This window comes from Gopherus flavomarginatus, chromosome 3 (assembly GCF_025201925.1).
Source record: "Gopherus flavomarginatus isolate rGopFla2 chromosome 3, rGopFla2.mat.asm, whole genome shotgun sequence".
Lineage (NCBI taxonomy): Eukaryota > Metazoa > Chordata > Testudines > Testudinidae > Gopherus > Gopherus flavomarginatus.
In genome coordinates this window covers 75,931,260-76,209,706 of record NC_066619.1, presented here as the reverse complement: position 1 = coordinate 76,209,706, position 278,447 = coordinate 75,931,260, and the positions used below count along the sequence as shown (strand labels likewise).

General features: G+C 41.5%; 2 protein-coding genes and 1 long non-coding RNA gene across 6 annotated transcripts; 1 reads left to right on the top strand and 2 right to left on the bottom strand.

Annotated features, from left to right (window-relative positions):
* Nucleotides 1-26,879: 26,879 nt before the first annotated feature.
* TNFAIP8 (TNF alpha induced protein 8) lies at nt 26,880-111,798 on the bottom strand. 2 transcript variants are annotated; one of them, XM_050946004.1, is made up of 2 exons: nt 111,706-111,798; nt 26,880-28,721 (listed from the first exon to the last, which is right to left on the bottom strand). In XM_050946004.1, coding segments are annotated over exons 1-2 (567 nt in total). In that variant the 5' UTR covers nt 111,707-111,798; the 3' UTR covers nt 26,880-28,155. The 2 variants fall into 2 exon arrangements, with proteins under 2 accessions (XP_050801961.1, XP_050801959.1); XM_050946002.1 differs by lacking the exon at nt 111,706-111,798 and adding an exon at nt 53,706-53,789.
* Nucleotides 68,768-70,457, top strand: LOC127047624 (uncharacterized). The gene is made up of 3 exons (XR_007773424.1): nt 68,768-69,001; nt 69,419-69,727; nt 69,922-70,457. It is a non-coding gene; the product is annotated as an uncharacterized LOC127047624 (long non-coding RNA).
* An 8,453-nt stretch (nt 111,799-120,251) lies between the features above and the next one.
* Nucleotides 120,252-275,520, bottom strand: DMXL1 (Dmx like 1). Of its 3 annotated transcripts, XM_050945532.1 has the most exons (45): nt 275,196-275,520; nt 255,445-255,570; nt 249,950-250,027; nt 242,220-242,298; nt 241,234-241,366; nt 235,220-235,286; nt 228,942-229,117; nt 224,559-224,748; nt 217,965-218,133; nt 214,941-215,153; nt 208,971-209,209; nt 208,180-208,864; nt 207,386-207,507; nt 206,544-206,633; nt 206,118-206,220; nt 203,579-203,695; nt 201,316-201,543; nt 198,668-200,368; nt 197,459-197,569; nt 195,371-195,540; nt 190,976-191,073; nt 183,923-184,088; nt 182,612-182,864; nt 179,356-180,452; nt 178,855-179,046; nt 170,776-170,852; nt 170,470-170,597; nt 169,304-169,552; nt 168,748-168,861; nt 155,834-156,012; nt 151,860-151,987; nt 151,379-151,464; nt 147,051-147,252; nt 145,077-145,194; nt 142,678-142,740; nt 139,794-139,880; nt 137,697-137,818; nt 137,419-137,560; nt 135,404-135,464; nt 134,820-134,947; nt 133,569-133,661; nt 133,034-133,125; nt 131,949-132,001; nt 123,283-123,500; nt 120,252-122,905 (listed from the first exon to the last, which is right to left on the bottom strand). In XM_050945532.1, exons 1-45 carry the CDS (start codon nt 275,280-275,282, stop codon nt 122,681-122,683), a joined length of 9,255 nt encoding a protein of 3,084 aa, XP_050801489.1. In that variant the 5' UTR covers nt 275,283-275,520; the 3' UTR covers nt 120,252-122,680. The 3 variants fall into 3 exon arrangements, with proteins under 3 accessions (XP_050801489.1, XP_050801490.1, XP_050801491.1); XM_050945533.1 differs by lacking the exon at nt 168,748-168,861; XM_050945534.1 differs by lacking the exons at nt 241,234-241,366; nt 242,220-242,298; nt 249,950-250,027; nt 255,445-255,570; nt 275,196-275,520 and adding an exon at nt 241,054-241,185.
* Nucleotides 275,521-278,447: the final 2,927 nt, after the last annotated feature.

The window sequence follows — 278,447 nt, the reverse complement described above, 5'->3', positions numbered from 1 at the left end:
TTTGACAAGCCATTCCTAGTAACCACAGATGCATCTGAGCGTGGTATAGTAGCGGTGCTCATGCAGGAAGCAACAGATCACAACTTCCATCCTGTCGTGTTTCTCAGCAAGAAACTGTCTGAGAGGGAAAGTCACTGGTCAGTCAGTGAAAAGAAATGCTATGCCATTGTGTACGCCCTGCAAAAACCTACGCCCATATGTTTGGGGACGGCGGTTCCAACTACAAACTGACCATGCTGCACTAAAGTGGCTTCATACTGCCAAGGGGAACAACAAGAAACTTCTTCGTTGGAGTTTAGCTCTCCAAGATTTTGATTTTGAAATTCAACACATCACAGGAGCTTCTAACAAAGTAGCTGATGCACTCTCCCGTGAGAGTTTCCCAGAATTCAGTAGTTAAAAAGTGTTCTTAAAATGTAGAAGTCTGTTAGTTATATACTTAGGAGTATATGTAAAGGTGTATGTGTTGTATTAATCTGTTTATTTTCAAGTTCTAGAAGGAAATCGCCGCCAGTGAGCTTCCCCACTGTCTGCAATTTGGGGGGCATGTCATAAACAGATAGCTAAGGGTTAATGTCTCTTTCACCTGAAGCACCTGACCAGAGGACCAATCAGGAAACCGGATTTTTTCAACTCTGGGTGGAGGGAATTGTGTGTCTGAATCTTTTGTCTGTCTGCCTGCTTTCTCTGAGCTTTGGAGAAGTAGTTCTACTTTCTAATTTTCTGTTTCTAAGTGTAAGGACAAAGAGATCAGATAGTAAGTTCTATGGTTTCTTTTCTTTGGTATTTGCATGAATATAAGTGCTGGAGTGCTTTGATTTGTATTCTTTTTGAATAAGGCTGTTTATTCAATATTCTTTTAAGCAATTGACCCTGTGTTGTATCATCTTAATACAGAGAGAACATTTGTATGTATTTTTCTTTCTTTTTATATAAAGCTTTCTTTTAAGACCTGTTGGAGTTTTTCTTTACTTCAGGGAAATTGAGTCTGTACTCACCAGGGAATTGGTGGGAGGAAGAAATCAAGGGGAGATCTGTGTGTTGGATTGCTAGCCTGATTTTGCATTCCCTCTGGGGGAATAGGAAAGTACTATTTGTTTCCAGGATTGGAAACAGAGAGGGGGAGTCCCTCTGTGTAGTTTCACAGAGCTTGTGTCTGTGTATCTCTTCAGGAGCACCTGGAGGGGGGAAGGGAAAAAGGATTATTTCCCTTTGTTGTGAGACTCAAGGGATTTGGGTCTTGGGGTCCCAGGGAAGGTTTTTCAGGGGGACCAGAGTGCCCCAAAACACTCTAATTTTTTGGGTGGTGGCAGCAGGTACCAGGTCCAAGCTGGTAACTAAGCTTGGAGGTTTTCATGCTAACCCCCATATTTTGGACGCTAAGGTCCAAATGTGGGACTAAGGTTATGATAGGGGCATAGGCGAAACATGAAAATGTGAATCCTGGTATAACTGAATACTAGTAAGGACTACAGGAAAAGGTTTTATAGATAAGATTATGTTAGAGTTAAGTTTTAGTCTTGTAGAAGTGTTCTTCTGTTGTTTTTCATTTATAACTGTCTGTTTCTATTATCTTTGCTTAGTGTCACTTTAATCTGCTCTTTATTAATAAACTTGTTCTTGGTTTTATTATTAATTCTTCCCTCAACTGAGCCAGTAGGGTAGTGTGTATACTGTCTCCTTGGAGACAGCAGACGTGGTCTTTTCTGTGAGTGTCCAGTGACAGGAGGCGGGATACTGCACAGGAATGCTCTTCCAGGGGAGCTTGGGGACTAGGGTGAATAAAATGTTACCTGCAAGGCAAAGTAAAAGCTGGCAGAGCTTCTGAGGAGATTGGTTGGCTAATGGACTGGGGTGAGAGGGAGCTGTTACCTAGTTTACCTCAAGCAAGGGAGCGGAGTAACAAAGTCACCCGTAGTCTGCGCTCCTGAGAAAACATTAGAGGAACATTGGACTCTATATTTTGTTGAACTCTTACCTTGGAAGAGAGCAATTGGTGACCCAGCTTGAGGTTTGCATCACTACCTACTGAAAGATGGACTGTCATAGTGCTGGAGTGATTAACAGGAAGGGACCCAAAGAAGGAGGACAGCTGGGACCTAGTGACCTAACCACTAATAATTTTTGTTGCCCTTTTCTTAATCTTTTCCAAGTCCAATATATTTTTTTGAGATGTGGTGACCACAGCTGCACACAGTATTCAAGATGTGAGCATACCATGGGTTTATATAAAAGCAACATGATATTTTCTGTCCTATTATCTATCCCTTTCTTAATTATTCCGAGCATTCTGTTTGTTTTTTTGACTGCCACTGCACATTGAGTGGATGTTTTCAGAGAACTATCCACAATGACTCCAAGATCTCTTTCTTGAGTGGTAACAGCCAATTTAGACCCTGTCATTTTATATGTATAGCTAGGATTATGTTTTCCAATGCACATTACCTTGCATTTATCAACATTAAATTTCATCTGCCATTTTGTTGCCCAATCACCCAGTTCTGAGAGATCCTTTTGTAGCTCTTCGCAGTCTGCCTGGGCGTTAACTATCTTCAGTAATTTTGTATCATCTGCAAATTTTGCCATCTCACTGTTTGTTTACCCCAGGGGTAGGTAACCTATGGCACCGGTGCCGAAGGCGGCACACGAGCTGATTTTCAGTAGCACTCACACTGCCTGGGTTCTGGCCACCGGTCCAGGGGGCTCTGTATTTTAATTTAATTTTAAATGAAGCTTCTTAAACATTTTGAAACCTTATTTACTTTACATACAACAATAGTTTAATAATTATATATTATAGACTTATAGAAAGAGACCTTCTAAAAATGTTAAAATGTATTACTGGCACGCGAAACCTTAAATTAGAGTGAATAAATGAAGACTTGGCACAGCACCTCTGAAAGGTTGCCGACTCCTGATTTACCCTTTTTTCCAGATCATTTTTGAATACATTGAATAGGACTGGTCCCAGAACAGACCCCTGCGGACACCACTATTTACCTCTCTCCATTCTGAAAACTGACCATTTATACCTACCCTTTGTTTCCTATCTTTCCTATCAGTTACCAATCCATGAGAGCACCTTCCATTTTATCCTTGCTCAGGCATTGTCAGTTTCATCTAGAACAATTTACAAACTGGGAACCTAATCCTCTAAACCCTTAATCATTTGATCAGTTCCATTGAAGACAATGGGACTATTTGCATGACTATGGACCCCTTTTGTGGACTGGTGAGAGTTTCAGGAGTCTGTTCCTATAAAGGAAGTTGAATCCCCCATTGAAATGCAATGTTTGGGTATAATACCGTAATGCAATTTAGGATACAGTTCTACTTAAAAATTGTCTTTTAATAAGTCCTACATATGCTGAAATGGCTCCTCACCCAACTCCCATATTCCATACAGACAGACTGAATATTACATATTTGGGGGGAAAGCGAGTAGTTAAACATGTTGATGTTTGTATATACAAAGGGCGGTGTCGGAGGGAGTAGGGTGGGGGCCCTAGGTTTGGGGTGGGGCAGGAAGGAGTCACAGGGAGGGTCACGTGAACCCCCTTGTGTCCCTCCCATGAGTGCATTACCGGCAAGAAAGGATTTCTACTGGCATCACTGTGCACAGCCGCCAACCACATGTGTCCCAGCAGCAGCAGAACCAGCAGTGCCAACAAATGGCCAGCCAGCAACAACAGCAAGCAGTGCATTTGAGAGTTGGCAGTGCAGCAGCAAGAACAGCAACAGTGCCTGGTCCAGCAAATGGTAACCCTCTCTACAATCCCAGGGGGCAAACGAAAACCCTGCAGCAGGGCTTCTCAGTGCCACTCCAGGCCCAATTCTTCTGATAAAACTCAAAGTTGAGGCCTGAAGCTGACCCGGAAGCATCATCTTTGAGCAGACGACTACTACAACTTGGCTAACCAAGCACTGGGCTATTTTGTTGGCACCCTCCCTGACCGGGCCGGCTCAAGCTGCATATCAAGGCCTTTATGCCATGGCCACACAAGATTATGCTATGAATCTTGTCAGAATGCTTGGTACTGGAGGTCCAGAGGCCTGAGGTGAAAGCACAGTGAGTGGTTTTTGGCTGTGATGTAGAAGACCCATGCATAGCCTTGAGCAGCTATGGCATCGAGGCTCAGATACAGAGCTTGAGCCAAGCCCAATCTGCTAGGATGCCATCAACATAGCCCAGTACTCTGGTGGCCACCATGCTGCAGTGGTGATCCACTCAAAGGTGATGAGGAAGATCCGGGTCATCTTCAAGCCCAATCATGGCCAAAAGCCATTGAGAGAGAGATGCTGGACTTTGAGCAGTGGCCCAGAGCCTTAAGGAACATTGTTGGCAATGGCTCCAACCCAAAAGTGAACTGGGGAGCAGCTGGCTGAGCAGATAATACCGGAACAGTTTATGCAGGTCTACTTGGCTAGAGGACAGGAGTGGGTGTTGCGACACAGATCAGAAATGTTGGTTGATGACATGAACCTGACAGAATTATATGGCAGCAGCAGGCCCAGCCTTTAGAACTCTGAGGCATGAAGCCACTCGTCCCAGGGGACTGCTGCCTATGGATCTACAAGCCAGATGAGGACAGTGGCCTCTTGGAAACTATATACCTAGCTCAGCTCTGCAGGTGACCAGTAGCTATGGCAAGACCACAGAGACCTGGCCTCACATGGCCAGGCAAAAGCCCAGTTCCAAAGGTGAGTTCTCCTCAGAAGCACAACAGCCCCCTGGGAAGCAGGGGAACAGGGTGGGTTCCTCAATGGGAAGCTGTTTTGCACATGGAGAATGGGGTCATTTCCACTGCAACTTCACCTTCATGGATTTCAAATACGGGCAGGCTTAAACATCTGATACTAGGGCATGGGCAGCAGGTATCATAGGCTGGGGGAAACAGTGCCTCCCCAAACAGCCAGGCGTGTTCCCCCCGCCCCCCTGCTTCCTCTTGGCGGGGCTCCAGTCTCCCGGGCTTGGGCTGTGCCGCATGCTTTCCCTGCACTGGGAGGGCCTGCGCCACTGACTCTGGGGCATTAACCTAGGGCAGAGAGCCGGCCTCTGTGGTGGGGAGGGCCTCTGGGCTGCAGCAGCGGTGCAGAAGGGGTAGGGCTGGAGGCTAGCCTCCCCCAGCTGGTGGTTCACATGCTGCCCATGCACTAGAGCTCAGAAAAGAGGCCCAGTAAAGGTGTTAGTCTGAGTATGAATTAACAGGGTAGAATTGCCAGGTCAAGTAGACTCAGACTGTGGCCAAATGTTGATTAGAGAACAACGGGACATTCATGGGGACATCATCTATCTTAGATGCATACCCAGGGATATACCCCTGTATCCCACAAGAGAGACAGCTAAGAGTAGGAAATTGCACAGAAATGGTAATAGAAGGTTTGGCTCCCACTTTACCTTACCTAGTAATTCTGGGCTGTGATTGGAAGTATTTCAGGGATGTCATAAAAGCATGGGCTGATGGCCCCCTTGAAGGAGCTGACCTTCCCTTCTGCCTGTGGGCCCAGTGCTATGATGCCATTGTAAAACTGGTACTGGAAAGTACCCTTTATGATCCTCTAGCTTTACCTCCTGCATAGAATTTCATCCAGTAATTCCCACAAAATGTGACTGAATTGAGTCTGACATACTGTGCTATGAAAGGAGATATAGATTTACATGGAGACAGTTTTCAGCAGAAGTTTGTCCATTAATATTGGCTGTCATGCCACACTAAATTTTATTTTTTTAACTAAATATTGTCAGCTTAGCAGCTATATTGCTCTATTACAAAACAGTGAAATAAAATTATTAAAATTCCCTATTGAAATTCAAAGAGCTCAAGGGTGCACAGGACCATTTATAGTAGAAAAACAGTATTGCACAGGACTGTGATGCATTTCTTTCAATAACAGTTTAGTGAGAAACACAGTGTGGTCATTACATCATTGTATCATTACATACACCACTGTAAATTGCCTCTGATGATGCTACTTTGTGTGTCAAGTCTGTGTAGGTGGCAGCACCTTCAACTGATTTTTAATACAGTATTACAAAAAACAGTGACCCTGGGTTGTTAGTCCTGCACTAAAGAGAGGCTAGACAATTGTACATGTCAGATGCACTCCACTATATTTTGACATAATCTTTAAAGTTTATTTGGGCCGTGTTTTTAAAAATCCTATTTCTACTAGACAAGTTGACCACCAGCTTATACCAGGTCCTTCAGTGGCTTTTGTAGAAAGGTTTCACTGTTTTTCTATGCCATTAGGTTTGTATTAACCAAAATTGTGGTGGTATTTTTTTAACGGGTATTTACATATCCATTTACAATATGTATCTGTCTATACAAGCATGACCCCAAATCGCCTCACCCCAACTCATGCGTGTGGTAATTGCATGCATAAAGTAGAAACAATTGGTTTTGACTTTTTAAAAATCTGCCCCAAATTTATTCCCATCTTATTTGATCAGTCTATAAGCACCACCATGGGGAACAAAAATTTGATAATACAGTATATGGTGTGACATATGCAATATCTTAGGCCATGGCTACAGTGGCACTTTACAGCGCTGCAACTTTCTCGCTCAGGGGTGTGAAAAAAAAAAACACACCCCTGAGCACTGCAAGATACAGTGCTGTAAAGCATCACTGTAAACAGTGCTGCGGCACTGGAAGCGCGGCTTCCAGCGCTGCAAGCTAAACCCCATGAGAAGGTGGAGTACGTGCAGCGCTGGGAGAGCTCTCTCCCAGCGCTGGCGCTGCAACTACACTCACACTTCAAAGCGCTGCCGTGGCAGCGCTCCTGCAGCAGTGCTTTGAAGTTTCGAGTGTAGCCATACCCTAAGATAAACCTGACTGAATTAAGTTTAATACTGCTGGGGTCCATTGTATTAAAATGCAAGTGTTTGTTTTATGAGATTGTATGTAACTTCTCCTGAAGGAGGGGTTATGCTAATATAATTCTTCAGGTTATCAACCCTTTGAAACTTTGCCCTGGGGAGGGGACCTTCTCTCTGACTGATCACCTGTTTTTCAGAGGTTCAGACCGGATTTGCTAGAAACCATCAGACAAAGAAAGGATGTTGTGATAAATAGCCTGGTGGTGAGCTGACGTAGGGCTTTTGCTCTCATACAGCAAATGGGTACGACCTAGGGTGGGCACCAATCCTTAGGAAAGAATTGAAAGGACTTTGGTCTACCCAGCTCCCTGTAAGACTGGGTTCTCATTCTGAGCAAAGGGTGTGATGAATTCAAGACCACAAGAAAATGCTGGTTGGGGTTCTGAAGGACTATTTCTGCCAGAGACTATGGAGGAGATATAATTGTTTTTAAGGTTGTTTTTTCTGTAATTCTTCTCCTTAGGAATAAAATAGGCTTGCTTAGAACAAACTGCAGGGTGACCTATAACTAGGGCAATTATACAGTGCTCTGAGGACAGAAGCAATGCAGGCCTGCTTTGGCAGACTGTGCTTTCTGGGGAATAACACAGTGAAGGCAGGGAACTATTTTGATAGCAGCCTTCAACTACCTGAAGCGGGGGTTCCAAAGAGGATGGAGCTTGGCTGTTTTCAGTGGTGGCAGATGACAGAACAAGGAGCAACGGTCTCAAGGTGCAGTGGGGGAGGTCTAGGTTGGATATTAGGAAACTATTTCACTTGGAGGGTGGTGAAGCACTGGAATGGGTTACCTAGGCAGGTGATGGAATCTCCATCCTTAGGGGTTTTTACCACCTGTATTGACAAAGCCCTGGCTGGGATGATTTAGCTGGGATTTGTCCTGCTTTGAGCAGGGGATTGGACTAGATGACCTCCTGAGGTCTCGTCCAATCTGGCAATGCCCTGGTCAGAAGGGAGAGAGAGATGAGTCTTCACCCAAGAGAGGTGACAGCTGGGGAACTGGAAGCTTGAGGGGAAAGAGAGGTGCAATTATCCTGAACTGTAACAATAGCTCTTCAATCTAGAAGAAAACAGAACAACATTATCCAATCGCTGGAAGTTAAAATCTAAGAGAATGCAGTCTAGAAATAAAATGATTTTTTTTAAAGTGAGTAATTAATCACTAGAACAATTTATCAAGGACTGTGGTGGATTCTCCATTGCTGAACATTTTAAAATCAAGATTGGATGCTTTTCTAAAAGATATATTGTAAGTCAGCCACAGCTATTGGACTTGAAGGAGCAATCAATTCAGGGATATATTATGGCCTGTGTTCTGCAGGAGGTCAAAATAGGTCAATGGTCCCTTTTGGTCAGTCTATTAATTTATGAGTCTGCTTCACAATAGATATTGTCTATTTTGGTCTTTTTCAAGATAAAAATCAAAACTGATATTTTCCCCATTCCAACACAAAAACTGATACATAACCATGATTATTTTTATTGACTTGCCAATGCCTCTTCAACATACACACACATCCTCATCCTCATCCTATATTTCCTTTATAGTGCTCTCCTGGGTTTTTTTCTAGGATGGATGCCGCACAAAAGTAGAAAGGCGATACTATGTTTGCAAGAAATCCAGTCCTTGCCTATTAGTGCTTTACTGTCTACAGCTAGCAAAGTGATGTTTTATATGGAGTCAGAATCTTCAAAACTGGCACTTATCAGGACTACACCATGTAGTCTGGCTGAAAGGCTCCTTTAGAAGGTGCAAACTGAACTGTATCACTTCTTATTTATTAGCAGTAGGATTTTATCTTAAAGGATTACTGTATTTTAAATATTGTAAATGCAACATGCCGTTTTGCCAGTAGAGGGAGCACTGGCTTATGGAAAAAGTGCCAGTTAGCATTTCTGGGATACAAAGCAGCCTCGATCAAAATTCATTCTGCGCCTATGCAGTGGTTAAGTAAAAGGGACACTTGTTTTTTAAGACCTGCATTTTTTTAGGTTTTATACTGTGGCATTCCTGTATGTACATAGACATGTTATATGCATTTACTGGAAGCTGTAGCAAAGTGTGCCCTTGAGCACATATAATAGTAAGGCAGGAGAAAGTTGAGTAATAGATCTATTTAAAGTGTCATGAGTATAGGCCTAAAGGTCAATATCTGAATCTGTACAGAAAGAACACACCATATTATATATCATGTGAAAGTGTTATTTAGATTAGTCAGTATGTTTTAAGAAATGATGTTTTCAAGTTGTAGTAAGATGAGGCCCTGAAATGTGTGTCAGAGGCCTAGCCTGAGGCCTGAAGCCTGAACCAAAGTACTTCCAGGCATTGCTAAGCAAAAGCTGGGCTGTGAGACAGAGGCAGGCCCCACTCACAGAAGTAGTGAGAAGAGGAACTTGTGCCAAAATGACATCAGGACACTCCACAGACACAACAAGGAACAGGCAGATGCATCTTAAAGACAGGACAGCATGATGGATAGATCTGTTTGTGTGGAACAACATAATCAAAGGGGAGACAGCACCCTAATGAGCCAAGGGACTGTACCTCAGTAGTCAGTAGAGATGAGTAATCTGTCCTATAACTGTATAAAAGTAGGTTCCGGAGTGCACATCTTTGTCCAGCCTAGGGGGCAGTGGAAAGTCCCGCCACTGACTGAGCTGTGTCCATTGCCAGGGGGCACATATTCGTAATATGTCCTGTAGAGTCCATAGAAAACTATTACTGTGCTTCATTTGACAATAAACCTGGCTCGGGTTCCTTTGTACCTTACTAGAGTCTGTGGTCTTTGGGGGTTCTCTCGGACTTTGATGTGTCAGCTATCTGCGCAGAGCCGAGGCAGCACACAGAGGGAACACGCACACAGCCGACTGTTATCATCATCGAACAAGAGCAGAGCACCACACCTGTAGCTACTGACAACACAAGTATAGGCCATTTCAAGTGACAGACAACTCAACAAAAGAGAGAAACTTCTTAAAAGGCAAGGGACAGTTAAGTAGTTGTATATAAAGGGGAAATGTTTCTGGCTCTGCTCTGTTCTGTTCATACTGCATCTTAAAATATAAAGAGTCTACTTCCTGCTTGTTGAGGGGCAGAGCTGTGAGTCAGTTCACAATGGCCAGTACTGAGAAATTAACAGACTGCGTTCTCAGTATTACATGTGTATTCTCTGGTGCTGTTTGTACCATCCCATTCTGGACACTAGTTATTTTCTTTATTATTTGTGTCCTCAAGAAGTAAAACACACACTACTCTGTCAGGGTGATTGAAAGAAGGCTCCATGTATGCTATTCACTCTGGAAAAAGGGGCCTGACTTGACTGACAGCCTTCCCCCACAGCAAACAGGCACATCTAAAGGTGCAGCCTCCAGAAAAAAGAATCATACCATAAACCCTGTGTTTACATACCTACATTTACCAAATGGGTAGGTAAATGCTATGTAGGTTCTTTCATTCTTTTCTCTCACACCGCCTTGTCCTCTGGTTTGGTTTTGTTTGCCGACTGTGTCTGTAAAGTCTGGTAAGCATTTAGGATGTACACCGTTTGGAGAGAAGGCACAAATGTTATTAATTGCATAAACACTCAGTGTAGTCAGACCTGCATAGACTTCTGGAAACACTTAGTTCATGCTAGAACTACTAGTATAGTCATCCTTACAATAATATTACATAAATTTATTTGCATAATCCCTCCCATATTCATAACATGGTATGTATAATTGAGACAGCGCAGTCCACTGGATATGGCAGTAGACTAGGACTCAGGATACCTGAGTTCTGTTCTTGGGTCTGTCACAGATCTTGTAAGCTAACTAGGGCATGCTTCACCTCTCTGTTCCTCCCCGCTCACCCAGACATACTCCTTTGTTGGTCCTGTCTATTTGGACTGTAAACTCTCTGGAGCAGGGACCTTCTCTCACAATGTGTTTACAGAGTGCCCAGCACCATGGGGCCCTGATCTTGGTTGGAGATTCCACATGCTTCTCTAATATATAGATAATGTATTTCACCTAATAATTGAATACACCGCTCAAAATATCTTATACCTTCACCATTTTGGCATACACTATTTCAAGATTAGTAGGGAGGATAACTCACATATTTTTGCCCATTCCTCAATGAGGTCAGAGATTCCTGGATGTTTCTAGCAGAAAAAATGCTTGGGTGGAAGTGTGCCACTTCATATTTTATGCCTTCAATATGTAGCCTGGCTCTGTTAAAAAAAATGCACACTTAAAGCACCATTCAAAGAAATAGACTACAGTGGGATCTGTTAACAGAGTTAAAAACTATTAATATCAAAGGTCATCAAATCAGTGGAAAGTAACTTCATTGATCTGAAACTGGCTAGTGAGGAAAAAACAAACATTAACCACAATAGAGATGATGTGAACTGGAAAATTGGATGGAAGAGATGTCAAGCCACAGATCAGCAGCAGGTGCCAAAGTGACCTTTCCATAAATGATTCATACAGGAAGAATAATGGCAGGATTTCCAGGTTTGGCACTCAATTAAAAAAAAAGCATAAGGAATTATAAATGGCTGAAGCAGATAATGAAATGACTGTGTCAAAGAGTATCAGAGGGGTAGCCGGGTTAGTTTGGATCTGTAAAAAGCAACAAAGAGTCCAGTGGCACCTTACAGACTAACAGAAGTATTGGAGCATAAGCTTTCGTGGGTGAATACCCACTTCGTCAGTCTGATGAAGTAGGTGTTCGCCCACGAAAGCTTATGCTCCAATACTTCTGTTAGTCTATAAGGTGCCACAGGACTCTTTGTCGCTTGTGTCAAAGAGGGAGATTGAGTACCTCTTATTCAACTTCACCAGCGCTTGGAGAGGCCTGAAAGCATTGTTTGTCAGAACGAGTCTGTGTGTATCCATCGTTAAGCTCTTTGTTAGTATAATACCCTCTTTTGCCTAGAAAAAACTTTGCACACAAACTGATATCCACATCCTGCCCCTAGAAAGTAGAAAAACAATTTTTGGAAGTTGTGCATCCAAGTAATTTCATTCAGTGCCTAGGCACAGGTGATAGACACCTTAGAAATACCCAAAATAGCATAGCTTTTAGAAAAAATAGTTTTCATATTGTGCTCCAAAGGAAGCATACCTTGGCATGCCTTCTAAAAATCAATATATCAATAAGGAAACATATTAATTACAAAATTATGTTTTTATTAAGGTTGAATTACATCATACTGAAGATCCTACAATCTCTCTCAAAGTATCCAAAATGTCTTCCAGTGTCCTCAAGCTCCCATAAGGTCCTAAACATTTCTTTATACTAGGGAAAATGAATGGATTTACTTGCTTTTCCTTAGGAATTTTTAAAATGCTACTAAAATGTTTGTTTTGGTCATGAGGCCTAGCCTCATGAATGTTTAATTTTCTTTAGTTAAAATAATTTAAACTATTAAATGATTCTTGTCAGAGAGATCAATTGTAAGAATCATTAGACAGTAACTTAACTGTAAAAGCAGCAAAGAATCCTGTGGCACCTTATAGACTAACAGACGTTTTGGAGCATGAGCCCCCGTGGGCGAACACCCACCTCCTCAGATGCATGCAATGGAAATATCCAGGGGCAGGTAGATACATGTGTGCTAGCAAGCAAGCCAGAGATAACGAGGCCAGTTCAGAACTGCATCTGAGGAGGTGGGTGTTCGCCCACGGGGGCTCATGCTCCAAAACGTCTGTTAGTCTATAAGGTGCCACAGGATTCTTTGCTGCTTTTACAGATCCAGACTAACACGGCTACCCTCTGATACTTAACTTAACTGTGTTTCTCTAGCATCAGGAGGAAAAGGGACATCCACATTTTGCCCAAGCAAGGGTAAGTTGCCTATATGGCCAGGAACCTGAAGATTTAATCCAGTCTGGATACAGTAAAGATTATACCACTCTTACTTTTAATGGTACAAAGGTGTGGCCTATGCAGAGAGCATGTTATGATCTCTCTTGATCTGAGACACAGCATTATAGAACTCTGTGGCTTGTATTGTGGCTATCTGTAGCAGGCCCATCATCTGCCTCAGTTTCTCCTCTCAGTAGTCATCCACCACTCTAAAGCCTAGTTAGACTGCTGAGGTGACCAAGCCCTCCAGCTAAGTCTCAAAGTCATCCCCCTTCCAGAGTTAATCAAAGGCCAAAAGTAAACACAACTCTATCTTCTGCGTCAGAACAGCCCTGCTCTAAGCAATTTGTCCTGAACTGATACTCTCAGTTGTCTCCCACCAGAGGCCGCATCGTTACAACAGGTAAGTGGATTAACTATTTCAGGTAAAACTCTGAGACTACTTTGAGGGTAAATTACAGTGTAAGCTTAATGAAGCCTTATGGAATATAGTGTAAGGAGGCTCCACCGTCCATGCCCCAAACTCACTAACCCTTCTGGCTGAGGTGATGGTTACCAGGAAAGTGACCTTCATGGACACAAGAGACATGGAGCAAGAAGCTTATGGTTCAAAAGGAGGCGTACTGAGTACTGAGAGAGCAAGAGTCAAGTCCCATTGAGGAGTAGGCTTTTTTTTTTTTTAAACATAGGTGGGAAGGTTCTGATCAGGCCTTTCCAGATCTGCTAATCAGAGGGTGAGGGAAGATTGAGTAGCCCTGTGAAGGCAGAGGGTATGCACTGCTTGCTGCCAAGCAGATCCTTAAGGAACTGACAGATAAACCTACTATCTTCAAGGAAAAAATATAGTTCAGAATGAGAGGAATATCTGTAGCTTTTGGAGAAATAAGTCTTTGGTTTTCCCTGTTAGAAAAATGCTTGCCCTTGGCTAGGTTACTCTTCCTATTAGAACAGTGGTTCCCAACTGGGGTTTGTGAACCCCTGGGGGTTCGTAAAATGTTACAGGGGGTTCTTGGGAAAAAAAAATCCCTAATGGTGGGCAGAGCTGTCCTTAGGGACCCCGGGCAGCAAGGAACCAACAGCCTGGAGCTCCTGGACTTCCAAGATCATAGCAAGCATGTTATCACACTGAGGAGATTTAAACTTCAAGACTCCTTATAAGAAATGGAAAGAGAGGTGGGTATTTTTTGCTGTTTTTCAAATTAAATAGGCAGCTTGTATTGTTTTTAAAATAATTATGAAGAACAAGTTTAAACTTTGTTGTAACATGTGTTTGCTTGAACTGCTCAAGACCTGAATGCTTATGTAAGAGGAACTTCATGCTGTTTCACATCTGACACTTCTTGATGAAACATAGGAGCCTTGTCTTATAACAAGCTTATTCAAAGTGATACAAGCTATGAAAGTGACATCTTGGAAGAGTGTTGCCATTTTCATAATGTAATAAAAACACTGTAATGATAAATAATAAATAGTGTGTAATAAGCATGTCATAAAAACAAATTTTGTATTTCCCAGATCACTACTTTTATAATTTATACTCAGGTAAAGGAGAAAATCCCTGGAAATATATTTTTTTAGGAGGTGGTTCATGAGACTTGACATTTTGGTGAAAGGGGTTCACAGGTTGTTAAAGTTTGGGAACCACGGTATTAGAAGGATGTTCTGTACAGCTTCAGAACATGATTGCTCTAAGGATGATACCCATGCAAAAACCAGGCTCTGAGTTGAAGTCACTGTTGGTTAGGATGCCTGATCTTGGTGTTTTCATGAGTCAGGAGATTGGGAAACATAGGACTAATGATTTGTGCCCAAGATAACATGCGTAGGTGGTTCAGGATCCAAAACTGTCTGGGCCAGTTGGGGGCAATGAGAATAGCTTGTGCCGTGTCCTGCCAAATCTTGCACAGAACTTGAGGCAGGAGTGGTAGTGGAGGAAGGCATAATTCAGATGATCTGAACATGGAAGGAGTAGAGCATCTCATTGTGAGTGGCAATCCGGAGTGTTTTTGGAACAACTCATGTTGTACTTCCTGTTTGTTTGGGAGGCAAACAGATCCCTGGTGAGGATCTTCTGTAGAGCAAAAATACTGTTTACCACAGAGTTGTGAAGCTTCACATGTGATTGACTGCAAAGTGTCTGCAGAGAGCGCCTGTTAGCAAATTCTGGTTTCCTGGGAGGCAGACTGCCAACAGGGTGATCTGATTGACAATGCACTAGATCCACGTACTGATTGTTTCTGTACACAGAGGGGTGGATCTTGCTCCTTCCTGTTTGTTGATGTAAAAGACAGTTGTGCTGTTGTCTGACATTACAAGGGCATGGTGACATTGAATTAACAGGAGAAAGGTTTTACAAGCCCTTCAAACTGCACGCAGCTAAAGCGCATTGAGGTGCATTCTGGACTCTTGAGATGTGCCTTGCACTGTAGGGATGCCCATGTGAGTCCCCAGCCCAATAGGGACATACTGGTAATGATCATCCTGTCTGGTACAGAGAAGAGGAAGGGAACGCCAATGAAAACCTGATGAGGATTCTTCCACCATGATAAGGACGATATTGCTTTGGTGGGAACAGTCTCTATGGTGCTTATTGACTGTTGATTTGGCGAGAACACAGTATGAAGCCATGCTTGTAGGCAACAAAGGTAGAGTCTTGCAAAAGGCATGACGTAAGTGCATCAGGTCTTATAGTTTAGGAGAGAGAGATTGGTCTTGACAGAATCTGGGGTTAGTTTTGATCTGGTTTATAAAATCATAGCCTGAAACCTGTCTCTTGGCAAGTAAGCCCTTGCTATAACGGAATTTAAGAACACCCTAACGAGGTCTGAAGTCCATGCAGGGGTAAGAACAGATTTTTCAGCATTTACGCTGACCCTGGAGAGGATTTGTAGCATTGTCAAAGTCAACGCCTGGGCCTCTTGGTGTGATTTAGTGACAAGGTGCTAATCAGTGAGGTAGGGGAAGACTGTGAAATCACGGTATCTGATATAGGCTGCTATTATGAGAACACTTTGGGGGTAAAGACATTGAGGTGATAGCAGTGCCAGAAAAGGAGTACTTTGTACTGAAAGTGGTTGGAGCAGACTATGAATCTGAGAAAGCAGGGTGAATGTCCATGTTGAGAGCTATATATCACATGTTTTTTTCCCCCCAGGGATGGAATTATGGATGCTAACATGACCATAGGAAACTTTGGTGTGCAAATAAAGCTGTTGATATGGCAGAGGTTGAGAACGGGTGTCCAATCACCTTTGGAGGGAAGGGGGGCACCTAGGAACTATATAAAGTAAAACTGCCTCCTTTGATACCAAAGAGGAATCCACCTTATTGTTCCTCACTATAGGAGAGATTTGTTGTTTGCTAATATTCTCATGAGAGTGGCCACCAAGAGCGATGGGGAAGAGGGTTTTGGAGGGGGCAGGGATGCACAGTCTATAGTGTAGTCAGAATGGATGATGCTGAACATCCATTTGTCCATTGTTATTGCACTCCAGTGTTGAAAAAGAGTGCCAGACAACCCCCAAAAGGACACGTGGGAGTCGGGAGGTGTTGGACACAGTGGTTTGCAGCTCTTCAACTCCAGCCAAAAATAATGTTTGGAACAGGGCTGGCATTGAAATGATGAACCCACAGCAGATGATGTGGGGAAGTGGGTCTTTTGAGCTCTCTGCCTCTTCTGGGGTGGCACATAAGGTCTCTGGTGGAAGAACTATTGAGCCATCGGTCTAGGTTAGTGTTTTCCGTAGAATTTTCTTTTGAGGGCAAGCGTATATATTCCCAGGGAGCAGAGGGTGGCTCTCGAGTCCTTTAAAGTTTGTAAGATTATCCATCTTCTGATTAAACAGATGAGTCTCATCAAAGGAAAGGTCCCCAATGGTATTCTAGTCCTCCCTGAGAAATCCAGAAGCATGGAGTCACAACTCCCGGCTCATCATGATGGCAGTAGCCATTACCCTGGAAGATGCATCAGCTGCATCCATTGCTGATTGGAGATGGTCCTGGCAACCATTTTGCCTTCCTATATGAGAGCCTGGAAACAAGCTCTGTCCTGCTATGGGAGACTGTCAAAGTCCACAAATTTCAAATAGTTCAGGAAGTCATACTTAGCCAATAACGGTTGGTAATTGGCTATCCTGAACTGGAGGCTAGAAGAAGAAAAAACTTTCTTTCACAATAAACTGAGACCATTGCCCTCCTTTATCAGTTAGGGTAAACTGAGGTTGTTGCTGCTTAGACCTCTCTGTAGCAACCTGGACCACTAAATAATTAGGAGCAGGGGGGAAAGAACAGAAATTTCGCCTCATTGGCTATGACATAGTACCATTCCTCTGCCCTCTTAAGGGCAGTGGCACAGGTAGCTGGGGTATGCCAGACCACTCTAGCTGGCTCCAGAATGGCTTTGTTAACAGGGAGTGCTATTCTACTGGAGCTGGAGGACTGAAGAATGTTCAGAAGCTTGTATCAAGAATCCTGTACCTCCCCAAGAGGAATCTGCAGGTCCCTTGCAATTCTGCAACCAAATTCCTGGAGTTGCTTATAGTCATCAGGAGGATGAAGACATCAGAGTCTCTGCCTGATCTGGTGATGAAGACGGCAATCTCATTGGATCCCGTGAAACCACTAGATCTGGCATGTACTCATCCTCAGTTGGATGCAGGGCAGCTCCGGTTGTCCCTTCAAAGGGGAGGGAAAAGGTGACTCCTTAACAGACTGGACAGACTCTGTGGGATGGAATTGGTCCCATGGCCCCCATTATGGTCAGTGGGATGGGTCAAATGGGGCGTTGTCCCCAAAGCATGAAGTATAATTGTTTCACAGTGGACGATGAGGTGGAAGTTCGTCCCAGGCTGGCCCAGGTCTTCTGACCAGGAAAGTGTCTCTTGAAGGAGAAGGGCATAATAGTTCATTGGGTAGTTCAGAATCTCCCCATAAGAAAACTGCTTCTGCTTCTGCTTCCTACAGTGGTACCAATAGTGCTGCTGGGGGCAAATAGCCTGAAGATGGAATGGGAAACAAACTCATCCCAAAAGCCAGCTCTCTTGGTGGAGTCATGACCTCCCTCAAAAGGAAAGGACCTGAAAGAGTGGAGACTCAGGGTCTGTGAGAGTGAATATGTCCTCAGGAAGAGCATAGGTCTCGGCCCTTCCTGGTGCAAGAGGGGTCCTGGCTACCCAAACCACCAGGCTGCAGCAGAGACAGTCTGTGCCACAATCTATGTCTGTGAAACTGCAGGTGACTGATGCTCTTGGCAAGTAGTCTTCATCAGTGCTGGCAGATCCCAGGATTAGTGCCTGAGAGGTCCTGGAGGCACTGTGGCTGCCAGGTTGCAACTGGTGCCGATGGAGCTAGACTTGTGAGCTTTCTTATCACGCCTCAGACTTAGGGTCTATTAAGTGCTCTTGGGCTGAGCTATTTCTTGGTTTAGGCCAGGCTGGATCCAACTTCTTTGAAGTGGATTTAGAGGAAGACTTAGCCTCATGCTTATGACAATGCTCCCTGCACTCCCAACAAGACTCTGCTGAGGGATCTGTGGGGATAGATTCCCTCACTCCTAATTTGGACCTCCTGGCAGGAGGTGCACTTCTTGCTGAGTCAGACTGATATATGGGGGGTCCCCAGCCTGAGTCCAATTGTGGCCTCATGACTTTTTCATTAGGTGCTTCCTAAGGTGAAGTTCCCACCCTTTCCGGGTTTGACTGGGGAACAAATGGAAGATACTGCATCTTGCCACAATGTGGGCTTCCCCAAGGATGTACAAGCAGTGTTGGTGGTCATTGTTGACCGAAAAGGATCACAAGCAGGAAGCACAAATTTTCAAGCCTGGAGTCCTGGACATAAGCTGGTACATGTGTGCGTCAGGGAGATGCTTCCCAGGTCAGGGAGACTAATTATAAAACACAAACTATCAAATAAAAACTTCTAAACTCTAGAATATAGAACTATTTGCAGATATTGAAATATATATTCACAGAGGAAGAAAGCTGAAGCTTTCGAAGTTGGAGGTTCTGACCTGAGCCATGCAGCGATCAGAAGGAATTGGAGAGGCAGTTGGTCCATCCCACCCTTTATCTCCTCAGTTGGAGTCACAAAGTGAGCTGAGGCACAAGGTGAGCCAAGGCACACGTGTGGACCAATGCACATTGCTTTCAAAATCCTCTGGCTCCAGCCAATTGAAGCACATGCGAACCCACATTAGAATACTCATAAGGACCGGCACTCAAAAAAGAAAGATGGTTTCAAGATTCCTCCACCCACTGAAGTTGGGTGTGCTAACATTATTTAACCAATCACCACCAGAGAATCTCTCAAATATATAATGCAAGGTCCTTGGTGATGTCAACCCTTTCCTTCAGACAGGTGAGAATAGAGAATCATTTCAGTATTACTTTCCCTGCTTTTATTTTTAAACCTATGAGCCTATTGTGGTCATTAAGTAGGACTCTTGTCAGCTCTTGAATCCTCAGTTTGTCACCAAGAGAACCTGAAAACAGCTTTCTGAATGTAATAGCAAGGGACAGCATATTGTGCAACACACAATGTGTACACTGTTCTAACCAATTGCAAAAGCAAACACTTAAAAAACATTTAGTGCCAATCCACATTCGTAGGAGGTCTCTCTAATCTCCTCCATTTGGCAAGAAACATGTTTGGCATTAGTTGCACATACCAATCAATTAACTGAAAAAGTCACGCTGGGGGAATCAGCAGAGCCATGAGGTAGCACACAATTCCATTACGTGGGAGACCCACCTTTTACAGTAGACAAGAGCTGACAAGCGTAGGGTCACATCTGGGGCTTAGAGAACGGCTGAGCTGGCATGTTATAATGAATTAGTAGAACAAATCTAATAAGCAGAAACTGTGTGTGTGGTTCTCCTTTTCAATTCTGAAAAAAATATACCCCATGGAGAAAAGATAGGAAAGTGGGAAGAAAGGATAGCTCTTCTGCTCTCAGAACACAGCTATTCCACTCCATCCAGGAAAGATGTTGGTTTTTCTCCTACAGATTCTCTTCATAAAAATCCATTGATTTGGCTCCTTGTAGCCACCAAAGGCAAAAGGAAGAAATAAACAGGTAATAAAATAAGAGGTAAGAAGATTAGAAAATAAGCATTAAATTGATTTCCATAGAATATAGTATGTATTGGCATTGACACCAAGCTATGGCAAATAAACGCTCCACACAAGTTGTGGTTTAAACTAACAGCTGCAACCTTAATAAATACATGGAAAATTAAAAATCTCAACTCTTGGCTGTCAATGCTAGTTCAGTGCAATTACCGCCTCAAAACTATGGCCATAAGCAGCTCCAAAACCGACAAGAGCCCTGGCTGGGTAAACCAAACAGCTGCCCTCCTTAAGATGGGCATGAAATACTGGTACTTATAATCTGTGAATGATACAAACAGCCTCCACCCATCCTACCACTCGTTACATCCCATTGTCCTCTCACTCCTGGCCCTGTACTAGAGTTTGGCATAAGCCTCAATATGATCGATTACTACAAAGAATTCCTGTGTACACAGCATAGTATTGTACACACAACTCTCCACCCCCAAAATGCATGGCAGACCTCTGACTGTTTCTCAGGAACCCCCTATGCCCCACTTACTTACCACATGTTAAAGGAAAGAAACTCCCAGCTGCAGCAGGTCAATTCTGCACTGCAGGAAAAATTCCTTCCCAAGCCCAAATGGTGATCAGCTGCAGCCCAGAGTACATAGGGAAACATGGAATGTACCGCTGTCTTGGTGGTGGCCCATATATTCCTCTAACTGGGAAGGGAGGAATGAAAGAGAAGAACAGTCACTTAACTAATCTGCACAAGGTAACCCCCCCATCCCCGACCAGAAAGTATTCTCCCACTTCCCCACACCTGGCCAATCAAGGGCATGCAGTGGGCAAAAAGAACTGCCTTTCATTGGTATTTGGTGTAAAGAACTATCCCTTCATTGTCACTGTATGTTTATCTCAGTCCCAACCCAGTACTGTTTGGGATCAGCTGTGGTCCTGATATGCAGAGGATTCCTCCCACAGAGAATGAGCACCACAAGCTTGAACATGCCCCTCACCTAGCCATGTAATTAAAAACTGTTCCATCTGAAGTCTCACATCAGTAAGAAACATGTCAGTCCTTATAGCCAATAGATCAGCCCAGTCACCCTGCATGTCAGAGCACCCTTATGAAATACCCAGGTCTGATCACAGCACTTGCTCTTTCTCCCTGAAATGTACTAGTCTCTCTCTATTTGCTCCTCCTCTTATCTACTTTAGGTTGCCTTGTGGTACTGCAACATACCTGCCTTAAGGCAAATTCAGACAACTGAGAGCAAGATAAAATGCTGTGCTGCAGAGATGGCTTTTGACTTGAATAAAGAGACCCATTCTAGTCCCACCAGTGAGATCATCTTTCCTCAGGTGAACGTTTATCAATATCTTTGGGTGATCCAACCATTCTTCCTTAGAGCTGAGTACAGATCAAGACTCTTGGTGTTGGGCCACTGCAATTGTTCGTGCTTCATCTGGAAGTCCAGTTGCAATCCACTCACCTATTGCAAGCTGCTAAGGGCACACTGGATATCATGTGACTGTAGATCTGGATTCTCCACGGAAGAACAGTGTCACAATCTCACCAGTAAACTGAAGATATTGCAAGCACAGAACAAAGCATCAGTAACACACCACGCCAGTGCCACACTGGGGGAAGGCAGTGTAGACTAGAAGAGTTCATACAGCTGACATTAGCAGTTGAATCAGCAGCAGCCAATGGATTCCTTCTACTTAGGATCCAAGTCTACCACAACCAGTGAAATAGCATCTCCAAATGAAGGTAAACCAAATTCTCCAGAAGACCCCCAACCCATTTTTCAACACCATTCCAAACTGAAACATGAGCAGTACACTGCCATCCCCAGGCAGGAACAGAAGGCCTAGTGCAGCTTGTCAGAAAGGGAGATAAGATTGTTGAACATACACATATACCATGTTCCCTGAGTCCTCTGGAAAAGACCCTATGTGCTTGATCTATTTTGGAAAAATGCTATCTGAACATAACAGCATCCCGCATCCACTGGGAGTTGTCCAGACTTGTGCCTGGCCAGAGTAATCACATGACAAATGAGGCATTTCATTGCCAATTCAAAATGTTCCACAAAGGCTACTACCATCAAAGTATAAGAACCACTGAGGTGGATGTTCTGAAGAGCTACCAGCAGAGATCAGGTCTTCTGAGTGGTGACAGACTGATATAATTCCTCTCCTCAGAAGTTCAGTTAATTCAAAGCCTCTAGGATTATGCACACCAAGAAACTTCTTCACACCTAAGCAAAGTCTGCTGAATGAAGGAAAATACCAAGAGATGATATGGTAGACTGGGCCAGCCCTAGCTAGTTTTAAGCTCTCGGCAGTTCACTCTTTGCATTCATTTCTGTATTCCCTCCTTTGTAACCTCCATCTTCACACTCTGTATCCTGTCCTCATTGTTTCATGCCCTCCTCCCTTTGGACTCCCCTTCTCTTTTTCAAGTTCTAGCCCACACCTGTTTCCATTCATGCCATCTACAGTCATTCTAATCTCTCTTCCCTCTCTTAATTTCAGAGTCCCACCTTAACTTCACAGCCACCCATGCCTTTTCCCTCCAACCTCCATGATATCTGCTCTTTCCACTCTCAAGTACCCCATTAAAAGACCAAATGATCTGAACTTACCCACTTTCTCCCAAAAATGTTTGTGCACAGAAAGCCACCTCTGAATGAGTTCCTTAAGGTTTTCCTCTTAGTGAATAGATTTTTATTTGGAAACATGTATTAAGTTATAATTTTGCTTCAGACATCTATCACCATTTTGTTCCACATGAATTATCAATTTCATACTTTCAAGTGAGGTAAATCTGAATGCATAATATAAAAAATAATCAGTATAGTAGCATCATATACACATGAAACAGCTGACTTTGATTCTGAATGTTCTACCAATAAATATTGGTTTTAAAAACAGAAAGCAGAAGCTGTAATTATTAAAACTTGAAGTACTAAGAGTGGAGAGATCACCTTGGCACTTTGTGGTCATTAGATATTAGGAAATTTTGCCTTGTGGTATGAACATATTGATATAGTAATGGATTTAGCTCCTACTGTTATCATATGATTTATAAGGAGATACTATTCCTATATTCTACTTTGGAGGAAAATAAACCACATAAGAGTGATTTGTATGATGTTTTGGTTACTCCAGATATTTATGTTGAGGCTGCAATAGAATTTCTTCTGTTGTGCACATACATTAGATGTAATAGAATATAATTTATTATAGCTTAGTACATTAGGGAAAAGAAGAGATTCTTAAAGGAAGCAATGCAACACAGACAATTTTTCCTCAAGCAATTGTACATATCAACTGTTCTGTAGCCACAATGAACTCTCCAGGTAATGGTTATAGTATATATAATTTTTTATTATAGAAATTTATTTCTCCCCTTCCACAAGGGACCAAAAAGGAGTTGTGTCTACTTGTAAAGCATGCAAATGAAATCACATGGAAACTTCGTGGTTAAAATAGTGTAATCCTTTTTCATAGTTAAGACCATTTTATCCAACACGCAAATGTTTTCCTCTTAATTGTGAAAGTTGGCTGACCTGTCAAAATATTCCTATGAAAATGTATACAAGTATTACATGTTCTTTGTAAAAAGGTCGCAGATATACAGATTAAGTTCATGGTAAATGCCAAATATACTGCTATGTGGATATAGATTATATATAAAACTATTAGCAGCTGTATCAAGATGCAGATCATACCATCTGATTTCTAATTACATAGACACAAACAGGAAACGGATATTTGAGGCTGTTTCTTTTACAGTGAGTGAAGACAGTAATGTGTTCCTCTTAACTCTGTTACTCTCTCCATAACTCAAAATGGCTATTTTCTCCCTTGCACAGGTTTGTCAATGTGGCTCTGATATTGGTTCCTATACTGTTTAGGCAGTTTAGCTACTGTCATATAGAAATCACCCTAGTAATTCCATGTGGAATTCCAGTATACCTTTAGATAGCATTGTTATGTAAGCTGGTTTCAGCAAAATGCTGGAAGACAACTAAGGGCTGACTAGAGCCAAAAATGTGTATCTTTTCTCAGATTGGTGATTAAACTCTGAAGGATTTTTATTGGAGTCAGGTAAGGGAGGCAAATGGGGATATGCTCATTCCCGTATTTCCCTGTCATCTTAGTTTTAGAAGAGGGGAGGAATACTCCCTGCAGAAGACCTGATTTGGTTGTTTGCTGATAGAGGCGATAACAGCCACAGGAAACAACAGGGTTGTCATCCATCTTTATACCCTTTAAGTTTAGGACAATCTGAAGGGAGTTTAAATTGGTTAAAGAAGGCAATGATAGGAGTAAAAATGCTTGCTGATTATTTGATTTTGTTTTCTCTGTGAATATATACACACACACACACACACACACACACACACACACACACACACACACACACGATGAGGATAGCTAAGATCATCAAATAAATATTGGAGTAGGATCCAAGCTGATCCAATACAAGCAGAAACTGCATCACCTATGCAACTAAGTTTGTACAACTAAGCTGAATAATGTTTGATAAATATTTCATTACATTATATACAAGGCCTCATTTATCACTTGTCAACTTCTCCAAAAGCCAGTATAGCACATCACAGATGTGATGGAGTAGAGTCTGTCTGTGTGGGGGATGGGAGAGCAGGGGATGTCTTTAGGTGAGGGACAGGATCTTTAAGCCTGTAACCTGAGCCAGGTAGGGGGGAGGGGGTTAGCACCTTGGCCTGGGAAGCTGGACAAAGGAATTGGCCGGCTGGAGGAGGGGCAGTTCAGTTTCGGTTTTGGGCTGAATGAGGGGAATTCAGGGGATCCTATGCAGGACCCAGGCATCCTGAAACTCCAGAAGGACTCGATTGAGGGGTCCTGACTGTGCCTGCAAGCTCTGCTGTAACCTGCATTCCTGTTGTCCAATAAACCTTCTGTTTTACTGGCTGGCTAAGTGTCACTGTGGGTCCCAGGAAGAGGGGTGCAGAACCAGACCCCCCCACACTCCGTGACAACAGGTTACATGAGTTTTGATGACACCAAGTGCTATGGTCAATCAACCAAACAATAGTAAATACATTATGCATCCAGATGATTGAGCACTGAAGTATACAAAACAAACATAAAATACCATGGATTTAACAGCGATACTGGTTTTATGGCTCATTACAAAATTTGTATCACATCCTGCTGCCTGCTAACACTTAGTTACCCACTTAATTTCAAGTGGTCTCCTACAGCACATATGAGCACCTTATGCTTAATCTGTTCCACCTTGTATTTAGCTGGACACTCTGGTTACCTTCTCCAGACCTGAGAAGGAGCTCTGTGCAGCCTGAAAGCTTGTCCTTTCTATCATCAGAAATTGGTCCAATAAAAGATACTCTCTCACCTACCTTGTCTTTCTCATAAAATATTGAGGGTTTGTTTTTTTAATTCCACAGTAAAATCCACCAATTTTGTTCACTGAGAAGCTGAATTTTACTGTACCAGCAATTTGTTCTATGTTTCTCCTATTAAAATTATAATGTGTCAGGTTCAGTGCATCCTCAGTAAATAATGAACATTATATTTTATCAGTAATTTAGGACAACTATACAGCTTCACTTTACTTTAATTTTCAAACTGAGATAGGTACAGAATGCTAATTTGATATAACACTTAAATATTTATTATAATTGATATTTTATTATGTTTAATGGCTATGAATAAAAAAATTCACAGGCAAAAGACATTCTCTTGACATGGCAGAGAAATCAAAAGCCAATTTAATTTCAAACTTATGATGATTAAAAGGCACTGAATTAGATTTTATACAGTGAAAAGTGACACAGTAGAATTATATAGCTCACTTTGTAACTACCATTTCACTTTACCTATAAAACTACATCTTTGAAAATCTATAATCGAAGTGCCTTCCATCACTGTCATAAAATTGACTTCTTTGTACTCAAGCAAGAATGCTGGGTGACAGCTATTCTTACTATGCTCTAGAAGAATGTGTCAAAGTTACAGACTGGAGAGGATTTCTGATATCTGGCAAGTTTCTAGTAATTAGTTTTATAATCAGTTTAATCTATTTTAAGATGCAAGTATATGGCTAGATGATTCAATGGGTTACTGGACTTCACCTCTGGAAATTTGGTTAAATAAATGTTGACTATATTATAGTTGCCTAGATTGTGGACATTTGTCCACAGTGTAATACTACATTTTTAAGCACAATTACCAATTCATGCTCAGGGGAAACCTAGAATTTGACTAGCCAAAATGTTTCAGGTCTTGACTGAAGTGCAGATGTGGAAGCTTATGCAGCAAATGTACAGACTATAGGTTGGTTCTAAACAGTGCTATATCACATCTTCCTTTCAAAAAGAGTTCAAATTCACTCACTGATGCTGTTTTATACAGGAAGAGTGGATGACTCAGTGGATTAGTAGTGCAATATGGAGTCCATCTGTGATACTGAACCATATTTCTAGCCCTCAGGAACCTTCCCTCTCTCATCAGTTGGAGAGAAAGTGGAGAGAAAGAGAAGAAATATCCTTCCCTTCCCACCCGAGCAGTCTGATGTGGAGAAATGAAAAAGATGGAGCTGCAAAGTCACAAAATAATCAGGGTTTCCTCATGACATTCCATCACCAATAAGTCACTGATTATGGACAAAATGCAAAATGAAGATGGTTATTTTTTGGCTCTCTGAGACACTATCTGATGACAAAGTAGTTCTCCAGCTCTTAGAAACTGAGAATTATTAATGTATCAGTTTCTAATTGGCCCAAGCTGGTACTGACCTTAACCCTTCACCATCTGCTGGATGTCGGTGGCCTGTATAAAGTAATTTGGTATTCTTACCTATGCGTCCCTGTCACAAAGTCACATTGGGCACCCTTCTTGGCATACTATGAGTCCAGTGAGTGAATGGGCATGAAGACTGAACTCTCCTTCCATTTTAGAAAGGAAATAATTAAATCGTAATGCTGAGGCACATATCAGAGATTGCATTCTGCTTCCCTAGTTTACTTTTTCTAATTTAATAGACAAACAGAAAAAAAATGCGAAGTGTGGAGTGCAAACATTCTTTGGTTTACTCATAAAATAGACATATCAAAACAGCAAAAAAACTTGGCAAGTAAATACATTGCAAAGTTCTTTATAAGCTTCCGCACAAAAATTCCTCAGGTGTTTGAAATGTTTTAGCACATTACAGTGTTTGGAGAGTCACATTTTTTGTACCAGTGAAAAGAACTAGATAACATTTTCTGATTTAATCTGTGGTATTGTAAATGCCTGTTCTTTATTTGTGAAACAGTTGTTACTATATATAACCCAACAACATAAGCTCACTATATACAAAGCAAACTGCTGTGGAATTTATTTAGCCTTCAGATGCTTATGTTATTTAAATTCACATTACATTATCTTAATGTGCAGAAATACATCGACCCTTACATTTTCAGAAGAGGATGGATATAGTAGCAGGACTCCCATGTTAATTAATGAGTGTTCTTAGCTCACTCACTGCATTTTATCTTTTAATTGCACATGGAGTTTTAAAATTCTGAAACAGAATTATATATCATAGGTGCTTTCCTCTACCATACACTATTGAACCTGTAGTATGCATTTTCCAAGCCAGGCTGAATTATTGTAGTTTACTGTTCCTGAAATAATCAAACTTAACAGGCATCAGAGTTGATCTGCAAGGGTCCCTGGGTAGGTTTTCAAACATAACTGATTTGCATTACTGGACTGCAGATTAACAATGCAGTTCAAATGCTGCACAAAAGTATCAGGGATATGACAAATGTAAAATTGAACTGTTCATAAAGGCAGCACAAGGAAGCTGTTATCTACACATATACATAGAGCACATGTGAATATAAATGCATCAAATATATATTCTTTCTTTTTAACATGTGAGTTAAAGAAATTTCAGAATGTACCATCACCATGCTAGTCTGATATAAAAAATAGCCTTTTGATGATTTATAAATATTACTCTAAATGTAGACTTACATAGCTGGATTGTTTGACTACATATAATTTCATTTTATCATCTACTTCACACAAGTCTTCCTCTACTTGAGGAGCTTCATTTCATAATCTTTATCTAGCCGTTTCCTTGGGCAAAGCACACTAAAGCAGTATTGTTCCAAGTCTTTGTTCCAGGTGGACTGGGAATAGCAATAGATGGCTCATAATACTCAGTTTGGTAAAGATTTTTCTGAAGTATCTGTTATATTCAAAAAAACTACTTTTGTATGGTCCTTATTCCTTCATAAATCAGAAGTGTTCCTTCTACAAATTATACACAAGCAGTCAACCTTAATGTGAGTTCTTATATGTTTCCCTCATCTAGCATTTTGTTGACACCATCACAGAGTTTCTGCAAGTGGGGCTTATAAGGTCCGAAGGGATTGTATAAGGCAGCCAAAAATTCACAATCAGAGAAATGATCAAACACATTGTTGACACGTCCGTGTGATTTTGCAGTTAGGTGGCGTTGGATGATCTGATGAAGTATCTCTCTACAATCATTCAACAGTTTGGACAAAAAAATCCTGTCAAAGGTATAATCCACCTGATGGAAACTGACCACGGTTTTAGCCAGCTGATGAACCTTCTTCTTAAACTTCTCCATCAGTGCTATTTCTTCCTCATTAAACTGGTTATTCCTGTAGAGGATTGCCAATTTGATGACGGTTTTGATGAGATTTTTAATGATCTTTTCTGCTTCTTTCTTGTTTTGAGTGTATTCCCTTGTCACTCTGTAGAGCTCATCTAAAACATCACTGCTGGTGTCGTCTATCAAGGTAGTCGCTATTGATTTGGATACCATTTTGCCAAGGATCTTCTTCTGGGCCTGAATGGCCAAGTTTTTGGAATTGAAGATATCCGTGGCCACTGGAAAAGAACAGAATACAATCACTAGATCATTACAGGCACATTACTGACAGTGTGTTAAAGAATATTTTCCTGCCCATATCCATTTATTTTACAGTTGGCATTCCTTCAAAAGTAATGGAATTAATCATCAATAATGTGTGAAAACTGCAGTTTTGGTTCACAGATTTCCTGTGTCTCTTGGTATGATTTGTGTAGGTTTGCATTTACTGAGTTTGTTTTGGGTTTGAATGAACACAAAAAACTAAATGAAACTCAACCAAAATGGATGAACATAAAGGCCTAGATAAAGCAAATAAACATATGTGAACACAACAATACAGATTTTCCTGGGACACGAATTGGCTTCTGGCTGCACCCCCCAGTAGTTTTAGGCTGTCTGAAAGGAAAAACTTCATCTGTTTACATTCATTTCACATATGGAAGGTTTTCTTTGCAAACATAGGACTAGATTTTTTTTTTTAATAAGATGAAAGCATATTCTGCAGATGCCCATGGGCAAAGCTCTGCATTTGGAAGAGAAAGTTTCCTACTAGCCGTGTCTATGTTCAGATACACAGTTGCCAGCACATATAAAGGGTATTTGTTCAAAGGGGCAGTTGTTAAACTATAAAACTATATTTCCTCCTTCATGGCATCTTTGAGAAACTCGCAACAGAATCCCATTCTAGGATTTGGAAAGCTTCCAGCCCACTTAATGAAAAAGTAACCACATTCTGCACAGTTAATTAACTAAAAATCTTAGATCATTTGAGTATATCTTTTTAAAGAGCTAGTTCTTAACAGATGAGGATACTGAAGCACCAAAGAACTCATTGTTAGCTATTTCTGGAGCAGTACTCAAGCTCACAAGACAAACAGGCTTTTCTAAACCATGTGGGTCTGAGAAGCAGCTAAGGATCATAACTAGCCAATCAGAAAAGTGAAAAATATTTGTCTCAACAGTTTTTCTATTTTTAATAATCAATCTGTGTTACTATTTAAATAAAAACAATCAACATTTTAAAAATCATCAAATATGAAAAGCCACTAACCAGTGCCTAGGATAGTACATATCTATTTTTATCAAGTAAAGATGAGCTTCCTTTGAATTATGATTGCCACTTTACTATAACAAAAATAATTAAAACCACATCCCCTATGTTTCCTAAATGCTCCTTGATCTCCTTCTCACCAAACCAGGAATATTGTCCTACCCTGGCTTTATCTGTTAAGGCCACAGATCTCAATGATTTCTGATGTTCCACAAATTTATACAGATTTCTTCTGCTTTGACAGGAGCACTATGATGGCTTACAAAGTACCTTTCCAACTCTTCAGGAATGCAAAAGCAAAACCAAAAATGTATTTCATTATTTTCCTCTTTGGATTTATACAAATGCTAAAAAGGGCATTTATCCAGATGCTATAGCCAAACTTGCCTCAACTTCTAACTACATCACAACTAATACCTCAATATAACTTACAGAACTTGCTACTAGCAAGCACCCTTCCTCAAATCAGCCTCTATTACCTACCCTACAAACCCAACCATAATGGTTTTGACACTCCAAAACCCCACAAAGAGAGCTTTTCTAAAACAAAGTCATCAGTCATAATTGAACATTTGACTTTTTCTTAAAAAACAAAAAGACCCAGACTTAAACATATGATTACGGTGGTGTTAGCAAATAAAAGAGTTCTCGCCTGCACATGAATGTCAGATTCTGAATGGCTGCCCTATATGTTATTAAAATGCTGGGGTTATGTCACTTGTACTACTTTCTATACATCTACGTTAGTGCTGTTAGAGCAGAAGTCAACTTTCATTTCTTTAATTTGTCATCATCCCACAAGTTTTGATCTGGCTGTCAAATATAAACTCTGTATCTTAAAAAAAAAAAAAAAAAAAAAAGTTATTCTAAAACCCAGTTGGACTATATTATGAACATTTATTTCTGTTTTTCTCTTCTGTTATCAATACCAGAAAAAGAACTGAAGAATTGAAATGCAATTTATTTACAAAGCAACTACTTAAATAAAACTGAGTTTAAGCACTAAGAGGAATCAGTCTTCAAAGTAAAGACAAAATTTCCCTTGAGAAAGTTAAAATTTTACTTACTGTTCATCAACAAGTAGAATTACAGCTTTTACTGAGATGGTGATGCCAAAGTCACGTTTCAGGTATATGTGTATGAGGCGAAGACTGGACTGGTGACTTGTTAATTAAATTTAACAGCAATACTTTATCACAGTAACCTAATATACTCCCCTCAAATAGCATCAGAATCTGATACAGATTTAAAGTTTTTTCATCCTCTCTCTGTGACAATCTCATAAAAGCCTTTTTTTCTGAACTACCTTTCTTTTCAGCATGAATTGCTCCATTTCACTTTGGCAACTCAAAGTGCAAAAATTACAGTGAAGTAGTTTCACTTCCTTGAAAGGAAATCTTAGAGGAAATTGCATTGCTGAGCAAGCAATGTAACATTAATAGCCGTTATTGGTAACTGACATCTGGGACAATGAACAAAAATATAGAAAGAACAAAGGTAAAGTAACTTAGAAAGAGTATGCTTGGTTCTTTGGAAGGGACCCCTTTCTCTCCTGTAGTGAAGTGCTTATTTCCTGATTTCCTATTTACGAGCTATCCATTCAAACTAAAAATGAACTTATTTGAACAAAATATGTTTTAAACTAATAAGGCCCAAACTAAAAGATTTTTGATTCCAAAACTAGGCCTCCAATATATTAACAGAGAAGTTATTAAGTATTTTTCCTATAGGTTTGCATTAACGATGCATAGGAAGCAAACCTCCAGATCTCAACCTCTGAACTTTCTGAGGATGGTTTGAAATCTGACGTTGAACTTTTTTAGCCGAGGCCACATCTCTAGTTAATGCATATCCTAATACACTGGTTTGATTATCTTTTGCCCTTGGCTATCAAACGTATTTGACCTTCAATCCATTAGCAAAAGATGGCTTTCAAAACATTCAATCATTAGAAATCCAATACGATAATAACACGGAATGGGTTTTTTTTATTGTAGTAAATATATTTGCAGAGGGAATACAGGATATGTCCATTAGCACCTCAAGACCATTCATGAAACTTTTCAAAAAGCCAGATTCCAAAAGCAAATAGGTTTTCCACTCTACCCTGCAGGGTATAAAAGATTAACAACAACAAAAAAAAGAGTAATCGCTGGCTGAATACTGCTTGCTGAGAGAACACATTTCGAGAAATGTGGCAACTGATTTCCTGCCTGTCTTCCTGCATGGACAAGTGCATTTGCCGCAGTATTGCTGTAGGTTTGAATCATGTTACAATCTTTGCACAAGATTAGGATCTTACATTCTTGTAAGACAGACTCCTAGAGTGAGGGGCACTGTCTTACACCTGAGGGGCATCTACTTGAAAACAAGTGGGAGGAGCAGTACTGTTAGTGCCAAGTGTTCAAATATCACAAGTGGCTTGAATTCATGAAACTTCAAACCAATAACTTCATTATTTTCTTGTTTATTATCTGCTGGATTTTGAGCGTTTAAGGTTTATGTTTTCAAGCAATAATAAGTGCTAGAAATTTAATAAAATACTGAGGTCATCATCATATCACATGAATCCAGCAAAATAAAAACCACCAAATATATTAAACTTGTGATAAAATTGCAGAAGTTGACAACACTGCAGAAGCAGCTTCTGACAGATGAGTGGATAAAATCTGCAGCAGGCAAAAGTAGACAATCCTGTGTGTATTCCCATCTCTGCCAGACATTTTACTGTACACTGATCATAAAGATAAAAATATAAAAAAGAGGCAACCTAATGTTTTGAACTCTGCTATCATAAGGTATAGCTTCCTCCTAATTAGTGTCACAGTTTCTAAGGCTTTTGACGTTATCTTTGTAACGAAAGACTTGACGCTTAGATTTGAATGTGCAATAAATACTACAGATCATATCTTGGCTGAAAGCATATTAAATTTAGCTTTAAAAAAAAAAAAAGCTCAAAACATTCCTTAATGTACTGCAGCAGTTCCCAGACTGTGGTCCTCAGAACACGTGCCAGTGTTCTGCAGCAAGCTGACTGGCACTAGTGCTCCTTGTTTTCAGGTGCTTCTACGGGTATTCAAAAGTAACTGAAAACAAGAAGCCACCCTAGCTGCTTTTACAAAGAACTGAAACTACAGAGGAGAGGAAACAGGAGTCAGCCGCATGGAACAGAGCCAGCAATGGGACTGGAGCTGCCAAACAACAGTAGGAGTGGAGAAAAAAGGGACTGAAACAGCTGAACAGACTATCCAGTGGAACAGAGGGAGGAGAGGACCAGATAGCTTGGACAGTCAGTCCAGGGGAGAAGGAAACTAAATAACAGAAGTAATAGCAAGGAGAGAAAAAGGAATACAATAGATATGAGGGGAATATCAAATGAAGAGCAAAAAAGAGCAATTAACATTTAAAAAATGACAAAGCAACACCCTTCATTAAATGCCTTCCAAATATCAAATGTCTCCATATTGGGAATTATTATGGTAGGCACAAGGAAGTTACATGATGGCTATAAGAGATGAGACAGATCCACAAGGTAATCGCTCTGAAAAGATGATCCATACTAAGAATATACTTTAAGGTGAGAAGGCACCAGCGTGACTACCTAATCTGATCTCCTGTAAGTGTTAAAACAACGCACAGGATTACTAGCCTAGTGGATGGGGAGAAGCAGTCCACGTAATACATCTTGATTTTAGTAAAGATTCTGACAGAGTCCAAACATGACAATCTCTGAGGAAACCAGCAAAATGTAGTCTAGGTGGAATTACTAGAAAGTGGGTAAACCACTGTTAGAAAGATTGTACTCAGAGTAGTTATCAGTGGTTCCACTGGCAAACTGGGAGAGCATATCTAGCGGGGTCCTGCAGGTCCTGGGTCAAGTTCTATTCAATATTTCCATTTATGGCTTTGATAATGGAGTGAAGAGTATGCTTATAAAATTTGCGGATGACATCAACCTGGGAGGCATTGCAAGTACTTTGGAGAACAAGATTATAACTCTAAAGGACCTTAATAAATTGGAGAATTGGTCTAAAAATCAACAAGATGAAATTCAGTAAAGACAAGTGCAGATTGTTACATGTAGGAAGGAAAAATCAAATGCACAAATACAAAATGGAGCCTAACTGGTTGGCCAGTAGTACTGCTAAAAGGATCTAGGTGTTATAGTGAATCACAAACTGATATGAGTCAACAATGCGATGCAGCTGCAAAAAGGGCTAATATTACTCTAGGGTGTATTAAAAACAGTACTATGTGTAAGACATATGAGGAAATTGTTCCACTCTACTTGGAACTGGGGAGGCCTCAGTTGGAGAACTGTGTCCAATTCTGGGTGCCACATTTTAGGAAACACGTGGACAAATTGGAGAGAGTCCAGAGAAGAACAGAAATGACAAATGATTTAGAAAATTTAACCTATGAGGAAAAATTAAAAACAGGGCACATTTAGTGTTGAGACAAGAACTGAGGGGGAAACTTACAGTCTTCAAATAGGGAAAGGGCTTTTATAAAGAGAATGGTGATCAAATCTCCATATCCATTGAAAGGACAAGGAGCAATGGGCTTAATCTGCAGCAAGGGAGATTTAGGTTACATATTAAGGAAAACTTTCTAAATAGAATGATAGCTAAGTAAATATAATGATAGCAGTTATTCCAGAAGACTGGAAAAGGGTAAATATATTGCCCATCTATAAAAAGAGAAATAAAGACAACCCAGGGAATTACAGACCAGTCAGCTTAATTTCTGTACCTGGAAAGATAATGGAGCAAATAATTAAGCAATCAATTTGCAAACACCTAGAAGATAATAAGGTGATAAATAACAGTCAGCATGGATTTGTCAATAACAAATCATGTCAAACCAATCTGATAGTTTTCTTAGACAGGGTAACAAGCCTTGTGGATGGGGGGGGGAAGCGGTAGATGTGGTATATCTTGACTTCAGGAAGGTTTTTTATACTGTCTCACATGACCTTCTCATAAACAAACTAGGAAAATACAACCTAGAGAGAGGTAATTTAAGGTGGGTGCATAACTGGTTGAAAAATCATTCCCAGAGAGTAGATATCAGTGGTTCACAGTCATGCTGGAAGGGCAGAACAAGTGGGGTCCTGCAGGGATTGGTTCCAGATCCAGTTCTATTCAACATCTTAATCAATGATTTAGATAATGGCATAGCGAGTGCACTTATAAAGTCCCATCCTCTCCTACCTCCAACCTAGCTGGGACTAGCAGTTGATCCCAGCTCAGGGTAGGAGCCACTGGCTGGGGTGTCCCCAGCCCTGTGGTGATTTACCTCTCTGCTGACTGCCTGAAACAATGTACCTGTGGAGCTAGGGAGTGGTGCATGACTGCTCTTGCAGCTTCCCTTTGCTTCCCTGTCAGAAAGTCATTTTTCTGTGGAGAAGCAAAGAAATCTGTGCAGGTGCAGTGGTGCAGAATTCACCCAGGAGTAACAGAGCTCATGTTCAATTGATTATCTACTGTGACCTTAAGTCTTTTTCAAAGTCACTGCTTTCCAGGATACTGTCCTCAATCCTGTAAAGATAGCCTACCTCTTTATTCCGACACGTATAAACACTTACATTTTGTCCTATTGAAATGCATAGTTTGATTGAGCTCCGTTTACAAAGTGATCCCCATCACTTGGTATCTGACATGTCCTCTTTGTTACTTACCACTCCCACAACCTGTGTGTCATCTGCAAGTCTCATCAGTAACGATTTTATATTTTCTTCTAGGTCACTGAAAATGTATTAAGTACAATAGGGCCAAGAACTGATCCCAGTGGGACCCCACTAGAAAAACAACCATTCAGTGATGATTACCCATTTCCAATTACATTTTGAGACTAAGTTAGCCAGTTTTTAATCCATTTAACATGTACCATGCTGATTTTGTATTGTTTTAGTTTCTTAATCAAGACGTTGTGTGGTATCAAGTCAAATGCTTTATAGAAGTCTATGTATATTACAGAGGTCGGCAATCTCTGGCACGCGGCTCACCAGGGTAAGCCCCCTGGTGGGCTGGGCCAGTTTGTTTATCTGCTGCATCAGCAGGTTCGGCCGATTGTGGCTCCCACTGGCCGTGGTTCGCCGTCCCAGGCCAATGGGGGTGGTGGGAAGCTGCGGCCAGCACATTCCTCGCCACTTTCCACCGCCCCCATTGGCCTGGGATGGTGAACCGCGGCCAGCGGGAGCCGTGATTGGCTGAACCTACCGACGCGGCAGATAAACAAACTGGCCCGGCCCACCAAGATGCTTATCCTATCGAGCCGCGTGCTGGAGGTTACCTACCCCTGGTATATTACATCAACATCAGTAGCTGAAAGCCTACGCTGTCACATCGGTGTGATTCATAAATCTGAAAATGGCTGAGAATTCGAAAACTGGGTGGTAACAGATCACACATTACAGTGATGACTGAACTTAGTGATGTTCTAAACAAAAATAAATCTCCACCATGCTTGTAGCTGTTTCCATCACTTCGAACTGATTCCACAGACATTATAAGCTTCAGAGTGATGCACAGATCAAGTCACAATCTTGAAATCTTCATTTCTGTCCCAAAGAGGACACAGTTCTCACTCCCAATGATCCAGATTAATTGAGGAGGAGGAGCTGGTAGATACCCTTATGAGACCCCCAGAGATGGAAAGTCTACTGGCAGAAGTGGTTGCAGCTGTGCAAATCTTCCACAACTTCAGCTGCACTGGAGAGGTTGTCTTACAGTATTAGCACAACCCAAAAAATGGGCAGTGTTGGCTGGAAAAGTTATGACACCACGGATACACTGAATCAAAAGTCTCAAACTCCTGCCGTAAACTAGAGCTTCCCTTCTCCCCAGCATCAACCCTGAGGGAGGGCACTGGTAGTTAACACCTCTTCCTTTCCTGAAGGTTTAATCCATTCTGAGTTACACTTCACTTTCTAGGCCCTCCGTGACTCACAGCTCTCCAAGCCAGCACTTTGGCCCTAAGCCCCTAAAAATAAAGAGCTATAGATCATACTAATCTCTATAGAAAAATGTTCAGTTCCACTCATTTCTCTCCTATGCACCTTGCCACTCACATCTTTATGAAGAGCAAGGGTTTTACTTAGCACCTTTTTCCCTAGGAAAATATTCAGATTTCTATGTGAATGTCAGTTTTAGTTAGAAAAAAGTGTTTAAACCCAGTTTTTTAAATGCATGAAATGTGCATGTTTCTGGCCCCTGACCTGGGCCATTATGTACCTTAGGCAAGTCTTAAAAGATTCTTGCTACAACTTTTCCCCATCTAATGATTAGTCAACCAATTTATAATCATTTTAATATTTAAACTGAAAGATCTGGAACAAGAAACTAATCTGAGGCCCTGAAGCCTAAGATAAATAGTAAACAATAGGTGTTGCACGGACATAGTTTGCAGAGTATAGAAGTGGGTTATCCCATTCGTGGAGCATAAAGGCTGCTAGCTAATTCATGACTGGAGTGGTTCCAACAGCGCTGCCTCAGGAGGATTCTCAGCATCAGCTAGGAAGACCGATGCACTAACATCAGCGCTCGCTCTGCAGCCAACATCAGCGGTATAGAAGCGCAGGTCATGAAACACCAACTCCGCTGGGCTGGGCACTATGCACATATGCCTGACACTCGCCTCCTGAAGCAAGTACTCTTTTCTCAGTTAAGTCAGGGAAGAAGGGCTTGCAGAGGGCTGCGGAAGCACTTCAAAGACATACTGAAAGTACACTTTAAAAAGGGAGGCATCAACCCAACAAACCGGAAGGACTCGGCACACAACAGAATACAGTGGCACCACACCATACACCGAGGCACAGCTCACTTTGAGGAAAACAGACGTGCTCATGATACAGAAGCGACAAAGGAGAAAAGAAAGGGCACAACAGTCCAGCCAACAACTACGTCGCCTCCAAGATTACACCTGTCACTTCTGTGGGAAAATCTGCAGGTCACGATTTGGGCTCCTCCGCCACTTACAAACCCATCAATGAACCCCCTTGGCAGATATCATCCTCGCATTGAGGGATAGCCGAAGAAGACTGGATAAGGCCATGCAGTCAGCTATACCAGCTGCAGGAGGGGAACAAAAGAAGGTAAGTCTGGCAGAGTCCCCTCAGAACAGAGAGTTGTGGAGGGATAGAAACAAAAAGTCTCCAGAACCATGATAGTGTTTCTCAAATGTGGCCAAAATGGCTGCATCGCATGTGGCCACTATGGGCTTTTCTTGTGGCCACAGCCTCCTGGTCTGTGATTGGGGGGGCGGGGGAGGGAAAAGCCGCAGTCCCTCCCACTCTCTGTTGCTCCTGGATGCACTGCCTTGGTGTTGGCTGTTAGGGCTGCAAGCAAGGATTGGGCCCTGCTCCCTCTGGAGACAGCTGGGACAAAATGCTGGAGCAGCCACCTGGTGAGTTCCCCACCTTCCCAGGAGCGGTGGGGCTCAGGGTTTGGGCTTCAGCCCTGAGGTGGTGGGTCAACAGGCTCTGGCTACGGGGCTTCAGACTCTGGCCCCTGACTGTCTCCTCCAATCCCCTATCCAGGGCTTACTTTGTCCCCGAGTTTGCCGGGGCTGAGTAAGTATGTTGTGAAAAGTGATATTCGTATGTTTGTTAATACCACTTTAACAACAAACTTTCTAGCTAGCAATAAATAAATTACAATGATTTGGATGTGTATATGTGCAGATTTATTTGTTTTGGGGAAAAGTGTGAGAGTGACTGCACTCTGAGGCCACCAAAAAATTTGTCCTGCGAACCTCTGCCCTATATCCTCTTTTTCATAGGATGCTAGAAGGTAAAGTGTATCTCTTTGCCAATGGGTTCACAAAGTCATATGCAACTAGTGTGACCAGATAGCAAGTGTGAAAAATGGGGACGGCGTGGGGGGTAATAGGTATCTATGTAAGAAAAAGCCCCGAATATCAGGACTGTCCCTATAAAATCAGGACATCTGGTCACCCTATATGCAACATATGGTTGTTGCAACAGAAAATGCCTTGGCTTGGCTAAGCTAGCTGGACACAAATGATCTCTGACTAAAAGGTGGGAGGAGTCAGTTGCCAGGTAAACAACAAGCTCCAAGGCTAGTATGTGTGGTGGGGAGGAGTGGACAGGGTGAATGATGCTTTTCCAAACAAGAATGTGTGTATAGGGTTTTGCTGCCCCATGAGAGCAATCTGAACCAACAAGTTATTCTGGTTTTACATGCCTGATTTTTCCACAGCCACCCCCTGTATCACATGATATGTACTATAGCTAGTTAGGAGATTCACAAAGCTTTTTTGAAAGGCTTGTCCCCTCTTCCCACTAGATGCCATGGGTGTTTTTATTTACATTGCCTTGACAAGAAGAAAACAGTTCAGATGTAACACTTTTTATATACACAGGGTTGCTGTTATTGAGCCACATTCTAAAATATACGATGTACTTGAAAAACAAAGAAGGCCGACCCAGTCACACAGAATAGGGTGATGAACGTAGTCTGGCATTTTACTCCTTAGCCACCATTTGTCTCCTTTCTTGGAATGCAGCAACAGGTGCTGTGACATTAAATATAGATCCAATATATTTCAGCTGTTGGATTGGTCTAAGTAGGCAAACAACAGGTGCTTCTCTGCACCTATATCTGCATGTGCAGATCTGCGTTTGCCAGGAGCACACAAGTATGCCACAATCTACACTGACACTACAAAGATGTTTGGTAAGATAAAAATGTGTATCAGTCATTTCTGTAGAACAAACAGAATGCAATCCAGATACAGTAATCATTTATGCAGCCTCCTAAATGCATACCAAACTATAATAGGTCACCGCTGTCAGAGTAAAGGGTCCCTACCCCAAAGGGCATAATAAACAAGCAAACAGGACAGGACAAGATAGAACAAACTCCAAGTGGAGTTTGGCCATTACAGCTAGAATGCTTGATCGAACGGAGTTATTTAAAGAATATTTAAGGAGGAGAGGTCTTGTTATATATTAATAGGAAGATAGTCGTGGTGCACGGACTTGCACGCACAAAAGGGAACTAGGTATGGGGATAGGAGTCAAAGGCGATGACAAGGGACAAGGTTGAGCAGAGTGTAAGGAGCAAGTGAGTTCAGGAATCTTGGACAGAGATGTGTGTGTGAAGGAGAAACTTGCACTTGATACAGAAAATAAGTTGGAGGCAAGGGAAAGGCCAAAGGCTATCAGATACAAGGCCTGTGTGGCAAGAATATAAATCAACTGACAGCTGAAATTTGAACAGACTGGAGATAGTGGGGATAAAGATGACATGAGGCACAAAAGAGAGAAGGTGGCTGCAGTAATCTATTACAAGAACAGACCAGTAAATTGGAAATCAGAAAGGAGAAAGGAGATATTTTGGAAATGATGTAGAGATAGCTGCAGCAGGATCTGACAAATGGATGTAAGGAAAGTGGGAAAGAGGAGATAACAAATGACAGCAAGATTGTGAGACTAGAAAACAGCTGTTAAATTAACGAGAACATTTGATCTTAAGGCAAATTTAAAAATGTCTAATTTTATTTTCCCTCAGTTGCCTTCTTGGTTCTGTGACTTCCTCCATGTCAGACTGTACAATTGCAAGAGTTTGTTTCTCTATTACTGTACCAACCTCACTTCCTTCATTCTCCTCCTCCTTCAAAAAACCCCCATACCTATTTCGTAAAGCACTCAAGCTGTAGTCACCATGCCTTGCCTAGTGTGTTCTGTCTTGTCCTCTGCATTGCAACTGCCAAGAAATTAGTCCAAATTCCCAATCATCTCTTCAGTGACGGTAACCATTTCCTCTCCCCAAATCCCTCACTCTGTCTATCAATACAAAAACATACACCATTGCACAGTCCACCTCTCCCATCTCACTCACCCTCTGCATTGCTGCTCACCTTTTCCTTTGGCTTGGCTTATCCCTTACCCCGTTGATTCAAAGCCAATGGTCAAAACAGCTGTTTAATTGACCAAAACATTTTAAATATTGTAATTTTTTAAACAACACTGTTTTAAGTGTTTGATTCCGAGTAGTTTAAAATGCAAGTTGAATTTTCTCAGTCCTAATGGCTGTTAAGACGGTCAAACTAGTGATTTCCTCTGTTTTTTAACTTTATATTTTACTTCCTTAGGGTTTGATTTTGCTCCTCCTAATTTACACTAGCATAAATGAGAGATCTAACAAAAGTTAGAAACTTGGGTAAAAGGAAAATTAGGCTCTTAATATTTTTAGAGACTCACGCTTCTGTGAAATTAGATTCTGTGGTTGAATATCTTTTATGTTATAGTCAAAAAGCAGTATTATTACAGAAACGTTATTGAATAGTAATAGCACTAAAATATCCTATTTAAATTGTAAGCTTAGCAAATGTGTTTACTATTTAAAATTTGGACCTGCCCTATGGTTAAGTACTTTGTGCTGATGCCTGAGAGATGAACTCTCATTACATAGGCTGGTATGGATGGTGAGCACTGTAGAGGTCAAATGTCTAGCCCTTGTGCTTTGCATTGTTCCACAGTAATACATATGGCCAAGCCGTATTGATGAACTATGAAGGGAGTTCCATACAGCCTTTAGTCAAGGATGGTTGCGGCAGCTTGTGATCCTGGGGGTTATGATGCGAAAAGGTGACTTGGAAGAAAACACTTGAACACTGGAGAAGGATAAGTCCTCTACTGATGACAAAAAAACCCTATTGATCTAAAACTTAAATTAGTGAAATTACATTTTTGCAGTGACTAATCAAACCATATAAATTAACCCCGCCCCCCAACCAAACAAACCTGGCAGAGAGCCATCCTATGTAAAATAATGTCTAGGAGAAGAGATACTACTCAAATAACACAATCATATTGTGTCTAATTGATTGTGATCCTAAGAGCTGTTGCCAATCAACAGTTCATGTTTATTCCACTGGGACCTCGGGCATCTTGCTAGCAGCCACATATGTATCATTTCTCATCATACAGTTTACTCCATCCAACAGACAATGTTAAAATGTTTCCATCACAGAAAGTTATGGAAAACCCGAAGCTGTGCCTTCTTTAAAAAAGCCCAACAATCTGCATAAGCAAAACAGAAATAGATCTAAATCTTCTGTATTAAAAGATCTGAATAAAATACAACTCTGTCATGTGTCATTTGAGTTGATGTAAAAACTTTCCTTCTATTTTAACAAATGGAAAACAGTCATATCAAACACTGAAATTTCATATACAGCCATACATGGCAACAACTGCTACTATAGTTTTCTAGGTGACTGGCTTTGTGAAAGGATTAGTCTCAATTCCATCATCCATAAAGCAGCAAAGACGAACAAATGAACAATGTGTCTTGGAAAAAGAATCTAGACTTAAATATAACCTATTTCATAACAGTTTAATCTTCACATTTCTCTCTCTGAGATTGATGTTGCCTAAGAGAAGAAAGAAAGCCACTTAATAAAGAGCCATATACAAAAATAACTGAATTTTCTCATATTACAACACAACTATAAACTTACATTTAATAGATGGAACTTTATATCTATTTACTTTCATAATCCATGACATGCCATTCACTACAGTAATCACCTTCTTTCTCAAAGAATGTATATGTGGATTGTAGAAATTAAATATGAGATTAAACTTGGAATATGTCTTTTTAAAATTATTTATTACTATACTGATTTAAAGGTTCTGGGCCTTTTGTGGTTATAGCAGTGGAAAAGAAACAATGATGACAAACATCACTACAGTACATAAGTGAATTTGTCAGAAGAGTATTGACACTCTGATTAAAAGACTTACACAGGCCTTTGCATCATAACTTTACCTGATTGTTAGCTCCCCAGTCTTACCTTCTACATACTTTGCTCCAGCCAGGCCTCACACAATAGTCATGAATTTTATGAGGCCATTGCTTTTATCTGCTTAGATTGTGAGCCGGCTGAGAGCAGACACCATATTTGAGGGTTTGAAAAAGGGCGTAGGACACGGTGAGCAATCCCGTAAATAAAACAAAATAGTAGTAAGAAGAATAAAGAAAACCTAAGCCACTAATATAAAGTGTTGCCCTAAATGGAAAGTTTGACATAAATCAAAATACTGTAGTGTCATCATGTTATTATGCATGGGCCAACATCCAAGCAGGTAGCAATGTATAGTTTCACATGTGATGCAATACCTGGGTACAGTGCAGTAAGTTAAGGGGTGGGATCCTGCTCACAATTAATGACAGAGTTCTGTCACTTCTTCTTAGGGGAGGACTGAGCCCAAAGAGGTTTCAACCTCAAGTATAAGTTGTTTTGCCACACGGATTGAAGTCAGACCCTGAGGAGCAGATTGTGAAACATGGGCACAATATGTCATCTTCTGTCCTGATTTGCATCCTGCGCTCCCCACAGACTTCAGTTGTGACAGTGCATAAAACAGGGCAGAGTGGATTAACTCACCCAAAGCCATGCATGGTCCCCTTTGGTGCCCACCAAACCACACATTTGAGAGCACAAATGAGCCCATGGACACAAAAATGCCCATTCATGAACACAAATATAGGTGTTCGCAAGCACATATTTTGCATCCAGAGTTAAAAAGCTACTTTTATTACACAAACGTTCCTCTTTTGTTGTTCAAAAAGCATTTTGTTTTAAAACAATATGTATACACTAAAAGAGTGAAAAATAATACAGGCTAAAGGTAAAAAAGTGTCAACAAGATGATGTGGAAGGAGGATGGAGAGTTTGCTTCACTCTCCTGATTGTCAATCCCAAAACATGATTTCAGAATCACAACAAATTACAGACTATGGAATGGTATAGGCAGAAAGGATGCATGAGACTGAAAGATGTATGATAAGATGCCTTACACATACACCCCGGCATTTTCAAGTACATGTGGTTGAACACTAATTCATGTTTGGAGTTTGAAAACTGGGCATAAAAGATTCTTCACTTTTATTCAAAAGAAAATCAGTTAGTGCAAGTTACAATAATTGAGCATGATTCACCTTGTGTTAATCCACATTTACAACAACGTAAATTGATTCAAGTCTGAAATTATACTAATGTAAAGTTGAATTGATGCAGTGGTAAATCTAAGCCAATAATTGTAACTTAGTTGCTGATTAGAGTTCTAATCATTCTGTCAACTTAGAGAAACCAAAAGCTACAGTCACCTGTCTTTGCAATGCTCTCTCTGTGACCTCAGACAATTCACTTGACCTTGCTTCATTTACTTCAACTGTACAAGGATATCACCTAACTAAATAAGGGTGGCATGAAGACTAGCGCTTGCAAATGGCTCAGTAGTATTTCATAGGAAGGGTATATAGCTAAGATCTCTGATTCAACACAGCATTATCCTTTGCTTTCCAGAATAGCCAACTCCTGGAAAATCAGATATACTAGCTCTGTGACATCCAGTATGTTAATGGAAAAAGTTCTCCAAGGGCAGAAGACAAGATAAGGAAAAATATAAATAAAAACTGTCATTCTTTCCTTACTGCTCTGGACTGAGATACAGAACTACTTAGGAAAGTGAATTCACAGCCTCGTGGGAATTTCTAGCCTTGATTCTCAGGAGAAAATATCATCTCAAGGAGATGAAAAAGGCCTAGGGGAGTTAAATTAGTACTACTACCTGAATCATGCCATGTTCTCTAGTCACATCATTCCGCTCAAATCCCTTCACTGATTTCGGACATTTTACCACATCAGATTTATGCTCCTTCAACTCATCTTCAAGACCGTAATAATTTTGCCTTGTCTAAATCTCTCATCTTATCTCCTCCAACTTCCCCAGAGCACCTTCCACATTACTGTACTCTTTCCTCCTTTCACACTCTTCTGCAACTTCTATCATGTTCCCCTTGGGCCTTCTTTATTGGCCTACGAAAGCCTCTTATTAATGACCTCTTCCACCTCCTTCATACCCACTTCTTTTCTATCTTCTAGCTCTCTTTCCACAACTTTCCCTTTCTTGAACAAGTGCCCCACCTCTTGCATTCAGTGTGTCCTATGTAGCTTGGACTGTAGCAATCTGTTTGTGTAAAAACCATATAAACATATGGCATGACGTAAGTGATATCAAAGTAATAAAATCCACACCATGTCATCATTCTTTTCCTCTGCAGTCTGAAGTAGGGAGAGTTATCTGTGCAACACCCAGTCTTTAGTCAAGGAGTCTGAGGCCTTGTCTACACTGCCATTTACAGTGCTGAAACCTTCTTCGCTCATGGATGTGAAAAAACACCCCCTGAGCAATACAAGTTTCAGCGCTGTAAAGTGGCAGTGTAGATAGTGCTACAGTGCTGGTAGCTATTCTCCTCGCAGAGGTGGTTTTATTACAGTGCATGGAGAGCTCTCTCCCAGTGCTGGAGCAGTGACTACACAGCCAGCAGCGCTTTAACGTTGGTTGTTTAGACATACCCTAAATCACGAGCACATTTGGGGCTAGTGGGTCTTTCCTACTCCTAATTAAAACTAGCTAGAAAATATTCAGTGGCACGAGACATATTGAAATACGCTGTTTTGTCAACGCAAAAAAGTTTCAGGGAGATGTATCTATTTCAAAGTTTTGTCAGGAAAAGGGGAGAGACACCATCTACAGCCTAATGGCTAGGAAAGAGACCTGGGGAGACCAAGGTTCAAGTCCCTGTTCTGCATGAATTGAGTAATCAGTGAAGAAAATCTTTGCTCTGAATCAGGAAGAGCAGAGACTACGGGCTTGTCTATATTACCCGCTGAGTCGAAGGGCAGCGATCGATCTAGCGGGGGTCAATTTATCGCGTCTAGTGTGGACGTGATAAATCGACTGCCTAGTGCTCTCCTGTTGACGCCAGTACTCCACCAGAATGAGGAGCTCAAGTGGAGTTCATGGGAGACATCAGCTGTCGACTTACCGCAGCAAAGACACTGTGGTAAGTAGAGCTTAGTACGCTGACTTTAGCTACATTATTCACGTAGCAAAAATTGCTTAACTTAGATTGATTCCTTCCCCCTAGGGTAGACCAGGCCTGGAACCTGGGTCTTCTGACTCCTCAGGTCTGTGCCCTAGTCACCATGTTACCTACACGAGCATCCACAATCGCCTTGAAACGCTCACATGTCATTCCAAAAAAATTGATATTTTGGCACAATTCAATTTTTGCTAAAATGTTAGAAAGGTTTTGTTTTCACTCAAATGAAGAATGAAAAATTATGAAACCTTAAAAGTTGCTGGTAGACAGAATTATTGTCCTTTGTTCAGCTCTATACCTAATAGCTCAAATACTAAGGAAGCTTCTACCTCTATCACTTGTACACTATGAATGTCCTTCCTCACTTTGATGAAGAGTCCAGCAGTAAAGAGTTCCATCACAAAGGCCGGTATGGGAGGTAGCAAGAGGAAGAATCTTCTGCAGATACACCCTAGATTGTCCTTGGTGGTGGATGCTTGGGATTGAACAAACTGTGAGAGCCCAATAGCAGCTCCTTAAAAATGCTTTCTCAGTTGATAACATTGGTCAAATAGGGAACATTCCACTCCAGTACTAGGATGCCGGGGGACTCCCTGACTATTCACAAGAGCTCATCTGCCTGCTTAGGAAAAAGGTAGTTGCAAAATGTCAAAATATGATCCATAATCATGAGAGGGGGTGAGTATTTACCTCTCAAAATAGGGAGTACCATGGGACTTCACAAACTCTACATAGAGCAGCTAATTTTGCTTATTCTGAGACCTAAAAGGAATAAAACACATGAGTTCATTCCTCCATAATCTCATGTACACTTAAATGCTAGCATGGCTACTCAAAACTCTTGATGTTTTTCAGGAATGCACCGATTTCACACTGAAACTGCAGAACTTAGAACTGACTGTAATAAAGATACAGTAGACACTCTGGTTTTAAATGATTTTACTTGTGCATTCTACTAAACTACGGATGACGTGGTGCATTTCAAAATCTTTCACAGCAAATATCATTCCATTGTACTTTAGGGGCAGCAGAGTTTATCTCATGCTATGTTTGGAGTTGAAAGTTCTATTAGAAAAGAAGATTATGCGTTTGGTAAATATACAACAGAAAACCTGTAGAATGAATGTCTCCGCTTACAGTACTCTGAAGTTTTACACATATTAACATTTTATCCTAGGACAGAGATGTGCAAAAATAATTTATACTGTGACAATTTATACTGTGTTATCTCCTTTTTAAATTTTACTGCACTAAAAGCATTTAGCCTCCCGTCACTGCAAGCAATGAAGTCAGAACCTAAACCAGTGCAATTTTTATAGCACTTACAGCTTTTTTGTTGTTGTTGCTCTGTGTGCCTAAAATAGGACACGACTAGACCAGAAGTAGTAGTACATTACAGGATTTTTTTTCTTAATTTTACCATGCTTTATGTTTTGGCCTGTACAAAGGTATCTATATATAGATGTTTGTGGGGGTTTTTTATATCTGAGTTAGACTCTAAAAAGATAAATACACTAATGGAAAAATGTATCAAACAATATTAGTATAGACCAGAGAGTAATGACACCTTGGCTTCAAGATCAATACACAGGTATTTGTTGAACTGTTATTTAGCAACATTAACAACACAGCATGTTATGGCATAAGTCAACAGAAAGTTCACTGTTTCCCTTTAAGAATTCTCCTCTGGACCATGTAGTAAACAGTGATCAGAAGGACAGAAGCTGCAAAGCCACACAAGAGTTATTGCATAACCCAAATCCTCAATTTACTCTAGAACTAGTTGTCATAAACAGATAGCTAAGGGTTAATGTGTCTTTCACCTGAAAAAAAGTAACCTGAAGCACCTGACCAGAGGACCAATCAGGAAACCAGACTTTTTCAGATCTGGGTGGAGGGTTTTTTGTGTGTAAGTCCTTTGTTCTTGGGGTCTTCTATCTGACTCTCTCTCGACTATGAGAAGTGATTTCTGTTTCCTGCTTTCTAATCTTCTGTTTCCAAGTTGCGAGTACAGAGATCATAAAAACAATAGGGGTTATTGTTTTTTTCTTTTGTATTTACATGTCTATAGTTGCTGGAGTGCTTTGAATTGTATTCTTTTTGAATAAGGCTGTTTATTCAATATTCTTTTAAGCAAATGACCCTGTATTTGTCACCTTAATACAGAGAGACCATTTTTATGTATTTTTCTTTCTTTTTATATAAAGCTTTCTTTTAAGACCTGTTGGAGTTTTTCTTTAGTGGGGAACTCCAGGGAATTGAGTCTGCAGCTCACCAGGGAATTGGTGGGAGGAAGAAGTCAGGGGAAATCTGTGTGTGTTAGATTTACTAGCCTAACTTTGCATTCCCTCTGGGTGAAGAGGGAAGTGCTTGTGTTTCCAGGACTGGAAATAGAGAGGGTGGACTCCCTCTGTTTAGATTCACGGAGTTTGCTTCTGTTTATCTCTCCAGGAACACCTGGAGGGGGGAAGGGAAAAGGTTTATTTCCCTTTGTTGTGAGACTCAAGGGATTTGGGTCTTGGGGTCCCCAGGGAAGGTTTTTGTGGGGACCAGAGTGCCCCAAAACACTCTAATTTTTTGGGTGGTGGCAGCTTTACCAGGTCCAAGCTAGTAATTAAGCTTGGAGGTTTTCATGCTAACCCCCATATTTTGGACGCTAAGGTCCAGATCTGGGACTAGGTTTATGACACTAGTACATTATACAAGAAGGAGGGAGTCTCTCTTTTACTCCTGACTGACATGGGCACAAATTAGATCAAACTCATGCCCAAAGACAACAATGTATGTTAGATTAATTTTTGCTACCCAGAATGAACGATTAATTTACCTTACTGTTAAAAAACGGCATCTTATTTCCAGTTTGAATTTGTCAAGCTTACACAGAAAGCATTTTCACTGTTTTTAATAAAACAGGAATTCACTTGGTCAGCTATCCAACAGAATCCGAATGCTTGAATTCTGCCACAAATACACTGATACATAAATACATTATTAAGCAAATAATTAAGCAATTAAATTGTAAACACTTACAAGATAAGGTGATAAGAAACAGCAGGGTTTTCTCAAGAACAAATCATGTCAGACCAACCTAATATAGCTTTTTTGTTTTTTTACAGGGTAACAAGACTTGTGGATGGGGGAAAGTAGTAGTTGTGGCATAATCTTGACTTTAGTAAGGCTTTGATACTGTCTCTCATGACCTTGTTACAAACAAACTAGGGAATACAATCTAGATCAGTTGATCTCAACCTTTCTAGACTGCTGTCTAGAGTCTGCTGTAAGAAGTCTGATTTGTCTTGTGTACCCCAAGTTACACCTCACTTAAAAACTACTTGTTTACAAAATGACAACCAAATACAAAAGTGTTTAGCATACTATTACTGAAAAATTGCTCACTTTCTAATTTTTACCACACAAATTATAAAATAAATCAATTGGAATAGAAATACTGTACTTACATTTCAGCACATAATACATAGAGCGGTATAAACAAGTCATCATTTGTATGAAATTTTAGTTTATACTGACTTAGCTAGTGCTTTTTACATACAGGCAAGTCTTATCTTACACGAGGGTTCCGTTCGGCAGTTAGCGCGTAAAGCGAAAACCGCCTATACTCAAAATTACATCCCCAAGCCCTTTAAATCCCGCCTGCAGCTCCGGCGGCCAGGACAGGGCAGCATGTAAAGGGCTCCACCGTGCTCCCCGCCGTGGCAGGGAGCCCGGAGGAGCCCTTTAAATCCCGCCCGCAGCTTTGGCAGCCAGGCTGGGGCCGGCATTTAAAGGGCCCAGAGCTACACAGTGGCTGGAGCCTTGGGCCCTTTAGTTCGCCCCAGGGGCTACCAGCCACCTCTGCAGCTGAGAGCCCTCTGGGTGATTTAAAGGCCCTGGGACTCCCAGCCACAGCTGGTGCCCCAGGACCTTTAAATCTTGAGGCCATGCCCCCTGGACTCCGGCCCTACAGCGTAAAGCTGAAATCGCGCATGTTAAATGCGCATAAGTTGCAACAGACCTGTAGCATGTTGTAAAACTAGGCAAATATCAAAATGAGGTGATGTACCCCCTGGAAGACCTCTGCGTGCCCCCCAAGGTAGGCGTACTCCTGGTTGAGAACCACTGACTTAGATGTAAAAGCAGCAAAGAATCCTGTGGCACCTTATAGACTAACAGACGTTTTGGAGCATGAGCTTTCGTGGGTGAATACCCACTTCATCAGATGCATGTAGTGGAAATTTCCAGGTATATATATACCTGCCCTGGAAATTTCCACTACATGCATCTGATGAAGTGGGTATTCACCCACGAAAGCTCATGCTCCAAAACATCTGTTAGTCTATAAGGTGCCACAGGATTCTTTGCTGCTTTTACAGATCCAGACTAACACAGCTACCCCTCTGATACTGACTTAGATGGAACTTCTCTTCGGTGGGTGCTTAACAGGTTGAAAACCATTCCCAGACAGTAATCATCAGTGATTCACAGTCAAGCTGGAAGGGCATATCAAGTGGGGTCCTGTTCTGTTCAATATCATCATCAATGATTTTAGATAATGGCACAGAGAGTACATTTATAAAGTTTGCGGACGATACCAAGCTGGGAGGGGTTCCAAGTGCTTTGGAGGATAAGGATTAAAATTTAAAATTATCTGGACAAACAGAAGAAATGATCTGAAATAAATAGAATGAAATGCAATAAGGACAAATGCAAAGAACGCAAAGTACTCCACTTAGGAAGGAACAATCAGTTGCACAAATACAAAATGGGAAATTACTGTCTAGGAAGGAGTACTGTGGAAAGGAATCTGGGGGTCATAGTGGATCACAAGCTAAATATGAGTCAGTGTAACACAGTTGCAAAAAAAGCAAACATTTGGGAATATATTAGGAGGAGTGTTGTAAGCAAGACATGAGAAGTAATTTTTCCACTCTACTCCGCATTGATGGTGGTCAAACTGTGGTTCGCATGCCCCCTATGTCTCCCATTCTCTGTCTACCAGACTGGGAGGGGACAGCGAACGGCGCAGAGGGAGAGCTCAGGACCTCTACCTTGCAGTGAAGTGGTGGGGTACGAGCTTCTGTCAAGTGGAGAGGAGGGTTTCAGGGCTTCAGCAGGAGTGGGGCTGAAGCCCTGAACCCCAGCTGCTGTGCTCCAGCTCTCAAACTTCTGAAGATTGTTGTATGCAGCTCGGAGGGCCTGTAAATTTGGCCACACTGGATTAGGCCTCAAGTGGAGCAATATGTCTAGTTCTGGGCGTCACATTTCAAGAAAGATGTGGACAAATTGGAGAAAGTCCGGAGAAGGGCAACAAAAATGACTAAAATGTCTAGAAAACATGATTTATGAGGGAAGATTGAAAAAATCGGGTTTGTTTAGTCTGGAAAAGAGAAGACTGGGACAGGACATGACAACAGTTTTCAAGCACATAAAAAGCTGTAAGAAGAAGGAGAAAAATTGTTATTCTTAACCTCTGAGGATAGAACAAGATGCAATGGGCTTAAATTGCAGCAAGGGAGATTTAGGTTGCAAATTAGCAAAAACTTACTGTCCGGGTAGTTAAGCATGGGAATAAATTCCCTAGGGAGACTGTGGAATCTCAGTCACTGTAGATTTTTAAGAACGGGTTAGACAAACACCAGTTAGGGATGGTCTAAAGAATACTTCGTCTTGCCTTGAGTGCCCCTCCAGGTCCCTTCCAGTTCTACGATTATGCATCTTTGGTGTTTTGATTATGTTTTCAGTGTTAGGGTAAGTCTACACTGCAATCAGAAGTGTGACTGCAGCACAGGCAGACTGCGCTTTGCTCTAGCTAGCGTGAACAGCAGCAGGGAAGCTGCAGCAGCATGGGCTAGGTCCTCCTGTACATATCCAGGGTCCTGGGTGGGGTTGTGCAGCCTGTGGTGCAGCAGCTTCACTACTATTGTTATTCAAACTACCCAGATCAATGCTAGCTTGGATAAGTCTACACATGCCACAGTCACACCTTGCACTACAGCATAGACATGCCTTCAGTGTTGTGCCTGGGGCCAAGGAGCTACCTGGCGATGTTAAATTGGATCAGATATGGTGGTTTAACATAGCTGCAGACTCATTCAATTTATAATTTTGATGACTGAATCTAGCTTTTATCTAGTCATTTTCTCCCTTGCCCTTATTTGTAGGTCATGACAACTAAAACAGTGTTACTGTATTCTCATCTCAAGACACAGGACATTACACACAAAAATCTCAAGCAGCACAAATCATTTCTGTACAATACTATCAGCAATATAAAACTAATTTATTTGTGGAGTTTCCAGTGATTGATAAATTAAAAATAAAATCTCTGCCTACTGATACTCAAACCTGCTCTTTCTACAGTTTGTCACTGCTTCTGTTTTCCATTTAACACTTATTCAGGTCAAAGCAAAACAAAATCCAGTGTTTTATTAAAGCAACTGATTCAAAGTAGTCTCTTCTCTTCAGAAACCAACCCCTTATCTTTGTCACCATGAAGACCTTGGCACCTCACATTATGTCAAGAGAAATTAAACAATCTGTATAAAAACCAAAGTCATCTTCCCAAAGAGTTTTAAGAATCTAAATCAGACAGGATATAAGAGCTTTGCCTTAAAAAAAAAAATCAATTTAACTTTTGAAATAAAGTGCACTTTACAAAACTGTCTGACGTTTCCTGTATGTAAACCAGAGAACATTTCATGCCATGGCATGCATACTACTTGCTCTCCTACTGTACAAATGGGGCAGAATGTGCATGTTGCCATAGGAATGTACATTCTCTCTTTTTCACAACAGTTGCTACAGGAAAGTATTTCAATTCTAGAAGAATTTCTTGAATATTGTCTTGGGAAAAAAATATATGCTTTTTAGGGTATTTGTTCATTTGGGGAGAAAGGGAGGGAGAGCGCTTGTGTAATTTCTGAGTACTACAAGAATGCCAAAGATCATGCACAGTCATTAAGTACCTAGATTATGTTGTCGTCTGTATCATTAAATTTCATTCGATCCAGTCCTATTTTTCTGAAGATCAGCTAACTATCCTTGTCTTTCACATCATGTACAAGAGTAAGTCTAGGCCTACAGTAATTTTAACATTCAAGTGGTGGCTTGCGATAGAGAAAGGTGGGATGGGGAAGGGGAGCCTCCTGAAATATTCTGAAGAGCTTTCTGATTATTTTGTTACCAAATGGGAAACACTTGGGTTTCCTTGTTCCTAGCCTGGTTTGTGAGAGTCATACTGTTTCGCTCTTTCAGTCTGGAGTCTCTACAGAGACTACTTATGAAGATCATGAAATCAAATTCTTTTCAGAGAAAGCCAGTTTTTTAATCCCAGTCTTGACTTTTTCTCCCTTCTGTACAAATGCTCTTTTGTACACATTCTGAGTTTCAGGAAATTACTCCCCCCCCCTCCACCACCCTCCTCTGCAACTTGCACAAAACAAACCCCCCTAAAAATCAACATGGGAGAATAATTGTGTTTTTGTTGAAATGTTTCCAGCTCTTCCACACGTTCATGCTACAAGGAGTAAATGAAACCCTTTGCTCTGGCAACGTTAGTTCCAGGCACACTCCTCTCAGTTTAATACCCCCCACCACCAAAAAAGTATGCACTTCTAATGAAAAGGAAGTCAGCAGCAGCAGCAAGCTCATTCCCAAATTAATGATCTTTCACTTTTCCCCTACACAACTTCCTCTTTTATTACAAATATACAGCATTTCCAATTTCAAAAGCCTTTTACTATACATTGTTTCCTTCATTTACCAGTACTTTGTGTACTCTTAGATCACCCTTGTACAAATAAGCAGATGTCTTTGGAATCAAGACTGTGGTTGTTTTGATTCCAGTAAAATCTAAAAAGCAGTCTTTAGATGATTCTGCCAAAGTATTTTTCCCCTCCCTTATGAATGGTTCAACGCTAAAATGAGTAAAATGCTTATTCATTTTCTGTTGTGGCTGCTGCAAGCAGCCCTGAAGACACTAACTGCACTATATTTTTAAATGAAGGCCTTTGAAAAAGTTAAAATCATACCTTCCTTGGATTCATCAGCTTCTGAGCTCATGGTGTCAGTGTAACTCACTGGAGGCCAGATTACAGCTGACGTGCTCTTTGAGAAGCAGCAAGTCAACTTCTCAAAAAAAGGGTGGGTGGGATTATGAGGGGAAAAATTCTGTGAATTCAACAAATCAGCACTCAGCTATGTGCAAAGGATTCCGCCCCTTTCTGAACTGCACACAAGCAACTGTCTGGAAAACAGCACCTTGCAGAAACTCATTTCCCAGCAGTTAGTTGTAGTTTATGCATTTTACTTCATCCATCCCTCCCCACCCTCCCATGTCTTTTAGTCTTCAGAAAGGGTGGAGTTTTACTTGTTGCAGCATGAGGAATATGTATGAGAGAGAGCCGAAGTGAGATGAAAATCATTAAGCCAAAAGCAGCACTGAGTGGTAACTTGAATATTTTATGACAGTGATTGACAAGCAGAAGGGGCCTAAGGCAACTTGCTACAAGCTCCAAATGAAAATATTTTTTTAAACCTAAATTGCACTTTTCACCACTGCCTGTTACTTGGAATTAGTTCTGAGAGATCTGAAATTGGACTGGTTAACACTGGAAGACAGTAAGATTTAAAGTACTTCAAGGAGGAAAAATGGCAGCTTTACTTGTTTGTTTAAACTAAAGTTTCATAACAGATTATTTTACTTTTTTCCCTCCTCCATGTTGAAAATGTGGTACTGTAGATCCTCAAAGAAGCAATTCAGCTGTAATTTTTCATGGGGGAATTTGTTTCCTATTATTATTTCCATTATTCTTTGTACTACAACATGCCCCCCATATACATCCACATATAACTTTTAAAAGCCCATTCACAAAATTTTCTGCAGGATAGCAATAGAATGTAACAATGTACATCTTTTACAGTATCCCTAGACTGCTCATACACAGTAGATGTTTCAAAGTGGTGGCTGTATTAGTCTGTATCAGCAAAAAGAACAAGGAGTACTTGTGGCACCTTAGGCCTGGGCTACACTAGGGGTGGGGGGTTCGAACTAAGATACGCAACTTCAGCTATGCTATTCGCGTAGCTGAAGTCAAAGTATCTTAGTTCGACTTACCTGGCTGTCCTCACGGCAGCGAGTCAACCGCCATGGCTCCCCCGTTGACTCTACTTATTCCTCCTGCCAAGGTGGAGTACAGGCTTCGATCCCCGATACATCGAACACTACCCGCCAATCTGGCGAGTAGTATAGATGTACCCTTAGAGACTAACCAATTTATTTGGGCATAAGCTTTCATGGGCTAAAACCCACTTCACCAGACACATGCAGTGGAAAATACAGTAGGAAGATATATATACATACACAGAGAACATGAAAAAAAAATGGGTGCTGCCATACCAATTCTAATGACACTAATCAGTTAAGCTGGGCTATTATCAGCAGGAGGAAAAAAAACTTTATAACCAATAGGTGCTCAGGTCACTGAAGTCTGGCTAAATAAAGTATCTTTCAAGCTGCAGTCAGGAAACCCCCAAGGTTGGAGACCCAAGTCACTGATTTGGTGTTCTCCATTTAAAAGTGTGCTTTCAGAAGAAAAGCATGGAGCACCATATAATCTAATACTCCATAATGTCCATTCAAACGTATGGGAACACATTCAGGAGAAAGGATGGTCTTATAGTTAATGGACTGGAAATTGAAATCTAAATTTAACTCCTGGCTGTGACTCAGACTGTGTGTGTCACCTGGGTCAAATCACTTAATAGCTCAGTGCCTCAGTTTCCCATTGATAACATTTTCTGTCTGAACTATTTTGAATGTAAGATCTTCAGAGCAGAGCTTGTCTCTTACTATGTTTTTGTACAATGACTAGCACAATGGGGCCCATGTCTTCGCAGGGGCTTCTAAGTGCTACTGAAATATAATTATTTATCTGTGACAACCACAACTCCACAGTGGCCTCTGCTAGTGGAGAGCCTATGTCGCTCCCTAAGGAAACTAGGAAACGTTCCATGGTCTTCACTGCTGGCACAGTTCAGCAGCGAAAAGGAGAAGTCTCACCAAATGATTTCAGAGGCCATCCTAGAGAAAAAGTTACAGCACAGAACTGACTAAAGAAGTCACATTTTCAGGTGAGAAGTTACTCTTTCTGCACTCCCCTGCTCCCTATGCACTAGTCTGGAATGACTGGACAGCAATCAACAACCCACTAAAAAATGCAGAAACTATAGAAGAGGCAGAAATAAGAGCAATAGCCATAGCCCTTGGGGCCCTTTAACTAAAGGCAGAATTTCTAGGAGGATCAACGTCCAGCCCATAATTTGAGATGGTATGCAAGAACTTTTCATGAGTAAATTTACACAACAGGAGCCTACCAGTCCCCTCTTCCCCTCAGACCAGAGGAATAATTCTTGTAGTTAAACTTCAGAGAATTCTAGATTTCTGACATGTAGAAGCCGCTTCTCTAAAGTGGTTTTAGAGGCCTTCAGAACTATTCTGGGGCATTCAAGACAAACAAAAAATTGACAGATTTATTACATTTAGCATTTTTAACAGAAAAGCCAAAAGGAGTTTGAAGAAAAGCTAGACAAAAACCTCAAAAAGTAGTAACAAAATGTTTTTTTTTTTTAAGTACACCTCTACCCTGATATAACGCTGTCCTCGGGAGCCAAAAAATCTTACTGCGTTATAGGTGAAACAGTTATATTGAACTTGCTTTGATCCACTGGAGCATAGGCAGCAGGTTTGTATAATTTTTGGTGGTGTCCAAAATGGTGGTGCCCGTCCCCCCCTCCCCCAGCCCTGTAAGCTGATATAAAATGAAGCTACAACGAGTCGGCACCACAAGATTACCAGGGTCAATTAAAAGTGGAAAGTCAGAAGCAGTACTTGCCTGCTTCAATATACGATATTATATTTTGTTGCACCTGTTGTGACAAAAGTGGGAATGTTCTTAATGTTTTCTCTGAATACTGTGTGGGTGCCTCAATTTCCCCTGCAAGGTGCCAACTGAAGGTGTTGGGGACAAAGAGATCAGGTGGCCTCCTTGTCCAGAAGAGACACAAAGGCTAGAAGAGGGAATGTCAGTTTGGAGCTGGCTGGGGAAATGGGGAGAGGCTCCGGTCTTGGGTCTAGGCTCCCCACCCTCCAAGATGGACCTGACTGAGGGGCCCTGTTTTCTGTACCTACAAGCTCTGATTTAGACTGTGATCCTGTTGTCTAATAAACCTTCTCTTTTACCGGCTGGCTGAGAGTCACGTCTGACTGCAGAGTTGGAGTGCAGGGGCCTCAGGTTGCCCCAGGACATGCCTGGGCAGACTCCCTGCGGAAAGTGCACGGTGTGGAAGGGCAAGTTGAATGCTCCGAGGTCAGACCCAGGAAGGTGTAAGCTTCTTGCCCTGCAGACAGTATGCTCAGAGAGAGGAGGCTCCCCCAGAGTCCTGACTGGCTTTGTATGGAGTAGTTCCAAAGCATCCCAGCATCCCCTTCCACACCATGCGCTTCCCAGAAGTCCGCACAGGCACTGACACTCTCTCCTCTGGCCTTGGTCTCTTTTCCAGGCATTAGAAGGCCACTTGATCTCTTTGTTCTCCAACACCTTCAGTTGGCACCTTGCAGGAGAGCGGCCCAGGCCATCAGTTGCCCAGAGACAGGGTTTCGGCCATTCTCTATGCAGACAGCATCACACTGGCACTCTACGGCTCTACAACAATCACACACCCTTATCCCACCATCTAGATCCTTGAGAAATGCATAGGGGAAACTGAGGCACCCACACAGTATTCAGAGAAAACATTAAGAACATTCCCACTTTGTAACACCTGTATACTTTGAAGGATGTAAAATAATCAAGTATTGTGCTAAACACAATGATACTCCAAACTGACCACCAAATTTAAGTTGCCCGTTTTTCCCCTCAAGTGAGGACTCTGGGGTAGGGCTGGGGATGAGGGGTTCACAGTGCAGGAGGGTGCTCAGGGTTGGGGTGCTGGGGGCGCAGGCTCTGGGGTGGGGCAAGGCTGGGGATAAGGAACTTGGGATACAGACAGGCTGCCTCAGGGCTAGGACCAGAGAGGACTCCCCCACAGGCTTACTGGCAGCAGCAAGCTCCAGAGGAGGGACCTCTCCTCTCCTCCTCCCCCCCTCCACAGCACATTCACTCTGCACCACATAGTGACTGCACATGCTCCTAGGGACTCTCTCAGGTCCAGAAAGCCCACTCGCCTCCCCTATGATGGGTACCGGGGCCAGGGGTTGCCATCATATGTGGCCTCCCCTGCTGCTGCCCATGGGTGCCGGGGGGTGGGGGAGAGAGCTCCCAAGCACGTCTGTGCCTCCTTCCCCCTCTTCTCTCCCTCTTCCCTCCTCTGGTGCTCCAAAAGGCTGCCTGCCGCTGATCTTTATAGCCTTAGGCAGAAGCATCACAAACAAGGGAGAGACACACTGGCTGTTTTCTTTCAGGCAGGGAAGCTCCGAGGCGGGGGCAGGGCCAGCTCCAGGCAGGGCCAGGGGAGAAACACAGCTCCAAATATTGGTGGAGCACAGCCCTCAGCCTTGAATATTCCTGGTGCTTGAGCACCTTGAGCCCATATAACCTGCCACCCCTGCACCGGAGTGCACAGCCCCACCCACTGGAGCACTGCTTTACCACATTATATTCAAATTCATGTTATATCGGGTCGCTTTATATTGGGGTACAGGTGTACATCAGAAGCATGATGTACCACCAGGGCCCCTGGACAATCAAGATAAAAAAGGAGCACTTGAAGACGATAAAGTCATTGCAGAAAAACTAAATGAATTCTTTGCTTCAGTCTTCGCAGCTAAAGATGTTAGCGAGATTCTCAAACCTTAGCTGTCCCTTGTAGCTGACAAATCTGAGGAATTGTCACAGATTGAAGTGTCATTAGAAGAGGTTTTGGAATTAATTGATAAAACTTAATAGTAACAAGTCACCGGGATCAGATGGCATTCACCCAAGAGTTCTGAAAGAACTCAAATTTGAAATTACAGAACTATTAACTATGGTTTGTAACTTGTCCTTTAAATCAGCTTCTGTACCCAATGACTGGAAGATAGCTAACGTAACATCAATATTTAAAAAGGGTGCTAGAGGTGATCCCGGCCATTACAGGCCGGTAAGTCTAACGTCAGTACCGGGAAAATTAATTGAAACAATACTAAAGAATAAAATTGTCAGACACAGAAGAACATAACTTGTTGGGCAAAAGTCAACATGGTTTCTGTAAAGGGAAATCATGGCTTACTAATCTATTACAGTTCTTTGAAGGGCTGAACAAACATGTGGACAAGGGGGATCCAGGGGACATAGCGTACTTAGATTTCCAGTATCAGAGGGGAAGCCGTGTTTGCTGCTTTTACAGATCCAAACTAAGAGTCCTGTGGCACCTTATAGACTAACAGATGAATTGGAGCATGAGCTTTCGTGGGTGACATGCATCTGACAAAGTGGGTATTCATCCACGAAAGCTCATGCTCCAATACGTCTGCTAGTCTATAAGATGCCACGGGACTCTTTGCTGCTTTTAGATTTCCAGAAAGCCTTTGACAAGGTCCCTCACCAAAGGCTCTTACGTAAATTAAGTTGTCATGGGATAAGAGGGAAGATCCTTTCATGGATTGAGAACTGGTTAGAAGACAGGGAACAAAGGGTAGGAACTAATGGTAAATTATCAGAATGGAGAGGGGTAACTAGTGGTGTTCCCCAAGGGTCAGTCCTAGGACCAATCCCATTCAATTTATTCATAAATTATCTGGAGAAAGGGGTAAACACTGAGTTGGCAAAGTTTTGATCAAGATAGTTAAGCCCAAAGAAGACTGTGAAGAACTTCAAAAAGATCTCACAAAACGAAGTGATTGGGCAACAAAATGGCAAATGAAATTTAATGTGGATAAATGTAAAGTAATGCACACTGGAAAAAACAACCCCAACTATACATACAATATGATGGGGGCTAGTTTAGCTACAACTAATCAGGAAAGAGAGCTTGGAGTCATCGTGGATAGTTCTCTGAAGACATCCACGAAGTGTGCAGCGGCAGTCAAAAAAGCAAACAGGATGTTAGGGAATCATTAAAAAAAGAATAGAGAATAAGATGGAGAATATCTTATGGCCCTTGTATAAATCCATGGTATGTCCACATCTTGAATACTGCATACAGATGTGGTCTCATTTCAAAAAATGATATACTGGCATTAGAGAAGGTTCAGAGAAGGGCAACTAAAATGATTAGGGGCTTGGAATGGGTCCCATAGGAGGAGAGATTAAAGAGGCTAGGACTGTTCAGCTTGGAAAAGAGGAGACTAAGGGGGGACATGATAGAGGCATATAAAATCATGAGTGGTGTGGAGAAAGTGAAAAAAGAAAAGTTATTTACTTGTTCCCATAATATAGGAACTAAGGGCCACCAAATGAAATTAATGGGCAGCAGGTTTAAAACAAATAAAAGGAAGTTGTTCTTCACACAGCACACAGTCAACCTGTGGAACTCCTTGCCTGAGGAGGTTGTGAAGGCTAGGACTATAAGAAGGTTTAAAAGAGAACTAGATAAATTCATGAAGGTTAAGTCCATTAATGGCTATCAGCCAGGATGGGTAAGTAATGGTGTCCCTAGCCTCTGTTTGTCAGAGGGTGGAGATGGATGGCAGGAGAGAGATCACTTGATCATTGCCTGTTAGGTTCACTCCCTCTGGGGCACCTGGCATTGGCCACTGTCAGCAGACAGGATACTGGGCTGGACGGACCTTTGTTCTGACCCAATATGGCCATGCTTATGTTCTGTGTTTGACTTAAACTGAACTTAAAAACCATCTCCTTCCTCAGGATATCTGCCTCCTGTGTGTACAGAGCCATAGCTGAGACTTAAGTAAGCGATAAAAGTTTTTCTACTTTTCACTTCTGTCCGCTGTACAGACCCAAAACAGCATTAGGAACCTTCAGCTAGAGTAGAGCCTTTTCTGACTTGTGCATCATCTTGTGCAGAATAGTTAAACAGTAAATCCCAATGGCAGGGCCACCAATGTTTTCAAATTCTGCCCCCTTCCCTCTTCCCAAATAACAGCTGTGCAAACCCAGTAAAGGAAATTCTTCACCTCTCAGCTGCACTACCACATTGTGATATACCTGGACATGAAACCTTCACTGCTTAGGAAACTCCAACCAGCACGGACAACCACAAGCACATCAAACGTGCCCTCCACTCTCTCTATAGGTTTCCTATAGAATTCTGAATCAAGTTCAAGGACTTGGTCCTTATCTTCAAGGTGCTTCATGGCCTGGGCTCAGGATATCTAAAAGACCACCTAAAGCTCTCGACTATGGAATGAACTCCCCAAGAACTGAGGATTGTCACACACCTCACCACCTTTGGCTCCAAGTGCAATTTGCATTTCTTTGACCTGGCTTTCTCTAACAAACATGTATACATAAAAAACCCTAAAACCTTACCAAGCCAAGATACTCCACTGCACATGCTCCTCCCACTAGGAGAGGATGAGAGAAGACACAAACACATGACAGTTTTGCTTCATGCACTACTAGAAGGCAGGTATCTTTTATTGGACCACCATCTGTCGGTGAAAAAGACAAGCTTTTGAGCTTACATAGGAGTTCTTCTTCAGGAAGTGGAAGGCACTACAGAGTGTGGTGTAAAGAACCTATATAGAATAGAACAGGGCAATTTTCAGACAATACAACTGCACAGATAAAACCAAGACAACATTTGGCTCGCCAACAGTCACCGGTGATGATGTGAGCCCAGCTTGACTTTCAGATTCCAGGCTGATAAACAAGTCCGGCAGTTTTAACTATCAACTGAATAAGTCTGATATGGAATGATTAACATTCAAAGTAGCAGAACTACAAAACCATTTTTACCGTTGCTTTTCAGACTAAACAAAGTTACTGTGCAGCAAGCCAGGCTGTGAATGTACAGTGCAATAGCTTGCTGTGCACTAACTTTCCATGTGGACACTGCTCCTGTGCAGTGAAAGTCTCAGAATGTGGCTTGACACACTACTACTTGAAAAGTGTAGTATGTCAAGCTGTACTTCAGGTCCTTCACTGAGCTATACCAGCGTCCAGATGGCAAGTTAGTGCATGGAAAGCTGGTGCACTGTAGATTCACATCCTTCCCTCAGAAAGAAAAAACCATCAATCTTTATAAAACAGATCATCATGAAAGTCTGTGAGTAACTCCCTCAAATGCATGACTTCAAAAACTCTGTAATATCACCTTTAAAAAAGGCTACTGGATTGGTTTTCCTCTCAGAGGCAGGAGAGAATTCCCTTAGGAGACTTAGACCTAAACTATGTGGCATAAGCCTTAGGATTATACAGCATTTAATAGACTCTGGTAACAAAATCACTCAATATGTTATGGAGCTGGAAGACAGATGGGGTGCAGAGTAGACAGTGGTCCTCTGTATAGTATAATGTTTCTCCATCGAGTAAAAACGTTCAATGGTTGATGATGGCCTAAAGCACAGGTGGGCAAACTACGGCCCACAGGCCACATCCGGCCCTCGGGCCCCTCCTGCCTGGCCCGGGAGGCTAACCCCCAGTCCCTCCCCTGCTGTTTCCCCTCCCGTCACTGCTGGCACAATGCTCTGGGCAGTGGGGCTGCGAGCCACGTCCCCCTCCCCTAACCTGCCCTCCATACAATTTCCACAACCCGATGCAGCCCTCAGGCCTAAAAGTTTGCCTGCTTGTAGTGAGGCGGACGGGCGTCCCTCCTCCGGGGTGACTGAGGTAACGTAACCCACCCCTGGGAGGGTGGAGTCTAAGCCTCCCCGCCCTCCTTGCCGGAAGGAGAAGGGTAAAGCCGGAAGTATAAAAGACTGGACCTGCAGCCCATTCGGGGGGAAACCTGCAGAGGGAAAGGACGTCCCGCTGGTTCTGGAGCAGCTCGCAGAGCTGCCTGGGGGGGGGGGGGGGGGGGCAAGTGGGCCAATTTGCGCCAGGCCACGGGCCCTGCAGCGGCCCCCATGAGAATAAAGTATTCTATAGTATCGCAACGTTTTTTAAGGAATTCTGAATCCTCTGGGCAGCCCTGGCAGCTTGAGGCAGATCCCCCACCTAGCTCGGTCCATGCCCCAGATGCAAATGATGATTGGCCTGGAGTGCCCACTGCTGTTTACCAGGAGGAGCCAGACGATGCCTGGATGCTGGAGGTCCCCATCCCAGGGGAGGCAGGAAGTGGCCCAGGGGCAGCTGCCATAGGGCTGGCTGCAAAGCCCAGACCCCCAGCGTCGACGTGTGGTAGGTGGATCCCTGCTGATCCTGGGGCAGCTGACTCTGCCCCTGCCAGGGCCCTGAGCTAGGACATGGTGGAGTAGGGAGGGCTCGGATCCCCCTGCCCCTCCCCCTGGGCTCGCATCCCCCTGCCCCTCATTCCTCTGCAAGGGGCTCTCATTCTGAAGAGAAGTGGCCCCAGCCCCCTTAAGACTGTGTTGTTTGCTAGCTGCCTGAACTCTGCAAGCCCAGGCCCCAGCCCCCTTAAAACTGTGGCGTTTGCTGGCTGCCTGAACCCCACCCGGGCTATAGCCGGCCCCTTAAGACTGTTGGGGGATGGGCTGCCTGAGCCCAGTATGCAGGTAAACAGAGACAAGCCTAAAGACAGGCTATTGCAGCCCTCCAGGGACCTCCCACCTCTGGGGTGAGGGAGGCAGCGTTGCACTGCCCCGGCCTAAAGGGACACATCTCACTCCACACCGTTCCAAGAATGCTGGAAACAACAGCTGTTGGGACCCAAGAGTCCAAGTTTACCCAAGCTACGGATGAGCCATTTTGGTGAAGGATACACAGCTGCAGAAATCTTCTGCAAAAAATCAGGTTTTACTCAGATTTTGCGTCTTAGGGATTGTCTACATCACAAAGTTGCAGCGCTGGTGAGGGGGTTACAGCGCTGCAACTTAGGAGGTGTACACATCTGCAGGGCATCACCAGCGCTGCAACTCCCTGTTTGCAGCGCTGGCCGTACTCCCGTTTTGTCTCGGGTGTAGAGGATCCAGCGCTGGTAATCAAGTGTAGACACTTACCAGCGCTTTTCTTGACCTCCGTGGAATAAGCAGGTATCCCAGCATACCTGAGGAAGCCTCTCTGGTAATCAAGCAGGTCTCCTTCCACGCGGTTTGCTCCGGTGTTCTCCGAAGCCCCCCCCAAAGCGGGTCTCCTTCCCAGCGGTTTGCAGGGGTGTTCGGGGAACGCGAGAGCAAACCGCGGGGAAGGAGATCTGCTTGCTCGGGGGTTCGGGGAACGCGAGAGCAAACTGCTGGGAAGGAGACCTGCTTGCACGGGGGTTCGGGGAACGCGAGAGCAAACCGCGGGGAAGCAGGTCTCCTTCCACGGTTTGCTCTCGCGTTCCCCGAACCCCCGTGCAAGCAGGTCTCCTTCCCCGCACCCCCGAGCAAGCAGGTCTCCTTCCCCGCCGTTTGCAGGGGGGTTCGGGGAACGCGAGAGCAAACCGCGGGGAAGGAGATCTGCTTGCTCGGGGGTTTGGGGAACGCGAGAGCAAACCGCGGGGAAGGAGACCTGCTTGCTCAGCGGTTCGGGGAACACTGGAGCAAACTGGGGAAGGAGACCTGCTTTCCCGCGGTTTGCTCTCGCGTTCCCCGAACCCCCCTTGAAGCCGCCCAACAGCGCTGCAGTGTGGCCACATCTAACACCACTTGCAGCGCTGGTTGCTGTAAGTGTGGCCACTCTGCAGCGCTGGCCCTATACAGCTGTACTAATACAGCTGTAACAACCAGCGCTGCAAAATTGTAGATGTAGACATACCCTTAGAGCACAGTTTAAGACTCCTCTGTTTACACAAGTAATTCCTCATTAGTTACTCTAGTGTCTAACCCAGTTCTCCTTGTATAGCTCAAATGAATGGAAATCAAGCCCACCAAAAGAAGAGCAGTGAATTCAGCCAAGATGATGCTGAAGCTTAATGTCAAGATACCCAGTTAGCTGGCAATTGATCAATGGCTTACAAAGGAGGAGCACTGCTGTGGGAGGGGTATTAGGAGAAAGCTTGCAAGAAGTGGCAACTAACTGTGCAGTAGGAACAGAACATCTAAAATGTTGACTAAACATCTAAAATGGAAAACAAAAACACAACAAAAAAAAAACAACAATGAAAACAAAAGCCCAAAACATTTTCTGGGGAGGAGGTGGTAATGGAGGAAACTTTGAAGCTTTATAAGTATATTTTCAGCAGAAGCAGGGCACAAACCCCATTTTTTTTAAAAAAGGGTCTTTCAGGCCACCTTTGATCATGTTCCTTAAATCAGATAGATATAATCACTAGGCAATGTGTCTCCTCACCCTACTGGTTTGTCTACACTGGCAATTTACAGCACTGCAACTTTCTCACTCAGGGGTATGAAAAAAACTACACACCTCGAGCACAGCAAGGTTTCAGCACTGTGAAGCGCCAGTCTAGACAGTGCCCTAGCACTGGGAGCCGTACCCCTTGTTGAGGTAGTTTTCTTAAGAGCACTGGAGCTCTCTCCCAGTGCTGCGCCATAGCTACACAAGGCATGTTAAAGTGCTGCTGCAGCAGTGCTTTAGCGTTGCCACTGTAAACTCGCCCTTAGTCAACTGTGCTGCTGCCTTCAGGGCTGAGTGTGTGTCTTACTGTGGCTGTCAACAAAAGACTAGCGTAATCCTTTTGATTGTATGTTATAGAAACATGCTTACCTCTAAAAATGCTTATTTCTGTCTGGACCTAGATTACAATGCTTACTCCCATAACAGAGTTCTGTGGTCAATCCTATCTACTTTCAAAACTAAATACAAAGCTTCTTTTAATTTAGTTCTCACACCCACACCCCTGTTTCTCCTACAGAATGGGAAGGAAGAAAGAGAGGTTGTATATTGAAATTTCTATTTAAATACCTTAGGTACTCAGATACTACCTTGATAAGAACCATGTAAGTAACTAAACAGATGAGTTAGCTCCACTTTTATGTGTTACTAATGAACAGCTCGCCACCTGCTGGAATGTGCTCATGCAGTTAATTGACTTGGACCAGAAAACGAAAGCCTCCAACGAAAACATTTATATTTGTGAACTAACAGCTACCATGTAAGAAACACCAGTTGCAGCAGACGTAGCTAGATGTACTTTTACTTCCCACTAACTGAAATCTTACCAAATCTCCGTGAGCAAGAGGAGGTTTTTTTAATTTTTAAAATAAACCCTTAGATAATAATTGGGGATTGGTCCTGCTTTGAGCAGGGGGTTGGACTAGGTCCCTTCCAACCCTGATATTCTATGATAATATTTTCCACTTTGTTCTGTGTTGGACACCAGTTCTGCTATTTTACTCACTCACATGTCTTGTTTCATAAACTTTCTCTGTTATGTATGCACTTGTTGCCCTAGATTTTCTGAGACGGACCTCAGATTTTTCTCAGGTACCATATCTTACTCTAAGCAGCCATCATGCATTTATGTTCCTAGATTATTACATTCCATTCTGGGCACCATATTTCCAGAAAGATTTTCATTAACTGGAAGCAGTTCAGAAAAGCAATAAAGAGTTAGGAGGGAAATGGAGAAATTAACTTACAAGAAAAGAGGTAAGGAAATAAATGTAGTTGCCCCCTTCCATGGGTGGCAGGTTATCATAGGCTGGGGGAGGCTGTGCCTCCCCAAACAGACAGGCGTGGCCCTGCCCATGCTCTGCCCCCAGATCTTCTCCTGCCAGTTCCCCTGTCCCTGTGCCATAGCCCCAAGTGGGCCTCAGGCTGGGGCTGGCACTGTGCCATCCGCTCTCCCTTCCAGAGCTCCAGGGCTGGGAGCGCTAGCCTGAGGCGCGGGCTGGCAGCTGTGGTGGGGAAACTCTGGCAGGAGGGGCAGGAGGTGGAGCAGAAGGGGCGGGGCTGGGGGGGCTAGCCTCCCCCAGCTGGCGATTCTTTTGACTAGTGTCATACCTCTGCTGAGTAGTTGTAAATGTACAGGGCTTTGCAGGTCAGCTTCCCAGTGAAGGAGAAATCAGTGACAGAGTCTGGGTTTTTATTTGTACATATAGCAATCCTGAAAGGAGATGTCAAACAGCATACAGGCAAATCCATTCTTTTCAGAATCACAGCTCAACACCAAGGCTCAGTTCGCAGGGAGCAATTCTGCCTCAAAAAGTGAGTCTTATCAGACCCCAAGAAACAGAGCAAACTCTTCTGCCACTCAGATACCACTTTGTCTCCCAAAGCTTGTTTTATAAGAAAACATAACAATCCAAAATTAACACTACAGCATGTCTTCTGGAATAGTGGTCAAACCATGAAGGGGTATACAAATGTTTAGCATATCTGGCACAGAAGTACCTTGCAACCCGGTTACAACTATGCTATGCAAATACCTGATCTCACTTTCTGCTGACATTGTAAATAAGAAGTGGGCAGCATTATCTCCTGTAAATGTAAACACTCTTGTTTGTCTTAGTGATTGCCTGAACAAGAAGTAGGATTGACTGGACTTGTAGGCTCTAAAGTCTTGCATTGTTTTGTTTTTGAGTGCAGTTATATAAAAAAGTAATACTTCTACATTTGTAAGTTGCACTTTCACAATAAAGAGATTACACAACAATACTTGTATGAGGTGAATTGAAAAAAATACTATTTCTTTCATCTTTTTTGCAGCACAAATATTAGTAATAAAAACATAAACTGAGCACTGTACCCTTTCTATTCTATGTTGCAATTGAAATCAATATATTTGAAATGTAGAAAACATCCAAAATAGTTAAATAAACAATATTCTATTATTGTTTAACACGGTAATTAAAATTGAAATTAATCATGATTTTTTAAATCACGGTTCCTTTTTTTGAAATCATTTGACAGTCCTAAAAGCTATTTTAATTTTTCTTCCTAACCCAGGGGTAGAGGAACACAACATGTAACTATGTTACTGTATTTTTTGTTGTTGTTGCTGCAAAAAAGATTACTGCTGCTTTGTCCTACAGACATGAGTGCAATGAAAAAAATACCAGCTTTTAGGCAGTTTTGCTGTTTTGGGTATCAACTTTTTATGCTATCAAAAAGGAATTTTGACTAGTTGTGCAATTGTGTTGGTACGGTTTAAATGGGTCTGCAGCCAAAAAGCCTCTGGACACAGTAACCCATCTGCTCCTGCTCCTGTCAAATTCTACCCTGATTTCTATTTGCTTTTATTATCTTTTAATGGAAAATTTATGTTTGAAAGTTTACCAAGATAATCCAGACACTGCTCAGGTTTGCCTGTTGTCAGGAATATTAACGTTTCCAGTGCAGATTATGACTAGAATCATCTTACCAGGAAAAGGATGATTCTTGACATAACTTCAGTTTTTACAGCACATTATCTATTAAGAACAACCTTGGAACAAGTTGCAATCTGCACTATCAGTCATAAACATAAACCAACAAGCTGTTTTCAGCTTATCAAGGTTTGCTCAACAAACAGACTGTACCAGATGATAAGCAGGGTTAAAGCAACACACCAAGACTGACAGATGCATGAAAGACTAGTCACACTCCCTGGTCTTCAATGCATGCTAACCTCAGTGCTCAATCCTGTTTTCCCCCTCTTAATATGGTATGTGTTCACACACCCACCATTGGCTCTCAGTGCTACGTGGCATAGCAGGCACTATATTCTGAGCTATAGGCCAGCTTGTGAAGTAGCTTCTGATGTGTATTGCTACCACAAGGTTAATGCAGTGAAAACGTGCAGCCAAGGCCACCCATAATCCCATTCCTACGTACTATCTTGTAATCCACTCCCTGGTTAGAAGCGGTCTCCCTTCACAGTCCTCTGCTCAGGATCCACAATCACACACTGTTTGGAATTTCTCTAAGCTTCCTTATCCTATGTTTGAAACAACAATGGCCCCAAGATGCCTGTGTTTCAGCGTGCATCTATGTGGTCATATGAACAAACACCTAAGAATTTCAGTGCAGCTTTGAGCCAAAATGAGCAAAACCTGACTTCAGCAGTGCAAAGCAGCACTCTGAATTGTACAAAGGCCAACCACAGGATTAAACAGACTCGACATCAATGCAAAATAAAGATATAGTGTCTCAAGGTGAGCTACCAGAAAGTCAGGGATAAGAGTAAGACCTCCGGTGCTGCCAAACAAGTCAATTTTACCTGAACTGGACTGCATCCTGAGCACCCACAAAAGCAGAGAGCCCCATTTCAGCATGGACTCATCCATGGAATTGAAATGAGTGTGGGTTCGGAATTTGGATGTCTGCGAAGACAAGACCCATCCAGCACCCTGGACATCCAAACAATAAGAGAGACTAGGACACATTGAATAGATAGAAGCTGGGTGAGGAGTACTTGATAAGATGATTGGAACATCTTTGTTATAATGAAGGATATTACAAAATAATGAGTATAATAGAATCATCTATTCTAGCTTTGGCTTCAGCTGAGGGTGCATGCAGGGCCATCAAGTTCATCTATCTCCCTGTCCCTGCATTCATCTTACAGCAGCTGAACGCAGTAATGTTTTTATTTTTTAATAACATGAAAAAAAGTTATTCATATAAAAGATCTAAAAAGTTTGTGGCCATATCCCAGCCAAACTGTAAATTGCCATTAAGCTATGTTTAAAGCCAATCACTGTCATCCCAAACCAGCTGCACATTAAAATACCCTGCTACTAGGCAGAAACTGGTTTATTACTGATCTGATTTTGATCCGTCCCTAAGGAGTAATAAAATATAAATTTTTTACTCATTAGAAATTCCAGGTGGTCTCCAAGATTCCTTCGTAATGCAAGACTCCCTCTGCTGCCATTGTAATTTGCAATGCCTATCCAAGAAATTATCAGTTGCTCTCTCACAAGTCACAGAAAGATTTCCTTGGCAACTCAGCCTGGAATAATTAATTGGTCTTTCTTCCATTCTGGTATCTGAAGCAGCACATCATCTTGTAGGGTGGCAGCAGCCTGAGAAGTGTGCAATATAATCACCAGAGCTGCTATGTCTTCCAGTAAATGGCTCCAGATATCTCTCCCTTCCCCTCAAAAGATGTTTTGGGTCATTGGAAGGTAAAATTAACGCAAAAATTTCTTCTCTTGGGATAGCTCCTTTAGAGAAGAGATGTTTGATGGCAGAATGAAAATACAAAGGGAATAGAATTCTTTAGAAATAAAAATTGTTCCTTTTACTTGCTGCTGCATAGACAGAATAGAATTACATGAATTCAAGGGCAGTCACCAACATTTATTCCTTTGCCTGTCAGGAACAGGTGCAAAGATCACAGACTTGTCAAGGGATGCCTGTCAGTGTCAGTAAAAGAATCCTGAATTTGAGGGCAATGTGACAGGAGCAGGGACGGCTTGATAATAGAGCTTCATAAGGAATGTTCCAAACTATCAGAAAAGTTGGAGCTGGAGAAGAACCTGCTGTAGAGTATCTCTGCCATGACTGTGAAATAAAGAAGTGAGACTTGGAATTTCATAGGAACATGGTTCATAGACTACTCAGGGCCATGAATCATGGGGATGAAACCCCAGGAAGCAGGAGCCCCAGGAGCCCCCCATTACTACTATCAAAACAGAACAATTCCCAGGGGAGCCAGTCAATTAAGCATGCATCACTATAGCATCAACAGTAACAGCTTCACTCTATACTGAATCCAGTGTGCCAGAAAGAGATAGATACATTAATGATTTGCATTGTTTATGAACTGTGTGTGTCTTATGCTTCCACGTACTTTCAACAAGTTACAGCAGCTGATATGCTTACTCTTTTAGCATCAATAAATTTCAATACAGTTGAATTAAAAGGAATTGTTAATGCTTGCCTAAGCTCTACATTTGAATACAAGGCAACGGCCTCAATACACCATACACAACACTCCAAATGTTCTATGCAATCCGATTAACACACAGCGTACTCACTGTACAGCTCTAATACGCAAGTGCAAATGGCATCTCTTATGGCTTTGGCTGTAGCAGACCATGTAGCAGTAAGATTCATATGTTGGTCATCTGTAAGTACACACTGATTCAAAATTGTCACCAACTCAGTCGTACCCAGAGTATTCTCCCATAAGATAACATAGTGTGAAACATTGAACCATGTTATATCACATGTATGATATTAAAGACACTATAACCCATTTGAGTTTGCAAGTAGCACCACTCACCTTTATTAGACCAAAGGGACATTCTATCACCATCCTCCAACTTGCTAGCATGTAGTAAAATTGCCTATTGTCATGTTGATGCACATCAGGATAAGATTTCATCAACCACATTAGCAGAGGGAACACTGGCTCTCCTAAAAATCACAGTTGGTATGAACACTCCATTGATGACTGTGTATTGCTGGGGGCAATGTACAAGCTTGCCCATGGTTAAAACAGGCCAGACTTATGAAATACCCTGGCATCATGCACCTTTCCCATTAATCTGATTTAGGTGTCAATAACTATGGCAAGGTGATCCACAAGGGCCTGTATAACAATGGAGTAGTATCCTTTCCTCTTAATATATTTGGTGACCAGAGAGGCTGAAGTGTTCTCCTACTGGTTTTTGAATGTTATGATTCCTGATGTCAGATTTCTGTCCATTTATTCTTCTGCATAGAGACTGTCCGGTTTGTCCAATGTACATGGCAGAGGGGCATTGCTGGCACACGATGGCATATATCACATTGGTAGATGTGCAGGTGAATGAGCCCCTGCTGGCGTGGCTGATATGATTAGGTCCTATGATGATGTCACTTGAATAGATATGTGGACAGTTCACCTCTCTGGTAACAGACTTAAAGGCAGCAATCTTGCAACAGAAAAGCTTCAAAAACAGACTCCAAGAAGAAACTGCTGAACTTGAATTAATATGCAAACTAGATACCATCAATTTAGGCTTGAATAGACTGGGAATGGCTGAGCAACTACACACATTGAATATATTTCCCCATGTTAAGTATCCTTACACCTTCTTGTTAAACTATCTGAAATGGGCCATTTTGATTATCACTACACAAATTTTTATTCTGTTGATAACAACTCATCTTAATTAATTAGCCTCTCAGAGTTGGTATGGCAACTCTAATCTTTTCGTGTTGTGTGTGTGTGTGTGTGTGTGTGTGTGTGTGTGTGTGTGTGTGTGTGTGTATGTATATCTCCTTACTATATGTTCCATTCTATGCATCCGATGAAGTGGGCTGTAGCCCATAAAAGCTTATGTTCAAACAAATTTGCTAGTCTCTAAGATGCCACAAGTACTCCTGTTCTTTTTGCGGATACAGACTAGCATGGCAGCTACTCTGAAATACAACATTTAAGTGTCTTGGGCCATTCAGAATCACCTGGGGAACTCTGAGGTGCAATCAGAGAAACTTCCAATTGCCAGGAAAAGTTAAGGTTCACAGGAGCAGAAGTGGCTGAATCAATCAGTCACTGAACTGCTGAATATGTAGATGGGGTAGGATACAAAAGTTGGAAATACTACACAGCCTCTACTCTCACTAATGATGATTTGTGGGGAGTGGGTGAGCAGGAAAGAGTATTTAAGTTGAATGCAAAGATGTACACATGCAACTCTGCATTTTATAGCATTTTTCATCCATGGGTTTCAAAATACTTTACAGATATTTAGACTCAATTCCTACAACACAAGTAGTTATTCTCATCTTGGAGAAAGGAGAAACTGATAGAGATTAATGACTTGCATGCAAAAGTTTGGGAGCAGACTTGGCAACAGATTTCATTTCCTTGCACTTTGAGTCCTGTGTTTAAAACATACCGTGCAAACCCACCCCCTGCCTGTGCCTGCTGAAACTCTGGGTAAAATGGAACAGAAGATGAGAGGTGACAGCCCACATTTTCACTTCTGACGTCTATCTGTGACTAATACGGGTGCTGTAGCTATATTAATTTTATACAGTACCACTAGGTGGCAACAGTTACATGATAATGGCTGGGAAATATCTGAGCATAAAAATCCATTTTTCCCCCTTTTAAAATTTATTTTATACTAGTTCTTTGTTTAAAGAAACTTAACTGAACTTCAACAGGGCATGTAAAGCCAAAATAGGGATTAAAAAGTCAGTCTGTTGCAGTTTAACTTCAAAAAACTTTTCATGTTAAATTAATTTTTTATACAGCCACACAAAGAGATTACTGAAAGCTCTTTAGGCTATAAATCAATCTTCTTTAACACAACATTCTTTGCTCTAAAACAGATAGGACATTCACAGCATGGGACTATATTTGAAAAAAATTTCAATTTCCACTCCGTGTCATACAAGATTTAGGACCTAGCATATATCCCATACCAAAAAATTCTATATAAAGAAATGTTAAAGTTGCAAAGGTAGCATATGCCACAGTCAAAGGCTGCACATACAGCCTTAACTATTTTGGCTGCCACGTATTCATAATGCATAGTCCCTTTTTACTTGAGCATATGCATTTTTCCAATATTTATATATACATAATTACATACACCCATCCCTATTTCCATTCCTTTATACTACATTCGTTTCATCATCATAAGGTCCAGTATCTCTAACAGAAAACTTTTCAGAAGACAAGTTGTCTTCTGTCACAGATATGTATTAATTTTTGCTCAAACCTAGGTTCTCTTTTCCATCAGCATCACAGCTCTCCTTCAAGGCATTTCAGGGGCACAGCAAATAGATTACAAAACTAACCTACTCTGCATACTCTGCAAAAGTGTATTATTTGCAGTTCAAGAGCTAAGAAAGCTAATTGTGCGGGCCACCTAGGTGGCCCGCAGATCTTGAAATGTAATCTGTTACTACTCTACGTTGTACATATTAAAGTATAATCTATTATGTACACAGGTGCATTGTGTAGTTTTCATAAAAATAATCCATGGTCTGTCTTGCATGTACAGTTTACTACACGTGTATCTAAAGTTGTAGAAAGAATTGCACATATTATTTACAGTAAAGGCAAGTGGGTACCTGATTAAACTCCCAAATTCAGTACAAGATTTAAGATTATGATACATATCATTCACTGTTATGCTTTATGAGAAGGGTGCACATGACAGGAAACGAGTTCATGCTGGGGTACAGAAAATGCACATTTAAGGTATTTCAGTGTTTCTTTAAAAGTTAAGCCTGAATATTTTCTGGCTTTCCAGTTCATGGGGTTCTTTTGTCTTTGTTTTTTAAAGTTAACTGTAATGATTTTCTGCCTTGAGTTGCTGGTCTTCCTCACTGACAAAGCTTCTGAAGTTCGTCAGAGACCTCCTTGTTCATGACTTAAATTGCACTCTCTAATGAAAAATGTATGGCAGGTGTGGAAGTTTACAAAGGTACGTTAGCAATGTGTATGTGGCAGCACAAACATTTTAGCATACAATTTTCAAAGGTCATAACTAAGACTAAGACTATGTCACGGATATTTTTAGTAAAAGTCACAGACAGGTCACAGGAAAAAAAGAAAAATTCATGGAAGCCCTAACTTATCCCTGACTTTTACTAAAAATATCCATGACAAAATGGGGAGCCCCTCTGAGCCCCACCACTCATGGGGACTCTAAACAGCAGGGTCCCTCTCTCCTCCCCCTATAGCTCAGAGTGGCAGGGTCCCCTGCCAGCAGGCATACCAGAAGACCAGGGAGGCCAACAGTAGATTTGGTGGAAAGCTGCAAACCTGCTGCTTTACAACAAGCTGCATGCCATACTTGGTGGACACCCCACTAGTGCCCCACAGAGTGCTGTGTATACCTTTGAGGAGCCCAAAACACAGAGTCCTGCCATGAACAGCAAGGAGGAGGATGGGAAACACGTGACCAGGAGTTCCCACTATGCTGGGATCCATTTGAGACTTTGCAGTCTAGGTCACTCTAAAACAGCCAAACGTGGGAAGAGCCCAACGCAGGGGAAGGAACCTTGGCTAAGTGTGTGAATGTATTTCCCATTACAATGTTTTAAAATACAGACAGCACCCAAACCCAGCACAGAAGAACACAGGTATTCATTTTCTTTAATTTACTTGTACTAGAAAAGGTAGCGGTACAACAAAGAGAGGTAGAGTTATCTGCTTTTCATCTCTCTGTAGAGTTAGCCAGGTGGAGCCATACACACCAGTTAGTTTATGTACACAGGGATGCCCACTGATTCCTCCAGAGAGATCTAGCTGAAGCTTTCATGGAGGACCTCTGAAATTCTCTCCCAAAGGTTTCTAGGGATGGCAGCCTTACTTCTTCCTCCATGGTAAGACACTTTTGGTACGCCAGTAGCAACTGTGTTCTCTGAGCCTTTGTTACTCTCAGGAGCAAGATATCAGCTAAAATCACCACCATCTGTGGAAAACAGTGCCAGTGCCCTGCACTCATACCCATGGAAACAGGTCAAAATTGTATTGTTTCATGCAGCTGAACAATTCCCTCCTTTAATTCAAACCTTGAACTTCTTTTTTGCTATAGCAAAAGCAACCTGTGCTCCACAAAATCATCACATCCCCCACTGCTGTGGGTATTCCTGCAGCTCTCCAAATACCAGAGGATTGTTCATCCAGTGTTTACAACAGTCATGACAACAGTCCAGAGCTGTGCAGGCTCCATGCTTCTGTCAGAGATGGTGGACAGCAAGAGGTGCCAAGCGGATTTGTGGGATTTTTTAAAAAAGGAGTAAAAGTTATTGGATCTGGATGGAGAAAGTTGTGTTATTGGAATTTAATCTCTTGCTCCTAATCACTCCCTGCATGACTAGTTTCTGCCCCACTGTGCATTGCCTAAATTTCGCACAAGATAGGGCACCAGATGATGGCAAGTTACGCACTGGGACACCGTGTCATGGTGCATCATGCTGTGCTTTGTCACAAGCATTCCTGATGTGTAAGTGCAGTGCCAACACAAGGAGCCAAGTATGCACACACACACTCAATGAACTAACTGCAGCGGCTCTATGCCGCCGTAGCTTGCACTGAACAAAGTTTGTAGAGTAGACATGACCTAAATTACTTCCAGACAGAGTAAAAGCCTGAAAATTTCCACCCAAAATGTGAACATTTTCAGAAAATTATGAGCAACTGAAAAGAAGAGGTTAGAAAGGAAGCCATCATGCAAACCCGACTGACAGCAGTCACCATTGCAATTATTATTATAGTGATAGATACAATATTTAAATAATAAACCTAACTAATATCCTTTAACATATAATCCTTTTCTTGAGTGTGATAGTCGCATAGGTTTAAAATGCAATGCCAATTAACAATTATTTGAAAAACACATTTAGTTTGTAGATGCATACAGATCCACATAATACTAACAAAGATGTTAAAGGGAAAATTTATAAGATTTTAGTTTTTATTTATCTTGGGCTCCATTAGAGATGTCCATCATACTCTGAAAAAATGTTTAAATGTCTACCCACAGTTTTAAAGTATGACACTTGAACTGCAGAACAAAATCTCCTCTTCCTGCGCCCGAGGAAAAAATCAAGCAGAAATTATTTTATCTGTCATCACACGTATGATACATTAAAAGAAGTCATTAAGGATGTATGAGATCCTCTTTAAAAGTTCTGTTTTGTTCTCAGAGCTAAGGAACAAGAAATTTTATTTTTCTCCCCTCCAATCACACTAAAATCACAAAGATGATGTTTAAAGTCAAATGATAATGGCCAATTATATCCTTTACCTCTATCCTGCTCTGTAACAGCAGTTCCAAAAGAGCAACATTTAAGAAACACATATTAGCTGAAAGCAGTAGAATACCATCTCTTTTTAGTACAAGGAAAAACCTAATCCTCATAATCACAAATCCACTATGTTCAATTTGTATTTTTTCTTTAAATAAATTTACCTAATCTCAGCATCAGTCTTGGATTAAAAAAAAAATTTGTCTTAAATAATAGCAAGTTTAGTGTATGAGCTGAGAAGCCGAGGTAAGATCCAGCATCTCTCTGTCAAGCTACTTTGCTGACATTTATGTTTGACTCAAGGGTTCCGCTATGTTTTCTTAAACCAGGTAACAAAGCTTATTCACACCACAAAAAAGTCAACAGAACTTTACCTAAACTGCAAACAGTGAACATGTTTGGTCAACAGAAGAATAAAGCTGTCATTCTTCTTGTTCTGGGAATTTGGTTTTATAAACCACTAGGGTATTTACAACATAGTACTGACTGTAAATGTGATCCAACCTTCAGCTTTGTAATGGAATCAAGATGGTTGCTCAACATTCATTACACAAATAACTTAACCCTTATTCAAATACCCTGCAGAATTATAGCCAGCACTTCACATGGGCTAGGATATTTGAAAGCTAGCAGAAACAGGAAACTTGGAGTTTTAATGTGTCAGATAGAACAAAATAGAATCTATAACAGGGAGAGGCTGGGTCATAAGATCACACATGTAAGAAGCACATTCAAGGATACCTGTCTGACCAGTAATAACAGGATTCTCTGTTTACAGTCAGGGCTGGAAAAAAAGTTAGAAGTTTTTATTGGTCATAGGTGATTTCAGCATATTAGGCCACAATAAATACAGTAATAAAACAATTTTACTACCATCTTTTGTATTCATCCCTATAACTATACACTGGAGAAAGATGAAATGCATAACTTCATAATGAAATCAAATGCAAAAGGAAAAAAAATGGTTACAGCATCATTAAAGCTGTATGTATATCAAAAACTCAAGGAACAAAATATTGTTGTATGCAGTGTTGTTGTAGCCACATCGATCCCAGGATGTTCGAGAGACGAGGTGGGTGAGGTAACCTCTTTTATTGGACCAACTTCTGTTGGTGAGAGAGTGCAAAATCTTGTCTCTCTCACCAACAGAAGTTGGTCCAATAAAAGAGGTTACCTCACCACCCACCTTGTCTCTTTAAAACATTGTTGACATGAAAAAAAATCTGTTGGAAAAAGCTAAGAAATTGTAGTGTAAAACTTTAAATGAAACATTGAGAAATATGGAATTACATAGTTAAGGTGCCCAAACAACATTAATTTTCGTCCCCACCACTAGTGTTTATGCCACCAAATGCACACTCTGTGTTATACAGCAGTAGTATTTACCTTTGTCATAAACAGATAGCTAAGGGTTAATGTCTCTTTCACCTGAAGCACCTGACCAGAGGACCAATCAGGAAACCGGATTTTTTCAACTTTGGGTGGAGGGAATTGAGTGTCTGTGTCTTTGTTTTCTGGCTGCCTGCTTTCTCTGAGCTTTGGAGAAGTAGTTCTACTTTCTAGTCTTCTGTTTCTAAGTGTAAGGACAAAGAGATCAGCTAGTAAGTCATATGGTTTCTTTTCTTTGGTATTTGCATGAATATAAGTGCTGGAGTGCTTTGATTTGTATTCTTTTGAAATAAGGCTGTTTATTCAATATTCTTTTAAGCAATTGACCCTGTGTTGTATCATCTTAATACAGAGAGAACATTTGTACTTATTTTTCTTCCTTTTTATATAAAGCTTTCTTTTAAGACCTGTGGGAGTTTTTTTTTTTACTTCAGGGAAATTGAGTCTGTACCCACCAGGGAATTGGTGGGAGGAAGGAATCGGGGAAATCTGTGTGTTGGATTGCTAGCCTGATTTTTGCATTCCCTCTGGGGGAATAGGAAAGTACTTTTTGTTTCCAGGATTGGGAACAGAGAGGGAGATTCACTCTGTTTGGGTTCACAGAGCTTGTGTCTGTGTATCTCTCCAGGAGCACCTGGAGGGGGGAAGGGAAAAAGGATTATTTCCCTTTGTTGTGAGACTCAAGGGATTTGGGTCTTGGGGTCCCCAGGGAAGGTTTTTCAGGGGGACCAGAGTGCCCCAAAACACTCTAATTTTTTGGGTGGTGGCAGCAAGTACCAGGTCCAAGCTGGTAACTAAGCTTGGAGGTTTTCATGCTAACCCCCATATTTTGGACGCTAAGGTCCAGATCTGGGACTAAGGTTATTACAACCTTGCACCTTGTCCAACAGTCTGTTTATTGAAAAAGCGTGTCTCTGTTTTTAGCACTTTGGGGGTCTATAGTGTAAGTGTATGAAAGGTAAAATTAAATTAGAAACTGGTAAGTGGATACAGGTGAATTGTGTATTTCCATACTCAAAACAATCTGTTTTTAAAGTTTTACCTTAATATTTTTTTGCTTTCCAACTTTTGTTTTCAAAAATTAAAATCATTTAAGTTTTCCCATTTTAAAATACATCTTCAGATCTTCTTTGTTTTTGAAACAGAGCAGGGAAGGAGGAGTCTTCTGGAAGGGCATTTTATGACTGTGGTTAGCTGCCTGTAACATATGCTTCATAAAGTGCTCAGCAGGGTTCCTGGTTCCAAGGCCCCCCTCTCCTTTAATTGTCCTGTGCAATTTACAAGCTATCATGCCTCACTGGTCCATCATGATATGTTTATGCACGTTAGAGAGGGTTCCTGGCCTTCCAAGGCGAATCTACTGTACTTCCTCTCCTACAGCGAACCTGCTGAGTTTAGGAGCTCCACTGTGTCCTTGCCTTCCTAGCTTCAACTCAACTGTAAAACTGTGGTGACAAGGCATGGATCCTCTGGGGTTCCTAAACTCCATGGGCCCATCTGAAGGCGAGGAGGAGCTGGGAGAGAAGAAACCCTCAATCTAAAGCTCCACAGAGTCTTTTAAGTCTGGTTAGCCAACCAAACGTGCATTGATTCAGTGTGCACAGTCTGCTAGTCTCAGAAATGTCCTCCAGCACTTTAACACTTCACGGGATCAGTGATTTGTTGCCATCTCCTTAGTTTCCTCTGTATACAACTTTAAGTTTACTGCAGGGCTTAGGAGCTACCCAGACCAATGCACATAAGATATCTCAGATAGGGATCTGTTACGGCTCTTAAATCTAAAGAGAGCAAAGATTAACAGATTAAGGCCAGAAGTGACCATTATGACCATCTAGTCTCAGCTTTTGAACAGAAAATGCTATAGAATATCAGCAAATTATTCCTGCATCAAGCCCATAATTTTTGGTTGAGCTACAACATATTTTTTAGAAAAAGATTCAATCTTGATTTAAATATTGTAGTGACAGAGAACCCACCACATCTGTAAGCACATTGTCCCAATGGTTTATAACCCTCCATGTTAAAAACTGCATCTGATTTCTAGTCTGAATTCATCTAGATTCAGCTTCCAGCAATTACATCTTGATATGCTTTTGGCCCAATACTATCAAAAATTATCTTCCCAGGCAGGTGCTTGTACCCGTGACTCCAACTCAGTAGTGGTATGGCACAGCAGCATTCCTAAGCACTGCAGATAAATTGCGACTGATTGGAGCTCGGAAAAGAGCACCCCTACATAGCCTTGGAGGATATGTCTACACTGCAATTCAAAAAGCGCAGCTGGCCTACGTCATCTTACTTGAGCTCATGGGGCTCAACCTAAGGGGCTGTTTAACTGCAGGATAGACAGGCTCCAGCTAAAGCCCAAACTCTGGGAACCTCCCTCCCGGCAGGATTGTGTGGAGCCTGGGCTCCAGCTTGAGCCCGAATGTCTACACTGCATTTAAACAGCCTCTTAGCATGAGTCCCACAATCCTGAGTCAGCTGACTCGGACCAGCTGTGGGTTTTTAATTGTAGTGTAGACATACCCTGAAATCTCAAGGGAATATTAAGCCTGGACGATCCCTAGCATCTCCTTTCACAAATCACCCTGGTATTAAGGTTTATTGAAGTTCTTAGTCGATCTGCAGAGTCCCTGCCTTGGGATCATAAGCACTTCCAAAAAAAAAGAGGGCAAAAAACCACAATGATCAGTTCACATGGACTTCAGAAAATTAAGTGACTTCTAAATCAGAGGGCCAGGTAGCAGAACCCATAGGCTCTACACTGAAGTTTATACTGGGAGTGGCTGAGGTGCCTTTTCATGCTCAAAGTACTCTGCAGAGATTAGAAAATATGCATGCTCTCTGCTTCCCTCATATCTTCCATCCAGTTTGAGCTGTCAGACTGAACTCCAGCTCATACACATTTTTCTTTTAAATGCATGCCTCAACCACATGGGCTTTTCAAAAGAAAGGGTGCACAATTCTAATATGTTCTTAAAAAAAGATTTTGGCATCTACTATCCACGTGTAAGCATGTGAAAACACACCTATTATACATGAAGGGCGAGGGGAAGTAGCTCCCTTTGATGGACACCCAGCCAGCCAGTTAGCTGTAAAAATCCCTCTTGGTCTGATCTTTGTTTGCTTTACCTGTAAAGGGTTAACAAGCCCACAGGTAAAAGAAAAGGAGTTGGCACCTGACCAAAGTAGCCAATGGGAAGGTAGAACTTTTTAAAATTGGGAAAGAAGCTTTCCCTTTGTCTGTTGTACTCTGGGCTGTAGGGAGGGAGCAGCAATGCTATAAGCATAAAGCCAGGCATGATTATAGATTATCAATTCATATCTCAAACCTACTTATCTGAAGGCTCAGATATATATGGGTAATATTAGGGAATGTCTAAAAAGATGCGATTAGATTTATTTCTTTTATTTATTTTATTGGCTTGTGGACTCTTCTGTGCTAACCCCATATGCTTTTATTTGCTTGTAACCTTTAAGATGAACCCCCCCAAGAAAGCTATTTTGGATGCTTGGTTTTTGGAATTGCTCTTTTAACATCTAGCAAAAGCCTAAATTCCAGATGTATTTTCTTTCTTTTTGTTTTTAATAAAATTACCTTTTTTAAGAACAGGATTGGATTTTTGGTGTCCTCAGAGATTTGTGCATAAGCCTCTTTGACTAGGACTAGCTGGTGGCAACAGTTAGTTAGTTTCCTTTGTTTTCTTTCTCAGCTCTTCCCTGGAAGGTAGGGTGTGTGTGTGTGTGTGTGTGTGTGTGTGTGTGTGTGTGTGTGTGTGTGTGTGTGTGTGTGTGTGTGTGTGTGTGTGTGTGTGTGTGTGTGTGTGTGTGTGTGTGTGTGTGTGTGTGTGTGTGTGTGTGTGTGTGTGTGTGTGTGTGTTCCCAAGTGCCCCTTCCTGGGTTCAAGCATTTTTTTTGCATTTGAGTGGTGGCAGCATCTACCCATCCAAGGTCAGAGAGAAGCTGTAACCTTGGGAGTTTAATATCGGCCTGGAGTGGCTAGTATTAATTTTTAGAATCCTTGCGGGCCCCCACCTTCTGCACTCAAAGTGCCAGAGCAGGGAATCAGTCTTGACACCAAGCCAAAAAAGAATTGTGCATGCACTTCTCTTTACCCCCTTTAACATATATTTATATTTAAAATATTTTGAAAGACCCCTGAGAGCCTATTTTGAAAGCACAACATAAGCCTATTTGACCACCGAAATAAGCATGCTGTCATCTGAAAGTAACTATGCATTACCCATGTAACCTAGATTGTTGTAATACTTGTTTCAAGTGAAAAAAATCCCATTTTACATTAAAACTATCTTCTTGATAACAAGTACACTGTGTAATAGAATTGTATTGCCTATTTATATAGGAAAATTCTGATTACTGATTTAAATACATATTTAAATTAGTGACATAGTACTGAAAATGCTGTGTTGTGTGGTGCATATTTACTTCACAAAACTTAAATGAGACAACCCTATCCCCAAATTACTTACAGACTAACTAAGACACACCAAACAAAACCATGTCTCCTCTATGTTCTGTATGGAACTGAGCACTGAAGAAATAAAGAATAACCTGCCTGCTCTGAAGTTATCTGTGATCAAAGAAGCCAAAAAACCCTCCTCAAAACCAAGGCTGGTGACTGTACAAAAGGTACAGACTAATGCCTCTGAAAAATCAGCCACTAGTATTCATGGGGGTCAGACAGGGCCACCAGTGCTTACAAGGCTCATCAACAAATGTGAGTGTTCTTCAACACCTGGCATGTCCCAACAAAATGGTATATGCATTTCTATTTTTAAAATGCATATATGCACACAGGTAATAAAATTATCCAGTAACCTTAGTTCAGTTGTGGAAGCCAAATAAAATTATTTTCAAAGCAAAGTTTTGTTTTGAACCTTGACTTTGGTGGAATTTAAAGGTTGACATTAACTGAACGTGTTCAGCATTTTAGTCCACGGACCACCATTCCAGTCCACCCATATAACCTGTAGCACAGCTATTCACAAGTCCATGCTAACCCAGGTAGTTCTAAAACCAGGTCACAGAAGATTATATAATTGTCTATCTCACATAGATCTAGTAAGTGTTTCTGTCACAAGCACACCCCCTCCATAATCAATAATGCTAGTTGTGAAATCACAACAGCATGATAAAAATCTGATGTTATTTGCCTAAATACATACCTGCTTATAAAAAAACTTAAGTTCTATTTTGTTTATGTATAAAGTTAGTTAAAATTCTTTTTACTGCTTTAAAAATTTGACTACTTACTTTTTAACAGTGATAAATTAACAATATGAATAATTAATTTTTTGGTAGCTAAGATAAAAAGAGTCAGGGTTCTTGGCTCCTTTGATCACAGATAACTCTAGAGTGATGTGCGCAAACCATTGTGTAAGTCCAGTCACATGTGAGAATGGGAAATGCTCACAGTTTTAGGGTTATATTCTCCTTTAATTAGGTTTTTCCCTATGTGAGCAGAAAAAGGAATTTTAACTGTTAAGATTCTGTGAAATCATACTGTCTGGACAAGTGGTGGGCTTGCCCCATCCCACAGAGTGAGTTCAATTTTCAAATTGGGGGCTTTCTGCCATGCTATTTTCTGGCACCCATATTAATTCGTGCTTCAAAGGAAGCCTTTTTGACACTGAAGGGAATAGCCTGTACAAGACAGACAACAGGTCACCGGTATCTTAAACAGGTAATCCCCCCTGGGTTTCTGGTGGGAAGATGTCATGGACAGTTGGCATCTGCGTGGCCCTGGCCATACTAATCTGAAAAATTCAAACTCCACAGAGGACCTTCTATGGAATTGGGGAAAGGCTGTTGTTGCCATAGATCTAACACCCTCAGTTACTACTTCCCTGAACACACACTGTCAGCAGGGAAACAACTGGGACTCTGGTTATGATGTATTTGGGTTAGAATTTCTAGTCTAGCTTTCTTCTTAAAACAGACATCTTTCTGTGTAGCAAATTTTTGTTTCTACCCTCTAGTTAGTCTTTTTAACAACAACAAAGGGATACCCTCCCTCCTTTCCCACTCCCCCCCCCCATCATCAATTGCTGAACTTGGGAACAATCCAAGTATAATGTGAACTGGTTTTAGAGAATTAGCATATCTGAACATCTACCACACCCTTTAAATTATTCCAATGATATTAACTTGGGGAAACATAGAAGCTGTTCATAAATATCTGATCATCTCCCCAGCAATTTGTTGATAATGAAGTGTGCTTCTCCCATAAAAGTTTTGCTCAGACTAAAAAGGGATGATAAATATTTCTGAAACATGAAGCTCTTTGGTTCAGTTGTTACCTCGATGTCGGAATAGCCACGATACTGGGTAGTAATCTGGCCTGAAGTGCATTGCTATTACTTTCCTGGCAGCTGACACTGCACCAGTCCTTAAAGCAGCAATTCACTGTCTCACTCTGAAGAGCTACTTGTCACTAGATTCTGTGTGTTCCTCCAAAATAAGTTGCAAAAATATATATTTTTAGGCCTTACTTACTTTAAAGATTAGGCATGGTTGGGAAGTATAACAGTTATATTGTACATGGTCACAATATACACATAGCAGAAGTACAGATCATGCAAGAAGTGACACTAGTAGCTACATACAGAATAAGAAAATACACACATTATGCAGACATATCAACAGATCAGAGGTTCAGAAACTGAGAAAAGCCAGGAAATACCGAGTCAAGGCTGAAACATTCTTACTAAACAAGATGAACATGGTATTTGAGAGTCACTCACAATTCAGAGAATCCTGCTAAAGACCACATCAGGTGCAATACTTGGCTACAGAATTAGTTAGGATTGAGTTTCATCCTCAAAGCTAAAGTTTTTGTCAGTTTAAGCCATCCCATAATATAATTTCATTTGACTGTGTGAATTTTTTCTATATATTAAAAAGGAAGGTGAAGGGGCCAGGAAAGAGTACAATCCCAAAGGTTAATAGAATCAAGAAGGTTCAAGCATAAAAACAAAAATTCATAAATCCAGAATTTTGGAAAAATCTTTTATAAAGATCAGACTGTAAAGTAAAGCTGCCTATATCTGATTATAGCTTGCATAGCCAGTATGTAAATGGCAGATAAATCAAAGTCGTGCTGATTCCACTAAAGTTATGACAGCCTTTACATAAAGGATTATGTATTTCTGAGCAGTTCTTCCAGTGTATTCTGCAGACAGCATTTTCTTAGACACCAGGCATGCCTGTTTTTCCATTTCACTCTCAAAAGATATTTATTGTCAACACCACAAAGAATCTCATTATTTATTGATATTTCACTAACTTTTTCCCCATAGTCCAAGGGTGTCACAGTTCAGGGCAACTGCACCTGTATTCCCCCTTCTTTGGTCCAGCAAGGGCATCCACACTCAGGGCTTCAAGCTCTCCAGCCCCTGCCTGTTTTGGATGGAGAGACCCAAGGCTCTCTCCCTTTCCTGACTGGGCTATTTCCAGACTGAACGGCTCACTGCGTTATTCCTAGCAAGACGGTCTGCCTAAGCAGCCCTGCGTCATTTCTCTCCTCAGAGAGGGTTAACAGTGTAATTGCTATAAGTTATCACACAGCACTTTCTAAGCAAGCATATTTTATTCTTAAGGTAAAAGCAATAAAGAGAAAACATCAAAAAAACAATAAAGAAATCTCAACATGCAAGCTAAGAAGCTTACCAGAAATCACCGCCCTCCAACATGGGCTCTGGCAGAAGCAGTCCTTCGAAACCCTTCCCAGGGTGTTTCATGTGGATTTAAGTTAATCACACTCTTTTCTCAGAATAAGAACTCTCATCAAAAGTTTAGTCCATCCCTTATACAGTTTGGAGGTCTTTGAACTGTCCTCATGTAACAGGTTATCAGCAGACAAAAGTCCATTCCACCCTCCCACCCCCAGGCAAGGTTTCAAAGGCTAAGTACATAAGGTGGGGGTTTGCAGTCTCCTTCTTCCCAGTACTTGCTAGGAATTTCACTTTAGATGCATTGTCCCAAGAGATCAGTCATGTCTGCTACATTGTTCAACAGTCTTTTGAAGAACGCAATAGTTTCCACCAATTGCATTAATCCTGTCTTTCTCCTAAATAAATTCCACACAATTCCACGTACATTCCACACAATTCCACGTACATTTGAATTTTTACAGTGGGCTCCTAAAATATTTAAACTTAATCCAATAAGGTTCATCCAAGATATTGCAGAAAATTGCCACCTATTACAGAAAGATCTTGTTTCAATCTTATGTTCATTTTAGGAAGGCTTCCACCATGGGGGGGAAAAAAACCACACACACACACACAAGCCTGTTCACATTTGAAGTATATTTTATAGGACACTGATTTATGCAACACAATCAGTGAGCTCTCAGCCTGGCAAACCCCTTGAACACAAGTATAATTTTGAGCACACAAGTAGTCCCCTTTAAGTTAGTAGGACAACTCACATATTTAAAATTACACATGCTTTACATGTGCTTAAGTGCTTTGCTGGATCTGGGCCTAACATCTACCTACCCAAACATCCTCATTTCCTAAATATCTTCTTCTCATTAATTATGCCTTAACTTATACAGATGTATGTATTATAATAGAGAGAAAAAGTGGGTGAAAATATCTTTTGTTGGACCAACCTCTCTCGGTGAAAGCCACAAGCTGAGAAGCCGGCCCAATAAAAGATATTACCTCACTCATCTTGTTTCTCTAATATCCTGGGACCAACATGGCTACATCAGCTAATGAGTTAGTTCTGATGAGATAACACTTCAAAATTGGTTGAGCGTCCAGTGCATCCCTGGGGAGGCTTTAAAGGAAGATATTAAACTGCCTTGAACTAGTTAGTTCCATTTTTAATGACACTACTAAAGCAGTATTTTTCTAATTTACCTCAGCCCTTCAAATATTTGTACTCCAAACAGTAGTCACCTCTGAGCATTTAAATAATCGTACTCCTAACAACAACTTGGCAGAAAGGATGAGGTAGTGGTATTTTATAACAAAAAAAGCCACAAGTTACTGAAAGCAACAAACGAAAATGGCCTGTTTCAGCAATCAGTTTGAATGTGCTTGGATTATGCTGCAGAGATTTGGCATTGCAGAATGGCTAAGGACCAAAAGAAATGAACAATACAAATTTTAAGGGAGATATTGCTATCAGTGGTTGTACCAAAAATACTCTGCTGAAGAACTTTAGGCATGACAGAAACAATCTGGAAAAACGGAAATGATCCTCACATGAAGAGTTTTTTCCTCATTAAGAAACACAGTTTAGCTGAAAGGTATGGCTTCTGACAGCACAGACCAAACTTGGATAAAAAAGTGGTAATTTTTTGGCAAGTTTGAAGACTTGCTTCCACATGCATATTTGACAACTGGTATATTTAATCAGCATCAGAGAAAAGTCCATCAGTTGAGTGAAGTTTATGCCCAAGACAAGAACTCTGGGCAATGTCACTAATTTGTAAAGCACTGCAGCAGTCTGAAGTTATTTGACTCATCCTCAGCTTCAACCGATAAACCAGATGGGCACATCCTATTCCAGCCACAAAGAACAGTCATGTACAAAACCTTGAAAGGGCCAGTTTCCAGTGCTACCGAGAAAAAAACTTTGTGCTCTTCTGCCAGTTATAGCCCACTGGGAAAAAATACTTTCTGATCACAAAACAGGCACTTGGTCAGACCTGCAGTATCCTAAAAACTCAGCTCCAATCTTATTACTTACCCCGGCGGAGGGGGGAAGAAGTGAGTTAGCAAAGGAAACAAAGCTGCCCCAGATAACCAGAAAGAGGTTTAATTGTGGGGAGGGGGCATGGTGGTGGGAGAAGTGCAGGTCCAATCAGCATGCAATTCTCCCCTGCTCCGGTTGTCCGATGAAAGACGGAGAGCACATGGAGGAGGAAGGGCCCAGCCTTGGTATGTGCTCTGCCTTCACATCCCTTCTTTCTGGGCTGTTTATCCCATTGTCAGTTCAATCAATACCCACCTCCAGAGAAACCAGGCCGGTGGGAGGAAGAAATCTTAAAAGCCAGGATTTGTTTTTAAATTAGCAAGAGGAAAGAAGATCTTACAGATTAATTTGCACATCCTAGAAGGATGTCGTGGCTTCCAACTTTGTCTGCATTAGCCTTCAGACAGAGCAGGCCACAACACTGGCAGAATACCATACTCTCTGGAAATGGGTGATTCCAAGTGAGCACTCTACGCTCCAAGGGCAGGAGAATGAATGAATGAATGAATGAAGAAAGCTTCAGAGCTGACCATAAATAATCAATACAGTCAAGTAAAGAAAGGCCAAAAAGTTTCTCTTTCAACTGCCACCAATATTATCTTAGTCATTTAAAGCTGAAGTCAATTTTCACATTATATTTGGTTTTCCAGCTTGTTTCCTTTCTTATGCTAACTTCTATGTCAATGACATTATGCACTTCAAATGTTCAACAGGAAACACAGGAGGGCTATAGTACTGGGAGGCCTTTCCAATGGGAAAGTAGGGTTCTCTTCTAGAGTAAAGGTCACCAGAGCAGGGCAGAAGCTGGTCCTGGGTTATGGTGGTCCAATTGCTACAGGGCAGTATGGGTAAGAATTCATGTTAATCAGAGGCTAGGCATTTAACAGACTGAGAAGTCTGTTGAGTGACAATATCTAATTGAAAGTTTCAATCTTTTCCCATGCTACAAATTAAAACGTGTTATTGGAGAAAAAAGCTACCATTATATTGGACCCTGGACTACAGATATGAGAGCAAAAGTGTTAACCAGATTCTCGCATATAAGGAAGCATCACGACAGACTAAATCTGTGAGGGTTTATTATTAGTTGTTTAATGAAACAGGGTTTCCGAGAAATGAGGAGGAGCAAGTTCTATGTAACAAACAGAATGAGTCAACCAGCTCTGAGAAGTTGATAATTCCCTCAGGGTCACTGAGATGCCTATTAGAGTTCTCTAAAATAATATGCTTAATCTGTGTGTAACGCCCAAGGACCTTACTTGGTTCCTGGGGCTCTGTGTGCTTGTAACTCAGAGAGAGGCGCACTTTGTCTAGGAAGAAAGGGGCCAGGGGTGGGTCAAGGGCAGATTCAGTCTGCTAGGCAACCAAGAGGGAGACAGAAGAGACACTTTTGAGCAATAGGGGCCCCTGTCAGTCAGAGGAGGATAGTAGTGTGCCTGGCTCGCCAGCTGACACCTGCTTAGAGGAGGAGCAGTGTCCGAGAGAAAGGAGGAGAGTAGAGTCACATAACTGACAAGTAAAATCCTGGGAAGAAAAGGTAGCCTGTCCAGTAGGAAGGTCCTCAATGAGATGCTCATGCCTAGGAGCACTGTGAGAGAGGAGAAGATATTTTGGAGTAGTCCAGAGCTAGCCACTAAATTTTACTCTTGCTTCATCATGTTACACAACTAGGGAAATTCATGGGTATTATCAGCATGGGCACCACTGACCTTGAGAATTGTGTTTTACCCTGTTCTATTTACTTTCAGTTTATTACACTCTATTGACTATATTGACTTTCTGTCCTTTCTTGGGAGTATCCAACTTTCTGGCAAGGAAGTGAGGGTTACCCTGCAGTTACAACTTTCCTTCTGAGCTGCCCTGGTTATTGTGACAGGATGCGAGATCCAGAAAAACCTAGGCCTGTTCATAAAAACCCATAAGGAGATTGGCGCTAAAGGAGGTAACTGGGTGAATAGGGCGACCACATGTGTTTCCATGGCTAAGTGTTGTTACTTATTACCCTGCTGAGTGGACCTTCGGTAAGGGGTATTTGCCAAGCCAGTCTGAACTAGCTGAATACAATTTACTAAGTATGCCAGCTCTTATCCTTATGCAGTTGTGTTAAACTTCTTAATAAAGCAGTTATTTTTCTGGGAAATGTACTCAATGTCACTGCTAAATACAAGATGAACATACGTCTCTTTTCCTCAAAGAGACATTTGCCCTTACATGGGCAAGCAAAATAGTGTAATTTAGAAGGAAGGTCAGCAGTCCAAGATCTTAGCTAGACAGCTATTCTAGAAACAGTTTACTTCATGCACTGAGCTACAATTTAACAGAATCTTGAGATGCATCAATAACTTTTGAAAAATCTTAACTAGCGAAAGGTGTAATTTCTTGGTTGTTTAGAAGATGTTGGCATTGAATTACATTTCTGAAGTCTCTTCAATAATACTGTAGTACAAACTAATGAGCAAAACGATAGAAAAGCAAATAGCCTAATTGATAGGAAGCCAATTCAAAATCTTCATGCATAGCAGCTTCCATTATTTTAATCTAATGAGTCCTCAGAAGGAAGAGTTGATTGCGTGGGAATTAAAGAATAATTAACTATAAAACAACAAACGGGTCCACTTTTGGAGAAGAAAACTTGCATTCATTTTTTAATCATTCCTTGCCTGCTCCTAGAATTTGGAGATTTTTTTTTCCCCCACCAGAATTCTATCAACTGAATGATTTCTTAGAGAATGTATTAAGAAATATCATTCTTGTTTTTTCCTAGGAAATAGGGTGGGGTGAAGGGAGGAGGAGAAGGAAGGTGCCATGCATTCCTCCTTATTAAGTATTCATTTTATCACAATTAGCAATGTCTGTTTCAGTAGATAAAATTCTCAATCTAGAGAGCAACTTCTAGAGGTTTCTTATGCCAAACTGGAATGATATGCAGATGATGAGACACAACTGAATCAAACAGATGACACGTTTCTGAAGTTTCTCATTTTTGGAACATTTGTTTTGGCATAATATTTAGTAAATGGATGGAGAATCAGATTTCATGTAAACAAAGTAGCATAACTTACACATTCAATGAATACCTATGACCTTATGAACATACTCAACAATTGATGTCCTGAATTACTAGAACATAAAAAACGGCAAAGGTTGCAGCATGGAACAAGTTTTAAGAATACAGGAATTGTTATGCTCTTAGATATATCTGGTGTCTCCCCGCATTTATGTCCAAGTAAATCTGGCAGCTCCTTGAGACACTGACCCTGGTGGCTCCTTGTCCTAAATTGATGGAGGGCTGGGGCTGGATTGCTTGCCACTGGTACTGGCTGCTCCTGCCCCAGACTAGGAGGGGGATCTCACTGCTTCTTGTGATCAGTAAGAAGATATGCTCTGTTTGAGCTGCTGGCCCTAGTTGGTTGCCTTGCTCCCTGGCTGAGGGGACCCTGACTCTTTTCTGACTGCAGGTCAGAGGGCCCTGTGGTGAGGGGGAAATGGCTAACATACCACACTATGGTGCTTTAGTCACAGCTGCAAAGGCCATGGATAAGTTGTTGGACTTTTGTTCTATAATAGGATGAAATTTAATAGCGAAAAGTACAAGGACATGCATTTAGGGATTAATAACAAGATTTTTTGTTATAAGCTGGGGACGCATCAGTTGGAAGAGGAGGAGAAGGACCTCAGAGTATTGGTTGATCACAGGATGACTATGAGCTGACAATGTGATATGGCCGCGAAAAAAGCTAATGTGGTCTTGGGATGCATCAGGCAAGGTATTTCCAGAAAAGATAAGGAGCTGTTAGTACCATTACACAAGGCACTGGTGAGACCTCATCTGGAATACTGTGTGCAGTTCTGGTCTCCCATGTTTAAGAAGGATGAATTCAAATTGGAACAGGTACAGAGAAGGGCTACTAGGATGATCCGAGGAATGGAAAATCTGTCTTATGAAAGGAGACTCAAAGAGCTTGGCTTTAGCCTAACCAAAAAAAGGCTGAGGGGAGACATGATTGCTCTTTATAAATATATCAGTGGAATAAATATCAGGGAGGTAAAAGAATTATTTAAGCTTGGTAACAATGTGGACACAAGAACAAATGGATATAAACTGGACACTAGGAAGTTTAGATTTGAAATTAGACAAAGGTTTCTAACCATTAGAGGAGTGAAGTTCTGGAACAGCCTTCCAAAGGGACGAGTGAGGGCAAGAGACATATCTGGCTTCAAGACTAAGCTTGATAAGTTTATGGAGGGGATGGTATGATAGGATAGCCTAATTATGGCAATTAATTGATCTTTGACTATTAACGGTAAATATGCCCAATGGCCTGTGATGGGATGTTAGATGGGGTGCGATCTGAGTTACTACAAAGAATTCTTTCCTGGGTGTCTGGCTGGTGAGTCTTACCCATATGCTCAGGGTTTAGCTGATTGCCATATTTGGGGTCGGGAACAAATTTTCCTCCAGAGCAGACTGGCAGAGGTTCTGGGGTTTTTTCCCCTTCCTCTGCAGGGTGGGGCATGGATCACTTGCTGGAGGATTCTCTGCACCTTGAAGTCTTTAAAACATGATTTGAGGACTTCAATAGCTCAGATATAGGTTAGGGGTTTGATATAGGAGTGGGTGGGTGAGATTCTGTGGCCTGCGTTGTGCAGAAGCTCAGACTAGATGATCATAATCGTCCCCTCTGACCTTAAAGTCTATGATTCTATGAATACATCCCTAGCCCTTCAGAATAACTCCTTGATTAAAGGCCTGGAGGATTTTTAACCATTGAAATACCATCTAGTGTGACACAGATGACAGCAATGCAGCCTAGAGTATCTCCTCCACTCTCTCTGATCCTGATTCAACAAAGCATTTCATGTGCTTAAATCCCATTGAAAGTTGGACACATGCTTAAGTGCTTTCTTGAACTGGGGTCCAAAATCAGGAAGTTCCTAGGAAGGAGCAGCTCAGAAAGCACATAACACGAGCTTCCTCGCCAAATGAGAAGACTTTACCATACAAATGAAAACTCTTGAGCTGCCAGTGGACAGGCAGATATTACAGACTTCAAAAATATTGAAAAATATGCAGCCAAGATTACTGATTACCCTTGTGCTCCTTAACAAGCCTAAAGTCTTGAGCTTTATGTTCTACAAGGCTTTGAAAAAAATATATTTCAACTCTGTGCTTGTGCACACACAAAGAGTCTCTACCATAAAATCCCTGTTGTTTCTTCTGATTTTACGTGCCAAGATCAGGCAGCAATAAGTCATCACGCTTTTGCTACCAAGGGACTCTGGTAGCAATACCAATACTAATACTCTAATACTAATACCAATACTCTATTAGTATTCACTAAAGAAATGATAAGCATGTTCTATAATAAATAATTTTGCATTTAAACAGAGTTACATACGTGCATGTTTGCTTATATAAAAAGTCCTTCAATTGGTAATCCAACAGATATCCATTTGCAAATACTGAAGTGTGTCTACCATTTTTACTATAAAATCTGTGCATTTCTATTGAGACAGAACAAAATCAGTTCCATACGTGCATACAGTACCCTATTCATAGTGTCTGAAGTTACAGACTGCAACTTTTCATATCTGAAGTCAGGTCTACACTAAAAAGTTAGGTCAACCAAGCTACTTTGCTCAGCAGTGTGAAAAATCTACACACCTGAGCAATGCAATTAAGCTGAGCCAACCCCCAGTGTAGATAGAGCGAGACTGATGGAGACATTCTTCTGTTGATCTAGCTACCGCCTCTCGGCAATACAGATTAACTACAGGGATGGGAGACCTCCTCCCATCACTGTTCTGATTGTCTATGCTGAAGCATTACAGCAACATAGTTGCAGTGTTTCTAGCGAAGACAAATTGAGCTTCTAACTCTTTTTTGGAGGTTAGGACCTTTAACCATGGAGGCTATTTACCCCATTGCCACACCCACATGTACGATAACTCCAAGTTTCTTTTGCTGTGTAGTAGTTTCTGCTGTGGCCATCCCAGCCTGTACTGGAGCCAGGAAAAACAGGACTGCTCTCTCTCCTCCACCGTCTCACTCACACACCTACTCACCTCATTCCTTGGAAAACCAATTATTGTGTATTACCCCTGTTATATGCCTGGCATCCAGCAGCACAAGGAGCTGAAATAAAAGTCACTCCCAAACTTTATTTCCTCCATGATGAGGCAACATGGCACTGATCTATCTACAGCAGTGTTTCCCAAACTTGGGACGCTGCTTGTGTAGGGAAAGCCCCTGGCGGGCTGGGCTGGTTTGTGTACTGCCACATCTACAGGTCCAGCCGATTGTGGCTCCCATTGGTCGTGGTTCGCTGCTCCAGGCCAATGGAAGCTGCTGGAAGCAGTGGCCAGTATGTCCCTGGGCCCACACAAGTTGAAATATATTTTTTCCAAGGCCTTGTAGAACATAAAGCTCAAGCAGTGTCCCAAGTTTGGGAAATACTGAACTATAGGAAAAACAAAACATTGCCTCCTCTCACAAGACAGCCTATAAACATCAGCATGAGAGTTTTTAGGAATGCAGGTAAGGTAACAGATCATACAGACAAAATCTGCCTTAGGTTTTATATGGTGTGTCACAGTTCAGGGCAAATACACTCATATTTCCCCTCAGTGGTTCAGTAAAGGCACCAACTCTCAGGCTTCTGACTCTCAAGCTGTTGCCTTTCTGGGTGGAGACCTGTGTGCCTCTCCCTCCTGATCAGAGTATTTCTAGGCTGAACAGTTGCCTGTCTTGTGTTATTTGCAGCAAGACGGCTTGCTTTCTCTTCAAAGACTAGTAGCAGTCTAATCTCCCCAGTTATAAATTACCACACAGTGCTTTATATACCTCTACCCCGATATAACGCGACCCGATATAACATGAATTCAGATATAATGCAGTAAAGCAGTGCTCCAGGGGGCGGGACTGCGCACCCCGGCAGATCAAAGCAAGTTCGCTATAACGTGGTTTCATCTACAACGCAGTAAGATTTTTTGGCTCCCGAGGACAGCATTATATCGGGCTAGAGGTGTAATTTCTGTTGTGTATTGCAAGTTTATTTTGACACAGTGGAAGAAAGCTTGATTTAAGAATTAAGATGCTGAAGAGCTCTTGAACTCTGTTACACAAAACGAACATAACTGCATATTACAATGTTAAAAGCCTTTGCCCTCTGGTTCCAGCAGCCATTTTCAGCTTGCTTTAGACTTGCTCAAAGTACATTTTTACCAACACTCTTTCTAAAACAGATCTAAACACATTTGTCCTGGTTAAATCATTTTCAGCACCAGCTCTGCTGCACCCATTGCTGACACCTTTTGTCAACAACAGATAATTCTCAGTGTAGACAAGTCTGAATCCATTTTTATTATAGGCAGATACTTCATACTGGGCCACTGCAGGTTGCTTATGTCTTCCTCTGAAGCATCTTGTGCTGGCTACTGTCAAAGACCAGATACTCAACTAGACAGTGTCCTGTGATTTGTTGTGAAAATTTCTGTTTTCATTACATTAGAAAAGTCTGTTTTTTAAGAACCTGTTCTCAAACACAAACGGGTCACCAACCTCACTGGGGGTCAGAGGGGCTATTTAATGCCACTGTTAGGGACACACGAGACTGGTTAAGCAGCCTCAATGACAAACACTAAAAAGTTAATTCTGCAAGTCTTATAGGATCTCCTTTTAAATTTTTTTTAAAAACTGAAATTGCTATGACCTGCTGCTAATTATTCAATACCATCTCAGAATCTAGGCAATTATTTCAGATGTTATAAACCTATTGTTTATGTCTGTGCACGCTTAAATCTAATAAATAGCAATTTCAATAAGAGCACGCTTACTTGTATCAATTTTTCATCAGCCAGAAGTGCTGTGTTCCCTTGATTTCTTTGTGACACTGCCTGGAGGGAAACAGTTAAATTACCACTGCTTTGGGTTCCCAAAACCCCAAGTAATGTATGCCAATACAGCAACTTGAAGTGATTCCTCTCTGAAAATGCAAAAGGATTTGTTTGTTTTTAAAACAGCTGATCATGCTATTTATAACTTCTTAAAAGACAAGCATATATTTCAAGTCTCATTTTGAGATTTGGTAAGAGGACAGTAATAATGACAACATTAATATGAGCCCAGTTAAATCGAGAAGTGCTTGTCTCTCTACATATGATGTTTGCCTACTTACAAAGAAAGTGGATATTTTGCTATACTCCACCACCAAATTTATTTCCTCTTATAGGAAAGGCCCTACCAAATTCACGGTACATTTTGGTCAATTTTACGGTCCTTGGATTTTAAAAATCATAAATTTCATGATTTCAGCTATTTAAATCTGAAATTTAATGTTGTAAGTGTAGGGATCCTGATAGAAAAAGGAGTTGTGGGGTGATCACAAGGTTATTGTAGGGCAGGTTGCAGTACTGCTACCTTACTTCTGCACTGCTGCTGGCAATGGCGCTGCCTTCAGAGCTGGGCAGATGGAGAGCAGTGGCTGTTGGCCAGGAACCCAGCTTTGAAGGTAGAGCCACTGCCAGCAGCAGCGCAGAAGTAAGGACATCATGGTATGATACTGTCACCCATAGGCGCTGGAGCACCCACGGGGAAAAACTTGGTGGGTGCTCTGCTCCCACCGGCAGCTCCCCCCCTACCCTAGCTCGCCTCCTCCCCTGAGCATGCTATGTCCCCACCTCCCCTCTTCCTCCCAGCGCTTGCTGCCATGAAACAGCTGTTTTGTGGTGGCAAGCGCTGGGAGGAAGGGGGGAAGCGGGAAACGCAGCGCGCTTGGGGAAGAGGCGGGGCCAGGGTGGGGATTTGGGGAAGGAGTCCAATGGGGCAGGGAGGAGGCAAAGTTGGGGCAGGGACTTTCGGGAAGGTGTTGGAATGGGGGCAGGGCTGGGGTGGAGTCAGTGCAGGACTAGATTCACATCTATAGCTTTAAATTTCAGTGAGACTTAAACACATTTAAAATTAAGCACGTTTAAATACCATTCCTGAATATGAGTCTTTTCCTATGTATTAGCACCTTTTACTCAAACATACTCTGCTCCTTTCTGTAAGAAGAATTCACAGCAGTGGCTGGGCGAGGATAATCTGGCCCACTGCTAAGACTTTTTTCTGTTCAGCAAGTGAAGAAAAAGGCCACGTAAGATATGTTTGACCTAAAACTATTTCTTAATATGGCTATTGTTTGGAGTACAAATACCACCTCGGAAGTGTCCTATACAAATATTTAAACAAAATCACAACGTGAATCTCCAACAGCAAATATCAGATGAAGATACTAAATGATGATATCTAAGTAGGGTAGTAAAAAATTTTCAACAACAATTTTAAAAAAACCAATACCTTAACAAAAGCCACTTAAATTTTAGCATGCAAAGTTTATCAGCAGTTCAGTTTGCTCTTCCGTTTCCTGAACCTCTCATTCAAGACCACTTCCTTAAAATGAGCACAGCACTTAGTTGTGTTTCTCATATAGCTGTCACACTTGAGCAAAAATGAAGTGAGTTACTTCTGGATTCTTTTCCCTTAAAAGCAAGTTAAAGTGATCATGGAAGCAATAAGATTGGTGTTCAAAGCCATGCTATGACCATCATGACAAACACGAGAGCAGATACTATTTCAGTGTCTAGTCATCCCTTTTCACATTTTTCTTTTCAGTTGAAGTAAGGGTTTTTTTTGGGGGGGGGGGGTAATCTTTTATGCTGTTCAGCTCTTAGTAAGTCTCTGTTTTTTTCTACCATCAAGATCTCTATCAGTCTTGACCTTTTAAGCAGAAAATATTTAAAATGAGGCATGTGAGTTTTTTGACTGATCAGAATGCAGGATTTTCTGGACTAATATTGAACCTAACATCTCATAGGGATCTTGCTATATAAACAGTAATGTTAAACTACAATAAAAACAAAATTAGAGCAACTGCGAGTGAGAGCGAACATTCCAATACACTGCAGAAATGTACCAACTACTCCTTCCCTACATTGAAAGGCACCAAGGATTGATATAGTCTATTTCCTACTCCTTCAATATATCGTGCCAAGCTGCTAGTCAACCTGTATTAAACTTAACTTTAGATTGCTAGACCTGTGAGGGTGGCTATTAGTACTAAACATAAGGATGGTTTTGCACAAGATCTGGACTGAGCCCAGCTCATCTCACATATTCAATCAAACCACTGCCAGACTGTTAACAACCGTCACTCTCAATCAAGGCTGGTTTTGAAAAGTGTTAAAAGTCATCAGAGGCTACCATGCCTGTGTACTTTTTGTACAACATCACAATAGATTTTTATCTTTTTCTGAATACTTGTCTAATGAATACCTTACCAAAAGGGGAAAAAACTGAACTTTTATCACACATCCAAAACAACATGAACATGACCAGATGTCATCCATGTTCAGTACATTCAGGCATTCATGAGTTATCTCAAGTTTGAAGCTTTGTTGACTTTACAATGCAAGTTGAACTTCTTAATTAACATTCAAAAGATGTCAACCTTTTTTTTTTTTTTTTTTTTTTTTAAAAACAAGCTAACAATGTTAGGTACAGGCTTGAGATTTTAAACTGGGTACATAGGACAGTCACATTGCTAAAGAGTAGAGTTTATACATTAAGGGATTGTCTCTCAGTTCATGAGAATTTAGTGCTCATTAAAGACTACTGGGAGTGATGCATATGTACTGGGAAGGGAATACACATAGTCTATGCTTTCTAGGCTGAAATTACCCACTCATAACCAAATTTTCAATTAATATTTAATGTATTACCAGTATCTCATCTAGCAACCAGGTAATAAAAATTCTCAACTGAGATTTACTGTAGGATCCATTTGCATCTGACACTTCTTTTTAGCACCACAACAATAAGGAGAACAGTTTATTTGCTTAAGTTTCTCGATAGAAAAATACCAAACCATCTTCACACTGAACTGTGAAGTGTTATCCTTAGAACACACCATTTACTTTTTAAAAATTATATATAACATATATACAATTTAGTTCTATATTCCCATCAGTTTGCATGCCCCCTTGAACCTAGGACCTGTTTTACTTAGTTCAAGAAATACTGGCCAGGATGCTGTGGTTATCCCCTAAATTTAAGCACCTGGATAGCCACCAAAGAACAGCAGAAGGGACCTCATTTGAGAGATAGCACCTCAGGTGCTAACTGCATCAGATGTTGAGTGTTATCCTTACCTTTGATTCCTTGCTGTTGGTTGTTTTTTCTCATCACCTTGGGGTTTAAAAGTATACTTGCTTCTTTTCTTTTTTTAAGCTTTTAGAAAACATTACTTACATAATTTATGAATTTGTATGTTCTGTGTAGTGTGTAAATGCATAGTCCAATCTTATAGTAAGACAGCTAACATTAACGAAGTTTGCAAGTGAGATTAGTGCTTAGTAAAACTAGAGACAAATTAAATACTGACTCAGCTAAACATAGGGAGCATAGCTTCCCTACATAACTGAAAAACTCTGTGTAAGCTCATAAGCTTGTCTCTCTCACTGACAAAGTTGGTCCAATAAAAGATATTACCTCATCCATCTTGTCTCTCTAATGTCCTGGGATCAACACTGCTACAACACAGCATAGTACATTTAAATGACTTGCAGTGGCCTGTCTAAACTTCTTGACCAGACAACATTTTTTTCTATGGTTTTTTTGATTTGAACGAACTAGAGGCAGCAAACCAGACTGAGGCCAAACTCATCTTTCACTTGTAATTAAACTAGAATTTTAACCCAGAGGAAGAAGGCAAAGGGAATAATCCATTGTACCACCACATTTGTAAAATGTCAAAACTTCTATAGTTTACCACAAAGGCAATATGGCTGCTTATCAGCAACGGTCTATTTTGTATAAATAATATAAAAAAATACGTAGTAAGTTGAAAACTTTTTAAATGATTAAAGTTGATTTGGCTTTTGAATCATTCATTGTTGCAGCAAAACTTTCTATTTCTATTGATGAATTTCACATCAAACCACATCTTATAACTTTGTTTTGGGTTGCCTAATTTGCGATATATGTATCTTATTCTAGGAGTTTCTCCACGCTTGTTCAGATCTCTTATCTTGTGCGGCCCCCTATTTGTCAGAGTAGTAATGTGGTTTCCCCATAAACACACTCCTGTCAAGCGGTTAAAGTCTAAAGAAATCAAACGATTGATGGCTCTTTCCGTATCAGCATGTCTCTTTAAATACATTGTGTACAGATAATTCTAATCTGTGGCTAACACAGGATGCTCATTGCGTAATATCCTGCAGAAGGACCGTTATACATTTATTTGCATCCAGACCCATTGGTTTATATAAATGCACTTAAGCAAGGACTAGCTGGTAGAGTTTACACAAGTTCTGCAGTACCATCAAAAACAATACTGAGTTTTTGAGAACAGTCACTAATTATGCAAGGGCTTGCTTAGAGTTCCATAGTTAAGGTTCAGCTCAGCTTTAAATTTATGAAAAATACCAAATGTCTTCTCTGAAATAATGAAATTGCAATTATCCCAAAACTAGGTATTTTCTTCAGGAAATTCAGACATAAGGTGACTTAGTAAAGGAAAAGAAAAATGGAAAAAAAATTGGTGTCCTTAAACATCAATTTAATCTAATCAGGCACCACAAACATTATGATGAAGGTGCACACACTTGCAGTATAGTGTCACTATAGGATAGAGTGAAGGTTGGTTGGGTGCCTTAATTGTGCATTTTCCATACCTTAACATGTTGGCATTTCTTTTAAATTTAATCTTAACTGCATATCCTGAAGAAAACAAGTGGTCTGAGGATAATGGCAACATTCCTGTAATGTATTTTGCCTAAATTACTGATCCATAATCATAAGTCTAAACTCCAATTTAACATATAAAGTGGGTGCCTAACTGGTTGGAAAATTGTTCCCAGAGAGTCACTATCAGTGGTTCACAGTCATGCTGGAAGGGCATAACAAGTGAGGTCCCACAGGGATCAGTTCTGGGTTCAGTTCTGTTCAATATCTTCATCAGTGATTTAGATAAAGGCATAGAGAGTGCACTTATAAAGTTTGCAGACAATACCAAACTGGGAGGGATTGCAAGTGCTTTAGAGGACAGGATTCAAATTCAAAATGATCTGGACAAACTGGAGAAATGATCTGAAATAAATACGATGAAATTCAATAAGGACAAATGCAAAGTACTCCATCCCCTTAGGAAGGAACAATCAGTTGCACACATACAAAATGGGAAATGACTGCCTAGATAGCGGTACTGTGGAAAGGGATCTGGGGGTAATAGTGAATCACAAGATAAATATGAGTCAATAGTGTAACGCTGTTGCAAAAAAAGCAAACATCATTCTGGGATGTATTAGCAGGAGCATGGTAAGCAAGACACAAGATGTAATTCTCCTGTCTACTCTGCACTGATTAGGCCTCAACTGAAAGTATTTTGTCCAGTTCTGGGTGCCACATTTCAGAAAAGATGTGGACAAATTGGAGAAAGTCCAGAGAAGAGCAACAGAAATGACTAAAGGTTTATAAAACATGACTTATGAGAGAAGATGGAAAAAATTGGGTTTGTTTAGTCTGGAGAAGAGAAGACTGAGAGGGGATAACAGTTTTCAAGTACATAAAAAGTTGTTACAAGGAGGACAGCAAAAAATTGTTGTTCTTAACCTCTGAGGATAGGACAAGAAGCAATGGGCTTAAATTGCAGGAAGGGCAGTTTAGGTAGGAGATTAGAAAAAAACTTCCCAATTGTCAGAGTGGTTAACCACTGGAATAAATTGCTTAGGGAGGCTGTGGAAACTCCATCATTGGGGATTTTTAAGAGCAGGTTGAACAAACACCTGTCAGGGATGGTCTAGATAATATTTAGTCCTGTTTTGAATGCAAGGGACTGGACTAGATGACCTCTCGAGGTCCCTTCCAGTTCTATGATTCTATAGCAGGAGTAGGCAACCTGTGGCACAAGTGCCGAAGGCGGCATGTGAGCTGATTTTCAGTGGCACTCATACTGCCTGGGTCCTGGCTACCAGTCCGGGGGGCTCTGCATTTTAATTTAATTTTAAATTAAGCTTCTTAAGCATTTTAAAAACCTTATTTACTTTACATACAACAATAGTTTTGTTATATATTAAAGACTTATAGAAAGAGACCTTCTAAAAATGTTAAAATATATTACTGGCACGCAGAACCTTAAATTAGAGTGAATAAATGATGATTCGGCACACCACTCCTGAAAGGCTGCTGACCCCTGTTCTATAGTTTTTGTCTGGGAAATTAATATTAGCACTTAAACTGACAAAATTAATGTCAATTTCACTAACAACTAAAGTTTATATTAAGAAGTTTCTTTTTTAAAGCTCTTTTGTTGGTTTCCATTCTAAAACCAATGCAGATTATGGTGTGAATGCTTTTCATTCTTTATTACTCATCGAACCCATGGCACTTAATTTTGTTTATTCTCCATGCGATATATACCAGTTTAACAAACTTCTTTAGGCATGCTGACAATTGGCCTAATCTCACTAATTATTCAGGTGTCCAAATATGAACAGAAAGCCAAACTTTAGAAAGTTTTTTAATTTTTTTGGCCAAGTATGTATCTAGATATTCCCCTTTAGTTCTAGCTAATATATGAAGCTCTAAAAGATCTGTAAACAAATGAACCATGGGGGATGATTTAAGACAGTGTTTTTCAAACTGTGGGTCGCGACCCAGTACTGGGTCGCAGCATGTCAGGCACTGAGGTGCTTTTCTCTGGTCAATACCGCTGACCGGGACGTTAAAAGTCCTGTCGGCAGTGCTGCCCAGCTAAGGCCTACCTTTTTCGGCACTGCGCTGTGCCCTGGAAGTGGCCAGCAGCAGGTCCAGCTTCTAAGCAGGGGGGCCATGGGTCTCCGCATGCTGCCCCTACCCCAAGCATCGGCTCTGCATTCCCTTTGGCTAGAAATTGGCCAATGGGAACTCCGGGGAGGGGGGGCAGTGCCTGAGGGTGAGAGTTGAGCGCAGCTGCTTGTGCACCTCCGCTTAGGAGCCAGCCCTGTTGTTGGCCACTTCCAGGGCACAGCGTGGTCTGCAGTGCTAGGACAGGCAGGAAGCCTACCTCTGCACCTTGGCTGTGCTGCTGACCAGGAGCTGCTGGAGCTAAATCCATGCCCCAATCATGTGCCCCAGCCCTGAGCCCCCCCAAACCCAGAGCCTTTCCTGTACCCCAAACTCATCCCCCGCCCCACCCCAGAGCCTGCACTCCCAGCCCAGAGCTCTGACCTCCTCCAGCACCCCAAGTCCCTCCCCCAGCCTAGAGCCCCCTCCCATACTCTAAACCCCTCACCTCCAGCTCCATTGGGTCATGGGCATCAACAATTTTCTTCAACTAGGTCCCCAGAAAAAAAGTTTGAAAACCACTTGCCATAAACAGATAAGAAAAGTTAAAAGCACAGAAGTAATTTCTCTCTCTTTGACTGTAAAGGGTTAACAAGAACAGTGAGCCTGGCTGTCACCTGACCCGAGGACCAATCAGAGGACAGGATACTTTCAAATCTTGAGGGAGGGAAGTTTTTGTGCTGTGCTGTTAGTTTTGGTGGTTGTTCACTCTCGGGGCTCAGAGGGACCAGACGTGCAACCAGGTTTCTCTCCAATCTCCCTGATACAGGTTCTTACAGATTCAAAATAGTAAGCACTAGGTAGATAAGGCGAGTTGGGCTTATGTTTGTTTTCTTTATTTGCAAATGTGTATTTGGCTGGAAGGAGTTCAGATTGGTATTTTGCTGAAAAGATTTTAATTTGTGCTTGTATACTTAGGCTGGGAGGGTATTCCCAGTGTCTATAGCTGAAAGACCCTGTACCTATTCCATTTTTTTTTTTAAATTTACAAAGATAATTTTTACTGTTTTTTCTTTCTTTAATTAAAAGTTTTTCTTCTTTAAGAACCTAATTGGTTTTTTATTCTGGTGAGACCCCAGTGGACTGGGTCTGGATCCACCAGGGAATTGGTGGGAAGAAAGGAGGGAAGGGGGAGAGAAAGGCTAATTTCTCTCTGTGTCAGGATTACTTTCTCTCTCAGGAAGAATCTGGGAGGGAGAGAGAAAAGGAGGGGGAAAGGTGCATTTTCCTCTCTGTTTAAGATTCAAGGAGTTTGAATCACAGTGATCTTCCAGGGTAACCCAGGGAGGGGAAGGCTGGGAGAGGCAACGGTAAGGGAAAGGGTTTACTTTCCTTGTGTTAAGATCCAGAGGGTCTGGGTCTTGGGGGTCCCCGGGCAAGATTTTGTGGGGACAAGAGTGTACCAGGCACTGGAATTCCTGGTTGGTGGCAGCGCTACAGGGTCTAAGCTGGTAATTGAGCTTAGAGGAATTCATGCTGGTACCCCATCTTTTGGACGCTAAGGTTCAGAGTGGGGAATTGTACCCTGACATGGTAGGCAGCGTGTGGGATCAGGATCAATACGCTAGTGAAGTTTTTATTTCTCTCCCTGCTAGCTATCTGCAGGCAGACTGAGAGGTTTGGGTTTAAAAGCAAAAGCCAGTAGGATTTTTTCTCTCTCTTTCCCTGCTAGCTGTGGGTAAAGCAGGCTAGAGGAGATTGTGTTAAAAGCAAAGGTCTGCAGGTTTTTTGGTCTCTTCCTTCTGAGTGCTCTGAAGGCAGAGGCACTAGGGTTTAACAAGGATCTTTGTTAAACAAAGGGACTCCAGTTGTGAGTCACCATACACCAGCAAAACACATTTGCAAATGAATTTTTTTTTCTTTCTAACTCTGTCGGGAATAGCTAGGTAGAAGGAGTTAAAAAAAAGGCTCTGTTGCTAAGCAACCCTAAGGAGGCAACAGAGAAGCAGCATTTCAGGCAGTAAACAGCAGAGGGCGCCTCAACACAAGAAAGCAGAAACCATGACTACCAAAGACACCCTGAAACAGGAACGAACAAAACTGGAGGCAGAAGGACAAATCAAAGACGCACACCACACGCGAGACATGGAAAAGAAACAACAAGAACTAGAAATAAAACAAAAAGAAATGGAGCTGAGAGAAAAAGAAATGGAGCTGAGAGAAAGAGAAAGAGAGGTTTCCCACAGGAGAGAGCTGGAGATAAAAGACAGAGAGAGGGAAGAGAAGGAACGAGAGAGAAAGCATGAACTGGAATTAGTGCAGGCTAGGCAGCATGCTCCAGTCAACCCTAACAACCCTTCTCCAGTTATTGTTCCACATCCAAAGAAATTTCTCACCTACAAGGCAGGTGATGACACTGAGGCCTTCCTAGAAAATTTTGAAAGGACCTGCCATGGGTACAGCATATCTACAGACCAGTACATGATAGAGCTGAGGCCACAGCTCAGTGGTCCCTGAGCAGAGGTGGCGGCTGAAATGCCTAAGGAGAACATGAACGATTATAAACTTTTTCAAACCAAGGCCAGAATCAGAATGGGGCTAACACCTGAGCATGCCCATCGGAGGTTCAGAGCCTTAACGTGGAAACCAGAGGTGTCATTCACCCGACACACCTATTACATTGGAAAGAATTATAATGCCTGGATATCAGGAGCCAATGTTAACTCTCTGGACGACATGCACCTCCTAATACAATTGGAGCAGTTCTTAGAGGGTGTTCCTGAAGAAATAGAAAGGTACATCCTAGATGGGAAGCCCAAAACTGTAACTGAGGTGGGGGAGATTGGAGCCAGATGGGTGAAAGTGACAGAAAAGAAGAAAGCTACTAGCAAGGGGAGCGAATATCACAGGGGTCACACAGACAATAAACCCTATACCCGAGGACAACCCAAGACCCCACCTGCAACCCCAGGAAAGCCGCCGACTCCCTATTCTATCACTTCACCAATCTCCAGTAACCCACCTCGGCCCAGTGACCAATCAGCTGGGCGATGCTTCAAGTGTAATGAACTGGGACATATAAAGGCCAACTGCCCCAAGAACCCCAGCCGAGTACAGTTCATTATATCTCCATCACTCCAAAGATCCCCAGGCCCAGATGCCTCTAAAATACCCCCGGAGCGAAGGGAAATGTTGAGAGTGGGCAGAAAGAAGGTTATCGCGTGGAGAGACACGGGGGCACAAGTGTCAGCTATTCACCAATCCTTGGTGGACCCCAAATTCATCAACCCAAAGGCCCAAGTGACAATTTACCCCTTCATGTCACAAGCGGTAAACTTGCCTACGGCTAAACTGCCTGTCCAGTACAAAGGCTGGTTGGGAATGTGGACTTCTGCAGTCTATAACAATTATCACTTCCCCATGCTACTGGGGAAGACTTGGCCAACCACGTAAAGTGGGCCAAGAGGGTGGGAATGGTTACACGCAGCCAAGCCAGGCAAGCTTCCAGTCCCATCCCTGTTCCCGAACCATCCACAGAGGCCCCGTCTGTGTTAGCAGAGACCCAGACAGAGGTAGTGGACCCGGATTCCTTCCCAATGACTGCAACAGCCACAGTACTTCCAGTCCCAGACCCGGACCTGGAAACACAACTAGCACCAGAACCATTGCCAGCACTGACGCCAGCGCTTGCAAACACATCTTCAACCCCAACACCAGAGGGCGCCAGCGAGCCTGAACTGGCAGAAGCAGCAAACAACCAGACCCAAGAGGCTCAGCCAGAGCCTGAAATATCACCTGGTGCACCAGCGGAGAGCGGTTCACCAGCCACGAAACCAATCCCATCACCTACATCGCTTCCCGAATGACCAAGCCGAAGTCCATAGTCTGAGGAGGAACTGGTGTCTCCAACCTCCAGGAAACAGTTCCAGGCTGAGCAGGAAGCAGATGACAGCCTTCACAAAGCTTGGGTGGTGGCACGGAGCACCTCACCGCCTCTCAGTTGTTATAGAACAAGGACTTTTATAAATGGAGACTCTTTCTGGTGGACACCGGGAAGACTGGCATCCACAAAAACAGTTGGTGGTTCCAACTAAGTACCGGGGGAAGCTCTTAAGCTTAGCCCATGATCATCCCAGTGGCCATGCTGGGGTGAACAGAACCAAAGACAGGTTGGGGAAGTCCTTCCACTGGGAGGGGATGGGCAAGGACGTTGCCAAGTATGTCCGGTCTTGTGAGGTGTGCCAAAGAGTGGGAAAGCCCCAAGACCAGGTCAAGGCCCCTCTCCAGCCACTCCCCATAATAGAGGTCCCATTTCAGTGAGTAGCTGTGGATATTCTGGGTCCTTTCCCAAAAAAGACCCCCAGAGGAAAGCAGTACATACTGACTTTCGTGGACTTTGCTACCCGATGGCCAGAAGCAGTAGCTTTAGGCAACACTAGGGCTAAAACTGTGTGCCAGGCCCTAATAGACATTTTTGCCAGGGTAGGTTGGCCCTCCGATATCCTTACGGATTCAGGGACAAATTTCCTGGCACGGACCATGAAAGATCTGTGGGAAACTCATGGGGTGAATCACTTGGTTGCCACCCGGTACCACCATCAAACCAATGGCCTGGTGGAAAGGTTTAATGGAACTTTGGGGGCCATGATACGTAAATTCGTGAATGAACACTCCAATGACTGGGATCTAGTGTTGCAGCAGTTGCTCTTTGCTTACAGGGCTGTACCACATCCCAGTTTAGAGTTCTCACCATTTGAGCTTGTGTATGGCCACGATGTTAAAAGGCCATTACAGTTGGTAAAGCAGCTATGGGAGGGGCTTACACCCACTCCAGGAACTAACATTCTGGACTTTGTGAGCAACCTACAGGATACCCCCCCGATACAGGTTCTTACAGATTCAAAATAGTAAGTACTAGGTAGATAAGGCGAGTTAGGCTTATGTTTCTTTTCTTTATTTGCAAATGTGTATTTGGCTGGAAGGAGTTCAGATTGGTATTTTGCTGAAAAGATTTTAATTTGTGCTTGTATACTTAGGCTGGGAGGGTGTTCCCAGTGTCTATAGCTGAAAGACCCTGTACCTATTCCATTTTTTTTTTAAATTTACAAAGATAATTTTTACTGTTTTTTCTTTCTTTAATTAAAAGTTTTTCTTGTTTAAGAACCTAATTGTTTTTTTTTATTCTGGTGAGACCCCAGGGGACTGGGTCTGGATCCACCAGGGAATTGGTGGGAGGGAAGGGGGAGAGAAAGGCTAATTTCTCTCTGTGTCAGGATTACTTTCTCTCTCAGGAAGAATCTGGGAGGGAGAGAGAAAAGGAGGGGGAAAGGTGCATTTTCCTCTCTGTTGAAGATTCAAGGAGTTGAATCACAGTGATCTTCCAGGGTAACCCAGGGAGGGGAAGTCTGGAAGAGGCAACGGTGAGGGAAAGGGTTTACTTTCCTTGTGTTAAGATCCAGAGGGTCTGGGTCTTGGGGGTCCCCGGGAAAGGTTTTGTGGGGACCAGAGTGTACCAGGCACTGGAATTCCTGGTTGGTGGCAGCGCTACAGGGTCTAAGCTGGTAATTGAGCTTAGAGGAATTCATGCTGGTACCCCATCTGTTGGACACTAAGGTTCAGAGTGGGGAATTGTACCATGACACCACTAGTTTAAGATACTCACCTGATATGTTACTCAGTATTCTTGGTATGTATGGTGTTTTGTTGTGCTGGCCCAGAATATTTTCACTACAGATTCTCAGGCATTTTACTGCACTCAGACTGGCACATAATTTAATAGATTGAGATAACAACACTTCTACCATTGGTCATTTAAAACAAGAACTATTTCCCACTGTGTAGCAGAACAAATTTAAGAAGAACTTTCCCCTAACTGACATTTACTTACTATGTTCACTATGGCTCAAGTTTAGTCAGTTGATGTCAACTACAGAAGGGGAGTATATAGCTTTCTGTCATCTGTGCAAACCATAGGTGGCTTCTGTTTGAAATCTGAGCACTATGTGCTTCTGCTTAGATCTCTAGAACAGAGTTTCACATGAAATTTGACTTCAGAGTTGAAAAAGAAAAGAAAAGAAAAAAAGAAATGCTCTAGCATGGCACAATTTATTCACCATCACAAACCTCCCAAATCCTCTAAGCTTACCCAATCCTTCAAATATAAATTCTGATCCCCCCCGCCCCCGTTACAGCCAATACCTTTTTCTGGCTTCTTTGGATCTTATCTCCAATTCCCCTTTAGGCCCTCTTACTTTGACAGAGGAGGGAGGCTCCACAGGAGAGTTGCAACCAAGCATGCATGAACAATTTTCCAGCAACACATTTGACCTGTTAACAATCTCAAGAATGTATTGAAGACGAGAAAAATAACTTTTAAACATTGTTTTAAACACAAAAAAAGTACTTAATATGCGTAACATGCGTGATGTTGTGTTAGCTTGTTTGTTTAAAAGATGAACAGTTAAATTTTGAAAACTGCAACATCTGGTAGTGTCTTTTTTCATAACACTGGCAACAAGATACTTCCAGGCCATGCTCTGAGGACCAGACTGTGTCCCACCTGACTTGAAACCATAGTGACTCAAAACTATATCGTCTCTCTAGCATCATATTTTTTAATGAGCCCTTCCTTAATTACTGGAAGAGTTAAATATATCAACATGAAACTTAAACCACAAACAGTTAAAGTTCTTCACAAGAATGCATAAAATAAAAAAGTTAAAACTACGAACAATGGTAAATGTAAAAAAAAGTTTTATTTTCTAAAGCACTGGTGGATTTAATGCTTGTGAGAGTAAGGGAAGAGCAGCAGGGGACAGAACCAGGCATAAAACATGTAGGCTTAGTGGAAGTTTTCTAACATGGATTTAATGCACTTCAGCCTGATCTGCAACACCCTTGCTACTAGTGCCCTGGCCTCCTGAACAGATACTGTCAGTCGTGCTGTTTTGGTGATGTCCACAAGGGATTAGGTTGAGACCACAAAAGTTCTTTTCATATAAAACCTAAACAGGATTTCAGTCTAGATCTCTAGAGGCTAAAAAGCTAGTCCCCCATTGAAACAGTTGTAAGGGCGCCACTATGCTTTTGACTGTCTTTCAAATGGAATTTCCTACTTAAAGCTGACAACAGATAAATGATTCTTTAACAGTTAATCCAACCAATGAACACAACAACCAGCTAGCTAATGGACGTTTTTCTTTCTATATACCAGATGAGTCAGTTTTTTTTCACTGAGCAAACAATTTGTATGCAGTTTCTGTAGGCTGTTAAGTATAGTATTTCAGAATGTCATGCAACATTAGGTAAAGCAAAACTTTTATACAGACAAAAATACCTCATAGGGTTTTTTGGTTTCTTTTGACTATTCGTATGCTTGTATATAATTTCCATCATATACACATAGGCTGTTGGAATTTATGTAAACTTTAAGAGAGAAAAATCTGATCATGCAAATACCTTTAACAACTGTCTAGATAAAGGTCTAAGTTTCCAAACAGAAAAAGCTCCTTGCACTGAATTCTGAAGTGCTCTCCTTAACTCACAATAAGTCAATTATATACTCTATATTTTACAAATAGCTGTTTCTACTTCATCTCCCAGGTAGTGTTACTTTCAAAGACAGATACATGACAACTCAAGGAGAAGTTATGAGCTGGATATAGTTTTTTTTTTTTTTTTTGGGGGGGGGGGCTGTGTTCGGACTAAGTTGACTTCCTGCATAATGGTCCCATCTGGCCTTAAAATCTACAAAAAAAGCAAGTTACATATGTTAATGGGTGCATTAGGTGTTTTTTTGCCAGACAAAATAATTTGTTTTCTTTAGAGGGGAGGAAGGGGAGGAGAGAGGTAGGCAATTTAATTACTTATCGCAAATTTATTTATAACATTCAAAGTTTTATCCCAAGACAATTCTGGCATAAAAAAAATCCTCCCAAGCTAAAACCATTAAATTTAAAGTAAGCTTTAAACAGTTTTTATAAACTTCAATAAGCAAGATTTTATAGCTTTAAAACAACTAAAATACTCACAACATGTATATGCTGAATAACACAACTGGTAATTGTATTTTGCTCTAGATTTTTCTAATTCCACCAAAGCTGCTACAGGTGAAAAATTTCAGAGCCTAAACAATAGCACCACTTATTTACTTCATGTTGGCACCTCAGTAAGGAAATATTTTTATGGCTAAGAAAACAGCCAAGTGTTTCCAGGTATAAACATGTCAGACTAGAAATTAGCTAAAAAAAAATAATGGCAACAATTTATTTTGACCCATCATTGCTCCCCAGGGACACATGGATAACTCCAATGTTAGTCCAGCTCAGACTGGACATATTAGCAGCTCTCTTTTCCGGGCTCTTCTCTGTTAGTAACTTTAAGTCATTCTACATACATATTCTGCCACCTGTTGCTAGCAACCAGTGGGGCAACTTCTTTGAAAAACTGTCTTCTGTCAAAACAGCAAAGAATCCTGTGGCACCTTATAGACTAACAGACGTTTTGGAGCATGAGCTTTTGTGGGTGAATACCCACTTCGTCGGATACATGCATCCGATGAAGTGGGTATTCACCCACGAAAGCTCATGCTCCAAAACGTCTGTTAGGCTATAAGGTGTCACAGGATTCTTTGCTGCTTTGACAGATCCAGACTAACACAGCTACCCCTCTGATACTTGTCTTCTGTCAAAGCACATTTATGTTCAAATATGGGAAACATACATGCATGTTTAGCTCTTACATCCTGAGCATAATTTTTATGACAAGTTGGCTGGTTACAACATTTGGTCTTTAAAGGGGTTTCTCCCTCAGACCCTAACTCCTCCCTTTCTAAAGTCAGAACTGAATCGAGTGACAGTCAATTCGGTGTACAATAATCAGCATGATAAAGAGAGGGCTCGGTCTACCTCGTGAAAGGAGCCAACAAATAGAGGGGGACAGAGTCCCAAATGATCCTCCCAGAGGAAGGAGAAGAAGCTACAGGTTGTAGGGCCCCAATCTAACAAGATACTTAGGCACGAGTCGCCCCATTGACTTTAACAGGCTGACTCGCATGATTATCAAGGTTACTGAAACAAGATCTAGAAGAGGAAGACTTGACTGCTGTGTTTGCTTATCTGCAAATAATCAGATGCCTACCAAGTTAAAACAGCTCAATTTCCTGGGAAGGGAACCGTGCACAGCGTGTGCTATAAACTGCCCCCAGACGCTTCACTAGATTTTAAACAAACGAGCAAAGGAGCCAACCCAGGCAGGGCAGAAAAGGCGAAATCACCCGGAGAGCGGCTGTATGCCGGTAGGGCTGCTCTGATTACACACGGGGCTCTATGCGGGCAGTGCCAGCGCCGCTGGGGCAGCTCGCCGCGTGTCCCGCACACGCCCGGCCGCGGGGCAAGGCTCGAGCCCCTCGGCACCGCAGAGGGAGGGACACAGGGCCACACTCCCTCCCGCAGCCCGGGCCGGGGCATCACTTACTGTGTGCGGGGGAAGGCGCAGCAGCACCGAACTCGCGGAGCAGACAGGTCCCTGTGCAGCGCGTGCGGCGACTCGAGCCCTGGCTGGGATCTGCCGCAGCTGCCAGGACCTGGGGGAAACTCCCTGAACCACCCCTCTCCCCACGCAAAGGGGCATGGGCGGGGCCAGAGCCCCGGGGGGCGGGCACAGCCACGCGGGGGCGGGGCCATGGCCAGCGCCCAGAGGCGGGTTTAGCAGCGAGGGGCCGGACCAGGTGAGTGCGGGCGCTTCCCACCCGGCATTGCGGCAGTCGGGGCTCGGTGAGGCTCCGGATGTGGATGGGGCTGGGTGTGGGCAGCCCGGGCCGGACCGCACCGCGGGTGTTCTCCCCGCGCGGGCTGTCGGGACGCCTGGCAGCGGGGTGCGCGCGTGGGAGACACCAGCACCTACTTCTGAACACGGGGCGGGCAGTGAACCAGCGGGGCCCGCGAGGGCGCGCAGGGGTGGGGGCATTAACGTTGTCCAAGAGTCTCTGCTTTTCCCTGGTTTTTGAGTGAAAGGCAGGAGCGCGCGTGCTGGACTGTAGCGGGGTGGAAGGGAAGGTCTTGGCTTCCCGGAAACTCTCCCCTTTCAGCGAGCTACCCCACGAGCTCTCCTTGCCTCAGGGCTGCTCTACCTGCACCAGTCTACTCAGTCCTTTACCGTCCATAGCTCTCCCACGTGCACGTGCCAAGCCGTAGCAGTGCTCAGCACAATCACCGTGCATAGTTACAGCTGTGCTCTCTAGTTTGTGAATGGAATTGTGTCATGTAATTACATTTACTAAAAGTTACAATTCAGCTGAAGTCTGGCCTGTGCTTCACCTCTTCACTTCTCTCCTTGCAGGAATTCCAAATGACCCTACCAGGACCAGTAAGAAAACAGGCTATTGTAAGAAGAGCAGGTGATACTGGTTTGTGGCACAGTTATGCTGAGCTCTGACTAGAGTTTTCCTCCTCGTTTCAGTGATGCTCCTGGCATCCCTCAAACATCGTTCTAATATTACCAATAAAAAGAATTGTATTCACATCTTCATTGCACACCATTTGTCCTGCATTCAATAGAGAATTACACAAGCAAAAACAAAAAAATAGCTCTAGGAGTGACACCGAATACAGTATCAGGTACAAAAAGAAACTGGGATTTTGAAATTTTACAAATATTGTAAGATTTTTTTTAAAAAATTCTTTTTTCCTCTCCACCTGTGCACATGCTCATAGCTGTCAGGTTAGAATGATCTGACTGCTGTATAGGTTCCCATTCTTTTAATTTTGAACTGCTTTAACAAAAATACTTTCCCTACTAAAGATAGTGGGTGAAACTGAGTCCACAGGATATGAGTTTATGAAGAATGTCAGTTAACAAGCAGAGCTACTAACTTGAGAAACAGGTTCTAAAGGTGTTCAGAGTAAATACAGATTAAATGTCTGAAAATGAACATGAATTGCATTTATCCTTAAATTAAATGAAGAGGAAAATACAAGGCATGTTTTCTAGTGTTTCTAGAGCTATATTTGGTATCCTCAAGATCATGCGTTATAGGTTAAACTTGTGATTTGGTTGTAAGTCTATGGGAAATTCCCTTTAGAATTGGATATGAAATAACCTCAGTACATAACTAAGGCCATTGTCCAAATCATACTAATAAGACTGCACTTCATTAACATGGTTTAGTCGTTAAGACCAGGATACAGTCCACCCAACAGAGCAGATGTCACAGGCAAATTGCTGGATAAAGTGTATGAAAGAGAAATTGAGCAGTGTGCAAAAGGTCTAAAGGGTAAAATTGTTAACCAGAGTCTTGACGGGTGGAGCAATGTCCTCAATGATCCTGTTGTATGTACTTATGTGACAACAGAAGAAGGGAATGTCTTCCTTAAAGAAACAATTGATACATCAGGAAATGCACACACAGCAGAATACTTACTAGAAGTAGCAGTAAAAGCTAGAACAAACTGAATTTTTTTTTCAAATGTCTAGTATGCAGCTTGGTCACAAACAATGCTGCAAATGTATCCAAGATAAGAAGAAATTATTTAGAAGAGAATGAAGAGTCTCCCAAGCTAAAAACATACGGTTGCAGTGCTGATTTGCTGCACCTCCTAGCCAAAGACTTCAGTGTTCCAGAAATAAAGGCTAATGTAGTTGAAATTGCAAAATACTTCCGTAACAACCACTGTTGCAGCAGCTGCTCTGAAAAAAAGAGGGAGGAACCAAGCTAACTCTCCCACAAGATGTACAATGGAACTCAGTAGTGGACTGTTTTGAGCACTGTATCAAGAACTGGCCTAATCTGATGACAGTTTGTGAACAAAATCGTGAAAAAATAGATGGCACTGTCACAGCCGAAGTTCTCAACATTGGGATTAAGAGAAATGTTGAACACATGCTGAGTAGCCTGAAGCCTATTTCTGGAGCCTTGAACAAAATGCAGATAAATAGTTGTTTTATTGCTGATACTGTTGAAATTTGGAAGGAATTGAGTGAGATCTTAAAACTTAAATTACAAGCATTAAAAAAACGAATAGGACAAGCTCTATCTCCAGCTCATTTTCTTGCAAATGGTCTCAATACTCGGTACCAGGGTCAAACCTTACCTACTGAAGAAGAGGAGTTGGCTATGACATGGACGTCCAGCAGTCATCCCTCCATAATGCCAACTATAATAAACTTCAGAGCTAAGGGTGAACCGGTCAAGAAATATATGTTTGCTGATGATGTTTTAAAGAAAGTCACACCAGGGAACTGGAAGTCACTTCAGCACTTGGAATCAGAGACTGCTGAAGTGATAATCTCACTTTTAACAACAGTAGCTTCTTCTGCTGGAGTAGAAAGAATATTTTCTTCCTTTGAACTAATTAATTCCAAATTGAGAGATCGTTTGGGACCTGAAAAAAACAGGAAAGCTTATTTTTCTTTTCCAGATTATGGACAAACAGGAAAATGAAGGTGAAGACAACTGAGTTAGCTGCAGAAGCCAATATTTTAAGTTTCTCATGTTGACCTGACTGACAGTCATTTTAATTTTTGGTTTTTTTAAATAAAATCATTTAACAATTTTAGTTAAAAACATATTTAACAAAAACTTGACTGTTTAACTAAATTCAAAAATTCATATGCTTGTTTTGTTAAAATATTCTCTGTTTGCTGTTGAAGAAAAAAATCCAGAATACATAACGTTGTTGTTTTTAGTTAAATAAAACAATTTAAATGTCTGGTGATGTTGTCCTCCTAATACAGCATGGCAAGAAAATCCTCCAAATATTAGTGATTAACCTGTTGAATTGGAGACAGTTCACCTCCCAGTGACTTCATAAATATCTGCTTCAATTACCTTTGGTAAATGAAATAACCAAACAATCATTCTTTTTCTGATATAGCTGTAAAAGTAATCTGAAAAGTTTTCAAAATAAATCACTTTAAAAATGTATAGTGTGTACCTTTTAAAAATGAAACCTACATCTAGCTCTGAGTTGTGAAGAATATGTATTAAGGTTATAACAACCAACAAGAATGCACTTTCATGTAGAAATCCATGATTAAATTGAGTCTTCCTGACTAGTGATTTAAATCAAATCCTCCCTGCAAGCTGTTCTTTTATTTTGTCTTGCAGCTGAACTGTAATGTGCTCTTAGGTACCAGTGAACTCGAGGTGGCAGTGCCTGGTGCCTTCTGACAGAACCTTCTTAGTTCCATGCTCAGAGAAGGCAAGGTGAGTCTTTCACCATGACCGTTTCTCCTTCAGGTTTCCCATCCCCTGTGGTTGCTGGAGTACAGACTTTCCCCTGCTGCGTTTTGCCTCACGTATGAGCAGTTGCCCAAGCAAAGCCCATGATTCTTCCCTGATGGTCAAGTGGTGAGTGTTTGGTGCTCTCAGCACCATGGCCATGGGCTCAGTTCATGGTCAAGGGCCCTGCTTTGGTGCCTTTGCTAAGACTGATCTTTGGAGGCTGCTTTCATCCTCAGACAGGTGTTCTAGTGTCTTGTCATAGAACCATGGGGATAGATGGGATCACATCTAGTCTAACCCCCTGCCAAGATGTAGAATTTGTTGGGCCTAAACTATCCAATACAGAAAACTTCCAGTGAAGGAGCTTCCACAACCTCTTGTTTTTCCCTTTCAGGTCTCCCCCACCACCCTTTTTTTGTTTTTCCCTCTTTTTCTTCTTCTGTTCCATATTTTTTGCACTCTCTTTCAAATTCCAACCTCCAGGGCCTGGTCTTGATGGGCTTCTGACCTGTCCTGTGGCCAGTCCTTGTCTTGCCATCTCACTTATATGGTACTCCAGCCTGTGTCAGCATTGTGCGGACAGGGAGTTTCTTGCCCCTGATCCCTGGTCAGAATTTGGTGCTCTCACTGCCATGGGTTCGATTCTCAGTCATGGAAGGCTTTCACATTGTCCCTCCTCCTCAGGGATGGCAGGGTTGGTTATGTACAGCAAGCATAGTGGGGAGTGGCCAGCCGCAGGGTAGCCAGGAGGGATGTGTCTACATACAGGACAGTAATGACAAGCTGTCCTTGTGTTTTCCCTGTAGCTGAATTGTGCTGTGCTGTCAGGTGCCAGGGACCCTCAAGATGGCAGGCAGTACCTAGTGACTTTCAGCAGAGCCTCCTTAGCACAGTGAATAGTCAGTTTCATAATTTGAAGATCCTGAGTTTGATCCTCATAGTCAGTCTTTTGCTATGGCCCTTGCATATTTTGTCACCCCTCTCCCATGGTTGCTGGAGTGCAAGCTTTCCCCTACTGCATTTCGCTTAATGGGGGCCCAGGTGTATGAACAGCTGCCGTACTGATGCACATGGTTTCTCCCTGGTAGTCTAGGCTAGCGTTCTCAAATTTTATTGCACTGCATCCCCATTCTGACAAGAAAAATTACTACATGACCCCAGTGCCCTGTGTTACTCAGAATAGTTAGTATTTTAAATAAAATATGCATTACAAGGCTGTATCTACAAAAAGTAGCCATGAAATATTTTAATTGACAATAACAAGACAATCTTTCTATCCAACAGTAAAAAATAAAAATAAATATGCACCTAGTGGGAGGGGTGAGCTTGTATTGATGAACACAAATCCTTGAAGTAGGGCTCTGTGTGGCTGAGGTAAAGATGGAGGTTGTCTTCAACAGTGAGATGGAACCTGTATTTGTTTTTCAGTCAAGTCAGTGCTGAAAAGCCAGCTTCACACAGGTTGGTGGATGAAAATGGCCTGAGTGCTTTCAAAGCCGCAGATGACGGATCTGGATAGTCTCCTTGTACAGAAATCCAGAAGTTAGCAATAGATTGCTTAGAAAATCTCAGCATTGATGTCTTTTCTCAGGAAAGGTCCACTAATGTTTCTTTCACTGTCAGTGACATAACAGCACTTGCAGTCATTTCTGCATTAAAGGGATTTCTAATCCATGCCTCTGTTTTCCAATCCTTTTCATGGTAGTACTCCCGAAACTGCTGTTCAAAGCTTTCCAGGAGGCTAATAATAATGGGTTGATTGTGCAAGTCATGCCTTGGCAAGACCATTTTCATCCCATGTTCTGCTGCAACATGGGTGGCTTAATAGTTGACACCTGAAAGTAGGGGAGAGCCTTAATAGTCCACCTCTGGAGGGTAAGTGGTAGACCATGAGGCTAGAGCAAATTTTCCCATCCACAGGTCAGAAGCCAAGAATTGAGCACCTAGATCAGCCAGAAAGCAACAGCAGGAATGCTCTTCCACAGAACTAGCTGCACTTATTTTGGGGAAAAAAAAATGTCCCCCTGTTGGGGCACAGAAAAGCAGATGTGTCCAATTTTACTTCCATTGGCCTAGAACCCCAGATCAGGGCACTCTGCCTCCTGACTGGCTCAGAACTGCATGTGTGGCTCTGTTTCCACCAATCAGAAGCCAGGCAAGCTTGTCAGCGCACAATGCCAGGAGCCCTGTTTGAACTGCAGATTTGTACTGGTGGAACTCTGCATTTCTCCCAAGCACCAGGAAGTCCAAGAAACCTACAGAGGGCTCACTAAGATTGCCCCATGGAAGCTTGACTCTGCCGGGGACCTTACTTGCACTTGACCCCACAATCAGCTAGCCATCTGCACAGATGGAGATGAGTTCATAAGCAATCATAACATTTTATTAACCCCAGTTGGCCACAGTGATGTGGTTAGTGATCAGGCTTTGTTGCTTTCTCCAACACAACTTAGGTTTGATTCCTGGTCATGGAAATCGCTTACCTTGTTGCCTCTGGCAGTGCCGCTTCTTGGAGGCTGTTTTGAACTTAGCATACTCTAGTTTCTTGTTTTTTTCCTTTTAATTTTCTTTGTTCCCATGCTCCCTTCCAACTTCCAAGGGTTTGTCTCGTTGGGTCTTTGATTTGTCCTCTGGCCTACCCCACCCCCCAGCCCCACACATATGTTCCTCCACCTCATATCAGCATTGTGCAGAAATGGTGCCTCATGCCTTTTCTCCCTGCTGGTCCAGTGAGCTGGCAGTAACATTGGTATGATATGTTAGATTTCACAACAGAATGAAGTGGAGTTTTTTTTTTTTATTCAGGATGCATATGCTAGCAGATAAGCAGCAGGGAGCGGAAGAAAGGGTAACGAAGTTGAGAATGAATTTTTGGAAATCCATGCTTGCCCCCACACCAGTGGAATAGGAGAAATAATTTATTCTGTGCTTCTGTATTGTCTGTTAGTCATGGTTCTCAAACTGTTCTACAAATAAAACCTTTATAGAAGTGGAATCTATTGCTGAGAGGTTGAGCATACCTCAAGTGTACTTAATTTTGGAGGAAAGGCCGTTGCCATAAAGCAGCAGTTCTCAAACTGGGGGTCTGGACCCCTCAGGGGGTCACAAGTTAGTACGAGGGGTATCGTGAGTTGTCAGCCTCCACCCCAAACCCTGCTTTGCCTCCAGCATTTATAATGATGTTAAATATATAAAGTGTTTTTAATTTATAAGGGGGTCAACACTCAAGCTTGCTATGTGAAAGGCATCACTAGTACAAAAGTTTGAGAATCACTGTTGTAAACTTACCTACACTGCCTACAAACTTGGTGTCTCTATTTATTGGGTAATTACCTCAGAATTAAATAACTTTAATAGTTATTTACACTACAGGAATGAATCTCACATCAGTTGAAGTCTCCTACATCAATGTTATGTCATTTTGGGAATGTTCTGATGATCTACATTTGGACTGTTGCAGGTTGAAAGGCATGATTGTGGGGGAGGAGGAAAGTGGATAGTAGAAAGAAGTCAGTGCAGTAATAGACCAAGTGTGTGAAAAAGTGGGAGAGAAAAAAGGCAGATATACAGAATAGGGACAGACAGTGAGACGCATTGTGGTAATGTACAAGGGAAAAAAATTATAAAAAAACCCAAATATTTTTATAGAGTTAATATGAGCAAAAGAGAAAATCAGTATCAAGTTACAAAAAAAATGGATTTTAGAGCAAGAAGAAGAAAGGGAGGAAGAAAATTACATGATGTAGGTGTTTTTTATTTTTTAGAAAGTTATTTGTTCAATGTGCTGAACCTGTGATTTAGCAGTGGCCTGGCTATTTCTAGTAAAAATAAAATACTTAGTCTCCTACGCTTTGACCATGCTCCAGGTTTGACCCTGTGCCCTTGGAACACTGTTACCCTCTTTTTATAAGGATTGCCAGGTATAATTTGCAGTTTCCTTTATACATAGAATATGATGAAGGTGGTACATAACATTTAAAATTCAAGGGCACCCCAATATTTGCTGAATATTGTTCTAAGTATTAATTTCCTATAATTAGTAGCTAAGTTTCCTAAAATGCAGAACAAGAAAATCTCTTGCATGCCACGTTAATGTATAATAAATACAAATGTCCTTCAGACAGCATCTTTTGCTCTATAGGTATGCAGCTTCAGTTAGGTGCTAATGGTTTTCTATTTTACATGTGACCTCATCTCAAGATGTGGGTAGATAATCAAGAGGGTTTTGGCTTCCAAATCAATTAGAAAGGCAGTAGTGCCGAACTGCTTTGGATCATGAAACGGAGAACTGACTTGGCTAGCAACACGAGGATGTGATCCCGTTAAGTACTGCAATTCACACCCTAAGTTTAAAAAATTGATTCCACACTTCTGACTTAAAATTGACTAACTTTAAAATGACACCTATATTAACTAAATACAGAAACATGACTTTTTTGCTTCATTTGTGTATGTGACAGTGCTTAAGTTTCCTGTTGATTAGGTTCCTTACAAAGCCACAAGAGAAAAATTGAAAAAGTGATTGTAAAAGCACAAAAATTAGCAAATGTCTCTGTGTGTGTGTCTCTCTCTCTCTTTCTCAAGGCCAAAAGTAGTAGCCAAAACTGCTTTTAACTCAATTTTTCATAGGGACTAGCTTTTAAGTTCACAGTGTCCTTTTTAAAAGGCACAAATACAACAAAAGACAACTCACTTTGATTGTTACTAACACACAAATTACTTATTGAAATTGTCAGATATCAAGAAACATACAAGAGTAGAAATGTATGATTTATAAAAAGTAGCAGCAACAATGGCATTCTAAACGGTTGAATCTCTGCATGGTCTTTTATTTTAAAGATTATGCATCTGTGGTAAATACATCATATTTTTACATAATTTAATTTTATTATGTTATGATAATTATAAACTTCACTGAAAAGACTCATTTGTTCCCAGACATTGCTTTTCCGGTATAAGCACATAGGTTTGCCTAGTAAACTGAAAGAAAAAGTGCAGTTCTGCTCAGAAAGATGACTAAAGTGATAATGAAGTTCAACATCTGAATGACTTCCATATCAAATTTGCTCAGTTTACAATGAAGGGATGGCTTTCCCAAATTGCCAGTGCACTGAACTGAGCTGGGAATCTGAAAAGTTAAATTACATTATCCTGGTTTGCAATTAACTAAAGTTCTGAAAATGAAATTTAGGCCCGAATGGTGCAAATACTTAATTATGAACAGTTGAGTAATCTCAGTTAATTCAATTGGGATGTAAAATTATTCACATGACTAAGCATTTACAAGATCGGATTTTAATTGTGTTAATGCATGAGCCACTGATAGCTATGTGGGCTTTGTGATGCTAACAGGAATAAGTATTACCAATATATTGGTCACTAAGCAGATACAATAATGCACACAGATCTACAGAGTAAAATGGTGCCATTTTAAGTCAGCCACTTCTCTGTTCTGTCACTGTACTGTAAACTCAGTGTCAATCCATGAATAAAATGTTAGTGAAACTTTAATTATTCTTCCTCACATTAAACAGCTGTAGCAATTCTTTGAAATGCTGCCACAGGTTTCTCCATAGCACAAAAAAAAAATCACTGTATTGCACAATTTGTAAGTGCAGGTTATGTGCATAAAAACCATCTTAGTGTTCACATGGCAATTTGCTAAACATACATTTAAAACTATAATACAATTTACAAAATCTTTTTAAACAATTCTACTCTTAAAAGTATCCTGAGAATATTACAAAGCTTATTTTACAAGCCCTTCATTTCTGTGCTTTGTTTATTCCCTCAGTTGGACAAGTTTATTTGACACGAAATATTGTTGCTGTATTTTACAATGTATCTTTTAACAAAACAGTATACCATTTTCATTTGAGTAACTGATCAGCCTCATATCTAGCCTAATTATAAATCAAGCTTTCTACATTTTTGAAATAGGTCAGGAAAAGTAACGTAAAATAATTTCAGAAACAGTTTTAGCTTGTTAAAAAAGATTCAAAGGCTTTGTGCATTTTTAATATTTTGGTCAGGTATTTAGGTTATGCTGTTTTACATTTTGGCAAAAAAGAAAAAGCTCCAAACACCTTCAATACATTTTTCTTTGATTTTTTTTATATAATTTGTAACTCTACAATATATTTTATACAACTAAGGTCATAAAGTACTTCACTCTTGTATTTTTATTTGCTTTCTTTTTAAAGGTGCTTAGAAAGATAGACACAAGTACTGGAAACAAATTCAGCATCTTTTGGCTAAATACAAAAGTCTCACTGGAAAAAATTAAAATATTTCAGTTGCTTTCTCTCTTTACAGTTACTTAAATAAATACCCTTTATCTAAAGATAAATTCTAATTTCTTATCCTATACAACACCTGTCTGTAGTTTGTCTTGTCAAGATTAAAGCTTCACACATTCTCTTTACACAGTTTTATTAAGATATCCATGTATTTGCATATTTTGAAAAGGGGGAGTTCAAGGTTAAAAATGTAGGCTTTTTTAAAGGTAAGACTTCCATTCTGTTGACAATGTTTCAAGCTATAGCATAGAAAACCCAAGTTATGCAATATCCTTCAGTTTCTTATACCCTAGGTGAGAGAAAAAGGGCTTAGGTGAGTTGTGGAGGTAACCAGCTTGGATTCCACAAATGGGAGGGTGGTGGTGGTTCATCAAATCAGTGTTCCATGGGCCAGTTCCTTCTGTGGGATAAGCACCTGCTTCAGAGGTTTGCTTATTTTCTAGACAGAGGGGCAAACACTTATTCATGGCTGCCAAAGAGTAAAAGTTTGTAGAGACACAGTTGTGGTTGTCAGAGTAAAGGGGAATCAGGATATAAGGTTTCCATCTACACCTGGCCTGGGAGAAGGCCAGGTGTTCAATGTGAGAAAAACTCATGCTCTGAACAGAGGAGGTTATCACAAAAGGGGGGGGAGGTGGTGAACCATTTTAGCAACATATTGTGTGTGTATACACATTATAAATATATATAATACATATTTTACAGCGTCAGCTATGATTCCTACAATAGGCAATATAATCCAAATCTGAAGGACCTTGTTAATCTTTAAGGCATCACGGATTTAAGCTTCAGGAAATAAATATGAACACAGAAAAGCAAAAATCTTTGTGGCACCAATTGTAAAACTATCATTGGTATATGACATTTGTTGGCATTTCCATGAAAAATATCATCAGAAAAAAAGTTACACACAGTATTGACAAAAATATCAGAGCATAAATTTCACTTCATTTTTCAACACTTCATTTACTGGGCTAAATTGATCAGGCAAGATTCTCATTTTTACTGTTCCATCAGCTCCACAGGAGAATATGTGATTTGCTGGTCCTGTCTCAATCTGCATGACCCCTGTCCCAATGTTTCTGAAGATTGACTGTCGAGCATGCTCATTGATGAAAGTGTGAAGAAGATTAAAGGTAGATAAACTCCATACCTGAAAATTAACAACACAAATAATCAATAATGTTTATGCTTTCTCAACTCACTAAAAATCATTAATGAAAACTCAGGCCACCTAGCTTGATCAGATGTTTCATACTTGGTCTTCATTTTCAATCACTAATATTCTCATAAAAAATATTTAACTATAAAAAAGCCATTAAGGTAACATCAAGGTTCACAGATAAACACTGAAGTCAGGACGTACAAAAGTTAAGGCTCATCACAGTATTTTAGAAGTTAAGACCTACTGAATGATCCATTTCCCTGGCAATGCAAAATTCTAGTTTAGTATTTTTGAGAGATTAGAATTTTGCAAACACTTAGTATGAAAACGTTATACAATGCCTTGTCCCAGCAAATTGAAGTTACCTTTATATTGCCTTCTGCCGATCCTGTTACAAAGTATTCTTCTGCAGGATCCACAGCAATTGCTTTAACAGGAGAATCATGGCTCTGGAATAGCTGTCGTTGTTGCTTTTGGCGAAGATCAAGTATACAAGTAAAACCTTTTCTGCCTCCTGATATTAAAAGCTGATGTTTTGGAGCATATGCTAGCACAGTTGCCCCACTATCATGACAGATAAAAGCTAAAATACAAAATAAAAGATGTTAGAGAACGTAATACGTCAGCTTTAGCCTCCTCTTCAGCGCTAATGGTTTAGTGCAGTACCAACAGGAATACAGGCTACTGAATTAGATGGAGCAATGATCTGATCCAGCATAACAGTTCCTATCTATGATAGTGGCCAGTTCCAGATACTTCTGAGAAAGACACAAGAAATCCTGCAGTACACAGTTAAGAAATAACCTGCCCACAGGGAACATTTCTATCTTACCCATCTAGTTATAGTTTGTCTTATGTCCTGAAGCATGAGGGTTTCCTCTCTCCCCCAAAAAACTTTTTAATCCTTGCTAGTGTAACGCTAGATGTTATCGATATAAATGTCTAATCTATCTTTCAATTCTGTTAAACTTAGTCTCAGTGATATCTTGTGACAATGAGTTCTACAGACTACTTGTGCATTGTGTTAAAAGTATTTCCTTTAATTATTTTACATCTGCTGCCTTTCAGTTTCCTTGAGTGTTGTTACTGTTCTTTAGTAACCAGAATCAGCAAACAGAGGTGCTTGAACCTTATCAGGACTGCAGTAGAAGAAGAAAGATGACAGTAATCAGTAGAGCTGGCCAAAACTCTGATTGTCTGTTTCATGGATCAAAAACAAGTTTTCTGAAATTTCCAGCAGACCAGAGATTCTGAACAATTTCATTTCAGAAACACCAAAAGATGCTGTTTCTGAAATAACATATGCTCCCCAGGTTCCCTGGCAGCTGCTGAAAGAAACTGAGATGATTCTTGTCAGTTATGCTGCAGCCCATCACTGAATAGCGTTCATAAAACTGACCAGTGAAAATGTTACCGAAAAGAAGTTCCTTATCTGATACAGCAACTAATTGGAATTCTTCGAGATTGTGTAGTTCCTTTATGTAGTCACCCCCTATAGGGGTGATAGAGGGAGACCTCCGTCCATCCCTAAAACTATCCTAGGTAAAAAAAAAAATAAAAAAATAAAAAAAAAAGGACTATTTACCATTATTTACAGGCAACATGTTAAGGACCATAGCAAATGCTATGGACATTGAAGGGTTCCCTCTCAATAGAAGGAGGGCTCAATTTCCTCAGGGAGAGGCTGGCTAGCATAGCAAAGAAACGGGTAAACTAACAGAAAAATGGGAGGATAAAAAGAAGGAAGATACAAGCACTCAGCACAAAACTGATGTTGAGAACAAAGCTAATCAAGGAAGCAAAGGATATGAAGAGGAACTCCTAAATTGCCTATACACCAGTGCTAGGAACCTGGGTAAGAGAAACAAAAGGAATTGAAATTGCTCATTTATGAGACAAATTTCATCTAATTGTTATTACTGAAACCTGGTGGGCCGATTTGCACTACTGGAGTCTTAAATAGGTTATAACTGTTCTCTTTAAGAGGAATTGAGTGGGCATGGCACTCTCTCAAAAATGTCATTACCTGTTTAAGTCACTGATAACTCAGAAGAAAATTATTTTGAATGCTAATAGATCAATGTCCTAACAGAAAACATACAATGTGGGGTATTAGTGTCTGCTACAGACCACCAAATCACACTAGGGAACAGGATGACCGTCTCCTTACACACCTATCTATATAGAAGATAAATAAATTAGATATGGGGAAAAAATGCATGATCACAGAAGGCTTCAATTTGAGTGACATATGTTGGAGGTCTCACGCTGCTAGTACTAAAACATCCTTGGAACGTCTAAATATCATAGTTGACACCTTCCTACTTCAAAAAATATTACAACCAACACAGGGGGAATTCTTTATTAGATCTTGTCCTAATAGATTAAGAGGAATGATCACAGAATTAAAATTAGTGGTAGCTAAGGTGCAAGTGATCATGGCATGTGTGATCATATTTATAATGTGCAAACAGAATAAAGTTCAGACCAATAAAATATATATATCTATATCTATAGATATATAGACCAATAAATATCTATATCTATCTATCTTACACACACACACACGCTGCTTTAATAATCCAGGCCAGTAAAATATAAAAACACACATACATACACACACACGATGCCAAATTTCACAAAGCTAAAACAATTATGAGCTAAATCAGCCAGGAGGAAGAATTTAAATCAGAAAAATGTGAACGATAATTGAGATTAATTTAACAACATCTTACTAGATGTCCCAAAAGCAACAATCCCATAATTAAGGAAAAAGGTTGTGCTGGTTAAAAAGCCAGCCTGGTATAGAGGGGAAGTGGAGGTAGTTATAAAAATACATGTGTAAACAAATGGCAAAAAGTTGATAGCAATGAATATAAATCAGAAGCTCAGAATTATAGAAAATTGACAAGGGAAGTGAAGGGACACAAAGAGGAATCTATGCCCCCACAGAGTTAAGAGCAATAAGGAGAAGTTTTAAAAATATTTTAGAAACAAAAAGCAATTGGGACAGTGGTATTGGTCCATTACTAGATGGAAATGGTAGAATTATCCATAATAATGAGAAAAGGCAGAAATAGACTCAGACTCATAGACTCTAGGACTGGACGGGACCTCGAGAGGTCATCGAGTCCAGTCCCCTGCCCTCATGGCAGGACCAAATACTGTCTAGACCATCCCTAATAGACATTTATCTAACCTACTCTTAAATATCTCCAGAGATGGAGATTCCACAACTTCCCTAGGCAATCTGTTCCAGTGTTTAACTACCCTGACAGTTAGGAACTTTTTCCTAATGTCCAACCTAAATCTCCCTTGCTGCAGTTTAAGCCCATTGCTTCTTGTTCTATCACTGGAGGATAAGGTGAACAAGTTTTCTCCCTCCTCCTGATGACACCCTTTTAGATACCTGAAAACTGCTATCATGTCCCCTCTCAGTCTTCTCTTTTCCAAACTAAACAAACCCAATTCCTTCAGCCTTCCTTCATAGGTCATGTTCTCAAGACCTTTAATCATTCTTGTTGCTCTTCTCTGGACCCTCTCCAATTTCTCCCCATCTTTCTTGAAATGCGGTGCCCAGAACTGGACACAATACTCCAGCTGAGGCCTAACCAGCACAGAGTAGAGTGGAAGAATGACTTCTCGTGTCTTGTTTACAATATTCAATAAATATTTTTGTTCTGTGTTTGGGGGGAAAAACAGGTGATATAGTCTCATCATATGTTAACAGCACTCTTTCCATTCCACTAGTATCTCTGGAAGATGTTAAACAGAAGCTAATTAGAGCAAGACATTTTTAAATCAGCAGGTCCAAATAACTTGCATCCAAGAGTTTTAAAATAGCTTGGTGAGGAGCTTGCTGGACTGTTAATATTGTTTATCAACAAGTCTTGGAACATTGGGAAGTTTCAGAAAACTGGAAGAAAGCTAATGTGCCTGTTTAAAAAAGGGCAAATGGGATGAGCCAGCTAAATTTAGGTCTGTCACATTCAAAATCGATCCTGGATAAGATAATGCAGCAGTTGATACCAGACTTGATTAATAAAGAATTAAAGGAGGGTCATGTTCTTAATGCAAATCAAGATAAGTTTATGGAAAACAGATCCTGTTAAACTAATTCAGTATTTTGTTTTAAAATGAGATTACAATTTTTGTTGATAAAGGTAAAAGTGTTGATGTAATATACTTTGACTTGGTGCCACATGGCATTTAGATTAAAAAATGAGAACAGCATACATGAAATGGATTAAAAATTGACTAACTGGTAGGTCTCAAAATGAAATTGTGAGCAGGGAATCAAAACAAACCCATTTGATGCTGAGTGGGGTTTCAAACGGATTGGTTCTCGGCTCTATGCTGTTTATCAGCAAAATACATAAAATCATCACTATGCAAGTTTGTAGATGAGACAAAAATTGGGGTAAAGTGATAAATAACAAAGAGGACAGGTCACTGATTCAGAGTAATCTGGATTGCTTGGGAAACTGGGTGCAAGCAAACCATATGCATTTTAATACAGCTAAAGGTAAATGTATACACATCTAGGAACAAAGAACGCAGACATACTTATAGGATGGGGGACTCCAGCCTCGGAAGCAGCGACTGAAAAGAGTTGGGGGTAATGGTGGATAATCAGCTAAACATGAGCTTCCAATATGCTGGTGTGGCCAAAAGAGGTAATGCAATCCAGGAATGCATAAAGAGAGAGAATTTTCAAGCAGTAGACAGGTTATTTTACCTCTATATTTGGCACTAGTGTGACCACTGCTGGAATACTGTGTCCAGTTCTAGTGCCTACAATTGAAGAAGGATGTTGATAAATTGGAAAACTCAGAGAAGAGCTATGGAAATGATAAAAGGAATAAAAAACATGCCTTGGTTCAACAGATTGATCTCCTTGAGTCTAACAGAAGGTCAAGAAATGATGATTACAGTCTATAAGTACCTGCATGCGGAACAAATATTTAATAATAGGTTCTATCTAGCAAAGAAAGATATAACATGATTCAATGGCTGGAAGATGAAGCTAAACAAACTCAGACTGGAAATAAGGCATACATTTTTGACAGTGAGTAATTAACAACTGGAACAATTTACCCAGAGGCTGTGATGGATTCACCATCGCTGACAATTTATAAATCAAGATTGCACAATTTTCTAAAAGATCTGCTCTAGGAATTATTTTGGGGAAGTTCTATGGCCTGTGCTTTGCAGGAGGCTAGACTAGATGGATCACAATAGTCCCATCTGGCTTTGGAATCTATGCTGACAAAAAAGTTAATGGTTGCTAGATATTAAATAAAACTAGACTTACTTATTTAGGACACTAACATTAGACGCTAAGATTATGAAAAATAGGTCTCATTCTAAGGTTGAGTTTGTAGAACTGCCAGTTAGACAAATCATAGAAACGTAGTGCTGGAAGGGACCTTGAGAGGTCATCAAGTCCAGCCTCCTGTGCTGAGAAAGGGCTAAGTAAACCTAGACCATCCCTGACATGTGTTTGTCCAAATTGTTCTTAAAACTCCCCAGTGACTGGGATTCTACAACCTCCCCCAAGCCTATTCCAGAGATTAACTATCCTGATAGTTAGAAAGTTTTTCCTAATATCTAACCTAAATCTCCCTGGCTGCAGATTATGCCCATTACTTCTTGTCCTACTTTCAGAGGACATGGAGAACAATTAATCACAGTCCTCTTTATAACAGTCCTTAACATATCTGGAGACTTATCTCCCCTAAGTATTCTTTCTTTAAGACTAAAAATGCCCACTTTTATTAACCTTTCCTCATCTGTAACATTTTCTAAACCCTTTATCAATTTTATTGCTCTCTTCTGGACTCTTTCCAATTTGTCCATCTTTTCTAAAGTGTGGTGCTGAGCACTGGACTCAGTACTCCAGCTGAGGCCTCACTAATGTCAACTGAATTGGGAGAATTACCTCCTGTGTCTTACATTCGACACTCCTGTTAATATACCCCAGCATATTAACCTTTTTTGCAAGTGCAACACATTGCTGACTCCGATTCAAGTTGTGATCCACTATGACAATTTATCATTTTCAGAAGTACTACAGTCTAGCCAGTTGTTCCCCATTTTGTAGTTGTCCATTTGATTTTGCTTTCCTAAGTGAAGTACCTGTACTTATATTTATTTAATTTCATCATGTTGATTTTAGATCAAATTCTCCAATTTGTCAAGGTTGTTTTGAATTGTAATTTTGCCTTCCAACATGCCTGCAACCCCTCCCAGTTTTGTGTCATCCACAAGTTTCACAAGCACATTCACCACTCCATTATCCAAGTCATTAATGAAAATATTGACTAGTACCAGAGCCAGGACTGACCCATGTGAGACCCCACTAAATACACCCTCCCAGTTTTGCAGCAAATCATTGGTAACTAATGTCTTTCAATCAGCTGTGCACCCACTTTATAGTAATTTCATCTAGACCACATTACCCTAGTCTGCTTGCAAGAGTGCCACATGGGCCTGTGTCAAAAGCCTTTCTAAAATCAGCACCACATCTTTTCTCCCCCTATCCACTAGGCCCTGTCAAAGAAGGAAATCAGGTTAGTTTGGCATGATTTATTCCTGACATATCCATGCTGATCAGTATCATTTTGTAGTTGTATACAGTTGAATAGTTTGTTCAAGTATATTTCCAAGAATCAAAGTTGGGCTGACTGGTCTATAAGCCCCTGGGTCATCTTGGTTCCCCCTTTTAACAACAGGTACTAAGCTTTGTCCTTTTCCAGTCCTCTGGAACCTCACTTGTCCTCTGTGAGTTCTTGAAGATAAATGCTAACAGTTTCAAAGTTGCTTCAGCTAGTTTCTAGGATGAATGCAAGTCAGGAGGGTCTGATGACATTCATTTAAGTTATCTACGTATTCTTGAACCTGTACTTTCCCTATTTTGACTTGCGTTCCTTCCCCTTCCTTGTTAATATTAATTGTGCTCACCATTAATCTTCTTAGTGAAGACTGAAGCAAACAGGCATTAAATACTTCAGTCTTCTTAATGTCATCAGTTATTAGTTCTCTTTCCTAGTTAAGCAGAGAACCTACACTTTTATTTGTCTTTCTCTTACTCCCAATGCAGTTAAAGAACCTCCTCTTATTGCCTTTTATCTTCCTTGATAGGCTAAGGCAGAAACTGAATTGCACCTTAGCTTTTCTGATTTTGTTTCTATATGCTTGTGTTATTCTTTGGTTCTCCTATACAATTTGTACTAGTAAGTTCAGCAAATTGGATATATAAAAAACCTGACAAATATCCACAATGCAACTTTCATAGTATCACTATTCAGAGTAGCAATGCACTTCAAAAATTTACCAAAATACATAGTTGGAGACCACTGTGCTGGGTCTCTGGGCTTCTCTATATTGGGAAGTTAAATAATATTAATTAACAGATTCCAACATAATAAAACACTCTGCACACATTGTCATGTCATGTCAGTTGGTGACAATTCATCTATGCTGAGTGCTAAGTTAAGTTGGACAGAGTGTTAGTTAGAATGTGTTAAGATGTAGTTTTCCTGTATAGAGGAGGCTTAAAGAATTGATCAGATCTCAAGGTCCATGTACTCAGGGGTCTGTACTGACATCCACAGTAGCTGGTTTTTCAACTCTTAAAATCTCTTAAGGAAACTCATAGTGATTTACACTGAAATATTCAAACTTGTCTTAAGCTACTACTTCAGGGACCGACAAGAAACTGGTTATGCAAAGAAAGTAATTTTCTAACAGATGGAGATAATTGTAGTCCATAAGATGATCTCAAAAGCGATGTGGTTCCTACTAAGTGTGGCAATAACGGACAGTGTTCACTGTGCACTGACTAGTAGTAGCAATCATCTTGATATTCCATGCACAATAAGTAAGGCTGCAAATCTGTCATGGAGATCATGGATTCTGTGACTTTCTGGGATCTTTGTAATGTCTGCAGCAGCTGATGCAGCTGACCCAGGGGCTGCCTGAGCAGTTCGGGCAGCCCCTGGGCCAGCCGCACCCACCGCTGCAGGGGCAGTCTCAGGCTACCGTGACCCCCCTCTCCTCCCATAGCAGCACGAGTTTGGGTGTGGGAGGGGGCTCAGGCCTGGGGCAGGGGCTGAGGCATCTGGGCAGCACTTACCTTGCGGGGAAGAAGCGCGGGCAAGGGCTCCCCGGAAGCAACAACATGTCCCTCATCTCCTAGGCGGAGGCGTGGCCAGGCAGCTCTGTGCGCTGCCTCTGCCTGCAGGTGCCGCCCCCACAGCTCTCATTGGCTGCGGTTCCTAGCCAATGGGAGCTGCGGAGCCAGTGCTGGGGTAGGGGCAGTGCATGGAGCTCCATGGCTGTGCCTCCGCTTCAGAGACGAGGGACTTGTAGCTGCTTCTGGGGAGCCTGTCTGCCCTCCTCCCAAGGAGCAGCTTGGGTCCCGGGCTATGTGCTACCCCCTGCCCCACAGCACCCAAGTTTAAATTAGGGGTATATAGTACAAGTCATGGACAGGTCACGGGCCATATTTTTTTGTTTATGACCTGTGACCAGTCTATAACTTTTACTGAAAATACCCATGACTAAAACGTAGCCTTAACAATAAGTAGGGAGTTGCCGAATCCATCTTGGAATAAAAACAAAGCAAGGGAATTGTGTATTGATACCTTCTAATGTCAAGTCACTAAGATACCTTGCCACACAGAGAGGCAAATCCTTAGGTGGTGTAAACTGAAATAGGTCCTATGACTTCAATGATAATTGAAGCTATGGTAATTTATAACAGCTGAGGACCTGCCCCAGTACATAAATATTTTTTAAATCACCATTCATAATTTATTTAGACACTATGGAGAAAGACACTATGATGAAAGACTGTTTATAAACATATTTTGCAACTAATGAAGATATAGGTAATAGTTATGGCTATGGACCATCAAAATTAAGTAAAAACAGTAATTTAAAAATCTTAAAAGAAAACTCCAGAATTATTTATAGATGTAAAACTATTAACTTGAAGTACAACATTTGTTGTTGTGTTTTTACTTACCATGCACTAAACTATTTGCAGGTGCAACTAAGGTATCCCACAAACATATATTTCTGTAAAAAGAAAAAGATATGTTGACCTTTTTAATTTAACTGACTTAACTACTAATGCAGTTTGAAGAGAAAAAGGTAGGTACTTTATGTATTTGAAATAGTGCAGCCAATATCTGAACATTTCACACAACACACTTTTATGCTCAAATACATTAGTAGAATTAAAATGAAAGTTCAGATTGACAAACTCAAAATTACTCGCTCATTCAACATTACTTGCATTTGTTTACTGTGTTCTATTATAAAGAACTCCGTTACCATCCTTCCAAAGGTTTATTCTTAAAAAAAATGTGACTAATTAACTACCAGTTAAGATTTTTATTAAATTATAGCAGTGGTTATGCGGCCCACAATGTGTTACCTGGGCTGCAGGGGGCCGGGAGGCAGGGCAGCAGCAGCAGCCCTGACCCCAGATCTGTGTGAGGGTGGCTGCCTGCCCCTGCCCCTGCCAGGCTGGCTGACAGCCTTGACCTCAGACCTCAGCCATGCAGGGCTGGCTGGCAGCCCCAACTCCACCACACTAGGCAGACCAGACCCCACCACAGCTGTGTGCTGTGGGCTGCAGCTGTGTACTAATTTGGCCACATGCAGCCCATGGGCCACTGGTTGAGAACTGCTGAATTATAGATATACATATAACATGAGCACATGAATATTGTACAGTCAACCCACTCATCTTTGTTCTTGCTCAGGATTCACATTAATTTAAATTTCTCTTGTGGTTGGAGTCTCCTACATACTGGGTTTGTTTTCTCTATCAGGGTCATGTTAAAAAAAAAAGTTAAGCTCAAGTTTCGAGCTAGTCCAAGCCTGGACAAATCTCGCAAATCTGTACAAATGGTAACACTTACTAAAACATTTGTCAAGAGGGATGAAAGGGATTCTGTTCTATTTGATGCGACCATATCACAAGTTGGTAGGTGACAATCTTACCTGCCCAAATCCCAAACTACATAATAGCAAGAAACATTAAAAAACAGTATTATTCATGAATCTTTAGCCTCCAACTATGATCTTGAATCAAGTTCTTACCTGTTATCAGTAGCCTGTCCAGCTGTGGCTATCAAAGAGGAGGAACTGATGAAAACAAAATCATTGGCTGTTTTGTTATGACACTGCCACGTCTGGAAAATGACAGTACACAGTTAGGAAGCAGTCATGTAACAAAGCTAGCTTTCGTGCTAGCATAAAAGCTTATTTAAAAGATAAAAAGTACATTAAAGGTTGTTCTTCAATCAACTAAAAGTGGGGAAATTCATAGTTCAGACTAACCCTACACTTAGTCTACCAATAGTCTTAAGTTTTTAACACAAGTGTTGGACACCTCCAGTGGTATTTGCTTTCCAACCAAAGATAACCAAATAATTTTAGATCTTATTTTGCATTCTCTCTTCAAATTAAGAAATATGGTTATGAATTGAGAACCTGTCTGCTTAATGTCAACCAAATAGAAACAAGACAAGGTGAGCTGAAAAAATCCTAGTGGATTCTTAACTTTTCTGGTGCTGCCAGGAGACCACCTAGTACAAAGCAAATGTATGCACTGCAAGTTTACATTTTAGCTTACCAGATATGGTTTGGGTGTGCTTCCAGTAAGTGGGCAACACTTCCAGTTTGTTTGATATAAACATATGTATCCATCAGCATCAACAATCCCGAACTGAAGAGAGAAAATGTGAATGTATATTTTTAATACACAATGTAACACATGTACATGCATACTTTGCTAGGCATATTTAAGATACAGAAATTATACTGCCACCACTTCAGTCCAGTAGATAATAAACAGAAACTTGATCTTCCCAGAAACACTTGTATTGTGTGCCTGGTCTAACTCTGGAAAGCAACTGCACCAGAACCAAACCCAAATCCAACACTCCCTTGACGCAACATACCGACTAACTTGGATTACAGCATTTCAAGGCACATGCTATTTCTGTTGTCTGTTGTTGTTGTTGTTATGGAAAAGGAGCAGCAGCAGCTAAAGCAGAAAGGATATTTTTAAAATTGATGACTTCTGTTAATAGACATAAAGGCTTGTCTACACTGCCCTGCAGTTTGGAGTTTGGGGCTGTCAATAGCAATGCACACCAACACGCTGCGCTCTTAACTCCCCCATCTGGACTCTGCAGGTAGAAAGTAAAAGATTCCTAGTTTGCATTAACGTAATCTTCTTGAAGATACCCAGTTTGCATTAACGTAGTATCTTAGTTTGCACCTGCAGAATCCAAATGGGAGAGTTACAGTGCAGCATTTTGGAGTACACTGCTATTCACACCTCTGTAGTCTGAAAATGCAGGGCAGTGTAGATGTAATTGTCTCTTAGAAGTTTTCTTTGACTTAAAATGTCTTACTGAAGAGCAGTCCTCAGAACAGTGCTGGAACAATGGTGTTTGTACCACAGCTTTTTAAAACAAATGATCGGATATACTCAAGTCCTGTGTACCTGTATCCTGATATACCTTGGTATGTATAATTTATGTTTAGCTTTGCAAATTTAATTTTTTAAAAGGAGACGCTGTTCTCAAAGTGTTCTAATTCTGCAATTATGAAGGGGGTTCCAAGGTATTTATTCTGGTTCATACTTCAAGCAGATATGCTGTCTGGCCCTCCCTTCCCCCTTTAAAAAGATGTTTGAAAAGTAAATAGCAGAAAAGCAAGGCTTTTGAGAGTCATGCTCTCCAAGGAGTTCAGTATTTTAATACATTATGTTTGAATACAGTGTTATTTACTGACATAGTGAACCAACAAAGAAGAGCTGTTTATACTGTTTTGCAAAAACACCAGGAAGTGAGTAGAGAGGACTTCTGTATAATACCTTATTTCCTTGGTGATTGAATCTCATTCGTGTTATCCTTGAGTTGCCACCAGAGCGGAAACATGTGATTTGTTGTGAATGGCCCCATTCAAACATTCTCACACTACCATCTTGAGCACCCGTCAAGTCTGTAATAGAATAATATATCTGAATAACTCTTTCCACATATGTTCTATAATTTGAATAGAAAATCCAAGCTTCATCTAAGGGAAAAAAGAATCTGACAAATAAGGTAAAGTTAAAGTTTCCTATGGTCTTTTAGGAGTATTATAGCAACGACTAGAGGTCCTAAACAGACTAGGGCCCCAGTCTGTCTGCTCTTTTTTTGTTTTACTGCATATTGTACGTGAAACAGGAATAAATTCCCAATTTGGCCCAAGTAAAATAGCTTTTGAAGGCCCGCCCTTCCCCATCTTTTTAAAAAGAGCGATGGTTTCATTATATAGAAGGTTCACACAAGATGTGTGTTTTCTAAAATCTTTAATATACTTTTGCTGTTATAAATTAGTAATACATATTGGGAAACAAGGAGAGTTAGGAAAGTACTGTAAAAACAATAATATCTGTTAAAACAATGAACTTACAATAAGGTAGAGTTGGATGGGAAGCCATTCTTCTGACATTATTAATAGCCTTCTTGATCAGCTGTTCAATATAAAAGACAGTTAAACTACACAACTACTTAAAAACCTATTGGATTAAATTAGTTATGGGAAATGACTGGTTTCCTTTTTTAAATTCCCACTGAAAACAAAGGCAATACCACTTTTAAAAATGTGTGTGAAAGTGAATGGAAGCTGAAGTTTCTCCCAACACTAATGCTTTAGTTTCTACTTAGTCATTTTATAATTATGGGGTGAAAAAGAATTGGATAGTGTAATTTGTGGCCCTCCGCTGAAGAACAAGTAATATAGTTAGCGCAGATTAAAAAAAAGGGAGATTTTCAAAAAGACACCTGATGGATTTAGAAGCATAAGCATAAGCCCATTGACTTGTTCTCCTAAATACACTACCATGCCATTTCAGTCCTTTGCCTCTCTGTCAAGTGATGTGTTGATGGGAGATCTTGCGGACTCCCAGGAGTCCCTTGCTATACATTCTGCCATGAAAATGAAGGAAACATTCACATTATTTCCCTGCCTCTGATGGAGTACACACCTCTCCGCTGTCTTCTCTGGGGTTCATAAAATACTTCTGCAAGAGCACTTTTTGGGATTTGGAATGGACCAAATATCAAATTGCCAGAGTTTTGTATTTTAAAAAGGTGTCCTGAAAAAAGATACTCAAGATTACCTCTCTGAACACACAAACTCCTGGTGCACAGGATTGTGTCATATAGTGGAAATGAATGTTTGTTGGAGTTCAACATTAAACTATTAGTAATACATAATTGCTACCCTGTGTGATGGTGGATATCTGAATGTTTTAACTAGATGCATTGGCATCAATGTATTTCAGAAAAGCCAAATGGAAGTCACATTTGATTGTTACTACCTGTGGGACAGATCTCAACCAGTGAGCTTGGAGGTGAAAGACTCCATGTCTTATCATTCTTGTAAGCCTGAAAGAGGTTATTAAACTAAACTTTCTGTAGAGACTGCATAATGTTGCAGAATTTACTAAAAAGTAGATAACTATGATTATTGATACAGAATTAGGCTGCCTGGCAATTTACAAGATAAAACATTGCCAGTTTATACCAAATTTGATACAAAGTTGTAAATACATGTGTTATCTGGTAATGTTTCAGCTGGCCTATGCATTTTCCCCATAAATCCTAGAATCTCTATTCCTCCCCACCCCCCAAGTTTAATCCATGCACCCAACCCTCACAGCATGCCATCCTGCAAAGTGAGATGGGCTAGACAGAACTATTTTTAAAGCTTAGTGATACCACTCCTATACAGACTGAAGGGATTGCTGTAGAATATCACACACACACACACACACACACACACACACCCGTTAAAGTACTGCACACACACACACACACCCGTTAAAGTACTGCATGAGGTAGTAAAGTATCTTGCTTGTTTTAAACTAAGGTCAGCCTGGAATAAAGAGGGCCTAAATCAAAACCCCAAGATCTACTCTGAACTCCAGATCCAGACATTAACAGGCTACCTTAAAACCTTGGATCAAAACACTCCTGAATGTAGGTGTTAAAAATCTTGATCCATATCCAAATTTATCCACATTTTAGAATGTTCAGGGTCAGTGTTGAGATTCAGCTCATTAGAGAGAAATTTAAGCTGCAGACTTTTATTTGAACCTGGACGTAGAGTTTTTGTTCAGGTCTCCTATTTCACTCTGAATATATGCTTCCTTCATCATTTGCATAGCTAAGCCATTTAACTATATGTGACCTAAGACAATTTTTTGCCTAGTTAGTACATCTGAAATCAGTACAGTATCATTAACCCATGAGCATTCGGAGGAAGTGGATGAGGGAGATGTAGCAGTATGCATTTTGTGCTGCCCTGAACTGTAGAGCATTTTCTGCTCCTCCTTCACTCTGTGCAAGCGTAATCTAGTGAAAGGCATACAAACCTTAAAGCACTAGAGATATTAAAATGTTATTCTCTGACAAGTGACTTACCACAGATGCACCTCTCCCAGTCTGTGTACTACCAAGCCAAGGCATGTTGATAGGGGTGCCAGGATTGCTGTGTGTATAAGGTGTAGTACCCTGAACATTTGCCAGGTCATCACGAGCATGTATAACCAAGAAGTCATCAGACCTATAAATGCAACATTAGTTACCAGAGTGCTGATTAGACAGGATTTTTTAAATAAAGCATTGAATTACTATGGATTAGTCAGTATAACCATAACCGAATTGCAAGGGCTAATCGAATAAAAATGGAATAAATATACCCTTTAGCCTCCACTTCTGTGTCATCATCAACCCAGGTGTAGATTTGTGTAGCTAGAATCCCAGAAACATCTAGTTCTTGAATGTCATGGCTGGAAGCTATTGCAATGCAGTTCCTGTTTGCCTGAAAAAACAGTTACAAAAGAATGAATTTAAAAACAGTTTTCCAGAATGGATCTTTAAATTGACTGTTGCCCTTTTGCTGGTATGATCATTTGTAGACAAACATCTAGCTAGCCAATTTGCAGGTGCACACATTTGTGTGTGCATATCATACAGGTGTCTACATTCTATTGGGTCTACAACTATGTACAAAAAGTTGCAGTGATGGAGCCGAAATCTCTTCAAAAGTTTGTCCCCTTATGCTTGCCAGGCAAAATTACACATTCATGTTACTGTATTTATAACCCCCTTCCTCCCAGGAAGCTTGAGTTGCTTCTTACCTGTCTCCTTGTGGGAAGGCTAAACAGGTTACTCTTTAAGTTCTTATACAACAACATTTATAGCTGCATGCCTTGCAGATGTATTTGAGTGAACACAAAAGTGCTCTCACATTCTCTCTTCCTCCCACCCCCTTCTCTCTATACAGTAGAGCTCTATTCTTCAGTTGGCAGCCTGTGGCCCAGATCCAGCCCATGAGGACATTCCATTTTACCCGTCACCGAGCATTAGCTGTCCCTTCATGCCTCCTGGGAAGCAACAGCCAGAGCTGCTCAGGAAGCAGCAGAGGTCTCCTCGTTTCCCCTCAGACACGGAGCAGGTCGCAGCCTATTCTTACTGGGAAAGTGGGAGGAGCAGAAAGAGCTCTACAGCTCAGGGTAGCTCCATTTTCCTTCCCCTCACCTCTGCTGTGAGCAGAGATAGCACATCTGCTCCTCCCACTTCCCTCCCTGTAAAACCCAGAAATGAGGAGTTTAGGGTGTGGGAGGGGGCTCAGAGCTGGGGTGGGACAGGCTCTCGGGTGCAGGAGGGTGGGACCAAGGAGTTCAGAGGGCAGAAGGGTGGGCAGGGCTGGGGCAGAGGGGTACTGGGGGGATATGGGGTGCAGGCTCCGGGCAATGCTTACCTCAAGCAGTTCCCGGAAGCAGCAGCATGTCCTCGTTTCGCAGAGGCACGGCCAGGCAGCTCTGCATCTGCCCTGTTCTCAGTTACCACCCCTGCAGCTCTCATTGGTCTTGTTTGCCGACCAATGGGAGCTGTGGAGGCGGCGCTTGGGGTGTGGGCAGCGTGCAGAGCCCCCTTTTCTGCCCGTACACATAGAAACTGGAGGGGGGACAGGCTGCTGCTTCCGGGAGCTGTGCAGAGCCATGGCAGTGGAGCGGGGAAAACCCCCGACCCCGCTCCCCGGCAGGAGCTCTAGGACCACATTAAAACGTCTAAAGCGCTGGATGCGGCCCCCGGGCCGTAGTTTGTCCACCCCTGGTCTACCACATCCTGGATAGTGTGGAGAAAGTGAACAACAAAGTGTTATTTACACCTTCACACAACACATGAACCAAGGGTCACTCAATAAAATTAATAGGCAGCAAGTTTAAAACAACCAAGAGTAAGTACTTCTTCACACAGTCACCTGTGGAACTCATTGCTAGAGGGTGCTGTGGAAGCCAAAAGTGTAAGTGGCCAATCCCAGGTGCTTCAGATGGAATAAAAAGAACAGGTAATCATGAAGTGATCCATTCCCTGTCGCCCATTCCCAGCTTCTGGCAAAGAGGCTAGCGACACCAAATTGCCCTGTTCTGCGAATTCCCTCAGAAGCATCTGGCACCAGCTATGGTCGGAAGACAGAATACTGGGCTAGATGGACCACTGGTCTGACCAACTATGGCGGTTCTTATGTTCTGTTCAGTAAGACACGAAGAACCAGGAGTGGGAGCACTGAGTGCAGCAAGGAAGGGAGCTGCTGCAAGTTTAATCTCTAGTGACAGGGGAGAAGGGCAGAGGAAGGAACATGGTGACAGTGCAAGCCATATTCGGACTGCTGGCAAGTGTGATATTCTTACACAGCAAGAGTACTATCTATAAGAATAGTCTGAAGTATTATGTAATGAAATATGTCCACTCTATTTTAAAATACAAAGTTATCTTTTCATTATACTCACTTTATTGACTGCAAAAGCAGTAATGATGTCCGATTCTTTATGAATAATCCTTGCTTTACCTCCTGGATATCCCAGATCTGCTTCTATCTGTAAGTACAAGCCTGTGTTCAACTTTTAATTCATATTGCAAGCATAAAGGCCAAATACTAGATCATATATGATTATTACATAAATGTCTCACTAGCAAACATAATATGGTATATGCTAAGTATTGAGTCTACTGGGAAAACTAAAATGTTCAAAATATTAATAAGTTTGGCTTCTTTTTATTGTATCAAGATCGCCATTTTGGGGGATTCTACAAGTTCTCATCTCAGTCACACTTTTGTACCCATTATCTTCCTTGAAATAATGGAGAAGGATATGGACTGCACATGTACACGGGGATGCGAATAAAAAGCCATCAGGCACTTCATTATGTTTACACTTAATTTTTCACTAAGGAAGGATCACAAGAGAGCCATAAGGGCCTTGTGAATATTTGATGCAACTTAATTCTTCGTATTTCAGCACTGAAGTAGATGAGATTGACCAAGGGACTGCACGTGCAAGATCTAGTGCAGAGGAATAATTTGAAATTTCTGTCTTATTTTGCCCACCTGCCGTCCATTCAACTATACAAGTCTACTGGGCTGTCTTGCACTTTTTCACGTTGCAAAAATACATAAATTGAAGCAGCTGATAGAAAAAACTTCATTCCAAAGCTAAATCTTTGCTATCTAAGGTAGCATTTGACTCTTTTGACTGTTCTGCATTCAATTCTAAAGCAGAAATCACTTTAGAAAGTATTTTAGCTATTTGTCAGGGTACTGCAAGATTCCAAAGAGGATCCTGTGACGGCACTGATAAAATTGAGAAATTCCCATGGGAACAAAACCATTACCACTATAATGAGATCATGAAGTGCTACAAAGCATCAGTGAGGGCACAGAAATTAGGACCTGTATTTCAAATTTGAATTGGGTAAGTGCTCCAAAATATAACAAGTGCAAGGTTCCAGAACTGCGTTCTCTATCTCAGTTTATCGAATCTGAAGTCTTTACCAGTCTCAAAGGCCTACAGGCCTCATTCAGCATTGGGACTCCATTATACTAGTCCCTGTTAAACAAATGCAGTAATGTGGTCGCTAGTACCGTGTGGTATCCAACTCCTTGGAACAGTGTATGTAGAAGCTTCCCGTCTCCTTTGACTTTCATTAATCCTAAGCTTTCAAGAAAGTACTGGGTATTTTATTGTTTTAATTAGCTGTTTTTTTCCAGAGTCTGTGCTTATCTTTGCTTCTCCTCTACCTCCACTGTTACTGTAAGTGTGACACAGTTAACCAGATACTAAGTTTAGGATTTTCATATGCGCTGCAGTAAAAACATTCTGCATTTTCCTTTCCTACTGTTTACTAAGAAGACACTTGCATTGCTTATGCTACACCTGTAGTTATATTTTAAATATCTGGTACAGTATATGTTTGGAAGACAAAAGATGCCACCTTGAGTTTTGTCATTTTGCAGAGGTCACCTTTTAAATAAAGCTAAAACAGCCTTGAAGGTATGGCGGGGGAAAAAAGTCTATTCTTCAATTTACTATTACTAAAATATACAAAACAGAGTTATCTTAATTAGAAAAAATCCACATGAAAGGTTTATTCTTGAAGTGCTCCCAATCATGAATGTAAAGGCATGATGAAAGGGTTGGTTCAGTGGCCTAGTGGTAAAACACGGCACTACTGTAGTGCACTAGAGATGAGAATCTAAACCTCATTTGCTGGTCCATGCAGAAGTTAGGTAATATTTTGGCAGACAGTGTACTTCATGGTGTTACCAGGGTGCATTCCACCAATTCATTTGGGTGATAAATAGCACACTTTCCGTAGATCCATATATTTTTAAGGCCACAGATCTGTCTGAATTAAGCCCAAAATTTCTGGTTGAGTGACAATATATCCTTTATATACAGTCACCCAATTTTAATTTAAGAAAGATGCTGCCACAGCAGGAGCTCAATGCTACAAAAGAGGCAGAGATTCCACCGTAAGGCCTTTAATCCTGGTAAGGAAGGAGTAATCCTAGGGAACATGAAATACTGCTTTTAAGGGTGAAACAGTGCACTTCAATGTCTTGAAGTGACCAAGTCTTCTATCTCGATTTCTGAATCTTAGGCACGCTATGTTATCATAAGCAAATTATTGAAGAATTGTGTGAGGTTGGGTAGCTTTTAGTGAAATGCTGCTCACCTGTGAAAATATATAAAAAATGACTAAAACAGGCCTTTTTAATGGCGGGAGACAAAGTTTTATTGCTAATAATCTGGAAATAAGCATCAGTTAAATGGAATTCTTATCTGTATCAACAATCAAATTCATAAATGTCAATCCACAAATCCACATTGTGAAGTATTAAAGTGCTTAGGTGCAAAATTTGTGCTAAGTTACTGTTTCATGAGGGACTGAGGCACAAAATAGCATATTCTTCTCTTTTGGGACAATATACTAATTCAATACTTACCTCTCTCACATGCCTCTTCAGTCAACTGTTTTTGAAGTGCTTACAAACCATTTTAAGTGTCACGTAAGTGCAAAATATTAGCACAGAATTAGTATTGAGCAAATTATTAATCCATATACTAATTCTGTTATGTATTCTAACTCAAGTTTCAATGCAGCTATAACGACATGGAGAATTTATTTTAGAATCAGTCTTCATTTGCAGAACTACATCCTATACAATATTACTGAGGTAACCACTGGACTTCTTGCAAAGTTAAGCTCGCCACACTGTGCACAGTTGTAAACAGGTTAACAAAGGTGAATATCAGTTTAATGGTTGTAGCCAGTAGGTATTTCCTAGTTAAAGAATACATCTAATTTCATGTGAAAATTATCATTGTGTACCTTATTGAAGAAGGGCTCCTCCATCATAGTATTTTTGATGGTTTCACTGTGGTCCTCTAATGACTTCACCACGAAAGAACAATCACATGACAAAGAGTAAAGATGAGATGTAACATGCAGGATACTGACGAAATCCTTACTCCCATGTCCATCTTTCCAACGCACAACAAAATTAAGACACTCCACACTGAATTGCGCAGATACTTACATAAAAATATTTTGTTCAGCATTTACAGTCTAATTCTCAAATTTTCTTCCTAAACTACACATTTGATGCAAAAATGACTTGTTATATTCTGTAGTGTATTACAGTGTTTCATCTACCTTAGCAGTCAATTTTCCGTGTAAAACTTAGAATTTACCAATATGATACACTGATGTTGAATGTACTAGCAATGACAGCAGGAAATCCCAGAGTAGTCGAAGTAAAATCATTTTAAAGTAAGGACACAACTAGCAATTCTAAACTAGTGATATTGCTTCACCAGCACTTAAGGCACACAGCAGGTGCAGCATACCAGCAGAGCTGCATTAATTAAATTAAGAATTTTTGTCAGGAATTAGATGTCTGTCCCTCCTCCATCTCCCTCTGTTCCTACACTGCCATTATTCTCCTCAGAGCTGAGGCGAACAGATTAGGGCTTCCTCAGGAATGTGAACCCACTGCACCATGTGTTAGTCATAGTGGATAACTCAAAATATTACAACAGACTTTCGGCTCATCAGGAAGAAACAAGTTTGCAGTCAAAGTCTGGATCTACCATGCTGCCTGAAAACTATTTTATACCAGTAAGAATGCTCAAATAGTGCCAACATCCTGTACATAAATGACTACTCTCTTTCACATAAACACACATACGTGTTACTTAAACGTTATCTTTTATGGAATATTGAGGAACGCATTCACTCCACATTTAGTGCAAATTCATGTAAACTAGAATTCCTGTTCACCTGACAACTATCTTGATTGTCCTACGGTGTTCCATTGCTCTAATCAAATTCTCCTGTCTGATTCTCTGAGACAGCAGTATCTCTCTGACACTAGTCATTTCTGGCACCATTGTGTCATTCAATAACTGACATGAGGTATACACGCCAAAGACTCAGCCCAAATGGAGTCATAATCAAGCAGAAACAGAATATAAAACCTGAGGATTAAGTGGAGGCAACCTAGAAAAACAAAACCATCTTTCAGCAACATTGGATTAGTTTTTAAAACTCTGCTGTTTTTAATTCCCAGAAAGAGAATGAAAAGGAAAATGGGGAAAGGTAATAGAAAGAGTAACAGGAAAAGAAAAAAAACACGTGGAAGAGAAACAAAAGCAGCACATTAAAAAAACTGCATTGAATTACTGAGAAGTGTAACAATGGTAACTTTAAAAAAAAAAGATTAAATACCCTGTCCTCTGCTTAAAGTACTGATGGTTTTCAAATAACATTAATTCAGGGGGCAGCTCTTTATAAACCAATACAAACATTTCCTATAGTACTGTGCTATTCTGAGTTCTAGTGACTGGTGCTTGGCACACATAGTAGTTTAAGCTATTGATTACATGTGAGTTCTCTCTGTTAGAGTGTTGCCATGTTCAGTTAAAATCTCAAATGACCCTACGGTCATTTACCATTTACTTTTGGCAGGGTTCGCTTATGGAGTTATTAGCAGGGGATAAATTATAAGTTTATGGGGTAGGGGCTAGACAGCAGATAGTGAGTGCTATCACCAATAAAACAGTACAGTAAATAAACTATAAGCAAGGAGCAATGATGGAGCACCCAAGGAAAAAAGGAGAAAGAGCTACAACTTTTTAAAAGTGTGTTTTAAGAGCACGTGGCCTAGAAAGCCAGGGTGTGGATAGAGAACCTTATGCAAGTACTATCACTGGCACTGTAAATGGGTGCTGAATTTATTTTGATGTTTTTCGAGAACTATAAGGCAAGGAGGTAGGATTCAGTGGGCAACTGTGGGATGCACAAGATAAACTGGTAGGGACAGGCTCAATTTTGAAATTTATGACTGACTAGGTTGCAAATTGGAATCTTGTCGGTGTATAATTTTTTATTTTTATTTATTTATTTTACAAACTGTCAGCCTTTTGAGGTAACTCTTATTACCATCTTAGGCCAAAATTTCCAGCAATGCAAGGCTTTTCATACTATTCAAGGTAGCCATTTACTTTTTGTTTTGAGTAGAGCTGTGGGACTTAAACCAAGGTAACACCCAAAATGCAGCAAAATTTTTCAACCCACGAAATTTGGTATCTAGGGATAGCCCCCAAACACCAAATCTGTTGTCCACAAATTTGTGCTCTAGCAAACAAGTAAGCCAGCTTACATATGTTTTACCTTAAATCCAGGCTCTTAATTAACATAGTTTTATACACTGTGTGTACTATACAGACCTCATTTAGGCATCTTTTCTTTGTAAATATATTTCTGATGAAGGTTTCCTGGACTTCCTCTTGTTTAACTAAGTACTGCCAAAGCCTCTTCACAGACAGTGCAACATGACTGTTAGATCTATAGATAAAAGTTAAAATAAGTGTGTGTTTATGTGGTACTCACAAGAGATTCAAAATATTATTAGCATACAACTCATACCAAATAAAATGCTGTAAAGGAAATGTTCAGGTTGTTACAAATTGAAAATGTGGAAATCCAGAGTTGAGTCAGCCACAGATATCACTTCCTGTGTCAATTAGCGAAGTACAATAATTATATATTTAATTTACAGAATGCCCAAGATTACAGTATAAATGGCACAGTATATTAGGATATACAATGTACTTTTCTGAGACCTCTGAAAACATCTAGCCACAGTTAGACTCCAACTTCAAATTAACAGCTTACATTTTGAAGTTTCCTTAATGCTTTGCTGAGTTCCTTGCCCTGATGGGGGAGGAAATTTAAGTTATTGACCAATATGCTATGAGCAGATAAACATAGATAATACCAACAAATACTGAAAGTGAAAACGTAGCTGTATGGGGATAATGAAGCATAGGAATTACTCCTTATCTCAGTGGAGGCTTAGAATAATGATTTTCCCCCAAGAAACTAAACTATGTTTAAGGAAAAAGATGAAGAAAAAAAAAAATAAAATAGCCTCCAAATTTTATCCTCTCCAATTTTTTTTAAAAAAATTACTATTTAACCTTAAGAACATCAGGGGTATCATAAATTGGTTTTCCTGTTTGTACCTTAGGATCATCTAGAAGACTGACAAACTAAAGTGCAGACGTAACATCAAAACAGACAAACCTGAGCTCACCCCTCACTTTCGAAAGGGAGGACTTGTTGTATCTTTCGTGAAGCCCTTTTCTCCCAATAGTGCGTCAAGATTTTGAGTTAAACAGATTTTAAAGAAACAGAATAGTAGTGAACCTCAGATGAATATGCTGTAAGTACCCCAACAACTGTGGAAATCTTTGGAAAGGTGGCTAGGTTCAAAACTATAATGGAGTCAAGAGCATAGCCATCTACTGGATACTCAATGGTGGGAGCGGGGGAGGTGTGTGTACAGTATATCATTCAAAATATTTTTTTTTTAAATGAAGTCAAGAAGACAACTAAGGTTACAGTTGTTAGGAATTACCAGTTTACAATGGAGAAGAAGTGCACTTAACTGCTGGCTGTGGAGCTTACGCAGATGCCATTGGGAGAAAAGGAACATATGGTTACATAAATGTGCGGTGTTGATATCCAATTTCAAAAAGGGAGTTACAAATCACTTGCTGATACCACAATGTTTTCAGTTGCAAGATGCAATATTATGAGCCCATAGTCATTGCAGAGAAGAAAGTTACTGTTTCTTTTGTTATAGCTAGGAGAGAAGGGAACTTTTTACAACAATGTTCTTCAAGACCTGGCCCCGGTCTCCTCCACAATGCTAACTCAGAAGGTAGATCAAAGACCTGTCACACTTTTTTTGTTTTGTTTTTTTTAAATAAAAAGGTCAGCTACTGAGATGAATAAGGTTCCTTACTCTGATTTTGGCTAAATATAGATCTGTCCGCCCCCCAAACAGTAAATTGACTTTTGGCATTGGGCTTTGAGAACTTTAAAAGTATGATTGCTTTCTCCACATCTGAATATCTTCATTGCTTAGGGCCAAAAGTTTCAGAAGTATACACATGCATGCTAACTTGCACGCATTTGAGCATACAGTTATAACTGAGAGCAAATCAGATATGGCACATGCACACATGCCAGGCATGTCTCTACCTGGACATCTGCACTAAATCTGTGGTACTTGCATATGCAAGCATGCATTTCTGAAACTATGGCCCTTCACTTGCCTTACCAAGGACAACTAATTAAATGTTCAGAAGATATACATTAAACACGTTTTTTTTTTTTAAAAGTCACATGCTCACTTGAAAGGAGTGTTTGTAGGTTCAAGCAAAGCTTTATGACGAAGGAGTGCAGGACCTGCTGATAATGCATCCTCAGAAGTATGAGCAGAAATTAAATTCTGAGGTGGGCCACCATGTATCTCAAGTCGCCGGAGAAGAACTTGCTCCCAGCGCTGAAATGTCTTCAGAATGGCATGGCACAGCGGGGAACTAACTGGAAGCTCTACAAGGACAAACCAAACAAAATGAACTATTTTATTTCTGCTAGAATCTTGATGAGAATCACTTCACTGTCAAGCGTTTCAAATACTTTAATCTAACATACGTATGTTTATTATGCACATGAACACTTTAAAAAAAATCATTTATGAACAAGTGGTCTGGGTGAAGAGAGCTGTATTGCTTTTTGCTGGCAGAAGAGCTAGATATGGGAGGAGGGCCATAGCATCTAGGCCACTGTATGTATTTTAACCAAAGATGTACTTTGAGCTACAAAAGGAAAGCACATGGTTCATTTACTAACTTAAGTCAAAGTTTCAGAAACTATCAGAAGCCTGCATCCCAAGAAAGAGGGAAAAATTCATAGGCAGGAGTTGTAGACCAAGCTGGATGGGCAAGCATCTCAGAGAGGTAATTAAGAAAAAGCAGAAAGCCTACAAAGAGCAGAAGATAGGAAAGATTAGCAAGGAAAGCTACCTTATTGAGGTCAGAACATGTAGGGATAAAGTGAGAAAGGCCAAAAGCCATGTAGAGTTGGACCTTGCAAAGGGAATTAAAACTAATACTAAAAGGTTCTATAGCCATATAAATAAGAAGAAAACAAAGAAAGAAGAAGTGGGACTACTAAACACGGAGGATGGAGTGGAGGTTAAGGATAATCCTAGGCATGGTCCAATATCTAAACAAATACTTTGCCTCAGTCTTTAATGAGGAGCTTAGGGATAATGGTAGGATGACAACTGGGAATGAGGATATGGAGGTAGATATTACCACATCCAAGGTAGAAGCCAAACTTGAACAGCTTAATGGGACTAAATCAGGGGGCCCAGATGATCTTCATCCAAGAATATTAAAGGAACTGGCACATGAAATTGCAAGCCTATTAGCAAGAATTTTTAATGCATCAGTAAACTCAGGGGCTTTACCGTACAACTGGAGAATTGCAGTCATAGTTCCTATTTTTAAGAAAGGAAAAAAAAAAGTGATCAGAGTAACTATAGGCCTGTTAGTTTGACATCTGTAGTATGCAAAGTCTTGGAAAATTTTTTGAAGGAAAAAGTAGTTAAGGACATTGAGGTCAATGGTAATTAGGACAAAATATAACGTGATTTTACAAAAGGTAGGTCGTGCCAAACCAACTTGATCTCCTTGAGAAGGTAACAGATTTTTTAGACAAAGGAAACGCAGTGGATCTAATTTATCTCAATTTCAGTTAGGCATTTGATATGGTTCTACATGGGGAATTAGCAGCTAAATTGGAAAAAATCATGATCAGTATGAAAATTGAAAGGTGGATAAGGAACTAGTTAAAGGGGAGACTACAACGGGTCATACTGAAAGGTGAACTGTCAGACTGGAAGGAGGTTACTAGTGGAGTTCCTCAGGGATCGGTTTGGGGACCAATCTTATTTAATCTTTTTATTACTGACCTTGGCACAAAGAGCGGGAATGTGCTAATCAAGTTTACGGATGATACAAAGCTGGGAGGTATTGCTAACATAGAGAAGGACTGGGATATCATACAGGAAGGTCGAGATGACCTTGTAAATTGGAGTTAGTAGCATAGCTAGCAGGGTTCAGTGGAAGCAACTGCTTCCCCTCAGGGCGGCAGGCGCGGAAGCGGTGCCTGCTGGCCGGCACTGCCAGCAGCACAACTGGAGGAGCTGCTGGCAGGAGAGCCCCGCCAGTGCAGCCGCAAAGCAGAGGCAGCGGCAGAGCCCGTGCATGCTGGAGGAGCGGATGCCGTGGCTCTGCGCTGCGCATGGCAGCCACACCAGGCAGACCCACGGCTGGTTACTCCCAGCAGGAGCCTCGGCGCCGCCCGCAGCTCACCGGAATAAAACTCCCCCGAGGAGGGGAGAGCGCTTCCTCCCTCCTGCCGTGGCCTGTCAGTGCGACCCACCCACAGGCAGGCTCCGCCAGCAGCCCTGGGCAGGGCAGCGCCCCCCGGGCTGAGCGGGCGAGCCGGGCTGCAGCTCGCTTGGACCGCGCCTGGCGGGGCTTGCTGCCTTCTTCCCCCACCCCCCAAAGGGTATGGCCAGCGCTGCACCTGGGCTGGTGCTGCACGCGGCGAGCCCCTCTCCCAGGCTTTCCCAGTCCCGGGGGCAGCTCCAGCCCCCTCTGCACAGAGAGCCCCAGGGACCCCAGCCCACTCCCATCCCCGGTAACCCCTTCCCAAACTCCATACCCCATGTACCCCTCCCATGTACCCCATACCCCTGCCTTTCCCTCCCCTCGTACCTCCGTCCTCTGCCAGCCTCCCTGTACAGACATGTGGGGGGGCACAGTGTGGCTGTGGGGGTGCAGCATGGCCGCAGTAGCCAGCCCAGGGGGGAAAGGGGGCACGGCGTGGCTGGAGGAGCCAGGGGGCGTGGCCAGAGGAGGAGCCAAGGGGGGTGCCTTTTTTATGTTTGCTTGCTCTCCCTGCTGTTAGAACCTGGCTACGACACTGACTGAAATAATAGTAATAGGATGTTAAGTATCAGAGGGGTAGCCATATTAGTCTGGATCTGTAAAAGCAGCAAAGAATCCTGTGGCACCTTATAGACTAACAGACGTTTTGGAGCATGAGCTTTCGTGGGTGAATACCCACTTCGTCGGATGCATGTAGTGGAAATTTCCAGGGGCAGGTATATATATGCAAGCAAGCTACAGATAACGAGGTTAGTTCAATCAGGGAGGATGAAATTTAATAGTGAAAATTGCAAGGTCATGCATTTAGGGATTAACAAGAAGAATTTTGGTTATAAATTGGGGACACATCAGTTTCAAGTAACAGAGGAGAAGGACCTTGGAGTATTGGTTGATCACAGGATGACTATGAGCCGCCAATGTGATACGTCTGTTAATAAAGTTAATGCGGTCTTGGGAGGCATCAGGTTAGGTATTTCCAGTAACGATAAGGAGGTGTTAGTACCATTACACAAGGCACTGGTGAGACCTCATCTGGAATACTGTGTACAGTTCTAGTCACCCATGTTTAAGAGGGATGAATTCAAACTGGAACAGGTACAGAGAAGGGCTACTAGGATGATCCGAGGAATAGAAAACCTGTCTTATGAAGGGTGACTCAAAGACCTTGGCTTGTTTAGCCTAACCAAAAGGCGGCTGAGGGGAGATATGATTGCTCTTTATAAATATATCAGAGGGATAAATTTCAGGGAGGGAGAGGAATTATTTAAGCTCAGTACCAATGTGGACATAAGAACAAATGAATATAAACTGGACACTAGGAATTTTAGACTTGAAATCAGACGAAGGTTTCTAACCATTAGAGGAGTGAAGCCTTCCAAGGGGAGTAGTGGGGGCAAAAGACATATCTGGCTTCAAGAGTAAGCTTGATTAGTTTATGGGGGGATGGTATGATGGGATAGCCTAATTTTGGCAATTAATTGATCTTTGATTATTAGCAGGTAAATATGCCCAATGGCTTGTGATGGGATGTTAGATGGGGTGGGATCTGAGTTACTACAGAGAATTCTTTCCTGGGTGCTGGCTGGTGAGTCTTGCCCACATGCTCAGGTTTTAACTGATCACCATATTTGGGGTCGGCAAGGAATTTTCCTCCAGGGCAGATTGGCAGAGGCCCTGGAGGTTTTCTGCCTTCCTCTGCAGCATGGGGCACGGGTCCCTTGCTGGAGGATTCTCTGCACCTTGAGGTCTTCAAACCACGATTTGAGGACTTCAATAACTCAGACATAGGTTAGGGGGTTGATACAGGAATGGGTGGGTGAGATTCTGTGGCCTGCATTGTGCAGGAGGTCAGACTATATGATCATAATGGTCCCTTCTAACCTTAAAGTCTATGAGGTAGTGAAAAACAATTAAGAAAGTTGTCAATGGTTGTATATAAATGATTAAGAGGTAAACAAAAGTGATAGAAGTTGGAACCAAAATATATAGGTACTAATACTTCATGGGAAAATCCTCAGTATTTAAAGTGTACCAATGTTACTATAGTAACAGTGTCAGGATAAATAAATCCAAAACTACTGAACAAGTTATGTACAACACTCTGCTGAATGCAGAAGCAGCTAAAAGGCTGATTTGTTTCTATTGTGCAATTAGGGTCTTGAATTCATTGTCAGATTATTAAATATGGAAAGACATTTCCATTACTACACCATTACCTGACAGATCATGCCCAGCCAAGGGGTAGAAATTCTTCAACCTATGAAGCACCAACTGAACCATAGCCAATCGCATCAGTGACCAACTAACAACAAGAAAATACTCATTAGTCATTGATTGACCTCCTACAACTTTAAGAAAGTGTCACTTAAAAATAAAACTTTAACTTCAACTTCTCTACTGTAGGAATATTTTTAAGCTTTTAACAACGAAAATATTATAAACAGTTAATAAACCATGAATATATTTAAAACCTCAAGGATACCTTGCATGCCAAAACAACTATTATACATAATAAAAAGACATTAAAGTATCATACTCATGAGTTATTTATAACAAAGAAAGAAGTTAAGGCATTCCTAGAAAATATATGCATTTCTTGAATGGCTGCCATATTATCGCTCACACTTCTGCAGTAAGTTCCCAGAAATGCACTATCAATGGTGTCAGAAAAAGTATGAGAATCTAAGTGATTCATACCTGTACGAATTTGAATTAGAGTGCTCCTGAAGGTGTAAATCTGATGTAAAATCCTCATCCTCATCATCACTTCCCTGACTCTCCTCTGAATCGTATTCCACTCTACTTTGTGAGGTTGGAAGAAAAGGCTAAAAAAGCATAGAAACAATATTTTAGTTCAGCAAAACTATCTGCCAAAACTGTGTTTCAAATACTGTTAACATGTATGGTAATATTTAAAATAAAGTTGTTATTCGTTAATTCTAATAACGTCAACCCTAATGGAGAAAACCAGTTTTTAAAGAACCTCATACTTCAGCACAACTGACTTCAAAACTAGACAAGTTACTCTATTTAGATAAAATACTTTACATTTTCAAAAGCTTAATTATTTTTCACTACTTGCGTTTCTGTAATACCTAAAAGCTCCAATCAGGACCAGGAGCCCTTTGCTAGTATCGGACGAAGACAAGAAGAGCATTTCTGCCTCAAAGATCTTGCAGTCTGATTCAGCACTAGACATGACATGCAAGGATAATGAACAATAGGAGAGAAGGGGTTTGGCGGAGGTGGCATGATGGAGGGTAGATGAGGTGAGCAATAAGATTACAGTTACTTAAACTAGATGCAGTACTCTCACAGCTTGATGGTTTTAAATCAATTGAAGCCGTTTTTATAGAAGTACCAACTATTCCCAGCCATCTCTTAACATAGTTACCATTAGCTGGCTGATTTCCTGCAGGCATAATACAAGTGAGTTCTGAGGAGGAATTTGCAGAAAGGATAGCAGCCTTACAGTTATTCCATGATGCATATTGCATTCAAGACAGCAACATGGAAGAAGATACAGAGAGGTTTCTGGAATAAGATCATACATCATGGAATGAGTGGATGTAGTAAAAGATGAGGGCAAGTAAGTAAGGACAGTCAGAGTTATGAAGGGTCTGGAAGGTGGTGATGAAGACTGAATTCTATGAGACTGAGACAGAAAAGCAGTGTAGTCATTCAGAGAATGGTTGAAGTGGTCATGTCAGCAAGCTAAGAGGTTGATTGAGGCCAGCGATACACAGACCTCAGTGGTTCAGGAGCCAAATTATCAATCAACATTATCCAAAAGAGCCACAGTAGCGTGAATTCATTGTTTCATTTACTCTCTCTCTATATACACACATATATAGCCAGGTGTGGGTCAGCCCCAGGCAGCACGGGGCTTGTGGGGGGGGAGTTAGCCCCAGCCCCAGCTGTGGGTGGCACAAGGCTGTGGGGAAAGACCCTGGTGCAGGCAGTAGAGCGCTCGGGGGGCATGGGCTCAGCCACAGATGCAGGCAGCCAGGGGTGGGGCATTGGTCAGCCCCAGTCCCGGGACGCATGGGGAGGGCGGCTGGAGCGAGCCTGCAAGGGGTGGGGGGTCCACAGCTTGGATGAGCCTCTGGCCGTCCTGTTTTTACTAAAAAACCACCAACCACTTCTCCACTGGAGCCCTCACGAGTAACACATCTGTCTGTAGGCTCTTCTCTTTCTGCCTGCCCCCAGTGGCAGCTTGCATTACTGTGCCTGACCTGATGGAAGTTCTGTGGAGCAGCTAATGCTACCCCGCTGCCATTAATGCGTGTTAAAAAAATTAACATGTTAAATTGTGTTGTGCATTAATCGCACGCATTTATGGCAGTTAATTGACAGCCTATGTAACATTACATTACACACACACACACAAAAATGAATGAACAAGAATTCTACAACTCATAACAGCATTCTGATTGGTTAATAATTAAATCACACGGTGTTTTCACATCATGCAAAAAGCTGCAGGAGACATTAAAGAACCACTTGTGGATCCAAAGCCTCAATTGAGTATCACTGATCTAGGCAGTTTTTAATGGCCTAGAAGGGGGTGATGAGTGTGCCAGGAAAGCAGAAGTTACAGTAATCAAAGCTGAAAATGAGGAGAGTCTGTAAGAAAGTTTTTGCTGTTCAGACAGACAAAGGATCTGATTTTAAGAACTACAGCAGATGAAGAAACAGCATCATTAGCTCAGCCCACCTTTGAAACAGGTAACTATTATTCCAACCTTTGTGATAAGGAAACAGGCAAAATGACTGGTCTGCCAGACCAGGATTAGAATTCAGGACTTCCTAACTCCCTACTCCACCTCCGTTGCCCATGTTATGCTGCCTTTCATATATTTCATTGATTAGGAGGGTTTGACAGGAATTTTTACAATTTTCCATCTGGAGAGAAAATAAGGGTTCCTTTATCTACATTAAATTCAACCCCCATTGGCTGGTGAGGTCTCACAACACATTCTTACTATGAGTCTTCCTGAGTAGACCATCTAAGTGTAACCCATCTATTGAACTGATACCAATTTTGGCAATTATTTTTTGAATTGTGCACTGCAGAGTTCACATCAGGCAGTTTTTCATTTCTATTAAGCGTACAAGCCTCTTTGCTTAATATCTCATCTCAGAACAGAAGTTAAGCCTTTAATTCCCCCCCGACTTCCAGAAAACAGACAGACAGACAGACCATGCATCTGCAATCTCAATGAGCAACATTTTAGAACAAATCTCTTCATGCTTCACGAAGTCAAATCAATTCAAGGTAACCATTTTGCAAACAAGATTTTTTCAAAAAGCTGCAGCAAGCATTGTTTTATGACTACTTGGGATGTTATGAATAAGAGGAAGATAAAGTCTATGATTCTGTATAAGTTTTAAGGTCAGAAGGGACCATTATGATCATCTCATCTGACCTCCTGCACAACGCAGGCCACAGAATCTCACCAACCCACTCCTTATCAAACCTGTGTCTGAGCCATTTAAGTCCTCAAATCATGGTTTAAAGACTTCAAGATGCAGAAAATCTTCCTGCAAGTGACCCATGCCCGACGCTGCAGAGGAAGGCGAAAACTCCCCAGGGCCTCTGCCAATCTGCCCTGGAGGAAAATTTCTTCCTGGCCCCAAATATGGTGATCAGCTAAACCCTAAGCATGTGGGCAAGACTCACCAGCCAGACACCCAGGAAAGAATTCTCTGTAGTCACTCAGATCCCACCCCATCTCACATCTCATCACAAGCCACTGGGCATATTTATGGCTAATAGTCAAAGACCAATTAATTGCCCAAATTGGGCTATCCTATTATACCATTCCCTCCATAATCTTACCAAGCTTAGTCTTGAAGCCAGATGTTTTTTGCCCCCACTACTACTCTTGGAAAGCTATTCCAGAACTTCACTCCTCTGATGGTTAGAAACCTTCGTCTAATTTCAAGTCTAAACTTCCTGATGGTCAGTTTATATCCATTTGTTCTTGTGTCCACATTGGTACTGAGCTTAAATAATTCCTCTCCCTCCCTGGTATTTATTCCTCTGATATATTTATAGAGGGCAATCATATCTCCCCATAGCCATCTTTTGGTTAGGCTAAAGAAGCCAAGCTCTTTGAGTTTCCTTTCATAAGACAGGTCTTCCATTCCTCCGATCATCCTAGTAGCCCTTTTCTGTACCTGTTCGTTTGAATTCATCCTTCTTAAACATGGGAGACCAGAACTGCACACAGTATTCCAGATGAGGTCTCACCGGTGCCTTGTATAACGGTATTAAAACCGCCTTATCTCTACTGGAAATACCTCTCCTGATGCATCTCAAGACGGCATTCGCTTTTTTCACGGCCATATCACATTGGCAGCTCAGTCATCCTGTGATCAGCCAATACTCTGAGGTCCATCTCCTCCTCTGTTACTTCCAACTGATGCGTCCCCAGCTTATAACAATAATTCTTGTTATTAATCCCTAAATCCATGTCCTTGCCCTTTTCACTATTAAATTCATCCTATTACTATTACTCCAGTTTACAAGGTCATCCAGATCTTCCTGTATGATATCCTGGTCCTTATCATGCTATAAACAAATTGTAAATGAGGAAAAGCTAATTTCTGCTTAAAGTATTACTAATGCAAGAAGGAGCAATGAGTTTTGTAATTGTAAACATTACCTTTGCTATGAAATAGTCCCAGATACTAAGCTCAGGAGGGATAAACTTTTCCCTGTAAGATGGAGATTCTTGCTCTACCAAAGATGATGAAGCAGACTGTGAACTTTCTTTCGGAGAGATTTTTGATGAAAGCGTAAAACTTTTTTGTTGCTTCTTACCATTGTCTACAGAAGAAGAAACTAAAAAGACAAAAAATATGAAAAGGAGAAATGAATATTCATGGTAAAAGGATAAAACACACCTCTCTATTATATAATTTTCAAGATTTTCTTTTACCATCTCTTTAAAAAGTATTTCATTTTACTGTATTAATACTTAAACAGCATTTGAAACAAACCTCCCGAGTTTTCATATAGTGTTCTGTGTTAAAGGGGAAAACCACTAGTCTTCAAGCTTAAAAAAATCTCTAGTTAATTGAATCCTTCAATAAATAAGTTACTATTTATTAGGTTAATATCTTTAATTTCATAGTCAGAGATCATCAAAATGTATGCATAAAAGATGACAGTGTTACAGCTTTAGAATTCTTCTGATACAAGTGCTTAACCATGCAACTTTAATGTTGCATCGAACACTTATTTGGGGAGTGTTCACAGTTGCACAACTAACAAGCACCAGTCAGCAAAGGCAATATTATTCATTGATGTCTTTAGTTAGCTGCACACATGTAGGCTAAATAGACACTAGCTGACCAAATTTTTATAGGCTATGGGTTTTAGCCTCAATAGATGTTTGGAAAAGAGAGGGTGCTAACAGAGCAAACCATCTCTCAAAACTCACAAAGGTGCTCCAAATAATTAAGTAGTTTAAAAATCATGTCCAATAGGAAAGATTCTAGAGCTAAAGCAGGACAAATTTAATGTTCTAAATACAGCTACGGCAGATCTGAAAATCACCGATTGCAGCTAAACAGGAGTTTTTCTGGAGATGAGGAGCTATGGCCATACTCTGACAGGTCTGACCATTCCTTCTGTGCAACAAAGGAAAGAGGAAACCATCAGAAGAATAAGAGAACCCAGATGAAAGAAAACAGTTTCTCACCTTCTTATAATTGTTTATTGAGATGTGTTGCACGTGCTCATTAGACTAGATGTGCGTGCATGTCTCGTGTACAATGCCAAATAGTTTTGCATAATGGTACCCCAGCAGCAGCCACACCTGCTCTCTGGTATTACTTGTGCTTTGAACAGAGGGTATAATGGTGGAGCCACCTCACTCACCTTTCAGTTCCTTTGAACTGGACTCAGGAAATAGACTGATGCATTGAGGCAGGAGGGTGGGTTGTGTAATGGACATATGCAACATATTTCCAGGAAAAACAGTTATAAAAAGGTGAATAACCATTTTTTCTTCAACTGGTTGCACGTATCCATTATGTTGGCTGACTTCTAAGCAGTTTGCAATGGAGGTGGGGAGCTAGGAGTCTCACCAGAAGAGGGACAGCAGAACTGCTTTCCCCACATTTGCATCTTCTCTCAATGTGGTAGTAATTGCATAATGTCTAGCAAAGGTGTGGACTGAAGACCACATTACCACTCTACAGATGTCCACAACAGGAGTATTTCCCACAAACGCCACAGAGGCTGAGTATGCTTCAGCTGAAAGTGAACACAGTTTTTCTGGTGTCACACTGCCCTGTAGCACATGACAATACAGCGGATGACAGTTGTTCTGTTGCAGGATGTCTTTCATTCCACAAAAGGAGATGGACAGCTGAGTAGGGACCCAAAAAGGTTTTGCTCATTCCAGATAAAGGACGAGTGCTCAGTGTATATCCAGAGTTCATGGCTTTGGAAAGACTGGTAAATATATTTTGATTGGCTGAGGTGGAAATCAGATACTACTTTTGTTTAGGCTATGGCCTATGCTGTATATTGTCCTTGTTAAGGAAAGCATACCGAGGATCTGTCATTAGAGCATGTAGCTTCCTTACTCTTGTTGCTGAAGTGATGTCAAACTAAGCGGTAACAAGTAGTCAAAAATATTTGACTTGTAGACTGCGTATGACACTCCCAGAGACATGTTTCCACTTATTAAGTTAAGTAGCCCTTGTGGATGTGTTTTCTATTATTATGTAGGACATTCTGGACTGCCTCGAAACAGAGTGCCCTCCTGGGTTTACTCACAGAGGAACCGGGCTGTGAGGTGTAGTGACTGAAGGTTCAGATGCAATACCTGCCTGTGACTCCGGGATGTAAGGTCTTTGACTAAAAACAGGTAAGATTTGATTGATGGACAATGTGAGCATGTCTGAGAAGACTACCTTGCCCAGCCTACAACTGTTGTTCTGCCTCATTCTGGCTTCAACTTGACAATGACTTGGAAATCAGCAGCACTGGAGAGAAAGCAAAAAGCAAGTCCTTGTCCCTGGGAAGAGAAATGTATCTGATATGAACCCGGAGCTGTGATCTACTCTTGAACAGAGATGGGACATTCCCTGTTCTGACTGGTTGCAATTAAGTACTCCTATTTGAAATACTGACTTTAGTACAGTCATGTTGAGAGACCATTCATAATCCAAGAGGAATGACCTGTTCAGGGAGTCTACTAATCCATTCTGAACCCATGGTAGGTGTGATGCTAGGAGACAGAGAATTTCTGTACGCAGATGTTCCAAAGCCTGATTGCCTCCTGGCACAGACTGTTCAATTTGGCACCCACCCCGATTGCTGAAGTGTAACACCACTATGGTGGTGCTCTGCCCTGTACATATGAAGTAGAAAATGGTGGCATACTCTGGCGATGCCCAAACTCTGAAATGTTTATGTGCAGCCTGGCCTCCTGAGTGGACCACAAACCCTGAGCATGCAGGTCTCCCAGATGCACTCCCCACCCAATGGCTAAAGTATCCGTTACCAAAGTCATACAGAGAAGAGATTGGGAGAACAAGGCACCCCTACAGACATTGCCTTGGTTCATCCACCAATCTAGGGATGGTAGAACCTTGTCTGGAATGCATCCTAGTGTGTCCAAGGGATGTATCTGAGGGCGATACATTAACCTGAGCCTCTGTAATCCTCTGATATGTAGCCAGGCATGATGAAGGAAGAGGTCATATACATGTACTTGCCATATGCCCCAGGCACCTGCAGCAATTCATCGCTGAGGTCAAGCATGGCCCTTGGAGGACACACAAGTGTCTTGTAAAGCTACAAGACTTGGTATTGGCAGAAGAGTCTTCTCTAGAATCGAACCCAGGACTGCCCCAATAAATTTTATTCTCTTCATGAGTTTTGAGGATAGATTTCTCTTTGTTCACTTTCAAGGCTAAGAGCAAGAAAATAAATAGAGTGTTCGATTAACACTTCTCTCTACCTGTTGACAGGAGTGATCCCAGACCAGCCAATCGTCCCAGTACAGACATCTGTGGTGGAGGCAGGCTGCTACCACTGCCATGCATCTGGTAAAAACCCTTTGGGTAGAAGACAGGCTGAAGGGTATGAACTCAAAGTGGTCTCCTCCTCCCACAGACCGTAGAAATTTCCTGTGGTCGGGTGGACTGCCACATGGAAATATGCAGCCACTGAGCTGAGGGTCTTCTGGGTCTAGCAAAGAGATAATAGTTGCAAAAGAAATCATATAGTACTATAGCTTCTCTATGTACTTGTTTAAATTCCAAAGATCCAAAATGGGCCTCAGACTACCTTCTTGCTCTAGGTATTAGGAGGCAGCAGAAGTAGAATCCCATACCAGTACTGAGCAGGCACTTCTTCTATGGCTCCCAAGGAATGTAGATTCTGCACTTCCCACTCTATTACAGACATGGGAGATGGTTCCCTGATAAGTGAAGACAGGAACTATAGGGTACATCCTGATTCCCCCGTGCTTAGCAGCCACTTTTCTCAGGTGATATATTGCCACACATGGAAATAAGATAACTTGTTTCCAAAAAGGGGAAGATTTTCACTAAGATCTGATATATTGACCAGAGGAGGAGTCCAATGGACCGTTCTGAGGTGTGGGGCTTCTTAGCAGAAGCACTCCAGGTGGATAGCTGGGGCCTTCTCCTTTGCTGTTTGTGCTTTTGCCTGTACCCATCAGTCTTTCTACTGCCATGGTAGAAACACAAGCTGAAACTTGATTATCTTGGGGGCTAGCATGTACAGACCTAGGAATTTCAACACTGCCCTAGAGTCTTAATATATTAGTGCTCTTGTTCAAGGAGATAAAAAGGTACAGACTTCGAAAGTCAGGTCTTCAATGGTCTGTTGTACTTGAACAGGAATTTCTGGGGACCGGAGCCTTGACAAACACTACAATGGTTACTGCCATTGCCCAAACTGCAGCAGCTGAGTTCATCACATCCAGGGAGGCCTGCAAAGGAGCCAGTGCTACCAGACAACCTTCCACTAGGAGAGACTGGAAATCACCCTCGGAAATATCTGGTAACTTGTCAAGGATTTTGGTATGGCATTCCAACTGGAATAATAATAATGGTCCAAGAGGACCTGATAATTCTCTATAAGCAGCTGTAACTCAAAAAAAAGAGATCCAAGTTTGTGTCCCTTTCTTGGTGTTGCTTTTGCTCTGCCTTTGCAGTGTAGTTTATTAATTGTCACTGCTACCAGGAAGCTTGGTGTGCAGTGTTGATAAAAGCATTCATAGTCTTGTGATGAAACTTGGTACTTGTACTGGTGGCAAAATGCATGGAACGCAAAAGATGACGGGATTTGTCATAAAGCTTTACTAAGTTGCATGACTGCCTCATTTACAGGGAGAGCAACTTTCCCTGTTGTAGCAGGGTGTAAAATGTCTGAGTTTGTGGGAATTCTCCTCCTCAAACTCTGAGATCCCAGAGACAGCTTTTCAGAAGCTCCTGATAGGACTAAAAATCATGTATTACTGGAGAAGATGCTGCTGGTGCCAGTGTCTCATACAGTGATGAAGATAAGGTGTTCAGAGGAAGCAGGTTTGAACCTTCTTGAAGCTGGTCTTGAACTGCCAGTGTAGAAGGTCTTTCCAAAGCAGGCAATAGGTGGCCCCAATCCTCAGAACCCCAGGAGCTCTGTAGGAACAGTAGGTGGTCTGTCAGTACTGCGTGAAGAAACTTTCCCCCTCGGCAATATGTTTCCATGATGTAGTGTTTGCCAGGTAACAACTCTTTAGTATTTCCCCTCTCAAGGACCAATGGAGATGAGACACTGTAGATATCCCACCATGATAACCAGTAGGGTCAATGATGGGGCTGGTATGGTATCGGAGACCAACTGTGCCTAGACCAGGTAGTCAATTCCTTCGATCCACTTATCAGAATGACTTCTACGACAGCAGGAACGATGCCTCAGGATGCAATCAATTTCTGAAGTGGGTTTCCACTTCAAATTCTGAGGAAGAGTATAAATACTCTGAAGGCCAGCGGGAAGCAGTACCAGATGTCGTCGCAGGATATCAAGAATGTGATCTATGCCAGGCCTGTCATATGGGACTACAACATCAGGGGCTTCTGAGCTATTGTTACTGTGCATTGAGAGAGAACTGTTACCATTGGTGTCTGAGCCAAGATCTAGATTGCCTAGACCTGAAATCCCAGCTGCCAAACCAGATGCAACATGGATACCACCACAGACACAACATGCAACAGGCTTGGACAGGTACTGTCAGTCTGAGTAATTGGCAAGGGTGGTACTGAGAGCCTTAGCAGATCTTTTACAGCTACATATGCCTCCAGAGAGGTCAGTACTGAAATAGGCCTTTGCGCTGCATAAGTGGACAGCTCCAGCGTCAGCACCAAGGAAGTAGTTGGCCTCAACAGTCCCGGAATGGAAAGCCGAGTCAAACGTTCTGGCTTGACCGAGTCACTAGGATGGAGCCCTGTGGAATGGCAGGCCTAAGGGTGCACTCTGTCTTCAGTACCAGAGTGGCTAGCCTCTGCAGCTGAGGAGTCCCACACAGAGGACTATGACAACATGGAAGACATCCCCCTCTTCGGCTTTGGAGGCACCTGTACTTCTTTGAGGAATGTCCTGGCAAGGTTATCACCTCTTGTCTCTTTATCCAGTTAAGGCGAAGGGAGCACTCCCTATAGTCAACTGAAGCAGTAGCAATGCCAGGTGAGTAGTGGCCTCTATGAGGATGGACCTGAGGTGTTTTTCTTTCTGCTTTCTAGTTCTAGTTTTGAAACTCTGGCAAGTTGTTCACTCGTCTCCTATGTGACCTTTTCACAAGCATTTAAAATAGAGAGTGAGGGATGCTCACGGGCATGAACTTTTGACACCTGGAGCAGGACTTGATGCCAGGGGCCCTGGCACAGGCTCCCCCAGTACCAGGCAGAGCCCAATGTTCACTAACAATCAGATTAAACTATACAGAAAAGACAAGACGAAAAGGAGGCCCAAAGGATCCAAAATGAGTATCACAATCTAACAGCTATAAATGGCAAGTTCTCAGAGGAAATGAGCCAACAGCAAGTTCCGGCCACCGACGGTAAGAAGAAACTGAAGAATGGGCAGGGCCCTCATCCTTTGAACACCTGGCTCGAGGTACAAGGGACATGAGGGCGCAGGTATAACTGCCTGTATGGGAACCACTAGGGAAAACTCTGGCACCAGTGCATGAGACACACATACACCTAGTACAAAGGACATATGCAATCACTTGAAGAAAAAATGTTTATAATTATGAGCAGAGCTCATTTAAGGACAAGGAATTTTCTATTATGCATTTTGATTTAATTTTATTCTACATTTTCAAATGTTCGTAACACTGGGTAATGAAAACTAGATGTTTTCCAAGCCAATCAAAAGGCACTAAGCCCTCCAAGGAGTACTATCTGTCGCAAGTTTCAAGCTTAAGCTACTTTCTCCTACAGTCCTGTCTTAACAGTGGTTTAGTTTTGTTTTTTTAAAAAGGAGAACAATTTTTAACTCTTACAAAATTCAAAGTGGCTGAAGGGATTTTTTTACTCCCACTTCCAAAAAAGGAAATTTACCTTCAGGCAAAAAACAAAGCATGGAACGTTCCCACTGAAAACCATCAGAATCTAATGATCATGTGAAAACAGGAAAGGGTTGTTTCTCTTATGAAATGCTTTACAAACTAAACTGTAATGCATGCTTAACCCAGGATCTACTACAAGCAGATGACTAGACTTCATGTTGAACCTAAGATAGCTACTTTTGAACTGTGCATATTCTGTCACCACATTGCTACAATAGAACAGTGTGGCTAAGTAGAAACATATTTCCCCGTACGGATGCTATTTAGAATTCACTTACCTGCATTAAGGATGCAAATATATATGCTGTAACACGTTTCCTATTTTGTTGTTTAAAGATTATCAGCCAACTCAAAGAGCATGCACGTGCATCATTAAATATGTAATTTTAGCTTCAGCACAAAAAATGAAACTTACTCCAATGTTTAAATGAAGCAGAAAAAGAAAACTGTTTGATGATACAGAAATAAATATCAATTTGTAAGTTTTTTTTAAGAAGTATTTAAAAAAGAAATTGCTGTATTATCAGTTGCTATTTCTGATAATCTGTGGTGGCATTTTCCTCAATCATTCTCTAGCACTTTGCCAGCTAGCCCTTGGTCACTCATCTGATACTTTAGAGAGCTGAATTTAGAATGATTTTTAACTAAATATAGGTGACTTGAGACATACACCATGTGTGACCTATTTTTGTACATTCTCAAACAATCATTTGATAATCCTTTGAGTTCATAAGGATTTTTTTTAAAAAATCATTTATGTGGTAGGCTATGAAAGCTTGTCTCTCTCACCAACAGAAGTTGGTCCAATAAAAGATAATACATCATCCACCTTCTCTCTCTTGATTACATATCATTTAGGAGCAACTTTTAATAGTGAACTCAAATTTAGCGTGTATAGATAGCTACAGGCCAAAGTATGTCAATTTAAAAGACATTTGAGATTGTGGGTTTGAACTTAATTTTACTATACTCAGAATGTGAGAAAATGCATCTTCATTCCCAATAAATTAAATTTACAACACTGAGACAAGTTAGCAAATGGCACTCTTAAGGAGGTAAAAAAAACTACAGTATTTTTTTAAAAGCAAATTTAAAATAGGAAGCAGATTTAAAAAAAACAAAAACAAAACAGTCTGTGAATCCAGATGTCCTACTTTAGATTACAGTACAGAAGTTACACTAAAATGTAACAATGGAGTACCATGAATTGGTATAGGGACTGTTTCCAGTTTGGCAACATGCTGCCCAGTGTAAAAATCAATGGTGACTCAGAATACTTTTGTCTGGCTGAACACCAACCGTCAAAAATTACTACTATTTCTTGAAAAAAGAAGGATTTCTTGTCTCAAACAGCTGATTTGGACCTTTGTTCCTCTTTTTTCTGACTCAAGAAGTCCCATTCCCTATCTGCCACTAAGCAACTTCCTGTAGTACTTCCCTTTCTTGCTAGAGTCTGCTTTTTAGCCAAAGACTCCATTCCCTCAAAACAATCAAGAAGACTATAAAATTTAACAGCACCTGGTAGGGACCCTTAGACTGGTTATCTTTTTTGTAAAAAGTGAATTTACAAATTAAAACCAAAATTGTCCTTCCCTCAGCTGCTTCCACAGAGTTCTTCTCCACCCCACCCCTATCAGGAATCTGGACTATGCCTGGCAACACCCAGCACAAACAAGAGTGGGAATAATTTACATGGGAATTTAGAGGACACTGTCTGGTATGTAGTGTCATCAGTCCCATAATAAATAGAAAAAATGTTCATTGATTATCAGTTTGCTATCCAGAAGACAACTCATCTGCCCAAGACACAGAGACTGACAGAATAAGGTATGACTTTCAGAGGGCAGCCTCTTGTCCCCACCACTCACAGTCCTTCTGCAAAGTATATTTACATGAAGTACATAGCCACTTGAGTATGACAGAAGATGTCTTTCCCCACCCTCTCCCCATCCAAAAGCAGAAAGAGGAAGTCAGACTGCCAAAACTCTTGGTTTCTGTGCACGTAGTACATAATGGCCACAATGTCCAAGAAGTGCTTGAGGGACTTAGAAGAGGAAACATGAGGAAAAATGAATAGACTGATCCTTATGAAATCTCAAATTCACCTCAAGGAGGAAGCTGGGAGCCATACACATACATAATGTTCATCTTATTATGAGGATTAGTTTTACTAACACTGTGTAGACAATCAACGTGGGTTTTCTCTAATGGTCAAACCTTGAGTAGTCTATCTCCAACCCAGCCTTGTGGTACTACAGGTCATTTATGCAGTACTCGCCAAGTTCTGGTAACTGACTTCAGTTACTGGCAGACATGCCTCCCCATTTAGTTCCTACTCTTCTCTATTCTTCCACTCTCCTCCCACCCAACTCCACCAATATGGTTGGTCTCAAAAAAATGAAAGTTGCTAAAAATCCCAGTATTTAAAGTGGTCTGGGAGCTTTAGATACTAGGATCTTAAACACTTTAGACTTGGGGATGGGGGTGAACCACAGGTTCAATTAAAATAATTTATGAGAAATTTGGATAGTGTTTCATGATGGTGGTTTCGGTACTGCTGGTGCACATGGGCACTTGCTTCATATACATGCATTAGGTCTGAAGGGATGGCAAATCTGGCATTACAGTGTGGACTCCTCACAGAGTTGCAACGGCTTGGTCAGGGACCCGGTTCTCTGAAGTCTTGCGGTTGTGGAGACAGAGTCACAACAAAGGATGTCAAGTATCAGAGGGTAGCCGTGTTAGTCTGGATCTGTAAAAGCAGCAAAGAATCCTGTGGCACCTTATAGACTAACAGACGTTTTGGAGCATGAGCTTTCGTGGGTGAATACCCACTTCCTCAGATGCATGCATCTGAGGAAGTGGGTATTCACCCACGAAAGCTCATGCTCCAAAACGTCTGTTAGTCTGTAAGGTGCCACAGGATTCTTTGCTGCTTTTACAACAAAGGATGACGACTTTTTTCATTTTCCTTATAGACTGGCAAAGGAGGTACTCACATTCCTTTCCAACCCCTTAACTTGCCAAACAAACAGTTTCTTGAAAAGTTTTCTGAGAACAATGTTTTGTGGTTCAGTGATAAACTAAAGGAATCATTTTAATGTTCAAAATGTTTTCTGGTTTTGAAGTTTGTTAGTTCATTTTCTAGCACGTCACAACATTTGAGAACTGATGGCAAAAGTAAACCCTGATCAACAACAGTGAAGTGGCTCCATTTAATCTACAAGACAAGATGGACAGGTATCTGGGATCACAGAACTGTCTTTAAAATGTTTTAAAATTGTTTAATAAAAAGAAGGAATTATGAACCAAGCATATTTCAAGCTACTCAGGATTTCACTAGCACTCAATGTTCAATCCAAATTGTATCATGTTGACAGCAAACAGCAAAATTTTCATTATCATTCCTTAGTTTGTGGAGACAAATTAGTTGCAACAAGCAATTTTACTTATTTGAAGTCCAAAATGACTATTTGAATTAATGTTAAAAATCATTCTGACAAAAGGCTTGATTTCTGAGAAAATTCTTTGTTTTTCAGTTACAGTAGTATTCTATAGCAACTGAGCACATAAAATGAAGTATGGATTTCTAACTGTTATAAAACAAAAGCAAGTATCAAAATTATTCTGCAGAAATTTTATTATGGAGAAATTATTATTTCTCTATGTAAGTTGCATATAATTCAATCAGAAATTATTCAGGAAACTAGACTGAAGCTCTCCAAATGGTCCTGGAAATGTATCATATTTTTTCACCTACCCTTTTATCGTGAAGGATAACTGAAAGACTAATGCTTTATATACACAAAACAATAATTCCCAGGGGAGGGAAACATGCCAAGATATGTAAACTTCCATTAAATGCATCTCAGAAAATAATAATATTTGAAAAATATGTTCTATCTTTACTTAATGGAATTAAGGAGTCTATTTCCTTTGTGAGAAGTGATACTCAAAACACCTAAAGTAGTGTGAGGATGCTGCTTTATGTGCTTGGGGTGTAAACTATTTCAAGGCAATCTGAAGTTCGAACTATTATTCTTGGAAAATGAACAAAATAAACTTTAAAATGTGTTTTAAAATGTAACTGATATTTAAAACTACACATTTATTTCTGTCACTAGCTCTGAGATCTTAAAGAACACTTGAAAATTTTTTTCCCACATCAGCTTAAGTATATTCCATAAAAATACATGTTTTGGACATGGAAAATATTGAACTCAAGTTATGGGGAGCCTCAGTATCCACATTCAGACAAATGCTCAAAGTCAGACAAACATTTGAACAAATATCAAAGGAAAAATGCATACTCCACATTTCTCAGAGGAGCACGAGGGCTTTTTGGAAGTCTGATTTCTTTATGAACTCTGGACGACATAGAGGAACCAAGATGAAGCTTAAAGTTTGATTACGAGTGATGCTCATGTGGACACATCTAACCTTAAAGAATGAGTTCGCCCATTACCGCAACTCTCCCCATGAGATAAGAAACTGTCTTTTGACATCCTTAGTTAGTGGGAAGGAAAATGTTGACAGGGTTCTCAAAAAACACTTTCAGAAAAATAACCCAGGTGTTTCATTTGTTGAACTAGTATGCCATTACAAAGTTTATATGCATACCTGAAAAGTTTTTTTTTTTATACTAGAAACAGTCTTTAATTGTAATCTGTGAGTGAAAGCTTAACATAAAATGTAAAAAGGGAAGTGATGAGAAGAAAAAGATGGGCATAATTATTGGACAATATACTTGAAAGTTACCGAACAATGCAGAAGGAAAGCTGAATGGGAGTCAGTGGTGACTGGATAAAGTGGTCTGACTAACATGTCACTGGATGCCAGAGAGAGGTCAGATGATGGAGATAGCTAGTATTCACCACTCAGACATTGCTTCCCCCTAAATCTCCCTTTTGGCTCCCCCCCATTTTAGCAGTACTTTGTGCTTGATTTCTTTGTTTTCTTCTTCCCCTACATACAACTTATTTAAAAACATGTTGTATTTCAGTCATCTGCAAAGGATTTTTAGAAACTGGACTTGTGCCTTTTTTTGTATTATCACTATGTACAAGAAATGCCTTTTTTCAGAACAGTTTCTGGATTTTTCGTTTTTGCAACTTATGAGAATCAGGAGCATCTACTTTGTTGAAGACTTTTTCAGGATTTCAGAGTAACTGTCCTCTCACATCTTAGTCCTAAGTGACAGTATGTTAGGCTCAACGTGCTTTCTCCAAAATGTCAGTCAGTCACTGGAGTTAAACAAGACTTAATCAAAATGCCTTCCCCTCCAAGTGCTACACTTTTAACCTCATAACTTCTGCAATATAACTTTTCCAAATCACTAGACAAGAGCCTTTGCAATAGTAAGTCACTAAAATATGTATATTTACATTTATAAAGCTCTCTCTATCAAGGTATTTACATGAATATCAAGTTTACAATTATCTTAAGCTCTGTATCAATAAACTAACGATTTGCACTAAAGAAAAATGTATTTTAAAAAAAAATCAATCGATATCAGGACAATTTAGAATTCATGTATTTACAATGTTCATTATTTGTTTGCTAGTCTAAAGGATTCTCTATAGTTATTAAAATATTTTAAGTATACCAAAAAGTGAGAAAATATCATATTTGGTGTCTTGGATGAACACTTAGAAATCCACACTCATCATAACCTATATATCCAGTTGATGCAAAACAAGCAGCCTCCATAAACAAAGATTTGAAACACTTCTGATGATGCCAAACCATGGGCTGAGCAATTTGTTATTTTTGTATTTAAAAACAGTTCAAGCATAGCAAAAATGCTACAAATGTCAATTTTTTTGAAGTGTAATCCAACTGCGGATTAAACCAAAAAAATTTATCAGTTTTTAAATTCAAGCTCATGGCTTGCGATCAGAAATTTTTCTTTACTGATTTTATATTTCTATATATGCAAACTGGTTTTAGAGACCTAAATACTAAAGGTAATATCTTGCCTGCATGTTTGGTAGGACTATGAGTACTGATGGCAGTAAGGGATTTGGAAAACCCCACGCATTCCATAGAGAACACTACTACCTGGTGTGGGCTAGGCATAGAGAAGTGCCTACCTGCCAAAGAGAAAAAACATACACTGTACTTGCAGTAAAGGAACACAGATATGGCTATTGTGTCAGGAGAGAGTCAAAAGTTGAGCTCTGCAAGGACCATTTTTAATATTCTATATTCTACACTCTGGCATAACTGACGTAGTAGTATAGAAGATTAACTCTAAATCTGTTTTTATAGGATTAAAAATTCACAGAAGTGCATTTCATTACCATTCACTTCCCTCTCGTATTCTATTCTACAAAACAACTGCTCCATTAAGTGTTAGAGCAATTTACTGTATTGTCTTTAGAATACATTGCTTTGCATATGAACTAGAGTAAGGTACACAATGAATTTCTACTCAACACAAGCTATTTTGTGGGGTAATCAAGAAGTTTTTTCCAGAAATATTTAAAAAAAACCTGAAAGAGGTAAATAAAAAGAAAAGAAGTGTAAGCTAACCAGCTTTTGTTGTCTGTTGCATCTGTCCTCTGCTAGGAATATGAGCTCCTCCACCAAAGACAGCAGACCACATTTTGTCGTTAAAAGGATGGGCCATAATTCTATACAATTCACTGCTGGAATGAGTTGCTAGACCATGAATGAAGAGACTAAGATAGACTGCTGTTAGAATTTCACAAAGTAAAACTGAGAGTCCTGGCTGGGCTTCCTCACCAGCTGAATTCAAAAGACGTATCAGAGCTGTTATTCCTAAAATATAAAAATAATAGAGGTAAATACTGTCTGGTTTATAATCAAAGATGCATGATATAATCAAATGTATGAATCCTTTATTTATTTGGAGGACAAAACGTAGACATTAAAGAATAATGAAAGTTACCTATATTAAAAGACTCCAGAAGGAAATAAAATTTACTTAGCTTTTGCATTTTAGTACCCTTGTACAGGTTTGTGTATTGAACATGTCATTAATCAGTAGTCCAATAATCTACTCAAACATAAGCAAAAAGCTACGTTAAAAGAACTTTACAACTTTCAAGTCAAGCATTCAAAAGTTATGAAATGACAGAATTCAGGTTGCCCATGCAACCTTTATTCAGCCCTCTTGTACAGTATGTTAAAATCTATAGTTACATAATTGCATGCTTCCCTCCTCCCTTCCCCCCAAAAAGACCCTTCCCTACCTCATTCAGTGAAGGGTTAGCTATGGAATATTTTTAGGAAATTCCTAAATTATAACTATCTCCCCCCCCTCCAAAAAAATCAGTATGAGAAGGACATCCGGCATGGCAAGTTTCAGCCTGAATGGTTGAAGTTTGGCTAAGTTAAAAGCAACTGAAAATAAGGTCTTATAATAGGAACTGTTGAGCAGTCTCATCTTCAAGTGAGGCTATCAGCTTCACCTATAATGTAAATATATATTCTTATAGACATGTACAATGTTTAGTGCAAGAAAGCAATATATAATTCAGTTTATATCTTAATTTCAATGTTGAAGACTGTTTAATCTGTTAAAAAAACAAGTGATTAGTATGCAATATGTTATCTGATATGCCAAAATATTTAACAATTTCCTAGTATTTGTTTAAAAGCTCAAACTGTAGTTAAATATCTGCAAGTAAAAGGGGATTGGGGGTGGGGGAGGGGCGGAATTCACTACTAGGTACCTGGCCATTGAGCTGGAGATGTATTGGGAGTTACAGTTTCATCTAAGCTTGTAGTTCTTAGAGTATGTCGCTGGGTAAGCAGCAGTGTCTGATATACTGTTCCGGTGAACTGGTTTGCTTGTAATGAACTGTGGAAAAGAAACAGCAAGCTATGTTTATGTAAACACTGCAATTTGTTTACATTTGGCTAATGCACAATACTCCCAATATGACAGATCTACATAGGCAGTTTTTAGGTGCACTGTCTATATATTAAACTGTTAGTATACTGAGATAGTGCCCTGGCTGTGTTCCATAGTTCTTTACCTGTAGCTGTGGCCACCACAAAGGCACTGGTAGATGCAGGCAGAGAGTGATGCTGCTAAAGTATGCATTACATGTATCTGGAAGACAAAGTATTTACAGTACAGATTACAGTACAAATTGAACATTTGTATATATTACTGTAGAATTCTCAAAAATAACAAGGAGTCTGAACCCATGCATCTGAAAAAGTGGGTTTTTTACCCAAGAAAGCTTATGCCCAAATAAATCTGTTAGTCTTTAACGTGCCACTGGACTCGTTTTTGTGGATACAGACTAACATGGCTACTCCCTGATATGTAAAACTCTCATTCATTAAAATACTTCAGCAGGACAAAGCCACCAAGAATGTGACAAAAACTGTATGCCTAGTCCCAAATGGAAGTCTCTGATACTGCATTTATGTCACCTTCTATGCCAAGAAAGTGACCAATAATTAAGTTATATCTGGCAGCAACTTTTAATATAATACATTTAAACAGAAACAGGTGATATATTTCTAACAGTTCAGAAAGCAATTTAGCTATGCCATTAGAACTGAATTTTGCTAATTCACAATACTGACTAGGGGTACCCACAGTGAATCAGAGAGAAAGTCCAATCCTGAAAACACAAGGTTTGAAAGCAATGGAGCTACACAGATGAGCAAGTTTCAGAGTAGTGTTAGTCTGTATCCGCAAAAAAGAACAAGAGTACTTCTGGCACCTTAGAGACTAACAAATTTATTTGAGCATAAGCTTTTGTGGGCTACAGACCACTTCATCAGATGCATGACATGAAGTGGGCGGTAACCCACGAAAGCTTATGCTCAAATAAATTTGTTAGTCTCTAAGGTGCCACAAGTACTCTTGTTCTTTTTACAGATGAGCAAGTTATACATACGTTGAAGTGTTTGTAGAACTGAGTTCTAAACAGGGCCGCCAAGAGGATTCCAGGAACCTGAGGTCTTCGGCGGCACGGGGCCCCCACTTCGGCGGTAATTCAGCAGCGGAGGGTCCTTCCGCTCCGGGACCCGGCGCCAAAGTGCCCTGAAGACCTGCGGCGGGGTCCTCCCGCCGCCGAATTGCCGCCGAGGCGGGACTCGCTGCTGAAGTGCAGCCGGGTCTTCTGCAGTAATTCGGCAGCGGGGGGTCCACACCGCGGGTTTTCGGGGCTGTCATAAACAGATAGCTAAGGGTTAATGTCTCTTACACCTGGAAAGAAGTAACCTGAAACAAGACTTTCAAATCTGGGTGAAGGGAAGTCTGTGTGTGAGTCCTTTGTTCTTCGTCTTGAGTCTGTCTCTCTTTCGGCTATAAGAGGATTTCTGTTTCCTGCCTTTCTAATCTCCTGTTTCCCAGTTGTAAGTATAAAAAGATAAAAGTTTGTTTTTTTGTATTTACCTGTGTGTAGTTGCTGAAATGTTTTGAATTGTATTCTTTTTAAATAAGGCTGTTTATTCATATTTCTTTTAAGCAATTGACCCTGTATTTGTCACCTTAATACAGAAAGACCATTTTTATGTATTTTTCTTTCTTTTTACATAAAGCTTTCTTTTAAGACCTGTTGAGTTGTTTTTTTTTAGTGGGGAACTCCAGGGAATTGAGTCTGTGCTCACCAGGGAACTGGTGGGAGGAAGAAGTCAGGGGGAAATCTGTGTGTGTTAGATTTACTAGCCTGACTTTGCATTCCCTCTGGGTGAAGAGGAAAGTACTTCTGTTTCCAGGACTGGAAATAGGGAGGGTGGAATTCCTCTGTTCAGATTCACGGAGCTTGCTTCTGTATATCTCTCCAGGAACACCTGGAGGGGGGAAGGAAAAAGGGTTATTTCCCTTTGTTGTGAGACTCAAGGGATTTGGGTCTTGGGGTCCCCAGGGAAGGTTTTTTGGGGGGGACCAGAGTGCCCCAAAACCCTCTAATTTTTTGGGTGGTGGCAGCTTTACCAGGTCCAAGCTGGTAACTAAGCTTGGAGGTTTTCATGTCATAACCTAATGGGGTTGACATGAAAACCTCCAAGCTTAGTTACCAGCTTGGACCTGGTAAAGCTGCCACCACCCAAAAAATTAGAGGGTTTTGGGGCACTCTGGTCCCCCCCAAAAAACCTTCCCTGGGGACCCCAAGACCCAAATCCCTTGAGTCTCACAACAAAGGGAAATAACCCTTTTTCCTTCCCCCCTCCAGGTGTTCCTGGAGAGATATACAGAAGCAAGCTCCGTGAATCTAAACAGAGGAATTCCACCCTCCGTATTTCCAGTCCTGGAAACAGAAGTACTTTCCTCTTCACCCAGAGGGAATGCAAAGTCAGGCTAGTAAATCTAACACACACAGATTTTCCCCCTGACTTCTTCCTCCCATCAGTTCCCTGGTGAGCACAGACTCAATTCCCTGGAGTTCCCCACTAAAGAAAAACTTCAACAGGTCTTAAAAGAAAGCTTTATGTAAAAAGAAAGAAAAATACATAAAAATGGTCTTTCTGTATTAAGGTGACAAATACAGGGTCAATTGCTTAAAAAAAATATGAATAAACAGCCTTATTTAAAAAGAATACAATTCAAAACATTTCAGCAGCTACACACAGGTAAATACAAAAAAACAAACTTATCTTTTTATACTTACAACTGGGAAACAGGAGATTAGAAAGGCAGGAAACAGAAATCCTCTTATAGCCAAGAGAGAGACAGACTCAAGACAAAGAACAAAGGACTCATACACAGACTTCCCTTCACCCAGATTTGAAAAAGTCTTGTTTCAGGTTACTTCTTTCCGGGTGTAAGAGATATTAACCCTTAGCTATCTGTTTATGACAGGGGCCCTTCGGCGGCGGGTCCCGGAACGGAAGGACCCCCCGCCACCGAATTATCACCGAAGACGGGCTGCACTTCGGCCGTGGGTCCCGCTTTGGCAGTAATTCGGCGGCGGGGGATCCTTCTGTCCTGGAGCAGAAGGACCTCCCGCCGCTGAAGACCCGGAGTGGAAAAAGCTCCGGGGACCCAGGCCCCGTAAGAGTTTTCCGGGGCCTCCGGAGCGAGTTAAGGACCCCGCTCTAGGAGCCGAAAAAAACTCTCCTGGAGGCCCCTGCAGCGCCTGGGGCAAATTGCCTTACTTGCCCCCTCCTCTGGGCAGCCCTGGTTCTAAATAAAAAAAAGCAAGAACACTGCATTGCCAAATGCATTATTAGCCAAGAGTAGTTTCAGTTTCTAATATTTATGGTACTTCACAATGTAGATTCTATAAAATCATGTATGTAAACACATAACCAAGTTTTAAGAAGAACCAGCTTGGAAAGCAGTTTACAATTAAGCATATTGCACAATCAGCTAGAAAGAATTACAATCAAGCTTGTTAGTATGCTGCCTCGACAGTTGCCTCAGACTGGAGCTCTTGAATAAAGAACTGTAGTGACATTTAGGTTTTTTGGACTGATCTTTGCTGCAGTTCTAAGCCACATACACACAGTTTATTATGAATTGCATTGAACAGGCTCATTTGTTGTCCTAGTAAACACATATTTTATATTCTGTCTCAAAGTAAATTATAGAGATAGGGGAAGACAAAGGGTTTCCTTTTAATTTATTGTTTGATAAAACCATCAGTTAATTAAGTTACACAAATACTATCCTTCATATAAACATCTTGAACATTATCCCACAGGATAAGAATTTTAAGATATGAGGCTGGGATTTTTCAAAGTGCCCAGGAGGTTTAAGTGCCTACTTCCCATTTAAAGTAAATGGGAGTTGGTGCTTAACACTCATAAGCTTCTTAGATAATCACTGCCCAATATCCTGGAAAGTATTAAATTTAGTTCTCACTCAAAAGCAACTAAGGAGGGAATCTTGTAAAGAAAAAGAAAATGTTTTCTGGGAAATATTTTATCATTGCATAAAGATACACTGCTTCATGTCATAGATGTTCTTTGAGATGTGTTGCCCATGTCCAGTCCATTCCAGGTGTGCGCGCCCACGTGCATAGTCAGAGATTTTTGCCTTAGCGGTCTTGGTATGGTCGGCTGTGACGCCCCCTTGAGTGCTGCGCCTATGCACTGATATATAAGCACTGCCAGCCCTATGCTCCCTCAGTTCTATCTTGCTGGCAACTCCGATAGAGGGGTAGGAGGGTGGGTAATGAAGTGGACATAAGCAACACATCTCAAAAAACAACCGTTACAAAAGGTAGGAAACCGTTTTTCTTCTTTGAGTGCTTGCTCATGTCGACTCCATTCTAGGTGACTCACAGGAAGTTTCAACGGAGATGCGCTTGGAGTTCACCGTTTAGCGGCGTGCAGTGCTGCTCTACCAAAGCCAGCATCGTCCTGGGCCTGCTGGGTAAGTGCATAATGGCACATGAATGTGTGGCCAGACTATCAGGTGGCCGCCCTACAGATGTCCTGGATACGCACATGGGCTAGGAAAGCTGCGAAGAGGCTTGCGCCCTGGTTGAGTGGGCTGTCACAAATTGCCTGAGGTGGCACCTGTGCCCGATCGTAGCAACAGTGAATGCGGGCAGTACAAGATTATCTGCATCGAGGCCTACTCGAGCCAAATGCCTTTATCTGAGATCCAACTTCCATTTGGCCAGGCAGGTTGCTCTAGTGGAGGACTTTCTGCTGCCAAACAGGACCCTCTGGACACTGGCCAAGCATTCCTATACCTCTGCATTTAATCATGCAGCAGCCAAGCCACCAGGTGCAGCGGCACCAGTTCAGATGCAGAAGATTGCCATGGTTTTGTGACAGCAGGTCCAGACTGAGCAGTAGCTGTAACAGAGCAGCCACTGAGAGATCCAGCAGCGTGCTGAACTAGTGCTGGCATGGCCAAGCCAGTACTATGAGGATCACCTTCGCCCTGTCCTGCTTGATCTTCATGAGGGATCTGTGAATTAACAGCAGTGGGGGGAAGGTGTATAACAAAGCAGAGTGTAACCTGAGGATATTACTTTGAGCACCCAACAGTCTGAGGTCAGCCAAGATCAGGCTGACCCGAAGGGGAAAGAGTGGAATGGTGGATCCTATGAGGTGACTGGGATGTCATCCTCAAGTGCACCCTCAAAATGATGGCTTCTGGCCTCCTTGGTGTCTGGAAGGGCCAGGGTGAGCAGATTAATGGGAAGACCCCTTGTCTCTATCCTTTTTCCAGTAGGTGTCCAGCCAGGGAGTCCCCCAGGACCTAGAATGCAGAGGTGGAGGAAGCAGAGGGTGGAATGGATTCCTGGCCTGCTAAAGAATATGGAGGCCCAAGGAGCGGAGAATGGCATGGGAATCTTTAATGCCACAGAGTCTCGAGTCCGTGAGCTTGGAGAAGAGCCCTGTCCCCTAAAATGGGAGATCATGTATAGTGGCCTGCATCTCCTGGGATAACCCAGAGGACTGCAACCAGGAGCTGTGCCTCAAGGCCACCGCAGAGGTGACCACCTTGGCTGTTGAGTCAGTTGCATCCCAGGCCATCTGAAGGGTCCTCCTTGTCACCGCTGTGCCTTCGTCCACCAAACCGGTGAACTCTTGGGCTCAGTCCTGTGGGAGGGCCTCCTTGAATTTGCCAAGGAAGTTCCACAGGTTAAAATTGTACCAGCCTAACAGAGCCTCATGGTTAGATACTCAAAATTGCAGGCTGGCTGTTGAATAAATCTTTCTGCCAAATAAGTCCAGTCTCTTGGCATTTTTGTTTTTCGGCATGCCACTGATTGGCCGTGCCTCTCCCTTTCATTAACAGCAGACATGACCAGTGACACCGCTGGAGGGTGTGTGTACAAATATTTGAACCCTTTTGCAGGGACGTAGTACTTCTTTTCCACCTTCTTAGAAGTAGTTGGTATTGAAGAGGGGATATGCCACAGTGATTTAGCAATCTTAAGGACCCCTGAGTGGACGAGCAGCATGACCCAGGCCAGGGTGGAGGAGGATATACATTAAAGAGGTCATCAGATTCCTCCACATCCTCCTCAACTTGTAAGTTCAAGTTGGTAGCCACCCTCTTAAGGATGGCCTGGTGCTCCTGGAAGTTGTTGGGGGTGGGGGGAGAGGGGGTGCCACCCATTTGGAAAGAACTCGCCACCGCTTTGCCTGGAGATGACAACAAGTGCACTGCCGGAGGAGGGGCAGGATCTCCTTCCTTCTCCAGGGACTGCTTCTTAGGAGCTGGAGTCCAATGCACTGCCTATATGTCGGATTTGGTACTGTATTTCGAACCTGGTGCGGATAGTGCCAGGGACAGTTTGTCCAAGGCTGCCAGGGAAGACTGATGGGAATACAGGACCGGCATTACAGGAACCCCACCACAGGTTATAGAATGGCCATTGAGCAGGGCACTGTCTCTCCTGCCATGCCGTCGCTGCAGGCACCGTGCCAGCTTCATGGGTTGGTAGCAAAACACCCCTCTTTGGTGAAGGGCTGAACTCCTGGTCTGAGTTCAACCATTGCCCTTACAGTGACCAGGGTGGAGCCCTCGAGGTCTGAGTTTGCCAACTGACCCTGGTCAGCAACTGGCGAGATGAGGGTGAGGATCAGTGCCTGCCCGATGAGCAGTACGGGGGGCGGAGACCAATCCCGTGACTGGGAGCGATCCTGTCCCAGTGGGGACCGACATCTGGGAGACCATCTGGGTGAGGGTGACTTGTGCTGTGGCTATCTTTGACGGAAAGCTTGTCGGTATTGGTAGTAAGGGGACCGGGGCCTTGAATCCGGTGTCCCATGTGTCATAGGGGAAGAGCGCAGCATAAGGGACCTGGGCCTTCTGGCCGGAGATGGGAATACTGTGCCAGGGTTCTAGGCCATGGAGACAGGGATCTATGCCTGTGGTCTGGGAACCAAGGGTGCTCCCCTGCCCTATGATCAGCTTGCCCTTAGGCATTGGAGCCTTAGCTGGGTCCAGCACCTGGCTGGCCTGTTTGTTCCTTTGCCTGATGTGGCCCTGGCGGCTATGAGGGCCATAGGAGAAGCTGGGGTCCCTGCTATGCCTGGGAGTAGGAGATGGATCCCTGGCTGACCTAGGGGGTCAGATCTCAGTGGTACCCCCGTGAAACCCCGGGGCAGGCACATTACCTGACATGGGTCCTTTGCTCAAGGCCCCTTTCCTTTCCAGTGCTGGGGAGCTTTTCTTTTTGTGCTGCTTCTTCAGCACCAGTGAGGGGGAACAGTGCCGGGCAGAGCCCGGTGCTGGCGGTGCGCTCCACACCAATGCTGAAGTGATTGGTGTAGGATCTGAGTGGGAGGGCTCTGACACAGGACAAAGCACAGCCTCCATGAGAAGGGCCCTCAGGCCACAACTTTTGGGTTCTAGGGCAAAAGTTCTTACAGATTCTGCACTTGTCCTTTCTATGGGATTCCCCCAAGCACTTCAGAGATGTGTCATGGGGATCACTAACAGGCATTGGCCTGTTGCCTAATGAGCATGGTTTGAAGCCGTGGGAATGGAGCATGCCCTGCTCCAGGGCAAAGTCCCAGTGGGGACTAACTATCCAACAGTAAAGGTTAACTGCGTACAAAGAAGACAGATAATGGGCTGCTCAAGAACTGCTAATGCTCTTGCGATTGCAAGACAAGGTGCTCTGACCAAACTTCACGGGACTTAAGAAGGAACTTAGAGGGCGTAGGATTGGCAGAGCCTATACACCAGCACATAGGTGCTGTACTCAACAGGGCACCATAGCCCACCCTATGGATTCCACTAAGGCAAAAATCTCTGAAGACTGTGCATGTGGGCACGTGCACACCTACAATGGAATCTACATGAGCAAGTACTCGAAGAACTGTGTATTGTACAACACTTTCAAAAATTCATACTCTTCTGCAGACATCACATGAGGGCCCAGTCCTGAGAGGTGCTGATCTACCTCAACTCCCATGTAAGTGAGGTGCTCAGTATGTCACAGTAGCTGCCCACTATCAATAAAATGAAATATTTTATTTCCAGTGATTTAGCAATTTTAATTCAAAAGGTGCAGAGCATAGGCAACATATCTATGCACTGCATTAAATTTATTTATTTATAATTTTAGTTATAGACATAAACTGTTTCCAAGCTGTCAAAGAATCTGCTAGTTAGCTTTAAGCAAACTGTATAAATGTGCAAAACGTAAGAGCTTACCTTATTATAATAAAATACTTACCTTATTGTTCTGGATATCTGGGTGAGGTGGCGAATCAAGGTTTATTACTGCATGTAATATATCATGAGTCAGGTTGCTGAGATGCAATAATGGACTGGCCACCACTGTTTTGGCACTGGCTGTGCAGGCAAATAGGAGAGGTATAGAGTTCTGTTCTGGAAGAGGACTAGGAAGTGTTTGTATTGACTGTTCCTTTAAAAAAAAAAAAAAATTATAGTTGAGCAGCTGTAACTTCTTACTTCTAGGTTAACATGGTCTAGTTAAGTACTTTAAATCCAATTGATAGGATAAATTATTTAGAAAGAGTAAACTATATTTGCATGAATTCCTACATAATTTATGTTATAAAATTACTGCGATATAAGAGGTAATAGCACAGTTATTCATTTTTAATTTTAAAGCATGGAAGAGAAAAAAGTTTAACATTGTGCATGTTTTTAGACAATTAATATCTTAACATGGTATTTAACATACCCTATGGAACAGGATGAAAGCACATACCTGCTGAGATTCTTGTAAAAGCAAAATCAGTTCCATCCTCACGGATGCCAACCCCCCACCATGAGATCCATGAAGTATACAGTAACTAAGAAACATCCTCAGGAGTGACTGGTATTTTAGAAGCCATTGTCGCCTTTTCTGAAAATTCTCTCTCTGCAGCATAGCTTTTGATTCGTCAGATAATTCTTCAGTGTTTTCACTTAATGCAATTTCATCAACAGTCACGCTAATTCCAGCTTGAACCTCCTCTACTTCTGCACTGTAGTCACAGGTTTTTTGAAGAGCTACAACTTCTCTTTCAAGCCAATGGTAAAGCTGGTACCGCAGCTTCCCACCATCTACCTCATAACCAGTGGATAGTGTACGAAGCTCTACTGTGAGAATCTTCAAGCATGCTCTAAACTTCAACTGTGCTGAGATCACATCTTCTGATGGACTTAAAAGATAATTTTCATCAAGTGCACTGAAAGACTCTGAGTAGTTAGAACTAGTTTCATCTAGCTTTTCACTTGTCATCTTCTGCAAAGGTTTCAGCTCTTTCATTACAAGAGAAGAATCTTCACTGTCTTCATCTTTGTCACTTTCCCACTTTAGCTCCAATGGTTCATCTTGGAATACTAGACTTGGTTGACTCCAATCAAAAGAAAGAGCAGAGCTTGACTGTTTGTCTGATGAACAATCTGAAAGTGATCCCAAACCATTTAGTACATGCTGTGCCCAATCAACAATGGAAACTTTATCTTCCTTGGTCTCCGACCTTATTGGTGAAGAAGGTGAAAAATCCTTATTAGTGTCCATTAAACTAGAATTTGAACAAAAAGGCTTTGACTTCTTGACCACTTTTGGCATTTTTGATAACACTTCTAGAGCCAACATGGGACAGCCAGCTTTTAAATGTGCATGTGCTGTAGTGAAAAACAATCTTCTTTCACTTAAATTTATTTTGTCCGCCAGTCCATTTTCTACAGTTAGGCAAATGCGTGTTGAAGATGTTTCAGAAGAGCCAAAATGACGTCTCAGCAGGAGAGGATGTGTCCTTAGATAATTATAAAAGTTGAACACTGAAGGGTCACAACTTGGGGAAGCACCATTTTCATCTGTAAAGAAATGAGAAAAATCACAACACAGAAGAATAATTCATATTGAATTTTAATCTTTACCTTCTACCAGTTCATAAGCTAATTAGAAATCTATATGACCAATATAATTAATATAGGACAGCTATGTATTTTTAATTTTGCTGTTTCTCCCTTTTCACCATTGCTTCAATTTTTAGCAGTAATGAGCAATAACTGGTTTTAGACAAAGTACAGCAACACATTTATTGCCAGATCTGACTGCTTTTGAAGTGAATGGTAGAGCTGTGCTAGTTTGAATGAGAGCAGAATTTGGCCCATAGTTTGGAGGAAATATTACTCATTTTTTCATACAGTGAGATCAGTTTGGCTGCAGTAATTAGAACTCTGAATCCTAGATTTTTGTACCATCTATAAGAGAATACAGAATCCTCCACTGTCCACTGTCAGTCTGAGCTGTGTAATCTTTGTACTGTGAGAACAAACAATTTAAACTGTAACCTTTAGTTTCCAGTATGTCTTACCAAAGATCATGTTAACATCTAAAATGAAAAAATAAAGTAGATGTGGTTTTTCATCCATCCTGTTCCTCACAGGAAAGACAACTCCAGAAAGCACATCTTAAAATAAGTTGTTAAACAGTTTTATGACAACTATAGTACACAAAGAAACAATTACACTGATCATGTTTACATTATTTTTATATATCTCTCTATATAAATATGTATAAAATATAAAAGTACAAATGTATAAAAATTACACAAAATTATATATATTAATAGCAGTATTATACTAGAAGAAATTAAATTTGCACTGGTATATCAGTTCTGTGTTTAGTCCAATGCTAAAGTAATTTCAGAGACCAGTGACCATTTTACTCTGTTATTTTACGAGCCATAAGGTCTAAACATGAATGCAATACCAGTGGAATACTGGGAACATAGTATGTGCAAGGCATCGCCTAGCTTAGAACAGAGTTGATGCTGGCCAGCGAAGCCTTACTGTCTTGGATAGCAGAAGCCATGACATAACCTAGTCACAGATCTGTCAGACCACAACATTACGAAATACATTCAACTAGACATTTAGACCTGCCCTCTTAGAGGCAGCTGAATGTATTGAGAGTCAAACAAAATGGCAAAAGAACTTCCAAAGTCCACACCAAGTAGAAACACATGCTCTTTTAACACTGCAGAGAATGACCTAAGAAGGATATTGGCAAATGATAGAATAACTGCCTCATTAAGGTGGATTTACATCAACATTTTAGGAAGAAACTAGGAAACCACTTTGTAAAACTTGGTATGCTGTAGTGGCCTGAAATACAGTACTTTATGAAACGAAATCATCATTGGTTCAAAATGTGCTTTCAACAGCATAGTTGAGAACAAGACATTGTCCTGTGACCATTAGGGTGTTGGTGCATTTAAAATTCCTTACACTAAAGCCTTGTGACTTGGGCTGTAATCTACCCTTGGATCTAACGGTGGACTTAAAAGGCCACAAATTTAACAGGTATGACGTTAGTTTGAACCATCTTTTAAACCAATGAATGCTAGCACACAGTGTACGTGGGACACTCAGAGGAGTCCATATGAGTCCACCACACCAAACAACTTCACAATTTTCGTGTCCCTGTGGTAGACATTTCCTGAAAAGACAAAACTACCCACACAATCTAAGAATCATCTTGTCTCTGGAGCTCTACTCTGCAGCAATCAGGAAAATGGTTCCTGGGTCACAAAGTGGGCAATTAAGTTTGATTATTTTCATTTTATAATTGCTGTTACAAAAAATAGCTGAACAACAAGACTTTGGTACTTCTTTAAAATTCAAGAGTACTTTGTCACAGGACTAATTCCAGTTACATTGATTTGAGCTGACATGTTCACAATGTTAAATGGTAATGTGAATAAATTCATTCTTTCCCCATTCATGCACATCATTATGGTTACAGTATATAGTTGTCAACAATACATCAACATATTTTTACAAACATTTAAACTGCCAAGGCCTTTTTTCTGCCCCACTTATTAAGGTAAGCAATAAAATAGGCATTAAGTGGTCTTTTTGGCTTTACAGGAGTCAACTAAAGTCAAAACAGACTTTAAACTGTGGACTAAATTTAAGTGCAGAAATACTAGCAACTAATTTCATAGCTAACATATTTAGACTCTTACCTTCTTCATTTCCAGCAGGTTGCTTAATTAGAGTATCAAGAGCCCTGCTATAATCTTCCAAAATCCAAAAAGCCATACTTCGTAGAAAAGGGTCACAATGCATGTTTGATGAGCTCTCTTTACCAGGAAAGGCACTTCCCAAAATTCTCTTCTGCAGTATGGATTTATACATACTAGATGCTTCAAATTCTGACTCATAAAGCCTTGATATTACAAGAGCCAGCTGAATGTCACCCAGTTTTTCAAGGCAGACCTAATTGAAAAAACAAAACCATAAAAACCATATTTTTTGAGAGACTAAATATTCATTTCTCCTTAGGTTAAAAGGCCACCAGCAAGAATACATGATTTTATGACAGGACAAAAATGTGAAATGAGCCTGCTGAAACACGGTTTCACTGAAAGTGTCAATTTTTGCTCAATTCTGCAAACACTGGCAGCAATTGCAAATATGTGATAATAGCGAAGTGTCACCCAGCAATGTATGCAGGGTTTAGAGTTCCAGCATATCATTTACCCTCCATACATTCACTCCATACAATCTTGCAGCATGATGCTGGATGGATAAACTGTTTCTTGACCCGATGTTGTCATAACAACATTTACAGAATTTTGACATGACATTGTACCTTTGATTCACAGGAGACTGAGTTCAGCTAACCAGTGAGATGTGCACACAACAATTCATCAAGTTGTCCATGCTGTGTACTAACCTATACTAGACAAACTAGATATATCCTCACTTTCCACCAACCTCCCTCCTAACATTCAGCCAGATGGCTTTTTTCCTGGTAAAGGGATCTCTCTGCTCTGGAACCAGACTACAGCAGCACCCAAGGACCCTCCCAGATCCATCACCTCCTGGGTTTCCTTATGATAGATCACTGGAAGCTTAAAAGCAACAGTAATTGGGCAGATTGTCTACCAGTACTATTACTGAGAAATCAATTGTAACTTGAACTTAGTATTAGGTGAGAAATGATAAAAACAAAACATTTTTATATCCAAGTGCAAAGATCAGAAATAGTTGTGCATCAAAGCATCATTAGTGACATGAAAAAATAAACAAAAAAACAATTTTACACTGTGTAAGAAGCTTTTCAATAATGACCCAAAGGTGCAGTAATCACAAGGTACAGATATAGAGAATTTCCAACAATTGTGTCACACTACATGACAAATTTCAGATGCACTATAAACCTATTTAAGAAGATATCTGGAAATTTAGGAGACAAAAAAAATTAGAAATGACTAAAAACATCATAAAATCAGAACTATTTAAACCAACAGAAGAATCTACTATTTCATTACCTCAACTGCATCCTTCAAGTGACCAGCCAACAAGAAAAATGCTGCAGAATGTTCAAAGCGCTGTTTGCCTAATAAAGAAAAAGCATTCTTCAGTGCTGCTTTACGCCATCTATCTTCAGTAAAATTGTTCCCAAAGAACTGTGTCATCTTAGTTTCCTTTTGGGACCTGCAGATTTAACAAGATAGAGGAGGAAAAAAACTTGTTTAATATTAACATTTTATTAGATTAATTCTAGATATCTGACTCAAGATTTGATTTAGATAGCTGTCCAAATGTGTATGCATAAAACAATTACATTTCTGAAGTATGTGTTTATTATTTTAAAAGTGCCAACACAATTATATCTTTTTAAAATTGAAGTGTTTAAGATAAATAAATGTTCAGTCTTTAAATTTTCAAATATCAACAGAACTGATAAGCACCTTCCCATGTACCCTGGAACTGTCTCATAATTGTTATTTGATAGTTATATTTTCAAGTTATTGGTGGGTTTTATAGACTAGTACAAACTTACTCTTAGGACATCATCATCTGAACTGAGAGGATGTGCCTCATTTTCCAGTTCCACAGAGAATATATCCACTTCTGATGAAAATTGGGAAACCAGCAACAATAGCTTTCAAAGGAAAATACTAGTGCTGTATGAGGACATGCTTTTAAGAAATAGTGAAACAGAATTTCTTGAAGATAATGTTATATTTCAATTGTTAAGGCAACCACTGAATAAAATAGTTATCTACCTTTCGTAGTTGTTGTTCTGCAAGATGTGTTGCTCATGTGCATTCCATTCTAGGTGTGTGAGTGCCCGTCAGAAATTTTTGCCTTAGTAGCACCCATAGGGTCAGCTGTAGCGCCTTTATGCCACAGTATATCAGGTACAGTTGGCCCATGCCCTCTCATTTCCTTCTTGCTGACAACTCCAACAAAGGGGCAGGAGGGCAGGTAATAGAATGGACATGAGCAACACATCTCGAAGAACAATTACAAAAAGGTAGGTAACTGTTTTCTTCTTCAAGTGCTTGCTCATGGCGATTCCATTCTAGGTGATTCAAGTAGTATCAATGGAGATGGGCTTGGAGTTCACTATCATGCAGCTTGTAGTACAGCTCTGCCAAAGCCAGCATCATCTTGCACCTGCTGAGTCAGTGCATAGTGCAATGCAAATGTATGGATGAAAGACCAGTTGGTGGCCTGACAAATCTCTTGACTTGGCACTCGTGCCAGGAAAGCCGCCGAAGACACCTGCACTCTAGTAGAACGATCAATCACAATCGCTGGCGGGAGCACTTTCGCCAGCTGTAGCAGTGACAGATACACGCCGTGATCCAAGACAAACTTCTCTGGGCAGCCCTTTATCCTGTCTGCTACAGCAGCAAACAATTGCGTTGACTTACGGAATGGCCGTTTTCTATCGCTATAAAAGGCCAGTGACTGTCTGATGCCACCTGTGCTTCTCATCTGATGCATAAGGCTTCGGACAGAGGACCGTTAAGTAAACGCCCTGGCCCTTGCCCGTGTGGAACTGGGAAACAAGCTTGGGCAGAAAAGTTGGATGCGGGCGCAGCTGGACCTTGTCCTCGTAGAAGACTGTATAGGGTGGCTCTGACATGAGTGCCCTGATCTCGAACATCCGCCGTTCCGATGCTATACTGACCAAGGACGACACCTTCCAGGAAAGGAGTAGAAATCTAGGGCGTTAAAAAGGAGGGCTCATGAGCTTTATGAGCACCAGATTCACGTCCCAGGGGGTATCTGGGTCTCAGACGTGTGGGTACAGGTGCTCTAGACCTTTCAGGAATTGTGCTGTTATGGGATTGGCGAAGACAGAGCTGCCATGAAGTGGAGGGTGGAATGCAAAAAAGGCCACCAAGGGCACCTTGACCGAAGACAGCAACAAGCTCTGGAGCTTTAGATGCAGCTAATAGTCTGGGATGTCCTGCAACGAGACCTCCTTGGGACGAATGTTCTTGTCCAATGTCCAACATGTGAAGCGGTTCCACTTGGCCACATAGGTAGTCCAGGTGAAAGGCTTCCTGCTGCCCAGCAGGACCTGGTGCAGGACTCTCTCCTGCCTAACAGGACTCTCGCTCATCCGTGCTTAGCCATGGAGCAGCCATGCCGTCAGGTGCAGCCGTGCTAGGCTGAGGTGCAGCAGATTGCCGTGGTTCTGGAAGAGCAGATCTGGATGGAGAGGTAATGCAATGGGTTGGACACTGAAAGACTCAGCAGCATGCTGAACCGGGGCTGGCGAGGCTAGGCAGGAGCAATAAGAATGACCCACACTCTATCTTGCTTCACCTTTAAACAGGACTCTGTGAATAAGTGGCACTGGCAGAAAGGCGTACATCAACACTCCCAACCACAATACCAGGAAGGCACCTGACAGGGAACCCTTGTCTCCACTGTATAGGGAGCAATACATGGCACACCTTGTTCTGCCAGGATGCAAACAGGTCCACCTGGGGAATCCCCCACTGTCAGAAGATCAAGTTGACCACCTCTGGATGGAGGGACCACTCGTGGCAAGAGTAGAAGATCCTGCTGAGGCAATCTGCCAGGATATTCCTGGTGAGTGAGTGGCTACAAGGGGGATGGCGTTCTGCGCATAAAGGACCCAGAGGCTGAGTGCCTTCTGACACAGAGCTGAGGACCTGATGCCGCCCTGTCTGTTGATGTAATACATCGTGGCCATGTTGTCAGTGAGGACCTGGACCACCTTGCCTTTCAGGTGAGGTAAGAATGCCTGACAGGTCAGATGCACCGCCTTAAGCTCCCTGACGTTGATATGAAGAATTGTGCTACATCCAGTGACCTTGGGTACTCAGCTCGCCTAGGTGGGCTTCTCAGCTCAGCTCGGACGCCTCCAAGACTAAGGTGAGCAACGGTGATGGGGACACAAAGGGAACTCCCCAGAGCACTGACTTGGGCGTTCAGCCACCAGTTCAAGGACAAGAGAATGTGGTCCGGCACTGTAATTGCTCGGTCTAGGGGGTGCTTGCTGGGAATGTAGGCCTTTGCTAGTCATGTTGCAGGGGTCGCAGCTGAAGCTGGGTGTGCCTGACCACGTACATGCATGCTGCCATGTGGTCCATCAGCCGCAGGCAAGTGTGGGCCGTGGTGATTGGATGTGTCGTTACATGGGCAAAGAGATCCACCATAGCCTGAAAGAGCGCTTCCAGAAGGAAGGCCTTGGCTCGCATGGAAGCAAGAACTGCTCCAATAAACGCTACGCTTGACTTCACTTCTTTGGTCTTGGGGGGCAGAGGCGGTGGGAACCTTCTCATTGGAGAAGGAAACCTTCTCGTTGGCCGCCGACACACCAGCGAGCTCAGGGGAGGATGGGTATACAAGTACTCAAAATCTTTGGCAAACACAAAGTACTTTTTCCTCAGCTCATTTTGAGGTGGTGTGTGTCACGAGGCGGGGACTCACCCATGTGGCACCCAAGTCCCTCCTGGACCCCGGTGCCCCTTTCAGGCCAAGATGTTGTCCCCGGCAGTACCTCCACAGATCTGGTCTCCCCTCCCTGGGGAGCCCCCACCCTTTATCCCCACCTCGCCTCAGACTATGGCTACTGCCAGTCTTGATCTAGCCCCTGTTCACTGGGACAGACCACAGTGTCAATGCCATTCATCACCACCAGGGGGGTCTGGACCTGCTGCCTCAGCCTACCCTTGGGTTTCCGCTCTGTAACCCCAGTACTCTTTCCGGCTTGTAACAAGGCCTGCAGCCTGGGGGGTTTCCGGCTGGAGCTCCCCCAGCTCCTCTAGCCTTTGCCCAACCCCCCTCCACTTTAGGTACTCTTTCTCAGCTCCCAGGCAGCCAGGACCTTCTCCTTCAAGAGCTAGAAGGAGAGTCTTCTCAGCTCCTGGCTTCACTGGCTTTTATAGGGCCAGCTGCAGTCTGACTGGGGCATGGCCCAGCTGCAGCTGCTTCCTCAATCAGTGAGCCTTTAGTTCACAGCCCCAGCCCTCTGCCAAGGCTGGCTTGAAGACCTTTCAGGGCAGGAGTGGGTGACTACCTTGCTACAGTGGGATAGAGAAAGGGGTCTGCCACAGAGACTTAGAAATCTTGAGAACCCCATCGTGTACAGGTAGAGCGATCTGGGCGAGCGTAAAGGCTGAGAGGACATGGAAAAGAGAGCGTCCTCCTGCTCTGCCATCTGCTAAATTTCCAGCCCAAGTTCTCCTCAATCTGCCTGAGAAGGGCTTGGTGTTGTTTAAAGTCATCCAGGGGGCTGGTCCTGGAAGATCCTGCGACCGCCTCGTCCAGGGAAGAGGAGGAGGCCCTGAGGGCTTGGCAGCCACTGGAGAGAAAGGTTTGGGGGTAGGCACCGGTTCCTCCACCCCAACCTCAGAATGAGCTTCTGGTACCAGGCCCGGTACCAGTGAGGTCATCGATTTTCACTCCAATGCAGCCATTGAAGCACGCTCCAAAGGGGGCATGGTCATCAACGGAACTCCCCATGCTCCCAAATACAGCCACTGTGTTGGCCTTGCTGCCACTGCAGTGTTGTGAATGGTAAGGCAGTTTCCAGTGCCCAATCTCATCACGGAGACTGGGGAAATGGGCTGAACCGGGCCTTCGCAGCAGAGGAGCCACTCTCCAGCGACCAGGGAGGAGCTGTCAATGCCTGGGTCTGCTTGCTGGTTGTGGCTACTGGTGAGCGCTGAGTAGGAAGAATGGTCCTGGTGCTGGGGAGATTGGCATCATGGGAACAGTGCTGCAGAGACTGGCAACGTCAGAGGGAGCAAAGTCTAGATGTGGATCGGCAAGAGGGCAAATGGCATTGGTCTTAATATGGGGAGCATCGTTCTCACACTGGAAAATAACGTCCTGGCATCCGGGGGGAGAGTTTAGGCAACCAGCGGCACGGTTGCAACTTGCCATGGGATTGCTTGTCTGGCAACAGACAGCACTCCCCTGCCCCCGGGGAGGTCTTAACAGCTGGCGTGCCCTCTCAGGGAGACTTAAGCCTGGTCCCGCGGCACCGGAGATGTCATAAGAGCAGATGGAGACCTGCGCTCTCTCTGCACCTGGGCTTGAGATGACGACAGTGCAAGCAAGGTGGTGGGTCCCATACCGCTCACCAGAGTCAATGATGGAGCTTTAAGAGGGCTAAGAGCCCCAGCTACAGAAGCATGCTTGCACTGCTCCAGAGAAGGCTGGCTGATAGGCCTGGCCCCTCTACCGGATGACCCCGGGGCCTTCTTGCTCGGTGCCGGTGAGCACTTCTTTGCCTTCTTCTTCAACGCTGGTGATGGCGAACGGTGCTGAGAGAAGTGGGCACCAGACGTGCACTGCACACGGAAGCCGAAGTTCTGTGTGGCCTGCGTAGAGGGCTCAGAAGCCAGGCGGAGAGCGGACTCCATCAGGAGGGCCCTGAGGCCAATGTCCCTCTCCTTCTGGGTGTGAGGCTGAAAGTTCTTACAGATCCGGCAATGCTCCTTGTTGTATGATTCCCCCAAGGACTTAAGGCAGCTGTCGTGGGGCTCCCTCACAGGCATAAGCCTGCCACAGATTGAGCAAGGCTTAAACCCGGAAGCTCAGGGCGAAGCTGGTGGGACCTTAACTATCAGCTAACTATGCACTTAACTACTTAACACTAACTACAATTGAACAAAGGCCCGAAGGCATGAAGTCCAATGGAAGAAACTGCTAGCTCTTAACAAGCAAGGGAGGAGAACCAAGTGATCACCATGGGCGGTAAGAAGGAACTGAGAGGGCATGGGCTGGCAGCACCTGATATACTGTGGCATGAGCGTGGCACTCTAGAAGGCACTACTGCTGGCCTTACTGGTACCACTAAGGCAAAAATCTCCAACAGTCGTGCACACTTAAAATGGAATCGACATGAACAAGCACTCGAAGAAGAATACGACATGCTTTAGAAGCTTTATTGCTCTGTTGCAGTACTACTTACCAAAAATATCCTCACATAGTACCAGTCATTTGCTTGAAAGCCTTTATTATTGGTTTCCTCATGTGAGATCAAGTGCAATAATCTTTCCGGTGGTAAACAGAGTCTCTTGTATCATGGTTTTGATAACATCCTAACAGATTTGCTATTTTTAAAAAAGTGACAAGCAATACCGGAAGCTACTGACAATTTAAATCAGTCTGATCAATTTGAACAATGAACATGGAAAAGGTCATTTGTCCCAAGACAGTTCTTAAAAATAAAGTATATTACATCAAAAACCTACATTAAAAGAACATCAAGGTTGCAAAGTTGAGCACTCAAACATTAGAAAGTGATAGAATTAAGGATGCCATGTGACTTCAATTCAGCCCCCTTGTGCACAAGCATTATGGTCCAGTCTTTATTTATATAATCACATGCTATTTTTTCCTCAGGACCCCTGGCCTCAAGTACACTCACAGAATAGCGCTCTGGAATGACTCAGGGTTGTGTACTGGTGGATGAGGCTACTAGAAGTTTAAGAGACTAAACTTTAGCCAATCACTTTTGGAAATCTTGACAAATATGTAATCTAACATGTAAGTTAGTCACTGCACATGTGCAGTACGGTTTTAGAATTTGTATCACACTTCTTAAGGCCCCAAATGTACAATCTTAAAAATTTATTCTAGATTAAAATTTATATTCTGTACCTATTTTAAGATCAAAATAATTTCAAACACACATTTTTAAATACTACAATGTGTGAATTATGAATACATCCTGTTGAAATTGAAGTTTTAAAAGAAAGAATGAATTCTGAATTATAGTAATTAAAGAACATGAACCTGGCAATCTTTTTAAATATATAGTGATTTAAAGACTGAAGAAAATAAAAACATTTTTGGCTAAAGTATTTGTGTGGCAAGATCCAGTAAAAAACAAAAATGAATAGACTTCAGAACACATTATGATTATCAAAGTACATGCGTCAGTAAAAGGAATTTTTGGAACTTTTTTATTGCTTTTGAATAAAAGAGGAGACAAATTATTTTTATCAAATGGACTGGACAATACGGAATTGTACTTAAGAGCAAATATTTACAAACCTTAGAATTTATAAAGAACTGATTTCTTGTATGTTTCCTACCTGTATAATCCCCAAATCACAGCCTTCTTTTTCATTGCAAGGTAAAAAATAGCTGCATCAAGTGGATCGTTGTTTCGTTGAAAAGCTGCTTTGGCTACCTGTGAATATATGGGGTTTTGTTAAATTTGTGACAAATTTAAAAGTCATCTGAAAGCACTATCCCTAAACTGATTTAGTCATTGTTAAATAATTTCATTTTAAGTAGTTCTGGCAAAGATCAATTAGGTACATTTTTTGCTTACAATTAACAAAAAAAACAGTTCCTCATCAAATCAAAGTTACACTGATTTCAGGTTTTTATGATAATAGTCAGTTATGTAAATAAATAAATAAAAAAACATTTGTTTACTTAGTCTACATTAACTCTTTTGCACTGAACATTTGGGCAGAAACTCTGATAGATATGAGAAATAGTTCTAAGTCATTAGGAAAGGAAAAGCAGAATGAACTGATTTAAATCATAATGATTTAACTCATTTTAACTGACATAAACCAGCAAACAGGAAACCTTGATTTAAATCAATTTTAATTGTGTTTTTTGCATTTGCACTTTTGTCATTTTCCAGTGAAAGGTGTTTCTTATTGGTTGGTAACATTTAAAACATGTTGATTTTGCAGCTGAACAGAGTCTTGACACTAAATGTGGTGCTTCCTTTTGCTAATCAGAATACCATCTCTCTCTCACTCTCTCACACACACACACACACACACACACACACACACACACACACACACACACACACACACTCTCTCTCTCTCTCTCAAGCAATTACATGATTTAACATACATTTAGTCAGATTCTTAATTTTTGGATTTTGTATTTCAGAAAAATGGTGAATGATCCATTACTTCTTTATCAGATGGTGATTATTTGCGTGAAAATGCAAATTCAATTAAAATGCACAAAACCAGCATTGTAACAGTTTTTAATTAAATAAATGAATGTGCTGGATACATTAAAAAAAGTTTACTAAAACATGTTTTGCACGTTTCACTAACTGATTTATTAAGCAAAGGAAATATCTGTAGTTAGTGAATTGAACTGATTTCTAATACTATATCCTTCAAGATTTAAAAACCAATAGATCTCATCCTCTCATACCTGGTTTTTATGGGCAGATCGGAAGAGGAAGGCAAGTTTCAAATATTTAGCCAATGACTTCCACCAGTTAAGTGGTCTGACTTTCTTTAAAACTAGCTGGCAAATATGTACTAAATATTATATCTTGTCTTTAATTTACTTTTTTTAAAAAAACAAACAGCTAAATTCAGGTCTTAACAGCTTGTCAATTTCAAACTTAAATGTAAATGGGTTATTTTTTTAAAGTAAATCTGCATATAACTTAAATTAAAAAAATCCAATTTAAATTAAAAAACTCTTTTTAAAAATCATCAATTTTGTCCACCCAGAGGACAAGTAAATCATGGAGGGCCAAATTTCCAATACACCTGTCATAGTTGTCGCAGCACTAAAGTCTTTTTTCCAACATCGTGTCTGGATGGCCAATTGTCGGTCATCTAGAGGTCACACTGGTACTGTGTGCAACACCGTGGTGCGGTGTGCAACATCAGAGTGCCATTTCCCGCTCTTTTTCCTGGTCACCTAGGGGTCAGGCTAGTGTCGTGTGCAGTCTTTCACTCCTCTGCCTGGTAACCCAGGGGTCAGGTTAGTGCTGTGTGCATAACACCAGCGTGCCGTGGGCAAAGGGACCCAATCTGACCAATCGTAGTTCAGTTCAAACAGTCAGATTAGGGTTGTGTGCAAAACCATGCTAGTGTGCTGGGTGCAGCTTCTAGTGTGCCGTGTGCAAATCCTATCTACGTAGGGGGCAACAGCTCGGAACCTGGAGGGCGTAGGAGCTAGGGACCAATCAAATTTTGACAAGTGTAAAAGGACCTTTGAATAAAACCATGCCTCGTGCCAGGATCTGCAGGAGTATCCACGTACTGACTGAAGGACCTGATCAACCCTTCGGCCAGGGGTCTCCTCCGGATATAGTCGGCTCGGGAGTGTCGTTTTATTGCTTTTTCAACGTTATCTTCTACGGATTCGGTATGCTTCTGGTGTCTGTACTGCTGATCAGCTGCGCCTGGAATACGGTATTTGCTTTCTAATCTTTCTTTCTGTGCTTTGCTTAGCCTCTTCACTTTTCCCCTCTCTTATTTGGTACAGAATTGCATATATTGTTATCTGTTGTAAAGTTGTGTATATATGGTATGTAAGAACTGAGTTGTTGTAATAACTGCTATTGAAGTTGATTGATGTATTTGATAGCAGTGTTTGGTTAGTGTGCACACAGTTTATTTCATTTGGTGTATTCGTTTTACCTTTTTAAAGAACGGTTAATTTTGAATTATTTGGTTTCTTGTTGATGAATGTAAATAGATTGCTTCTGGTTGTGTAAAGGTTTCTTGTTCCAATAGTACTGTTAGTTGGTAAAAGTGCTCCTCCCCAGCCCAAGTTGTGATTTTCTCCCTGTTAATAAACGGCCATGTGGTGTTTTGAATTTTCAGTCAGTCTGGTCTTAATTTTCCTCTCTCAATTAAAAAATTCACCGAACCCGCATTAGGGACGGACAATAGTCATCCCACAAAATATGCTTGTACAAATGCAGATTTGTGACGGTCCATTTTAGAAACTCTCAAAGTTTGGCTCATGTTGTATAGTAGAGGTTTGCATCTCCTAAACTTCCCTTGTTACTATAATGTTTGGTCTCCATAGATTTTAACGGAATCCCCTCAATATGGGTTACCAGTTTGTCCTAGATCAAGCAGGCTAAACTGAGTCACTAGATAGCATCATTCAAAAGATGGGAGGGGACATGCATGCAAAGTTGTAGTTACCAGTTTTTCTATTAAATGCAAGTAATTTCAATTGGCTTCTGAGGGAAATGGTTTCACTTACTAAAATTTGAGGGCAGTAGAAAGGGTTCAAGTGTGTGCTGAAGCAAATCAGTCAGGTCAAGTTAAGCTGGATTATAGTGCAACAAAAGCCATTCATTTTCTTAGGTGACTACATCTTGTGTGACATAATTTAAGCTTTCATTAAATCAATAATCAAGGACCAGACCCTCATCTAGTGCAAATCACCATAGCTCCATTGGCTCCAATGAAGCTATGCCCTTCTATACAAACTGAGGATCTTGCCTCATATCTAGCCATATGGTAAACCAAATATAAACTGATGCACTGTTGTCTGCCTCAGTCTCCAGACAGCCTGAAATAGGTGTGGAACACTACAGTTAATGTAAACAGAAAGTTAAATAAGCACAGTAGGCTTAGACCTAAGAGTCGATATTTTCCATTTCACTGATACATAAAGCTTGCAAGGTATAGGAGCCATTACGAAAATTATGGGCACAGAATGTTAGGAAATGTGATACCAGCGTCTAAACCAAATTTTCCTCTTAGACAGTTCCATAGGATCCATTATGCCCCTAGCTTCCAGTGTCCTGCAGAGTATCTGACTTCTCACTGATAGCAGACTTACCTTCTGACTTCATTAGTATTTTTCACCTGCAGTCCTCAGGAAGCAGAGACTGTAGAAAAATATCTGCACCACTCTGGTGCCCTGAACATACTATCTATAGATCTTAAACTCACAAAAAAACAAGAATATAATATGCACAGGCATGCAAGTGAAAGAAAAAACATGTTTCCTAAATAACTGAACATACAAGCAGATTTACACTCCATTTGTTAAAATAATAAATAATGTGCAAGTTGAGTCTTCATATCTCATTAATACATGTTCTCATGGCAGATATAAAGTAACTTAGTTCCTTTTTGTCATTGCCACAAGGACAAATCACTTCCATACTGGGCTCCATCTCCTAACAGTCATTGTGTGTGCCAAAGTCAAGCAAGGCTCTTGTGCTAAAAATTACTTGACTGGTTGACTCCAAATACTGAATGTTCAATAATGAGACTTTGCAGAGTTCATCAGGACATTTACACTCCCTCACAGGGCAGAATTAATTAAAACCAAATATTTCTACAAGATGAAGATGAGCCTAAAAGTCACAGAATCATAGAAATGTAGCGCTGGAAGAGACCTTGAGAAGTCATCAAGTCCAACCCTCAGCACTAAGACAGAATCAAGTAAAATCAGTAAAGTGACAAGAAATGAAGCCAACCCCCGTCCATTCCCTCTCTATGGTAAAAAAATTCACGTCCTTCAGGAAGCACTGACAATTCTCCATCCCACTGCTGTTAAATTCTTGACTCTTAAGGCCCTCTAATCATAGCATTCCTGTAACTGAACAATATTTAACAGGACACTAGCGTACTTCAACCATTTTTGTATATGGAAACTGGATAGCATAATTATTCTAGGATATATGAATAACTGGTAACATGCTGTAAGCTAATTTATTTTTAGTAAACTATATTTACCTTTTCTATGCATCTGCGCAAACTATGGATATTCCGAACCCACCATCCAACACCCATAGCTCTGAGTTCTGACCAAGTCGGATCCCCTTTCTGCACAGCAGGGAGCATGTTCAGTAGTTCTTCTTCTGCTACTGAATGAAATGCCCACGCAAAGTGACGAGTAGATAAGCCTATATAATAATCCACAAAGGAAAAAAGTGCTCGTTCAGTAACAACAAAACCTGAAAAACAAACTGCAAGTTCAGAAGGTTTTGTTTCTGATTTTTAACTGTGAAAGTACAAGACCAGAAACTTGGTAGGCATTAAAACAACTGCAGGCCTTGCATTCCTAGGTTACACATATGTGAAAGTTCATTACTGTTTTACATATGGACAACCTGTTTATTATTCACTTATAAACTGGCCATTTCTAATTCACGGTCAATAGATGTAATGACCAAAAAATAAATAACTACTAAACATAAATGTCTGCAGAGAAATGTCCTTAAAGATAGCTAGTGGCGATGTCATACCTATGTGAAATTGTATATTAAGTGAAATTTACCAAAAATTCAGAAAGTTTAGCTTAATTTTGATTAAATGCTAAATTCCAAGGAAAACTAACAATACTGACATGTTCAGTGAAAAGTTTCTTTTCCCCCCACCTTTCCTCTTTTTTTTTTTTTTTAATCATGCCAAGTTTTAATGTCTAAATTGTAAACATTCTGGGGTTTTATTTCTTCTGAAAAATTCATCTTCTCAGCATTTCATCAACTTCCAATATAAGAAGTCAAATTTGGAAACAGCTTTCAGGAAACAAGCTTTTGTAAACTTTTGGCACCAAGTATTATTTACCCAAAGCAAAAAGGAAACATGGAAAATTCTGTCCTAATTGAGCATTTTACAGATGAAAAGGACTGTAGCTACAATATGTTCACGGTTGGTTTTTTAAAAAAAAGTTATTTGCAGTATCAAGCAAATATTTCCATCATTACAGCATCTGGATTGATGAAATGGCTAAATACCCTTTCACTTTCATGAAATACAGTGTCATTTTTATTTTAAGACAGAACTACACCAAACGGATCCATCAGCAAAATTTAGTATGGCATAGTACAGGGGCTCTCAACCTTTTTCTTTCTGAGGCCCCCCAAACATGCTATAAAAACTCCACAGCCCACCTGTGCCACAATAACTGGTTTTCTGCATATAAAAGCCAAGGCCTGTATTAAGGGGCAGCAAGCTGGGCAATTGCCAGGACCCCATGCCACAGGGCTCACTGAAAGCTAAGTTGCTCAAGGCCCCAAACTTCAGCCCCATGCAGTGGGACTTTGGTTACTGCCCTGGGCAAGTCTAACACTGGTCCTGCTTAGTGGATGCCCTGAAACCTGCTCGTGGCCCGCTAGGGGACCCCAGATTCTTGGTTCAGAACCACTGATATAGTACTCCTTTAAGTCTTATGTTCTGGTGTGGTATGAACAAAGTGAGTTTTAATGCCTGTACAATCAATTCAGCATGCACTTTCTAAAACTATCTTGCTTCATTTCAACATTCAGAATAATCTATTGTGTAAGTTTACTTCTGAATTTGCTTATTTTCTTTTAAGTATCATCAGGACCTACAAACTTACATCACATTAAGAAAAAATCAGTATTGTTATTTTTAAGTTACAGGTAATCTTCAGCATGTTAAGCTACTGGATCAGCCATATCTGTATACAGCTTTGAGCTGTGCTCAACCAGGAAGTTTACAGATGAATAACTCATTAACCCAAACATTACTGAAAAACAGAAATTACGTTCAATCTTAGTTTGTTTTACAGAGCTCATCAAGAGGTAGAACCTAAACCAAGGCTGTTGAAGACATTTAAAAAAAAAAAGCCTTTGCATTTGGCCAGTGCTTAGCAAATACGTCTTGCCTCTTTATCACTGACAGGAATATTTTACTTTAAGTACAAAGCCAAACATTTGTTTTTGTTTTATTAAAAAGTTCAGCACCCTTGCAAAGTGGCAATTTTCAAGGAGGTAGCACCAATGACAATCCTGAGTTATTGATGTCCCCCCCCCCCACCAAACAAAACAAAAAAACCAAAAACCAATCTGTAGTTACCTTGATGAAGCAGCTGGGCGCGATAGACAGGAGGAAGTGAGGTTGTCAGAAATGTGTGAAGCTGAACAGCCAGAAGGAATTTTAAGCCACATTCATCAAGCGTTTCTCCACCTATAAATAAAAATTGAGTCATATTTTCACTGAAAGAAAATACATATGAAAGGAACTTGAAAAAATGGAAAAATGACTAAAAATACCTCTCTGATTTCCCTTTGCTAGACCACTATCTATGATGTCACATTTAAAAAAAGAGCTCATGAATTCAGTGATTTATTCAACTCAAACCCCAAACTAAGATACTAGTGACATAAAGAAACAAAGGCAATCTAGTGACAAAGAAGGATGCATGCCCTAAGCAAGTTATGCTTTTCAGAGCAATTTAGAACTCTAAGAAAAATCATACTTTCCCTATTCTTTCAATCAGTGACTAAAAACAATATGCTGCTTATTGTATCAAAGTATTACACAACTATTATGTTGGATAAAGGGAAAGAGCTTGGTTGAGAAAAGGAAGTGCATTCATATGATAGAGTAAAATTCTCAGGAAGAAATGCTTCTGATTGTTTCTTTAGATTTAAACAATAGCAACCACACAAAAAGCTCTTTGGATCCTAACAACTGGATTTATAATTTAACTACAGCCACCCAACAGTAAACCAATACCCATCTCATCCCTACCTAACCCACAAAAAACACCCATGCAAATAATGAATTAATTCAGCTAGTCATTACATTAAAGCTGCAAAATAAACTTAGTGCCCCAGGAACATACCCTCAAACCTTCCCAAAAAGCCTGTTAATTTTTCCCCCTTTTCCCAGCATGGGAAGGTCATGTTTGGGTTATTTCTGACCAAGGGCAAAGCAAGTCTCAGTCTTGGGCCCTTCACAGTGAACACACATAGTTCATGATTATATCAGTCAACAATGACAAATGAAAATACTTCTGAAGTTCATAACTTAATTTCTGTAATAAGTGTTATGAAGTTTGCAATTTTAAAAAAAGGACCGTTTACTTAAACAGTAGATGGTAAAATCTTGTTCCATAGTACATAGAATCATAGACTTTAAGGTCAGAAGGGACCATCGTACTAGTACAAATGAATATTTAATACACTTATCTGGAAAGACATTTGCAAGACGACAAAAATCCTCACAAAAAGGCTTGTGAATTACAAGAGTATTGCCTACCACTTCAAATATATAGCTTACCCTGATTTCTGTCTCTGCTTTCTCCAATATCAGTACTGGTAGTAGCAATTGTATCTGCCAAGGCCATCAATGACATTTGCTCCATCCTGGTGAGACCTGGTAAGCTAGAATGCAGCAAGTGACGAGAAAGAACTTGGGCATGCTCTGGTCCAAAGTAAGTTGGGCTGTACTGAGAAAGATCAATAATCTTTGGCTTTGTATTATCTTCATCTGCTTCAAACACGGTAAGATCATCTGTATTTAGGCTGGAGTTTTGAAAAAGATCTTCATAATTTTCATCTGGTAAACCATTTTGTTTATTTAAGTTATTTTGATTGTTGGATTTCTCTAAACAAAAATGTGAGCAGTCATCATCTGCAGCAAGCAATGCATACAGAGGAAGTGGTGGAACAGAGTCTATTTCTGTATAGTCTGTATTCTCAGTTTTGTTGAATGTCTTGGGGTCTCTTGCAGTGCTTCCACTAGCACTAATTGTGAGAGATCTAAGTCGCCGATCATGATTAGGTTCAGATTCATTTATAGCAACAACTTCCCCAGCAATGCATTTCACCAAATGAGACAGGATGGCTTTTGCTCTACGTACTTTACCAAGGTCCATAAGCTCTAGAAGCTGGAAAGGGTGGTACTGTGGTAAAGTTGGACATAATGCATGAGCTGCTTCAAAAAGACCAGAATCTTCCATTTCCACAGACAGATCAAATGCAGTTCTCTTTCCACTAAGTTTCTGTGCAAGACTTGTCATGGATCTGGTTAAGGTTCGTTTTGGTGGATGCAGGCCAGAACCAGCCGACTGGCTTTGTTTCATTAAGCTAGTGATAGATGGTGTACTTCCACTGTAAGAATCACTCATAACTGACTCTTGTTTTGAAGGGGATTGCCACTGAGAATAAACATGCATTTCACAATCCATCCCAACTACAAGGATGCCATCACGTACCCAAGATAAAGAAACTGGCAAAGGAGGTGATCCTTCTACTGAAGAAACTAAGTCCACACACCGTAGCAGTACAAACCTACAAAAAGATGTAACTTTCGCATTTTCCCACAGTGGCAATGCAGACATCTCCTTACTACTTTGGTCATGCATATTCCCAACCAGCTGGCCAAACATATAAAGCTTTGATCCAATTCCTACTGTTAGGATATGTGATCCATCTTCCTTAGACATCCAGTCTAAGTGAACCAAGTGCTTTGTGCTGGGCAAAATCCTCTCATTATTAGATAAATAAACTTCTTGTTTATTGTATGCCATTAAATTACTGTCAATACTAATGGCAGAGTCCAACATTATGCTTATTTCATCTAAATGAAGAGTCTGTTCCAGAATCCAACATGATCCTCCTGTAGATTCACATTCAAAAATACTAACATGCATCATGAAATCTTGAGAACATCGACTATTTTTAGATGTCATCTGCTTGTATGCTACAGCTAATCTATTTGTATGTGCACAACTAACTTCTATTGGCCTGCCTGGAACATTCACAGTACTACTACTAAGAAGTCCATCCTCAACAAGTAGTGGCCATTCTTCCCATATATATGTAACATTACTATTTACGGTATATTCTGGCATAGAAGAAATCACTGCCTCAGGATTCACTCTGCATCTCCAGAACCTAACTTTTCCATCTGAGCAAGAAGTTGCCAGTAGATAAGGGGCGTGACAAACTGGATATACGGAAGAGGAACTCAGGTGTCCTAAAATTGAAACAGAACAAAAAACAAACAACCTATGGAAACAGACCCAGTTAAATTTTAATTTTTTTTCACATCTCTGAAATTTTAAAAACTCAATCCAATATAAATGGAAGGAAAGAAGGATTATATATAAACAGTAACTTGTGGCTCCAGATATGTTAAGCAATAAAAGCAAAATTTTAATATCGACAACATGGATAATCAGTGTTGGAACCTGATGACACAAAATATGGATCATTTGAATTATAAGCTCCAAAATAAATTGTGTATTAGCGACAAGCCATGACATGGATTTATAGCCCTTTAATTAAAAATGGATTTCTCTGTCCATGTATATACACATGGATCCATATCCCTCTTCCCCAATGGTCACCAGAGAAGCTCAGACATGCTGCAGCTGCTGAATCTTTAAACATAACTGGAGCTTTCACGCTGGTGTATTTTCAGAATCCACGTATGTGAAGTCACACAATTATGAAGTGGATGCACTTCACATTGCAATCCAGGTACTATATGCTAGCTAGCTCAAAACATATGCTCCCAATAAAGGGTCTGAATATTCTAAGTAGTCTTCATAGGAGATGTATGTTGATGGACTTAACATTATATTAAAAAATAAAGTCAATTTTCCAGACAAACCACATTTCACTACTCAGGACTGCATACTGCCTTTTACTTACAGGACTTCTTGGTCTAGAGCAACATTTTTCACTGACTAGCTTCGGCAGGAGCTCTGTTGCAGCATTTGGGCCCCAGGAGTAAAAAACAAAATTTTAAAGGACGACGTATTTTAGTATTCCTTTCAAATCTTGTTTCCACGTATTCTTGAGTTCACTAGGTATTTGTTAATTTGTTATTGTTTTAAAAAATCTACTAACCCAGGAAACTCAAAAAATACAGTATACTAAGATATTTACTAGTTCTTTATTTCTTTTAACATTACAGACCTGCTGATGGTTTAACACTTATTATTTCCACTCCTTCTGGTAAATTCAACTCTTGACTATAAACCATTTCCGAAGACAGAGTCAGACGACTGGTACTTTGAAGGTTTGCTCTACAGGCTCGATATTTTTGCGTGAAGGGAGACTGGATCTTCTCTGGATCCAGAGAGGAAGAATATAGCTCTTCATGATGTGACACTGCTTCATCTATATTTGAGTCTATTTTTTCATCTAAAACAAGGTTTGCATTGTTAAGTGAAAGTTATCATAACATATGACAATTGTTTTATGAAAAACACAGCTGTCACTGAACCAACAAGAGGGAATACAATTTTAAACCCGATTTTGGTAAGAAGTGAGGACATCATAAAACAGCTGGTTGTAGGACATAACCTTTGATTGAGTGATCATGAGTTGATTCAGTTTAAATGTAATGGCAGGTAATCAAAAACAGGTCACCAACTTTGGTTTTTTATTTCAAAAGGGAAGTCTTTGGGAAATTAAGGGAATTAGTTGAAGAAGTCAACTCGACCGAACAGCTCAAGGACTTAAATGTGGAGCAGGCTTGGAATTTTGTCAAATCAACCATACAAAAACTATTTGCAATTTGCATCCCAAGTAAGCAGGGAGGGAGGGGAATTGTAGGAAGAGACATGGCTGGATGAATTACCACTTCGGAAAGATTATTAGGAATAATCAGAGAACATATAGGAAAAGAAAAAAGGGATTGATTTGCAAAGAAAGCTGTATCTTGGAGGATAGAAAATACAGGAATAAAGACAATTGCTAAAAGTCAAGCTGAATAAGCTCTTGCCAAGAAAATTAAAAAAAATAAGAGGAAAATATTTTGGTAGTTATATAAATAAAAAGAACAAACAAGGATGAGATTAGGCTGCTATGCAGTGCAATGGGAAGGATATTAAAAATAATCGAGGTATGGCTCAAAAACTGAGTGAATACTTTTCCCCATCTTTCAGAAATGATCATATTGAACATATGCATAAAGACTGGTAGGGTAGGGATGGATTTGCAGAGTAGGGATGGATCAACCCTTACTGGACAAGCAACAAGTCCTACTTGTCAAGTCCCTCTCAAATTTCTGAACAGGTTGGAACGGCAAGCTTCAAAGCCTGTATAATATAAAGCAATGAAACTATACTGATCCAAAAGAAATTAAATCTGTCAAAGAGGACATGTGTACATTAGTTTTCTCACAATAAGTTAATTCTACATGTATTTTCAGATAGAGTGTTAAATGCACACCACAACTTTTTTTAATATTATATAAATATATATGTATAAACACACACGCACAAAATGGCACTAGTTTACTATGAACATTTTAGAATTTGTAACTTTAAAGTTGCATGAATGATGTTCTTTATTTCCTTAAGTGGTAACAGACACCAAGCCAGACATGCCAAATCCATTGGGGTGGGGGTGGGGGCGAAAAGAGAGAACAAAACAGAAACTGGGCTTGCTTTGGCTTAATTGGCTTGTGAGTTGCTTGTTGGCTAGTTTTCGGCTTGTAGCTTGTTGGGTTTGTAGTAGCTTGATGCCCCTCCCCCACCCGCCCTTTTTTTTTTTTTTTGATCGGCTCCGGCAAGCAGGGGCAAGGAGGTGGAGAGAGTCAGGGGTGCACAGCAGGCCCATCAAAGTCCCAGACTGCACGCTGGGGGCGATCTAGTCAGAGTGTTGGAGTTCATAGGGACTGGGTTGTTTTGGCCTTGTTTTGAAATGGAATTCGCTTGATTTTTGGCTTACTGTAAAAGTCGCTGTGATTATTTACCACGTGAAAGTTGGCAACTGTGCAACTCAGCAGTGCATTCTAATTCACTTAAAACTTATTTTTAAGCCTTCAGTATTAATGCAGTCTACCATTAATGATTGAGAACTAAAGACATAGAAAATCTGAAGAAATTTTGTTCTACCCTTTCTGAACTGAGGAGCAGAAGTAGCCTGAATCTCCATCACTAACAACTTAAAACAGCTGGATAGATTTTTCTCTAACAAACACCAAACAGTTTGGGCTAAGACTAAGCATAAAAAGCTCCAGAGCAAAAAGAAAATGAGAGACTATAGAGCAAGAAAGAATAAGTTGTGATGGAAACCCAAAAGTAGCCTTCAGTGTAGCAACTGCTGATTGCTTTTTAGACAGTAGCTTCTTAAATATCTGAACAGCAAGTACAGTTAAAAATAGAAGTATCAGACAGTTACAAATAATTGATGTTTAACAATATTTTTACATCACAACAAAAGGACTTACCCACTGAAACTGGAATGGACTTCAAGTGTAAGTTCCACATGTGTAATAATGAGCGGTTTTGAGTGTATTCAATTACTATTAAGTAAAATTTTTCAGAGAATCCATTTTGCAGGTTTCCTGTTGAAATTTAAAGTAACAAATTTTTTAGTGCAACATCTAGCATAGCAATAGTTAGCTAATATTTTTCCCTCTCCCACTATATAACTATAGGCACTAGTGCAGTGGTCCCCAACCTTTTTGTGGCCAGTAGCACATTCATGTTTTCAGAAGAGTGTGGCGGGCACCAACAATTTTTCAAGGCTTATTTTGTATTTGTACATTAAATAATACAAAAACATCATATTTAATATACATAATATAAGAATCCATAAGATAAAAAAGGTAATTTAACATGTAAAAGGTATTAAATTAAATTATTCGGCAATTACTTTTTCACCTTACCATGTGAATTTGCTCTTTTTTATCTACCTGTAAGAAAATTAAGGAGTTTTTACAAAATAAATATCAAACAGTTTTCATCTTATTTATTTTTAAAAAGTCAAACATTGTGTAACTGCTGGTCCAAATATATTTATTATTCTTATTTTAACATGGAATGAAGCCTGCAGCCCTGGAGCTCTCTGTCTCTGGCAGGTGCACGGGCGCAGTTTCTCTCCGGCTTAAACCGCAGCCCCGCACCTGCCAGGGACCAAGAACACTGGTGCCACAGCCTGCAGCCCAGGAGAAGCTGGAGAGAAGCCGCAGCCCCGTGTCTGCCCGGGACAGAGAACACCGGCGCCCGCAGGCCCGAAGTACTCTGCCCCTGGCAGGCGTGGGGCCTTGACTTCTCTTTGGCTTACGCCAAGGCCCCGCGCCTGCCAGGGACCAAGAACTCCGGCGCCTACAGCCCCAGAGAAGCTGGAGAGAAGCTGCAGCCCTGCGCCTCCCAGGGACAGAGAACACTGGGACCCGCAGCCTGCAGCCCCAGAGTTCTCTGTCCCCAGCAGGTGCGGGGCTGTGGCTTCTCTCCCCTGTTGGGCACTAGGTGGGTGCACATAAATGCCCCGGCGGGCGCCATGGCACCCGCGGGCACTGCGTTGGGGACCACTGCACTAGTGCCTTTACAATTAAAAGAGTATAAAGATTCCAAGTAGTGAGCATCTTATACAGAAAATGTTTCTTCTGTTTATTTGGTTGGGTTTTTTTTTTGTTCCCCCTCTGAACCTGTTACTGAAAAGTTAAATGAAAATACTATCACTGAGACAATACAACAAATTCAAGGGAAGACCACCACCAGTTATATTTAAAATCTTAAATCTATGCAACAGCAGCTTTTATTTTATACTGTAGCATACAAAGTGCTAATGAGCAGCATTATATTTTCATTTTTCAGGTTGAAAGCATCGTGAACGATACAACTGTATGCTCAGTTTTTAATCAAATATTATGGATGAAGAGGTGTCAAATGTAGGAACAGTCACTGATTTCTGAGGCACTAGAAAAGAATGGCAGATTAAATTTTATACAAATTATTTACATCTAGTTTACAATTTACTTTTGCTGTAGTAAAGCCAGTAGTCTGCAGACATACCATATCTTACACCTTAGCCCTTTCGGTCTTATTTCTGTGGGCATGCAGTGGAGCGGTATTCAATTACTTGTATCTAATATGTATATTAGATACAAGTTAAAAAAGGAAGCTGTCAGACTTTTTTTAGAACCCTGTGTCCAAAGGAAGGGTTTAGCTGGTTGTAAGAATTGATTGCTCATCAGAAAGGAGTGTTGGAAAGACTTATAGCCACTCCACTTCCTAGTATCCTCTGGCACCATTTCCCTACCTTAACATTAAACATGGGACTCAGCTATCTATTTGCCTTTCATAATACCACAAAACAGTATGGGAAGCTACACATCCTGCATCTCCTAGGACCTGAAAGAGGGCCTACTGTACAAAAGATTATTGTTTTCAATAAGTGCCTCACTCTGTACTAAAAGTCATCAGTCTTATACAACATTTCCTACAGTATACAAAGGGTACCTTTTGGTAAAATGCTTCCTTGCCTTAGACCAGGAGTTGCCAACCTTTCAGGAGTGGTGTGCCGAGTATTCATTTATTCACTCTAATTTAAGGTTTCACATGCCAGTAATACATTTTAATGTTTTTAGAAGGTCTCTTTCTAGATGTCTATAATATATAACTAAACTATTGTTGTATGTAAAGTAAATGTTTAAGAAGCTTCATTTAAAATTAAAATACAACACAGAGCCGCCCTGACTGATGGCCAGGACCTGGGCAGTGTGAGTGCCACTGAAAATCAGATCACGGGCCGCCTTTGGTACGCATGCCAGAGGTTGCCTACCCTGCCTTAAACCCTTAGTACTTTGTGTTCTATTTGTAATTTTGTTCCATTCATTCGAACTTATATTCCAATGAAATCAAGCAGATCTTTGGCCTCAAAATATAACTGAAGTGCAAAAAGTCATTATATCCAAACAAATCAATAACCCTTTGATACATGCTTCACGGTCTTACTGAATTAAACAGTTAATACTGCTTTACCAGAGTCTGATAAACAGTTGTTCTTTACAGGTATTTTCTCCTCATTGTTATTCAAAATGAAGTCTTCTTGAAAAACATGAAGTAACTGTGTTTTGCTGCCATGCTAAATCAAAAGACAAACAGTAAATAAATGAAGGGAGACATGGAATCTCTTATTTCTAAGCTGATATCATTAAAAAATTGACAGGACCAAGCAAAATAATGAATTTTGAATAAAATGTATCTGCGATACCTATAATGCTCTCTGCATATGGGCAAAGGTCAGGTAGTTGGGGGTAGTTTGTACATTTCAAACAGTACTGGTTTCATCATCAGTGAATATGGAAAGTTACAGATGTAATGCTCAATTTTAATGCCTTTTTAAAATCAAGTAAATGAATGTTCTTCACCACCATAAAATGTGCGCAGAAAAAATCTCTTACTTACAAGCTCTGTAATAGCATCCAACTCTACAATGCATCCTGGCCTTGCAGTAGACTGTTGACTTATGATGTTAAAAACTTCACCAACATATTTCTGTAAAAATACAGTAATACAAGCAATATTGAAGTATTTTTTTAGCTCAACTACTAAAGTTGATTAAAATATTACCTGGTGTCTGACATTTTCATTTTGGCATAGTGTTATTTATTTGTGGTTCGCTTATTCAAAGTCAGGGTTGAACGAAGTTCAGTTTAATAAAGTAACATTTATTAAAGCCAAAGAGATTTGTTTACATTCTATGGAAGTCTCCAGAAACTCAGAACTTTTACAGAACTCATACTGCTAGGCACTTCGTTTTAATTCTGTTCCAACAATTAAGATTATATCTAATTTACAATGTTATGGGAATTTAAGCAAAGCAGTTCCGTGAGGCCACAATAGGAGTTAAGAATGTTAACAATGAAGTGCCACAGAATCTTTAAAGGCCTCACATGAAAGATGCCTCCTTGCACTAGGCTGACACACCAGTTCAGTACTGACTCAGAGGAAAATGCCACTTATTGAATCATCAAAACTACTTCTTACAGCATTAGGTGTTTCTTGGAGATTTTCCAGCCAAATAGTAGTGACTTGGCTCAACAATGCTGAGCTTCGGAGATCTGATATCACAATGGAGTATGGCTGCAATGTTGTAAGATTCTATTATACTTGCAGATGGACTTTACAACAGAGATATATTTTGCAGAGTTCTTAGTGTTCTTCAGTTACCAAGTCTGACAAACCAATTTATTAGTTATAATGATGATGTAAGTTACATGTTTAAGTGAAGTTAAGTTTTTACTTACAGAAATTTCAGGATTGGATAGCTCACACAAAAGCTTTTTAGCATCTATTACAGCCTGATATAATCTCAGATACTGTCCATCACTTGCCACAAAGCAAGCACTTGGAGAATTGCAGTATGCACCTGAAAAGTATTTATGAACAATCAGTTCAATATTTAAGTGAATACATACTAGCTCCTTCCCTATTTTTGGCAAGAAGCAAATTACAATAATTTATTATTGAAGACTTAAACAAAACAGAAGAAAGCAGAACTTACTTCTCATTGATCTAATTTGTATTTAGATATTTATTAATAAACATGTTCATATTCAAGAAATATGAAGATTTAATACTGAACTTCACCAAAAGGAAACTAGACTCCAATCTGCCTATTGAAGGAGACACTACCCTCAAGAATAGTACTCTCCTTGTCTGTATTAATATTTTTCAACAACAACCCACTAACATTAACATTTTTAAAAAAAATTCATTATTTAGACCTAAGATTTTAAAATGAAGGGCAGTGACCTTCTCCTGAATTTGTAAAACATATCTATAGTGCCTTATAAATAGGAGGGCAGAAAATATCCAGTGGCATTTTTTAAGGCTACCAAAATTAAGGGGACATTCTTCTTAAATTTTAGTCTATGTTACCTTTCAGAAAATCCACACTTTGGAAACGAACCAGAGATAATTTAAAAGTTCCATCATTCAGCATATTTAGATTATCTATACTACTAGCAGCATTTTTTTCTATTCTAGTTGTTTTAACAACTGAAGATTTTAAGTATTCTAATTAATTCAGAAAACTTACCAAGACAGTAACTGGGTATAAGTGTAGGCAGCCACGCCACATTAGAAAAAGCTGAAACATGGAGAGAATTAATTCGTGCAAGTTCAGAAACTCCTCCAGAAAAGGATAATGGACCAACTGGATCAACTCGCCAAAGAATAAGCTCACTATAAACTGCATTGGGATCCTGGGACGTTACACTTGTAGTGTCTCTATTCTGAGATCTTAAAGGCGACTCTCCAGAATTTGAAGTATCATTTGTCTGTTTTGTGCTGTCAACATCTGGTGATCTCAAAGCATTATGATGAGAAGTTGTCAGCAGCAAAGGTAAAACTGAATGACAAGCCAAGTCATTAAGATGAAAACGGTGACCACAATATCGAGATTTATGTGAAATACTGAGCACAGTAGAAAAAGCAGATTCCTCTGCAAAACTAACTAGCCACTGGTTTAAAGATCCATCTTCATGTTTTGAAATCATCATAACATTGGGGGTGAAGATACTTAATTTTAAACTGTTAGTTGATTTATTGTGGGCAGAAGAGATAAGCATAGATGAGGAACGTGTAAGGCCAAGGGGCTTCTGTTTGCCTTGTTGAATAGCGAGGTCAACGTTCTTGGTGCAGGCATACATCACTATACTTCTGCAAAGAGAATTTGCATCACCTGTTGGAAATGCTACTGGAATTCTTGAAACAAAAGATACCTAGAGTTAAAGGGGTAAAATAATATGTATTAGAACAAATAAAGAGGATATGAATGTACTCATTGAATAATAAATATATATGTGAATCCACAAAAAGCCATAATACCTGCACCTGGCGAAACATACCAGGCTGATATTCATCTAGCCAGTCCACATGCCATACCAGCAACGAACCATCCATGGGATGAATACTGAATAGCATGTCAGCATTTTTGCTCCACTCAGACAATAGTATTTCAATCTCATGATCAATAATAGCAGAAGATAAAGGAACAAAGCCAGAATTTGGAATAGTTTCTTTCTTCTCTTGATTTCCTTTCTGCTCTTCTCCACTATCAGCAGCTTCTGGCAGAAGAACACACATATAAAGTAAAGTAAAGAAACCCATGAAGGAAAGCTACATTTGGAAATTTAAAAATTGTATAGGCAAGATTGCTTGGTTATTCAAAACTTCCTTTTAAGCCTCTTCTAAACCATTCATACAAACATGGATTTAAACAAATTGAAAGGATAATGATGTAATCTCTAAACCAAGTTAATGCTACAGAATTGAATATATTTCTGTATCTGACTGAGAAATGTGTAGTAAGTTATATTATGTACATCAAGCTATTTTACAACACCTTCTTATACATCTACCAAAAAATGTACGATTAAACATGGATTGGTAATTATACCAAATGGAATTAAGCTGACCAAAACTCACTGATAGCATTTTAAAAAACAAGTTGTATTAGATTATTCATGAAAGTACAGAAGATGAAATTTTTTTAAATCCAGAATCTGGAAATTCAGAGGCATTCAGGAATAAATGCATCATATTCCTTCCAACTGGCTTCATGTATCCCCAAAACTTGCCATTTAAATAAAAGTTACCAAATTATGAACACAGATAACACTGCTCTACAGCCAAAATGCTTCTGAAATAAATGTAGTCCAACTTTACTAATTTTGGGTCACTGAGAACGAAAATGATGCTTAAAATTGTTGATTGGCTCTAGTTTTCAAGATATGCTATTGGGTCAGTATATACGACCCTTGACTTGGGAATGGCGGAGGATAAGTGAGTTATAAAGGGAAGGGATCTCAATTTAAACCAGAAATGACTAAAATACATCTTTGACTGGATCTATGAATAAATCTATGACTGGGTTTGGACAGTACTTGCTTTTTAGGCAAAACAATGAATGATGCAATCTGAAGCTGGTATTGCGTCATACATGATATGAATTGCATCATGTTATTCCTAGAAGTCATGAACGATGCAATCATAACGAAGCTTACAGCACTCTGCCAAACAAATTGCCCTATATCAGCTCTAGAAATCATACAGTGTCCTGCTCTCTTCTTTGTCAGTGTTTGATTTTGCAAAGGGACACATTTCCGTTTAGCCAAAGTGAGCAGAGATGCCTCGTACTTGTGTGAACAGTGCAGATAACTTCTGCTATGTTTGTGGTGAAGTGACTTTTGCATCACAAAAGCGCAGTATAACCACTGGTTAAGAAAGCCTATCACCTTTCTTTTGGCTCCAAAATTGGAGATCAGGACAAGAGGTGGGCCCCACACATATGCTGCAACACTTCTGCAACAAATCTTTGCCAGTGGTTGAAGAGGAAAAGGAAATCTATGCCTTTTGCAGTGCCAATGATTTGGAGAGAGCCAACAGATCATACCAGCAATTGTTACTTCTGCATGATGCCTCCAGTTGGGAAAGGTGTGTCAAAGAAGAAAAAGTGGACTGTGCATTATCCAAACATTCCATCAGCTATACGCCCAGTACCCCACGGAGAAGGATTGCCGGTTCCTGACGCACCAGAATCATTCTCACTTGAGTCAGACGAGGCAGAGGAAGAGGATGGAACTTCTGGTCCTGAACCATCAATGTCACAGGACCCACATTTTCTCCCATCCTCCTCCTCTGAACCATACTTCCTAACACAAGGTGAACTGAATGACCTTGTCAGGGATTTGGAACTACCCAAGAGTAAGGCAGAGCCGTTGGGCTCCAGACTACAGCAGTGGAATTTCCTGGCAGGCTATCAGGGCAAATGGAGCCCATCAATGCTTGCACACTATTGCTGGACAGTGATAAGAGATGCTCCATTTAATGAATACAAGAGACAAGCCAAGAAGCGCCGAGTAGACACTGAACTGGACTAAACTATGTACATAATAGTTTTTTGCCTTTTGTTTCATAATCAATTTTATTTCTATAACCCTTTTGCTGATTTTTAAAGTGTTACATAAACAGGACAGGTGAAATATTATCATGTAAAGCAACCATAAACACATGAAAAGACCTAGGTTTACAATTTATGATTAAAATTCTACTATCTACACAATATACATAGACATAAAATGTAAAAACTTAAATATCTTAGAAACAGTAGCCAGTTGTTTTAATTGTCATATTTGAATTCAGCACATCAAAATAAATAAATAGCACATTTTATCTCTGAAGCAGATGACTTCTCAAAAATTGTACACCAGTGTAATCGAAGTAGCAATTTTAGAAGCATAAAAACTGTACAGTTCTTAATATTTTTTAAGACCAGGCTTCAGGCTTTGTGAATACTACAAAAATTAAAGGTCAACACGTTGTCCTGAGTTTTCAAAATGGCACGAAAAGAGTTTTGGTTGTTTTTAAACATTCTGTTGCAGAGGTTACTAAAACACTAGCTGCATTTTGCTAGCACAAGAGCCAGAAAATAAAAGACCCATTTTTTAAATTTTAAGGCAAATAATGAAAACAATCATGAAAGCACATTTTTAAATGTTCAGTTTAAAAAAAGTTATGTTGACAGAAGTGTCTCTTGAAAAGCTTCATTTTTAAGTTCTGCCTACAGCAATCTGCTGCATAAAGAGGAATATAGATGGAATAGTGCACAGCTTTTATGTAATCTCGACTCCAAATATTTGGTGCCAAAACAACTACTTTAAAGAATCAAGTACGAACATTCTGCAGTGTTCAGGCTTGCATCCCATAAGTGGAAGTGTGCAGAAACCTCCTGAAGGTGTCTGAAATGTCAAACAGCCTCTTAGCTTGAAAAAAACCAACAACCTCAAAACGAAAGACCTATGCTTCTAGAAACAGTAAGATGAATTCCCCATATTCCCAGATGGATTCAGTCACAACAGTGAGTGCTGGCCACTTTACACATTAAACCACACTTCACTTAACGCACCTACCTGATTTCTAGCTGGCAGGCGTCTATAGCACAAAACCACCACACACGGTTGCTATTAGAAGACTATAATTGGCAGTATCAGCAAAAAGGCAAGGAATGAAAAAGCACAAAGCTTGAACTACCCTCTCCCCACTACAGGTGATCCGTTCAAAACAGCTAAGTATAGTAGAGTACAGAAACCTGTATTAGCACTAGATCACATCTGTTCTGTGGTTAGAGAGATAGGTTCAGTTTCCAGCCCTGCCAATCAGCTTCTTACTCAGGGTGAGAGAGAAACAGGCCCATGTGAATAAAGCTTGAGGCACAAACTTCAATTTTCTTTAGTAGGTGTAAGATTTAATCCTTCTTCGCTTAAGTAGAATTTTATATTAATGCAATCTAAACTGGCTCTGTGTCTAGGCCTTGTCGCTAAGAGCAAGGTGACCCTTCACCCAGTTAAGCCTTCAACTCCTGGCTCCCCAATTCCTTGATGGTAAAACAAAAACCCACAAGGGCAGACACAGAGGTGCTCCAAAGTGTATTTTAAGCAAGATGTGGTCCTCATCAGACCATAAATCACATCTTGTAATGTGTAATGGCCTAATGAACCCAAAGCAGTGCACCATCAACTATTACTCGAAAAGGGATCGGGGCAGTAGGGGGAAGAGGCGGTCAGGACACTGAGATAAGTTATGTCCCATTTATCCCTGTGCTTTTATGGATCATTAGATGCTAGTGGTCTAATGATAGATATTGCAACAGAAATACCACTATTTCCAAACTGACCAACAATTGGATTACGCTAATCGGGATGCAGGACCTGCAATGCTCTGATCTGCTCAGAAGTCTTCTGGAGAATTGTCATGAGGTACTGCAAGCTAGAATTAAGAAGACTAGGACAGCCACACTGGGTCAGACCAATGGTTCATCTAGCCCAGTCGTCTATCTTCGGACACTAGTTGGTGCCAGATGCTTCAGATGGAACGAACAGAACAAGTGATCCATCTTGTTGTCATGTCCCAGCTTCTAACAGTCAGAGACTTAGGGACATCCAGAGCTTGGGGTTGCATCCCTGACCATCTTGGCTAATAGCCACTGATGGACCTATCCTCCATGAACTTATCCAATGTTTTTCTGAACCCACTTATACTTTTGGGCTTCTCAACACCCCCGGCAAGGAGTCCCACAAGTGGATTGTGCACTGTGTGAAGAAGTACTTCCTTTTATTGGCTTTAAACCTGCTGCCTATCAATTTCATAGGATAACTCCTGATTCTCGTGTTACGTGAAGGAATAACTAAAAATTCCTTATTCACTTTCTCCACACCATTCATGATTTTTAGCACTATAATATCCCTCCCAAAGTTGTTTCTTTTCTATGCTGAACAGTCTGAAGCCTTTTTAATCTCCCCTCATATGGAGGTTGTTCCATACTCATCATTTCTATTGCCCTTCTCCTCCCTTTTCCAATTCTACTATATCTCTTATAAGATGTGGCCACCAAAACTGCATAAAGTATTCAAGGTATGGACATATCATAGATTTATGTAATGGCATTATGAGGTTTTCAGTCTTATTTATCCCTTTCCTAATGGTTCCTAACATTGTTAGCTTTTTTTTGATGGCCACTGCACATTGAGCAGATGTTTTCAGAGAACTATTCACAGTGACTCCAAGATCTCTCCCTTGAGTGGTAATAGGTAATTTAGACACCATCATTGTGGATGTATTAGTTGGTATAATATTTTCCCATGTGCATTATTGCGTAGTTATGAACATGGAATTTCATCTGCCATTTTCTTGCCCAGTCACACAGTTTTGTGAGATCCCTTTAACTTTTCACAATCAACTTTGAACTTAACTATTTTGAGTAATTTTGTATTATCTGCAAACATTGCCATCTTGCTGTTTACCCCCTTTTCCAGGTCGTTTATGACAATGTTGAGCAGCACTGGTCACAGTACAAATCCTTAGAAGACCCCACTATTTACCTCTCTCCTCTGTAAAAAATGACCATTCATTCCTATCCTTTGTTTCCTGTCTTTTAACCAGTTACTGATCCATGCCAGGATCTTCCCTCTTATCCCATGATTGCTTAGTTTCCTGAAGAGCTTTTGGTGTGTGGGTCCTTCGCTTTCTGAAAGTCCAAGACGACTACATACACTGCTCACCCTTGTCCAGATCTTTGACATGCACCAAAGCTGGGTTTACCAGCCTATAATTGCCAGGATGGCCTCTGGAGCCATTTAAAAAACTGGTGTTACATTAGCTATCCTCCAGTCATCTGGTACAGAGATTGATTTAAGCGATAGGTTATCTTGACCTTTAAGGTTGCACAGTAAGTGTGGAAGAAGGTCTTATTCCTGGGCCACCAGAACACCAAGAAAGTATGCTGCCCTTGCTTTCCCTAGGTTGGTTCCAAGGAAAGAGGAGCCCAAGATTACACCAGGCTATGTCAGCCTGACCAGCCAAGTGGCCAGAAGAAGCCCGCAGGCCAGTGTGACGTACTAACCAGGTCCCCTGAACTGCACTCCTGACTCAGAAGACCACTCAAGCTGAAGAGTCACTCCTTTTATTTTTGTTAACCAACATTTTTTTCTAATTTGTTACTGGATTAATGATAGCATTCAAATCATGCCTGGAAAGCAACCAAGTGATAGCAAGAGTGCAAGACTAGTTCGTAAGCGAAAGAAGATTGATTTAGAGAAGAAAATGTTGTAGTTTGTTTTTTATGCTTGCACAATATACGTTTCCAACTTACGCAAAATTCGGGTTACGCAAGGCTTTCCAGAATGGAATGATTACGTAAGTCGTGGAGCGTCTGTATTAATTAATTTCAACATTTGGTTTACCCAACAAAATTACAGCACATTATAAAGAATAGAAACATATCTATGATATGCATTTTACCTTCATCTGATTTGCCATCCAACTGATTTGACTCTTCAGTGCTGGTCTCTGAAGAATGCTGCTCAAAGCTCTTTTTAAGATGCTGCAAAAATACTTCCACGGAGAGGGTAAAATGTAGTTCTTTATTGTTCAGCCAGTGCACGACAAATGGCCCACTTTTCTCTTCATTCTCACTGAGACTCAGAGACGTGATAGAAGGGAGTAGAGGAATGTCTGCAACGCCAAGAAGTTAATGTGATTTCCAAAAGAGGAAGAGGTAGTAGTAATGTGTACCAGTGAAAAAGGCAAAAAAGTTATACAACCACGTGCAAGCCTAACCCTGATTCACCTGAGAGATTCTACCACCATCCCCTCTGGCCAGATATTCTGCTCCCAAAGGCCCTATATGTCATGGTTTACACCAATGGAAGCCACCAGAGATCTCAGGTGATTTTAGCCCACTGTACACTGTTTTGTAGAGCAGAGATTCCACAAATCTTTACCCATCCCCGATCCTTTACACTATTTGCCAGTGCACCACTATTACACATGCAAACACACACAAGTAAATGATACAAACAAGTTTCAGATGGGTACATAATGTTGTACCATCTGAAATATAGGATGCAGGAGTGCAGCCAGTTGTGACGTGCTGAGAATTCTAAATGGTGCACCTGGCAGCAGCAGGCTCTTCTTATACGTAACCCACACCTACAAGTTCTCCCATACTCCCATTTTATGCAGCAGTACAATGTGCTGAGGCAGCTATAAATTCAACATCCTGTGAGACAAAGCATTTTTGAGTGCAAATATGTTCTTTTCTCCATGGAAATTGGTACTGCCTTTAAACTGCTCAAGCAGGTAGTTATGCCAGGACCATAACAAGGAAATGGAGAACAAAGAAATATAGGAAGAATGAGGGAAATGGAGGAGAGCACACAGGGAATAAAATTATGAAAACAGAAATACGGAAGCAGACACAAGAAATTTCAGTTCTTCCAGAATAAGCTTCTCTTGTTAGTTAACCACAGAGGGCCAGCTCTCAAGATGATCTATCTGACATTAAGATGAGTTACAAGGGAGAATTACAATTAATTTAAGAAAGGAACATACCAAACAAGAACATAATGTGCAGGCTGACTTTTGACATTCATATACATTTACTGAACTTTCAATATTTTTTACAGTATTTTTTAAAGGAACCCTCTTTCCCCACCTTTGCACGCTAAAATGTATTATTAAGAAGTCTGTCAAACGGAGTATTGTTTCTTCTTTCACTCTAGCTTTTACTCTGAATCAGCTGTAATGCTGTTTCTTGTGAGTTTTAACAGTACACACTAGGACTTTACTAATGATTCCTAAGGAGCCTTCAAATCCTCCCTTCCTTCCTCCAATTAAATACTATCATTTCCAGCCACCTTAATTTATAATCACAGCATGCTCCACAATTACATTTACCCTCCTTTGTAAATGATTTTAAGATCTATGAGTGAAGAGGGCTATGTAACAGCTACATATCATTAGTAAGCCTTAAGTGGTTTCATGATAATAATGCTTACAAAAGTGTACACACCCTATATTACACACATGAAAAAATATTAAAAGAATATTAAAATTGTAATGCTAAGCACTCAAAAATGAAGTACAATAACTCCTCACTTAACATTGTAGTTATGTTCCTGAAAAATGCGACCTCAAGTGAAACTATGTTAAGCGAATCCAATTTCCCATAAGAATGAACGTAAAGGGGGGGGTTAAGTTCCAGGGAATTTTTTTTTGCCATACAGTACAGTACTATAGTGGGGAGGTGCCCCTGCCTTACCCCACACAGGCACAGCCCACTGGCACAGGAGACAATGTTTCAATCAAGGAGGCTGAAGGTGCTATAGGCTAGGAGAAGCACGTTGCGCAGGAGCAGCTTCCTCTACTCTGCAAGCACCAGGGGCGGGAGGCTCAACCCTCAGCCCACCCACACCCCTTCTTCCCCCAAACCCCCCACCCTTAACCCATCTCTTCTTCCCACCCCCCTCTACTCTGCACACCAGGTCCTTGCTCCTACCCTCTCCCTCCTGCCAACAGCAATCAGCTGACTTGCAGAGTTCAGGAGGGAAGAGAGAGGACACAATGTGCAGGCTCCTCCCTTCCTCATGAACGCCGGCCAGCTGATTGCCGCAGGCAAAAGGTGGGGGAAGGCGGGAGAAGGCGCTGGGGTCTGCTGTGGGGTCTGCTGGCGGGCGGGACATGCTGAGGGGGGTAGGGAAGTTGATAGGGGGCTTCCAGCTGTGGACAAAGCAGGCAGCCAAATAACGTTATAGCGAAGCATTGCACAACTTTACATGGAGCATGTTCTGTAATGGAGCAGGGATGTAAGATCGAAACAACGTTTAGCGAGAGGATGTTAAGTGGGGAGTTACTGTACCAGAATTAAGGTTTCCTCTGCAACCTTTATTTGGACCCACTGTACACATGCATTGTAATACTGTAACATGATCACATACCATACACCTGCATTATTCAGGACACAATGCACACACACCTGCATTATTCAGGACACAAGACGGAACTGCTCTGGGATAGCCATTAATTGTAGGTTGCTCATTTTCTGGGTGACTGACTTGAGACATGACGGTCTGATTTGCAAAAGTGCTGAGAACTCACAGCTGATATCAAAGCTGTGCTTTGAACATATAAAAGGCTATATAATACTAAGTACTATGAAAAAATCAAGTCCTAGAGTCTCAAATTGGGCACCCAAAATGAGTGGATACTTTTGACCTTAATCTGTCAGTTCCCCACCTGTAAAATCGAGATAATACACCCTCACCTCACAGTGTTGTTGTGAAGCACTCCAACAGTATGGCAATGAGCACCAAAGAAACCCATGAGGAATTGGTAATTCTGTCTTCAGAGCAGGATTTAAATAGTTTGCAATGAATATACATAGGATCACATATTAAAATCATGAGCAGAAGAGGTAAATTAAGGTTACATAGAGAAAAGTCTGTATTGCATTCTTTATCATACATCTTAACTGCTCATAATTACCTGTAGCTGGGTTGATGCTGGCAGCAATATGAAAGTGACAGAGTGCATTTGCATGCAAAGGAGTGTTCCTATGAACTTCATGAGGATCTTGCTGATGTGGGGAATATCCAGTATGTGCTATGAGAGCAAGTGACCTTCTCCTTCCTCGTCGAAAGGGCCTTAGATTTAACTGTGTGGAGAATAAGTCATTTTAATTTTGTTTCCAAAGGAAAAAAGGAGGATTTAATCTATACATTATTTTCTAGAAAAGAAAGCATGTGAAATTCTAACCTAAAGGAAGTAGCTTTTACAGTTAAAAAGTACACTGGTGAATTTACCAACTGTATTGTTCATAATGTATCTTCCATAGAAAAGGGACTACATATTAAAGGATGTTAATGTCTTTAGAATCCTGTAGAAAGCTTGTATGTACACAGTGTTGCCTTGAATAGGCATAGTAAAATTCAGAGAACTTTGTATTCCAATGTACTGGACTGTACTTGTACGGCCTTCATGCTGAGACCAAATCAAATACTGTGTCCTATAGCATTTTTTCAAGTGGAACACAAACCATGAACGTTCAAGTTATTAAAAAATATACTGAATTGGCTACTATCACCAAGTCTCCATGGTTGGATCAATACTTCATTTTCAACCCTACAACCACAATCTCAGATTCAGACTTTAAAGCCAAGGAAGGACTGCCATTATCAACTAGTCTGACCTCCTGCACACTGCAGACCACAGAACCTTGCCAACCCACTCCTGCAATAAACCCATAACCACTAGCTGAGTTACAGAGGTCCTCAAATCTTGATTTAAAAGACTTCAAGTTACAGAGAATCCACCATTTACTGTAACTCAATCAGCAAACGACCCATGTCCCATGCAGCAGAGGAAGGCAAAACAAAAAATGAAAAACAGGGTCTCTGCCAATCTGACCTGGGGAAAAATTCCTTCCTGACCCCAAATATGACCATCAGTTAGCATGCAAGACCAACCAGATAGACACCTGGAAAAGAATTCTTTGTAGTAACTCAGAGCTCTGCCCATCTAGTGTCCCATCTCCAGCTGTTGGAGATACTTGCTAATAGCAGTCAGGGATGGGCTATGTGTCGTTGTAGGCAACCTCATCATATGACTCCTCCATAGTTTAATCAAGATCAGTCTTGAAACAAGTTAGGTTTTTTGCCCCTACTACTCCCCTTGGAAGGCTGCTTCAGAATTTCACTCCTCTGATGGTTAGAAACGAGAGTCTAATTTCAAGCCTAAAAATGTTGTTGATGGCCAGTTATCATAAACAGATAAGTAAGAGTTAATAGAACAGAAGTACTTCATATCTCTTTTGCCTGTAAAAGGTTAACAAGATCTGTGAGCCTGGCTGTCACCTGACCAGAGGACCAATCAGGGGACAGGATACTTTCAAATCTTGAGGGAGGGAAGTTTTTGTGTGTGTGTTGTTAGTTTTTGGTTGTTGTTTGCTCTGGGGGCTCAGAGGGACCAGACGTGCAACCAGGTTTCTCTCCAATCTCTCTGATACAGGCTCTTATAAGTTCAGGATAGTGAGTACTAGGTAGATAAAGCGAGTTAGGGTTATGTTTGTTTTCTTTATTTGCAAATGTGTATTTGGCTGGAAGGAGTTCACATTTGTATTTTGCTGAAAGGATTTTAATTTGTACTTGTATACTTAGGCTGGGAGGGTATTCCCAGTGTCTATAGCTGAAAGACCCTGTAACATATTCCATCTTAAATTTACAAAGATAATTTTTACTGTTTTTCCTTTCTTTAATTAAAAGCTTTTCTTCTTTAAGAACCTGATTGTATTTTAGTCTGGTGAGACCCCAGGGGACTGGGTCTGGATTCACCAGGGAATTGGTGGGGAGAAAGGAGGGAAGGGGGAGAGGAAGGTTAATTTCTCTGTGTTAGGATTACTTTCTCTCTCAGGGAGAGTCTGGGAGGGGGAGAGAGAAGGAGGGAGGAAGGTGGATTTTCTTCTCTGTTTCAAAGATTCAAGGAGTTTGAATCACAGTGATCTTCCAGGGTAACCCAGGGAAGGGAAGCCTGGGAGAGGCAACGGTGAGGGAAAGGGTTTACTTTCCTTGTGTTAAGATCCAGAGGGTCTGGGTCTTGGGGGTCCCCGGGCAAGGTTTTGGGGGGACCAGAGTGTACCAGGCACTGGAATTCCTGGTTGGTGGCAGCGCTACAAGTACTAAGCTGGTAATTGAGCTTAGAGGAATTCATGCTGGTACCCCATCTTTTGGACGCTAAGGTTCAGAGTGGGGAATTATACCATGACACCAGTTCGTATCCATTTCTTCTTGTGCCAACACTGGCCCTTATCTTAAATAATTCCTCTTCCTCCTTGGTATTTATCCCTCTGATGTATTTATAGAGAGCTATCATATCTCCCGTCAGCCTTCTTTTGGTCAAGATAAACAAATCAAGCTCTTTGAGTCTCCTCTCATAAGGTAGATTCCTTATTCCTTAGATCATCCTAATAACCCTTCTCTGAACCTATTCCAGTTTGAATTTATTTTCCTTAAACATGCAAGACCAGAACTGCACACAGTATTCAAGATGAGGTCTCACCAGTGTATTGTATAATGGTAACAACTCTTCCCTAACTCTACAGGAAATACCTCACCTGATTCATTCTTCAATTGCATCAGCTTTTTTTTTAAAAAACAAACAAAAAAACAAACAGCTACATCATATTGGTGGCTCAGTCATCCTGTGATTGACCAATATACTCTTCCTCTGTGGCTTCCAACTGGTAACTCCCCAGCTTACAGCAAAAATTCTTGTTGATACTCCCTGAGTACCTGGCCTTGCACTATTTCATTTCATTTCTATTAAACAAGTTTTCAAGGTCATCCAGATGTTCTTGTATAATATTTCAGTCCTCTTCTATGTTGGCAATACCTCCCAACTGTGTGTCATCTGCAAATGTTATTAGCACAAGCCAATATTTTGTGCCAAGGTCATTAATGAAAATGTTAAATAAGATTGGTCCCAAAACCCATCCCTGAGGAACTTCACTAGTAGCCTCCCCTCCAGCCTGACAGTTCATTTTCCGCATGACTCAGTCTCCATTTTAAGCAGTTCCTTATCCACCTTTCAATTCTCATATTAACCTCCATCTCTTCAATTTAACTAATACATTCTCATGTGCAACTGTCTAGAATGCCTTTGTGAAATACAGATAGATTGCATTTACTGGATTTCCTTTGCATGGAAAATCTGTTATCACAAAGGAAGATCAAGTTGGTCTGGCACAATCTACCTTTTGTAAAACCATGTTCTGTTTTATCCCAATTACCATTTACTGCTATGCCCATAATTACACTCTTTCAAAATTTATTTTAAGTCCTTGTGCACAACTGAGGTCAAACTAACAGGCCTGTAGTTTCCCGGATCACGTTTTTCTCCCCTTTATTAAACATAGGCGCTATGCTTGCAATTCTCCAGTCATAGGATATGATCCCAAGTATACCGAATACTTAAAAATCCTTGATATTGGGCTATTTCATGTGCCAGTTCCTTTACTATTCTTGAATAGAAATCATCCAACCCTCCTCCTGCCCCCAGGTGCCACTGAGTTTGGCTTCCACCTTGGAGGTGGTCATTTCTTCTTCTATATCTTTGTTTCCACTAGCCATGCTAACACTGTCACCAAGTTCCTCATTAAAAATGGAGGCAAAATATTTGCTTAAAGTGTTGTAATTATTTCCTTACTCCCCCTCCCCCCCGCCTCAAAAAACTCTAGTCAAGTAAGGTTCAAATTTTCAGGAGAGACATGGTCACCTATATGATATTGCTGAAGTCAAAAGTCAAACTTTCCAATGTACTAGTCACCTTAGTGTTGTTACAATTTAATACCCCATTGGCATGAAAAACTGCACAAGAATTGACAGTGTAAAAAAGTGTAAAGAAACAAACCTCAGATATCTGTCAGTTCAGTTCAATCTACCCAGATTCTGACTACCTTGTATGTTCAGGTTTTATCCTCTCAGTTTGTCATTCTTTCTCATTCCTAACTTTGTTGTAGATAGGCTAGTAACATTCTCCCAGTTTTCTCCCTTTTTTTAAAATGAGAAAAAAAGTCTTGTCTCTTGCACTCCCTTTGACTTAGAACATATAAGTAGATAGTTTCTCCCCATTTCAAGGTCTCCTTTGGTTACACTGATTACCAACACTGGTTGAATAGCTTTTCTTCTCTGGGCTTGCACTGTGCTGTCTTCTAATTTCCAATTCTACATTATAGTCACCAATTCCAGGTTTTGTAAAACCTGCTGCTTTAGCATGTAGCAATACCTTGTTTTAGTAAGTTTCTTCTCTGTTGGGGTTATACAGATCCTGCAAAGCTCATCTGCAGGCACTGGACCAATCCCCTAGAGTTGCATCGTAAGATCTACAGATCTTGAAACTTCAGACTTTCAGACCATCACCCACACCATATCCTCTGCTTTATGCTCTTCATCTGGGAGACAAAGATCATCCATCAAACCCTACCAATAAGTTTGTGTAGCAGCTGTCTGTCCTTAACTTCTCTCCACAAGTATTCAAAGGCACCTCAGGACATCATTTTTACCTAGCACTTTTTCATCTGAGGGAGGCAGGCAGACAGGCAAGGACCACTCTCCACAAATATATAAGGCCTTACAGAAAACACAGTCTTATCTAAACCTCACGCAAGGTAGCAAGAGAGGAAAAAATATAACCTTCTTCCATAGTATCACCACTGCTTTATCAAAGAGGCAAGAGAACATCCCACAACTCCTGTGGTAACCAGATAACCCCGATCACAGGTACTTCTCAAAGCACCATCCTAACTGGGGTTCCATAGCATCTACACTCTAAACGTAAAGTTGCTCTCCATCATACACCATATTTTTTCCACATTAAACTAAAAATTATGGAGTACTCTACTTCAGTCCTCAGAACATGAGCACTGGTAGATGAATGAGGAGAATATTTCAAACCTTTTCCTGCTGCCATATATAGGTGCATGGAGGGATACTATTTTACTTTGTATCTCTCTGCTCCAATGACTTATGGATTTAGTGCAACAATAGCCTTTATCTTCCCAGTCATTCATCCTGGTGTCTTCTCATGACCTCAAGGAGAGGGTTTTGGCCTTAAGACAAGAGGTAGTGAAACTATCAAGCCACTGTCATTCCTGTAGTGAGGCAGCCTGGCTCCGAGCCGCCCCAGAGAGGGACAAGCCCTTCCAGATGCCAAAGTGGGCGGAGCCACTGGATCCTGCCCCCCCCCCCCCGAGGTCAAGGTGCAGGAGAGGAAGTATAAAAGCCCAGCCCCAGGGCTCTGAAGCTGCCTGGTCGTCGGAGAGGCCAGATGCTGGTGCTCTAGTTCCTGCTGGGGAGACTCCTGCAGCCTGTGACCGCCCTGAGGGCTAGCCTTACCCATTGAGGCTGGATGCCAACCAGACGTAGGAGAAGCTAGTAAGCCTACCGGTGAGAAGGGACCCAGAGGAGCTGCCCAGCTTACCGCTCGCGGAGTACCCCGAGGAGCCCATGGTACTTGATGCCGTGGAGGAAGCCGATCAAACGCAGGTACTACTAGAGGGGGAGGTCGGAAGTAGCCCGGGGGCAGCCGACCTTGGTCTGGCTGTGGCACACCCAGAGCCGATGTCAGTGTGTTGTGGCCAGGATCGCCACTGACACCGCAGTGGGTCGTCTGCCACTGCTAGGGCCCCGGGCTGGGATGCAGTGGAGTGGGCGGGACTGCGTCCCCCCTGCCACCCCACTCACGGGTGGCAGACTCCCCCTCGCCCCGATGCTCAGGACCAGGAGCCTGGGCTTTGCTCTTGAACTGTTTGTTTGCTACCCCGCCCTGACCCAGGGCCGGGGCTTGTTATTACTGAACTCTGTGCTCAGCCCTGCTTGAGGGTCTGGGCCCTGAACTGGTTGTTTGCTGCCCGCCTTGACACAGGGCTGGGGCTTGTTATTGAACTATTTGCTCAGCCCCTGCCGGAGGGCCTGAGCCCTTGACTCTTTCCTGCCCTACCAGGCTAAAATTGCCAATTCACCGGACTTGTGTAATTAGGCGGCCTGGCTCCCAGCCACCCCAGAGAGGGGTTACCCCAACAACACAAGCCTACAGTCCCCTTTGCCCGAAGATGTCCAAGATGGGGTGTCGTGCAAGGAATTGCGACTGGGACTGACATGTCCTAGCACAACTGACAGATTTCAAGAGAACTCAAACTTCTTCTGTATTTTAAATGTCTTTACTCAATATATTGTCTCCATTTATGTGACTAATACCGTCAGAGATGCCCAGCTTTATCTGCAACTATTGGATTTTTCTTTAAATAGCTCATTTTTCAAAGCTAACATGCATACTGGAAGGCATATTAGCTGAAACAATTAACTTTAAGAGAATACTGCAGATTGTTCAAGAAAACAAGTTTTACTTCATTTTAAACATTCACATCAGAAATGTAACTCTAAAAGTTACTCAAACTTGTTTTTTAAAACACTCTTTCCAAAGAAATTATAAAAAAAAATTATTCTCAGAATATATTCAGCAAATAATTTTTTAATAAATACAAAAAAAATGTGATTTGTAAGCAAAGTACTATCCAATAGTTCTCACCTCTAAAGCATTTTGCATTCGTTCCTTACTAGAAGCATTTCTTTTGAAGTTATTGGTTAAGTTCACTGGTTCAGTCCAATGGTTGTATCCACCAGCGCATGATAAACTATCATTGGGTAACAAAGTCTCTGCCCAGAGACGGCATACATTATCCTTGCAGCAAGTCAGCAGTACATTGCATACAGCACCACTGAAAGAAAGTTTTAGCCAGATTGAAAAAAATAGTTATATTCTGAGCATCCAAATACCCACATAAAACAACGAAAGGTAAGAACTTATAAATAAATTTCCAGAATTATGCATGACACTATGCCTTAGGTAGCATATAAAAAAAATTACAAAACGAAGTTCTTTAATTAACCTAATAAATACTCCCAGAAAAGTAGGTGAAACTTTGGAACCCGAAATTGATTTAATGGTGCAACTATTTTAAATATTAGAAGTTTAGTGAACGGTCATAAATACAGCACTGGTATGTGCTTTCCGCCACCACAAACTCACAGTTATGTAACTATGCAATACTGGATCTTTGGTTCCAGCATACAAAACTAGCCATTTGGATGGAAAAAGTGAACTGTATTTTATCATTTTTTGTTCTTTGAAGCATTCTACAAATAATAATCCTTAGCATTCCCTTGTGAGATAGGTATCCTCATTTTACAGACATGGAAATTTGGACATAGGTAAATTTGTTCAAAAGTATGGCCAAAGTCATACAGCATGATTATACAATAGACAGGACCATATAATAAGTTCTTTGTGACCACTTCTATGCTTATTTCTCTAAACATTATTTGCATTATAATAGAATCAAGAAATCCCAATCAAGATCAGAACTCCATTGTGCTAGGCACTATAAAAACTAGACAGACATTCAAGTTCCCTTCCCAGACAAGCTTACAATTTCGTTTAAGACAAGACACTACAAGGGGATGTAACAAATGATGGTTATATCTCTAGTCTGTAGGCATAATTTTGTGATTCCATGCAAGAGTTGCTAGGGAAATGGTAATAGGTATTGTTTTGTGTACATTCTCTCTCTCACTCACAGACACATTCACTCTACTTAAAAATTATCAGATGGCAAATTCCTGTTGGCATGATAGTAAAGATGAATTTGACAACTGCCAAGATAGTAGCTTTGTGGAGGACATTCAGTATATAAGAGGTGGTACACTATGTATGTGGAGTTCAAGTGGGCAGTCAAGACTGGCATTCTTAGAGCACAGGAAGTGGAGGGCAAAATAATACAGAATAAGTAAGGAGCACACAGTTGTGAAGGGCCTTAGGCTGCTGCAGTTGCACTCACTGATAACTGACTTAGAGAAATGGGATTCAAAGAAAGCCAATTAGCAGATGACAGCAAAGATTGTTAATTGAATAAATGCTTTGTATGGCAAGTCTGTGTGCTGTATCAGGACAAACACTGGAGAGAAAGAATGGTTTAAGATTGGCCCTGCCTTACGCCAGGAACACTTACCATCCCCACATCTTTTCTGCATTCTCACAGATTTTATGGTGAGAAGGGCAGTAACTGCTGCTGAAGACACTAGTATTGTTTGGGCAGGAGAAGCTATAAGACTTATATTTTGCAGATAATAGTCATATTGGAGACCAGCTTGGATTGAATGAAAAGACTATTTGTGAACATAAAAGCATAAGGTGCTAAAGTGGGACTTTATATCAGTACGCAGAACACCAAGCCCATGGTGATAGAAGAAAATGATGTCAACACTGGCGGACGTGTGTTTGATGAGCAAGAGTACAACAGAGTCAATGACTTTGTTTATCTTGGAAGTACAGTATCGTTTAATAACCAGCTCACTGAAGTAGTAAAGGCAAGAACTGGCAAGCCTGTAGATCATTTCCTCATTTGCCAAACATCAAGAAGAGTAAAAAGATAAAACTACATGCTAAATTGAGATTATACAACTTGGAAACATGTTAGATGGTAGAAATACACAACAGAAGGCTGAAAGCATCCCACCAGTGTTGTTTAAAAAGCATCCCAGGAATGCTTTGGAGAGATCACGTAACCAAGGTGGAAGTGCTGCTCCACACAGGTCAGTAATCTGCTCACTCAGTAGACAGACATATTTTACAATACAGGCCACAAGATATCTCCCAAATAATTCCTAGAGCATATGTTTTAGAAAAACAACCGCTCTTGATTTAAAAATTGACAGTGATGGACAATCCACCATAAACCTTGGTAAATTGTTCCAATAGTTAATTACTCTCACCATTAAAAATGTACACCTTATATCCAGTCTCAATTTATTTAGTTTCAGCTTCCAGCCACTGGATTGTGTTGTACCTTTCTTTACTAAAAAGATATTAACTACTTGTTCCCCCATGTGGATACTTCAACTGTAATCAGCTCATCCCTTACTGTCCCTTCATTGAGCTCATCGAGTCTAAGGCATGTTTTCTAACACTTTAATAATTTGCGTAGCTCTTCTCTGCACCCTCTCCAATTTATCAACATCCTTCTTCAATTGTGGACATAAGAACTGGACAAAATATTCTAGCAACGATTGCATGTGACCAATATAGATGTAAAATAACCTCTACTCCTACGTGAGATTCCCCTCTTTATGCATCCCAGGATTGCATTAGCGCTTTCAATCATATTGTCACACTGGGAGCTCATCTTCATCTGATTATCTAGGGCTCTATGAAATCTGTGTTCATGAGAGCATGGACAGAATCAAAACATTAATGCAGAATCCTGCTCTCACCAGCACTAAGACAGCAGCAGCAGGCGGGTACGGCAGGCCGCATGGCTGTGCTACGTGGAGACGCACATAAGAGAGTCAAGCTGCTCTAGATCAGGAGCCTCCTGATCTGCTGTCCAGAGCCGAGAGGAGGTGGGCTGATGTCAGGGGGTCCCTCCTTCCCCTGCCCATGTACCCAGTCTCTGCTGAGCTGGGGTGGAGGACAGGGGAGTGCCTGTCTGTGCACCAGCCTCTGGTTCAGGAGGTTGCTGCCAGCTGAACAAGTATTCAGGCTGGTGAGCGTGTTGCTTAGAGACACAGCATGCCGACACACACTCCCTGCCTCCCTCCCCGCATCTCTATGGACTTCTTCTGTTACTGTTCATCCATGTCAGTTTTGTCATATTACAGACTGCTACTTTAAAAAGTGATTTAAAATGTGTCACTTTAACCGTATACCGAATATCTGCAGGATATTCTGTTTAAATTGTATGGTTTTTTTTTTTTTGTAAAAACAGTTTTTCCCATTGCAATCCAATTCTGAACATTTTTTATGCATTTATAGTAAGGCTACTTAATTGTTGTTAATGAATCAAATGATTTTTTTTATTAAAAACAAAGATGGAATTCTTTTTTTTAATGGAAAAAAATGAAAATCAGAAAATAAATCAGAAAATGCAAAATTAAACGTATTTCATAGGGCCCTAATTATCCACAACCCTCAAATCTTTGTCATAGTCACTCCTAGCCAGGATAGTCTCCCAACCTGTAATTCTACATTCTTTGTTCCTAAATTTATCCATTTACATTTAGGTATATTAAACGCATACTGTATGATACAGACAGAAGGAAACTGGGGTTCGGTGTGAATGACCATTTTATTTAGGTCCTAACATGTCTGTCACCATGATATGTTGGGTCTTCGGGAGAGGATTTTGATTTTGTACTGGATACTCAAGTAAATGGAGAACCAGTGGAGATCGTTCACACCACAATGAGATAACAGCATTTGCATATATGACCAAGAAGCCATGCATAAATGTGAGTTTTGTTATAATCAGATTCTGGGGGACCATAAAGAGAGGAGGTGCAATAATAAAATGCACAAATGGCTATTTAGATAGATAGCTTAATACTGTTGGATACACACTGTACAGCAGAAGTCAGAACATTCACCAGGTCTGCTTGTTAAGACCGAAGTAGGGATATAATTTTGTTAGCCTCTGGACCAAAAGATGAGATTCCTGTCCAGAGCTAAATGCAAAACCTCTCTCTCTCTCTTCATCCGGAGCTTTCCCACCCTTACATCTTAAAAAAAATAAAATAAAAATACAAGTCTGCCTTTTGCCAGCAGGGTAATAGGAAATAACTTTTTACTCATAGGAAGTGCTCAAACTGTGGTAAACAGAACATAAAAAGAACCTTGACAGAATGTACAGTATAAACATGAGGTGTGTGAGGGAGCTCATGGTACATACAGAAGTAGCAGAGCAGCCACAATTTAGTATTGTTGAATTAGCACAGTAGGAAACTGGGTTAAAACCAGGGTCTCCAGAGAAGAGCAGCTAGGGTAGTTTTAAAAAAGAAGCCTATTACAAACGTTGGAAGGAAAGTTTATCAGGTAATGAACAACAATTTACAGATATCAAGCAATTAAGCTACTGACCGTGGCATGTATTTGCTTGTCTTCCTCCATGAAAATCCATTTACAGATCGAGGATGGGCCAAGTAAACAAATGAAAAATCAACCTCTTGTGCTTGTTTTTGTGGACTTGAACTTTGAGGTGTTACTGCTGATCGCCAACTATCAGTATTATACCACACTTTTACAAGACAGTCGTCCTGGGCAAAAAGTAGGAAAACAAAAGAAAATTCCAGGGTGAATAAGTGGTTTTTTTATTTAAATAGGAATATTTATATTAAATCCTGTTAAACCTATTTAAATTAAATTTTAAATGACAACTTAAAATAATTTGAATTAAATAAAATATAATATTCAAACAGTATATTTGCTGCTGAAGTTTCAGAGAAAGTCCAAAAACTGAACTGGCAGAAGTCACTGGCTAAGCACCTGGAACCAGAGTCTGTTGAAGTGCTAAACAAGCTTTGACAGCAGTAAAGTCTTATGCAGGTGTAGACAGTATTTTCTTCCTTTCAGTTTATTCCACTATTTAGTTCAATTACACATGATAAAAAGTTTAAAAAACAGTTGGGAGTTGAAAAAGCAGAAAAAATTGTTTCTCTCTTTCAATGTACAAATAAAAATGAAGGGGGAGGATCAGATCTACTAGTTCTAAAGTCTGGAGGACTTCACTAACTACAAACAGTGCTTCTTATGTTTATTAAATCAGTTTCAAACATAACATTTTGATAACTTTTTTTCTTGTATAGCCAGCACATTTAAGGTTTATTTAACTAATAAACAAAGGATTTTTAATATTGTGCGTTTTTAACTGAATTGCAAATCTCCAAATGCAGCCTGACACTAATTACAAATAAAAAGTTGATCTAGTAAATAAGTGCATCATTCACCATTTTCTAACATAATAAAATAAAAATACAGGGTTTAAATAAATGTAATTTGTATATCATCATTTAAATATGTATAGGCATAGTGTATTCTCCTAGCTGTCAAATACTCAGTTATACAACCATTAAAAGTCAACTTTGTTGGTAAATAAGTCTAAATGTAAAACCAGATTAAAAATGATGTAAAAAATCAATAGTTCTCGCTCACTAATTCAAACAGATGATTTACATCACCACATACTTTGGGAAATTTCAGCTGAAAATTTTCAACTAGTTCCCACAGATTCTAGATGATATTAAGTTGGTGCATTTGAAAGCCCTGAATATCGCCTGACAAGGCTTTTTACATAAAGTATCATTTGTCTGGTGACAGTGAATTCAAGTCACTCAGTAAGCTTTAGGCCTTTGTCTGTCCAATATAAAAAAATTTTTCGAAGACCAAATGGTGCTATAGAAATCCTAGATTCTGTCCTAGATGGTGAGAGAACTCCCTTTTAGGACTATTCTACACCAGATGCGCTAAATCAGTGCAGCTGCATCGCTATAGTACATCTAGTGAAGTTACTCTATGCTGACAGGAGAGAGCTCTCCCATAGGCATAATAAATCCACCTCTGCAAGAGGTGATAGCTATGTCAGCGGGAAAGGTTCTCCTACCAACATAGCACAGTTCACACTAGCGCTTATGGAGGTATAACTTATATCACTCAAGAGAGTGGCTTAGTCACACCTCATAGTGACCTAAGTTATACCAAATTCATAGTGTAGACTTGGCCTTAGTCTTGCGTCAAATCCCCACCTCCTTTTGGTTGTCTCAACATCCTAATGGCATGGAGTTCCTGGAGGAACTGCTGAGATATTCTGTCATGGTTTCAACTTGTGCAATTCCATCAACTTCAGCGGAGTTAATTCTGACTTACACCTGTGTAAACAGGAGAATCCAGGCCACTGACCTGAGAAAACTACACAAACACCTATGACATTCAGGATAGTGAAGAGGTTTAGGCACATCTACTGTCCAGTTCTCCAGATTCTTTCTAACTATGCCTATGGAATAGGGTATTGCCCTAGACAGGATCTTCGGCCTAGTCACAAAGGGCTCAAGAACTGTACGATATGTTGGCCAGACAACCCCTTCCATACAGTGAAGACTCAAGGGCTCAGTTTATCTTGGGAACATCTCAATGAAAAAACCAACCCAGCCAAAACATCAATGTTCTAGGTTTCTAATAAGCAAGTCCATTATGATCACATTGACATGGTGACAGTAAAGAACCCACTCTTCATCCTTAAAGATCACTTATTCTCATATGATCTATGAAAGAAAAGCCAAAGCAAGAGAAAGGAAATGCTGGTGATGGAAAAACCTCAAGAGACTCAAATAAAGCTAGAGTACATGGACTACTATGTCCATGAAAGACAAGATCCTTCTCTGCTCTAACAGACAGAGTCGCACTCACCAGAACTACCCCAGATTTGGAGCCACATCATTGCAGTGACTGAGTGGTTGCATTTTTATCAGCTTTATTTCACAGACAAAGTGACCAAAAGGACATCTATTTTGAACACCAGGAATATAAGGCAAAGGTAAATTAATGACATGATAAAATACTCATAATTAAGCCCACAGTGTGGTGGAAGATACCTGCCTCCAGAACCTGTGCCACCAAAAGGACATTTCATTTTATGCATGAGAACACACACACACTTAACGTTGTGGGCTGATCTAAAATAAACTAAAATAATCCAAAACATGAATATGAAAGTCACAAGTAAGCAATTCCTTAAAGATTCAGCTGAGTTAATTTACTACACCAACCATATACAATTTTACTGGCTACCAAATACTGAGCAGGTACACTGAGATTTTCTTTTTGGTGCTGCTGGAAATTGGTGTAATGGATCTTGAAGTTTTAAGAACACTGACTACAACTAGTTACTTGGACCATACTTATCAGGAAGTTATCCCCAACCAGACTGGAATCTTATTCTTACAACCAATAGAGTTCTGTAGGCATTATGGGGTGGGAGGGAAGAAGAGACACCAAGACCAAAAAAAAATAAAATAAAATAAAATAAAATTCACCCTCTGAGTTTGACCAAAGCCTTAGTGTCCTCTCACCCCCATCAAAGGTTAATAAAAGTGAAAAGCTCAAAACACTAACTCCTTCCTTCCTCAGACCTGAAGAGCTTGGTGTAGCTCAAAAGTTTGTACCTTCAGAGTTGGGCCAATAAAAAGAATTACCTCATCTATCTTGCCTCTCTCAAAGGTGAACAGAACATTTATACATGTCTTCACTTCCTGTTGGATGAAGCTACAGTCATTCACTAGTATTTTGTTCAAATATGTTGCAAATAGGTTGTCTCCCTAATCTAGGGACCCTCTGTAAGAACCCATCATCAACTGGTTTAACCCACATGCTGTAGTGTTTTCCTTTCCTAAAGAGTAAGTGGCAAATGTCTTGCAGGACACTGCTGCAGGGTGGACTGATTTAAAATCTAGACGATTTTAATCACCAATGGAAATCCTTGATTTAAGTCACTGATTTTAATCTAATTTTCCATTTGTACTTCAGTTATTTTCAAAAGAAAGGTACATTCTCATTGGCATAAATAACCATTAAAACACAGATTTACAACTAAACAGAACCTTTACTCTAGATTTGGTTCATCTTTTTGATACTGAGGGTACACTATACCTACATACATTTGTTTAAAAAATTATACAGCTTAATATTTTCACATTCTTATTATACATTTTAGTATGTTAGTAAATGATGAATGATATATTATTTATTAGATAATTAACATTTTGCTCATGATGTGTCAAGCTGCATTAAGATGGTAACAAATTTAAACAAACACAAAACAGCATATAAAATATATTTTTATTAAAAACAACCTTAAATATTTTGGATACATAAAACTTCTCTTATCAGAACATGTTTCACATTTACAATTAAATCACCTTACACATAGGCATTAACTGCAGTCAGTGATTTAAACTCATCATTTCAGGTCAGCCTGGGTAAAATTTACAAATAAGTCTAAGTGAAAGTGACTGATGCTTAAGTTCCTACTTGCCTAGGTCTCTTAAAAGGGGGTCTCCTAAATTACTTTGCCAGTCTCTTATACCCAGGAGCACAGTCCTTGGGTCCCCCACAGGATCAAGCCCTTAATACAGTATATAACCTATTTTGCCACATTTATAAAGATTGACCACAGAAGTTAAAATCAGGGGGAAAACATCTTTCTTTATATAGAAAAACACCTTTTAACACAAAGTTTTTGATAGAGGCTCATGGATTCAGTATAATTTATTTTTTGTTTAAATGTTTTAAGAGATTACAATAAATTTAGACCTTAACATATTTTGTATTAAGTTCAGATTTCATTTTAAACAGGTATATTGTCAAAAAGAAAAAAAAAGTACTGTATTCTATTTTAAACAGAAATTTAAAAATTTATTTTAAATATAAAAATGTGATTTGATTTTTTTTTAAAGTCATTTTTTATTCATTCTGTACTGCTCCATTCCATGCCTCCAGGTTTCTTCGAAGAGTATGAGGATATTCCTCTCTGCTTGTGTATGGAGAACAATGGTCTGACTAGATGAGTTATGGCCATTCTTAGAGTAAGTTTCTGCCTCCAGTATACTTGTTTGTAGCTATTTATTCCGTAACAGATCTTGTGCTTGTAGCATACACTCATGGTTAGTACAGTTGATGACAATTTTTTAATCCCTTTCCAAAATGCACAGCTATGCCAGGACTACAACCTAGCCAAAAACACATTAAGATCAATCCTCACAGGGATGTAACATCAGTCTGTCACTCAACACCAAGACTTCCAGATCTACAGAGGCTGGCACACGTGGAGATGTGCCATCCGTTTTTATAGACACTAGAGTGAGAATCAGCCTAAAGAGAGAGAGCACAATCCTTACTGATACTTCCTAAACCTGAAAAACCCTCTTTGTCAGTCCCATATTTGTCCTGGATCCTTTCAGGCTCGGATTTAGAGAAGTTTATCATTAACCTGAGCAACTCCATCAACCCAATGATCTTTATATCTGTCACTTTATTCTCTTTGATCAACCAGTAGTTACATAGGCGCACACAGGTTGTCCCAGCCTTAAATGTACCTATTGCTAGCACTCTATCCATGGTACAGGGCATACACAACATAGCAGATTACTACTATGGGAGCTTTGTTTCATTTCCTGACTTCAGAAACTTTTTATCCATAACCTTAATGTTATATGATCTTCATTATAAGATATGTTGAGCAACCAATTTCCATTATCATCAAATTCTCAGAATATGGCTCTGGACATGGTTCAAGAACATTCTGACAGGACCTTCTTGTGATGTCATGTCAGTATTTAAATCCCCTTCGAACAAGAATGATAGCATTAATAGCATCAATAGATAGCCTATGTACACACTCTCCACAGACACTGCAGGCTCCAACATGGACAAACAATACTGTTTTTCAGTGCACCCATCATACCACCTTGAGTTCCCATCTCCCTGATTCTACAGCATTAAGTCCTGCATACTCTTTTGAGAGCTGAGTAAGGAGAATTAAATAGCTTTTCTAGAACTAGAAGTTGGCAGATCATCTGGTTAGCGCTACTAGAGATGGGACAACATGGTGGTGGTTTCACCTTGAATACCATTCCCAAGCTGCTGCAACAATCAGTGCTTTAGTAGCTGGAACTTGTTCACTACCAAGTTTTCAAAGCTAAATTTGAAAGCTGCCACAGACATTTGACACTAACATGGGTACCTATTAGAAGACACTGACCATGGAGGCATAAGTTTCCATGCAGGCTTATTTAAAAACCTGAAGATTTAATGCTTACATGTCAAACACTCAAAAGTTGCAAACAGTCTGATTGCTCACCCAACTTTCAGAGAGTCTATATTTTTAATGGGATAAAGAGATTGCCTAACAGGTGGTGTCACTCTCATGTTGGCACATCAGCTTCTCTTCAAAAACTTATTTTTTAACACTAAGTAAAACTCCAGTATTTCCCTTTACTTTCTAGTAAGCAATCACATCTAATTTTCATTTCATGGGCCTAACTCCTCTGGTACAGATCATTCACTTCCTAATGTCTTATGTTTTGGCACTGAACTATTGTCTACTCATAACAGAAACAAAGGCAGTACTACTAGAACTAAATCTGCAGGGTTTCCTGTCTGAATTTTAGCCCTCCCAATTATTCGAAGTAGCCACTAAACAGCATTAGGAGATGAATTTTTGGAAGCTACTGACATTCTGAATTATAAAAAAAGAAAAAAACAAGTATTACTTCTCCTGTTTTTCAAAAAATGGATGCAGTCAAGTTCTGCATTATTTCATAACCTTTCTAAAGAAATGTAATGCTGTCATACCAAAAGTTATTTACCTTTCCTGCAGTAGCAAAGAATTCTCCATCTGGTGAAAATTTCATTAGATAAACTTGGGAAGCAGTTCTGTAAAATAAAGAATTAAAAAAAACATTAATTTGATGACTAAAAAATGTAGCAACATAAATAAGGTAAAAAAATTTCAGAAGTATAGAATACATAGTTATTTCTTTGCTATTTTATGAAAAATTCTTTGTATTTTAGGTTTAATTTCATACACTGCAGTTGGTACCATCGGACTCAAGCGCTGGCAAGCTATGGGGTGCTGTGAGGAGACCCTTCTACAGCTGAAGAGTCAAAGAAAGGCTACGGTTAGCAGAGACATCAGGTTCAGATGACCTGCTGTCTCCTGCCAGGGACAATGTGATTGTGATGAGGTGGGTCCTGATGGTTTGGTCTTAAACTGCTTTTCCCAGATGTGCTCAATCCCCACCTCACGCATACTTCAAATTCAATTCCACTCAGTTTTTTCCATGAACAAACCATAAGAACACTTCTCTTCCTGCACCATATATCCCAGAGAACTACATTAAAGCAGTATTGATTTTCTGTTTTGTTTTTAAATCTAACACACCACTTGAAGTAGTCCTCATTACTATTACTGCTAGCCTGATAATTAAAACAAAGATTTCTTTTTTTTAAATCTAGTTAATTAGGTTGTGCTTTCACTGCACTGCACCTCACTTCCATTGAAAAATATGTAGGCTTTCACTGTTTGTGCACTCAGCTACTGCATGGATGTTGGAATTGTAAATATTGAGATTTTAAAAATCAGTGATTAAAATTTCCATTAGCCTTGGATTTTTAGAAAAATGAAAAATCTAAAATGTAAGGCTTAACCAATGAACAAATCTATAAGTGACAAGTTGGTCATCAATTCACCTATATTGTGATGAATACCTACCAGAGCATAATCATAAGACAAAACTCAGTGATGTAAATCAGAAATCTTTATAACAAGGCCACAATTTAAGTAGTTCAGTGTCCAACAGTACTCAGTTTAGGGTGGGCTCCAGTAGGGATGGACACCATTTGAATTTATGTGATGTCTCCATCAGACTGGAGCTGATTTAGACAAAGGCACATATCCATGTTCTAGATATACTAAACCCCACAAATCCTCTTGCACACTTTTAATTACAGAAAGTTTATGATTTTTATAGACAGACAGTTACCCAACAGGAGTGTATAAACATTATTGAAGACTGATTCCTGACTGTGAAATCTGAAACATTTTCTGAGGGGGTTGTGGCAAAATAAGATACTGAAAAACAGGGATGCTTCCATAATGTGCCTAGCACCATCTTTATACTGTGGTCAGCAATGCAGATGTTCTGTCTAGATTTATTTCCCAAACCATTTTGGTTATTTGAAGAAACTGGGTAAAACACACATTGATACAAGCACACAAGGCATAAAGATGACATCCCTCTTCCATTGTCATGATGCAATTATCTGAGCTGACTATTGGAAGAAAAAAAAAAGTTGTTTTTTCAGAAGTTTAAAACCAGGAAAATCATCACTTGGTAAGTCTTAAAAATGAGCTCAAAGGATAGGCAAACTCCAGAGACGGTATTTTTGTTTTAGGTTTTGAATCAATTTAAGACAGACCTAAGTACCCTCTTTCTTTATGTGATCTTAATACCCTACATGATGTTATATACCATTATACATTATATTCCAAATAAAATTAAAATTAATAGCAGGAAGTGAGAACTGCTGTGACCAGATCTCACATTTTTGAGATTTATGAAACAAAGAAGGTAAAAATTAAGCCATTTTTTGAGAGAATGAGAGTATTTTCTATTTATCTTTTTTCTGTTACACACTGAAATAGAACAGAATGCACTTGTTTTCACAGGAACTATAAACAACCTGAAAAAAAGAGGATCTGGATGATGTAGTGAGGGTGTGCTGATGTTAAAACTTATATTTGAAAATAAATCTGTGCAAATGCAAGTTCATTGCCATAGTAGAAAGGAGAGGGGGAAAGAGGGACTTCCTTGAAACTCTACAGAGTACTACGTTTTGAAGAATGTAGAATACTTCTACAATTCAACCGGTCCAAAAGTAAAAGGAAAATATTTCATTTTATTCTTAGCCTGAAAAGAGTCGTAAACCTTCTGTTTACCTTTTTTTCCCAGTTGCTGGAGTATCTGGGTTGACCTCAATCCTGGGAAGTTGGAAATAATACCTCCTGGAGCCAGGAGAAGAAAATGGCCAGAAAGATTACCTATTATGTTGAGAGTTCTTGCTGAGTACCTCGACTGGGAAAGCAGGTTGATCCATTTTGAACTAATCCTTCAGATTTTTCTAATGGATTCCCCAAGATCATCAAAGACATGGGCATGAAGGAAGCCACTATTATAAAGATCTTTGCGTAACATCTCAAATTCTGATTCCCCTCATTTTGCTTTAAACAAAAATAAGATTGTCAGTTACAAATGGCTATGTTCTGCATAACCTCAGCTAATTTAGCTATAAAATTTATAAAAAGAAGCAATGCTACAGTGTTTTCCCAAAGACAGAGTACCTGCTCCACATGCTACAATTAAAAATCTTTGGGACCCGACTGCGTTACGTGCTGAGGAAATCTCAATTCTGAGAAAAGAAGAATTTCCATAACAAACTAGTTCATACTAAAATCCATTATTTTTATGTCCATGAAACATTTCAAGATGTGATGTTGAAAATAATCTAACAGCAAAAACACTAAAATATATTTAACCCATCCCTTCCCCTTAAAGGAGTGATCTTCAGGTTTTAGTGTAAGGCTTCTAAACTCCTTATCTGGGAGGCATGAAAACTTGGGGAGAAACTTCCGTCTGTAGCAGAACAAGTAGATGAGACTCTAAGTTAGAATTGGTAATTCTCTGGGACCCTAACTCTAAATTTCAAATGAAGTATTACCTGACAACAAAGAAGGCCTTATAAATGATCTACTAGTATAGGCTAGACCACTGCTGTGTTGGTGAGAAAAACCTGTGAAAAATGGGTTGAAATGGCAGCTGGGCTGAGTTGCACTGAATAGAGTGAGGGAACCAGAAGAAATTCAGATTTAATACACAAGCTTCTAGAAGGGAGGTTAAATACATTCCTATTTCTGGAAATCGAAGTCACTTTAAGTGCTCAGCAGACAGAGGGGAAATTCTCACATTCTAAAGTGCTCTACTGTAAGCCGAAAGCTTCTCTCCCAGAAAAGCAACGTCAACTATTGATCAAGTTCTGTGCTGCAGCAGTCCGGTAAAGGGAATTTGACCTCAAAGGAACAAGGGAAACAACATTTCTAAATTCCATTTTTTGCGCTGGAATAAGCAATTTTGTCAGGGTCTAGACTCTGGCAGCAAACATGCTACCAGGCAAAAGATGCAGATTGTGCAGTGGTGGAAGAAGAGCTGGAGGAATGTAAATGGGACACCTCTGCTTCTCTCTCTCTAATAGACCTGGGTAAAGGGATGCTGCCTGAAGCAATCCTGTGGTATTACTTGCTTCTTAATTAGGGATGACCTAATATACAGACCTAAACAAAGCCCTGCAGTCTTTCGACAAGTGGAAGGTCTCCTCTGTTTTAGAATTAAGTAAGTAACCCTCAAAGGGAAGGTCTTAAATTGTGGTTGTACCTCCAGTCTTCTGATCTCCACAGATGTGACCATGGCATATGCTGCAGAATTGGATGCCTCCAACTCTGGAAGGAAGTGCAGGCTCTCAGAGGTCCTTAGTCAGGATGGCTTTTAGTTTCTCAAAGCAGGGGGTTAGGGGGCTGAGGGCAGCGGGTTGGCGTGCAGAGTGTGGGAGAGGACTCAGGGCCGGGGGTAAAGAGGCGCATGGCAGGGGATTAGGAGATGTTCAGGTGTGTCTGATGGAGGCTCTGCCATCACTTGTGGGTACCACTCCCCGAAGCTCCCATTGGCCACGGTTCCTGGCCAATGGGAGCTGCCAGAGGACGGGGGCGGGAGGACTGCCATCACTTGTGGGTACCACTCCCCAAAGCTCCCATTGGCCATGGTTCCTGGCCAATGGGAGCTGCCGGAGATGTTGCCTGCAGGCAAGGGCAGCACACAGAGCCCTCTGCCTACCCTCTCCTCCAGGGGCTGCAGGGACATCGTGCCAGCCACTTCCAGGAGCAGCACGGGGCTAGGGCAAGCAGGAAGCCTGCCTTAGCCCCACTGCACTACAGGGCTGGACTGAAAGCCCTAACAGGCAGATCCAGCCTACAACTTGCCCTCCCCTGTGCTAGAGGGACCTTTGTCAGGACATGGGCTGCCCTGTGAGTGTTGAGCCTGAGACAAAAGCAGCACCTGTGGAATCTGTTGTTAAAACTACATTAAGTTTCACAGGGTGGACAGGTTTTGAATCTCTGAGGTTTAGCTACTGACATATTCCTAGATCCACAGCTGGAGAGAGGTATCATCTAGCCTATAAACTAAATATATGACTTAGTCTTTTCATCCATTGGCACAAAAAAACTTAACACCTAATTAACAATACTAACACCACACTAATGCTAGCAGAGTGTGCACAGAGAACAGGTGTACATTGCAGGGAAAAATAACCTCAACAATACATACAATATGATGAGGGCTAATTTAGCTACAAGTCAGGAAAAAGATCTTGGAGTAATCGTGGATGGTTCTCTGAAGATGTACACACAGTGTGCACAGGCAGTCAAAAAAGCAAACAGGATGTTAGGAATCATTAACAAGGGGATAGAGAATAAGACTGAGAATATATTATTGCCCTTATATAAATCGATGGTATGCCCACATCTCGAATACTGCGTACAGATGTGGCCTCCTCATCTCAAAAAAGATATACTGGCACTAGAAAAGGTTCAGAAAAGGGCAACTAAAATGATTAGGGGGTTGGAGAGGGTCCCATATGAGGAAAGATTAAAGAGGCTAGGACTCTTCAGCTTAGAAAAGAGGAGACTAAGGGGGGATTTGATAGAGGTATATAAAATCATGAGTGATGTGGAGAAAGTGGATAAGGAAAAGTTATTTACTTATTCCCATAATACAAGAACTAGGGGTCACCAAATAAAAATTAATAGGCAGCAGGTTTAAAACAAATAAAAGGAAGTTCTTCCTCACGCAGCACACAGTCGACTTGTGGAACTCCTTACCTGAGGAGGTTGTGAAGGCTAGGACCATAACAGCGTTTAAAAGAGAACTGGATAAATTCATGGTGGTTAAGTCCATAAATGGCTATTAGCCAGGACAGATAAGGAATGGTGTCCCTAGCCTCTGTTTGTCAGAGGACGGAGATGGATGGCAGGAGAGAGATAGCTTATGTTCTTAGGGGGTTTCATCTCACTGCCATGAACGGTAAGAAGGAACTCAGTGGCAGCTGGGTCCGCTCAGCCCTTCATGCTGTTAGATGGGAGGACAGAAGACGATGTAGCCTTAATGCACATTACTGGTCTAAAGAATCCAATATCACGGCGACGTGAACCAGGAGAGGAATCCATGTGGACAATCATTTGAAGAACCTTATTTATAAAGGATCTAGATAGGGAGCCAAGTTTCACTTAATTCCCTTAATTATAGTAAGCCAGTAGTCCCAAAATAGTACTAAGTTATCTAAGATTTCTGTTCTTCTAGCCTTTATGATCTCACACATTAGTACTACTTCTACTTGAATTCACCGCTTCCCACATTTTCCTTGCTTTTGCAGGAAGTGAGAGATATATTGATAAAACCAGTTATACTAGGTATTTCAGTAGGATCTTCTCCAAAAAAAACAAAAAACAAAAACAAAACAAAAACAAACAAACACCTTTCAAGCAGCTAAACTTATCTGGGAAGCAGAATGAAATGTGTTTAGAATCACCCACCTATAATAATTCGAAGGACTGAACAGATTCATGTCTTCATTAATATTTCAGAAATTTCATACATAGCAGGATGATCACCACTGTAATTCATTAAGAGTTTCATGTGGAAAAAATGGACTACAACAATGGTCAACTTTGCTTTTATTGAGGTTTCATGTTTTTTGTAAATTCGCTTCTTACTTGCATTGCCACATACATCTCCAGTCCCCAAAGCTAACATCTGTTCTTTCAGGATTGCCATCTTCAGACTGGTTTTCCAAATTAACATTGGACCAAAGCTGCAAACAGTTGGAACCAGTCAAGAGGCGAGTGCCTACAACAAAAAGTTTAAAATTATAACATGCATAAATCAAATTATGAGGCATAGCTTTCTATACTGAAGAAAAAGGCAATTAATCTGTACCACAAACACTGGCAAGAGCCATAACATACTACAAATAACGTCTCTTTTTCTATACATAAATCAAACCAATGCAATAGGCATAATCCTACAAGGTGCCATATGCAGCAAAACCTTGTCAGACTAGATAAACCTTACAAAAAAAAAAAAGACAGCATTTATTTTTTACATATTAAGTCATGTTTTACGTTTAATTTGGACATCTGTGGTCCAAATACATAAAAGCACACTTTTTCCAAAGTAGTTTGCATTTGTTCAACAAAAGACATTAGGCACTTCTGTAATAATACACCTAAATATACTCCTTTCAAAATATTAGAGCATATGCAATAATGAGGATCTAATTACAAGAGTTACCAATCCTGGCACCTTGTTATCACTACCCCCAATTGTGGTCTGGAATTAAGTGTTCAAATGTCCCTCTTTCATACAATTTTTTTAAGCCACTCCCCCACTCTTTTTTGAAGCAGCCAGCACTGGACACTGTAAAGAATAGGACAACATTAAAGACCATTGGTTTGTTGAGATATGACTGAGATGCAGGCACTTTTTTTTTTTTTTTTTTAAATAAAAACGTCTCTCATTGAAAATACATAAGCATCTCAGAATGCAGGTGACAAGTGGCATTCACAACACTCTCCTCATATTCCCTGGACATATCGTGTTTTGCTATAACAAAATGAAATCATCTCTTCTCCCTAAAGAAGAATTCAAACTTAACACGTGATATTAAACAATCTGAAGTTTTAGTTAATTCCATTCTTACCTGTGGGATCCCACGTTATATTATGTGCTATGGAGTCCAGTAAAATTTGACCACTCTTCTGCCACTGGTAATACATTCCCTAAAATCAAAAGTATTAGCACACTTCATTAGCTTAAGTGAGATATTTACAACTCAACACATTTAATGATTACCCATTTAATAGATAGTTACTGAAACACTATGCCTGTATGGCATTCAAAGTTTTACTAGGCAACAGACATTTGGCATTTCTCTGAATGGATAAGTCAAGGCCATACAAGTCACAGCTGTGATCTCATGTTTCAAGAAATATGAAGAGATATGAAGGGTCTAAAAACTGAGAGACTCAGTTGCATCTTGATTTGTTAAAAATTTAGAATTCAGACAAATTAGAAAGATCAATAGCTTTATCTAGAACATTAAATCTTATTTTAATCTAGTCTTAATGAAAACTAGCATTCTCAGCTAATTTTGAAGAGCATTTGGAGGATGGAATAATTAAATGGAACGTCTACAAATGTAAAACCTTACAGACTTTTTAAAGCATGCACATCTTTTACAAAGTGTAGGAAATCTGTATCAGCTGGAAAAGAGCTTCCTGAATTACCCATAGGTACTATGTATGTCTTAGGAACTTCATAAAGCAAGCATAGTTCAGGAAGTAGATTTCTTAAATCCCCTAGGCGATAGAAAATTGTGTTGCAACCTCTAAAAGCCACATAGATCTGATGGAATACACATAAGATGGAAGCTAAATCCGCTGTGTTGTATTTGTACCCTTCTATCATCTTAATACTTCACACTTGAGTCTATGCAAAATGCCACGTAAGACTCAATATTCTTGTAAAGTATGCTAAGAAAAGTGGACTCAGATTAAATAACCTGCTCTAAATCACATAAATCAGCACCTAAAAGAATCAAGATTAGGATCCATGTCAAACTGATAAACACAAGGCTATTCCACAAATTTGCCCACACCAAAGGAAGTCATGCTATGTGGAACATAAGAGTACAGTTTTTACCAACTGTTATAAAACCCTCTGAAATTTACAGATAAATATATTCTAAAAAAATGCTTTGCAAAATGATTAGCAGAATTTTTGAAAATACTTGAGAAGCACATGCGCAAGAAAAGATGGTTACTCACCTTTGTAACTGTTGTTCTTCGAGATGTGTTGCTCACATCCATTCCAGTTAGGTGTGCGCGCCGCGCGTGCACGTTCGTCGGAAACTTTTTACCCTAGCAACTCCAGTGGGCCGGCAGGTCGCCCCCTGGAGTGGCGCCGCCATGGCACTCAATATATATCCCTGCCGGCCCACCCGCTCCTCAGTTCCTTCTTGCCGGCTACTCCGACAGTGGGGAAGGAGGGCGGGTGTGGAATGGATGTGAGCAACACATCTCGAAGAACAACAGTTACAAAGGTGAGTAACCGTCTTTTCTTCTTCGAGTGATTGCTCACATCCATTCCAGTTAGGTGAATCCCAAGCCATACCTAGGCGGTGGGGTCGGAGTGAGAAGTCGCGGCATGGAGCACTGCAGATCCGAAGGCCGCATCCTCTCTTGACTGCTGGACCAGGGCGTAGTGGGAAGCAAAGGTGTGGACCGATGACTAGGTCGCTGCCTGACAGATTTCCTGGATGGGCACACGGGCGAGGAAAGCCAGCGACGACGCCTGCGCCCTGGTAGAATGCGCAGTCACACGGCCCGTAGGAACGTGGACCAAGTCATAGCAGGTCCTGATACAGGACGTTACCCATGAGGATAACCTCTGGGAGGAGATAGGAAGCCCCTTCATGCGGTCCGCTACCGCCACGAAAAGCTGGGGGGATTTGCGGAAGGGCTTGGTCCTCTCCACGTAGAACGCGAGAGCCCTACGGACATCAAGCGAGTGGAGCTGCTGCTCCCTGCCTGAGGAGTGAGGTTTCGGGAAAAAAACCGGAAGGAATATCTCTTGGCTGATGTGGAAGGACGAGACTACCTTGGGAAGAAAGGCAGGGTGTGGCCTCAGCTGCACCTTATCTTTGTGGAAGACTGTATACGGGGGGTCTACCACAAGAGCCCGGAGTTCCGACACCCGCCTAGCTGAGGTGATAGCTACTAGAAAGGCAGTCTTCCAAGAGAGGTAAAGCAGGGAGCAAGTAGCTAACGGTTCAAAGGGGGGTCCCATGAGCCGGGACAACACCAGGTTAAGATCCCAGGTTGGAGCAGGGAGACGGACGTTAGGGTATAAACATTCCAGTCCCTTAAGGAATCTAGACACCGTCGGGTGAGAAAAAATAGAGCGACCATCCGCACCCGGGTGAAAGGTGGAGACAGCTGCCAGGTGGACTCGCAACGACGATATCGCCAGACTTTGCTGTTTGAGGGACCAAACGTAGTCCAAGATATCGGCCACCGAAACTTCCATAGGGCGGAGATTTCTCTCCACGCACCAACAGGAGAAACGCTTCCACTTGGCTGAATATGTCGCTCTCGTGGAAGGCTTCCTGCTGCCCAAAAGCACCTCCCTCACCGGTGTGGAGCAGCGCAGCTCAGAACCGGTCAGCCACGCAGGAGCCACGCCGCCAGGTGCAGCGACTGCAGGTCCGGGTGACAGAGGGTCCCGTGCTCCTGGGTAATCAGGTCCGGGTGAAGGGGCAGGGGAACTGGATCGGCTATGGTCAGGTCCAGCAGCATGGGGTACCAATGTTGCCTGGGCCATGCCGGGGCTACCATGATCACGCGAGCCCTGTCCCTGCGCACCTTCAGAAGGACCCTGTGGACCAGAGGGAACGGGGGAAACGCGTAGTACAAGTGGGTCGACCACGGAATAAGGAAGGCATCCGCTATCGACCCAGGCTCCCTGCCCTGAAAAGAGCAGAACGCTTGGCACTTCCTGTTCCCCCCGGACGCGAAGAGGTCCACACGGAGATAACCCCACCTCCGGAAGATGGAGAGGGCGACGTCCGGGCGAAGGGACCACTCGTGCGACAGGAAGGATCTGCTCAAGCGATCCGCCAACGTGTTCCGTACTCCGGGGAGGAAGGAAGCCGTGAGGTGAATGGAGTGGGCTACACAAAAGTCTCAGAGTCGCATCGCCTCGTGACACAGGGGAGAGGATCTGGTGCCGCCTTGCTTGTTGATATAGTACATGGTCGTCGTGTTGTCGGTAAACACCGCGACACAACGACCTTGAAGCTGATGGCAAAACGTTTGACAAGCGAGGCGGACCGCTCTCAACTCCCGCATGTTGATGTGCAACCCCACCTCCTTCTGGGACCACAGGCCCTGCGTTCTCAGGGTCCCCAGGTGGGCCCCCCAGCCCAGATCTGAGGCATCCGTTGTGAGGGACACCGAGGGCTGAGGTGGGTGGAAAGGGAGCCCCGCACACACTACGGACTGGTCTAGTCACCAGTCGAGAGAATCTAACACCCCTTGGGGGATCGTGATCAGCATGTCCAGCGGCTGTCTTGCCGGCCGGTAATGATCGATGAGCCACAACTGGAGGGGCCTCATGCGGAGCCGAACATAACCGGTCACAAAGGTGCAAGCCGCCATGTGGCCTAACAGGGCTAGACATGTTCGCACTGATGTCAAGGGGGCTGCCCGCAGTCGCTGAACGATCGCCGACAATGCCTGGAACCTCTGCGACGGCAGCAAGGCCCTGGCCACAGTGGCGTCCAGAACGGCCCCGATGAATTCCACCCTCTGCGTGGGTATCAGGGTGGACTTGTCCATGTTTATCAAGAGGCCCAACGTAGCAAACATGCCGGTGATCACGCGGACATGGCTGCAGACTTGCCGTTCCGACGTGCCCCGAATCAACCAATCGTCTAGATAAGGGAACACGTGGATACGACTGCGTCGAAGATGTGCCACAACAGCTGCCATGCATTTTGTAAACACCCTCGGGGCCGTAGAAAGGCCAAATGGGAGGACAGCAAATTGGTAATGAAGGGGGCCCACCACGAAGCGAAGGAAACGTCTGTGGTGTGGCCAAATGGCAATGTGAAAATACGCGTCCTGCATGTCGAGGGCGGCGTACCAGTCTCCCGGATCCAGGGATGGGATAATGGTCCCCAGGGATACCATGCGGAACTTCAACTTCACCAGATATTTGTTGAGCTCTCGCAGGTCGAGGATAGGCCTGAGGCCTCCCTTGGCCTTGGGGATCAGAAAATAACGGGAATAAAACCCCTTGCCTTTCTCGTTTTCCGGAACCGCCTCTATAGCTCCTTTGCTGAGGAGCGTCTGTACCTCCTGCCGAAGGAATTGCTCGTGAGAGGGGTCCCTGAAGAGGGACGAGGAAGGGGGGCGGGAAGGAGGAAATGATACAAACTGCAGGCGGTATCCCGTCTGCACCGTGCGTAAGACCCAGCGGTCCGATGTTATTTGGGTCCACGCCGGGAGGAAAAACGAAAGGCGGTTGGAAAACGGGGGGGGAAGGATCCATGGGGGAAACTGTTACTGCGCCCTTGGGCGCACCTTCAAAATGAAGGCTTGGGCCCAGGCGGGGGCTTAGAGGAGCCTTGGTTTTGCCCCCCTTGGTTCCCCGAATGCCTGCGCCTTCCATTCCTGCCACGGCGCCTGTTAAGGTCCTGCCGTTGGCGGAACTGGGAATATGGCCTGCGCTGCTGTTGTTGCTGTGGCCGGAAGGGTCTGCGTTGCGTTCCCGGTGTGTGCATCCCGAGGGACCGCATAATGACCCGATTGTCCTTCAGACTCTTGAGTCTGGGGTCTGTTTTTCGGAAAACAGGCCCTGGCCTTCGAATGGGAGGTCCTGGATGGTATGCTGGAGCTCTGGAGGAAGGCCAGAGACCTGCAGCCAGGAGATGCGGCGCATCGTTACTCCCGACGCGAGGGTGCGGGCAGCCGAGTCTGCAGCGTCCAAAGAAGCTTGCAAAGATGTACGTGCAACCTTCTTGCCCTCATCTAAGATGGCTGCAAATTCCTGGCGGGCGTCTTGCGGCAGCAGCTCCTTAAATTTGTCCGCTGCCACCCAGGAGTTGAAGGCGTACCTGCTGAGCAGGGCCTGCTGGTTCGAAACCCTGAGCTGCAGCGCCCCAGCCGAGTATACTTTACGGCCGAGGAGGTCCATTCGCCTGGCCTCCCTGGATTTGGGGGCTGGAGCTTCCTGCCCATGACGCTCTTTGTCATTTACTGATTGTACCACCAGGGAACACGGTGTCGGGTGTATATGGAGGTACTCATAGCCTTTAGAAGGGGCCATGTACTTCCTCTCGACGCCCCTCGCCGTAGGGGGGATGGAGGCCGGAGACTGCCAGATGGTATTGGCGTTGGCCTGGATGGTCCTTATGAAGGGTAGGGCGACCCTGGTGGGAGCATCCGATGAGAGGATGGTAACAATCGGATCCTCTATTTCCGAGACCTCCTCGGCTTGTAGGCTCAGATTCTGAGCTACTCGCCTGAGGAGGTCTTGGTGAGCCCTGAGATCCAGCGGGGGGGGGGGGGGGGGCTACTGGAGGAGGTACCAGCCACCGCTTCATCAGGGGAGGAGGATGAGGAGACCCCCGGCAAGAGAGTGTCTAATGGAGGGTCTCCCTCGGCCCTCGCCTCTGTCTCCGGAGCCAGAGCAGAGTCTTGCTGCTTGGACCCTTCCTCCCCATCCGGGGAGGGAGGGGGGCGAGACAATGAGGCTTCCGGCACCCTGTGCTCCGCCGTCGCAGGCCTAGCAGGGAGCTGTTGGGGCCCCTGGGCTTGATGGTATGCCCAGGGTGTCCAAAACCCCCATTGCTGCGGGCCTTGGTCGTGTTGTGGCGGGTCGTGAAATAGCGCCGCCTGCCGGTCGGTGCCCAACGCGTACCCGCTGTCCGTTTGGGAGGAGACCGACGGCTGTCTAGAAGGCCACGGCGGGGCAGACCCTGGTTGGTAAGGGTCTGCGCGGGTCGGCAGGGACGATCTTCTCGGTGCCGGGGATCGGTACCGGGAGTCATGGCGGTGCCGGGATCGGGACCGGGTTCTGTCTCGGTGCCGGGATCTGGACCGGTACCGGCCGCCGCTTCGGTGCCGGGATCGGGACCGGGACCTGCCACCAGCTCGGTGCCGGGAGGTCGAACGGGACCTGCCACCAGCTCGGTGCCGGGAGGTCGACCGGTGCGGCGAGTGACGGCGGGACTGGCTCCTGGAGTCACGGTGCCGGTATCGGCGGCTGGAGTCCGACCGCGACCGCCTTGAGGTCGACCGGTGCCGCGAGTGCGACCGGTACCGCCGAGGAGAGCGGTGCCGGGACTGCGAGCGGCGATGAGATCTCGATCTGCCGTGACGTCGGGACCTGGACCGTGAGCGCGAGTCCCGAGACGGTGCCGACATCATGGGCTTGCCTCTAGACGCGACCCGCACCGGAGGTACCGGGGGTGGCAACTGAGTAGGCTCAGTTAAGGCAATGAGGTCCCGAGCCGAGGCGAAGGTCTCCGGCGTGGATGGGACCAATATCTCAACCCCAGATCTCATGGGGGAGCTTGGCGGCACCGGACTTGACGGACCCGCCGGGCCCGGAGTCGACGGTGCCTGCGGCGCCGCGGCCGATGTTGAGGCCGGGCGCTCCAGTCGGGTCTGCCTGGCTGGAGTAGCAGACTTCGACGGTCTTGGTTCTGTCCCCGGTGCCAGAGAAGGTCGGTGCCGGGGAGTCTTTTCGGTGCCGGTGCGATCCGGTGCCGGCGCCGAGATCACGGCCTGTGAAGCCGCCGGGTCAAGTGCCGCCTCCATAAGGAGAGTCCGGAGTCTTTGATCTCTCTCCTTTTTCGTTCTTGGCTTAAAAGCCTTGCAGATGCGGCACTTGTCCGATCTGTGCGATTCCCCCAGGCACTTCAGGCACGCGTCGTGGGGGTCGCTGGTGGGCATAGGCTTCTTGCAGGCCGCACACTGCTTGAAGCCCGGCGAACCAGGCATGAGCCCGGTGCCGGGTGCCGGGAAGGGCTAAGCCCCCGGCGAACAACTATTTACAACCTATTTACACTTAATTACTACTATCTATACTTAACAATCTAACTAACAACTATAACAATACGAGAGATAACGAGAGATAACAAGGAGAGCTAGGGACGTGGAGGACAGCTATGCCGCGCTCCACAGTTCCAAGGACCGACACGGCGGTAAGAAGGAACTGAGGAGCGGGTGGGCCGGCAGGGATATATATTGAGCGCCATGGCGGCGCCACTCCAGGGGGCGACCTGCCGGCCCACTGGAGTTGCTAGGGTAAAAAGTTTCCGACGAACGTGCACGCGCGGCGCGCACACCTAACTGGAATGGATGTGAGCAATCACTCGAAGAAGAACAAGCAGAGCTGCATTACAAAAGGATAAAAACAAGCATTATAAAACTAGATGCAGCAAGATGTAAGCGTATCATTTACTAGCTAGCTTAAATGCAAACTTCCCTGTGCACAGGTTACAGGACTCCATTTGGAGCTTTTTGCACCTTCTATTGGTATTAGCCAGGGTCAGAGAGAGCAAATCACAAATTTGCACAGATGAATCACTACAAATGAAACAGTTACTGCGTATGTTTATTATGGATTGGTCCAATGTATCCCCTTCTGAAGTGTTATGAAGAGGTATAATAAAGTGGCATTTTAACTAGCATGTGCCCCACCCCTTTTTCACACAATAAACATCCTATATCCCAATTTTAAACTGGTATCTGATCTTGTATCTCAGAAAAGGCAAGTCCCAAGTAATAAAAGTAAACCATAGCAATTATTTAAATTTTTCAAGGCAGTTGAAGTTTCAATTAAGACAGTTCATTCACTTACAGCAGGATGATTGCTCTTCTGTTTCAGGACAGTAACTGGTTCAAAAATACAAATCATGTTTCCATAAGAAGCTGCAATCTAAAATAAAAAAAAGTTATATAAAACAAAAATATTAATTTAAAAATTAATTTGAGATGTGGATTATTGATTCTACTTTCATTCATTCTTTGTAAAAATATTTCCCTCTATATCCTTGAGCTTGTCTCTCTATTTCCTTCTGAATCAAGGATCAGAACTTGAGGAACATACCAGAATAAGAAAATCTTTAAAACACATTGCAAAGTTTGAAACTTGAAGTACTGAAAAAAACTGTTTGCCTACAACTGTATTTCTGGGTAAGACCTGAGGATCAACCACCATAAGAGTAAGTGTATTGGATACCAATTTTAATATGAATCTTCAATCTAGTATCAAGAGTTTTTCCACATGCAATTTAGGTAGCCACTTTAAGAAAAGTTATTGGATTCTATTTTTAATATGCTGTGGAAAGGATGAAAGGCACTTCATTGATCCGTCTTTTCACTGTTAACATAACACATTGTGCCACTGAGTGTCTGAAAGCATGAGAGCCACTTAAATCACCAGTCATATAGAGCTATAAAATATAGTACAATAATAAATAAAACAATAGTTAATATTTTTATCAAGAGTACTAAATAAAGCTTACAAGACAGCCTTATTTGGGGACCAATGAAAGTCTTGGTGCTAATCACACGTATAAACATATTTGCTCACATTTTCGACCATTATTTTCCAGGGTGGATAAAAGTCAAGTGGGGAGGGCGGAATAAAAATTACTTTTATTTAAATCAGATTTTTTAAAATTTAAATTCAATACAGATTCTTAAATAAATAACCCTGTTTGAAATTATTCCAACTTATACTAAGACCTGAATTTATTCTAATCTAGTAAAACCATTTAAATTAAGTTTAAAAAAAGTTAAGCAGCATCTATTTACTGCCAAGTTTTAAAGAAAGTCAAACCACTTGTTAAGCCCCTGGAACCAAAAAGTGCAAAATCAGCTTTTGACAACAGTAGCCTCTTCTGGTGTAGGTGTACAGAGAATATTTTCTTCATTTCAATGTGACTAGTTCAGTTCAATGAAAAATTAAAACAAAATAAATAAAAAGTTGAAAGAGCAAGAGAGCTTGTTTTCCTTTTCCAATCTATGAATAAAAACTAGGTATGAGAGAATGAGATCTGCTAGTTGTAAAATCTTAAAGAAACAAATAATCAGTTCATAATTCACTAAACTTCCTTTGTTTAAACAATTAGTTTTATTCAAAACTAGTTCTGAAAAACTTTTTGATAACACTTTTCTTATGTATCAAGCACATTTAAGGTAGTTTTATGTAATTAATTAAAAACTTTAAAATACCTTTTTCTTTTTTTGCTTTTAATTGCATTCAAATTTCCGTCTAAACAGTTTGACGCAAATCACAAGTACAAAATCTAGTAAATAAGAAATGCATAATTCACCACTTTCCAAATTAAATAAAAAATTAATTAAGGATCTGTCTAAATGTGTCTAAGTTATAGAATTGCTTAACTATGTGAACAGATATAGAATAGTTGTCCTCAGGTGCAAAAGGCAGCACCAATTTTAATATAAAGGCTATATTTAAATTGCAAATCAGCATGTTTTAATGGCTATCAACCAATCATCATCAAACTTTCCTTAGCAAACTAAATAAAAGACAAATGCAAAATACAAAATAAATTTAGATCAAGGTTCCCTGGCTAATGATTTAAATCCATCCACCCTATTATCTTCTCCCAGGACAAGTTATCAGAACAAATATAGGAAAAGTTACATGCAGACCTATGAACACTTAAATGCCCCTTAAAAGCCTCAGGCTGAGTCTCATCACACTACCTAGAGCTAGAACAAGAACTACTAACTACAAATATGAATGAGAGACACCCTACCACTGACTCTAATTCTGACCTCTTATTAGACTATATAGACAGTATAATTGTCCATGTCCATAAAATTAATGACTCAAGTTATTTCTGTAAAATCTATCAAAAGAATGTGGATTACAAATAAACCATTAACGTTATATGAGATCTTTTCATTTCTAGCATAAAAAGCAGTTGAAGTACCATTTTACAGAATGTGATTTTGTCATACCTAAGCTGCAAGTACAAACCAAAGCTAGAGGTTTGACTTCTGAGAGGAAAAACTTCCACATTTAAAAAACCACAAAACAAAAACTAAAAAAACCCCTGTCAGACTCTTCAAGCAACTTACATGTCAGCATGACCCAAATATGCCAGCTATAATTCTGTCAAAGCTGCAAAAAGCCTAAAGAAGCCATGTTGTTAAAACACATCTCTAGCTAATATTTTCCCTATATTTTCTACTTAATCTTTATCATTGCCATATTTTTGTGATTCTGCAAATACATCTACTATTCTCAGAATAAATTAGAATAGTTTCTTCTACAGGAACTCAAAGTAAAATACTGAGATGGAGATGTAAACTTAAGAATTGTAATTCTTAAGCCAACATTAGTATAACCAATATTGTGGTTTAGGATAACATTATAGCATCTTGCTGTAAGTGGCTGCCCCATGCATGGTGCGGGGGAGGGTGGGGGAAATAGGCAGTCTAGATGTGCCTACTAGTAAAGATGCAGTAGAGCATCTGATTTTTTGTTTGTCTCTGCTGCTGCCTGATTGGTTATTTCTGATTTCACATGGTGTCTAGATGACTGGTCAGTCTGTAACTCTGGTGTTCGTATCTTTGAGGTTCTACTGTAAGGACTACTACTACTACTACTGTGACACCATCAGAAAAGTTATGTATGTTCACTGCACCCCTGGCATCATAATAGTGAGGATACTTTGGGTGGGGAGGCACTGATGAATTTTAAAGAAGGCCCACGTAGCTCTACTAGGTCATTTCTGTAGCTCACCCAGAAAGAAGAGGCTGCCCTCAGGCAAAGGCTTTGCTCTCCCTTGCCACTTTCCCCAAACCAAAACTCTAACAGGGAATGTAAGGAGTTCCCTAACATACTGAAGTTAGCAAATCATGACTTAGAACAATCAATCCAACCTGCATGGTTTCCAAGCACGCATTTCTTTTGGTTGTACCTCTATATCAACCTTAATCCTCTGAAGTTCACAGGAGACATCCATATTGCACTCACCCAACAATGGGGTCTATGCCCTCTTCTTGGGTTGTATGGTTGTCCACAACCAGATAAGCAAAGGTGAAAATGCAACAAAAAGCAAAACATTTCTTCTGGAGACAAAGGGAATCACTGAAAAGGCCATATATTTGCTGTTAAATGCTATTTAGCACACAAGGACAGAATTCAGAGTAGCAGCCGTGTTAGTCTGTATCCGCAAAAAGAACAAGAGTACTTGTGGCACCTTAGAGACTAACAAATCTATTTCAGTATGAGCTTTCGTAGCTGTAGCTCACGAAAGCTCATGCTGAAATAGATTTATTAGTCTCTAAGGTGCCACAAGTACTCTTGTTCTTTTTAAGGACAGAATTGATCTTCCATATGTTTACTATATTCAAAAAGTATGTTAAAGGAATTAAGGTTCCGAAGGGATGAACTCAAAAGTCAGAAAAGTTAAAAAGTAAGGCTGCATATGCATTATGACAATGTAATTACCATTTCATGGTCACATTTTTTAATCCATTAGGAAAAAAAAGAAAACACTTCTCACCACCATCCTGATTTTACATACAAACACCCCTTTTCTTTCGAAAAAGTGATGCACAAGAACAATGGAAATAGAATATTGAGACGTGCATGAACTCAGTGGAATTCTGTGCTTAGCTATTTTTACCATTAAAAACTGTTCCTAATACATAATCTAAAGCACCATTGCAGCACTCTAAGATGATAACTTCTTGTCCAATCCCTTGGAGGACATAGAAAACTACTGATCCATGTCCTCTTTATAAACAATCTTTTACATATCTGAAGACTCAGGTCCTCTCCAAGGCTGCCCCTCCAGCCTTCTCCTCTCATGACTAAATATGCCCAATTCTTTCAGCCTTTCCCCATAGGTCATGTTTTCTAAATTTCCTGTTTTTGGACAAATCTACAGGGAAGCAACAGTTTGGTCACATCTTTGTCTTGTTCAACTTGAAAAAACCCAAACTTTTTCAATTTGTTGAAAAGTTTGCGAATTTTTTTATTCAGTTCAACCCAACCATTTCCCCCTAGCTTCTGGAATTGAAAGTCAACTGAAGAGTCAATTATTTGCCCGTTCTACTTGCAGTGCACCAACTTCATTGCTGGAGATCAACTGGAGTCAGAATCAGGTATGGTATAATTTGTTCATTTACGTAACACCTGTTATTTTTAAATCAAGACAGACCTGGCCACATAGAAGTAACTCTGAAAACCCACAGCTCAGTTGCACCAGAAGCTTCTCACTGCTTCCCACCCTTAACAAGAGCCATCCTCCCACAGATTGTTCTGAGGCTGCCCTATTAGCTTCCAATCAAAAGGCAGCACCAGATTAGTCACCTGCTGTATCATGGCCTATCATTGCTTAGCAGATTCATTACTTGACATAGTATCACGTAAGTGAGCAGTTAATCCACATTAGAACTTGCCAGTTGTGCACATTATTTGCTTGGAAAAGTAGTGTTCAACAGCTATCTAGTTATAACTTTCTAGGTTGGACTGGTTAATTTCTAAATATTTTGATTAACTGACTAACATATGCAGAACGTTTGAGCCAAATGAACTTAAGTTATGTTGCACAGCAAGACGTCAAGACCATTCATGAACGACAATTTCAAGAACGTAATCTGTTTCTTTTTCATACAAGTATCTTGTTACTGTGGTAGTATTCAAAAGCTCTAGATAAGATCAGGGCCTTCTGGTGCTAAGTGCTGTTCAAACACAGAAGACATGGCCTCTGCCCGAAATAGCGCTTTAGTAATAGAGGTAAAATGCAGCAGGTGAAAAGAAAAAGAAGAGAGGACAAGGGTAACAATAGTAAGATCATCCAATTATACAGACTAGTAGGTTCCAAATAGGTTTTCTTCTATTTAATGTGAGTAAATAACAAACAGTTTTCTTCTACCAGCCTATCAACACCCTGCTGGTAACACAAATCTCTGTGTTGCTTATGCATCATAGCATCATATTCACATACTTACTAACAAGAAGTTCGTATATCTCTCTCTCTAGATAGGTTCTGTCATATATCTCTTTGCTAATACTCACAACCTCAACTTTTTTGCCAGATTTTCACAATGCCTCTGTGCCCTCTTCCATGCAGCTACTTATGCATTGTACAATCTTCCTGAGCTCATTTGCAAGGTCCCTCTCCCCAAATGCTATGCTGCCTACAGTGAATTCAGTAAATTAAGTTTTGCCTACTGTTATTTCCTTGACCTCTGTCTATTCATTTGTGCTTAAACTGTGAGTTTGTAACTATCTGGAAAGCACTGTTATGTGGTGATCCCTCCCATAAATTAACACTGAACATTATTAGTAACATTACTACATACCTTCCCTTGCTGCATTGAGCAGTCCACACATCCCACTTGAATATTCCCATGTTTTGCTCCAGGGATTATTTGTAATCTTTCAAAATCAGTCCCCAATATAACAATATCACATCCTGATGCATAAGCCTGTAAAAAGAAACAAAACAAGAGTTACGGCAAATCTACAACTACTTAATACCGCCACCTCTAGATACTATATAAAGATGAATCAGTAAGTACAGTTATCCCTTTTGATGCACTTCTTTATAGAAGCTATCCTTGGTTCATCATCATTCACGTAGACCAGTGGTCACCAACCAGCAAATCGCGATCAACTGGTTGATCTTGGAGCCTCTGCCAGTTGATCGCAGTCTCCGGCTGCTAAAAGTCTGGCAGCGCAGCGCGTGTAAGGCAGGCTCCCTGCCTGCCTCACCCCAGACGCAACTGGCAGCACGTCTCCGTGGCCCACGTGGGAGAGGAGGGCAGGCTGCTCCACGTACTGCCCTCACCCCGCAGTGCTGACTCTGCATCAACCCCGCGGGGGTGGCGCTTGCTTGTACGGGCAGCATATGAAGACCCGCTGCCCCTGCAGCTCCCGAAGGGTTGGTGCTGGGGGGCAGGGGCAACAGCTGGCATGTCTCTGCGGCCCCCTCACCCAGGGGCCGCAGAGACATGCCAGCTGCTTCCAGGAGTGGTGTGGGGGCAGGGCAGGAAGGGAGACTGCTTTAGCCCCATTGCACTGCCAACCAGGAGGCGCCTGTGGTAAGCGCATCTTGGATGGAGCCTTCACCTTGCACCCCCTCCTGCACTCCAATCTCCTGCCCCATCCTGGAGCTCCCTCCCACACTCCAAACCCCTCAGCCCCAGCCCAGAGCCTGCACCCCCTCCCGCACCCCAAGCCCCTGCCTAGTGAAAGTGTGTGTGTGGGGGAAGCAAGTGATCGAGGGAGAGGGGAAATGGAGTGAGCGGGCAGAGACTTGGGGAAGTATGAGGCTGCAGTGCTGTCTAGTGGCCACAAGACAGACCGCCTGCTTCTGGACATATGTGCGCTGGTTGTTCAGTTAATGCGGAGAGTAAGATTATATAATGGAAAGTCAGATATACAGGGTCCTACTGTACTGCTTTATAGATACAGCTTTACAAAGCTCCTCCTCTTAGTCCCATATTATAGCTACTCTCACGAACAACAACCTTTTTCCACTTCAACAGCATATGACACTAAGCAACACTGTGATAGCCTCTCTGTGAATTGTAGATGCACCAGTCTTACCACTATGCTCATACGTTCGCTAACTCCATTGTTAAGATTATTAGGGCTGTTGATTAATTGCAGTTTAACCACACTGTTAAACAATGGAATACCAACTGAAATTTAGTATTTTGGATGTTTTTCTACCTTTTCGTATATATTGTATTCTGTGTTGTAATTGAAATCCAAGTATACACTACTTTTTGTTACAAATATTTGCACTGTAAAAATTAAAAAAAACAGTATTTTTCAATTCACCTCATACAAGTACAGTAGCTCCTCACTTAACATTGTAGTTATGTTCCTGAAAAATGCGAGTTTAACTGAAACGATGTTAAGCAAATCCAATTTCCCCATAAGAATGAATGTAAAAGGGGGGAGAGGGGGTTAGGTTCCAGGGAAATTTGTTTTTGCCATACAGTACAGTACTATAGTGCCCCCACCGTACCCTACGCAGGCACAGCCCACTGGCACTAGAGACAATGAGGCAGGCAAGGAAGCTGAAGGTGCTGCAGGCTAGGAGAAAAATGTTGCACAGCAGCAGCTCCCCCTACTCTGCAAGCACCAGAGGCAGAGGGCTCAACCCTTGGCCCGCCCACTCCATCCCTTCCCCCAAGCCTCCACCCTTAACCCGCCTCTTCTCCCCACCCTTTACTCTGTACGCCGCATACTCGCTTCCCCACCCCACATCCTGCCCACGGCAATCAGCTGGCTTGCGGCGTTCAGGAGGGAGGGGCGAGGACACAGCACACAGGCTTCCCCTCCCTCCTGAACACCACAAGCTAGCTGAGTGCCGAGGACAGGAGGTGGGGGGGAGGTGCCCTGACTCCTCCCCCTCCCCGCTGCCCACAGCAATCAGCTGGCTTGCAACGCTCAGGGAGCAAGAGGAAGTGCGGAGGAGCGAGGACTCCGCACGCAGGCTCCTCCTTCCCTCCCCTGCCTCCTGCTCACAGCCGTCAACTGGCTTGTGGCATTCAGGAGACAGAGGGAGCCTATGCACCAAGTCCTCGCTCCTTCTCCACCCCTGAACGCCGCAAGCCAACTGATTGCCGAGGGGAGGAGAGGGAAGGCACTGATCCGTAGGGTCTGGCAGCAGGCAGGAAGCGGTGGGTGTGTGTGTGTGTGTGTGTGTGTGTGTAGCTGATATGAGGGGGCTGACAACTTTGGACAAAGCACGTTATAGTGAAGCATTGCACAACTTTAAATGGAGCATGTTCTGTAATTGAGCAGGGATATATGAACGAAATAACGTTAAGTGAAAGGACGTTAAGTGTAGAGTTACTGTACTGTAGTGCAATCTCTGTCGTGAAACTTACAAATGTAGATTTTTTTTTAACGTAACTGCACATAAAAACAAAACAACGTAAAACTTCAAAGCCCGCAAGTCCACTCAGTCCTACTTCTTGTTCAGCCAATCACTAAGACAAACAAGTTTGTTTACATTTACAGGAGATAATGCTGCCCTCTTATTTACAATGTCACCAGAAAGTGAGAACAGGCATTTGCATGGCACTTTTGTAGCTGGCACTGCAAGGTATTTACATGCCAGATATGCTAAACATTTGTATGCCCCTTCATGTTTCGACCACCATTCCAGAGGACATGCTTCTACGCTGATGACACTCATTAAAAAAAATAATGCGTTAATTAAATCTGTGACTGAACTCTTCGGGGGAGAATTGTATGACCCCTGCTCTGTTTTACCCATATTCTGCCATATTTTTCATGTTACAGCAGTCTTGGATGATGACCCAGCACGTTATTCATTTTAAGAACACTTTTCTGCAGATTTGACAAAACACAAGGAAGGTATCAATGTGAGATTTCTAAGGCCTTGGCTACACTCACACTTTACAGCGCTGCAACTGGGGTGTGAAAAAACACCCCCCTGGGTGCTGCAAGATACAGCGCTGTAAAGCGTCAGTGTAATCAGGGCAGCAGCGCTGGGAGCGCGGCTCCCAGCGCTGCACGCTACACCCGTAAGGGATGTGGTTTACATGCAGCGCTGGGAGAGCTCTCTCCCAGCGCTGCCGCTCTGACTACACTCACACTTCAAAGCGCTGCCGCGGCAGCGCTCCCGCAGCGCTGCCGGGGCAGCGCTTTGAAATTCCAGATGTAGCCATACCCTAAAGAAAGCTATAGCACTAGAACCAAGGTTTAAGAATCTGAACAGCATTCCAAAATCTGAGAGGAGTGAGGTGTGGTGCATGCTTTCAGAAGTCTTAAAAGAGCAACACTCCAAAACGGAAACTACAGAACACAAACCCCCAAAAAAGAAAATCAACCTTTTGCTGATGGCATCTGACTCAGATATTGAAAATGAACGTGCATCAGTCCGAACTACTTTGGATTGTTATCGAGCAGAACCAGTCATTAGCAGGGACACATGTCCCCTGGAATGGTGGTTGAAGTATGAAGGGACAGATGAATCTTTAGTGCATCTGGCACGTAAATATCTTGCGATGCTGGCTACAGCAGTGCCATGTGAACGCCTGTTCTCACTTTCAAATGACATTGTAAACAAGAAGCAGACAGCATTATTTCCTGCAAATGTAAACAGACTTGTTTGAATGATTGGCTGAACAAGAAGGAGGACTGAGTGGACTTGCAGGCTCTAAAATTTTACCTTGTTTTATTTTTGAATATAGTTGTTTTTTGTACATAATTCTACATTTGTAAGTTCAACTTTCATGATACATAGATTGCACTACAGTACTTGTACTAGGTGAATTGAAAAATACTATATTTTTTACAGTGCAAATACTTGTAATAAAAAAATATAAAGTGAGCAGTGTACACTTTGTATTCTGTGTTGCAACTGAAATCGATATTTTTGAAAATGCAGAAAGCATCCAAAATATTTAAGTAAATGGTATTTATTATTAACAGTGTGATTAACCATGATTTTTTTAATGGTGATTCTTTTTTTAATCACTTGACAGCCATAATTATTATTATTGAGAATCAAATATAATGTTGAAGTGAATCTTTATAAAAGCTTTCAGTGTAAGACCAAGGTCAATGTACTTTCTCTACCATTCAAAATTTACATTGATTGGCACATAGCACACATTTGAAACCTTCTGCTAGCCTCACAGTAGGAGTAAGCCCTATATTGGCATGATTGCGCCTAGCCAGAGATGGCTGGTCCCAAAGAACCAGTGGCTGACGAGGCTTTGAGAAAGCTGTTGCCAATTACTATAAAGAGAAAAGTCTTCAGCTTCTCAGCTCTTGGAAGACCCTACTATTTCGCTGTTGTACGGTGAAGCTGATGGGGCAGTGTTCATACTCAAGAGTCTGACTAACCACAAAGCTGACGGTGCCAAACGTGTAGGTAGAAGTAACTCTGTTCTTTGGCCCCTTGACTAACATACACAGACAAGGGAGCTCCGCTGGTGACAGGCCTCTGACGTTCCTTTACTATTGCTGTCTCAGTTTGATGAGACCTGTTTGGAGGAGCTACGGTTATGCCTTAATTAACCGTACATTATAGTCCTATCTATGAGACTCTCTAGGGTGTCTGACACCATAGCGTCTAGCCACAGAATAGTAATTTTCCAAGTAGTAACAAGTCATAATCAGAGATCATATAATTTAACGGCACCAAAGCTAGATTTGTGACAGTCTGTTCTATTGGCAGGAACGCTCACCTAGAAGTGATTTTGTTGAGACCTCCGTCCTTGGGAGATCATGGATATGAAAAATAACCAGGGCCGGCACTACCATTTAGGCAGCCTAGGCAATCGCCTAGGGCGCCAGAATAATTGGTGGGAGCCGTTTTGCCGGAGGGGGTGGCAGGCGGCTCCGGTGGAGCTGCCGCAGCGGTGCCTGCGGAGGGTTGGCTGCTCGCGCGGCTCCAGTGGAGCTGCCGCAGGCACCACTTTAGTAGCTCCCGTGGAGCACCGGACCCTCCGCAGGCACCACTGCGGCAGCTTCAGCGGAGCTGCGGGACCAGCGTGTGGGGCGGTGAAATTGCCATCCGCCTAGGGCGCTCAAACCCCTAGCGCCGGTCCTGAAAATAACTAAAGAAGTTAAATGCCTGGGGTGACTGTGAGGATGGGAAGCGGAAGTGGGATGATTCTGTGTAAACAAGTGCGTGAATTAGGATGGTAATGGAAATTGTTGTGCAAGTGGAACTACAACAGGAATCGGCAGTCTGAAATTGGAGCCGAGGGTCAGAGCTAGGTTACCTGGAGTGGGGGATTCCAGGGACCAAAGCTATTGTGACCCTGGATGAATGCTTTGAGCAGTCAGCACTCTGCTACTTTTGCTGGTTTTAAGAGCAGGTATGCTGATCCCCTGAGCTGACTGGGCAGTTTACCCAATCAGGTGGCCTGACTGGGGCTTGTTAGACTGCTTGGGGGTGGGAGGCGTGTTAAGCTAGGAGGCAAGCAGGCTAGCTGCAGGACCTTACTTCTGACACTAGCAGGTGGCCTGCAGAGACTTTAGTATCTCTAGTCTACTTATAACTTATAAATAGATCTGTAAGAAGTATGCGTAACGTCATATTCCTTTTATTGCAACTTTTCTCCCTTTCCTTCTTTTCTACACCCACCACTCAACTCAGTCTTGATACATGCCCTTAATGGCAGGACTGTATAACTGTATAACACCCATCACAAAGCCTCAATCCTGATTGCATTATGCTAGCACACAAAGGTTCCCAAACAACAACTAGCTTACAATTTGAGGACTCCAAGTTACACAGAATCTATCATTTCTTCTAGTCTAAACTGGCAAGTGACCCATACCCCATGCTACAGAGGAGGGTGAAAAACACCCAGGGTCTCTGCCAATCTGATCTGAGGGAAAGTTCCTTTCTAACCCCAAGTATGATAATTTACACCATGAACATGTCAGCAAGACCCACCCACCACACACCTGGAAAGAATTCCCTGTAGTAATTCAGAGCTCTCTCCATCTACTGTTCCATCTCCGGCCATTGGGGATATTCGTTACTAGCAGTTGCATACTGGCCACGTCCCACTGTAGTTAGTCTCATCTAGGGTGACCAGACATCCCGATTTTATTAGGACTGTCCCGATATTTGCTTGTTTGTCCCGCGTCCTGACCAATGTTAGGTCGAGACACTGGACAAAAAAGCAAAGGCTCAGGACCCCGGAAAGGCTCGCGCCCTCCCCCGTTCCCTCCTTCCCCCATTGGATCCCTCCCCAAATCCCCGCTCCCTCACTGCCCCATTGGCTCCCTCTCCAAATCCCCACCTCTTGCCAAGCACATCGTGTCCAGGAGACACAGGGGAGCGCAGGGCTGGGGTGAGTGTGAGTCTGGCCTGGCCTGGCCCTGAGCACGCAGGACTCGGGCATGGTACCTGGAGGGAGAGTAGGGGGCGGCCTGCGGGGCCAGGCAGTGGGTGTTCTCCCCACCTGGGCAGCAGGACTCAGGAGCAGCCGCTGCTGCAGCTCCCACTGCCGCAGGGGGAGGAAGCGGCCAAGCATGTGGCGCTCGGCGGCTGCGGCTTTGTCGCCCGGGCCCGAACCCGCTGAGCCCGGGCCTGCTGCGGGGACCCAGCAGCGCACACGCTGCGCCCAGCCCCTGACCAGTCGTGTCCGGGCTGGCTGCCCAGCTGGTGCAATCCTGCGGCGGAGGCATTGGCAGCCTAGCCCTGTTTGTTCCCCTGAGGGACCCGAGCAGGATGGAGGAGGTTGGGGCCTGCTGCCCCCACTCTGGCGCCGCTCGCGGGATTGTACCAGCTGGGCAGCCAGCCCAGACGCGACTGGCCAGGGGCTGGGCGCAGCGTGCGTGCTGCTGGCTCCCGGCAGCAGGCCTGGGCTCCGGGGGTTCATGGGTGCCAGAGCCGCAGCCACAGAGCTTGGCCAGTGGCCGCTTCCTCCTCGCACAGCAGTGGGAGCTGCAGCAGCGGCTGCTTCCAAGTCCTGCTGCCCAGGTGGGGAGAACAGTCGCCACCTGGCCCCGCAGGCCACCCCTACTCTCACTCCAGGTACCATGCCAGAGTCCTGCCTGCTCGAGGCCAGGCTGGACTCACACTCACCCTGGCCCCGCGCTCCCCTGAGTCTCCCGGGCCTCCCTTCAGCGCTTGTACAGGGAGGAGGAATCGGGGGAGGGGGATTTTTTTTTTTTGCTCTGCCATTTTCCTCTCGGCCCCCGCCCCGCCCCCACACATCCCGATATGGTCACCCTAGTCTCATCCTACCATCCCCTCCATAAACTTATCAAGTTCAGTCTTGAAGCCAGGTAGGTTTTTTGCCCCCACTGCTTGCTTGGAAGGCTATTCCAGAACTTCACTCCTCTGATGACATTGCTCTACAGCCAAAATGCTTCTGAAATAAATGTAGTCCAACTTTACTAATTCTGGGTCACTGAGAACGAAAATGATGCTTAAAATTGTTGATTGGCTCTAGTTTTCAAGATATGCTATTGGGTCAGTATATACGACCCTTGACTTGGGAATGGCGGAGGATAAGTGAGTTATAAAGGGAAGGGATCTCAATTTAAACCAGAAATGACTAAAATACATCTTTGACTGGATCTATGAATAAATCTATGACTGGGTTTGGACAGTACTTGCTTTTTAGGCAAAACAATGAATGATGCAATCTGAAGCTGGTATTGCGTCATACATGATATAAATTGCATCATGTTATTCCTAGAAGTCATGGATGATGCTATCATAACGAAGCTTACATCACTCTGCTGAACAAATTGCCCTATATCAGCTCTAGAAATCATACAGTGTCCTGCTCTCTTCTTTGTCAGTGTTTGATTTTGCAAAGGGACACATTTCCGTTTAGCCAAAGTGAGCAGAGATGCCTCGTACTTGTGTGAACAGTGCAGATAACTTCTGCTATGTTTGTGGTGAAGTGACTTTTGCATCACAAAAGTGCAGTATAACCACTCTGGTTAAGAAAGCCTATCATCTTTCTTTTGGCTGCAAAATTGGAGATCAGGACAAGAGGTGGGCCCCACACATATGCTGCAACACTTGTGCAACAAATCTTCGCTAGTGGTTGAAGAGGAAAAGGAAATCTATGCCTTTTGCAGTGCCAATGATTTGGAGAGAGCCAATAGATCATACCAGCAATTGTTACTTCTGCATGGTGCCTCCAGTTGGGAAAGGTGTGTCAAAGAAGAAAAAGTGGACTGTGCATTATCCAAATATTCCATCAACTATATGCCCAGTACTCCACAGAGAAGGATTGCCGGTTCCTGACGCACCAGAATCATTCTCACTTGAGTCAGACGAGGAAGAGGAAGAGGATGAAACTTCTGGTCCTGAACCATCAGTGTCACAGGACCCACATTTTCTCCCATCCTCCTCCTCTGAACCACACCTCCTAACACAAGGTGAACTGAATGACCTTGTCAGAGATTTGGAACTACTCAAGAGTAAGGCAGAGCCGTTGGGCTCCAGACTACAGCAGTGGAATCTCCTGGCAGGCTATCAGGGCAAATGGAGCCCATCAATGCTTGCACACTATTGCTGGACAGTGACAAGAGATGCTCCATTTAATGAATACAAGAGACAAGCCAAGAAGAGCCGAGTAGACACTGAATAGGACTAAACTATGTACAGAATAGTTTTTTGCCTTTTGTTTCATAATAAATTTTATTTCTATAACCCTTTTGCTGATTTTTAGTGTTACATAAACAGGACAGGTGAAATATTATCATGTAAAGCAACCATAAACACATGAAAAGACCTAGGTTTACAATTTATGATTAAAACTCTACTATCTACACAATATACATAGACATAAAATGTAAAAACTTAAATATCTTAGAAATAGTAGCCAATCGTTTGCTTTAATTGTCATATTTGAATTCAGCACATCAAAATACATAATAAATATCACATTTTATCTCTGAAGCAGATGACTTCTCAAAAACTGTAGACCAGTGTGATTAGAAACATTGCTCTAATTACAAGACTAAGCTTGTTGATGGACAATTTATACCACTTGTTCTTGTGTCAACATTGGCCCTTATCTTTTAAATAAGAACTCTCCCTCCCTGGTATTTATCCCTCTGATGTATTTATAGATGCAATCATATTGTTATGCTCTTACAAAGCACATGGGATCTTTATACAGGAAGGTAAATACACAGCATTTATTGAGAATACAACAGTTAGCATATGCTTTTCAGACACACACACACACACACACACACACACACACACACACACACAGAGACAGTTCTGCCAGTGATGTTCATAGTTACCAGTCTGTTGTAGTTCGAGTCAATCTAATGGCCAGTTAGATTGAGCACGAGTGTGGAGGTAGGATCTTGTCGGTCACAATCCGATGCTCCTGGAGTGTGGCAAGACGAACCCAAGTTCCATGGCCAAGCACCCTGGTTTTTATAGGTTTTTTTTCCTTTGTTGAAGTCTATGGATTTTGCTGTGTCAGTTTGTGATCAGTTACTTCTTAATTGGTGTAAACATTAAAATACACCTTTGAGAGGGTCATCCTGTCCTTTGTTTTGATTTAATTAATTGTCCTCAGGGGTGTCAGCCTTTACCTCAGGGTCATCAATCAGTCCGTCATTATGGATGTGTGTTGATGATTCTTTGATGTCTCTACTTATTCTTCCTCGACTCTGGCTATAACAATGGCCTTTACCCCTTATCTTTTCCTGATGCATACATCCTCATTTACACAGACAGACTGAGAATACAAACAGTAGTATTTTATATTGAGCAGAAAGGTATTGCAAATTAAGCCTTGCCTTCAATGTTTCTCTAATCTACTTAACATAGACACAATAGAGAATCCTGTTTTTTACTTACTAAACCTTAAAACAAAGAAATGTATATTCAACTAGAGTGCCTAATTTGTAATACATATAGGAAACCATAGCAGACATTATAATTTATCCTAAAACAAAAGGAGACCCTAATCAGTCAGAAGGATTGTTCTGGTCTGTCATTCCTCACTGCTGTTCAGAAAGGGTGGCTGACAGGATGAAATCAAATCATACGTTAAAAAATCCAGCTCCTACAATATCTCCCCTCAGCCTTCATTTTGTTAGGCTAAACAAACCAAGTTCTTGAAGGGTATGGCTACACTTGAAATTTCAAAGAGCTGCCGCAGCAGCACTTTGAAGTGCGAGTGTGGTCGGAGCGCCAGCGCTGGGAGAGAGCTCTCCCAGCACTGCAAGTAAACCACATCCCTTATGCGTGTAGCTTGCAGCGCTGGGAGCCGCGCTCCCAGCGCTGCGGCACTGATTACACTGAGGTTTTACAGCGCTGTATCTTGCAGCGCTCAGGGGGGTGTTCTTTCACATCCCGAGCGCGAAAGTTGCAGAGCTGTAAAGTGCCAGTGTAGCCAAGCCCTAAGTCTCCTCTCATAATGTAGGTTTTCTTGACATATTCCAGCTTGAATTCATTGTCTCAAATATGCAAGACCAGAACTGCACACAGCATTCCAGATGAGGTCTCACCAGTGCCTTGTATAATGGTACTAACGCTGCCCTATCTCTACTGGAAATGCCTCTCTTGATGCATCCTAGGATTCCATTAGCTTTTTTCACAGCCATATCACATTCACAGCTCAGTCCTCTTACAACTGACCAATATACCCAGGTCTTTCTCCTCCTGTCGCTTCCAACTGATAAGTCCTTAGCTTATAGCAAAACTTCTTGTTGTTAGTCCCTTGCACTTCACACTATTAAATTTCATCCCATTTCTATTACTACAGTTTTCAAGGTTGTCCAGAAATTCTTGTATAATATTTCGGTACTCCATATTGACAATACCTCCCCAACTTTGTCATCCACACATTTTATTAGTACACTTCCACTTTTTGTGCCAAGGTCATTAATGAAAATGTTAACTAAGACTGGTCCCAAGACCCATCCCTGAGGAACGTCACTAGCAACCTCTGTACAACCTGACAGGCTACACTAGGTCATACTGAAAGGTGATCTAACTTTAACCAATTCCTTATCTACCTTGCAATTCTCATATTAATCCTAATATTCTCCAATTTAATTAATAAATTTCTCATAGGGAATAGTATCAAATGCCTTTCTGAAATCCACATAGATTGGATCTACTTTATTTTCTTTGTCTAAACAAACAAACAAACAAAAACAAATCAGTTATCTTCTCAAAGAAGATCACGTTGGTCTGGCACAATCTATCTTTTGTAAAACTATGTTCTATTTTATCCCGATTACCATTCAGCTCTATATTCTTAACTACTTTCTCTTTCAAATTTTGTTCCAAAACCTTGCATACAATTGAGGTCAAACTAACCGGCCTGTAGTTTCACAGATCACGTTTTTTCCTTTCTTAAAAGGAACTATAGTAGCAATTCTCCAGTCGTAGGGTATGACTCTCAAGTTTACAGATCATTGAAAATCCCTACTCTTGGGCTTGCAATTTCATGTGCCATTTCCTTTAATATTCTTGGATGGTGATTATCCAAGCCCCCGAATTTGATCCCATTAAAGCTGTTTCAATTTTGCTTCCACATCCTTATTTTCATTAGCCCCCCTGCCACCACCCCAAAGCTCAGTACCCTTATTAAAAACTGACCTATAGTATTTGTTTAGGTGTTCAGACATGCCTAGATTATCCTTTATCCTTCCCACACTCCATGCTTAGCAGTCCCACTTCTTTCCTTGTTTTCTTTTTATTTACATGGCTATAGAACCTTTTAGTATTGATTTTAACTTCCTTTGCAAGGTCCAATTCTGCTTGGGTTTTGGCAGTTCTCATTTTCTGACTTCCAAGAGGTAACTTTCCTTGCTGATTCATTCCATTTTTCTTTCCCTGTAGGAAAGAATGACCTGTCTGAGATGCTTGGTCATCCATTGTGGTCTGCAACTCTTCCCTACAAATTTTATCCACTTGATCGGGATGCAGGCTTCACATAGCTTCTGCATCTTTGATTTAAAGCAATTTCAAGCCTCCTCCACATTCAGATCCTTGAGTTATGTCCTGTCCACTTCCCTAATTCCATTAATTTTTTTTAAGTTAGCTCTTTTGAAATCAAGGAACCTAACTGCAGACCTATTTTTGTTTATCCTTCCATTTAGTTGAAACGGAATTAGTTCATGATCACTCAAATCAAGGTTGTCCCTTGGGATCCTCTTCAGCCTCAGGTCCACCTCCCGTATCTTAGCGCCTAGCAGAAAGCACACCCTTCTGCTCTACAGATCAGCTCTGGTGATAGGTATGTCTGTTGGTAGTCAATCACGTAGCCCTGCTTCTTCTGGATGTTGGCGTGATTCTCCTGCCTTCCTTCTCTTCTTCTAGCCACAAGTCCTCATCTTCTGTTCTCTATATTCCTGAGCCTTCCTTTAGTATTCTCGTAAATACAACACTCGCTTTGTGTGCACCCTTTAAAAAATGCAGGTAACTAGTGCCTCACCTGGATCATTGTGTTCATACCTTGTTATGTTTTTGTACTTATGGGTCTGCAACTGATTTTGTTTTCATAAAAGGTAACTTTTGTATCCAAGAACAGGAGTCAATGGTTGTTGATAGTTTCTCCTTGACTTACATGCCAAGAACGGAGTTTGGGTTCATCATTTCACATAGCAGAGCCAATAAGTTCATAAACACCTGAAATACTATGAAGAACGCAGCTCTGTTCAATCTTTTGCCAGCATAAGATGTGTCTGAACAAGCAGGGCTATCCCAGTAAGGTTCTTCTGGTATAAACTAGGTCTAAGTGTTAGTGACACCTCTGTAGTGGAATGAGAACTTATAACTCCAGTTTTGGCAGGTAAAAAGCCCTTCAATTCACCTTTAAGAATTAAAATGTCCTAGGTTATTCGTGGAGTAGTTTGTGCAATGAAACAAGCAGATACTGTTGACATTATCATGCTCTTGGTATGTACGTTAAACAATGTTTTTAAAACCAGTGAACAAAAGCAAACAGGGTAAAACCAGTTACAACTACGGAAACAAGGATTTTACTAGCTGATGTCTTGACACCACATATCTGGATTTAGAAAATTCAGCATCTTTCTGTGCACCTAAGACTGAGAAAAGTGAATTTGCATGTGGTATTGGATTTTCACCTCCTTTTTATTTGCTTCTTATCCAGCTTTCAGCAATTTTATCCCTGCATCCTAAAATTCTTGAGAGAAGATTAGCAAAATGTTTTCCTTTGAAGATAACACTAAGGCAATTTTACAGAACTGTTAACAGAAGATATTGCAGCCAACAACTTAACTGCTACAAAATTCTTAATTGTTTTAAAAAGTGAAAACTTCACCTAAGTAACTCCTTAAACATAGGAAAATAAATCTATCGGTACAATCAAGTATCTGTAAGAGTTAGGAATTATGTGCGGGGATTATTTTTTTGAATTATAACCCTGAACTTGCTTTAGTAGATTAAATTTTTTTATGTACAACTAATTTCTCTATGCTAAATCAAGAAATATGGTGCACAAAATAAAAGGCTCCTTTCCTGTACATGTATGGGACTGACAAGTAACTTTGTGTGACAAGCAACAAGTCAGTAAAGCAGGTTATTCCCAGGAGAATCTCAGAATCTTTATGCCAAGCCGTGCATTGTGTCTATGCTATCTTTTTTAAAAAGAGTTTTTACAAGCATTGCTACTAATTTTTACATGCATGTAAAACAAAACTGCCTTAATTACCAGACAACAACTATACATATCTTTAAGGAAGATTATTCTCCTCACTCCCTTTTTTTAATGGAACCCTGAACTGAACTGAAAAGGTATTGCAGGTAAAAGTGTCAAGATTTTAAAATATAATGTACTTGAACTGGGAACAAAGCTTTATACCAGAATTCCCCTATCTATTGTGCTTTCAAATAGCATGAAGTACCTATTTCTGTTGGGCTGAACAAAATGAACCTTAAAACTATTATTTGTACTGCACCAGAGATGAGTCCAAGTGTAGTAGAAAGTTTAAAAATCTCTCTGTTCCACAAAAACACAAAGAAAGAATCTAGCATTAATGTTCCAAAGCTCTGCCATGATGAAGAACTACTGGACAGAATTCAGGCAAGGCTATTTATTAAATGGTTCTCCTCAACCATATAGTAATTACATGTACATTTTTTATTTCATGTTTTTCTCCTCATACTCAAAGTCAGGGAAAAAAGTAAACATTTTTTTCTTATTTTAGTGATAAAAAATATTTCATGAGCTTGTATTATCATTGCAGCATACTCTTTCCTCCAAAATTAATTACATTTTAAAACTGAGATCTTAACATTAATAAATTAACAAGTTTGTAAAAATTTATCTTTGAAAGAAATGACTAAGTAAATGGAGCCATATCAACAATGTTTTCTTTAAGTGACCATTCCAATAATTAAGAGAAAACATAATGGAACAGAAGTTTCTTCTCCAGTAAAGTACCAGCATTAGATTAGAGAAATACATAATATGCATATTACCAAGTCATTTGCTTGTTTATACTTCCCTGAAATTTTGTAATAACTATTAGAACTTCCAAGTTCCTCCAAACTCTAGTTTAAACTATTTTTATACACAGTAGTGTAACAACTGTAAACTCACAACACAAAAGTACGAGTTAGATAGTATAAAGGTTTTTTAAAAGGACTGTAAGAGTCACTAGAGGAAAAAAAATAAATAAGTAAACATCTGTAAAACCATTCAACAGACTGTGGTGACAGTATTGATTACACAATTCAAAACAACACCCTGAACAATGCTTCAGATATTAAAGTAGCATCCATGATGAGTGTGGGAGGTAATACTTAAACTTACAGGTCAAGTTGCTTTAAACTCAAATACTGCAGATGTGAGAAAAAGCCAAATAGGTAGCATTTTGGTAAAGTTTCAGTGAAGTGCCTTATTTGTTGGCTTACATACTCGTGGGCTCTAAACCAACAGAGAATTAGTAGCAATAATGGTAGTATATACTCCCTGTATTTTAGCTTCATCTGAAACGTACTGAAGCTAAAAATAGCAAATATACATTAGGCTTCACAAGTTGTCTCCTTTCTTGCCACTTCCCTATTTTAGGTCAGTAACTTTTATAGCCTTCTTCCAAAATTCATGATAGAATGCTAGGCCGTAATGCAGACTGGTCTCTCCAATGTCCACCGATATCCAGTCCACATACCAAGACTTTGGTCGTTGATGGAAGACAACCAGGGGAAGACCATTGCAAGAGACATCTTACCAACATAGCTCTCAAGTCTCCGCTGGATATGCCCATATCCACGTAGCACAGCTTCCCTCAACTTGTCTTCAATTAGAGCAACCTTTATTAGATCCCTTACAACACCACTTCGTTTCCTATCATCTCAAAGCTTCATTTAGACAACAAACCCATTTGTTTTCTAGTGGCTGGCCAAATCCCTGTTCTGTACATTAGGATTGTATAAAACTGTGATTTGACCATCCTTAACTTTATTGGCATCTTTCTTTAATCACCAAGAACTTGAGTCAGCTACTACCATTTGCACCGAGCAACTTTACTACAATGCCGGGCATCACTCAGGAGGGCACCATTGTCAGCAACCACTAATTCTAGGTATTTAAATTCTCTTTCTCCCCCTGAGCTTTCTTTCCATGACAGGGATCGGCAACTTCTGGCCCGCGGCCCGCCAGGGTAAGCATCCTGGTGGGCCGGACTGCTTTGTTTACCTACCACGCCCGCCGGCCAATCGCGGCTCCCATTGGCCACGGTTGGCTGTTCCAGGCCAATGGGGGCTGCGGAAACCGGTGTGGGTCGAGGGATATCCTTTATGCTGAGTCCTCCTTCAGTTCTCAGAGTCAATGTTGGTAAGACCAAAGTGAAGTCCAGCCTGCTCAAAACTATGTTGCCACTCTTCAAAGTTGGCTTACATCGTCTTAATCTTCTGCATATATCACAAGAGTCATCAGCAAACAGCATGTTCCAAGGTGCATATATTCTCACTTATCACATGCAAGACAACTGCAAACAAAGAAGTGCTCAGAACTTTATGTTCAGTAGAACTTGGTAGGTTTTGAATCACTAACACTAGGAGCACACAAGTAAATGAAAACTTGTATTGAGAACCCATGAACTAGAGTATAATCCATCAGGGGGGTCCTGGTGTTTGAGTCACAACTACCATATCATTTCCGTATTGCTAGTATGAGGGAGGTCCAAACTTGAGGCTGACTAGAACTTATGCTTCTGTATTATCACCAAAGACATTTTCCTAAAATCTCTTCTAAACAACATGTGTAGTCTTCTTGTTCTATTTTGACAGTTAAAGATTTATTGGGGTAGAGTGGAAGGGTTAGAAGAACACTGTCTACGGACTAAAAACAAGTTGTACAAAAAAACCCCACAGCATTTGTGAGCTACTTCTATTTGCAGCTATTTTCATTTTGTTTTGCATGATATTTTAAAAACTTCCAATGTTTAACTAAAAATTCATATAAAGTTTCATACTTCCCATACATTTAATTCTTCATTTCTAACTGATCATGGTGCGAGCACTAACTGGTAGTGACATAACTAAGGAGAGAAGAATGCTTATATTCCAACCCTTGTACATCAATTGAAAGATCAGCCATTTCTTTGTAGAAAAGTAACCAGTGGAATCACTCAACTTATTTACAGTACCTTTTTTGTACTCATTCAAATAGGTGTGGAGAAATCTGATTAAGTTGTACATCACGAGAACCACCACCACACCCCCAAAAAAGGGCAATGAAGGACATTTTTGATCTTCGGTTTTGAGACTACTGGCTAAAAATTCCATTAATACACCTCTACCCCGATATAACACGGTAAAGCAGCGCTTCGGGGGGGTGGGGTGTCTCCGACGGATCAAAGCAAGTTCGATATAACATGGTTTCACCAATAACGCGGTAAGATTTTTTGGCTCTCAAGGACAGCATTATATCGGGTTAGAGGTGTAATCTGCTTTCCTGCACACCACAAATATATAAAAGATTTAATACATATATAGAAATTCCTATGATTATATTTGTGTCAAAACTGCTCTTGAAAACAAAGGTTTCTCAAGGTAGTATTACTCAAAACAGTACAGTCTGGCATATTCCTCCCTCCCAAGAGTAAGCTACCGCTTCCAGGTCATTATAGAGTTCTAAACACTCTTCTAATCAGACAGGCTGCAATACTGGACAGAGTTGCTCAGCAGTCATTCTATGGAAGTGATCCTGATAACTTGAAGTTTTAAAAAAGGAACGTAATGTTATTACAAGACGGATATAAACTTTAGTATAAGTAAAAGATAAAAGAATTCTCTATTTGTCTCGCTTCTTTGCATAATTAAAGGCGTTTTGCTGTAAAGGAAATTACATTGTTTTTCACACACAGTTTCATGCTGCTTAGGAGTCACCACACTATAGCAGGTAAACATTTAAACAAATCGGAAAATCTGAAAGATGGATCCAAAAGCAGGTGTAGTACTGTAAGCTATTTTTAATTTGTTTTTCTTCCAAACTGATTGAGCTGACTGTCTATAACAAAGCTTTATTCTGATTACTTCCTCTTTTGAGCAGCAACTTGCAGATTCTGAATCTGCAACTACCCAGGAAAATTCCTGTGATGACATGGAGCCTCCATTACGACAGAGGTCGCCCAGATGGAACTCCTTGTAGGATGATCAAGGTGTCAGATAGTGAACAAGTATTTTGTCTTCTAATGTTGTAGTTGTTAAAAAACTCAGCAGAGGAGCACAGAAGTATGCCTACTATGCACAAAGACTAAAAATAAGTCTAGCAGTCACTCTCCAACCGATTAGGCAGTGAGTTAAACTGGGTGCAAGGCAGAAGATATCCCACAGTTTATAGCACTATCTTGGGTGCTGCTGCTGCAGAGTGAAACTGAAATCAGCTAAGTTCTGCTTTGGGCCCCTTCTGATACACTGTGTACCAAGCAAAACTGACTAGGTTCCCAACAGTTTCATCCAGCCAAAGACTTAAGCACAGCAACAAAACCACTAGTATCATTTAATGGGAAAAGATAGGAAAAGAATGAGGATAAGATATTCAAATGATGAAGCACTCTAAGAAACAGAGCCAAACCAGGGAGAGAAGAGAAATAGAAGAGAACAGTTTAAAATTTAGACTCAGGATTGAGTCTTTTGAACTCCATAGTCTATTATGGTGAGGATACTTCAAGTTTATAGACAAACAAAACTCAAATAAAACTAGTCACTCTATTAAATAAAGGCAGGGTGGAATAGTGGGCTTTGAAAAGTGAAAGGATAAGGAGAAAAATCCTCCTTATTAACAAAAATTAAAAACTATATAGAAGCCTAATTTGTACTTAAAGTGCTGTGCACAGTTACTTTCCAGCAGCAGGGTGCATGCAAACAGGAAGCTCAGAAATACTAGATTTAACTTCAAGATTTTAGAACATAATTCAGAGTTACTACATGGCAAAAAAAAAAAAAAAAAGTTCCTTGCTGAACTTTAAGTGTGGTAAAAATAGCTCTACCTTTAAGGATTTTTTTTCTGTGCCACTTTCAAGGACCTCTTACCTATCTCTTACAGCAAGTCTACACTACTGCTTGAGTCAATCTAACTTACTGGTCAGGGATGTGAAAAAGCCTCACTCTCACACCCCAACCAACACAAATTTCACACTGTCCACACCAGCTCTATCTCTGTGAGAGATGCTCTCCCAAACAACATAGCTTCTGCTTCTAGCCAAGATGGAGTAATTATGCCTAGGGGAGAGGGCTCTCCTGTCACCATAACAAGTCTTTACCAGATGCAATACAGATGTGCAACTGTCGTCTACTCAAAATGCAATAAAACTCAAGTGTTAGCTTATGCCAGTGTAAGGACTTGTCAACTTGAAAACATGAGTAAAATATTTTCATTTATGAAATCTGACATATGGATTCACTTTAAGACACCACATACTTACACTTGCAAATCTCTGAAAAATCCTATATGACATGTACTTTAACATAATATTACACATATACATATATATATAGATATATAAACAAACTATGGCTTATTGTTTATAGCTTTTTCATCACAACCATCATTAATCATGATCTTAAAAAAGGTGTGAATAGTTCTCCTCCAATAGGAGTTCTGAATAGGTGTACTATAGGCCTTAAATTATGTATTGTGTCATCCTGCATGTGTACGTGGACAATGCCTAGCACATCGTGGGTGTGCGCTGTTGTAGTGTACGATAATATTATCAGCAGCAACAGAAGTTCAGGAAATGAAGCGTCCCTACTCACCACACTTTAGCAGCACTTTGATCTCATCAGCTGCGTTGTGATGCTCCCCCGCCTCTCGGGTCATGTGTCCCCAGTGCACTTAAACCAGCCCATGCCAATCCCACCCCTCCCGGACGCATCCAGTTAGCGACCTGGCTCCCGGCGAGTTCAGGCCACCCTGTGCCTGGTGCAGGGCGGACGAGGCCGGGAGAAGAGGAGTCGCGTCCCCAACGGGAGGGCAGGACAGAGCGAGGGGGCAGTGGGGCCAAAGGGGGGGGGTCAGCACCCGGGAATAGCCCTGGGGACGCTGGAGGGCTGCCCCGCAGGCTGCAGAGACCCCGCCAGGGGGTGACTCGGGGCCGGCACGTCGGGGCAGCCCGGCCCGGGACTCACCGTGAGCGGCTGGTCCTGGAGGCTCCCCACGGAGAAGCAGTTGTCCCCGGGGTTCACGGCGCCCGTCAGCACCTGGTGCAGATTCATGACGCAGAGAACGCGGGGCCCGGCTGGCCTCACTGCAGGCGCCCGGGCGCCAGGCTCATGCTCCGGCCCCCGGGGCGGCAACGAAGGGTCCACAGCAGCTCGGCCGCTCTAGGTTCCGCAAGCGGCGAAGACGGCAGTACATAGCTCGGGGCGTGGCCTCATAACCCCGCCTCTCCGCGGGGCGGGCTACAGACGTAGCCCCCTCCCCCTAGCTCGCCGGTAACAGCGAAACGGGACTAAAACGAAATATCGCGAATCTCCGCTCTGTGTGACGTCATAGTTTCCCCCTATAACGGCGCATGCGCTAGCCCTATCCCGGGACCGAATGTGCTGCGGAAGGTGTTTTCTGCGCGTGCGTGGAAGTAAATTGAGCTAGGAAGGAGCGTCAGGTAAAGCCGGTTGCGCCGGGAAGTACATAAGGGGGTGTAACGGCACAAAGCGCTCCCTCGCCCAATTCCCTACGTTGGGTGCACTGAGCATGCCCAGTAACCTTCGCTGTTGCCATTGCCCTGTCTCTGCCCTTGCTTCTGGTTACGATTTGCTGCCTCCTCTTTGGAGGAATTCAAAAGGATTAAGGGGGGCAAATCGCAGCGGGAGGGGGGCTGTCAGGGTCTGAGCGGGGGGCAGAAATGTACTGGCCGGGGGGCTCAAGCTACTGTAGGTAGCGGCAGAAGAGGGGCTGAAGGGGAAAAATCGGGGGTAGGGGGTGGTAGTCGGGGTTAAGCCCTCATGATTCGCAACCCCTAGGCTTGGCAGTAGAAAGTCTGAGCAGTAGCCACCCAAGGAGCCCTGCTGTGTCACCCCCCATTGAGCCCCCGGGATCCCCCCGTGTGTCACCCCTCCCACGGAGCCCCCAGTGTCACCCCTCACAGAGCATCCCCGGGACCCCCTGTGTCACCCCCCATGGACCCTTCGCTCCCCCATGTGACACTTCCCCAGGGACCCCCCCGTGTGTCACCCCCCCGGACCACCCCCTGCCCCGTGTGTCACCCCCCTGCCCCATGTGTCACCCCCTCATGGAACCCCTCTGCCCCGTGTGTCACCCTCCCATGTGTCACCCTCCCAGCCTCCCCGTGTCACCCCCTATGGATCCCCTCCACGGAGCACCTCCGTGTGTCACCCCCAGGATCCCCCCGTGTGTTATCCCCCCCACAAAACGCCCTGGTCCCCCCATGTGTCACACCCCCCCACAGAGCCCCCCTTGTGTCACCCCCCCACATGGACCCCCCATCTCTGACCGCGTCTCTCCCCCCGCGGCGGCACTTAGTTGCAAACGGGGAGGGTTGCTATTTGTGTCGTCACAGGGGCCCTGGAACTATTGAAGGGATGTAAATGGAAAAAATGTTTTCTGTTGTGTCCTTGTTTAGACCATATTATTGATTTTTGCTAAGAAGCAGGCTGGGGAGCTTCCACTTATGAGAGTGGTACTTTGAATATTCAGTGTGTGTAACTTCAGTCCAGCTCAGACCCCTATCCTTAATAAAGGCTGTAGAGCAGAGGTACTCGAACTTTGCCTACGTAGCGGAATCACTGGTAATTTGCCAAGACCCTGGTAGGCTGTAATATAGTGGGCTGCAATCCAGACCAGTGAGAATCTCCATCACCTCTGTCCTGCAACATTGTGTGCTTCACAGTACCTTACTGTAGTAGCACCTACCTACGCTGCTCGCAAACAACCTTCCAGCACGCAAGTCACATTCTGAGTTTCTGTGGCCTGCCAGTCACACTTTTGTTACACTTTGGTACGCCCTAGCCTTGGTTATACTGCAGGGAAACCTCAACACAAGCCCAGTTATGAGATTTTCCCCCAGAAATGCATATCTTATACTGCCCAGCCCTCTCCTGAACAGTCCAAATATATTAAGTCTGTTATTCCTTTAAGGGAATAGTATACACTAATTTAGCGCCTTCCATGGAGTTGCCCACACACTTTAACTTAAACACAGTGGATTATACAAAATACAAGTTTTGTTACTACAAAGAGGTAGATTTTAAGGGAGTACAAGCATTGAGGCATAATAGTAAGAAATGGTTACACGAAAATAAAGATAACAATGCCTTCTAGTGACTAATTTAACAAATTATATTAGATTTAAAGCTACGTTTCTCATCACATGCTTCCAACATCATTACTGACCATACCTTAAGGTCAGGATCTCTCCCTGAGAAACCCCCAGCTATCGTCTTTGTCTTCTCAGATGCAGAGCAAGAGATGGACAGGGAGAGAGAGAGAGGTGTCTTGGGTGTTTTCCCCTCCTTTTTATAGTTTCAGTCCCTCTTTGAAAAAGTATTTCCAGTTAAGAACCAACAGACAGGATTTGGTGGAGGAAGGAAACATGCTGTTTCTTTCCTAAGATGTAAAGCTCTTTGCCTCTTCCCCTTTCTTGATAATGAATGGCCACTTGATAGGTGATGGCCCATCAGCTTTGTTGACACCTGGCTGGGGCATTTGTTTGCCCTTTATCTTTGAGAAACTGGTTTAGGCTATGTCTACACTCCAGACCTTACAATGGCACAGATGAACCACTACAGCTGTGCCGCTGTAAGGTTTCCCGTGTAGCCACTCTTTGCCAGCAGGACAGAGCTCTCCTGCCAACAATCAGCGTTAGCTGTGTTGGTAGGCAAGCTTCTCCTGCTGATATAGTGCTGTACACACTAGTAGTTTTGCTGGTGAAACTTACGTCAATCAGACTTATCTGGGAAACACTTCAGTCATGATTTCAATTTATGTTTGTAAGTTTATACATCATGTTACTACATGCATTTTACCATGATATTATTGATCAGCACATTATGAGTTTTCAAACGATACATCACAAGGCATGTCTTGTACAAAAATTATTACAAAAATGTGTAAGGTGTGAATACAGGGGTACATTCTGTCACAGTGCACCTGTCTATACCAACCAGTAGAAGACAATAAGACAATAAAAACACTAGAGCACATGTAAAGTTTGCCTGGTAAGTGCTGTAAGCAATGGTGTTCATGTACACCAATCTCACTTCCCCAATACAAGTAAATAGTATTGACTACACTAAATGTTCAAAAATCATGAATCAGGCTCATAAAAAATCATAAGATTTCAAATCACGAGATTATGTAAAGATAATAGATTTTTTTTTTTCCTCCTGCTTTGTGAGCCTTTGGAGTGCACAAGGGTCACA

Bases quoted from the DNA above. Each gene is read 5' to 3' on its own strand.
- TNFAIP8 (XM_050946002.1), bottom strand. From the start codon at position 53,736: ATGAGCTCAGAAGCTGATGAATCCAAGGAAG. The intron at 28,722-53,705 runs GTATGATTTTAA...GTTCTTTTCCAG, and splicing joins AGCTGATGAATCCAAGGAAG to TGGCCACGGATATCTTCAAT.
- DMXL1 (XM_050945532.1), bottom strand. From the start codon at position 275,282: ATGAATCTGCACCAGGTGCTGACGGGCGCCGTGAACCCCGGGGACAAC. The intron at 229,118-235,219 runs GTAAATAACTTT...CTTTTTGCCCAG, and splicing joins TCTTTGCTACTGCAGGAAAG to GACGACTGTCTTGTAAAAGT. The intron at 197,570-198,667 runs GTAAGCTATATA...TTTTATTTATAG, and splicing joins AAGCAGAGACAGAAATCAGG to GTGGAGAAACGCTTGATGAA.